This window comes from Petromyzon marinus, chromosome 21 (assembly GCF_048934315.1).
Source record: "Petromyzon marinus isolate PM22_M1 ecotype Great Lakes invasive population chromosome 21, UKy_Petmar_22M1.pri1.0, whole genome shotgun sequence".
In the NCBI taxonomy this organism is placed as follows: domain Eukaryota; kingdom Metazoa; phylum Chordata; class Hyperoartia; order Petromyzontiformes; family Petromyzontidae; genus Petromyzon; species Petromyzon marinus.
The window spans coordinates 2,067,199-2,326,037 of NC_133687.1; the positions used below are offsets into that span (position 1 = coordinate 2,067,199).

Genomic DNA, 258,839 nt, shown 5'->3' on the forward strand with positions numbered 1-258,839 from the left:
CCTCTCCTGGCTCCAATCTTATCTCACCGACAGACAACAGATAATCCACATCAACAACTGCACCTCCTCCACCGCTCCGTTGTCCCAAGGTGTCCCCCAGGGCTCAGTGCTTGGTTCTTTGCTCTTCATACTATACCTGCTTCCCCTTGGCAACGTAATTCGCCACCATGGTCTTAACTTTCACTGCTATGCCGATGATGTCCAGCTCTACATCTCCACCAAATCCATCACCTCCGCCACCCACTCCACTCTCTCTAACTGCCTCGCTGACATTAAATCGTGGATGCACACCAATTTCCATAAAATTAACTGCGACAACCCAGATATGATCACCATCGGTCCCAAATATATCAATAAATCAATTCGCAGTTTCTCTGTCACTGTCGACAACTACTCCCTGTCTCCATCCCTTCAAAGTCGCAACCTTGGAGTCATTTTTGACAATAACCTCTCCTTTGAACACCACATAAAACAAATCACCAGAACTGCCTTTTTTCACCTCAAAAACATCTCCAGACTTCGCTCATCACTGAAGAAACCCTCATCCACGCGCTTCATCACCTCCAGAATCGATTACTGCAACCTATACGGCACCTCAACCAAAACATTAAATAAACTCCAGTACATCCAGAACTCTGCTGCTCGTCTGCTCACTCACACCCGCACCGGTGACCACATTACCCCTGTCCTCCAGAACCTCCATTGGCTCCCGGTCCCACAATGAATTCAATTCAAAATCCTCCTCCTCACACATAAAGCCCTTCATAACCAGGCCCCTTCCTACCTCACTGACCTGCTCCACCGCCTCAAGCCATCTCGTAGCCTTCGCTCATCTTACGCCAACCTCCTAACTCCACCTCTCAGGACCAAGCATCGAACCTGGGGCGACAGAGTCTTCTCTATAGCTGCCCCCTCACTTTGGAACTCTCTCCCAAAACAAATCCGTGACTGCACCGACCTTCCAGCGTTCAAATCATTGACTAAAACTCACCATTTTTAAATTGCTTTTAATGTTTAACTAAGTTTGATGTGTTTTTAGTGTTTTTACCATTTGATGTTGTTTTTGCTGCTTTTATGATTTTATGTAAAGTATCTTTGAGTATTCAGAAAAGCGCTCACAAATAAAATGTATTATTATTAAAAATAAAACATAATAAAATAAAATCCTCACGACGTTTCGGTCACAACACAAGCAGCCGTCCTCAGGTGAAGAAACAGAACTGTCGGAAAGACAGCGCTCCAATGAACACTGCTAAGCTTGGCAGCGGATTTTAAGCCGGGTGGGAGGAGCAGAGCGCCTTGACAAAGGAGTGTACATATCAATGGAAAAATTTAGCATTGAAGTAGCTATGTTAATGTGAGAGATTAGCAGGATGTTAAAGTCAGAAATTAGCATACAACTGGGAGATTAGCATGATGTTAATATGAGGAATTAGCATGTAACTGATCACGGAAGTAGCTATGTTAAAGACAGAGTTCACATATCAACAGAGGCATTTAGTATATTGACGCTAAAGAACTGCAACTACCCAACTATCATACAATCAACCGATGTGAAAGAACTAAATATAAACTACATCAATATAATCAATGTACTCAATATATTATCCACTAAGCTGAGCTACGAACAATACGTCATTATACATTACACTTCTATGTCGCAAAAAAATATTTTAATATGCCTCCAACTAATCATTTTATTATAAACTGCCATAAACAGACCCCAACATTGAATTATACACTGCGTTACTATACACTACCCTATACCTTAGATTAAAATAATATTAGACTTGTAAATAAGCATGTAACTGAGAGATTATCATGATGTTAATGTGAGGAATTAGCATGTAACTGGTCACGGAAGTGGCTATGTAAAAGTCAGAGTTTACATAACAGAGGCAGTGTATAATTCAATGTTGGCGTCTGTCTATGGCAGTTTATAATACGGGTAAAGTCGTGAGATGTAAGAAAAAAGATGAGTTGGAGGCATATTATAGTAATTACTTATTGTTAGTAGCTCAGCTTAGTGGAGAATATATTGAGTACATTGATTACATTGATGTAGTTCATATTTAGTTCTTTCGCATCGGTTTATTATATGATAGTTGGGTAGTTGCAGTTCTTTAGTGTCAATATACTAAATGCCTCTCTTGATATGTAAACTCTGACTTTAACATAGCTACTTCCGTGACCAGTTACATGCTAATTCCTCACATTAACATCCTGCTAAACTCTCACATTAACATACAGTGAGGGAAAAAAGTATTTGATCCCCTGATGATTTTGTACGTTTACCCACTGACAAAGAAATGATCAGACTATAATTTTAATGGTAGGTTTATTTGAACAGTGAGAGACAGAATAACAACAAGAAAATCCAGAAAAACGCATCCCAAAAATGTTATAAATTGATTTGCATTTTAATGAGGGAAATACGTATTTGACCCCCTCTCAATCAGAAAGATTTCTGGCTCCCAGATATATTTTATACAGGTAACGAGCTGAGATTAGGAGCATACTCTTAAAGGGAGTGCTCCTAATCTCAGCTTGTTATCTGTATAAAACACACCTGTCCACAGAAGCAATAAATCAATCAGATTCCAAACTCTCCACCATGGCCAAGACCAAAGAGCTCTCCAAGGATGTCAGGGACAAGATTGTAGACCTACACAAGGCTGGAATGGGCTACACGACCATTCCCAAGCAGCTTGGTGAAAAGGTGACAACAGTTGGTGCGATTATTAGCAAATGAAAGAAACACAAAATAACTGTCAATCTCCCTCGGCCTGGGGCTCCATGCAAGATCTCACCTCGTGGAGTTGCAATGATCATGAGAATGGTGAGGAATCAGCCCAAAACTACACGGGAGGATCTTGTCAATGATTTCAATGCAGCTGGGACCATAGTCACCAAGAAAACAATTGGTAACAAACTAAGCTGTGAATGACTGAAATCCTGCAGCGCCCGCAAGGTCACCCTGCCCAAGAAAGAACATATACATGCCCGTCTGAAGTTTGCCAATGAACATCTGAATGATTCAGAGGACAACTGGGTGAAAGTGTTGTGGTCAGATGAGACCAAAATGGAGCTCTTTGGCATCAACTCAACTCGCCGTGTTTGGAGGAGGAGGAATGCTGCCTATGACCCCAAAAACACCCTCCCCACCGTCAAACATGGAGGTGGAACCATTATGCTTTGGGGGTGTTTTTCTGCTAAGGGGATAGGATAACTTCACCGCATCAAAGGGACGATGGACGGGGCCATGTACCATCAAATATTGGGTGAGAACCTCCTTCCCTCAGCCAGGCCATTGAAAATGGGTCGTGGATGGGTATTCCAGCATGACATTGACCCGAAACACACGGCCAAGTCAACAAAGGAGTGGCTCAAGAAGAAGCACATTAAGGTCCTGGAGTGGCCTAGCCAGTTTCCAGACCTTAATCCCATATAAAATCTGTGGAGGGAGCTGAAGGTTCGAGTTACGAAACGTCAGCCTCGAAACCTTAATGACTTGTAGAAGATCTGCAAAGAGGAGTGGGACAAAATCCCTCCTGAGATGTGTGCAAACCTGGTGACCAACTACAAGAAACGTCTGACCTCTGTGATTGCCAACAAGGGTTTTGCCACCAAGTACTAAGTCATGTTTTGCAGAGGGGTCAAATACTTATTTCCCTCATTAAAATGCAAATCAATTTATAACATTTTTGACATCCGTTTTTCTGGATTTGTTGTTGTTGTTGTTATTCTGTCTCTCACTGTTCAAATAAGCCTACCATTAAAATTATAGACTGATCATTTCTTTGTCAGTGGGCAAACGTACACAATCAGCAGGGGATCACATAATTTTTCCCTCACTGTAGCTACTTCAATGCTAAATTCTTCCGTTGATATGTAAACTCCTTTGTCAAGGCGCTCTGCGACTCCCACCCAGCTTAAAATACGATGCCAAGCTTAGCAGTGTTCATTGGAGCGCTGTTTTTCCGACAGTTCTGTTTCTTCACCTGAGGACGGCTGCTTGTGTTGTGGCCGAAACGTCGTGAGAATTTAATTGAATTGTTTTATTTATTTTATTTTATTATTTCCCTTCCACGTGACTTTACAAAAATAATCAATAAGAAAGAATCCCTGCAGTCACAAAAGCAATGTGGTGCATAATGTACATGTGTAATGCTGTACATGGGCTGCGTGCACTTACCTGCAGTAGCAGACAGGGCCCATCAGGGGCAGTACCATGCACCGGCATGTGGGTCACTCCATTCCCCAGCCCCAAAGCAGGAGCGGGCTGCGGGGTGTTCTGGGATCCCCCGAGACCCCTCCCAATAGGATGGGGCTGCGGGGTGTCCTAGGATCCCCCTAGACCCCCCCCCCCCCCTGGAACTCTCTGGAAGGGAGGCGTGGCCAGGGGCTGACACACCTGGGAAGTGTATAAAAGCCGAACCTCTGGATGGGTCTGGGGCCAGTCCAAGACTGAAGCCAGAAGACTAGCTAGCTTAAAACCCTGGCACCCTTAGCCCCGTTGCCCTTGCAAGGGCCAGGACTCTGTGGGCCAGTGGTGAGACCCTGGTAACCTCCAGCCCGACGTCCTTGTAAGGGCCGGTTCCGAGTGGGCCAGTGGTCGGGACCCATACCTTGGCTGGGTCGGGTCAGTGTAGCCTCCCCTAGGTCCCTCATAGCCGGAGGACTGAGAGCTCGTAGCCCCGTGATAGGGCTCACTAGTGTAGAGACCGTACCTCCCCAAGCAGTAGTCAGAAATGGCTGTTGTCCTGGTGGAAGACTGTGGCTGTGCTGTTAGCGTTATTGAATAAACGCGTTGCCTCTTCGATTCGTCTCCGCTCTCTGTAAAGCCACTGCACATGCATAATGTACGTTGATTACCATACAAATTACCTAACCGGTAATGGACATCCAAGAAGGGCACACAAGTGACGTCATCACATCTACCTCTCTATTTAAGGAACAAAACAGGAGGATTTCGCCACAAATTTGGCTGCCGCCTGATAATGCCGGTTGTATTTACTGGCAAAACATTGTGCGTACATTGTAAATGTTGTGGATTTGCACTCCAACACACCTGTGTGCTGTACTAATGTAATAAACGACTTCCACGACAGGTTGAGACTTGCATCCTTTCTTTATTTAGTGATGACTGCTTGGCTCCGCACTCCCTTAATGGATGGTCACCCTCTCTCTCTCGCCACATGCACGCGCTCACTGCTCCTCCAATCCCGCGTGGCTTCCCTCGCTCTCTCCCTCGCGCACTGCTGGTCGACGGTGCACAGGGAGTGGGGAGAGCTTTGGCCCTCGAGACTGCCACGTGGCCGGTGGCGTGACGAGATGGCGGAGATGCAGTCCGGACTCCAGGCTCCCACACCAACCCCGTGTCCTCCCCTGGCCTCTCCTTATATCCCTCTCGGTAGAGCCAAGCTCCGCCTCTAACCACGCCCCCCTCCAAACCTTCCCGATGGTTCCCGCATATACCCATGAGCCCCGCCCATGAACTTTGGCTCAGATGGAACCGTTAGCCCTGATTGGCTATGACTGATGCAGCAGTGCCTATGCAGCCCTCCGTCGCCTGTCGGTGTGCTCTCTCATTACATGACCCCCCCCCCCTCCCCCAGGATAAAAAAACTAGCCGACCAGGCTAGGAACAAGGTTAACTCAGATAATGGGAGAGCGATACCGCAGAACACGACCGAGAATAAGAACAACAATAACAGAATGCATAAAATTGAATGCAATGAATGCAACACGAAAGAACCAGCGTGGAATAGGAAGGATTAACGAAATCGGCTCGACTTAGAACGGGTCTGTAACGCCGGACCATCCCCAGCATTGACGTGTGGCCTCGCTAGCTCCAACACAGTGAGAGGCAGAAGTGCCGACGGTGCAGCGGCGGATGCAGCCGACGTAGGGCTGATGACTCGAGCGGAGTCATCAGCAGCAGAAGTCCTCAGGGGCCAGTTTGGCTGTGGGTGGCAAAACAGAGTCCTTCGGGGGATCAACCGGCAACTGGGTTAGTGCGTCGGATGCATCAAACCCCGGCAAGCCAATCTTTGGAGATGACGAACCGACGCGCGGAGGAAAGAATGGTTTCAACCGGGACGTGTGGACGAACCAAGGACGGGATCCCGCCCAAATGCGCACACACTGAGGATGCCGAATTTCAACCAACTACACAATCCCTGCCACGGCTTGTGCAATTTGGGAGAGGTGCCCACAGGCACCTGAAGGCAATGAAGCCAGGCTCGATCACCCACAGACCACGGCATTTTGTGGCCAGACCTCCGTGCACAACACTCGTTACAAGCTTGAATTTTGGCCGTGCTAATCCGCGCCGCCTCCCACGCCTCAGCAATGTGGCGTATAGCGTCCCGGATGTGGTTGGGAAGGGTCTGTTTGGGGCCCTTCATGGGCGTCCCCAACTGCGCACTAATGGACGGCACATTCTCCCGTCCATACATGAGCATAAACGGCGAGTATCCGCTGGAAGCGTGTGGGGCCATCCGATAGGCGGAGAGCACGCTGGGAATGTGCAAGTCCCAATCGGCCTGTTTCTCACAGACAGTGTGACAGAGCATGGCGGTCAAGGTACAATTTAGTCGCTCGACCATCCCATCAGTTTGCGGATGGTAAGACGAAGTCCTGATCTTTTTAGTGCCCAACGCGTCACAAACATCACGCAGTAATTTGTACGAGACATTCGGACCTTGATCCGTGAGCAATTGTTCCGGGGCACCTTTGTCCATAACATAACCATTCAAAAACGCCTCGGTGATGGAGAACGCCGATTGATCCAGAAATGGCTATGCCATTGGCCATCGGGAAAAATATTCCACCCCAACCAAAAGGAATTTATTTCCTCGGGGGGTGGGTGGAAATGGGCCCAGGATATTAAGGGCCACAAGCTCGTTAATTCGTGTAACTGAAATAGACCGTAAGGGCGGAATATATTTTTGCCGTGGCGGTTTTCGTCGAGCGCAGTCGGGGCAGCCACAGATAACGTTAGTGATTTTGGCCATCATTCCAGGCCAAAAGTAATCCCTTTGCAGCGTGAGCAAGGTTTTCTGGACGCCCAGGTGCAACAACTTCTCGGCATGCAACACCCGAACCAATTCGTGCCGGAGTGCAACGGGAACCACAACACGCCATCGGCCAACCAAATCCTCCCCACACATCAAAAGGCCGTCCTGCAACTACACTCGTCCTGCGTCGTCCGACACAGAGGAGTCAAGTGAGCGATCAGCAGGATGCCGCAAGGAAAACAAGGAATCATCCAGCAGTTGCTGGTGCACCCATACCGAGCGCGGAAGGTGCAAGACGACGTCAGCTGGCCCTGGACTGGCATGCGCCACGGAATCAGCCACCGAGGGCATGACAGGTCGAGTAGGCGGAGGGACCAGTGTGCATCAATTGGTGCCTGACCAACATGCGCAAGGGGAACCGTGTGACAATCTAGAGAGCGCGTCCGGATTACTGTGCTGAGAGCCCTTATGGTAAATGATGTTGAAGGTCTCAAGCCAGCGAGACAGCTGGCCAGATGGTTGCTCAATTTTCAAAGGAGTATTGGAGAGCTGCATGGTCAATACGCACGACTAATTTCCTGCCATACAGGTAAGGCCGATACTGACGCACAAAGTGGACGGTTGCCAATAGTTCCCTTCTCATCACACAATAGTGGCTCTCAGCCGGCGACAGGACACGGCTGCCATACGCAACAACTTTTTCTACACCATCCTTGGATTGGGACAAAACGGCGCCAATTCCCGTATTGCTGGCATCGGTGTCCAATAAAAACGGCAAGGAAAAATATGGGTAATCGAGCGTCGGTGCAGTCGCCAAGCGATCACGAGGGTCACGGACGCAGCATCTTCCTCGGGTCCCCATTTAAATCTCAGATTTTTAGCAGTGAGTACGTGCAGAGGTTTAGCGATCGTAGCAAAATGTGGAACGAACCGATAGTACGACGTGAACCTGACAAAATTTCGTACATCCCCAGCGCAAGTAGGGGTTGGCCAGTCACGAACACAAGATATCTTGTCCGGGTCCATGGTGATACCGTCTGAGCTCACAATGTGGCCCAAGTAACGCATGAAATGTTGCAATAGATGACATTTTTTTTTGGTTTAAATTTGAGGTTAGCGGAGTGCATCCAGTCAAAAACGGCCCACAACCGTCGAAGGTGTTCCTCGAACGTGCGACTCAACACAATAATATCATCCAAATATATGAGGCACGTGGCCCATTGCAAGCCAGCCAAAACGAGCTCCATCAAGTATTGGAATGTGGCCGGAGCGGAATTTAGTCCCATGGGAAGACAGTTGAATTGAAAACGTCCCTTAGCCGTGCTGAACGCGGATTTCAGCTTCGAAGATTCGTCCAGGGGCAACTGCCAAAACCTGTGCAAGGGTCTAGCGACCATAGCGAAATGTGGCACAAATCTACGGTAGTATGATGCAAATCCAACGAAACTGCGCACATCCCCCAAACTCGCGGGGGTCAGCCAATTACGGACACAGGAAGTTTTTTCAGGGTCCGTGGCAATGCCTTCGGAACTAACAATATGGCCAAGATAACGCACTCAATTCTGCAGAAAGTGACATTTGTTAGCGGAGCACATCCTATCGAAAACGGCGTGCAATCACCGGAGATGTTCGTCGAAAGTATGACTAAAAACAATAACGTCGTCTAAGTAAATGAGATAAGTGTCCCACTGTAAGCCGGTAAGAACGAGCTCCATTAACTAGTAGCCAAAGCCGAATTCATGCCCATCAGAAGGCAATTGAATTGGAAGGGACCTTGAGGCATGCGAAACGCGGTTTTCGGTTTTGACGAGTAGTCCAGGGGTAGCTGCCAAAACCCTGAAGACAGATCGAGAGTGGAAAAATATTGCACGCTGGACAAGGCATCTAAAGAGTCATCCATACGCGGAAGTGGATATGCGTCAGCCACCAAAACTTTATTCAATTTGTGGAAATCAACGCGAAATCGGAGGTCACTGTCCTTCTTGACAAGCACATCAGGCGTGCCCCAAAGGCTATTAGACAGGGAAATAATATCGGTGGCCAGCATGTCGTCGACCGCCCATTGCAAGCGTTCCTTCTCTGAGTTTTGCCGAATAGGGCTGGTATCACCCATATCAATATGGTGGGATAACAGGGTTGTACGACCTACATCGAATTCGTTCTTACTAAATACGTCTGAAAATTCGCATAGAAGGGAAAGCAATCTATTCCCTTGGTCGGAAGACAAGGATGAATTTTCCCCACACAACGCGGCAACCCATCTCTCATTTGTTACATGGCGGGGCTGAGCCGCTCCCACTAATCGCTGTGGCACAACCTCGTCACGGTCCGAAAACGCGTTGGTGGCATGGGCCAACACCGTACCAGCGGGAACTATCACAGCTTCCGGTCCCCCGTTGAGTACCTGCAGGAATGGGGCTTGCTCGGAGCGAATCCAACCCTTTTACGATAGTGTAATGGCACACGCATCTGAGATCCCAGCGGGATCTCCACGTTGATATCAACGAGCGCCTGTACTGCAGCGCTTGGTGCCAAACGCAGCAAAGGGGAAGGCAAAAACCACAATTTGCGACCCGAAGGCATCTCCAAGCAACCCTGATCGACCAGGATCTTAACGGGCATATGTCGAAGAAAATCAGTACCCAATAAGCAGGGCACAACCAACGACCTAGAAATCAAAACTGGTCCCAGTATGGCAACATCACCAATGACAATGAGGGCATCCACCTGGCCAATAATGCCCATGCTACCCCCATTAGCCGCAACTCAAACATCAATGACCGGCCGGATTTGAGCAACAGGAATCGACAGTAATTGAAAAATGACATCTGAAATAATCATAGCAGAAGCCCCTGTTGTCCACCAAGATACGAACGTCTACTCCCTGTATCGAACCAGGCACCGCTGAGGATCCCGCAGCCACTGCGACCATACGACATGCTATTTTTTTTGCATTGTGTGACCGAATTGGGCCAACTCCGTGTAACCGAACTCGAATGGCCAGTGTTAACATCTAATCCAGATGCGAGTAAGCAGGCAGCGTGTCCTGAGATGCATGAGGTTCCAAAATGGGCCTTGTGTCCAATGCGTACCAACTCGCCTGCAGGGTTGGAGGATGAGCCGTCAGAGGGGCAGCAGGAGTTGGAGCAGCAGCCAAAGTTGGAGAACGAGGACGACTCTGGCATTCCCTTGCGAAGTGTCCCAGCCGGCCGCATTGGTAACAGGTCATGACCGGCCTTTGTGCCCCCGGGCTTCATGGTGATGCGGTACTTCGGACCCCCGGTGGCGAGCAGCATCACCCCGTCTTCGATCCCATCAAAAAGCTGCAGCAGCTAGATCAGAAGACCCGTCCCCAGGCGGAATATCGACAACCGCAGCCGATTACCAACCCTTTGGTTCCCCGTCCCGACTAGGGTCACCTGTCCATGCCGCCATTTGAGACCACCGCTGCAGATTCTCGTGTGCATGAAGGCATCTGGCAGCCCATCGGGACGATTGCATCTCGTCGCCGCACGCAGGCTAAACCACTCTCATGTCCCTTGCCAGAGCTAGCATACGGTCCATGACAAGCAAGTCGATGGCCTCTTGTTTCACATCAGGGTAGGCGGCTACAGCCAACGCCATCAGAGCACTATGGTAGGTGAGGGGCGATTCAGAACTACCTCGCCTATGTTGCATAAACTTCCTTCGTGTGTCGGAAGGTGGCTCGTAAACTTCCGCCATCTCGGCATATACACCTTGTAGCATTGTTCTCTTTTCCGTCATCTAACACAGTCGGTAGAGCGACCAGCACCTCTTCCTCGGTCCAGTGGACTGATCGGAATGGCACTTCGAATCTCCAGGTTAAGGCATTCCAGTTGCCGCCAGCGACTATGAATTACTTCACGTGTGGAAATCGTCGGCCACGATTGGTACCGCCCCGTACGACTGCTGCGGCAGCCACCGCACCTTTCTCAGCATGCATCTCGTTGGAAATGGTGGGCTCCGACCACGCATTCGCCGCGCCGTATAAAATGGCGGTGACCTGCCGCGTGGGTGACTCCGCACGCACAATGGTAGACATCCCTTCCACGTGTGTAATGGCGGACGTCTCCACAGCAGGGGAACCTGAAGAGATTGCAGCCTCGAGCCTCTGATCACTTCTTCCTGGGGATGATTCAAGCGGACGCCACACCACCGTGGACATGAGCAAGACCAACTGGAGGAGCACACCCAGTAGCGATTAAAGCTGCACCTCCACCCTTTTCTAGCCTTCGTCAACCCATAAGGGCGGAGATGCTGCGGCCGTGCCAACCACCTCCGGAGCAGCAATTACTACAGCTGGAACCACAGATCCCGGGGTCGGCAGATCCTGGGTCCCCGCCTCATCGTCGTCAGAAAACGCTACAGGTGGGTTCTTCTTCTTGAGGTTTTTAGACATAATTCACCCTTGGTAATTATCTTGTCTTGAAGGGCCACTTCTGACACCACTGTAATAAAGGACTGCCACGACAATACTTGTCAGAGTGCTTCTTTAATTAACAGTAGTACAGCACAGCTCTGCTCTTTCCCTCTCCGGGCAATTTCCCTCTTCACAACGCCCTGGACGAGGCGTCCCCTTCTGAGCACCCACGAGGCTCACTCCACTCTCCCAGCCTCGCAGTTGACTGACAGCTAGCCGGAGAGGGGAGGTGAGCTCCGCTGTAGGCTCCACCACGTAGCCCGTGGCGAGGAGGGAATCAGCAGCAACGAAGTCTGGAACCCAGCTATCCACACCGACCTCGAGTCCTCCCTCATCTCCCCTTATATCCTTCCCGGCGGAGCTAAGCCCCGCCTAGAGCCACGCTCCCTCGTGGAACCATCCCGATGGTTTCCGAACATCTCTCTCCGACTCAGCCCATCCTCTTTGGCCCAGATATTGCCCCCGCCCCCACCCCCTTAAGATGGGATGCCGATTACGTAATGGTGCCTGTACCCGTTACCCTCTGGCACCCCCTGGATTGCGCTCTCTCATTACAGATATTTTGTACCAAATATACATTTATGAATTTTATGTACCATGCCAAAACTGACTCAGATGTTTTGTTTTGTTTTTCAAAACATCTGGCTAGTTTATCAGTTACTCCCGCAATGTACAGTATTTTTATCATTTTAATTACTTGGCCAGTTTCAATGCTCGTGTTATTTTATTTGGTTTTCGCATTCAATGCCCTGTTGATTTGTGCATCATTGTAACCGTCCATTTGCAGTGCTTCTTTAACATGTTTAATTTCACTTCTCAGGCTGTCACCATCTGACACTTTCTTAGCTCGATGAATGAGCATCGTGATAATAGTAGATTTATGTGTGGGGTGATGGTGTGACTCTGTATTCAGATAGGCGTCAGTATCCGTTTTATTTTGGTAAACGCTGTGTGTTATTTTACCATTGTAAAGTAACACACAGCATAAAATAACACAGCGTTTACCGAAATAAAACGCATACTGACGCCTATCTGAATGCAGAGTCACACCAACAAAAGTAAGGAACAGCAATGGACTCTCTTTTATCCCCTGCTGTAGCAAATCTGTTCATGGAAAACTTTGAAGCAAGAGCTCTTTCTTCAAGTACATTTAAACCAAATTTTTGGTTTAGATATGTTGATAACGCTTTGGTTGTCTGACCACATGGTAGATACACTTAATTAATTTCTAAATAATCTCAATACACAAAACCCGGTCATCCAGTTCACCATGGAATGGCGGTGAATCAAGGTCACTTCAACTCACAGTTCTCAATGAATGTGAATGTACATAGCTTTATGTAAATTATCTATAAGAAAATGAATATAATTGAGTGGAGTTCGTGTGAGCTAACAGATCTCTATGAAAGTGAAAGAAGTTATATGTTTTCCAAGCACATGAAAGCGAACGGATTTGCTTTAATGAAATAGATCTCTATGAAAGTGATCGAAAGCAGTTTTAACTGATGTATTCAGAATAGCTCTCCAGTTCTTGAAATTATCTCCTTGAAAGTGATCGGCGGTCGCTTTGAGCTCTAAAAAATCTTTATGAAATTGAATACATGCCACTCTGGGTAACTGATGTCATGGTAATGAACAAAGGTCACTTTGAATAAGAGATCTCTAGAATAATCATAAGTCATGACCCAGCTGACTGTTTTGGATTTTAGTGCCAACCAGCTGCAGCCCATTCCCTACGAAGCGTTTGACTGCCTGGGAGTCTGAAGATTCTGGATTTGTGCTGCAACAAGTTCAGAGCTGCCCAGTAGCACGTTTGACAACGGATCCAGCACTGCCAGCAACAGTCTCTGCTTTATCGCTGGGCACTGGGATAGAGATGACGACTGGCACGAGTAGCGTGCAGGTTATAAATATACCGCGTTGTTGACATCCACAGTCATCGTCACCATCGTCATAGTGTCCTCTTGTGCTGCAAGTTAGTCTGCAGTGTCACTGAGCAGTGAGGTGAGCGTCTGCATTCGTGCAACAGTGAATATTAAATGATCGAATCGTGTGAACAATGAGAGCTGATATTGAGTGGTTATATAAACTCACGCGTGCTGTGCGGGCTAGCGTTCATGCAGCAGCAACAACAAGAAAATAGCAACCACAACCACTACCACTACACAATGCAACACAAGAAAATTACGTAACAAAGCTACACAACAACCACTCCACAGCAGAAGAAGAGTAACCACACGGAAAAACAACTACAGAAACTGCGCCAACAACACAACACTCTCTTCACACAGGAATTAGCCACACATCCCATTGTAGCAGCATCCTCCTGAATACAGTCTCAATGAGGTTCCCATGGGCAGTCGAATTTCCAGATTTCCCTGACAGTCAAACGCTTACTTGGGAATGGCCTGCAGCTCTGTGAGGGAGACACCATATAGCAGATGCGGTGAATATGTGAACGTGTCACGTCAAAACAAGTTCTATCAAATTCTCAACAAGATTCTGATTTAAAGCGTTCGTGACTGCAGGGATTTATATTCTTGGTTCTTTCGGTAAAGTCTTTACCGACAGAACCAAGAATATGAATCTCAACAAGATGTCAAGTCGTGCGGGTTATTAGCGGTGTTCGGCGACAACCTGTATTCCGATAACCGTTTCCAGAATCGATCACCGCTCACAAACCGTCTACAAACGTCATGGCGCCCTCAGTCACCGCATGGTACAATTTGCCCTCGTGACTCAGTTAAGACGGAAAGGTACAGCTCTGCAATGTATTGCATACTCACGACACTGCTGGCAGATGAGCGTTTGGCTTCATGTGGGAAGTAAGCGGATAAATTCACGGAGTTTGCAAGTATCGTTCCATGTAAATGTTCAGGCAGTGTGATATACAGCATAAGGTAACGCAAATAACCAGGCAGTGTATTTGGTCGGGTACTGCAGCAGAATATTCCACAAATACACCGGGGAGTGGACAGGACGCACAGACAAATTACACTCAAGTCACGCAAACCTCTAATTCACATCAACATATGTGAGTGTGCGAGTCAGTAAATCTCACGTAACACGGAGTGCATGACCTTGCACATCAAACCATTACCGAGTCACAACACTTATAACTCCCAAGATTAGCAATGCACCGACAATCAACAGTCACAAACCCACCGTTCAAACAACAATGCGCGTGTGCGTTAGGGGCGCACGTTACCTGACCTGGAGACTGGGACAACAGGTCTACTGGCTGTGACCGCTTGCTATAGGGACACGGATTCACGACAACTGCATAACAATGTTTTTAACACACATTGCAATATAGATGCATTGAGGGATATTTGTCACCATCATCACGCTGCGAGATATTTATTGAGAGATGCGTGAGGCTCCGTGCACTCTCTCAGGTACGGAAAAGAGTACAGATGCTACTCCCTGATCATACAGTACATAATGGACTGCACATATGCTTTGCATTAACGATTGTATTGCGTGTGTCATGAGCGTAACAATTAATTTAACCCATTAATCGATGCATCGGCACACGTCTTGAGTCATTCTATATCCACAAATCTCCGTCTTACTTCATTGTTGTGGGAGCTGGGAGTGTCAGGGATGCTGCTGACTGAGCCTGGATTCAATTCCGCAAGTCCCTCGCAGTGTTCGTGTGGCAAGTTCAGTTGGTCTGGTGAACTTCAAACAACGGACTGTGACGGCAAAGGACTGAGTTCAGTTCCCTCTGGGATCCCCGACAACACCCAGAATCTGGATTTGCGAAAAAATCAGATAGATAGACTACCCGAGGGGGTGTTTAACCCAGTGAGGTCTCATCCCCTCGCTTCATTGAGAACTCGATCCCTGTGTCACATGGTGCGGTTATAGAAATGTAGTGTGTATCTCACGAGACACGCACAGAGTCTGGAGGCACCACGATTTTATTAACAACTTAACAGGCTATGGGTTAACAATACTCGGGGTTACTCTAGATCCATTAAAGGGGTCTCTACAAAAACTGAGCCCCCGACGACCCAGGGTCCAAGCCCATGGAAGCCACCCGCTCGGGAAGCTCTTCCCACCAGACAACCACGATCGCTCCGCCTCCATCCCTCTTATCGACCCGAGCGCGGCCTCGCTCCACCTCTGGCCACACCCCTTTCTCGGTCTCTCGCGACGGAACCTGAGCTAGCGTCACATGTCCTCCGAGCCCCCGCTTCCGGGCCCCCTTTACTCCTCCGTGTAGGCACGTCCTTCCTCTCTCTCTGCGACGGAATCTTGCTCTGTAGGGCCTGCTTCCCCGCCACGTCTTCGTCGGCCCCATCGAGAGGTACGTGCGCCCTCATTCACCAGTTGTGGTTGCAGTCGGCTTATACGCCATATAGATGCTATTTACGTCTCTACAGAAATAATTATTGTTGAACAGGCGAATTGCTTGATGTTACTGATAGCATTGTGATATCGTTTATGAATAACATTTACGTATGTTATACATAGACTGAGATTGCGCAGTAACAATGACGACAATGTAGGAGTTGGTTTAACATAATACATTAATGCTGCAGATAGATTGATTAATGTTAAACGACTGTAGGCGCACTACCTTTTGTTCACGATACACGCATCAACTCACGCGAGGAAAGAATCTGCACTGTCTGCCTGGTGTATACTTTGTGTACTGGCTCATGTGTACTGTTTGTATGAAACCCTTTGTCCTAACCATTGTATTGGTTCTGCATTGTCGTTAATTCGTAAAGCATAGTATTACGCCTGTAGTATTTGTCTTTGCTATTGCAGATTTCTCATTTAACACAATTCACGTTTTCTATTAATGCGCTAATTCAGTGGTTCCTAAGCTGGGTTCGATCGAACCCCAGGGGTTCGTTGAGTCACTCTCCGGGGTTCGGCAGGGGTCAAGACATACACAGTATAGCCCGGTTCACACTAGCAATGTCGGGCCGTTTTTGTCGGCCGTCAAAAAATTGGCAACACACAATTTTTCTTCGCCGTGTTAGATTACAAATATTGGCCATCATTGGCTGCAGCTGATCTCGCCATATATTGGAGATGGGAAATACAAGAACACAACGCTCATAATGTTGCAGTGGTGTGTAAAACTAATTATTACTGGCAAAGACTAATTAGAGAATCCATTGAAATTGAGAGGAACAAGAATAACTTTAATCGCTCTGACAGCTACCGGCTTAGTGCGGCCTGGAAACGTATTATTAAATAATACACATTACATTTTGATTTAAAGAATTACTAATCTACAACTCATTACTAATCATAACCAATGACTGATTACTAATCGATTATATAATTACATTACCCCCCCCTCCGCCTCTAATCACTGCACCTGATGAGTTAAGTGATGACGTCACTCTTCTGCTCTATATAAAACCGGGAGCAAGCGAGGGCTTTACCATTCTGGCGAATTGCCCGATGATGCTGGAAGTATTTACCAGCGAAACGTCGTACTCAAACTGTAAATGTGGATTAACTCTTCAACACACCGGTGGGCTGAAGTAGTGAATTATTTGTCTTTTGTCAACGTGACACTTTTCTTTGCTGATTGGCCGTGTCGGGTGGTGGAGGGTTACGACACATTTATAAATAAACGCGATCTAACCCAAAAACCTTTATTATGAATAATATTGGTCGCGAAAGCCTACGTGTTAAACTAACACAACGCTCGCTGAATTCAAGGTGAAGAGAGCCAGAGTCGATGAAAAGGCTACTCTGCCTGTTCTCGGCTTTGTACCCATCGACAAACCGATCCTCATAGCATCGTACGAATTTGCGTACCTGATCGCAAAGCAGGGCAAACCACACACCATTGGTGAAACACTCGTAAAACCAGCTGCTTTGAAGATGGCGAATATCATGCTGGGAAAAGCTGCTGAAGATAAGTTATCCCAAATTCTTCTTTCAAATAACACTATCAGCAGCAGAATAGATAACATGACCGATGACATCTTGGCTCAAGTAGTTGCATACCTGATTTCAAGCCCAGCAAAAATTCAGCCTCCAACTCGACGAGACCACCGACGTTTCCAATTTAAGCCAGCTGTTGTATTCGTGCGCTATATGAAAGATGACGTGATAAAGGAAGATTGTTTTTTTATTTTATAAGCCTCTTACAACAACAACCAAGGCAGTCGATGTGTAGAAACTCGTGGATGACTTCTTCAGGGACAACGATCTTTCGTGGAATATGGTCTCTGCAGTTTGTTCGGACGGAGCTCCAGCCATGCTGGAACGACACTGGTTTTGGAGCGCTGGTGAAATCCGATGCACCACACATCATTGTTACCCACTGTGTTCTGCACAGACATGCGTTGGCAACAAAAACCTTGCCTCCAAAACTGGCAGAAGTATTAAAAGTTGTAGTTGAATGTGTGAACTACGTGCGAAATAGTGCTATGAAGCACCGCGTCTTCAAAGAGCTGTGCAAGGAAATGGGCTCTGAAATCGAGGTACTTCTGTACCATTCTAACGTTCGGTGGTTATCCCGGGGAAAGGTGCTGATTCGTGTTTTTGCCATGCGTGTGGAATTAGCCCTGTTTTTGCGAGAGTACCAACATTGTCACGCAGATTGCTTCGAAAATTCTGAGTTCATTCTCATTTTGGCGTACATGGCCGATATTTTCGATGCTCTCAATCATCTCAATCGACAGATGCAGGGCGGTGGAGTCAACATCATCGAAGCGGAAGAAAACCTGAAGGCGTTTAAAAAAAAGCTACCTTCATGGAAACGATGAACAGAGAATGATAACTTCGCAAACTTTCCCCTGTTGAACGGCTGTGGAAGTAAGATCGAAGACGTGTCTGGAATTGGAGACATTTCTGTACCTGGGGAGCTGAAGCAAGCAATTGCCATGCACTTAGATGAGCTCGCAAAGTATCTCGACGGATACTTCCCCACCAGAGAGTCATATCCAGCATGGGTGAGACAGCCGTTCACGTTTAATGTTGCGACAGCAGATGTCAACGATGAATACCTCGACGAAATAATTGAACTTCAGCAGAGCCAGCTTCAACAGCAACTCTTCAGAACAACAACGCTCTCAACGTATTGGTGTCACCAAATCGTACCATACCCTCTTATTGCTAAGAAAGTCCTTGAGATACGCACACCATTTGTTACAACGTATCTTTGCGAGTAATTTTTTTCGAGGATGGTAGACATAAAAACTAAGAAAAGGAACAGACTTTGTTGCGAAAATGATATGAGAGTGGCACTTGCCAAGGTGAAGCCACGCATTTCTGAACTTGTATCTGAAAGGCAACAGCAAAAGTCACATTGATTTGCAGTAAATATTAATTGAGTTGTGTTTTTGCGTGAAATTAATGTTTTGCTGGTTTTGTTCTTTGAACACAGTGATTTTGTGTTCAACTAATGCACTCATAAAATATATACCTATGTTTTGAAGAAATTATATTTTATTTTTCCAATTACGAAGGTTTCGGTGCATGCACTGATGAAGCTTGCAGGGTTCAGTACCTCCAATAAGGTTAAGAACCACTGCTCTAATTACTCTCTACTGCTGCTATCATTGTAGCGAAATACATGACGATGACATTAACAAGCATCCCTGAATAATAACACATTGGCAGCAACCAAGCGCACCTGGCCGCGTTCCCACGCCTCGCAGGTTATTGAGGAGGGAGTCTCTCGCCGCCGGCTCCCTGTGAAGCGGCCCTGATGGCTCTGCTCGATCTGGCGGCTCTGCCTGTGCGTGTCTGACGAAGCGAGCCAGCTGACTCACCCGGCTCATGGCTATAATGCCCTGAAAAGCGCTCCCAGGCCCGACTGTGCCACTGGGCTCCCTGTGATTATCGCGCCAAAGCCGAGAACGATCACACGGATCATGACGAATATCAGAGTGAGATTCCACAAGAGCCTTTTGAATGAGACTTACATTCACGTATACAACAACAATAATACATACATTACGATGCTGGTACTACATTTAAGTGAAGAGAGTTGCCACTCGGAATATCCCTCAATATTGACGTGAGCTGTGGTTGGGAATCGAACTCACGTCGGTAAGTGTATCATACACTGTGCTAACCACTGCGCCACTGCTTTCCCTTCATATTCACACGCACAAGCTCGAAATGTTGGCTTGGACAAAAACAACCTCCATCGTGATTTTGTTCCCAGTTTTGTTCTCTCAAAGATGCACGCAGCAACCACTATTCATGGAGGAATTGGCCGAATATCCCAAGCAGGACACTCTTGCGAACTGACTCTTGAGTCTTCTCCCCATGGTATTTGTCGGGACTCACAACAAGCTGTCGGCTGCACGAGCTGGGAAGTTGAGTGGAGCACATAGCTCACACAGACTAAACAATGACAATCCAGCGAACACGGTTACGTACGAATAACCGCCTCACTTAACGCAGCGTTTAACAGGGGTTGTTTCATCGCCTGGTGAATTTGAAGGAGCTGCATTTGTAAAGCAACGAGATGACAGCTCTACCCGCTAGGGTGTTTAACAAACTGACCCAGCTGACTCGTCTGGATCTGGAGAGGAACGAGATGACCACCGTTCCCACGCGTGTTGCTCTCTCTGGGTTCACTGGGACCCACACAGTCACACAGAGAACCCGTGTTCCTTCCAGAACACATGATCAAGGAAAACATTAAAGAGCACTGAGCTAAACATTGCAAAGCTTTCATCATCAGGAATGCGCGTTTACATTTAGAGATTAAGAACCATGGTTGAGCGTCTCAGTATTTGTCTCTGAATAGCTGAACATGATGGCCGGTATATTTGTGTGGGTGATGACGATGATGGTGCTACTGATGATGATGACGACAGAGACATTCCTCCATATAGTCGCGCTCTAGATCAGTGAGAGTGCCGGGGAATCTCTTCCGTGGAGTTTCTGTGAGACCGGACTCCGCAAAGATAGGTATTGACTGCACGGATCATTACTGTCATTAGCATTTGGTGTTTAAGTGTAGTGGAGTAACGCGCGTGGGGTTTGCAAGCGGTGTGCACGCATGTGTGAGTTGCCGACAGTGAAGCCAAGTCAGGGTACGCATGTGCGGAGAGAGACAGCAACCAGAGAAGGTGACCAATTAAGATGCATAACGGCGATTGGCTGGCTGTAAATGCAGACCCGGCGTAGGCATCTCGGAGTCTGGAGATTGAGCCGATAACGGCAGAAGCCACAGGCGTGAGGCGACTGGACGTCACCAGCTTAATTAATGAGGAGTTAATGAGTTAGGGGATATAAGGCTATGTGTGGAGACACGCGGGAGTTAAGTGGGGAGTTGTGAGTTGGGTTGGTTGGAGTGAAGACAAGTCCGGGGCCCCGCTCTCCACACCCCGTCCTCTCCAGCGGGGATGCTTGGTCCCCATCTGGAGGCAAGGGCGAGGATGGAGGAGCGATGGTGGAACAGGCTAGCAGTAGAGAAGCTAGCAGGGCATATAGCGAGAGGCTAGCAGTAGAGAAGCTAGCAGAGTGTATAGCGAGAGGCTAGCAGTGGATAAGCTAGCGGAGTGTATAGCGAGATGCTGGCAGAGTATATAGTGGAAGGTTAGCAGTGTGGTGAAGTTAGCAGAAGATATAGCGAGGCTAGCAGTAGAGGAGCTAGCAGAGTGTACGGTAACATGCTAGCAGCGGAGAGGCTAGCAGAGTGTACGGTTGGAAGCTACCAGAGTGTGTCGCGATAGGCTTGCAGCGGAGAGGCGAGAGAGATTGGAGCGCGCGGAGTGTGGCAGGCAGGCTGGAGAGAGAGAGAAAGCGCGGAGCGAGTGAAGCATGGCAGGTGAGCAGCGCAGGTGGGAGAGTCGACGGAGCTACGTAGTGTTGAACGCGAGGAGTTATGTTGAATAAAAGTGACAGGAGAAAACGAAAGCAGTTGTCCGCGTGAAATATAAACACTACGTAAGTATTATACGATAGTTCTTATATAATTACTATATAATGATTGAGTGTATTATTTTCTGTACATAGTACAGTTATGCATAGATGTCCTTATGAATAGAAAACACTGCTCCTGAGTTATTATGAACATACTAAAATGGTGTTAGTGCATTATTAATATTCTAGCTGTTAAATATAAATCGTATCATTGTTGTAATTGTATATTTCGTATTGGTTATTATAAGTGGGTCGATGGTGGTGGCAGAGTATTGATGATTGAGTACTGGAGGAGGCGAGGTCTGTGCTGGAGTCTCTGGGTCTCGCTCGAAGTTGGGAGCACGCGGAGCCGCGAGTCCCTCAGTGTTCGTGTGGGAAGCAATCGTGGGCTCCAGGACTCCAAGCAACGAACTGTGCTAGCCAAGGGCTGATTTTAGTTCCCACTGGAATCACTGACAACACCCAGGCCTTGAGTGTGGAGAACAATCGCATAGAGAGTCTCCCCGAGGGGGTGTTTGACCCAGTGGGGTCTTAACACCTCGCTTAATTGAAAACTTGATCCTTGTGGCGCAGTTTGCGTTTAAATAAAGGATGCTTTATTACAATGGAAATTGCACCTATGGCGCCCCCCAACAACATAGTATGTGGTTGTATGTGGTTATGCGAGGGCGCCACAGGCGCAGCAGAGAGAGCGCGGCTCTCTCCCAGGCCAGCAGTGGAGAGAGCGCGGCTCTCCCTCATGGGCAGCAGCGGACGGAGCACGGCTCTGCCTCAGGGCAGCAGTGGAGAGAGCGCGGCTCTCCCTCAGGGCAGCAGCGGACCGAGCACGGCTCTGTCCCAGGGCAGCAGTGGAGAGAGCGCGTCTGGCTCCCTCATGGCAGCAGTGCAGACAGCGCGGCTCTCCCTCAAGCCAGCAGTGGAGAGCACGGGGGTCCTCAGGGCAGCAGTGGAAGGAGCACGGCTCTGCCTCACTCTCACTCACCCGTCTCCCTCAGGGCAGCAGCGGACCGAGCACGGCTCTGCCTCAGGGCAGCAGTGGAGAGAGAGCGTCTCTCTCCCTCGGCAGCAGTGGACAGAGCACGGCTCTGCCTCACTCTCACTCACCCATCTCTTGCTCGCGGACACGTGACGCACTTCAACCAATCTGTGCTGCGTTAATCACAGTCACAGAATGACAGAGCTGGGTGTTTATATATACGTATGATTTTATTTGTATCATTATCATCGTAATCAGCCATGGGCTATCCACTGCTGAACTGAGGCTTCCCCACGCCATCACCTTCACTTCTGACCCTGCGTTGCCACAGTCAATCTCGCTCCTGCAAACGAGCTGCTCTATTTGATCCATCTCCGTGGTGCTTCATCTGCTTTGGCTGCAGTCAATAAACCAAGGGTTTTCCCCTTTTATCTGGCAACAAAACTGAAACTTTTTTTACAAGGATTCATGTCTGCCTTTTGGCGCCATCTGGTCGAGCACCAATTGGGTCGAGGCTCAAAAGAAAGCCGTCCCTTGGTGTGGACCAATCAGTTTCAAGGACAATGCATATATTATCATAGTATGTTTTTTGTTTGCATTTTGACTGCAGGTATTGTGGTTAATGCAGACATGAATTCTTGTAAAAAAGGTTTCAGTTTTGTTGCCATAAAAATGGGGAAAACCCCTATTGTTACATTTTGGTACTGGAAAATGAGGCCTAATGATGTTGATGTTCACCCCGAGCCCTCATTACTTTGGTAGTGCATTGTCTTTGAGCTGTACGCCTTTTGGTGTCATCTGGTCGAGCACCAATTGGGTCGAGGCTCAAAAAAAAGCCGTCCCTTGGTGTGGATCAATCAGTTTCAAGGACAATGCATATGTTATAGTATTTGTTTTGTTTGCATTTTGACTGCAGTTATTGTGGTTAATGCAGACATGAATCCTCGTAAAAAAAGGTTTCAGTTTTGTTGCCAGAAAAAAGGGGAAAAACCCTATTATTACATTTTGGTACTGGCAAAGGAGGTCTAATGATGTAGTTTCAATGCTCTTGTTATTTTATTTGGTTTTGGTATTCAATGCCCTGTTGATTTGTGCATCATTGTAACCGTTCATTTGCAGCGCTTCTTTAACATGTTGAATTTCAGTTCTCAGACTGTCACCATCTGAAATTTTCTTAACTCGATGAATGAGCGTCTTGATAAGAGCAGCAGATTTCTGTGCGGGGTGATAGTGCGATAGTGTGACTCTGCATTCAGATAGGCATCAGTATGCGTTTTCTTTCGGTAAATACTTTTTTATTTTACTATTTCTACCCCGTCCGAGCAGAATATCCAAAAATGGTAGAGTTCCGTCAGTTTCCACTTCCATGGTGAACTGGATGGATGGGTTTTGCGAATTGAGACTATTTAGAAATGCGTTCAGTGTATCTTTGCCATGTGGCCAGACCATCTCACTGTCCCCAGGGGATTTGCTCATTAGTTTTGATGTAGTTTCTTTGTTCACCAAGTTCCTGTAGCTGATACCATTGCAATAATTGAAGACTTGGTGCAACAAGGATTGAACTCTCATGTCCCGGACCTGGTGAGACACTGTATCACCAAAACATATTTCACTTGGAATGGTACAATCTACACAAACTGAAGGCACCCCAATGGGTTCTCCCTTATCCCTGGTTGTAGCCAATATTTTCATGGAAAATTTTGAAATGGACGCCATCCAGGCATCCACTCTATGCCCGTCCTTGTGGAAGAGGTACGTGGATGACGTTTGTCATCTGGTCACATGGCCGACCGGCTCTGAACCAATTCCTCAACCACATCAATTCCATACACCCAGCCATCAAATTCACCATGGAGGTAGAAAATGATGGCATGCTACCTTTCTTGGATGTCCTAATAAAAAAAAGACCAGATGGCTCAATGAGCCACTCTGTATATAGGAAAGTAACCCATAATGATGCCTACCTAAAACCTGATTCCCACCACCATCCATCGCAGACGAATTCCCTTATCAAAACGCTACACCATAGAGCTCAATGTATCTAGGACCATGAATGCCTAACCAGTGAACTCAAACACGTACACCAAGCTCTCAAGGCGAATGGATATTCTGACTATTCAATCCGCAAAGCCATCACCCCAACTGTGAGCAAGGAACTATCTGATGATCCAATCAAAACCATCACCTTGCCATACATAGCAGAGGTAACCAAAGATATTTCCAAAATCATGAACAAACACAAGATCCATGTCCGATTTAACATGGTACATAAAATTCGTGATTTGATCCCATCTGTGAATGCCAAGATTCCTGACATGCAATAACCCGGCGTCTACAAACTAAGCGACATGTCTCGGACTGTGTTCGTGAGCATAAGGCAGATTTGAAACACGGTAGGCCCAATACTTCTGCCATGGCTGATCATTATTTTAATGTGGCTGGTTCACACGAAATTGATTTCTCTAATACGATGGTACTTTGCAAGCCTACTGACTATCAACAAAGATTCGTTTGTGAAGCCATCCATATATAGAAACACAATTTCAAACGAGAGGATGGTTATAAACTCAGTAATCATTGGAAAGATGGCATCAACCAATTTGGGTCGTGACTTGATTTATGTTTTCTTGTCAACCTCCACCGTCAACAGTGTGGGTATGTGGAGCGAGGTGCAATGATTGCCTGGCAGCCCATAGATTGGTGTAGACCCACTGCGTTGGCGTTGCTTTTTCCTACATTAACATTAGTTGCCCCGCCCATGCTGTTGATACATTTGGGCTACGCCCATCTCTAAACCTTTATAAACAGTTTCCCTGTAGAGGCTAACCCCTCTTTTTCTGATGACGACCGCTTGTGTTGCGATCGATACATCGTGATTTTTTTGTTATATATGTTTTATTATTATATTAATTTACTGAAAGAACCAAGAGTAAGTCTATAGACTGCCAGTATGCTCACTCAGGTTAAGAACCAGGCTACAGTATACATTATAGTCTGCCATATGCTCACTCAGTTTAATAACTTGCTACAGTCTACATCATAAACTGCCAATACAATCACCAGCTTAAAAAACTGGCTACAGTCCACATTACAGACTGCCAGTAAACTCACCTAGGTTAGGAACCAGACTACAGTCTACATTATAGACTGCCAGTATTCTCACGGCGGTTACTAACCAGGCTACAGTCTACATTATAGACTGCCAGTACACAGACCCAGCTTCATAATCATTGCTACAGTCTACATTATAGACTGCCAGTACACTCACCAAACTTAATAACCAGGCTACAGTAGTATATTATATACTGCCAGTACATTCACTCTGATTAAGAACCAGGCTACAGTCTACATTAGTGTTTTTTATATTTTTTATTAACTTAATTTTTTATTTGTATTTTTCTATCTACATGACTTTACCGAAAGAAGCAAAGAATATGAATTCCTGCAGTCACGAAAGTCAAAATTTGGTCCCATAGATATTACTGCTCAACCTGAGATATCAATCCATAACATAGGTTTTTGGCTTAGATCGCATAAATATAAATGTCGTTAAATCCGCCACCACCCGACACAGCCAATTAGTAAGGTATGTCACGTAAACAGAATATGCCAATTCGTTACTAGTACAGCACACCGGTATGTTGGAGAGCAAACCTACAACATTTACAATCTGAGTATGATGCTTCGCCAGTAATTACAACTAGCATCATCAGCAGACAGCCGAATATGTGGAGAAATATTCTTGTTTCGTTCCTTAAATAGAGAGAGATGATGACGTCACTTGTGAACCCTTCACGTACTAAGGGGGCAGGGGGTGAATGCACGTAAATTACAATGGGTATCCATTACCGGTTGGGTTATTCATATGGTCATCGACGTATATTGTGCGTGCACATTATGCATGCACATTGTTATTGTACATCCTGTCGTTTGTGTCCACGATAATAACAGTGCCTGTTGTCTGATCACAGGTAAACCACATCGACCTGTATGGGCATGCAGTTAATCAGTGTATTACTTGATGATTCGCATCCAAGCAGCACTAAGCCTGTAGCCATGCAAACGTTTAACATTATTTTTATTTTATTTCTCTCTCTACTTAGTCTTGGCCAGTAGTAACTAGTTTTGCACGTAACTTCAACATTATCAACGTTAATTTAGTGCCCTTGTTGGTAGGCGTGTTATGCCACTGCCAATAGTTGTATTTGGGATAATTTAATATTCCTTTAGTGTTTCTTTTTTAGTCACATTCTGATAATTCGTCCTTCCTGAACAACATACCATTTGCCACAAGAGCAATTAATCCGGTACACACCTTCTGTTGATATCTTTGGTAAAACATATGTATTCTTGGTTCTTTCGGTAAAGTCACGTGACTTTACCGAAAGAACCAAAAATATGAATCCCTGTAGTCACGAAAGCTTTAAATCTAAATTTAATACATATGTAGTGGAATAACGCGCGTGGCGGTTTGCAAGTGTGCACGCATGTGCGAGTTACGGACAGTGAGGTAGCATCGGGACGACTAGGTGCGGTGAGAGGGAGCAACGGAAAGGAGACAGCTGATTAAGATGCATAGCAGTGATTGGCTGGCTGCAAATGCAGGCGCGGAACAAGCGCCTGCTTGACGGGAGATTGAGCTGATAACAGCGGAAGCTACGGGCATTAGGCGACGGGAGGTCGCCAGCTTAATTAATGAGGAGTTGAGGAGGGGGATATATACCAGAGCATGAGAGAGAGGGAGTTGAGTTGGTCGGAGTGAGACAAGACGACAGACAAGACGACAGACAAGAGAAGTCCAAGGCCCTGCCCTCCACACCTTGCTCTCTCGAGCAGTGATGGCTAAACCCCTACTGGAGGCAAGGACGAGGTTGGAGAGACGAGGGTAGAACAGGCTAGCAGTAGAGAAGCTAGCGGAATCCTGAGTGAGAAGGCTAGCAGAGAGTATAGCTAGCAGTGGATAAGCTAGCAGAGTATATAGTGGAAGGCTAGCAGTAGAGAAGCTAGCAGAGTATATTGCGGAATGCTTATGGGGGAGGAGCTAGCAGCTAGCAGTAGGATAGCAGTAGAGAAGCTAGCAGAATATTTAGTGAGATGCTAGCAGTGGAGAAGCGATCAGAGTGTATAGTAATAGGCTAGCAGAGCGTATGGTGTAGCGGTAGGCCAGCAGCGGAGAGAGCGAAGCAAGCGGAGCGTGGGAGGCAGGCTAGCAATGGAGAGACTAGGAGAGTGAGAGAACAGGCTAGCAGTGGAGAGGCTGAGAGAGGGGAGCCGAGTGAAGCAGGCGAGCAGCGCAAGTGGGAAAAATCACGACGGAGTTACGGGATGTCGAACGCGAGGAGTTCTATTCAATAAAAAGTGACACAGTATAAAATAAGAAGTTGTCCATGTGAAGTAGAAACAGTACACATCTTTAGTACCAGACATTAGTTTCTGTATTTTATGTACCGTGCTAAATGTTTAGTTTTTTACAAAAATATGGCTAAGTTATCAGTTCTCTCACAATGTATGATTTTAATGCTATTCAGCTACTTTGCAGTGATGCACAATTGCTTTGCACTGCCTTCTGTTAACATTGCAATGCTAGTCACATGTGCACAGCTTCACGTGTGGTGGCATCTGCACTCACTAAGCAGAGCATGAAATAAAACAGGTGAGGAGTGGACACAAAGAACATCAGTGCGGCTTGAGATTGGTGAAATCAGTGATGGTTCATAGAAGTGATGTACACAAGGACTGTCACAGAATCCTTCTCCTCTCACACCGTTTACTCCCTGGTGCTGGTACTTACTCGTCATGCCCGGTACTCACTTAAGGCTGAGTCGACCATGGGTAGGCCACCTCCAAATATTCGAGACGGTCAGGAATCGAACTTCAATACACCAGCTCCCGGCATAGGAATGTGGATTTGCCTTATATATCGTGCAGCCACCAACTGAAAATTGAACATCACTACATGGAGACATTGCAACCCCTGTGCCCTAATTAATTACCTACCTCAAGGTCTTCACTCAGGAACCCGCATCAGCAGTGCAGCACCGAGTGTAGTGAGTGCAAAGGTGCAAGTGGCCATGGCCGTTATCAGACTCCGCACAGAGTCGACAAGAAGCACAGTGGCAGATTCATGCAGAGATCCTGCAGAGACGCGGGGGGCCAGATGTCGGCTCTGCCTGCAGGGGTGTTCGACAGTCTCATGCACCTGACAAGCTCGCATCTGCAATAAAACCAACTGTCGGCTCTACCGGAGGAGGTGTTTTAGAAACTCTCCCATCTCACTGTTCTGAATCTGCGTCACAACCAACTGAAAATCGTGTGAGCGGCTGGTGAGTCTACTGTGTGTCTGTTAAGATAATATACACACCACACCTTGTACAATGCGGCTATTAACAATTAGCGGGTACTGTGCAACATATGAAGATCAGGAAAGAAAGACATGCATATTCAAGGCTTCTGTAATGCATATAATTGATGATAGGTTCAGTAGTATCATTTGAGAGCTCCTGTTTCCTGTCACATGTCTAGTAGTCACTTCAGAGACACTAATACACGTTTATTCTACACTTCCACAGTACAGAGGTTAACTATACACGGGTCAGGACAGCCAGCACACTGCCTGTAGTGGGATGATACACAACAATAACAACAGCAACAACAACTTTCTACCCACCCACGAGAAATCAACAATAATCAACAGGGATAAAAAAACAATCGCAACACATGGCAATAAATCCAGCCCCCAGAATATATATACAACCCCCAACAACCGCCAGCGTGCCACAGCCCACGAGCACAGGAAGGACCCAGTTCAACCGGCAAACACAGCCCGGCTCGCGCCTGTGACTACCCGCCAGACTGCATTGGGATAATTGACAACTGAGGGCGGATCATGTAAAATTAACAGTCTTGGAATGGGTCCTCGTTGCTGGGCTCCCAGGTGGGACAAGAGCGGGTTAACTGGGGACCCCGGGGACGACTTGAAAATGGCTTAACGGCCGTGGCCTCTCCTGGGAAGAAGTTGGGGGGGGGGGGGTGGGAAGAAAAAGAAGCAGATAGCGGTCGTTCTGCTCTCCCCGGTCAGCTTGTTGACAGCGCAATTGGTAGTTCCGCTAGTGTCAAGAGCTGCGGTCCTGTGGGCAGAACAATAGAAATCTGCTGAGGCACAACCTCCACGGTCGTATGCCCGGGCTCATCGGATAAATCGGACACCTTTATGCCTTCGGGTAGTGGTGATGAAACAACCTGGCAAGGCAGGAAATAGGGTTCCAGTTGCGACGGGTGAACGTACCAACGCCTGCGACCAACCCGGATTCGTACGCATTGCAGCCTCCTGACCTCAATCACCTCAACCGGGCCCTACCATGGCTTATACAATTTAGGGAACATACCCTGGGGTACCTGGGGGCAATGCAGCCATGCTTTCTCCCCACGTTTACATGGGTTCCTGGATTCCAATAGCCCCGTTAGCTTTTCATTTGCGGCTTGCCGCTTTGGCGAATTTAATCAGGATGCCTCCCATGCTTCCGTCAATCACTTAAGGGTAAGGTGCATGTGTCCAGGCACAGCGACCCTCATTTTACATGGCGCAACGTTCAGCTGGGCTTCCATGGGGTGGTCACATTCTCTCCCGTACATAAGCTAAAGGGGAGAACCCGGTAGAGGCATGAGGGGCCATTCTATACGCCACAAGAACATCAGGAACGTGTAAATCACAATCGGACTGCGCTTCGTTAACTTGTTGGCACAACATGGACGTAAGAGTCCTGTGCAGGTGCTCTACCATCCCTTCGGTCTGGGGATGGTAGGGCGAAGTCCGGATTTTCTTTGTGCCTAGCAAATTGCACACCTCCTTAATAACTTAGAAGAACAATTTCGACACTGGTCCATAAGGAGACATTCCCCTTTGTCCAGCACATACCCATGAAGGAATGCGTCCGTGAAGGATGCATCCGATTGATCCGGCAGAGGCCATGCCACTTGCCACTGAGACAGGTACTTCACCCCAAGGAGCAAAAATCGATTTCCCCTCGGGGTGGTGGGAAATGGCCTGAGGATGTCGAGGCAACGAGTTCGTTAACATGAGACACCCCAATAAACTGCAATTGTGGTCGGGCCATCCTCAGCTGGGACTTCTGGCGAGCAGATTCAACACACCCCTTAAGCACATTATGGACATCCTCCGACATCCCGGGCCAAAAGAAGTTGCGTTTCAAGGTTGACAATGTCTTCTGCACCCCAAGGTGCATCAACCGCTCATGGACAGCCCGCGTTACTTTACCCCCCAGAGCAGTCGGCACAACGATGCAGTAATGCTGCACCTCGACGTTCCACCTCATAAGCAGCCCATCCCGGAGGACCACGAGGGACATACCTTGTGGTCCCTTCCCACCACCCGTCGTACCGACGTGGCATCACAATATTAGCAGGGACATATCCTCCGCCTGGTTGCGCCTCCACTTCGCATGTGCACTACCAATTGTATTATCACAAGAGAAAGTAACTACGGCTAGCAGAGCGTCTATAAACGCTACGACGGTGCAGGGCCCTCCTGCACCCGCAGGTTTACAAAGGCCGGCACCCCTCAAACACACACATAGGCCCTTTGATGGCAATCGTGACAGAGCATCCGCGTTGCAGTGGCATGTACCCTTCCTGTATGTGACTGTAAACGAGTAGTCTTCAAAATCTCCAACCATCGGGAGAGCTGACCAGATGGTTGATCAACTCACAGTGCATATTGAGGGGCCACATGATCCATGCATACTACAAACTGTCTACCATATAGGTATAGACGGTACTGCTGCACAACATGAACAATAGTCAACAATTCGTGGCACTTCACACAATAGCGCTGCTCTGCGGGGGACAGTACCTGGCTCCCATAAGCAACTACGCTCTTCACCCCATTCACCACTTGTGACAACACAGCGCCGTTGTCGCTGGCGTCCGTGTCCAGCACGAATGGCAAGGAAAAATCGGGGTATCGAAGGGGAGGTGCATTGACAAGGTCGTTGCGTAGTGCAACAAATGTGGCCTCCTCCTCCCCCCACAGAAACCTTTGGCCCTTTGCAGTGAGAACATGGAGCGGTTTCGCGACCGTCGCAAACCCGGGCATGAAGCAGTGGTAATACAAAGCGAACCCAACATAGCTGCGAACTTCACCCACCGATATGGAGGTTGGCCACGTGCGCATGCATGCAGTTTTGTCAGGGTCCGTGAATATCCGAGACTCGCTAATGATGTGACCCAAGTAGCGAACCGACTTTTGCTAGAAATTACATTTCTGCGGCTTAAACTTTAGATTGGCCGCCCGCATTTTGACAAACGCCGATCACAACCTCTGCAAATGTTCCTGGAACGTACATCCAAAGACAATCACATCGTCTAAATAAATAAGGCACGAATGACTTTGGAGGTCTGTCAGCACCAGTTCCATAAGTCGCTGGAACATGGCTGGAGCTGAGTTGAGTCTCATCAGAAGGCAATTAAACTGAAACAATCCTTGGGGTGTTCGAAACGCGGTTTATGATTTGGAACTCTCATCGAACGGCAACTGCCAAAATCCCGAAAACAACTCCAGGGTGGAGAAAAACCTCGTGCCCGACAGGGCATCCTGTTGTATATGTTGGGTATGAAAATTTAATAAAAAAAAATATATAAATGTAATTGAGAAAATGCGTAATTATCCAAAATTATTCTAATGTAATAATTATGTGCATAATTATCCTAATTAGAAAGATAATCGTATTAATTGATGCAAATTATACAAATATGCTAATCTGTACAGTTAAGATAATTAGGCTTAGCTTCGTTGCCCAGGGTCGTACCATCAATCGGGATCATACAATTAATTGTATGAAGTTATACAGGTGTGCTGTAAGTATGCTAGATTAAGCTCGGCTCCGTTGTCTAGGTTCGTATTATCAATCGGTATAATACAATTATTCTCGCTTAGCATTTACTGATTATGTCTTAGTGTTTTCATGTCAGGTCTCCAAATTCAAATCTCACCGCGGGAAACAGTTCTTATAATTAAGATTATTATGCATGAACTTAGGAAGGCACCACGCAGACACTTCTTGTATTAAGCAATTTTAGTTTCTAAACAAAACCTTAACATTTTGATTTAAAGCTTTCGTGACTGCAGGGATTCATATTCTTGATTCTTTCGGTAAAGCCATGAAGAAGGGAAACAATAAAATAATAAAAAAATAAATAAATAAAATTAACACGACGTTTCGACTGCAACACAAGCAATCATCATCAGGTGTGAAAACCACAACAAGAACAGTCAATTAAGACCCGAACATAGATGGACTCGTCCATCTGAATAAACTGTCAAATCACTCTCCGTGGTGCTAACGTTAAAAAAACGCCAATTTTTTCAAATTTTCTTGCTGTGGTTTTCACACCTGATGATGATTGCTTGTGTTGCAGTCGAAACGTCGTGAGAATTTTATTTCATATTTTATTATTTTATTGTTTCCCTTCTACATGACTTTACCAAAAGAACCAAGAATATGAATCCCTGCAGTTACAAAAGCTTTAAATCAAAATTTAACCGCCTCTATGAGGGGGTTTCCACGTAACTTTGAGATCCTTCAACAACTCCGGGATAAGAAGGCTCAGCTGATCGAGTCTCTCACCTTTCTGAAGAAATGCCGTGACTCTGGGGTAATACCGATCGCATTTACACTGACCTCTGCTGCTGTAACTTCTTCTAATGCGAAACGAATTATTTCCAGAACTAGCTTAGCTCTTATCTCAGAAAAAATCAGACTTATACGCGCCGAACTAGATCAGTTAGACAAGACACTCTACAAATCACACTTATCATTGACAACAACAATGTCCACATCGGATTGGGAACATGTAGACAATATGACTGCCTCTTCAGCTGCCACTATGTCGACCAAATGTAAGGACAACCTGATTTCCAAATTTAACCTCCTCTGCAACAAAAGACCGGACCCACACACCAAAAAGCTAGACGTTAACAAAGTCGTAATTAATCGCAGTAACAGTTCTATTTCCGATGGTCTGAAATCCGTTTTAGCTAAAGGGCTGAACTTTGCAGTCACACCTAAACACATACCAGTTAATGATATCATTGCCCAAGTAGACGTGGCTCTCAAGGGCCTAGGTCATATAGCTGCAGACGTAGCAAGATCTGAAATTGCTGCAACCCTAAAAAACGCTAAGATGCCAGCTAGCAACCTCAGCAAAGATGAGCGTTTTGAATTATATAAATTAAAAAAGAGGAATGACATTGTCATCCTCTCAGCCGACAAGGGCAATGCCACTGTCATCATAGATAAGATAGAAGATAACAATAAATTCAAGAATTACTCAACGATGGCAGCTATTCAAAAATAAAAAAAGAAATCCCACCAACAGCCTCGCTATACAAATCAACAAAACAATTTCTGATTCAACCGCATTAATTGATCAAACCAAACAGTTTTCGTTGAAACCTTCTGCTGCCAGGCCACCAAGATTATACGGCTTACCAAAAATACATAAAGTAAATACACCCCTTCGTCCCATCGTCTCTACTATCAACTCCCCCACCTACAAACTGGCTCATTTTCTGTCTGAAATCCTGCGGCCTTTCACTGGAAAAACCACCTCTGTGGTACAAAATTCTACTCACCTGGTATCGACAATCAAGGGTATTTCCCTGTCCCCAGACGACCTGCTTGTCAGTTTTGATGTAGCTTCCTTATTCACCAAAGTTCCTGTACCTGACACCATCGTAATCATTGAAGACTTGATTCATCAAGGACTAAATACTGAGGTACCCCCCGTGGTGAGACACTGCTTAACCAATACATACTTCACTTGGAATGGAACTTTCTACAAACAAACTGAGGGCACCCCAATGGGCTCCCCCTATCTCCGGTTGTAGCCAAGATTTTCATAGAGAAATTTGAGACTGACGCCATCCAGACTGCCACTCTACGCCCAACCTTATGGAAGAGGTACGTGGATGACACTTTTGTCATCTGGCCATATTTCCGGCCTGCTCGAGACCAATTCTTCGACCACATCAATTCCATATACCCAGCCATCAAATTTACCATGGAAGTCGAAAAAGATGGCAAGCTACCTTTTTGGATGTCCTAATAAAGAGACCTGGTGGTTTAATGAGCCACTCTGTCTACAGGAAAGCTACCTAAAACCGGATTCCCACTACCATCCATCACAGAAGAATTCCCTCATCAAGACTTTACACCATAGAGCCCAATGCACCTCCGACCAGGAACACATTGCCAATGAACTCAAGCACGTATGCCAATCTCTCAAGGCTAATGGTTACTCCGACTACACAATCCGCAAGGCCATCACTCTATTGAGGATCCTTTCAAAACCATCACTTTACCCTACATTGCAGGGATCACAAAAAGATCTCCAAAATCTTGAATAAACACAAGATCCAGGTCCGATTCAACACATTACATAAATCTTCTCTGCAGTCACGAAAGCTTTAAATCGAAACATTACAAAAATCCGTGATCTGTTTCTGTCTGTAAAAGATGTGATTCCGGACATACAGTACCCTGGTGTCTACAAACTAAGTTGCCACTGTGGTAGTAGTTACATTGGAGAAATCAAACGGCATCTCAGACCGCATTCATGAACACAAAGCAGACCTTACACACGGTAGGACCAACACCTCGGCCGTGGCAGATCACTGTTATAATTCAGTAGGCTCACATGACATTGACTTCCCCAAGACAGGTTCTTTGCAAGCCATCTGGCTACCATGATAGATTCGTTCATGAGGCTATCCACATATACAAACACAGAGACAATTTCAACCGAGAAGATGGATTCTGGCTTAGCAATCATTGGAAGGATTTGATAAACCATTTCGGGTCTTAATTGATTGTTCACGCTTACGGTGACTTTCAGACCGCATACATTATTTTTGTCTCCCCCCTCCTATTTTCCGAACATAGATGCACTCGTCCATCTGAATAAACTGTCAAATCGCTCTTTGTGGTGCTAATGTTAAAAATAACTGCCACTTTTTTCAAATTTTTTTGCTGTGGTTTTCACACCTGATGATGATTGCTTGTGTTGCAGTCGAAACGTCGTGATAATTTTATTGTTTTTTATTTTTATTATTTAATTGTTTCCCTTCTACGTGACTTTACTGAAAGAACCAATAATATTAAACCTTAACACTCTAATATGTGACGACTTATGCTTGAAATTGTCAACACAGTATTCCTGGAGATGTTCCCCTCATTGAACCACACATTTAACCTTCAATGATCACGTTTGTTAACTGGGTAACAGAACAATCGATTATTCCTCAGCGTACGCAAGCATACACGACGATAAGAACAAAAAAGTCCTTAAATTCATGCAGCTATATTCATACGAAGGCAATAAAGGAACCTGTCCCGAAGGCAAGAGTAGTTATCAATTAAGTCATTGGCAAGATTATGCCATTAACGAAAACGATTGAGTAAAATACTTCTAAACAATCGTATTCATGTAACTTGATGGGCAGCAATGCTTTTCACGATCAGTTGATATTTAACGCACCACCTTGGAATGGCAACCCTTCTTGAAACACAAAGATAGCTTTTTGGAACAATTTTATTTGTCCAGATATGCGTGTTGTGTGTCTTCTTTTCCACTTGTTCAATTATTTTCGTGAAGCAGGTGCCGAGGTTGGGCATCTCTTGTATCAAAAATGTTTGTTCCCTGCGGAGGTGTGAGGGTGTGTGTATCATACGGACAGCTTGGCACTCCTTCTTTCACACGGGCGGCCACAGTTCCGTCCACTGCTGGGTGGAAGAGTCGGCACGACGCTCGCCATCAGTGCGCGATGATCCGTCATCAGATAGCGCCCGCAGCTCATCCGCTGGCTGCAGTTCCTCACTCTTGTCTTGGTTCCCAGCTGGTGCTGGTCGGTGTGCGTGTGGGTCGAACCCACGGCGCGCTCGCTGGCGCTGACACTCTTGCTCACAGGCGGCTGGTCAGGCTCTTTCCCCTGCTGGATGAGCCGAGTCGGCACAACGCTTGTCCGCTGGCAGCTGGCACCCTTGCTTGGTGGCGCTGGTGGCGCTCTCTCTTGCTCCGTCTCTCTCTGGCGGTGCCGATTGCGCGTGCAGCTGGTTTTCTGCAATGCTGGCTTGGTCGATGCTTGGCCCTCTCCGCCCTTTCTCGAGGTTGATTGCTTGACGCTAAGAATAACTTTAAGCGATACTCTGTCAGTCCATGCTGAACTCAGCACAGAGCATCACCTCGTCCCTCTTCTCTGCGATGCACCACACGCATTGTTGATCTCGAGGCCATGCTCTGCAGCTGGCTTGCTGTCCTATTCCGAGCTGCTGTGTGTCTCCTTGTCGAGCTGATCTGTGTGTGTGGTGTCGCTGGTTATATGTGGAATTTCGCCCACCTCGGCTCGCCTTCTCACACAGGACCGGAACTTCCTTTGATCTCGCTGTCAGCCTGTGTTGTGGGGGGGGGGGTTGTACGTGTGTCCGTGTGTGTCATATTTATTGAGGTAATATGATTTTCATCAAGGCATGGTTCCCTGTCGCCTTCCTCAAGCATCCCGCCATCAAAAGGAAACAGATGCTCCAGATTGCCCCCGAGTGCGTCATTCCTTCTCACCCTCTGCACTAATTAATCTGGAGGGGATGCCCCCTGTCCGGTCGAGTCCTCTCCCCCCTGCTCTTCCCTCCCGATGTGACATTCTTTTGTCTTGCACAAGGTGTGTTGAGGCTTTTGAAGTTAAACATTTATTTTACCTCATAGTTTGATACCGTACCACTTGCAGTTATGATTCTGTACGTGACTCAAGGTATGTTGTAGTAGTGTTTCCATCGTGGTGTTTGATTTTTATTTTTAAGAGGAGATGCCCTCTGCCTGCATATGCAAATTCTTATCACGTGCTGCTGGATGACAAAGGCGGCCGGGAGGCTCTCTTTCTCTCTGGGATACATTTATCTTGGTCACGTGATCGACCCACCTCGCCTCATCTCTTCTGGCTGGCCCCCCGATTTAATACTGCATAATTATTATTTGGTTTATGTTTCCCAAGATTTGTGATTTAACATTATCATCACCACGTATTTCTTAAGGTTTATTAATTTTCATTCCACCGCCTGTATCCTGGGTTTGTGCTGTTTGTTCTCGAGTTATTGTTATCTGATATCCCGAGGTTAGAGAATTCGTTTTGGCTTAGGAATAACCCTGACTGCCAGAATTCTTCTTGATGCTTCGGTCAGGTCGTGTAGAAAATTATTAAAAGTGAAAATAACAATAGTATTGAATTCATAAATGAGGAGTAATGATCTACTGATGTAGATTGTAGCCTGGTTTTTAATTGGAGTGAGTGTGGGGATCGATAATGTTAGCTTCATCTTTGGTCGCTAAGTTTTTGAATTTTTACCATTTGTTAGAAGAAGCATGAAAAAGTTCACCAAAACGAAATGCCTGTTTGTTATCCTTCGTTTGGGGCGGGGGGGGCGTGTGTGTGTGGTTTTTTTTATTTGACTTTACGACTGACCCTTTCCGTTGGTGGGAGGGGAGGGTGTCATTATCATTGCGAGAGTGACAAGACAGCTGCTCAAAAAGGGAGGGGGGGGGTTCAGTTTGTTTGTGCTCCCAGCGACCCTGTGCGTGATTTTATATATATAAAAAAAATATTGGCAAAGTCATTATTAATATAAAAATGGAAAAAGGTCTATATATACAACAATCCAATGAATCGTCCATCCGTGGGAGAGGGTATGCATCTCCCACGGAGATTGTATTTCGTTTGCCAAAATCAACGCAAAATCACAAACTCCCATCCTTCTTAACAAGGACAATGGGAGCTCCCCATGTACTGATGGAAGGGGAAATTATATCGGCAGACAATATCTCGTCGACAGCTTGGCGAACATGGTCCCCCCTCACCATCATCTGGGCCCCCACTAATGTGAGACCACGAACCGCTCTGTTCGAAAGGGTTTAAAGAACTCCTCCCGTTGTGACTTCCCGATCGAGCGGCTATCTGCAGCCGCAAGGGCACAAGCAGCTGTGCACCAGGGGAACCGTGACATTTTCTCTTATGAGGGCCTGAACCCGTGGCTTTGACCATACACAACCGAGTTGGGGAAGACAAAAACACCAATCGACGGCTGGATGGCAATTCAACACATCCCTGATCCACTAAAATGTTAAGGGACATCCTCCCTAGGAAATCGGTCCCCAACAAACAGGGCACAGCCAATGACTTTGAAACCAATACCGGACCCATCAGTTCAATATCCCAAATATGTACTGTTCCCGATATTTGGCCCACAATTCCCAAACACCCGCCATTAGAGTGGCTACACACGGCCTTTCCACTGGGCTAAGACAACTCAACTTTGGTGGCAAAGTCCTGAAAATAAATCAGAAATAATGATTCAGATGCTCGCGTATCAATGAGAACCTGCACCTCAACACCCGCCTCCGCCGCTACGATACAATGCGCCAACACTGTCCACTGCCCCGGACGCCGCGGCCAGCTACCACCCGCCAAATTCCGATTTTCATGCACAATGACACGATAAGGAGTGGCGGCATGCGAACTCAACATGGTCTGAGATAAAGGTGCGTAAGACGTGACTGTGTAGGCTGGGTGTGTGATGAATCGCGACTCGCCTTTGGGCCCGGAGGAGCGGTGGTCGGCATGGTGGAAGATGGCGCCAGTGGGAAGAACTGTACCAGTTAGGCTTGGCATCCATTAGAGATGTGGCCCCGCAAACCACACTTAAAACAGGTGACAGGGGCCCTCCACAGTGGAGGGAAGGTTCTGCTGTCCTGTTCCCGCACCCGTCTCCGTCCATGTCGTCTCTCCCATGTGAACTCTCGGCGAGCGAAGCACAAATATGAGCGGGTTCCAGACGCTCCGGTTCTTCCGCTTCCCCCCGAGGGTCCTGTACAAGCGGCCACCCCAGCTCGCCGTCGTAGGTTACAATGGGCCTGGATGCATCGAGCTACGTTAATTGATGACAAGCCGTCCTCCTCTGGCCAGAAAAGCATCCATCTCCTTGGCCAACATCAGCAGTCTCTCCAGCACCGGGGAGTCCAAACCCGCCTGCTCTACCTTCGGATATGCGGCTTGGGCTAGCAACATCAGCTCGCTGCGGATGGCGAGGGGCATCTCGGCTTCCCCCATTCTCCGCATCATAAACTTTTGGCACGCATTAGACGGCGGATCAAAAATTGCCGCCATCTGGGCGACCGCCTATGACAGCATCGCCCTGTTCGCTGGGGGAACAGCATTAAATTCCAGCAAGCGCTTCAGCATCTGTCCATCCGGCCAGCGCACACGGAGCAGCGAAACAGCACTGGAAGGCCCACCAATCACCCCGCGCAGCAGCAAACTCCCGCATGAACGGCAGCCGCTTCTTGAGGGAAGGCATCTTCGGGCGCGAATTGGCTGCAGGTCGAATTTGCCAGAAAAAGATTCCCGCCCAGTCGACAAAATGGCGGCCGCCCATGCAGGCTGGAGCTCCGCTGTTTCCCTATCACCCCCAGACTGATAGGATGGTGAAACGGTTGCACAGAACTCTGACATCGATGTTATGTCAGCAAGTTGGCGGCGGCAGGGCTGTCCACCCGCTGGCGTGTTTTCCTCCAGCTCCTCCACCTCCAGCTGCGAACCAGCACTGCCGCCGTGGACAACAGGTCCGTGAGGCGCGCGTTGCGAACACGCTGTCCTCTTCCGGACGGCGGCAGCATGGAGTCGTCATTTTCCTCCTGCTGCTCCGCTGGGATCACTTCCTCGGAATCATTCTCCGGGGTCCCGGATTCCGGGGCTGTCGGGTGGATCACCTCCCCGCCGTCTTCTTTGTCTGAGGATACCACGGTAAGTGTCTTCCTGCTCGTTAACATTAACATTTCCTTTTGAGATTTAAATAAACATACTTCCTTCCCTATATGTAGTGACATAAATGGAGTAACTATGGTGTTTAGTGCCAGCTACTGTCACAAGAGTGGAACTGCATGTCTTGAGCCTCTCTCTGGCACCAGAGTGGGTATGGCATGCAAGCGGGCCCTAGGGGGCATAGTTCTGGTGACGGTCTGAGAGAGGGCAAGTAAAGACGTGACAGTCTGGGTGAACCCGAGAGGGTACGTTACCGGGACAGGGTAGTGAGGGGGCCCAAAAGGGGGCTCGAGGGACATGTGATGCTTGGTCGAGAACCTTCTGGGTCAGGCAGGACGTTACTGGCCTGACCCAGTTATGCAGTTACCCTGTTGGGGTCTAATTACCAATCATTGTTCGTAATGTGGTTGCCCTGTTAGAATAAACGTGTTGCCTCCAAGTTCAAGTGTGTGTCTCCGTTAAATACACTACATCTGGCATCAGAAGTAAAAATAGTAGCTGGATGATAGCCCTAATGTAGTGTGACGAATGCTCATTCATGCGAATCTCCCTCTCTAATCACTCTCTCCCTAATCTTCCCCATTAACACAACTGACGTGCTTGCGTCCGGGGGTGGAATTCCTTTCCAGCTCAGACCCCGCTTGCTTGACCATCGCCAGATATATAACCTTGTTGTGCCTACTGTTCTGCGGGGCAAGGTTATATCGATTACGCACGAGCGATTGATGCACATGGGCGTCTGGAAGACATTGTTGACTTTGCAACTTAACTTCTTTAGGCCCGGGATGGCAGACGATGTTTATAATCTTTTGAAGGGATGCATTGAATGCGCTCGCTGAAAACTCCCACTGAGGAAGGGCTGTCCACCATTGAAATTGATTACAGTATCCCGTGTAAACAAACTCATCGCGCTCGACGTGCTCGGGTCATTCCCCACCATACCTCGGGGAAATAAATATGTATTGGTGGGGGTGGAATACCTCTTGCGCTGGCTGATGGGTTGGCCAGTGCCAGACCAGTCGGCCGCGACAATTGCGGACGAATTCCTTCACGGCTATGTGTTGGATAGGGGGGGCCCCGGAACGCCTCCTTCCCGACCAAGGCAAAAAAAAAATCTTCTAAACTATTGAAGGAGGTATGTGATCTGTTGGGCACCAAGAAGGTTCGAACTTCGCCCTATCACCCCCAGACTGATGGGATGGTGGAACGGTTGCACAGAACTCTGACATAGATGTTATGTCAGCAAGTCGATGAGGCCCAGTCTGACTGGGACTTGCACTTTCCGGGTGTTCTCACGGCCTATAGATTGGCCCCGCATGCTTCCACTGGGTGCTCTCCATTTTTCCTTATGTATGGTATGGGAGGGAGCAGGATCCACATTGATAATCAGTTGAACCCGGAGCCGAGAAATAAGAAGATGCCAAATCCCATGCGCCTCACCCTGAAATGGTTGTCCGGAGCGCGGGCAGCTTCCCGAGGAAATTCGGCCTTGCGGCAGGCAGCCAATGAACGACTTGTGGGGCTCTGGGAGTCGGTAACTAAATGGATGCTGGGTGATACGGCTTGGATTCACTGTCCCCAAGTCCCTGTGGGTACGTCCCCTAAATTGTATAAACCATGGAGCGGCCTGGTCGAAGTTGTCGAGGTTAACAGCCCACAGTGTTGGTGGATTCAGTCCGGCCGCATGCGCTGGTTTGTTCATGTGTCGCGACTGAAACCGTTTTTTTCGCCGGCCAAAAGCCCTTCATCTCCACTTCCCAAGGGCCGTGTGTCTGGTGGGTCCGACGAGCTGGGGCGTGCATCCACTGAGGTTGTGCCTCAGGGGGGTTATCTTGTTTCACCCACAGGATCCGAGCACCTGACACCCTCGACATCACCCGTTGTGTCGACCCAGGGTGGACTAGGAAGTGGGGAGCGGCCATCGCTCATTCCTTTTCCGCCTGCCGGATCTACTTCTCAGGAGGGGCCGTGCCCATTACACCATCTTCATGTTGTCCCTGGTACCTCCATGGGGTCCACACCCACCCTGCCTGGGGGCCTGGCAAACAAGGACCCGTTCAACGTCCGTCTGCTTCAAATGACCCTCTCCATTGTGTCTACGCGATCTGTTAGTAGTCACACATGCGAGCCGGATGGGTCATTGGCTGACCCTGGCTCTTTATGTGCTTGCGGGTGGTGACTCTCAGACAGGAGGGTATCGTTGTGTTTCTGTCTGGAGGTTGGGTCTACCCTTGTACATTGCTAACATTTTTTTTCTCTCCCATTCTCTGAGATTGTATATATTGGACATAGCGTTTTATTGCTCTTTCGGCGGTTTTTGGTTGTTATTGTTAAATAGAAAAATTTGGGAGGCATTTTTTTGTTGTCATTGCTAGGGGTTGGTGATCAGCCAGGATGGCTGTGTTTTATAAATAAGGGGAGGGGGGGCGGGGGGTGGTGATATAGTGACGTAAATGGAGTCACTCTGGTGTTTAGCGCCAGCTACTGTTACAAGAGTGAAACTGTATGTCTTGAGCCTTTCTCTGGCACCAGAGTGGGTATGGCATGCAAGCGGGCCCTAGGGAGCATAGTTCTGGTGTTGGTCTGAGAGAGGGCATGTAAGGACATTACAGTCTGGGTGAACCCGAGAGGGCACGTGACCCGGACAGGGTAGTGAGGGGGCCCAAAAGGGGGCTCAAGGGACACGTGATGCTTGGTCGAGAACCTTCTTGCAAGAGCCAGAAGGGGGAGTGGCCAAAGGCGGAGCGAAGCCACGCTCAGGAGCATAAAAGGGAAGTCCCGAGAGTGATCGCAGCTGTCTTCTGGAATCAACCCACCAGGCTATGTCTCCTCGATCTTTGGTCTTCTGTTGTCATGTTCGGCAGCGTGGGTCAGGCAGGATGTTACTGGCCTGACCCGGTTATGTAGTTACACTGTTGGGGGTCTAGTTTACTATCGTTGTGCATTATGTAGTTACCCTGTTGGGGTTGTATAATAAACATTCATATTCTTAAAATAAACGTGTTGCCTCTAAGTTCAATTGTGTGTCTCCGTTAAATATACTGCATATACATAAAAAAAATATTATGGTTAAAACTTTCAGCACCAAATGTAGTAGTCTATTCAGGGGCACTAATAGTAGGAGGCACACACGTTTATTCTACACATCCACAGTACAGGGGATAACTATACACAGGTCAGGACAGCCGGCGCACTGCCTAACCCACAATGGCGAGGAGGTGAAGATGGGGACGAAGACTTGCGTAGACAACAGCCCCGACCCAGCATCGGGACCTCCCTTTTATTCTCCCCAGCATGGCCTGGCTCCGCCCTCGACCACGCCCCCTTCTGGAACCTACCAGAAGGTTCTGGGCTTCACCCCACGTGTCCCCTGTCACCTTTACCCTAAATCCCTTACCCCAACCTATCACGTGCCCTGCTGGCAGGCACGTGATAGGCTATTCGCTCTAGTGGCAAATTTCACCTGCCCTGCTAGTAGACCAGGCTACTACAACCACAATCCCGCTCTCTTTGTTTTGGCCATGTTTTTGTTTTGGCCATGTTTTTGTTTATTGTAGTACGGAGTTAGACTGATGGCCTTAATCTTAGTTATCTTGTGGTTATTGTTGTTGTTTGACGTGCATCCCACTGGGAATTTTTGCACACAGCGTTGGTGTACGGTGCTATTTCAGGAATATTTTGATGTTTTTTCCTGGATTTTTTGTTTGCACAGTCACATAGTCACTTTAAGATGTTTTCTTGTTCATGTGTTTGTTTTTGTTTGTTGCGATTGCACCCGATTCAAGAGCCGAATGGCTCACAGGGCTATACCAAATAAATGGAACTGAACTATGAACTACCAGTAACCAGCGCTACACGCCCTAGTGACCCATTATATGTCACTACACATATATAAACACTCATTAATTGGCTGAAAAATCTTAACAAAAATAAAACCGTCCAAAATTTGTTGTCGTTTGTTTGTGATCCACCGTCATTGAGGAGTGCACTTCTGCTACAAGTGTTGAAAATAGCGCGAGCCGACCAAGCCATCTACCTGCACAACAACCCCTGGGACTGCTCCCGTTCATGCCGCCTGAGTCACAGCCGGTGGATCGAGGCGAACTAGGGAAAAGCGCTTAGCGCTGGCGGCTCTCAATGGCCCGGGTCAGTTGTCAATCTCTCCAGCGAGGAGTAACGGAATAAGATGCAGCCATGCATTTTCCTGGCTCACACCACTGATGACGGAAGGGTATGCACTGGATGGAATTCTAGAGAGCTCCTCTGGTGGGTATGTGGCCTTCTACTCGTTCAGAATGAATGCTTGGCAGTGTAGTTGAGCTTTATTCACAAAAGGTACTTCATCAAATAAAGATGAGTATTAGTATATTCTTGGTTCTTTCGGTAAAGTCACGTGACTTTACCGAAAAAAACAAGAATATGAATCCCTGCATCACGAAAGCTTTAAATCAAAGAGTATTAGTATGTTTATATAATCATCTGTAAAAACCAATACATATAGAACCACAATCATCATATTTTAACCAGACAGGAGGCACGTGTTGGACAACTTCTTGTCATGATTAATTCTGTGATGGCGGTGACAGACGGCGAGATGTCCTCACGTAGAGACAGGGTTATTGGTCCCAGAGCATTTGATGTCACCAATATTAAATGTTTTTGCCAGAGTTTTGGTTGAGCCACTGGCTGAGATACAAGATGTCTGAACAAGCGCAGTCCCAGGGGTTACTGTACAGATAAATGGATTCGATTGGGTCCCCCGATTCACAAGATTACTATAGATTTTGCATTAATTATGCATGCTTCATAAACATAGATTTTTAATTGAGATTATGAATACTCATCATCACAGTCTATCGATCATGCTTCAAGTCTTCCCTCGCATATTTACTACAACTGCAACTGCAGCGATTTGGATTGAATAAATAAACTAGGTTACTCTTGCTTCAACTATCTTTGTCACTTAAATATATGCCTAGTGGTCGATTAATTCTGAATATTTTTTTTAGATTTGAAGCAGGCCAATGTTTTGGTTAACACCCCTTATTCAGAGTGGTCAGACAGTTCTACCAACTTGCAGTTGAAGACTGCAGTTTACTGGGCAATCGGAAGGAAGCTGACCGGAACGTTTCAGATCTCACTCGCAGCTGATGATACAGGCGTGACCGGGAATGGAACCAGGGCCTCTAGGTTTACAACATCGTGCGCCAACCACTTCACCACCGCTATGTCCTGTTCACGCTATATTTATATACAATACGTATACAGCTTAAAGTAGCTCTGTGTATAATGATGATTGCTTGTAATACGTGCAGTTTTAATAGGGTTTTCCCCCTTTTTTTGGCAACAAAACTGAAACCTTTTAACAAGGATTCATATCTGCATTAACCACAATACCTGCAGTCAAAATGCAAACAAAAAACATACTATGATAATATATGCATTGTCCTTGAAACTGATTGGTCCACACCAAAGGTTTCAGTTTTGTTGCCAGAAGGGGAAAAACCCTACTATTACATTTTGGTACTGGCAAAGGAGGTCTAATGATGTACGTGCAGTTTTGTTTGTTAAATGCTCTATTCACAAGTGACACGTTTAGTTGATGTTAGCACTGTGACTATTGCTGCTCTAAATCACAGCAAGAACCGCTAGATGCGTGTGTCATTCATTCAATGCAGACAGTTGTGGATAGAGTCTCTATTGCCTCAGTTTGTAGGCAGCATCTGTTGGCTTTACCCGCTGGGATATTTGACAAACTGACCCATATCACTCATGTGGGTCTGCACTCCCACCAGCAGAAAAGCATTCCTCAGAGGGGTTTGCTGAGTGCGTGCGTCTCCTGAGTTGCATCTTTAATGCCCATCGGAAACTATGTTCTCTGGACTGCCGTGACACGCCAATGTGTAGAGGCTGTGTGGTTGGTACCAACCACATTGCATAGACCACGCCACGGGCAGTGCAATTTCCTCACGATGCATCCATCGGTACGGGCCTAGAAGCGTTTTACATCAAAACTAGATTAACATTGCCAATGAGTCAACACAAACCAGTCACAAAGTATAAACGAAACGGCCATTACGAATAAGGCAGACAGTACATGCAAGATAGACGTACATACGATACACACGAGGCCGAGAGTACAAAAAGTACACACGAAACACAGTACAAACAATACATGCAAGACAGACAGTACATTATTTACTCGAGTAATTTAACGAGTGTTTTGTGAATTGACGAATCGATGCACATGTAAACAACTTATTGTCGTGTAATAGCAACCAATCGTTATATTAATTTATTGCATTAAACCAACTAGTCATTGTCACGGCGCAATCTATGTGTGTATATATAACTAAAATTTATGTAAAAGCCATACCATCAATCCCCATTTACAGCAAAGCATCCTTCATTTAACCACACCATGCGAAACAGGGATCGAGTTCTCAATGAAGTGGCTGACACACGTGTACACAGACACACACTGCAGCACGTGCGTGGAATGTGTTTAGCAATCATCAGACACGTGCAGCAGAAAGAAAAAATGTGGTTAAGAGCTCGCTGAGTCAGCACGCTGAACGTCTGACGCTGCCATTCTTTTTATGCCGCTTGTGTAATGGCTGAAATTAGCAATCGCTCGCCCCAGCTTGAAGACGGTCACCGATTGGTGGAAAGATGCCTCCACGGTGATTGGTCGGGAGGCAGAAAGTGATTGAAGGAATAGATTTAAACAAGATTAGGTGGGGACATATAGGATCCGTTAAGAGGGGAAGGACGGATTGGCTAGGAGAAAAAAGAGTGAGTAGATTCCAGAAAGGGGGCTCGAGAGGTATACAAAGGGAGAGCACCAGGGGGAGGGGACGTTCGGGGAGAAGACATGCTGAAGAGAAGATGGAAGCCGTGGGTCCCGTATAAAGTGGCTCTTAATATACATCGTTGTCAGAGTCGTTACACTTGGACAATACAAAGCGTCCGGTTTCTAATTCAGCAGCAAAAAACCCACATGTTGCCTCGATCAGCAGCACTGCCTCCTGCGCGCCCTGCACAGTGGTGGCCGATGTGGTGATGATCGTGTTCACCTTTAGAGAGTTGGGCTCGGAGAGCTGAACAAGCAGCAGCCAAGCTATAGGATTTCCCTTCCACTCGCCCACGTGACACTGATCTAGAGCGCGACTCCACGAAGGAATGCCTCTCATCAGCAGCAGCGTCATCAAAAGAAGCAACATCATGGCATTATGCCACAACATGATCAATTTTGTTATCATCAATCAATAATCCCACCACTCTTCATCCTCATATCCAACGACATCATCGCTGTACGGACTGGGAAGCAGAGTAAAACACCAATCTCGCATGCAGTCTAAACATTGACACAGTCCAGCGAACGTGGTTACATTAAGTGAATTACCGCATCACTTAACGTAGCCTTTAACCAGGGGGTGCTTTATCGCCTAGTGAATCTGAAGGATTTGCGTTTGTACAGCAACCAGCTACTAAGAGTCTACCAGCTGGGTTGTTTGACAGCTTAACCCAGCTGAATCTTTTGGTTCTTGAAAGAAACCAGCTGCAAGCTCTGCCTGAGCGAGTGGTTGACAAACTGACGCAACGGACCAACTGAGACGCAGGCTGTGTGAACGGGCGCAGTCCCAGGGGTTGTTGAACAGATAGATGGCTGGGGTCGGATCGCGCCAATCACAGAGGCCACGCAACAGTGACTGATGATGAACCCTACGCATGCATCAGAAACACATATCACTAAGAGATTATTTTAATATGTTATTCTTGCGTATGAAACGTTCATTAAAAAACAAACCATTCATCACTCACTCATCGTCACGGTACGAGATTGTTATGCTTCGTGACTTCCATCGCGTGTATACAGCAATTACATCAAGTTTTTGTTACGTTGGGGAGATCTATACACGTAATATGTATACAGTGGTTGGTTTAACGTGATGCTTGACAATATGTACGATATGCTAACGTTTCGTGCATTAGCCCTACTTCAGATCAGAGATAGAGCAGACAGTTTGACTGATATATGGTTGAAGCGGGATCTCACAATGAGGTGCCTTGAAACCCGTGGAGAATCTGAAGTTGCCACGTGAAACCAGTCTCCCAGTCGGTAGCAAATGAACTACCCCGATAAGTTAGATATCGATAGAGAAACGTCAAATGTCTGATATGGACTAACTACATTGATAAAAATATCGACTAATACACAACTTAACCTTATGGCGGGTCCCCGGGGTCCCATAAACCCCCGGCTCTCGCATAAACTGCGTTGCGGCGTCATTGTACGTCTGTTAAAGGTGAACAATACGATGCGCTCATTATAGTTAAAAAAAATTGTTTCTTCTGCGCATTCGTCCTCGCTGCGCTTGGACAAGATGACAACAGAATAATCCACGCCAGGTGGGTCGGAGCATTTATGTGCGCAGTGGGACAGAGTCGACAAATAATTTATAATTAATTATTTACGCTTTTTACTTCCGTTTATTCTGGACCCCGGAGTCCTGCCATAAGGTTCAAATATTGGTGTTAAATTAACGTAACATTTTTGCTAATTATAACGGATGCCGAAGCATTCCATCTGTAGTGGGTACAAACTAGAGGGAGACTTCTCTTTAGAGGCAACACGTTTATTTTACAAATAACAATACGGAACACGAAGGGGTACGGCCGCTTCCACGCGCTACACTCGGGAGGCACGTCATACTCACTGGCATGCCCTATACACTCGGGACAAATCTCTATGGAGTCCTCCGCTATCGGGGTTTAGGGAGGCTACACTGACCCAACCCAGCCAAGGTCCTCGGTCCGGCTCCGGCTCCTAGGTCTTCAGGGCAGCTTCTTGATCTTCGAGTGGACGACAACTGCCGGTCCCATTCAGGGGTCCGGCTTGTATACCCAGTTCCTGGCTCACTCCGCCCCTAGCCACTCCTCCCTTCTGGAACCACCTAGAGGGGCTTGGAGTGTGACGTTATCCCCCAGCCCCCCTCTTGGGGGTCTGGGATCTGCACCTCTGGTCACGAGCTACCCTGGGGGTTACCTTGGCCCATCGGCCCGACTCATCTCCTTTAGTTTCATTAATTAGGTATAGCTCTCTCGGGTGCAACCGCAACAAACAAAAACATTAACAAGGAACATCTTCAAGTGACTACGCGCAACAGAAAAATTCAGGAAAAAACAATAAACAAATATTCTGATTATAATTCTGAACACTATATTGAATAAATTTTGAATCATGTACATTGTCGATAATGGAATTATTTTTGTTATTCTCATATTCGGAGTGAGTTGATTAAAATGCCACTTCATGCTCATAATATTTTAACCCACATCTTCAAAGTGTAGTTATAACTGCCCCTGTACTGCTTACGAGGTTAGAATGAATTCCAAACTCATGAGAAATCTGCCCCAGGGCAAATCTCTAGCGCAAGCTCTCCCCACTGGGCTGTTTGACCACCCAGTGAATATGCAGCAGCTGTATCTTGGGGAAGGGGGGGGGAACCAGCTGTTGCCTCTACCCGTAGGGGTGTCTGAACGCCTGTAATAATACAATAAAATCTCAAAACAACGCAAAAGTCACACATTAACAGGAACACAAAATAACAGGTACACAAACATAATCGCACAACCACACAAGAGCAACCACACAACATCAAACACGTAAAACAACATAAACAACCACAACAAACCACGTTAAAACAACTATGCAACTATATAAAACAACTACGCCAACTATTCCTCAAACAGAATTTGGCCAGTATCCTGAAGACTCAGGTTCCAATGGACGAGCGAGTGCGGGAATTAATTCCACCGATCGATATTCAAGAAAGAGTGGAACAATGATGACTTTATCTTCATGTAAACTTGTCCTTGCCTAAACCTGATTCAAACATCGTGCAGCAAGCTCAAGTAGCAATCGTCATCCGGGAAATTGAAAGGCACCCGTGAATACATTACCTGGCAAATTCAAAACTCAAATTCCCAATGAATACCTACATCATCTGAGAACCTCGGTGATCTCTTTGATTTCATCTATGATGGCCTGAAGGATAACTGCTATGATGCTACATGAGTTGTAAACCATGCTATCATTCCTCCTACAAACATTGCGTTTTCTTTGATCAATTCAATGACGAACCGCATAATAAAAGGATCTGTCCTATTAAATTCATCAACTGGCTCAACCCTTCTAGATTTCCACCATACTTGCTCAAACTGAACGTTAGCTCCTGCATTATGCTCCTTTGGAATTTCAACAATGCAATAGAACACGCTATGTCATCTTGATAATGTCCAATCACATCATCGAAGTCATATTTGCAAGTGGACCTCACTACAAGGAGAAGCTCTGTATCCCTGAGATTCCTCTGGCTCCAGCTGAAAACATATTTACATTCTCCAACTTGTCCCGCTTTTGAAGTTACAGCCAACAAGAGCCAAGGACAAACACTGCACTCAAATGTAATCTTCCTCTTTTACTTACAGTCGTTTACATTTGACCAATTGTATATAAGTACCTTAGCCTTCATCGGTTACAGTTGAAGCCCGAAGGCCCCCAAGCACTGTGCAGGGCCTAGGAGACAAGGGCCCAAAGGGCTCAATGAAGTGGCTCATTATGTGGAAATTTATAGCAGCAAAAGTAAGCTAAATAATCTAGACGCATGTTTCTAAATGCGGAGGGGAAAACCGGAGGACCCGGAGAAAAAATCCACGCGACCACGGGGAAAACATGCAAACTCCAAATATACAGCAAGCATCATTATCGGGATCGCACCCATAGCCTCCAGCATACCAGGCAAGGAAGATAACATCATACCATCATGGCGCCACTTAAATAAATAGAAAATAAATGAAGTATATACGTTAAATTTTGATTTAAAGCTTTCGTGACTGCAATGATTCATCTTCTTTGGTTCTTTCGGTAAAGTCACGTAGAATGAGAATAAAATAATACATTTATTATTTCGGTAAAGTCACGTAGAATGAGTAAAGTCACGTAGAATGAGAATAAAATAATACATTTATTATTTTATTCTCATTCTACGTGACTTTACCGAAAGAACCAAAGAAGATATATACGTTAAAATTACAGTCATACATCAATTATATATGCTTGTGTCTGGGGTTCGTCCCTCGAAAATAGCACTCATCCATACTCTTTGGTTTTATTCGGTAAAGTCACGTAGGTAAAAAATAAACAACAAAAATCACGACGTTTCGGCCACAACACAAGTGGCCTTCATCAGGTGAAGGGGACCGTACTGTCACGAGGACAGCATTGGAGTGAAGACAGTCCAGCCCAGGTCGCGTCCTTTTAAGCTGTGTGGGAGGAAACAAAACGCTATGACAAAGGAATTAGCATAAAATGACCGTAAAGCACAAGAGGACCGGCACGGAGGGGGGGAGGGGGTGTGAAGTGGAACGTAGAGGACCGGCACGGGAGGGGGGGGGGGGTTACAAATGTAGGTGTGAAGTGAAATAAGCTTCTATTAAAGTTTGGTATATCACTATTTGGATAAATACCATTGAAAATTAGTTTAATGTTTGGTATGATTTAGAACATCTTTCCAATGGTTGCTTAATTTGAAACCATCTTCTCGGTTGAAATTGTGTCTGTGTTTGTAAATTTGAATTGCCTCGTGGATAAATCTCTGATGAAAACCCGTGGGTTTACAAAGGACCTTGGTATCGGAGAAAACTATATCGTGATCACCAACAGCGTTGTAACAGTGGTCAGCTACGGCAGAAGAATTCGTTCTGCCGTGTTTCAAATCTGATTTGTGCTCGCGAATTGGTCAGAAACATGTCGTTTCGTCTCCCCGATATAGCAATCACCACAAGTGCAGCTCAATTTGTAAACCCCGGGGTACTGTAAGTCAGGAATGACATCCTTTACGGATGGGATCAGATCACGAATTTTGTGGTCAAAGACGTTGTACTGTCCCCTGACGATATCCTTGTCAGCTTCGATGTGGTCTCTCTGTTCACCAAGTTCCCAGTACCTGATACCATTGAAATAATTGAAAATTTGGTACAACATGGACTAGACCCCGATACACTTGCGCTGGTTAGGCACTGCCTCACCAATACCTACTTTACTTGGAATGGCACCTTATTCAAACAAAATGAGGGTACCCCCATGGGTTCTCCCTTGTCACCAGTGATAGCCAATGTTTTCATGGAGAAATTTGAATCAGACGCCATCCAGACTTCCACCCTCAGACCTTCCCTGTGGAAGAGATATGTAGACGACACTTTCGTCATTTGGCCACATGGCCTCCCAGCTTTAAACCTTTTCCTACACCACATCAATTCCAGACATCCCGCCATCAAATTCACCATGGAAGTGGAGAAAGATGGCAAGCTGCCATTCTTGGATGTTTTGTTTGAGAGAAGACCTGATGGCTCATTGGGACATTCTGTCTACAGGAAACCCACCCACACAGATTTCTGCTTGAAACGTGATTCCCACCACCACCCAACTCCAAATAATTCTCTCATCAAAACTTTATACCACAGGGCTCATTACATTTTGGACCAACACCACCTGGCCAGTGAATTAAAACATGTACATCTGGCCCTCAAGAGAAACGGATACTCTGACCGTACCATCCGCCAAGCTGTTTCTCCCTCCATACAGAAACAACCACTTGATACTCCGATCAAAACCATCACACTACCATATATAGCAGGCGTTACTAAAAAGATCTCTAAAATTCTAAACAAACACAAGATCCTGGTCCGGTTCAATACAGTACACAAAATTCGTGATCTGATCCCATCCGTGAAGGATGTCATTCCTGACTTACAGTACCCCGGGGTTTAGAAATTGAGCTGCACTTTTGGTGATTGCTATATCGGGGAGACGAAACGACATGCTTCTGACCGAATTCGCGAGCACAAATCAGATTTGAAACACGGCAGAACGATTTCTTCTGCCGTAGCTGACCACTGTTACAACGCTGTTGGTGATCACGATATAGTTTTCTCCAATACCAAGGTCCCCTTTGTAAACCCACGGGTTTTCATCAGAGATTTATCCACGAGGTAATTCAGATTTACAAACACAGACACAATTTCAACCGAGAAGATGGTTTCAAATTAAGCAACCATTGGAAAGATGTTCTAAATCATACCAAATATTAAACTAATTTTCAATGGTATTTATCCAAATAGTGATATACCAAACTTTAATAGAAGCTTATTTCACTTCACACCTACATGTGTAAACTCCCCCCCCCCCCCCCCCGTGCCGGTCCTCTACGTTCCACTTCACACCCCCTCCCCCCCTCCGTGCCGGTCCTCTTGTGCTTTACGGTCATTTTATGCTAATTCCTTTGTCAAAGCGTTTTGTTTCCTCCCACACAGCTTAAAAGGACGCGACCTGGGCTGGACTGTCTTCATTCCAACGCTGTCCTCGTGACAGTACGGTCCCCTTCACCTGATGAAGGCTACTTGTGTTGTGGCCGAAACGTCGTGATTTTTGTTGTTTTATTTTTTACCTACGTGACTTTACCGAATAGAACCAAGGAGTATGGATGCTTGCAGTCATGAAAGCTTCAAATCTAGAAGCACTCATCCAGTGGGTAGAAATACGTGACTGTGATTTACAGTTCGTGTCAATTACAAACACGTAGAGGGAGACACATAGTTATGGGTCTCTCAGAATGGCAATTGTGGAGTGAGATGATTTTTTCCACTACGTCATTACTGATGGCATCTCGTCTTTCCCCAGGTGTCTTCCCAGTAGAAGATCGTGTGTGTCTTTTCTCTAATTTGTCCCTGCCCCTCCAGTCTTGTCTCTTGCAGGACTGCGATATCATTAAGACGATGAGTTAGTTCATAGGGCAGAAAAGCAAACCTCTCTTTCAGGTCGATTAGAAGCACCCATATCATGCTCTCCCTAAATAGGGCTGCCTGGACGCCCAGACTACTGCTTCAAACTGTTGTCACTCAATCAACAAATCTGCGACCATCATGCCTGTGTGCAGAGCTGTTGTTAACAGGTCCCAGCTCCTCAACTGGTTGTCACCTAGACTCAGGGCAGTCTGGTGCATCATACCATAAATATCACTGTGAACAGCTATGGAAATTCAGCATTCTTATGCCGGAATCCAGTACATTGGATTGCTGACCATGTCTAGCATCAGTCTCGCATATCTAAACAGGAGATGGACATCACCTCTATCGACACAGCCTTAATTGAGTCCTTGGTACGGCGTGTAAGCATCATAACTGGGGAGGAAATAAGCGTACGAGAGGGAATGTATTTTAAAAGAGGATTCTGTGACAGTCCTTGTCTACATCATCACTCCTATGAACCGTCACTGATTTTTCCGATCCCAAGCCGCACAGATGTTCATCATGTCTATTCCTCGCCTGAGCGAAGATGCCATCACAGCTGTACTTAAATCAGCTCACTTGATATCTTCAATTGAGGACATCTCACCATCTCCAGATGATTTGCTTGTCAGTTTCGTTGTAGTCTCTGTGTTCACCAAGGTACCTGTGCCTGACACCATTGCAATCATTGAAGACTTGGTCCAACAGGGACTGAATTGTGATGTGCCAACTTTGGTGAGGCACTGCCTTAACAACACTTACTTCACCTGGAATGGTACATTCTACAAACAAGATGAAGGTACCCCAATGGGTTCTCCCTTATCTCCAGTTGTAGCCAATGTTTTCATGGATAAATTTGAGACAGATGCCATCCAGGCATCCACCCTACGTCCTTCCTTGTGGAAGAGATACATAGATGATACGTTCGTCATCTGGCCACATGGCCTACCAACTCTGGATCAATTCTTCAACCACATCAATTCCATACACCCAGCCATCAAATTCACCAGGGAGGTGGAAAAGGATGGCAAGTTACCATTCTTGGATGTTTTAGTCGAAAAGAGACCAGATGGCTCATTGGGACACTGTCTACAGGACAGCCACCCATATGGATGCCTCCTCAAAACCTGACTCCCACTACCATCCATCCCAGAAGAATTCCCTCATCAAAACTCTATACCATAGAGCTCGTTGTAATTGCGACCATCACCATCTCGCCAGTGAACTGGAGCACGTATACCAAGCCCTCAAGAAGAATAGATATTCAGACTACACAACCCGTAAAAAATCAACCCAACCTTTGGGAAAGAACCATCTGAGGACCAAATCAAACCATCACCTTGCCATACATAGCAGGGGTCACCAAAAATATTTCCAAAATCATGTGCAAACACAAGATCCAAGTACGATTCAACACAATACATAAAATTCGTGATTTGATCCAATCTGTGAAGGATGTGATCCCTGACATGCAATATCCCGGTGTCTTCAAACTAAGCTGTGTCTGCGGCAGCAGTTACATTGGGGAAACTAAGTGACATGTCTCGGACCGGGTTCGTGAACATAAGGCAGATCTAAAACACGGTAGGACCAATACCTCAGCCGTGGCTGATGATTATTTTAACGCTGTGAGCACACGCGAAATATATTTTGCCAAGACGAAGATATTCTACAAACCCACTGGCTATCTGCAAAGATTCGTTCATGAAGCCATCCAGATATATACACAGACACAATTTCCACCGAGAAGATGGGTACAAACTGAGCAATCATTGGAAGGACGTTATTAACCAGTTTAAGTCATAACTGGCTGTGATGTTCCCAGCCTGCCACCCTCCGATGTTAGTTGATGTTAGTTGATATTTTTTTACATTAATAGATTAAATTTCTCACTAACACAGCTACTTCGCACGTCACCCTCGAGACTGCTGCTTCACGATTTGCCATTAACATTCGAATCTCTTACATCAACATAGCCACCTTGGCACGCTAGCCATAGAGATGCTCATCGATCTTCCATTAACATGCTAATATCTCACATTAACATATCCACCTTGGCGCACTCGCCACGTAGAAGTCTCGGCGATCTTGCATTGACATGCTAATTTTTGCATGGCAGCCCTCTGATTGATGGAAAGCCCATCACCGCCGCAGTCGCTGCCCACCACTTGCATTGGCATTGGCTGCAGTTGTCTTTAGAAGCTAACCCCCTTTTCCTGATGACGACCGCTTGTGTTGCGATCGAAACGTCGTGATATTTTTTTCTTTTTCTACGTAGCTTTACCGAAAGACCCAAAGAATATGCCATCACACGTGAAGCTGTGCATGCGTGACTTGCATTGCAGGGTTAACAGAATGTAGTGCAAAGCAGTCATTCGTGCCAAGAAAGCACTGCTGGTCTTTCCAAATATACACTGATGTTTAACGGATGCCTGGCACCCTGGGTGATGCAGGGCTCTGCAACAAATTCGAATTGAACCTTCATATCTTGACCTGACGCTTATGTAACAATCGGAATAAACTGAAGGAAAACACATATATACCAATATTTACATTACAACTTGTGTTAATCATGGAATAACGCCTCAAGTATATAAATAAGAGAACATATGCTGATGGAGACTGACAGTCTGGCTGTAGTGAACTCTAATCCAGGCACATATTGGCGAATTTCTACATCATGTATTTGTCTGGGAATCGGCTGATGGTCTGACCCAAGTGGGTGTTTAACTGCCTGGTGAATCTGCAGAAGCTGTATTTGAATCAAAACCAACTGTTGGCTCTCCCTGCCGGGGTGTTTCACAAACTCACCCAGCTCGTACAACTGAGCCTACGTGACAACCAACTGACATCCATTCACATAGGCGTGTTTGATCATCTGGTGAATTTACAAAAGCTGTGGCTATACAACAACAAACTGCAGGCTCTCCCCGCTGGGGTGTGTGAAAAAACTCACCCAGCTCATGACACTGAGTCTGCGCAAGAACAATTTTAAGAGTGTCCCTTCGGACCTTGACATCGACAGAATAGTGCAGCACTGTGGAAATAAAAAAATGACGAAATCGATACGTTCTAGATTACATGCAATGCGTTTGTGATATCACTAGAATATACTGTAGGTAGCGTAGAGATTATTCCAGGCAGCGTTGAGTTGCTACCCGCGTGAAACGTGGTGGAATTTATCCGCTTCCTTCCCGCGTGAAGCCAAACAGCAGTGGCGTGAGCAAGCTAGGATTTGCAGTGCTGCACTTTTACCTCTTCGCTAAGACACGAGGACAAATTGTACCATGTGGTGACTTGGACCGTCATGCAGTTTGTAGACGGGTTATGACCTGTGACCGATTATGAAAACGGTTACCGGAATACAGGTTGTCGTCTAACACCGCTAATAACTCGTACTGCTTGAAATTTTGTTGAGAATATGAGATAACACATGTTAACGTGAAAAAAATGGATTTCGAACACGTTCATATATTAACTGCACCTACTATTCACTATCTCCCTCACAACCAGGTCCAGGAAATTCCCAAGGGAGCGTTTAACCGCCTCGAGAATTTGGAGATTCTGTTAATGTGCTGCAACAAGCTCACAGAGCTGTCCAGTGGCGCGTTTAACAAACTTACTCGGCTGAAGCGGTTGAGTCTGAACCAGAATCAACTGAAGAGCGTTCCCATGGGCGCGTTTGACAAACGGAGCCAATATCGCCAGGGATGGTCTCTGCTTTGTCGCTGGGCACCGGCATAGAGATGACGCTCAGCGCGAGTAGCGTTCAGTTTGTAAAGCTACCGCGTTATTGACATCCATAATCATTTTCACCATCATCGTGGTCATGGTGTTCTCTTGTTCTACAAGTTAGACTCCAGTGTCACTGAGCAGTGAGGTGAGCGTCTGATTTGTGCACCAGTGAATATTAAATGAGTGAATCGTATGAATATTGCGAGCTGATATTGAGCCTTTACAGAAATTCGCGTGTGCTGATTTAAAACATAACCACGCAACAACGTAAAAACAACCATCCAGCACAACATTAATAACAAGACAAAACAAATATACAGTGCAATAACAGCACAACATTAATGATCACACAACCAAATAACCACAAAATAACGTACTTCAACATATCTAAACAAACAGTAACACAATAACAATACATCAACACAACAACAATTACACAGCAAAGCAACAACACAACAGCATGAACAAAACAACACACAACGAAGCTATAACAACATAACAACGATCACACACCAAAACAATAATACAACTGCAAGACAACTATAAAAAAACAACTAAACAACATCTACAAGACAAGATCAACCACATAAAAAACAATGACGCACCACACAATAACACAACCACACAGACAAAAAAGACCAACAAACACGTAAAACAACTACATAACAAGAGCAGCCACCCAAACCAAAGACAAAACACAATGTAAACAACATAACCACAACACAAACATAGCAACCCCCTATAACAACACCAAGTACACAACAAACACCACTACAACGAAACATCAATCACAACTCAAAAGCGACGACGTGAAATGCAAACCATAGTTCATAAATACTACAATATAAACAACAACAAACTAACAAAGCCATAAAAACACAACATTGACAACAACCACAGCCCTTTAAACTCAACAAGTACAATAACATATTCTTAGCTCTTTTGGTAAAGTCACGTTGAAGCTAAGAATATGAATTACTGCAGTCACGAAAGCTTTAAATCAAAAAGTACAATAACAATGCAGCAATCTCCTCACATAGGAATGGCCACACATATTGTACCACGTAGGCTTTCGCGACCAATATTATTCATAATAAAGGTTTTTGGGTTAGATCGCGTTTATTTATAAATGTGTCATAACCCTCCACCACCCGACACGGCCAATCAGCAAAGAAAAGTGTCACGTTGACAAAAGACAAATAATTCACTACTTCAGCCCACCGGTGTGTTGAAGAGTTAATCCACATTTACAGTTTGAGTACGACGTTTCGCTGGTAAATACTTCCAGCATCATCGGGCAATTCGCCAGAATGGTAAAGCCCTCGCTTGCTCCCGGTTTTATATAGAGCAGAAGAGTGACGTCATCACTTAACTCATCAGGTGCAGTGATTAGAGGCGGAGGGGGGGGTAATGTAATTATATAATCGATTAGTAATCAGTCATTGGTTATGATTAGTAATGAGTTGTAGATTAGTAATTCTTTAAATCAAAATGTAATGTGTATTATTTAATAATACGCTTCCAGGCCGCACTGAGCCGGTAGCTGTCAGAGCGATTAAAGTTATTCTTGTTCCTCTCAATTTCAATGGATTCTCTAATTAGTCTTTGCCAGTAATAATTAGTTTTACACACCACTGCAACATTGTCAAAATCAATTGAGTGTCCTTGTTGACAAGCATGTTCTGCCACTGCCGACAGTTGTGTTTGAGATAATTTAATATTTCTCTGATGTTCTTTTAGTCTTACGCTGATGTTACGTCCCGTCTGCCCAATGTAGCAGCTGCCACATGAACAACTAATCCGATATACACCTTCTGTTGATAGTTTAGGTAATGCGTCTTTAGTGCAAGATACTAGTTTTTGAATTTTGTGTACTGTACCAAATCTTACTGTAATGTTTTGCTTTTGCAAAACGCGGGCTAATTTGTCAGTTACTCCTGAGATATATGGAATTTTTATTGTTTTAACAATCTGGTCGCTTTCAGTAGTATTGCTTTGCGATCGTGATTTGGCATTCAGTGCTCTGTTAATTTGAGCATTATTGTAGCCATTCTGTCGTAGTGCGTCTTTAACGTGTTTAATCTCTCTCACTAGACTCTCACCATCTGACACTGTTTTCGCCCGATGCACGAGCGTCTTGATAAGAGAGGATTTTTGAGCTGGATGATGATGTGATTCTGCATTCAGATAGGCATCAGTGTGCGTTTGCTTTCTGTAAACGCTGTGTGTTATTTTACCGTTTAGGCCATGTCCAAGCAAAATATCTAGGAATGGGAGTGTATTATTCACCTCCATTTCCATGGTGAACTGGATGGCCGGGTTTTGTGCATTGAGATGATTTAGAAAATCATTAAGTGTATCTTTACCATGTGGCCAGACAACCAAAGTGTCATCCACATACCTAAACCAAAAGGATGGTTTTAATGTGCTCGAGGCAAGTGCTCTTATTTCAAAGTTTTCCATGTACAAATTTGCTATAGCAGGGGATAAAGGAGAACCCATTGCTGCTCCTTCCTTTTGTTTAAAGAAATCCCCTCTCCATAAGAAGTAAGTGTTATTTAAGCAATGGCCAGCAAGTTTCGGAATATCTTTTTGTAAACCGGTATTCTTTACTAGTGTATCAAGTAATTTAAGCGATTCGTCCACTGGAACCTTAGTGAATAGAGAAATCACATCAAAGCTTACCAGAATATCATCAGGAGTAAGTTTAATATCTTTAATCACATTCACAAGATGTTCTGAATTTTTTATGAATGAAGATGTCTTACCGATGTAGGGCTGTATTTGTTTGGTTATATATTTTGCTAATTGATATGTGGCAGAGCCAATTGTACTGACTATGGGTCGTAATGGGATGCCGATTTTATGAATCTTTGGTAGCCCATAGAGTCTAGGTGGTTTTGAGGCCCTTGGCTTAATTAGGTATTGCTCATTTTTAGGGATTAATGAATTTGCAATTATTGCAGTGGTCTTACGTTCTAAAGTATTAGTTGGATCTCGTTTAATTTTAATGTAGGTACTTTCCTCTAGTAAATTTCTAATTTTATTATCATAATCGGCTCGTGACATCAGTACAGTAGTGCGGCCTTTATCAGCTGCTAGGATTTGGATATCCTTATTTACACGCAGCTCTCTTAAGGCTTTTGCCTCGTTAGAGCTAATATTTACTTTTGGAACTTTGCTATTCTCAATTATTTTAGCAACCTCATGTCTAGTCATCTCTGCCTCATTATGTGGAAGGAGTCTGACTGCTGATTCTACCTCAGCAATTATCTCATCCACTGGAATTGTGCGTGGGGTAACGGCAAAGTTAAGGCCTTTAGAAAGGATAGAGACCATGTCACCGGTTAATACAGTGTTGGTCAAGTTCAGTACAGTTTTGTTTTTACATTTTTGGTTTTCAGTAGGGATTTGTTTATTATGTAGTCTAGAAAATTTATTAATTTGGTTAGTTTTTGTTAGTTTAAACACATTATCAGCCGATTGTTGTGTTATGTTATCGATTATATTCCAATAATGCATAGATACACTATTGCTTATATCTAAGTGTAACTGCTTTAGCGATTCCGAAATGTAAGATAATTCACTCCTATTGTGCTGTATTCTCTCTATTAATAATAATTCGCTAGCTTTGTGTAGTATTTGGTTAGCTTTAGAAGACTTTATGTGATGTGTTATTTTAACTGCGTTTGGTATTACCTTTGAATCTCTGCACCTTTTGAGGAACGCCAGTGAAGATATCAATTTCATCCGCTTAATGCGAAGCTTCTCCAATTTTCTGGTTTTAAGAAAAGTATCCTCCCCATAGAGGTTAGTCAGTTTAACACGTAGGCTTTCGCGACCAATATTATTCATAATAAAGGTTTTTGGGTTAGATCGCGTTTATTTATAAATGTGTCGTAACCCTCCACCACCCGACACGGCCAATCAGCAAAGAAAAGTGTCACGTTGACAAAAGACAAATAATTCACTACTTTAAGCGGATGAAATTGATATCTTCACTGGCGTTCCTCAAAAGGTGCAGAGATTCAAAGGTAATACCAAACGCAGTTAAAATAACACATCACATAAAGTCTTCTAAAGCTAACCAAATACTACACAAAGCTAGCGAATTATTATTAATAGAGAGAATACAGCACAATAGGAGTGAATTATCTTACATTTCGGAATCGCTAAAGCAGTTACACTTAGATATAAGCAATAGTGTATCTATGCATTATTGGAATATAATCGATAACATAACACAACAATCGGCTGATAATGTGTTTAAACTAACAAAAACTAACCAAATTAATAAATTTTCTAGACTACATAATAAACAAATCCCTACTGAAAACCAAAAATGTAAAAACAAAACTGTACTGAACTTGACCAACACTGTATTAACCGGTGACATGGTCTCTATCCTTTCTAAAGGCCTTAACTTTGCCGTTACCCCACGCACAATTCCAGTGGATGAGATAATTGCTGAGGTAGAATCAGCAGTCAGACTCCTTCCACATAATGAGGCAGAGATGACTAGACATGAGGTTGCTAAAATAATTGAGAATAGCAAAGTTCCAAAAGTAAATATTAGCTCTAACGAGGCAAAAGCCTTAAGAGAGCTGCGTGTAAATAAGGATATCCAAATCCTAGCAGCTGATAAAGGCCGCACTACTGTACTGATGTCACGAGCCGATTATGATAATAAAATTAGAAATTTACTAGAGGAAAGTACCTACATTAAAATTAAACGAGATCCAACTAATACTTTAGAACGTAAGACCACTGCAATAATTGCAAATTCATTAATCCCTAAAAATGAGCAATACCTAATTAAGCCAAGGGCCTCAAAACCACCTAGACTCTATGGGCTACCAAAGATTCATAAAATCGGCATCCCATTACGACCCATAGTCAGTACAATTGGCTCTGCCACATATCAATTAGCAAAATATATAACCAAACAAATACAGCCCTACATCGGTAAGACATCTTCATTCATAAAAAATTCAGAACATCTTGTGAATGTGATTAAAGATATTAAACTTACTCCTGATGATATTCTGGTAAGCTTTGATGTGATTTCTCTATTCACTAAGGTTCCAGTGGACGAATCGCTTAAATTACTTGATACACTAGTAAAGAATACCGGTTTACAAAAAGATATTCCGAAACTTGCTGGCCATTGCTTAAATAACACTTACTTCTTATGGAGAGGGGATTTCTTTAAACAAAAGGAAGGAGCAGCAATGGGTTCTCCTTTATCCCCTGCTATAGCAAATTTGTACATGGAAAACTTTGAAATAAGAGCACTTGCCTCGAGCACATTAAAACCATCCTTTTGGTTTAGGTATGTGGATGACACTTTGGTTGTCTGGCCACATGGTAAAGATACACTTAATGATTTTCTAAATCATCTCAATGCACAAAACCCGGCCATCCAGTTCACCATGGAAATGGAGGTGAATAATACACTCCCATTCCTAGATATTTTGCTTGGACATGGCCTAAACGGTAAAATAACACACAGCGTTTACAGAAAGCAAACGCACACTGATGCCTATCTGAATGCAGAATCACATCATCATCCAGCTCAAAAATCCTCTCTTATCAAGACGCTCGTGCATCGGGCGAAAACAGTGTCAGATGGTGAGAGTCTAGTGAGAGAGATTAAACACGTTAAAGACGCACTACGACAGAATGGCTACAATAATGCTCAAATTAACAGAGCACTGAATGCCAAATCACGATCGCAAAGCAATACTACTGAAAGCGACCAGATTGTTAAAACAATAAAAATTCCATATATCTCAGGAGTAACTGACAAATTAGCCCGCGTTTTGCAAAAGCAAAACATTACAGTAAGATTTGGTACAGTACACAAAATTCAAAAACTAGTATCTTGCACTAAAGACGCATTACCTAAACTATCAACAGAAGGTGTATATCGGATTAGTTGTTCATGTGGCAGCTGCTACATTGGGCAGACGGGACGTAACATCAGCGTAAGACTAAAAGAACATCAGAGAAATATTAAATTATCTCAAACACAACTGTCGGCAGTGGCAGAACATGCTTGTCAACAAGGACACTCAATTGATTTTGACAATGTTGCAGTGGTGTGTAAAACTAATTATTACTGGCAAAGACTAATTAGAGAATCCATTGAAATTGAGAGGAACAAGAATAACTTTAATCGCTCTGACAGCTACCGGCTCAGTGCGGCCTGGAAGCGTATTATTAAATAATACACATTACATTTTGATTTAAAGAATTACTAATCTACAACTCATTACTAATCATAACCAATGACTGATTACTAATCGATTATATAATTACATTACCCCCCCCCCTCCGCCTCTAATCACTGCACCTGATGAGTTAAGTGATGACGTCACTCTTCTGCTCTATATAAAACCGGGAGCAAGCGAGGGCTTTACCATTCTGGCGAATTGCCCGATGATGCTGGAAGTATTTACCAGCGAAACGTCGTACTCAAACTGTAAATGTGGATTAACTCTTCAACACACCGGTGGGCTGAAGTAGTGAATTATTTGTCTTTTGTCAACGTGACACTTTTCTTTGCTGATTGGCCGTGTCGGGTGGTGGAGGGTTACGACACATTTATAAATAAACGCGATCTAACCCAAAAACCTTTATTATGAACATATTGTACCATCATCCATCCTGAAGACAGAGTATCGGGGACTCAATGAAACTCCCATGGGCATGCGAATGCGGTAATTCCACTGAATGAATAAAAATGTCCCAGAGGGAATGCGAGGCGAACTGTGAACACCTTCGGGTCGCTGTCCTGCACCGCACAGACAGTGCGCACGGCATGGAGCGAAGTGCCGAGATGTGAGGTGAACACGACGCCACTTACGCGACCCAGGGACCAGTGTTGAACTCCACTGCCGTGTGAAGAGCGACGCTTTCTTGTAGGGGCTGCTCTACGGAAAGGGGTGGAGGGGGCTCATCCGCGATTCGTGCTCAGTGATGAACTCACAGCCCTCCCCGTTGGGGTGTTTGACAGTCTGACGCCACTGACTTTTCTGAACCTTGGTAACAACCAGCTGACGGCTCTACCCGAGGGGGTGTTTGACCACCTGGTGAATCTGAAGGAGCTGAATTTGAACATCAACCAGCTGAAGAGCGTTCCCAGGACACGTATCACAGACATCTAGCCTCTACTCTCACTCTGAGGCAATTATTGCCGTACTCATCAGTGCTGAAGCACGTGCACTACGCCTAAGAATTTACAATATTGTGACATCTATTGTAATCGCATTGTACATGTACAGCCCTTTCACTATCCACTGCTGCATGAGGACAGCCCCTCGCCATGTGGGTCATACTGGTTAATGGACCACACTTCACCACTCTGTTTAGTAGGGTTTGGTGAAGGCAGAGAGCACAGACACGGGAAGATAGCAGGACAGTACAGCAAATGGCTGTTGCAGAACTGGTCCCTGCTTCCTACAACGTGGCCCCCGCAACAGCCTCTAACAACTTGGCATGCACCGTGGTCACCCATCCAAGCACTATCCAGACTCAAGTTTGCTTAGCTTCTGGGATATTTAATATGGCGCATTATGTATGATTTGGTCATGGGTCTCACTCCAATACAGCTCATCCAGATCCACTAAGCAGTCAAACACCCCAGGGGTGGAGCCGACAGCTGGTTGATGTACAGAAACCCAATCTTCAAATTCGGGTATGACATCATTTGTGCTGCTTGTCCATGACATGGAAGAGCTTTTAAATTTTAGTACGTTTGTGCCTTCCACGTTTAACACCGAAGCAAACCAAATGTTTAAATGTAATCGCTGCTTTAAACAGCAATCTTCACCACCACCACCAATGTCAGCATCCCGATAGTGGCAACGTTAGTAGCAGTTGTATAGTGAGTACCAATCCCTGAATGCCAGTGATCGAGTCTGATTTGAAATTGAACGGCATAAATAACTGTTCATCACATCCTTCACCTCCATGAGTTATGTACCTGATTAAGCGAATGTAGTCCTTGATTCTGATTGGAAACTGCTCTGAATCTCTGGAAATATGTCAACACCGCTCCCTGCGATTTGTACTGTATCGGCACGTCATATGTAATTGTTGTGCAAAGGTTAAAGGTTATACTGTGGTTAACAATGCAATGGTTACATATGGGATTAGCTGTGGAATTGCCAGCTTTACCTGATATTGTTTTATTGTTAATTGTTTAATTGTTACGTTGGCCGTGATAAGGTGTCAGTCACTCCAATAAGCAATCGCACTCAGGGCAATGGTGCTTGACGATGAAGTATCTGCGCCTTGGGTACCCACGTGACTCTTTCAGCTGTGTGATATACCTGAGTATGATGAATGCAATGTGCTGTCATTTGCAATGGAGTAGATCGTGTCCTGTGAGAAAGATAAACAGATTTAAATATGTTGAAGACAAAATAGATCATTGTGGAATGCCAGCGTTAATGGTAAAGGCATCCGATTGGCTGGCATCAACTACCGAATCATAAATCTATGAATCCAATCTCGCTGAGCAGAGTGGAAGCCAAATAATGGTAGCGTGGCAAGTCGTGCGCGATACCAGATGCGATCACACGCTTTAGCAGTGTCACGGGCTATGATCATAGACTGACTTAACAATGTTCAAGGGTTAAGCTTAGAATATGAGTTACTGCAGAAAACAACAGGTAACTACTGATCGCACTTGAAGGATGCCAAGCTAACGATCATTAACAAATCATGAGTCCAAGTGATGTTGGAGCAGGTTGTTAATGAAAGATTCCAATACTTTGAACTGCGATTAAGTCAAATCGATAGGACGATAGGTACACGGTGAATGGCTCGATTCGGGACAAAAAGATTACTTTATAATAACACTTCAAGTATATACATAGGAGACAGTGCGCATTGAATAGGAGACTGCCAGTCAGGCTTTAATGAACATTAATACAGGCACGTGTTGGTGCAATTACACATTTTGCGTTTGAGTGGGAACGGGCCATCCATTTAGTACGTACGCATGGAGGGGGAAGGGAGGGGTTAATCCAAATGCGTACGCTTGCGTATGAGGGGTCAACTGACAATGTACGTACGCATAGAGTTAGATAGTCCGGCGATGGACTCTGTTTATGGTGGTTCTCTGGCGTTGATACGCTGGCCTCTCACTATACAGCAGCCAACGCCACAGCTTGTTGCCCACGAGGTGGCGCTAAGCCCGGACCTTTGATACAGACACGCTATCTTCACTAACAAAGCCACCGCTACCCCTTTTGCCTCAATGTAATGGTAGCTCTCGATGTTCAATATGCTGTATATCTCTCCCATTAATGCAGCTGTTGTATGTGCATGCGGCGACGGCGCTCTTGTGCGACGACGTGGCTCATTTTCCCATTGTGCTCATTTGCATTTAGCATGCCAATCCTCCTTGGACGTGGCTGCTGTGCGTACGAAGAGGGTGCTCGTGTGCGACGACGGGGCTCATTTACTATTATACTCGTTTGCATTAGCATGCCAATCCTTGGAGCATCTGTTGTGCGTGCGCACGGCGACGGGACTCCTTTCCATCTCTGACCTCGCCTACTTACCGTTGGGTGACAGCCACCTCAAACCTATATATAACATCTTGTTGCAATAGCCCTTTCTTGTTCAGCAGTTCTACTGCTCTATCTTTCTACCTGATGACGATTGCTTGTGTTGCAATCGAAACGTCGTGATTTATTATTTATTTTTACTACCTACGTGACTTTACCGAAAGAACCAAAGAGTATATTTGTTCCCCTCTAAGGCAGCGCTATTGATGATTGCGTAGAGACGTTTGTGGATATCCAGTCAGGTTTTATTTATGTCTATATCATTATATTATTCCCTTAGTCTATTCAACTAATTAATCCACTTTTAGCGGTGACAACCAACGTGGTGACATGTGGTCACTTCATCCAGCAGTGGATAAACAAAAGCTTTGAGTGATAAATGTCCTAATGTTTTTGACAACATTCATCTGCTCACAAACGATGTGAGAGTAAAATGTAGCCAGTGCTCCTTGTAGTCGTGCTCACATTAAATCTGCTAGAGTATTTGAAGAACAGCAGAGAACGCGTGTTTGAGGTTTCTTGTGTAGTGAAGAACTCGTGTCTCCCCTGCTGGGGTGTTTGACTGCCTAGTTAATCTGTATGGTCAAAAAAGAAGCCAGATCCACACATTAAAAAGCTAGATGTTAACAAGATTGTTATCAATCAGAGTAACAGCCCATTTTTTTGACAGCCTAAAATCGGTACTTGCTAAAGTGTTGAATTTCGCTTGTCACCCCTAAACACATCCCAGTGGATGATATCATTGTCCAGGTCGACGTAGCTCTCAAAGGTGTGGGACACATCCCGGCTGACGTGGCTAGGTCTGAAATCGCTGCTATCCACAAAAACGCTAAGAAACCCATAGTAACATCAGCAAGGATTAGCGTTTTGAACTCGCTCAATTGAAAAAGGGAGATAACATTGTCAACCGCTCAGCCGACAAGGGCCACTGTCATCATGGATTAAACCACATACAACAACAAAATTCAGGACCATCTTAATGATGGCAGTTATACCAAAATCAGAGATCCTACCAACCGCCTGGCTACAAAAACCAACAACATCATCACTAATTCAACTTCTCTAATCGAACCGACCAAGCAGCTTTCTCTAAAACCTCCGGCTGCTAGACCACCTATATCTTATGGCCTTCCAAAAATCCATAAAGAAAGTACTCCACTCCGTCCTATCTCATTTACCATTAACTAACCCACCTACAAACCGTCCGGATTCTGTCTGAGACCCTGCTCCCATTCACGGGCAAGACCACTTCAGCTGTACTTAACTCAGCTCACCTGGTTTCTCTAATCAAGGACATCTCGCTATTTCCAGATGATTTGCTTGTCAGTTTCGATGTAGTATCTCTTTTCACCAAGGTACCTGTGCCTGACACCATTGCAATAATTGAATACTTGGTTCAACAGCGACTGAATCCTGATGTACCAACTTTGGTGAGGCACTGCCTTACGAACACTTGCTTCACCTGTAATGGTACATTTTACAAACAAAATGAAGGTACCCCTATGGGTTCTCCCTTATCACCAGTGGTAGCGAATGTTTTCATAGAGAAATTTGAGACAGATACCATCCAGACATTTACCGTACGTCCTTCCTTGTGGAAGAAATACGTAGATGACACATTCGTCATCTCGCCACATGGCCAGCCAGCACTGAACCATTTTTTCAACCACTTCAATTCCATGCACCCATCCATCAAATTCACCATGGAAGTGGAAAATGATGGCAAGCTATCATTCCTGGATGTTTTATTCCAGAAGAGACCTGATGGCTCGTTGGGACATTCTGTCTACAGAAAAGCCACCCACACTACCTAAAGCCTGATTACCACAACAATCCAGCCCAGAAGAATTCCCTCATCAAAACACTACATAATAGAGCCCGTTGCATCTCTGACCAGCACCACCTAGCCAGTGAGCTGGAGCACGTACACGAAGCCCTCAAGATGAATGGATATTCAGACCGCACAATCTGCAAAGCTGTATCCCCAACCATGGGGAGGGAACCATCTGAGGACCCAATCAAAACCATCACCTTGCCATACATAGCAGGGGTTACAAAAAAGATTTCCAAAATCTTGAGCAGGCACAAGATCCGGGTTCGGTTCAACACAGTACACAAAATCCGTAATTTGATCCCATCTGTGAAGGATGTGATTCCTGGCATGCAATCACCTGGTGTCAACACGCTAAGTTGTGTCTGCGGCAGCAGTTGCATTGGGAAAATGAAATAACGTCTTGGATCGTGTTTACGAACACAAGGCAAAATTGAAACACAGCAGAACCAATACCACTGCCGTAGCTGATCATTGTTTTAACCCGGTAGGTTCACACGATATTGGTTTTACCGAGACCTAGGTACTCTGCAAACCTTCGGGTTACCATCAAAGATGTGTTCATGAAGCCATCCAGATATATAAACACAGGCACAATTTAAACCGAGAAGACGGTACAGACTGTTATTAACCAGGTGTAGTCTAAACTGGCTGTGATGTTTCCGTTCCTACCTGCGTTGCATTGCCAGGTTCGATGTCTTTGCATTGGCGGGCTGGATGTCTCATTGGGGCTCGTTTCGGCCGCCGCTGCTCTTTACCCTCGATGTGGCGGTGACGCTCGTGTTGTGTTGGACTGTGACTTGCTGTGGTGTTTCTGTGTGTGTCTATCACGATCACTTGTGTTGCCGTCGGTGCACTTCTCTTCTTCCACGCTTTTGTGCGGGTTTCTGGCCCCCACCCTCTTGCCCGGTGCGGCGGCCCTTCCCCCCTCCCACTCCCCCCTCCCGGGTCTGTGCAGAACCTTCTCGGGGCACATCTCCCTCTCCCGCTCGTTCTCTGACCCCGCCCTCTTGCCGATCCGGCGGCCCCCCCTCCTCCCCCCATCCCGGGTCTATATAACGCCGTGTCTCGCAGCCGGCTTTCTCTCTCACCTGAAGACGGTCGCTTGCGTTGCGATCGAAACGTCGTGATCTATTATTTTGTCTACCTACGTGACTTTCACAAAATAATCAAAGAGTATGGATTCCTGCAGTCACGAAAGCTTCACATTAACATTAGCTAAGTAACAACTCATCTGGTATTTTGTAACGATTTGTAAGGTCAGTTATGCATTGACACGGAAAATAATAACCATTGTACATTTTACAGTAATTATTAACTACTGTATAACACTTATACATCAATTGCTAATGGCAATAATGACCTGTGCAGTCATTACGCATCCGTGTGGACCGGAGTCCGTTCTTACAAAAACCCTGAGAGAGTAGAGTTTTCCCACGCTTACGCTGATCTAGAGCACCATTGCCTGGAGGAATATCTCCCGTCATCATCATCCGCACAAATATACCGGCCATCAAGGTTATCTAGTTAGTAAAAAACACTGAGACATTCAACCCTGGCTCATAATCTCTAAATACAAATGCGCATTCCTGCTGATGATAGCTGTGCGATGTTTGGCTAAATGCTATTTAATTATTGATTTAAAGCTTTCGTGACTGCAGTAATTCATATTCTTAGCTCTTTCGGTAAAGTCACGTTGAAAGGAAACAATAAAATAATAAAATATATATAGAACAATAAAAATTATCACGACGTTTCAAGCACGTACACCAAGCTCTTAAGGCAAATGGTTACTCCGACTATACAATCCGCAAAGCTATCACTCAAACCATGAAGAAGGACCCTCTTGAGGAGCCTTTCAAAACCATCACTTTACCCTACATTGCGGGGATCACAAAAAAGATCTCCAAAATCTTCAATAAACACAAGATCCAGGTCCGTTTCAACAAATTACATAAAATCCGTGATCTGGTTCCGTCTGTAAAAGATGTGATTCCGGACATACAGTACCCTGGTGTCTGCAAACTAAGTTGCCTCTGTGGTAGTAGTTACATTGGAGAAACCAAACGCCATGTCTTGGACTGCATTCGTGAACACAAAGCAGACCTTAAACACGGTAGGACCAACACCTCGGCCGTGGCAGATCATTGTTATAATTCAGTAGACTCACATGACATTGACTTTTCCAAGACAGAGGTCCTTTGTAAGCCATCTGGCTACCATGAGAGATTCGTTCATGAGGCTATCCACATATACAAGCACAGAGACAATTTCAACCGAGAAGATGGATTCTGGCTTAGCAATCATTGGAAAGATTTGATAAACCATTTCAGGTCTTAATTGATTGTTCACGCTTACAGTGGCTTTCAGACAGCATACATTAATGTTTCGTCTCCCCCCTCCTCTTTCCAGAACATAGATGGACTAGTCCTTCTAAATAAACTGCCAAATCGCTGCGCGTGGCGCTGACGTTTTTTTTTAATACACCGTTTAAAAATAAATAAATACAAACCGTCACACCTGATGACGACCGTTTGTGTTATGGTCGAAACGTCGTGAGAATTTTTATTGTTTTATATATATTTTATTATTTTATTGTTTCCCTTCAACGTGACTTTACCGAAAGAGCTAAGAATATAGCTATTTAATTAGTTATTTACTCATGTGTTCTAGAAGGAACACAAATTCTGCGTGTGACTGTGAGGGTCCCAGTGAGCCCAGCGAGAGGCTCACGCGTGGGAATGCGCTGTCTCACACTGGCTCAGGCAGGGCCAGCAGCTGGTTTCTCTCAAGAGCCAGAATCGTCAGTTGGGTCAGGCTGTCAAACAGCCCAGCGGGTAGAGCTGTCAGCTGGTTGTTGTACAAACGCAGCTCCTTCAGATTCACCAGGCTGTCACACACCTCCTGGTTAAAGGCTGCGTTAAGTGATGCGGTAATTCACGTAACAATGCCGCGTTGGCTAGACGGTGTCATTGCTTGTGGCGTGTGTGAGTTCTGTGTTCTAGTCTGCTTCCCCGCTCGCGCAGCCAACAGCTGTGACGTGGGTCCCGAGAAAAAGCATGTGGAGATGATTCAAGACTCATTTCAAAAGAGGGTCCTGCACTGGATTGTTTGGACAATTCCGAGACGGATAGGTTTGTGCGATTTGTGTCTATTTTGTCTATTTGTCCTCTCCACTCTGCCACGCATTTGTGAAATTCAGTCCTGGAGTATCCTACCAAATATAATTACACGTCGCGTGACTATTATTGCATGATTTTATAATCACCATCATGAACCATGGGCTATCCACTGTTGAATGGAGGCTTCCCCACGCTATCACCTTCACATCTGGCCCTGCGTTACCACAGTCCGTCTCGCTCCTGCACAAGAGCTGCTCTCTTCGATCCACCTCCGCGGCGCTTCATCTGCTTTGGCAGCAGAGTCAGTGAACCAAGAGCAGAAATTGACAAATGTGGTTAAGAGCTTGCGGAGACATCGCGATGAACGTCTGATGCTGCAATTATATATTTGTGCTGCTTGGAAAAAGACGAGGCGTCCGGTTTATAATTCAGCAGCAAAAACCCCGCACGCTGCCTCGATCAGCAGCACTGCCTCGTGCGCGCCCTGCACACGTTGGCTGATGTGGCGATGACTGTGGTCACTGCGAGAGAGTTTGGGTCAGATAGCTGGACAAGCAGCAGCTACGCTCGCAGATTTGCCTTTCCATTCGCCCACGTGAGGACACTGAGCTAGAGCGCGTTCGAGGCGTCGTGTTCACCTCACATCTCGGCATCTCGCTCCATGACGTGCGCACTGTCTGTGCGGTACAGTACAGCGATCCGCAATGTGTGTTGTATGTTCAGAGTTCTCTTGCATTCTCTCTCGAACATTTTTACTCGTTCAGTGGAATGAATTCCCGCACTCGCCTCCGTATGGGAGCCTCTTTGAGTCCCGAGACTCAGGAGGATGCTGCTACAAGAGAGTTTGGCGAATTCCTGTGTGAGGAGTGTTGCGTTATTGGTGCTGTTTGTGTAGTTGTTTTGTGTGGTTGCTCTTGTTGTGTTGTGCTGTGGTTGTTGTGTAGTCTTGTTTTGTCGCTGCAATTTTTTTGTATTGAACTGATGAGTGGTTGTTTGTGTGTGTTTATTATTGTTGTTGTTGCTGCACTAACACAAACCCACGGATCACGCGTGGGTTTCGGTACACGATCAATATCAGCTCTCATTATTTACACGATTCACTCACTAAATTTTCACGAATGTTCAGTGATACTGCTGACTAACTTGTAGCACAAGAGGACACCATGACCATGATGATGGTTACGATGACTGTGGATGTCAATAACGCGGTAGCTTTATAAACTGAGCTCTACTCGTGCCGAGTGTTATCTCTACCCCAGTGCCCAGCGACAAAGCAGTAGTGCTGGCTCTGTTTGTCAAACGCGACCCTAGGGACGAATCTTCAACTGGTTGTCGTTCAGACCCAACCACTGCAGATTCCCTAGGCGGTCAAATACCCCGGCGGGAACAGTCATCAGCTGCTTCTCGTGCAGGTGCAAATACATCAGCTTCCCCAGTCTGTCAAAGATGCCTGGCGGCAGAGACTTCAGTTGGTTATCTTCCAGTTCAAGTCGCGTGAGTTCAGTCAAACTGTGAAACAGAGCGGGCAGTATCGCCTGCAATTGGTTATGGTCCAGATACAGCTCCTTCAATTTCACCAGACGGTCAAATACCCCGGCGGGCAGAGTTGTTAGCTGATTCTGATACAAAACCAGGATCTGCAGATTCACCAGGCTGTCAAACACCCCGGCGGGGAGAACTGTCAACTGGTTATTGTAAAGATCCAGTCGTGTCAGTTGAGTCAGACGGTCAAACACACCAGCGGGGAGAGACGCGAGTTCCTCACTGCACAGGGACCTCAGACACTCACTGTCCGCTGTTTTTTTAACGACTCTGGCAGAGTGAATGGAAATACAACAAAGAGCACTGGTTACATTTTATTCACCCATCAAGCTTTGAGCGGTTTCATATTATTCAAAACATGAGCAAATTAATCATTCTAAGCCCTTTGAATGTCCATTGCAGGATGGAGTGACCATGTTTCACCACTATGTTTGGGTGTGGGGGGAGAAAGTTGGGCCCCACACGAATATTGAACAACTAAGAGAGCAGCATTGTTTAAGTTTGGTTGAATAAACGAAGGGAATGACGAAATGAAATACACAGAGCTGGGACTGGACTGGACAACCACAAACAACTCTGCACATTATTCAACAGCACTGCCTTAAAGTGATACAAATATGAAGGTGTTCAGGAGCAGACTATCGGCTCATTCGGCTCATTCGTGACGAATATCATTATCTACAATAAGCATTAACACCTACACCCTCATCATTTTCATCATTATCCACAGTCGGGTTAATAAATATCATCTACAATCATGATCACCATAAAGAATTATAACACAATAACCATTAGTGTGTTGTTGACTGCTGATGAGACACGAAATGTCGAAATCGGTTAAAAGTTTTGAATGCAACGAATCAATGCTGCTAGAATTAAGCACTCCCAGAAGACCGCGGGGTCGATGGGTTGTGCAAAAACAACTTTAATTGTTTACGTTGAGTGGAGAGTCAGAAGGATATGCATTATCTGCTCTTCTAGTTTGTTAATTAAACAATATTTGATAACTTTCAGACGATTTATCGACTTCATAAAATAATTGCTCCATCTTTTGTATGTGTGGGTCACGTGCGGCTGTATGGAGCAGCAATGCAGAAAGTGGAGGGCTGGCGTCTCGGCGTCTCTGCGAGGTGAAACGGCAGCACCAGTCCCAGGGGTTACTGTGCAGCCAAATGTATTGCAGCTTCATGAGGCTGTTAAAGGCGCCCTCGGGAACGGTCGTCAGCTGGTGACATTGGTCGGGTGTCTCCTTGGTCATCGATTTACATTATGCACACACAGTGTACATGAATAGCACAGTACAATAAGAACCGCCATTCGCCACTAAGTGGCGGTGACGTCACCACGGCGCTTGTGTCAGGCTATGTCCACGTTAAGGCCACCTGAAGTGTCGAACGCCTGCTGGCAGGAGGTCACGGGTCAGACCCAGATGCCATGGGTAGACTGACTGAGATGACTGGCCGATGCACCACTTGTGCCCCCTACTTTGACAACTTGCTGTGTTTTAGCTGCTGGGCACTCTGCTCGTTGTTGTTAGTACCGCTTCTCTTCCCTCCGTTGTTGCTGGAGAGAAATTGCCTCCAAAATCCCAGTAGGGTCCTTCACGAGCCTCCTCCACAGAGGCCGATCTTGACACCGCTGGTACCTGTCAACGGCATTCCACTCAGCTCCACACCCTCTTGTACCACATTACTCCATATATCCTCTAGCCCGTGCCACGCCTGTTTAGCCCCTTCTAACCGGCCAAACAAAAGCTTTTTAGGCATGCAGTGGCAGGGCATGCGGGCTACATGATCCAGCCAACACAGCCTTGCCTGCCGGAGGAGCTCACTGATGGGACTTTGTCCGGATCTTTCAAGGATGTGTGAGCTCCACACACAATCCAGCCTGTTTAAACCCAGGCTGGATCGTAGGCAGCCCAGCCTAAATATCCCTAACTAATGAAGATGTTCCATTTGGGGGATCCACGTTTCACAAGCGTAGAGAAGGGAGGGCATGACCGTTGCCGAGAAGACCCAAAGGTTTGTGTGGAGCGATATACCAGGTAGCTTCACAACGCCATTATACAGCCAATAAAAAGACAAGTCTGCTCGACTGATTCGGAGTGAGACCTCTGTTGTCAAACCAGAGCAGGCCGTGACTACACTCTACAGCTGTCGAAAACTCTCCGCTCTCTTCACAAATGCCCCATCAACAATTGAGATTTGTGGGGGTAGAGTGTTTGATGTTACAAAATACCCAGGCAGGTGTTTAGTTTTTGTGGGGCTGATGGCAAGTCCTCACCTCTTATTGGCATGCTCCAGGTTCAGCAGCAGCACCTCCAACTCCTCATCTGAGTGAGCAGCAATCACCAGAACATCGGCATGGTTGACCAATAGGGAGTCATCCCTTGACCATGCCCGGGCATCAATCAGCCTCCCACTGTAATTGTACCAGATGGAAATTCATCCAGTACAGCCATCGAGAGCTTCACGAACTACGTGATTGAAATAGATGTTAAATAATTTGGGAGCGAGAGGACATCCCTATCACGCCCCAAGGTGAACAGGGAATGGCTCTGGCTCTTGGCCACATAGTTTTACCTGGGCCTGCTTACCATCATGAAGGTTCTTAATGATTGTGAGCAGAGTCAGGGACTCCGAAAGCATGAAGAACAACAGAGAGCCCAGGCCTACTGATGGCATCATAGGCCTTGATCAGGTCAATAAAGCAGAGATGTAGGTCTTGTTGGAATCCCCTACACCTCTGCTGGAGGAGACGGACAGAAAATATGGCATCTGTGCAGTACTGCCTTTTCCTAAAACCACAATAGGGCTCCCCAAGCCTCTCCTAAAAGTGCCTAGCAAGGTGATGTTAAATAATACTTGCCAGAACCTTTCCTGGCACACTGAGGAGGGAGATGTCCCTGTTGTTGTTACAGGGCATCCTTCCAATCCCGAGGAACCCCATCATTGGTCCAGACTCTTATTATGATGTCATGCAGGGCAGTCTGTGCACAAATGGTACCCTCCCTCAGCATTTTGCTTAGCAGATCATCTCTGTCCAGTGCTTTGCCTGTTCTCAGACTCTCGATCGCCTTCCGTACTTCCTAAACAGATAGCACTTCAGCCAGCCACTCACAGGGGGTGACTACTTCTTCCAATATGTGAGGCACGGCATTCTCAACAGGGTCATCCCCACTTTCCCCCATGATGTTTTCCAGGCTGAGGGATTTTTACTCCCGCAAGACCTCACAGAAATGCTCAGCAAATCTGAAAACCTGTTCCTGGCATCACAGATTGGATCACCTTTCGTTTCCCGAATGATGGTGATCGGTGTGGAGCTGCAAGTTACTTTTTTGATGGAGTTAAATAGTGAGTTGTGATCACGGGTCACTTAAGCAGACTCCATTTTCTCAGCAACCCGTGACCACCACCCATCCTTGCAGCGCCTCATGGCCCTCCGAACCTCCGAGTGAAAGCTGTGATAAGCCTCCTCAGTCTCTCATGTGGGATGCTGTAGACGGTGAGAGTGGGCCTGTGGCTTTTTCTCAGCCAGCCTGAACACCTCCTCTGTCAGCCAGAGTCTCTGGGGAGACTTGGACCGTGTACCCAAAACAGTCATTGCAGCTGAATGAGCCGCAGTCCTAAACTTCACCCATTTCCCTTTGGCATTATGAGGAATGGGTAGCGATGCCAAGCCAAGCTGCAAGCGGTGATGAAATTCTCGCTTGCGACTTTAATCAGGTAGCTGAGACCAGGCCACTTTGGGTTTGAATGGGGTCTTGGGTGTACACTCACCACTGGAGCGGAAGAATGGAAGGCGTATCTTAGAGATGGTATGCTGATGGTTAACAGGCAGATCAGCTTCATGGTAAGTCCTAGTGTCAAGGACATGGGCCGCTGTCCCATCATTATATAGTACAACAGATGTTCTTTCTTGGACCCGGCGTACATCCATGATGTTGTGTGGATGCGCCGATGCCGGAATAGCGTGTTGGTAATTACGAGTCCATAGGCTGCACAAAATTCTAAGTCTCCTACCATTGATATTGGGTTCATCTGGCCCATGCCTTCCAATCACATCAGATCAAGTGCCAGCATCATGACCAACTCGGGCATTAAAGTCACCCAACAGGATTACTCTATCCTGAGGGGCCACTTTAGCTAACACCTGTGACAGGAGGTCATAGAAGACATCTGAATCACCGGTCTTGCCTGCATCCATCCACTGATATTCATCTTCGATGGGGCCATAACTAACCATGACCACAACTCCTCGCCTCTGGTTGATGGGAAGGTGAGCCCAAAGTAGCCTGGGGCTTACAGCTTCCAACACCTCACCGCCATGCTCCCATGCCCCTTCATTCTTCTGTTTGGTAGTCTCCTACCCCGAGTAGAGGACTGTTCACCCCTCATGGTGGCAGGAGCCAGAGCTGGTCCACCAGACCTCATGGATATCGCAGAAATCGAGGCGGTACCGGCTCAACTCCCAACATAGGAGTAGCAGCATCTCCTCCACAGCAAGCATTCGATCATCCACGTGGCCACCTGCAGTGGCTTTTTTCTGTTTCTAGAGGAATCCCTAGGGTCAGGATTAAGACTCCCGGCTCTGCCAAATGGGTTTTATCCATGATACGCCATATACGCCTGTCCCCCCGGGGCCTCCGGCACAAGCTTAGCAGGACATTTTGCTCGTGATTTTGTGATAATTAATTGAAGGTGGAGGGGTTACCAGCCCATTGCACCCCTCCAGAGCCCCCTTTGGCTGCTGTAGTGGCTACAAACGCCATGAGGGGAATGCCAATCGATATTGGCCCTCCCCCCATGGCACTGCTCACTACAGTGTTACTGTCCAGCACCAACGAGGAGGTAGGGTGTTGTTTTGCCAGACATAGCACAGTGCATGCATGCATACACAAACATGCATATAAGATACAAAATACACACTCACGTACGAGTACAACATGACATATAATAAAGAATTAAAGCTTTCGTGATTGCATAAAATTACTCATTGGTTTTTTCGGTAAAGTCACGTATGTAGAAATACAATAAAATTATATTGAAACAAAACAATCACGACGTTTCGATCACAACACAAGCGATCTTCATCAGGTGTCAAGAACAAATCATGGAGGTAAATACAACAAGAAGATGAGAGAATTCAACAAACCTAAGAAACGTTATGTGAAGCACAACCAGTCAGGCCAACAACACAGACACTTCCTGGCGGACCACGAATTTCAGAAGAGTGTTAAATTTCGTGTTTAACCTCTGGATTGCACATACCAGCATAGAATGAAAAAATACGAGGTACACAGTCAAAAGAAATACATATGCAAGCTCACAAGAGGCAAGGAGGGAGGAAAGACGGACAGGGAGGCAAGGAGAGAGAGGGGGGGGCTGGAGGGATGAACAGAAGCCTTAAATAGGAAATAAGGTTGAGGGGAGGGGCCAGAAAGAGCACGGCAGCTGAAACAAGCACATCTTGCACATACACAGAAGCGGGGGGAGGGGTATAAACAGGCTTGAATGAGAGTGCGGCAGCTGAAATAAGCACCAAATTAGCACCACCTACACATCAACAGAAGGGGGAGGGGTGGGAACAGGCTTGGGGTGCACATTTAGGACAGAATTGCAACGGTAACTTCCCCATATAAGTGTGTTAATAAAGAATTAAAGCTTTCGTGATTGCATAAAGTTACTCATTGTTTTTTTCGGTAAAGTCACGTATGTCATCATGGATTAAACCACATACAACAACAAAATTCAGGACCATCTTAATGATGGCAGTTATACCAAAATCAGAGATCCTACCAACCGCCTGGCTACAAAAACCAACAACATCATCACTAATTCAACTTCTCTAATCGAACCGACCAAGCAGCTTTCTCTAAAACCTCCGGCTGCTAGACCACCTATATCTTATGGCCTTCCAAAAATCCATAAAGAAAGTACTCCACTCCGTCCTATCTCATTTACCATTAACTAACCCACCTACAAACCGGCCGGATTCTGTCTGAGACCCTGCTCCCATTCACGGGCAAGACCACTTCAGCTGTACTTAACTCAGCTCGCCTGGTTTCTCTAATCAAGGACATCTCGCTATTTCCAGATGATTTGCTTGTCAGTTTCGATGTAGTATCTCTTTTCACCAAGGTACCTGTGCCTGACACCATTGCAATAATTGAATACTTGGTTCAACAGCGACTGAATCCTGATGTACCAACTTTGGTGAGGCACTGCCTTACGAACACTTGCTTCACCTGTAATGGTACATTTTACAAACAAAATGAAGGTACCCCTATGGGTTCTCCCTTATCACCAGTGGTAGCGAATGTTTTCATAGAGAAATTTGAGACAGATACCATCCAGACATTTACCGTACGTCCTTCCTTGTGGAAGAAATACGTAGATGACACATTCGTCATGTGGCCACATGGCTAGCCAGCACTGAACCATTTTTTCAACCACTTCAATTCCATACACCCATCCATCAAATTCACCATGGAAGTGGAAAATGATGGCAAGCTATCATTCCTGGATGTTTTATTCCAGAAGAGACCTGATGGCTCGTTGGGACATTCTGTCTACAGAAAAGCCACCCACACTACCTAAAGCCTGATTACCACAACAATCCAGCCCAGAAGAATTCCCTCATCAAAACACTACATAATAGAGCCCGTTGCATCTCTGACCAGCACCACCTAGCCAGTGAGCTGGAGCATGTACACGAAGCCCTCAAGATGAATGGATATTCAGACCGCACAATCTGCAAAGCTGTATCCCCAACCATGGGGAGGGAACCATCTGAGGACCCAATCAAAACCATCACCTTGCCATACATAGCAGGGGTTACAAAAAAGATTTCCAAAATCTTGAGCAGGCACAAGATCCGGGTTCGGTTCAACACAGTACACAAAATCCGTAATTTGATCCCATCTGTGAAGGATGTGATTCCTGGCATGCAATCACCTGGTGTCTACACGCTAAGTTGTGTCTGCGGCAGCAGTTGCATTGGGAAAATGAAATGACGTCTAGGATCGTGTTTACGAACACAAGGCAAAATTGAAACACGGCAGAACCAATACCACTGCCGTAGCTGATCACTGTTTTAACCCGGTAGGTTCATACGATATTGGTTTTACCGAGACCTAGGTACTCTGCAAACCTTCGGGTTACCATCAAAGATGTGTTCATGAAGCCATCCAGATATATAAACACAGGCACAATTTAAACCGAGAAGACGGGTACAGACTGCGCAATCATTGAAAGGATGTTATTAACCAGGTGCAGTCTAAACTGGCTGTGATGTTTCCGTTCCTACCTGCGTTGCATTGCCAGGTTCGATGTCTTTGCATTGGCGGGCTGGATGTCTCATTGGGGCTCGTTTCGGCCGCCGCTGCTCTTTACCGTCGATGTGGCGGTGACGCTCGTGTTGTGTTGGACTGTGACTTGCTGTGGTGTTTCTGTGTGTGTCTGTCACGATCACTTGTGTTGCCGTCGGTGCACTTCTCTTCTTCCACGCTTTTGTGCGGGTTTCTGGCCCCCACCCTCTTGCCCGGTGCGGCGGCCCTTCCCCCCTCCCACTCCCCCCTCCCGGGTCTGTGCAGAACCTTCTCGGGGCACATCTCCCGCTCGTTCTCTGACCCCGCCCTCTTGCCGATCCGGCGGCCCCCCCTCCTCCCCCCATCCCGGGTCTATATAACGCCGTGTCTCGCAGCCGGCTTTCTCTCTCACCTGAAGACGGTCGCTTGCGTTGCGATCGAAACGTCGTGATCTATTATTTTGTCTACCTACGTGACTTTCACAAAATAATCAAAGAGTATGGATTCCTGCAGTCACGAAAGTTTCACATTAACATTAGCTAAGTAACAACTCATCTGGTATTTTGTAACGATTTGTAAGGTCAGTTATGCATTGACACGGAAAATAATAACCATTGTACATTTTACAGTAAATATTAACTACTGTATAACACTTATACATCAATTGCTAATGGCAATAATGACCTGTGCAGTCATTACGCATCCGTGTGGACCGGAGTCCGTTCTTACAAAAACCCTGAGAGAGTAGAGTTTTCCCACGCTTACGCTGATCTAGAGCACCATTGCCTGGAGGAATATCTCCCGTCATCATCATCCGCACAAATATACCGGCCATCAAGGTTATCTAGTTAGTAAAAAACACTGAGACATTCAACCCTGGCTCATAATCTCTAAATACAAATGCGCATTCCTGCTGATGATAGCTGTGCGATGTTTGGCTCAATGCTATTTAATTATTGATTTAAAGCTTTCGTGACTGCAGTAATTCATATTCTTAGCTCTTTCGGTAAAGTCACGTTGAAAGGAAACAATAAAATAATAAAATATATATAGAACAATAAAAATTATCACGACGTTTCAAGCACGTACACCAAGCTCTTAAGGCAAATGGTTACTCCGACTATACAATCCGCAAAGCTATCACTCAAACCATGAAGAAGGACCCTCTTGAGGAGCCTTTCAAAACCATCACTTTACCCTACATTGCGGGGATCACAAAAAAGATCTCCAAAATCTTCAATAAACACAAGATCCAGGTCCGTTTCAACAAATTACATAAAATCCGTGATCTGGTTCCGTCTGTAAAAGATGTGATTCCGGACATACAGTACCCTGGTGTCTGCAAACTAAGTTGCCTCTGTGGTAGTAGTTACATTGGAGAAACCAAACGCCATGTCTTGGACTGCATTCGTGAACACAAAGCAGACCTTAAACACGGTAGGACCAACACCTCGGCCGTGGCAGATCATTGTTATAATTCAGTAGACTCACATGACATTGACTTTTCCAAGACAGAGGTCCTTTGTAAGCCATCTGGCTACCATGAGAGATTCGTTCATGAGGCTATCCACATATACAAGCACAGAGACAATTTCAACCGAGAAGATGGATTCTGGCTTAGCAATCATTGGAAAGATTTGATAAACCATTTCAGGTCTTAATTGATTGTTCACGCTTACAGTGGCTTTCAGACAGCATACATTAATGTTTCGTCTCCCCCCTCCTCTTTCCAGAACATAGATGGACTAGTCCTTCTAAATAAACTGCCAAATCGCTGCGCGTGGCGCTGACGTTTTTTTTAATACACCGTTTAAAAATAAATAAATACAAACCGTCACACCTGATGACGACCGTTTGTGTTATGGTCGAAACGTCGTGAGAATTTTTATTGTTTTATATATATTTTATTATTTTATTGTTTCCCTTCAACGTGACTTTACCGAAAGAGCTAAGAATATAGCTATTTAATTAGTTATTTACTCATGTGTTCTAGAAGGAACACAAATTCTGAGTGTGACTGTGAGGGTCCCAGTGAGCCCAGCGAGAGGCTCACGCGTGGGAATGCGCTGTCTCACACTGGCTCAGGCAGGGCCAGCAGCTGGTTTCTCTCAAGAGCCAGAATCGTCAGTTGGGTCAGGCTGTCAAACAGCCCAGCGGGTAGAGCTGTCAGCTGGTTGTTGTACAAACGCAGCTCCTTCAGATTCACCAGGCTGTCACACACCTCCTGGTTAAAGGCTGCGTTAAGTGATGCGGTAATTCACGTAACAATGCCGCGTTGGCTAGACGGTGTCATTGCTTGTGGCGTGTGTGAGTTCTGTGTTCTAGTCTGCTTCCCCGCTCGCGCAGCCAACAGCTGTGACGTGGGTCCCGAGAAAAAGCATGTGGAGATGATTCAAGACTCATTTCAAAAGAGGGTCCTGCACTGGATTGTTTGGACAATTCCGAGACGGATAGGTTTGTGCGATTTGTGTCTATTTTGTCTATTTGTCCTCTCCACTCTGCCACGCATTTGTGAAATTCAGTCCTGGAGTATCCTACCAAATATAATTACACGTCGCGTGACTATTATTGCATGATTTTATAATCACCATCATGAACCATGGGCTATCCACTGTTGAATGGAGGCTTCCCCACGCTATCACCTTCACATCTGGCCCTGCGTTACCACAGTCCGTCTCGCTCCTGCACACGAGCTGCTCTCTTCGATCCACCTCCGCGGCGCTTCATCTGCTTTGGCAGCAGAGTCAGTGAACCAAGAGCAGAAATTGACAAATGTGGTTAAGAGCTTGCGGAGACATCGCGATGAACGTCTGATGCTGCAATTATATATTTGTGCTGCTTGGAAAAAGACGAGGCGTCCGGTTTATAATTCAGCAGCAAAAACCCCGCACGCTGCCTCGATCAGCAGCACTGCCTCGTGCGCGCCCTGCACACGTTGGCTGATGTGGCGATGACTGTGGTCACTGCGAGAGAGTTTGGGTCAGATAGCTGGACAAGCAGCAGCTACGCTCGCAGATTTGCCTTTCCATTCGCCCACGTGAGGACACTGAGCTAGAGCGCGTTCGAGGCGTCGTGTTCACCTCACATCTCGGCATCTCGCTCCATGACGTGCGCACTGTCTGTGCGGTACAGTACAGCGATCCGCAATGTGTGTTGTATGTTCAGAGTTCTCTTGCATTCTCTCTCGAACATTTTTACTCGATCAGTGGAATGAATTCCCGCACTCGCCTCCGTATGGGAGCCTCTTTGAGTCCCGAGACTCAGGAGGATGCTGCTACAAGAGAGTTTGGCGAATTCCTGTGTGAGGAGTGTTGCGTTATTGGTGCTGTTTGTGTAGTTGTTTTGTGTGGTTGCTCTTGTTGTGTTGTGCTGTGGTTGTTGTGTAGTCTTGTTTTGTCGCTGCAATTTTTTTGTATTGAACTGATGAGTGGTTGTTTGTGTGTGTTTATTATTGTTGTTGTTGCTGCACTAACACAAACCCACGGATCACGCGTGGGTTTCGGTACACGATCAATATCAGCTCTCATTATTTACACGATTCACTCACTAAATTTTCACGAATGTTCAGTGATACTGCTGACTAACTTGTAGCACAAGAGGACACCATGACCATGATGATGGTTACGATGACTGTGGATGTCAATAACGCGGTAGCTTTATAAACTGAGCTCTACTCGTGCCGAGTGTTATCTCTACCCCAGTGCCCAGCGACAAAGCAGTAGTGCTGGCTCTGTTTGTCAAACGCGACCCTAGGGACGAATCTTCAACTGGTTGTCGTTCAGACCCAACCACTGCAGATTCCCTAGGCGGTCAAATACCCCGGCGGGAACAGTCATCAGCTGCTTCTCGTGCAGGTGCAAATACATCAGCTTCCCCAGTCTGTCAAAGATGCCTGGCGGCAGAGACTTCAGTTGGTTATCTTCCAGTTCAAGTCGCGTGAGTTCAGTCAAACTGTGAAACAGAGCGGGCAGTATCGCCTGCAATTGGTTATGGTCCAGATACAGCTCCTTCAATTTCACCAGACGGTCAAATACCCCGGCGGGCAGAGTTGTTAGCTGATTCTGATACAAAACCAGGATCTGCAGATTCACCAGGCTGTCAAACACCCCGGCGGGGAGAACTGTCAACTGGTTATTGTAAAGATCCAGTCGTGTCAGTTGAGTCAGACGGTCAAACACACCAGCGGGGAGAGACGCGAGTTCCTCACTGCACAGGGACCTCAGACACTCACTGTCCGCTGTTTTTTTAACGACTCTGGCAGAGTGAATGGAAATACAACAAAGAGCACTGGTTACATTTTATTCACCCATCAAGCTTTGAGCGGTTTCATATTATTCAAAACATGAGCAAATTAATCATTCTAAGCCCTTTGAATGTCCATTGCAGGATGGAGTGACCATGTTTCACCACTATGTTTGGGTGTGGGGGGAGAAAGTTGGGCCCCACACGAATATTGAACAACTAAGAGAGCAGCATTGTTTAAGTTTGGTTGAATAAACGAAGGGAATGACGAAATGAAATACACAGAGCTGGGACTGGACTGGACAACCACAAACAACTCTGCACATTATTCAACAGCACTGCCTTAAAGTGATACAAATATGAAGGTGTTCAGGAGCAGACTATCGGCTCATTCGGCTCATTCGTGACGAATATCATTATCTACAATAAGCATTAACACCTACACCCTCATCATTTTCATCATTATCCACAGTCGGGTTAATAAATATCATCTACAATCATGATCACCATAAAGAATTATAACACAATAACCATTAGTGTGTTGTTGACTGCTGATGAGACACGAAATGTCGAAATCGGTTAAAAGTTTTGAATGCAACGAATCAATGCTGCTAGAATTAAGCACTCCCAGAAGACCGCGGGGTCGATGGGTTGTGCAAAAACAACTTTAATTGTTTACATTGAGTGGAGAGTCAGAAGGATATGCATTATCTGCTCTTCTAGTTTGTTAATTAAACAATATTTGATAATAACTTTCAGACGATTTATCGACTTCATAAAATAATTGCTCCATCTTTTGTATGTGTGGGTCACGTGCGGCTGTATGGAGCAGCAATGCAGAAAGTGGAGGGCTGGCGTCTCGGCGTCTCTGCGAGGTGAAACGGCAGCACCAGTCCCAGGGGTTACTGTGCAGCCAAATGTATTGCAGCTTCATGAGGCTGTTAAAGGCGCCCTCGGGAACGGTCGTCAGCTGGTGACATTGGTCGGGTGTCTCCTTGGTCATCGATTTACATTATGCACACACAGTGTACATGAATAGCACAGTACAATAAGAACCGCCATTCGCCACTAAGTGGCGGTGACGTCACCACGGCGCTTGTGTCAGGCTATGTCCACGTTAAGGCCACCTGAAGTGTCGAACGCCTGCTGGCAGGAGGTCACGGGTCAGACCCAGATGCCATGGGTAGACTGACTGAGATGACTGGCCGATGCACCACTTGTGCCCCCTACTTTGACAACTTGCTGTGTTTTAGCTGCTGGGCACTCTGCTCGTTGTTGTTAGTACCGCTTCTCTTCCCTCCGTTGTTGCTGGAGAGAAATTGCCTCCAAAATCCCAGTAGGGTCCTTCACGAGCCTCCTCCACAGAGGCCGATCTTGACACCGCTGGTACCTGTCAACGGCATTCCACTCAGCTCCACACCCTCTTGTACCACATTACTCTATATATCCTCTAGCCCGTGCCACGCCTGTTTAGCCCCTTCTAACCGGCCAAACAAAAGCTTTTTAGGCATGCAGTGGCAGGGCATGCGGGCTACATGATCCAGCCAACACAGCCTTGCCTGCCGGAGGAGCTCACTGATGGGACTTTGTCCGGATCTTTCAAGGATGTGTGAGCTCCACACACAATCCAGCCTGTTTAAACCCAGGCTGGATCGTAGGCAGCCCAGCCTAAATATCCCTAACTAATGAAGATGTTCCATTTGGGGGATCCACGTTTCACAAGCGTAGAGAAGGGAGGGCATGACCGTTGCCGAGAAGACCCAAAGGTTTGTGTGGAGCGATATACCAGGTAGCTTCACAACGCCATTATACAGCCAATAAAAAGACAAGTCTGCTCGACTGATTCGGAGTGAGACCTCTGTTGTCAAACCAGAGCCGGCCGTGACTACACTCTACAGCTGTCGAAAACTCTCCGCTCTCTTCACAAATGCCCCATCAACAATTGAGATTTGTGGGGGTAGAGTGTTTGATGTTACAAAATACCCAGGCAGGTGTTTAGTTTTTGTGGGGCTGATGGCAAGTCCTCACCTCTTATTGGCATGCTCCAGGTTCAGCAGCAGCACCTCCAACTCCTCATCTGAGTGAGCAGCAATCACCAGAACATCGGCATGGTTGACCAATAGGGAGTCATCCCTTGACCATGCCCGGGCATCAATCAGCCTCCCACTGTAATTGTACCAGATGGAAATTCATCCAGTACAGCCATCGAGAGCTTCACGAACTACGTGATTGAAATAGATGTTAAATAATTTGGGAGCGAGAGGACATCCCTATCACGCCCCAAGGTGAACAGGGAATGGCTCTGGCTCTTGGCCACATAGTTTTACCTGGGCCTGCTTACCATCATGAAGGTTCTTAATGATTGTGAGCAGAGTCAGGGACTCCGAAAGCATGAAGAACAACAGAGAGCCCAGGCCTACTGATGGCATCATAGGCCTTGATCAGGTCAATAAAGCAGAGATGTAGGTCTTGTTGGAATCCCCTACACCTCTGCTGGAGGAGACGGACAGAAAATATGGCATCTGTGCAGTACTGCCTTTTCCTAAAACCACAATAGGGCTCCCCAAGCCTCTCCTAAAAGTGCCTAGCAAGGTGATGTTAAATAATACTTGCCAGAACCTTTCCTGGCACACTGAGGAGGGAGATGTCCCTGTTGTTGTTACAGGGCATCCTTCCAATCCCGAGGAACCCCATCATTGGTCCAGACTCTTATTATGATGTCATGCAGGGCAGTCTGTGCACAAATGGTACCCTCCCTCAGCATTTTGCTTAGCAGATCATCTCTGTCCAGTGCTTTGCCTGTTCTCAGACTCTCGATCGCCTTCCGTACTTCCTAAACAGATAGCACTTCAGCCAGCCACTCACAGGGGGTGACTACTTCTTCCAATATGTGAGGCACGGCATTCTCAACAGGGTCATCCCCACTTTCCCCCATGATGTTTTCCAGGCTGAGGGATTTTTACTCCCGCAAGACCTCACAGAAATGCTCAGCAAATCTGAAAACCTGTTCCTGGCATCACAGATTGGATCACCTTTCGTTTCCCGAATGATGGTGATCGGTGTGGAGCTGCAAGTTACTTTTTTGATGGAGTTAAATAGTGAGTTGTGATCACGGGTCACTTAAGCAGACTCCATTTTCTCAGCAACCCGTGACCACCACCCATCCTTGCAGCGCCTCATGGCCCTCCGAACCTCCGAGTGAAAGCTGTGATAAGCCTCCTCAGTCTCTCATGTGGGATGCTGTAGACGGTGAGAGTGGGCCTGTGGCTTTTTCTCAGCCAGCCTGAACACCTCCTCTGTCAGCCAGAGTCTCTGGGGAGACTTGGACCGTGTACCCAAAACAGTCATTGCAGCTGAATGAGCCGCAGTCCTAAACTTCACCCATTTCCCTTTGGCATTATGAGGAATGGGTAGCGATGCCAAGCCAAGCTGCAAGCGGTGATGAAATTCTCGCTTGCGACTTTAATCAGGTAGCTGAGACCAGGCCACTTTGGGTTTGAATGGGGTCTTGGGTGTACACTCACCACTGGAGCGGAAGAATGGAAGGCGTATCTTAGAGATGGTATGCTGATGGTTAACAGGCAGATCAGCTTCATGGTAAGTCCTAGTGTCAAGGACATGGGCCGCTGTCCCATCATTATATAGTACAACAGATGTTCTTTCTTGGACCCGGCGTACATCCATGATGTTGTGTGGATGCGCCGATGCCGGAATAGCGTGTTGGTAATTACGAGTCCATAGGCTGCACAAAATTCTAAGTCTCCTACCATTGATATTGGGTTCATCTGGCCCATGCCTTCCAATCACATCAGATCAAGTGCCAGCATCATGACCAACTCGGGCATTAAAGTCACCCAACAGGATTACTCTATCCTGAGGGGCCACTTTAGCTAACACCTGTGACAGGAGGTCATAGAAGACATCTGAATCACCGGTCTTGCCTGCATCCATCCACTGATATTCATCTTCGATGGGGCCATAACTAACCATGACCACAACTCCTCGCCTCTGGTTGATGGGAAGGTGAGCCCAAAGTAGCCTGGGGCTTACAGCTTCCAACACCTCACCGCCATGCTCCCATGCCCCTTCATTCTTCTGTTTGGTAGTCTCCTACCCCGAGTAGAGGACTGTTCACCCCTCATGGTGGCAGGAGCCAGAGCTGGTCCACCAGACCTCATGGATATCGCAGAAATCGAGGCGGTACCGGCTCAACTCCCAACATAGGAGTAGCAGCATCTCCTCCGCAGCAAGCATTCGATCATCCACGTGGCCACCTGCAGTGGCTTTTTTCTGTTTCTAGAGGAATCCCTAGGGTCAGGATTAAGACTCCCGGCTCTGCCAAATGGGTTTTATCCATGATACGCCATATACGCCTGTCCCCCCGGGGCCTCCGGCACAAGCTTAGCAGGACATTTTGCTCGTGATTTTGTGATAATTAATTGAAGGTGGAGGGGTTACCAGCCCATTGCACCCCTCCAGAGCCCCCTTTGGCTGCTGTAGTGGCTACAAACGCCATGAGGGGAATGCCAATCGATATTGGCCCTCCCCCCATGGCACTGCTCACTACAGTGTTACTGTCCAGCACCAACGAGGAGGTAGGGTGTTGTTTTGCCAGACATAGCACAGTGCATGCATGCATACACAAACATGCATATAAGATACAAAATACACACTCACGTACGAGTACAACATGACATATAATAAAGAATTAAAGCTTTCGTGATTGCATAAAATTACTCATTGGTTTTTTCGGTAAAGTCACGTATGTAGAAATACAATAAAATTATATTGAAACAAAACAATCACGACGTTTCGATCACAACACAAGCGATCTTCATCAGGTGTCAAGAACAAATCATGGAGGTAAACACAACAAGAAGATGAGAGAATTCAACAAACCTAAGAAACATGTGAAGCACAACCAGTCAGGCCAACAACACAGACACTTCCTGGCGGACCACGAATTTCAGAAGAGTGTTAAATTTCGTGTTTAACCTCTGGATTGCACATACCAGCATAGAATGAAAAAAATACGAGGTACACAGTCAAAAGAAATACATATGCAAGCTCACAAGAGGCAAGGAGGGAGGAAAGACGGACAGGGAGGCAAGGAGAGAGAGGGGGGGGGGCTGGAGGGATGAACAGAAGCCTTAAATAGGAAATAAGGTTGAGGGGAGGGGCCAGAAAGAGCACGGCAGCTGAAACAAGCACATCTTGCACATACACAGAAGCGGGGGGAGGGGTATAAACAGGCTTGAATGAGAGTGCGGCAGCTGAAATAAGCACCAAATTAGCACCACCTACACATCAACAGAAGGGGGAGGGGTGGGAACAGGCTTGGGGTGCACATTTAGGACAGAATTGCAACGGTAACTTCCCCATATAAGTGTGTTAATAAAGAATTAAAGCTTTCGTGATTGCATAAAGTTACTCATTGTTTTTTTCGGTAAAGTCACGTATGTCATCATGGATTAAACCACATACAACAACAAAATTCAGGACCATCTTAATGATGGCAGTTATACCAAAATCAGAGATCCTACCAACCGCCTGGCTACAAAAACCAACAACATCATCACTAATTCAACTTCTCTAATCGAACCGACCAAGCAGCTTTCTCTAAAACCTCCGGCTGCTAGACCACCTATATCTTATGGCCTTCCAAAAATCCATAAAGAAAGTACTCCACTCCGTCCTATCTCATTTACCATTAACTAACCCACCTACAAACCGGCCGGATTCTGTCTGAGACCCTGCTCCCATTCACGGGCAAGACCACTTCAGCTGTACTTAACTCAGCTCGCCTGGTTTCTCTAATCAAGGACATCTCGCTATTTCCAGATGATTTGCTTGTCAGTTTCGATGTAGTATCTCTTTTCACCAAGGTACCTGTGCCTGACACCATTGCAATAATTGAATACTTGGTTCAACAGCGACTGAATCCTGATGTACCAACTTTGGTGAGGCACTGCCTTACGAACACTTGCTTCACCTGTAATGGTACATTTTACAAACAAAATGAAGGTACCCCTATGGGTTCTCCCTTATCACCAGTGGTAGCGAATGTTTTCATAGAGATATTTGAGACAGATACCATCCAGACATTTACCGTACGTCCTTCCTTGTGGAAGAAATACGTAGATGACACATTCGTCATGTGGCCACATGGCTAGCCAGCACTGAACCATTTTTTCAACCACTTCAATTCCATACACCCATCCATCAAATTCACCATGGAAGTGGAAAATGATGGCAAGCTATCATTCCTGGATGTTTTATTCCAGAAGAGACCTGATGGCTCGTTGGGACATTCTGTCTACAGAAAAGCCACCCACACTACCTAAAGCCTGATTACCACAACAATCCAGCCCAGAAGAATTCCCTCATCAAAACACTACATAATAGAGCCCGTTGCATCTCTGACCAGCACCACCTAGCCAGTGAGCTGGAGCATGTACACGAAGCCCTCAAGATGAATGGATATTCAGACCGCACAATCTGCAAAGCTGTATCCCCAACCATGGGGAGGGAACCATCTGAGGACCCAATCAAAACCATCACCTTGCCATACATAGCAGGGGTTACAAAAAAGATTTCCAAAATCTTGAGCAGGCACAAGATCCGGGTTCGGTTCAACACAGTACACAAAATCCGTAATTTGATCCCATCTGTGAAGGATGTGATTCCTGGCATGCAATCACCTGGTGTCTACACGCTAAGTTGTGTCTGCGGCAGCAGTTGCATTGGGAAAATGAAATGACGTCTAGGATCGTGTTTACGAACACAAGGCAAAATTGAAACACGGCAGAACCAATACCACTGCCGTAGCTGATCACTGTTTTAACCCGGTAGGTTCATACGATATTGGTTTTACCGAGACCTAGGTACTCTGCAAACCTTCGGGTTACCATCAAAGATGTGTTCATGAAGCCATCCAGATATATAAACACAGGCACAATTTAAACCGAGAAGACGGGTACAGACTGCGCAATCATTGAAAGGATGTTATTAACCAGGTGCTGTCTAAACTGGCTGTGATGTTTCCGTTCCTACCTGCGTTGCATTGCCAGGTTCGATGTCTTTGCATTGGCGGGCTGGATGTCTCATTGGGGCTCGTTTCGGCCGCCGCTGCTCTTTACCGTCGATGTGGCGGTGACGCTCGTGTTGTGTTGGACTGTGACTTGCTGTGGTGTTTCTGTGTGTGTCTGTCACGATCACTTGTGTTGCCGTCGGTGCACTTCTCTTCTTCCACGCTTTTGTGCGGGTTTCTGGCCCCCACCCTCTTGCCCGGTGCGGCGGCCCTTCCCCCCTCCCACTCCCCCCTCCCGGGTCTGTGCAGAACCTTCTCGGGGCACATCTCCCGCTCGTTCTCTGACCCCGCCCTCTTGCCGATCCGGCGGCCCCCCCTCCTCCCCCCATCCCGGGTCTATATAACGCCGTGTCTCGCAGCCGGCTTTCTCTCTCACCTGAAGACGGTCGCTTGCGTTGCGATCGAAACGTCGTGATCTATTATTTTGTCTACCTACGTGACTTTCACAAAATAATCAAAGAGTATGGATTCCTGCAGTCACGAAAGTTTCACATTAACATTAGCTAAGTAACAACTCATCTGGTATTTTGTAACGATTTGTAAGGTCAGTTATGCATTGACACGGAAAATAATAACCATTGTACATTTTACAGTAAATATTAACTACTGTATAACACTTATACATCAATTGCTAATGGCAATAATGACCTGTGCAGTCATTACGCATCCGTGTGGACCGGAGTCCGTTCTTACAAAAACCCTGAGAGAGTAGAGTTTTCCCACGCTTACGCTGATCTAGAGCACCATTGCCTGGAGGAATATCTCCCGTCATCATCATCCGCACAAATATACCGGCCATCAAGGTTATCTAGTTAGTAAAAAACACTGAGACATTCAACCCTGGCTCATAATCTCTAAATACAAATGCGCATTCCTGCTGATGATAGCTGTGCGATGTTTGGCTCAATGCTATTTAATTATTGATTTAAAGCTTTCGTGACTGCAGTAATTCATATTCTTAGCTCTTTCGGTAAAGTCACGTTGAAAGGAAACAATACAATAATAAAATATATATAGAACAATAAAAATTATCACGACGTTTCAAGCACGTACACCAAGCTCTTAAGGCAAATGGTTACTCCGACTATACAATCCGCAAAGCTATCACTCAAACCATGAAGAAGGACCCTCTTGAGGAGCCTTTCAAAACCATCACTTTACCCTACATTGCGGGGATCACAAAAAAGATCTCCAAAATCTTCAATAAACACAAGATCCAGGTCCGTTTCAACAAATTACATAAAATCCGTGATCTGGTTCCGTCTGTAAAAGATGTGATTCCGGACATACAGTACCCTGGTGTCTGCAAACTAAGTTGCCTCTGTGGTAGTAGTTACATTGGAGAAACCAAACGCCATGTCTTGGACTGCATTCGTGAACACAAAGCAGACCTTAAACACGGTAGGACCAACACCTCGGCCGTGGCAGATCATTGTTATAATTCAGTAGACTCACATGACATTGACTTTTCCAAGACAGAGGTCCTTTGTAAGCCATCTGGCTACCATGAGAGATTCGTTCATGAGGCTATCCACATATACAAGCACAGAGACAATTTCAACCGAGAAGATGGATTCTGGCTTAGCAATCATTGGAAAGATTTGATAAACCATTTCAGGTCTTAATTGATTGTTCACGCTTACAGTGGCTTTCAGACAGCATACATTAATGTTTCGTCTCCCCCCTCCTCTTTCCAGAACATAGATGGACTAGTCCTTCTAAATAAACTGCCAAATCGCTGCGCGTGGCGCTGACGTTTTTTTTAATACACCGTTTAAAAATAAATAAATACAAACCGTCACACCTGATGACGACCGTTTGTGTTATGGTCGAAACGTCGTGAGAATTTTTATTGTTTTATATATATTTTATTATTTTATTGTTTCCCTTCAACGTGACTTTACCGAAAGAGCTAAGAATATAGCTATTTAATTAGTTATTTACTCATGTGTTCTAGAAGGAACACAAATTCTGCGTGTGACTGTGAGGGTCCCAGTGAGCCCAGCGAGAGGCTCACGCGTGGGAATGCGCTGTCTCACACTGGCTCAGGCAGGGCCAGCAGCTGGTTTCTCTCAAGAGCCAGAATCGTCAGTTGGGTCAGGCTGTCAAACAGCCCAGCGGGTAGAGCTGTCAGCTGGTTGTTGTACAAACGCAGCTCCTTCAGATTCACCAGGCTGTCACACACCTCCTGGTTAAAGGCTGCGTTAAGTGATGCGGTAATTCACGTAACAATGCCGCGTTGGCTAGACGGTGTCATTGCTTGTGGCGTGTGTGAGTTCTGTGTTCTAGTCTGCTTCCCCGCTCGCGCAGCCAACAGCTGTGACGTGGGTCCCGAGAAAAAGCATGTGGAGATGATTCAAGACTCATTTCAAAAGAGGGTCCTGCACTGGATTGTTTGGACAATTCCGAGACGGATAGGTTTGTGCGATTTGTGTCTATTTTGTCTATTTGTCCTCTCCACTCTGCCACGCATTTGTGAAATTCAGTCCTGGAGTATCCTACCAAATATAATTACACGTCGCGTGACTATTATTGCATGATTTTATAATCACCATCATGAACCATGGGCTATCCACTGTTGAATGGAGGCTTCCCCACGCTATCACCTTCACATCTGGCCCTGCGTTACCACAGTCCGTCTCGCTCCTGCACACGAGCTGCTCTCTTCGATCCACCTCCGCGGCGCTTCATCTGCTTTGGCAGCAGAGTCAGTGAACCAAGAGCAGAAATTGACAAATGTGGTTAAGAGCTTGCGGAGACATCGCGATGAACGTCTGATGCTGCAATTATATATTTGTGCTGCTTGGAAAAAGACGAGGCGTCCGGTTTATAATTCAGCAGCAAAAACCCCGCACGCTGCCTCGATCAGCAGCACTGCCTCGTGCGCGCCCTGCACACGTTGGCTGATGTGGCGATGACTGTGGTCACTGCGAGAGAGTTTGGGTCAGATAGCTGGACAAGCAGCAGCTACGCTCGCAGATTTGCCTTTCCATTCGCCCACGTGAGGACACTGAGCTAGAGCGCGTTCGAGGCGTCGTGTTCACCTCACATCTCGGCATCTCGCTCCATGACGTGCGCACTGTCTGTGCGGTACAGTACAGCGATCCGCAATGTGTGTTGTATGTTCAGAGTTCTCTTGCATTCTCTCTCGAACATTTTTACTCGATCAGTGGAATGAATTCCCGCACTCGCCTCCGTATGGGAGCCTCTTTGAGTCCCGAGACTCAGGAGGATGCTGCTACAAGAGAGTTTGGCGAATTCCTGTGTGAGGAGTGTTGCGTTATTGGTGCTGTTTGTGTAGTTGTTTTGTGTGGTTGCTCTTGTTGTGTTGTGCTGTGGTTGTTGTGTAGTCTTGTTTTGTCGCTGCAATTTTTTTGTATTGAACTGATGAGTGGTTGTTTGTGTGTGTTTATTATTGTTGTTGTTGCTGCACTAACACAAACCCACGGATCACGCGTGGGTTTCGGTACACGATCAATATCAGCTCTCATTATTTACACGATTCACTCACTAAATTTTCACGAATGTTCAGTGATACTGCTGACTAACTTGTAGCACAAGAGGACACCATGACCATGATGATGGTTACGATGACTGTGGATGTCAATAACGCGGTAGCTTTATAAACTGAGCTCTACTCGTGCCGAGTGTTATCTCTACCCCAGTGCCCAGCGACAAAGCAGTAGTGCTGGCTCTGTTTGTCAAACGCGACCCTAGGGACGAATCTTCAACTGGTTGTCGTTCAGACCCAACCACTGCAGATTCCCTAGGCGGTCAAATACCCCGGCGGGAACAGTCATCAGCTGCTTCTCGTGCAGGTGCAAATACATCAGCTTCCCCAGTCTGTCAAAGATGCCTGGCGGCAGAGACTTCAGTTGGTTATCTTCCAGTTCAAGTCGCGTGAGTTCAGTCAAACTGTGAAACAGAGCGGGCAGTATCGCCTGCAATTGGTTATGGTCCAGATACAGCTCCTTCAATTTCACCAGACGGTCAAATACCCCGGCGGGCAGAGTTGTTAGCTGATTCTGATACAAAACCAGGATCTGCAGATTCACCAGGCTGTCAAACACCCCGGCGGGGAGAACTGTCAACTGGTTATTGTAAAGATCCAGTCGTGTCAGTTGAGTCAGACGGTCAAACACACCAGCGGGGAGAGACGCGAGTTCCTCACTGCACAGGGACCTCAGACACTCACTGTCCGCTGTTTTTTTAACGACTCTGGCAGAGTGAATGGAAATACAACAAAGAGCACTGGTTACATTTTATTCACCCATCAAGCTTTGAGCGGTTTCATATTATTCAAAACATGAGCAAATTAATCATTCTAAGCCCTTTGAATGTCCATTGCAGGATGGAGTGACCATGTTTCACCACTATGTTTGGGTGTGGGGGGAGAAAGTTGGGCCCCACACGAATATTGAACAACTAAGAGAGCAGCATTGTTTAAGTTTGGTTGAATAAACGAAGGGAATGACGAAATGAAATACACAGAGCTGGGACTGGACTGGACAACCACAAACAACTCTGCACATTATTCAACAGCACTGCCTTAAAGTGATACAAATATGAAGGTGTTCAGGAGCAGACTATCGGCTCATTCGGCTCATTCGTGACGAATATCATTATCTACAATAAGCATTAACACCTACACCCTCATCATTTTCATCATTATCCACAGTCGGGTTAATAAATATCATCTACAATCATGATCACCATAAAGAATTATAACACAATAACCATTAGTGTGTTGTTGACTGCTGATGAGACACGAAATGTCGAAATCGGTTAAAAGTTTTGAATGCAACGAATCAATGCTGCTAGAATTAAGCACTCCCAGAAGACCGCGGGGTCGATGGGTTGTGCAAAAACAACTTTAATTGTTTACGTTGAGTGGAGAGTCAGAAGGATATGCATTATCTGCTCTTCTAGTTTGTTAATTAAACAATATTTGATAATAACTTTCAGACGATTTATCGACTTCATAAAATAATTGCTCCATCTTTTGTATGTGTGGGTCACGTGCGGCTGTATGGAGCAGCAATGCAGAAAGTGGAGGGCTGGCGTCTCGGCGTCTCTGCGAGGTGAAACGGCAGCACCAGTCCCAGGGGTTACTGTGCAGCCAAATGTATTGCAGCTTCGTGAGGCTGTTAAAGGCGCCCTCGGGAACGGTCGTCAGCTGGTGACATTGGTCGGGTGTCTCCTTGGTCATCGATTTACATTATGCACACACAGTGTACATGAATAGCACAGTACAATAAGAACCGCCATTCGCCACTAAGTGGCGGTGACGTCACCACGGCGCTTGTGTCCACGTTAAGGCCACCTGAAGTGTCGAACGCCTGCTGGCAGGAGGTCACGGGTCAGACCCAGATGCCATGGGTAGACTGACTGAGATGACTGGCCGATGCACCACTTGTGCCCCCTACTTTGACAACTTGCTGTGTTTTAGCTGCTGGGCACTCTGCTCGTTGTTGTTAGTACCGCTTCTCTTCCCTCCGTTGTTGCTGGAGAGAAATTGCCTCCAAAATCCCAGTAGGGTCCTTCACGAGCCTCCTCCACAGAGGCCGATCTTGACACCGCTGGTACCTGTCAACGGCATTCCACTCAGCTCCACACCCTCTTGTACCACATTACTCTATATATCCTCTAGCCCGTGCCACGCCTGTTTAGCCCCTTCTAACCGGCCAAACAAAAGCTTTTTAGGCATGCAGTGGCAGGGCATGCGGGCTACATGATCCAGCCAACACAGCCTTGCCTGCCGGAGGAGCTCACTGATGGGACTTTGTCCGGATCTTTCAAGGATGTGTGAGCTCCACACACAATCCAGCCTGTTTAAACCCAGGCTGGATCGTAGGCAGCCCAGCCTAAATATCCCTAACTAATGAAGATGTTCCATTTGGGGGATCCACGTTTCACAAGCGTAGAGAAGGGAGGGCATGACCGTTGCCGAGAAGACCCAAAGGTTTGTGTGGAGCGATATACCAGGTAGCTTCACAACGCCATTATACAGCCAATAAAAAGACAAGTCTGCTCGACTGATTCGGAGTGAGACCTCTGTTGTCAAACCAGAGCCGGCCGTGACTACACTCTACAGCTGTCGAAAACTCTCCGCTCTCTTCACAAATGCCCCATCAACAATTGAGATTTGTGGGGGTAGAGTGTTTGATGTTACAAAATACCCAGGCAGGTGTTTAGTTTTTGTGGGGCTGATGGCAAGTCCTCACCTCTTATTGGCATGCTCCAGGTTCAGCAGCAGCACCTCCAACTCCTCATCTGAGTGAGCAGCAATCACCAGAACATCGGCATGGTTGACCAATAGGGAGTCATCCCTTGACCATGCCCGGGCATCAATCAGCCTCCCACTGTAATTGTACCAGATGGAAATTCATCCAGTACAGCCATCGAGAGCTTCACGAACTACGTGATTGAAATAGATGTTAAATAATTTGGGAGCGAGAGGACATCCCTATCACGCCCCAAGGTGAACAGGGAATGGCTCTGGCTCTTGGCTACATAGTTTTACCTGGGCCTGCTTACCATCATGAAGTTTCTTAATGATTGTGAGCAGAGTCAGGGACTCCGAAAGCATGAAGAACAACAGAGAGCCCAGGCCTACTGATGGCATCATAGGCCTTGATCAGGTCAATAAAGCAGAGATGTAGGTCTTGTTGGAATCCCCTACACCTCTGCTGGAGGAGACGGACAGAAAATATGGCATCTGTGCAGTACTGCCTTTTCCTAAAACCACAATAGGGCTCCCCAAGCCTCTCCTAAAAGTGCCTAGCAAGGTGATGTTAAATAATACTTGCCAGAACCTTTCCTGGCACACTGAGGAGGGAGATGTCCCTGTTGTTGTTACAGGGCATCCTTCCAATCCCGAGGAACCCCATCATTGGTCCAGACTCTTATTATGATGTCATGCAGGGCAGTCTGTGCACAAATGGTACCCTCCCTCAGCATTTTGCTTAGCAGATCATCTCTGTCCAGTGCTTTGCCTGTTCTCAGACTCTCGATCGCCTTCCGTACTTCCTAAACAGATAGCACTTCAGCCAGCCACTCACAGGGGGTGACTACTTCTTCCAATATGTGAGGCACGGCATTCTAAACAGGGTCATCCCCACTTTCCCCCATGATGTTTTCCAGGCTGAGGGATTTTTACTCCCGCAAGACCTCACAGAAATGCTCAGCAAATCTGAAAACCTGTTCCTGGCATCACAGATTGGATCACCTTTCGTTTCCCGAATGATGGTGATCGGTGTGGAGCTGCAAGTTACTTTTTTGATGGAGTTAAATAGTGAGTTGTGATCACGGGTCACTTAAGCAGACTCCATTTTCTCAGCAACCCGTGACCACCACCCATCCTTGCAGCGCCTCATGGCCCTCCGAACCTCCGAGTGAAAGCTGTGATAAGCCTCCTCAGTCTCTCATGTGGGATGCTGTAGACGGTGAGAGTGGGCCTGTGGCTTTTTCTCAGCCAGCCTGAACACCTCCTCTGTCAGCCAGAGTCTCTGGGGAGACTTGGACCGTGTACCCAAAACAGTCATTGCAGCTGAATGAGCCGCAGTCCTAAACTTCACCCATTTCCCTTTGGCATTATGAGGAATGGGTAGCGATGCCAAGCCAAGCTGCAAGCGGTGATGAAATTCTCGCTTGCGACTTTAATCAGGTAGCTGAGACCAGGCCACTTTGGGTTTGAATGGGGTCTTGGGTGTACACTCACCACTGGAGCGGAAGAATGGAAGGCGTATCTTAGAGATGGTATGCTGATGGTTAACAGGCAGATCAGCTTCATGGTAAGTCCTAGTGTCAAGGACATGGGCCGCTGTCCCATCATTATATAGTACAACAGATGTTCTTTCTTGGACCCGGCGTACATCCATGATGTTGTGTGGATGCGCCAATGCCGGAATAGCGTGTTGGTAATTACGAGTCCATAGGCTGCACAAAATTCTAAGTCTCCTACCATTGATATTGGGTTCATCTGGCCCATGCCTTCCAATCACATCAGATCAAGTGCCAGCATCATGACCAACTCGGGCATTAAAGTCACCCAACAGGATTACTCTATCCTGAGGGGCCACTTTAGCTAACACCTGTGACAGGAGGTCATAGAAGACATCTGAATCACCGGTCTTGCCTGCATCCATCCACTGATATTCATCTTCGATGGGGCCATAACTAACCATGACCACAACTCCTCGCCTCTGGTTGATGGGAAGGTGAGCCCAAAGTAGCCTGGGGCTTACAGCTTCCAACACCTCACCGCCATGCTCCCATGCCCCTTCATTCTTCTGTTTGGTAGTCTCCTACCCCGAGTAGAGGACTGTTCACCCCTCATGGTGGCAGGAGCCAGAGCTGGTCCACCAGACCTCATGGATATCGCAGAAATCGAGGCGGTACCGGCTCAACTCCCAACATAGGAGTAGCAGCATCTCCTCCGCAGCAAGCATTCGATCATCCACGTGGCCACCTGCAGTGGCTTTTTTCTGTTTCTAGAGGAATCCCTAGGGTCAGGATTAAGACTCCCGGCTCTGCCAAATGGGTTTTATCCATGATACGCCATATACGCCTGTCCCCCCGGGGCCTCCGGCACAAGCTTAGCAGGACATTTTGCTCGTGATTTTGTGATAATTAATTGAAGGTGGAGGGGTTACCAGCCCATTGCACCCCTCCAGAGCCCCCTTTGGCTGCTGTAGTGGCTACAAACGCCATGAGGGGAATGCCAATCGATATTGGCCCTCCCCCCATGGCACTGCTCACTACAGTGTTACTGTCCAGCACCAACGAGGAGGTAGGGTGTTGTTTTGCCAGACATAGCACAGTGCATGCATGCATACACAAACATGCATATAAGATACAAAATACACACTCACGTACGAGTACAACATGACATATAATAAAGAATTAAAGCTTTCGTGATTGCATAAAATTACTCATTGGTTTTTTCGGTAAAGTCACGTATGTAGAAATACAATAAAATTATATTGAAACAAAACAATCACGACGTTTCGATCACAACACAAGCGATCTTCATCAGGTGTCAAGAACAAATCATGGAGGTAAACACAACAAGAAGATGAGAGAATTCAACAAACCTAAGAAACGTTATGTGAAGCACAACCAGTCAGGCCAACAACACAGACACTTCCTGGCGGACCACGAATTTCAGAAGAGTGTTAAATTTCGTGTTTAACCTCTGGATTGCACATACCAGCATAGAATGAAAAAAATACGAGGTACACAGTCAAAAGAAATACATATGCAAGCTCACAAGAGGCAAGGAGGGAGGAAAGACGGACAGGGAGGCAAGGAGAGAGAGGGGGGGGGGCTGGAGGGATGAACAGAAGCCTTAAATAGGAAATAAGGTTGAGGGGAGGGGCCAGAAAGAGCACGGCAGCTGAAACAAGCACATCTTGCACATACACAGAAGCGGGGGGAGGGGTATAAACAGGCTTGAATGAGAGTGCGGCAGCTGAAATAAGCACCAAATTAGCACCACCTACACATCAACAGAAGGGGGAGGGGTGGGAACAGGCTTGGGGTGCACATTTAGGACAGAATTGCAACGGTAACTTCCCCATATAAGTGTGTTAATAAAGAATTAAAGCTTTCGTGATTGCATAAAGTTACTCATTGTTTTTTTCGGTAAAGTCACGTATGTCATCATGGATTAAACCACATACAACAACAAAATTCAGGACCATCTTAATGATGGCAGTTATACCAAAATCAGAGATCCTACCAACCGCCTGGCTACAAAAACCAACAACATCATCACTAATTCAACTTCTCTAATCGAACCGACCAAGCAGCTTTCTCTAAAACCTCCGGCTGCTAGACCACCTATATCTTATGGCCTTCCAAAAATCCATAAAGAAAGTACTCCACTCCGTCCTATCTCATTTACCATTAACTAACCCACCTACAAACCGGCCGGATTCTGTCTGAGACCCTGCTCCCATTCACGGGCAAGACCACTTCAGCTGTACTTAACTCAGCTCGCCTGGTTTCTCTAATCAAGGACATCTCGCTATTTCCAGATGATTTGCTTGTCAGTTTCGATGTAGTATCTCTTTTCACCAAGGTACCTGTGCCTGACACCATTGCAATAATTGAATACTTGGTTCAACAGCGACTGAATCCTGATGTACCAACTTTGGTGAGGCACTGCCTTACGAACACTTGCTTCACCTGTAATGGTACATTTTACAAACAAAATGAAGGTACCCCTATGGGTTCTCCCTTATCACCAGTGGTAGCGAATGTTTTCATAGAGAAATTTGAGACAGATACCATCCAGACATTTACCGTACGTCCTTCCTTGTGGAAGAAATACGTAGATGACACATTCGTCATGTGGCCACATGGCTAGCCAGCACTGAACCATTTTTTCAACCACTTCAATTCCATACACCCATCCATCAAATTCACCATGGAAGTGGAAAATGATGGCAAGCTATCATTCCTGGATGTTTTATTCCAGAAGAGACCTGATGGCTCGTTGGGACATTCTGTCTACAGAAAAGCCACCCACACTACCTAAAGCCTGATTACCACAACAATCCAGCCCAGAAGAATTCCCTCATCAAAACACTACATAATAGAGCCCGTTGCATCTCTGACCAGCACCACCTAGCCAGTGAGCTGGAGCATGTACACGAAGCCCTCAAGATGAATGGATATTCAGACCGCACAATCTGCAAAGCTGTATCCCCAACCATGGGGAGGGAACCATCTGAGGACCCAATCAAAACCATCACCTTGCCATACATAGCAGGGGTTACAAAAAAGATTTCCAAAATCTTGAGCAGGCACAAGATCCGGGTTCGGTTCAACACAGTACACAAAATCCGTAATTTGATCCCATCTGTGAAGGATGTGATTCCTGGCATGCAATCACCTGGTGTCTACACGCTAAGTTGTGTCTGCGGCAGCAGTTGCATTGGGAAAATGAAATGACGTCTAGGATCGTGTTTACGAACACAAGGCAAAATTGAAACACGGCAGAACCAATACCACTGCCGTAGCTGATCACTGTTTTAACCCGGTAGGTTCATACGATATTGGTTTTACCGAGACCTAGGTACTCTGCAAACCTTCGGGTTACCATCAAAGATGTGTTCATGAAGCCATCCAGATATATAAACACAGGCACAATTTAAACCGAGAAGACGGGTACAGACTGCGCAATCATTGAAAGGATGTTATTAACCAGGTGCAGTCTAAACTGGCTGTGATGTTTCCGTTCCTACCTGCGTTGCATTGCCAGGTTCGATGTCTTTGCATTGGCGGGCTGGATGTCTCATTGGGGCTCGTTTCGGCCGCCGCTGCTCTTTACCGTCGATGTGGCGGTGACGCTCGTGTTGTGTTGGACTGTGACTTGCTGTGGTGTTTCTGTGTGTGTCTGTCACGATCACTTGTGTTGCCGTCGGTGCACTTCTCTTCTTCCACGCTTTTGTGCGGGTTTCTGGCCCCCACCCTCTTGCCCGGTGCGGCGGCCCTTCCCCCCTCCCACTCCCCCCTCCCGGGTCTGTGCAGAACCTTCTCGGGGCACATCTCCCGCTCGTTCTCTGACCCCGCCCTCTTGCCGATCCGGCGGCCCCCCCTCCTCCCCCCATCCCGGGTCTATATAACGCCGTGTCTCGCAGCCGGCTTTCTCTCTCACCTGAAGACGGTCGCTTGCGTTGCGATCGAAACGTCGTGATCTATTATTTTGTCTACCTACGTGACTTTCACAAAATAATCAAAGAGTATGGATTCCTGCAGTCACGAAAGTTTCACATTAACATTAGCTAAGTAACAACTCATCTGGTATTTTGTAACGATTTGTAAGGTCAGTTATGCATTGACACGGAAAATAATAACCATTGTACATTTTACAGTAAATATTAACTACTGTATAACACTTATACATCAATTGCTAATGGCAATAATGACCTGTGCAGTCATTACGCATCCGTGTGGACCGGAGTCCGTTCTTACAAAAACCCTGAGAGAGTAGAGTTTTCCCACGCTTACGCTGATCTAGAGCACCATTGCCTGGAGGAATATCTCCCGTCATCATCATCCGCACAAATATACCGGCCATCAAGGTTATCTAGTTAGTAAAAAACACTGAGACATTCAACCCTGGCTCATAATCTCTAAATACAAATGCGCATTCCTGCTGATGATAGCTGTGCGATGTTTGGCTCAATGCTATTTAATTATTGATTTAAAGCTTTCGTGACTGCAGTAATTCATATTCTTAGCTCTTTCGGTAAAGTCACGTTGAAAGGAAACAATACAATAATAAAATATATATAGAACAATAAAAATTATCACGACGTTTCAAGCACGTACACCAAGCTCTTAAGGCAAATGGTTACTCCGACTATACAATCCGCAAAGCTATCACTCAAACCATGAAGAAGGACCCTCTTGAGGAGCCTTTCAAAACCATCACTTTACCCTACATTGCGGGGATCACAAAAAAGATCTCCAAAATCTTCAATAAACACAAGATCCAGGTCCGTTTCAACAAATTACATAAAATCCGTGATCTGGTTCCGTCTGTAAGAGATGTGATTCCGGACATACAGTACCCTGGTGTCTGCAAACTAAGTTGCCTCTGTGGTAGTAGTTACATTGGAGAAACCAAACGCCATGTCTTGGACTGCATTCGTGAACACAAAGCAGACCTTAAACACGGTAGGACCAACACCTCGGCCGTGGCAGATCATTGTTATAATTCAGTAGACTCACATGACATTGACTTTTCCAAGACAGAGGTCCTTTGTAAGCCATCTGGCTACCATGAGAGATTCGTTCATGAGGCTATCCACATATACAAGCACAGAGACAATTTCAACCGAGAAGATGGATTCTGGCTTAGCAATCATTGGAAAGATTTGATAAACCATTTCAGGTCTTAATTGATTGTTCACGCTTACAGTGGCTTTCAGACAGCATACATTAATGTTTCGTCTCCCCCCTCCTCTTTCCAGAACATAGATGGACTAGTCCTTCTAAATAAACTGCCAAATCGCTGCGCGTGGCGCTGACGTTTTTTTTAATACACCGTTTAAAAATAAATAAATACAAACCGTCACACCTGATGACGACCGTTTGTGTTATGGTCGAAACGTCGTGAGAATTTTTATTGTTTTATATATATTTTATTATTTTATTGTTTCCCTTCAACGTGACTTTACCGAAAGAGCTAAGAATATAGCTATTTAATTAGTTATTTACTCATGTGTTCTAGAAGGAACACAAATTCTGCGTGTGACTGTGAGGGTCCCAGTGAGCCCAGCGAGAGGCTCACGCGTGGGAATGCGCTGTCTCACACTGGCTCAGGCAGGGCCAGCAGCTGGTTTCTCTCAAGAGCCAGAATCGTCAGTTGGGTCAGGCTGTCAAACAGCCCAGCGGGTAGAGCTGTCAGCTGGTTGTTGTACAAACGCAGCTCCTTCAGATTCACCAGGCTGTCACACACCTCCTGGTTAAAGGCTGCGTTAAGTGATGCGGTAATTCACGTAACAATGCCGCGTTGGCTAGACGGTGTCATTGCTTGTGGCGTGTGTGAGTTCTGTGTTCTAGTCTGCTTCCCCGCTCGCGCAGCCAACAGCTGTGACGTGGGTCCCGAGAAAAAGCATGTGGAGATGATTCAAGACTCATTTCAAAAGAGGGTCCTGCACTGGATTGTTTGGACAATTCCGAGACGGATAGGTTTGTGCGATTTGTGTCTATTTTGTCTATTTGTCCTCTCCACTCTGCCACGCATTTGTGAAATTCAGTCCTGGAGTATCCTACCAAATATAATTACACGTCGCGTGACTATTATTGCATGATTTTATAATCACCATCATGAACCATGGGCTATCCACTGTTGAATGGAGGCTTCCCCACGCTATCACCTTCACATCTGGCCCTGCGTTACCACAGTCCGTCTCGCTCCTGCACACGAGCTGCTCTCTTCGATCCACCTCCGCGGCGCTTCATCTGCTTTGGCAGCAGAGTCAGTGAACCAAGAGCAGAAATTGACAAATGTGGTTAAGAGCTTGCGGAGACATCGCGATGAACGTCTGATGCTGCAATTATATATTTGTGCTGCTTGGAAAAAGACGAGGCGTCCGGTTTATAATTCAGCAGCAAAAACCCCGCACGCTGCCTCGATCAGCAGCACTGCCTCGTGCGCGCCCTGCACACGTTGGCTGATGTGGCGATGACTGTGGTCACTGCGAGAGAGTTTGGGTCAGATAGCTGGACAAGCAGCAGCTACGCTCGCAGATTTGCCTTTCCATTCGCCCACGTGAGGACACTGAGCTAGAGCGCGTTCGAGGCGTCGTGTTCACCTCACATCTCGGCATCTCGCTCCATGACGTGCGCACTGTCTGTGCGGTACAGTACAGCGATCCGCAATGTGTGTTGTATGTTCAGAGTTCTCTTGCATTCTCTCTCGAACATTTTTACTCGATCAGTGGAATGAATTCCCGCACTCGCCTCCGTATGGGAGCCTCTTTGAGTCCCGAGACTCAGGAGGATGCTGCTACAAGAGAGTTTGGCGAATTCCTGTGTGAGGAGTGTTGCGTTATTGGTGCTGTTTGTGTAGTTGTTTTGTGTGGTTGCTCTTGTTGTGTTGTGCTGTGGTTGTTGTGTAGTCTTGTTTTGTCGCTGCAATTTTTTTGTATTGAACTGATGAGTGGTTGTTTGTGTGTGTTTATTATTGTTGTTGTTGCTGCACTAACACAAACCCACGGATCACGCGTGGGTTTCGGTACACGATCAATATCAGCTCTCATTATTTACACGATTCACTCACTAAATTTTCACGAATGTTCAGTGATACTGCTGACTAACTTGTAGCACAAGAGGACACCATGACCATGATGATGGTTACGATGACTGTGGATGTCAATAACGCGGTAGCTTTATAAACTGAGCTCTACTCGTGCCGAGTGTTATCTCTACCCCAGTGCCCAGCGACAAAGCAGTAGTGCTGGCTCTGTTTGTCAAACGCGACCCTAGGGACGAATCTTCAACTGGTTGTCGTTCAGACCCAACCACTGCAGATTCCCTAGGTGGTCAAATACCCCGGCGGGAACAGTCATCAGCTGCTTCTCGTGCAGGTGCAAATACATCAGCTTCCCCAGTCTGTCAAAGATGCCTGGCGGCAGAGACTTCAGTTGGTTATCTTCCAGTTCAAGTCGCGTGAGTTCAGTCAAACTGTGAAACAGAGCGGGCAGTATCGCCTGCAATTGGTTATGGTCCAGATACAGCTCCTTCAATTTCACCAGACGGTCAAATACCCCGGCGGGCAGAGTTGTTAGCTGATTCTGATACAAAACCAGGATCTGCAGATTCACCAGGCTGTCAAACACCCCGGCGGGGAGAACTGTCAACTGGTTATTGTAAAGATCCAGTCGTGTCAGTTGAGTCAGACGGTCAAACACACCAGCGGGGAGAGACGCGAGTTCCTCACTGCACAGGGACCTCAGACACTCACTGTCCGCTGTTTTTTTAACGACTCTGGCAGAGTGAATGGAAATACAACAAAGAGCACTGGTTACATTTTATTCACCCATCAAGCTTTGAGCGGTTTCATATTATTCAAAACATGAGCAAATTAATCATTCTAAGCCCTTTGAATGTCCATTGCAGGATGGAGTGACCATGTTTCACCACTATGTTTGGGTGTGGGGGGAGAAAGTTGGGCCCCACACGAATATTGAACAACTAAGAGAGCAGCATTGTTTAAGTTTGGTTGAATAAACGAAGGGAATGACGAAATGAAATACACAGAGCTGGGACTGGACTGGACAACCACAAACAACTCTGCACATTATTCAACAGCACTGCCTTAAAGTGATACAAATATGAAGGTGTTCAGGAGCAGACTATCGGCTCATTCGGCTCATTCGTGACGAATATCATTATCTACAATAAGCATTAACACCTACACCCTCATCATTTTCATCATTATCCACAGTCGGGTTAATAAATATCATCTACAATCATGATCACCATAAAGAATTATAACACAATAACCATTAGTGTGTTGTTGACTGCTGATGAGACACGAAATGTCGAAATCGGTTAAAAGTTTTGAATGCAACGAATCAATGCTGCTAGAATTAAGCACTCCCAGAAGACCGCGGGGTCGATGGGTTGTGCAAAAACAACTTTAATTGTTTACGTTGAGTGGAGAGTCAGAAGGATATGCATTATCTGCTCTTCTAGTTTGTTAATTAAACAATATTTGATAATAACTTTCAGACGATTTATCGACTTCATAAAATAATTGCTCCATCTTTTGTATGTGTGGGTCACGTGCGGCTGTATGGAGCAGCAATGCAGAAAGTGGAGGGCTGGCGTCTCGGCGTCTCTGCGAGGTGAAACGGCAGCACCAGTCCCAGGGGTTACTGTGCAGCCAAATGTATTGCAGCTTCATGAGGCTGTTAAAGGCGCCCTCGGGAACGGTCGTCAGCTGGTGACATTGGTCGGGTGTCTCCTTGGTCATCGATTTACATTATGCACACACAGTGTACATGAATAGCACAGTACAATAAGAACCGCCATTCGCCACTAAGTGGCGGTGACGTCACCACGGCGCTTGTGTCAGGCTATGTCCACGTTAAGGCCACCTGAAGTGTCGAACGCCTGCTGGCAGGAGGTCACGGGTCAGACCCAGATGCCATGGGTAGACTGACTGAGATGACTGGCCGATGCACCACTTGTGCCCCCTACTTTGACAACTTGCTGTGTTTTAGCTGCTGGGCACTCTGCTCGTTGTTGTTAGTACCGCTTCTCTTCCCTCCGTTGTTGCTGGAGAGAAATTGCCTCCAAAATCCCAGTAGGGTCCTTCACGAGCCTCCTCCACAGAGGCCGATCTTGACACCGCTGGTACCTGTCAACGGCATTCCACTCAGCTCCACACCCTCTTGTACCACATTACTCCATATATCCTCTAGCCCGTGCCACGCCTGTTTAGCCCCTTCTAACCGGCCAAACAAAAGCTTTTTAGGCATGCAGTGGCAGGGCATGCGGGCTACATGATCCAGCCAACACAGCCTTGCCTGCCGGAGGAGCTCACTGATGGGACTTTGTCCGGATCTTTCAAGGATGTGTGAGCTCCACACACAATCCAGCCTGTTTAAACCCAGGCTGGATCGTAGGCAGCCCAGCCTAAATATCCCTAACTAATGAAGATGTTCCATTTGGGGGATCCACGTTTCACAAGCGTAGAGAAGGGAGGGCATGACCGTTGCCGAGAAGACCCAAAGGTTTGTGTGGAGCGATATACCAGGTAGCTTCACAACGCCATTATACAGCCAATAAAAAGACAAGTCTGCTCGACTGATTCGGAGTGAGACCTCTGTTGTCAAACCAGAGCCGGCCGTGACTACACTCTACAGCTGTCGAAAACTCTCCGCTCTCTTCACAAATGCCCCATCAACAATTGAGATTTGTGGGGGTAGAGTGTTTGATGTTACAAAATACCCAGGCAGGTGTTTAGTTTTTGTGGGGCTGATGGCAAGTCCTCACCTCTTATTGGCATGCTCCAGGTTCAGCAGCAGCACCTCCAACTCCTCATCTGAGTGAGCAGCAATCACCAGAACATCGGCATGGTTGACCAATAGGGAGTCATCCCTTGACCATGCCCGGGCATCAATCAGCCTCCCACTGTAATTGTACCAGATGGAAATTCATCCAGTACAGCCATCGAGAGCTTCACGAACTACGTGATTGAAATAGATGTTAAATAATTTGGGAGCGAGAGGACATCCCTATCACGCCCCAAGGTGAACAGGGAATGGCTCTGGCTCTTGGCCACATAGTTTTACCTGGGCCTGCTTACCATCATGAAGGTTCTTAATGATTGTGAGCAGAGTCAGGGACTCCGAAAGCATGAAGAACAACAGAGAGCCCAGGCCTACTGATGGCATCATAGGCCTTGATCAGGTCAATAAAGCAGAGATGTAGGTCTTGTTGGAATCCCCTACACCTCTGCTGGAGGAGACGGACAGAAAATATGGCATCTGTGCAGTACTGCCTTTTCCTAAAACCACAATAGGGCTCCCCAAGCCTCTCCTAAAAGTGCCTAGCAAGGTGATGTTAAATAATACTTGCCAGAACCTTTCCTGGCACACTGAGGAGGGAGATGTCCCTGTTGTTGTTACAGGGCATCCTTCCAATCCCGAGGAACCCCATCATTGGTCCAGACTCTTATTATGATGTCATGCAGGGCAGTCTGTGCACAAATGGTACCCTCCCTCAGCATTTTGCTTAGCAGATCATCTCTGTCCAGTGCTTTGCCTGTTCTCAGACTCTCGATCGCCTTCCGTACTTCCTAAACAGATAGCACTTCAGCCAGCCACTCACAGGGGGTGACTACTTCTTCCAATATGTGAGGCACGGCATTCTCAACAGGGTCATCCCCACTTTCCCCCATGATGTTTTCCAGGCTGAGGGATTTTTACTCCCGCAAGACCTCACAGAAATGCTCAGCAAATCTGAAAACCTGTTCCTGGCATCACAGATTGGATCACCTTTCGTTTCCCGAATGATGGTGATCGGTGTGGAGCTGCAAGTTACTTTTTTGATGAAGTTAAATAGTGAGTTGTGATCACGGGTCACTTAAGCAGACTCCATTTTCTCAGCAACCCGTGACCACCACCCATCCTTGCAGCGCCTCATGGCCCTCCGAACCTCCGAGTGAAAGCTGTGATAAGCCTCCTCAGTCTCTCATGTGGGATGCTGTAGACGGTGAGAGTGGGCCTGTGGCTTTTTCTCAGCCAGCCTGAACACCTCCTCTGTCAGCCAGAGTCTCTGGGGAGACTTGGACCGTGTACCCAAAACAGTCATTGCAGCTGAATGAGCCGCAGTCCTAAACTTCACCCATTTCCCTTTGGCATTATGAGGAATGGGTAGCGATGCCAAGCCAAGCTGCAAGCGGTGATGAAATTCTCGCTTGCGACTTTAATCAGGTAGCTGAGACCAGGCCACTTTGGGTTTGAATGGGGTCTTGGGTGTACACTCACCACTGGAGTGGAAGAATGGAAGGCGTATCTTAGAGATGGTATGCTGATGGTTAACAGGCAGATCAGCTTCATGGTAAGTCCTAGTGTCAAGGACATGGGCCGCTGTCCCATCATTATATAGTACAACAGATGTTCTTTCTTGGACCCGGCGTACATCCATGATGTTGTGTGGATGCGCCAATGCCGGAATAGCGTGTTGGTAATTACGAGTCCATAGGCTGCACAAAATTCTAAGTCTCCTACCATTGATATTGGGTTCATCTGGCCCATGCCTTCCAATCACATCAGATCAAGTGCCAGCATCATGACCAACTCGGGCATTAAAGTCACCCAACAGGATTACTCTATCCTGAGGGGCCACTTTAGCTAACACCTGTGACAGGAGGTCATAGAAGACATCTGAATCACCGGTCTTGCCTGCATCCATCCACTGATATTCATCTTCGATGGGGCCATAACTAACCATGACCACAACTCCTCGCCTCTGGTTGATGGGAAGGTGAGCCCAAAGTAGCCTGGGGCTTACAGCTTCCAACACCTCACCGCCATGCTCCCATGCCCCTTCATTCTTCTGTTTGGTAGTCTCCTACCCCGAGTAGAGGACTGTTCACCCCTCATGGTGGCAGGAGCCAGAGCTGGTCCACCAGACCTCATGGATATCGCAGAAATCGAGGCGGTACCGGCTCAACTCCCAACATAGGAGTAGCAGCATCTCCTCCACAGCAAGCATTCGATCATCCACGTGGCCACCTGCAGTGGCTTTTTTCTGTTTCTAGAGGAATCCCTAGGGTCAGGATTAAGACTCCCGGCTCTGCCAAATGGGTTTTATCCATGATACGCCATATACGCCTGTCCCCCCGGGGCCTCCGGCACAAGCTTAGCAGGACATTTTGCTCGTGATTTTGTGATAATTAATTGAAGGTGGAGGGGTTACCAGCCCATTGCACCCCTCCAGAGCCCCCTTTGGCTGCTGTAGTGGCTACAAACGCCATGAGGGGAATGCCAATCGATATTTGCCCTCCCCACATGGCACTGCTCACTACAGTGTTACTGTCCAGCACCAACGAGGAGGTAGGGTGTTGTTTTGCCAGACATAGCACAGTGCATGCATGCATACACAAACATGCATATAAGATACAAAATACACACTCACGTACGAGTACAACATGACATATAATAAAGAATTAAAGCTTTCGTGATTGCATAAAATTACTCATTGGTTTTTTCGGTAAAGTCACGTATGTAGAAATACAATAAAATTATATTGAAACAAAACAATCACGACGTTTCGATCACAACACAAGCGATCTTCATCAGGTGTCAAGAACAAATCATGGAGGTAAATACAACAAGAAGATGAGAGAATTCAACAAACCTAAGAAACGTTATGTGAAGCACAACCAGTCAGGCCAACAACACAGACACTTCCTGGCGGACCACGAATTTCAGAAGAGTGTTAAATTTCGTGTTTAACCTCTGGATTGCACATACCAGCATAGAATGAAAAAATACGAGGTACACAGTCAAAAGAAATACATATGCAAGCTCACAAGAGGCAAGGAGGGAGGAAAGACGGACAGGGAGGCAAGGAGAGAGAGGGGGGGGCTGGAGGGATGAACAGAAGCCTTAAATAGGAAATAAGGTTGAGGGGAGGGGCCAGAAAGAGCACGGCAGCTGAAACAAGCACATCTTGCACATACACAGAAGCGGGGGGAGGGGTATAAACAGGCTTGAATGAGAGTGCGGCAGCTGAAATAAGCACCAAATTAGCACCACCTACACATCAACAGAAGGGGGAGGGGTGGGAACAGGCTTGGGGTGCACATTTAGGACAGAATTGCAACGGTAACTTCCCCATATAAGTGTGTTAATAAAGAATTAAAGCTTTCGTGATTGCATAAAGTTACTCATTGTTTTTTTCGGTAAAGTCACGTATGTAGAAATACAATAAAATCATATTGAAACAAAACAATCACGACGTTTCGATCACAACACAAGCGATCTTCATCAGGTGTCAAGAGCAAATCATGGAGGTAAATACAACAAGAAGATGAGAGAATTCAACAAACCTAAGAAACGTTATGTGAAGCACAACCAGTCAGGCCAACAACACAGTTAGACACTTCATGGCGGACCACGAATTTCAGAATAGTGTTAAATGTCGTGTTCAACCTCTGGATTGCACATACCAGCATAGAATGAAAAAATACGAGGTACACAGTCAGTAGAAATACATATACAAGCCAATGAACATCTGACCCCCTAGATTCTATGGTCTTCCCAAGATTCATAAAGAAGGCACCCCACTACGACCCATCGTATCCACGATCAACCCCCCTACCTATAGACTAGCCCGTTTTCTGTCAGATACCTTGCTGCCTTTCACTGGCAAGACCGCCTCAGCAGTACTTAACTCAGCCCAATTGGTCTCTATGGTCAAAGACGTTGTACTGTCCCCTGACGATATCCTTGTCAGCTTCGATGTGGTCTGTTTGTTCACCAAGGTCGCAGTACCTGATACCATTGAAATAATTGAAAATTTGGTCCAACATGGACTAGACCCCGATACACCTGCACTGGTTAGGCATCGCCTCAACAATACCTACTTTACTTGGAATGGTTCCTTCTACAAACAAAATGAGGGTACCCCCATGGGATCCCCCTTGTCACCAGTGATAGCCAATATTTTCATGGAGAAATTTGAATCAGACGCCATCCAGACTTCCACCCTCAGACCTTCCCTGTGGAAGAGATATGTGGATGACACTTTCGTCATTTGACCACATGGCCTCCCAGCTCTGAACCTTTTCCTACACCATATCAATTCCAGACATCCCGCCATCAAATTCACCATGGAAGTGGAGAAAGATGGCAAGCTACCATACTTAGATGTTCTGTTTGAGAGGAGACCTGATGGCTCATTGGGGCATTCTGTCTACAGGAAACCCACCCACACATATTCCTACTTGAAACCTGATTCCCACCACCACCCAGCCCAAAATACTTCTCTCATCAAAACTTTATACCATAGGGCTCATTGCATTTCGGACCAACACCACCTGACCAGTGAATTAAAACATGTACACCTGGCCCTCAAAAGGAATGGATACTCTGACCGTACCATCCGCCAAGCTGTTTCTCCCTCCATACAGAAACAACCATTTGATACTCCGGTTAAAACCATCACACTGCCATATACAGCAGGCGTTACTAAAAAGATTTCCAAAATTCTAAACAAACACAAGATCCAGGTCCGGTTCAATACAGTACACAAAATTCGTGATCTGATCCCATCCGTGAAGGATGTCATTCCTGACTTACAGTACCCCGGGGTTTACAAATTGAGTTGTACCTGCGGTGATTGCTATATCGGGGAGACAAAGCGACATGTCTCTGACCGAATTCGCGAGCACAAATCAGATTTCAAACACGGCAGAACGAATTCTTCTGCCGTAGCTGATCACTGGTACAACGCTGTGGGTGATCACGATATAAATTTCTCCGATACCAAGGTTTTTTGCAAACCCACGAGTTTTCATCAGAGATTTTTTCACGAGGCAATTCAGATCTACAAACACAGACACAATTTCAACCGAGAAGATGGTTTCAAATTAAGCAACCTATGGAAAGATGTTCTAAATCGAACCAAACATTAAACTAATTTTCAATGGTACAGTATATTTTTCAAGTAGTGGTACCCCAAACTTTCGCAGCTCTTAAAAAATTCCCTTTTCACACCACCAATAGGTAAACTCCCCCTCCCCCACGCGGCAAACGGCATGTTCACCCGCATGTACACCACCTCTACACCGTTCATCATGCTAAGTCGGCCAATCAAATGCTAAATTTTATGCTAATTCCTTTGTCAAGGAACCTTGTTTCCTCACACACAGCTTTAAGGTCGCGGTCTGAGCGTGGCTGCGTTTCACTCCAGCGCTGTCCTCGAGACAGCCTGGTCCCTTCACCTGATGAAGGCCGCTTGTGTTGTGGCCGAAAAGTCGTGATTTTTGTTGTTTTATTTTCTACCTACGTGACTTTACCGAATAGAACCAAAGAGTATCAACTCTCCGTGTTTGGAGGAGGAGGAATACTGCCTATGACCCCAACAACACTATCCCCACCGTCAAACATGGAGGTGGAAACATTATGCTTTGGGGGTGTTTTTCTGCTAAGGGGACAGGACAACTTCACCGCATCAAAGGGACGATGGACGGGGCCATGTACCGTCAAATCTTGGGTGAGAACCTCCTTCCCTCAGCCAGGGCATTGAAAATGGGTCGTGGATGGGTATTCCAGCATGACAATGACCCAAAACATACGGCCAAGGTAACAAAGGAGTGGCTCAAGAAGAAGCACATTAAGCTCCTGGAATGGCCTAGCTAGTCTCCACACCTTAAACCCATAGAAAATATGTGGAGGGAGCTGAAGGTTCGATTTGCCAAACGTCAGCCTCGAAAACTTAATGACTTGGAGAAGATCTGCGAAGATCTGCGAAGAGGAGTGGGACAAAATCCCTCCTGAGATGTGTGCAAACCTGGTGGCCAACTACAAGAAACGTCTGACCTCTGTGATTGCCAACAAGGGTTTTGCCACCAAGTACTAAGTCATGTTTTGCAAAGGGGTCAAATACTTATTTCCCTCATTAAAATGGAAATAAATTTATAACATTTTTGACATGCGTTTTTCCGGATTTTGTTGTTGTTATTCTTCTCTCACTGTTCAAATAAACCTACCAATAAAATTATAGACTGATCATTTATTTGTCAGTGGGCAAAAGTACAAAATCAGCAGGGGATCAAATACTTTTTTCCCTCACTGCATATATATACACTAATATACTCAAGGTAGTGTTTTTGACGAAAGTTAGTTGTTTTGTTATTCTAAGTATAAACTCCCTAAAAGTTATTGCTGTAAATAAATTTTCCCAGAAATATAACAAACGTGTATTTTTTATCACATGATTTTATTTGTACCAAGTAGACATTTCCTTGGGAACCAGCGTCGGATCAACCCGCTGGGGTGCTTGAGAATAACCAATTTTCCTTCATATCATGCAGTACCTTCCATTAATATAACAATTGGAATAAACTGCGGGAACATACATATACATGTGTATATATAACCTCTTTACATTACCTATTTTCTTACTTTGGAAATAACGATTCGAATACATTCTCAATATATAAGAACGTGTCCTCGAGTGCTGCAAGTTAGACTGCAGTGTCACTGAGCATTGAGGCGAGCGTCTGCCTTTGTGCATTGGTTAATATTAAATGAGTGAATCGTTAGAATAATCCGAGGCGATATTGAGCGTTTACAGAAATTCAAGTCGGCTGTGTTTCCACACGGATAGCAACAATAACACAGCAACCACACAATCCAACATTAACAAAACAACTAAACAAGAGCGCCATAACAACATTACATTAATAATCACGCAAATCAAACACAAAATCACCCACCTCAACACATAAATAAGCAGTAACACAATAACAATGAAACGTAAACAGATACACATCAAAGCAACAACCAACAACATTAATAAAATAACACAAGAACAAAGCTATAACAATATCACAAATACAAAATAAGGCAACTACATGACAACATACAAAGCTACAATACAACAAGATTATCTTCTTTGGTTCTTTCGGTAAAGTCACGTAGAATGATAATAAAATAATAAATTGATAAAATAAAATAACACAATAATATTCTCACGACGTTTCGGCCGCTTGTGTTGTGGCCGAAACGTCGTGAGAATATTATTGTGTTATTTTATTTTATCAATTTATTATTTTATTCTCATTCTACGTGACTTTACCGAAAGAACCAAAAAAGATTAATCCTTGCAGTCACGAAAGCTTTAAATCGAATAATACAAGATTAACCACGTAAAATAACAATCACACAAAAACAATAACACAACCACACAGAAAAAAACCCCAAGACAACAACTACACAACAAGAGCAGCTGCACAAAACAAAGACATAAGAACGCAAACATCAAAAGAACTCAACAACCACAACACAAACAATACAACCCCTAACACTATAACAACACCAACTACACAACAAACACCACAATAGCGAAACATCAACTACAACTCAAGAAGTACGACATAAAATAACAGCCATCGATTATAACACAGCAATAATGCAACACAAGCAACAACAATAAACCAATAAAAACACATTAACAACCTTCTTTGGTTCTTTCGGTAAAGTCACGTAGAATGAGAATAAAATAATAAATTGATAAAATAAAATAACACAATGATATTCTCACGACGTTTCGGCCACAACACAAGCGGCCTTCATCAGGTGAAGGGACGAGACTGTCTGCTAGGACAGCGCTGGAGGCCGAAACGTCGTGAGAATATTATTGTGTTATTTTATTTTATCAATTTATTATTTTATTCTCATTCTACGTGACTTTACCGAAAGAACCAAAGAAGATGAATCATTGCAGTCACGAAAGCTTTAAATCGAAACATTAACAACCGTTAACAGTCACGGAGCCACTCTGCCAACCCCCTCGCAAACCCCCCACACGAACGCACGCACCCCCCCCCTCTGAACACACACATGCACTTACGTAGGACCTCGTGGGGGGGAGGGGTCACCTGGCCCCTGGGTTTTTACCCGGGAGCCCCCCTCGTGGGGGTGTTCCACGGTTTCTCAGAGCCAGGGAATTGACAGACCCCCCCCCCCACCCCAGGTCGAATGGCACTGCGGCGCCGTGGATTGACTTAAAATTGGATGGCCACGGAGAGTTCACTGAGCAACCACGGTGAGAACACACCCAGCACAGGGGAAGGGGGCCTTGGGAGGAGCAGAGCTCCCAGCGAGCAGCAGGGAGGGCAGCACGAGGAGGAGGGACGCGTAAACAATGGACTAAGGCACAGTGGGGGGTGGGGGGGGCTGAGCCCAGTAGTGGGAGCGGGGCAGCGAGCGGGCTGAAGGTACTTCGGATGATGGGGCACGCAGGGAAGCGTCAGGATTGGCCGAGAGGGCCGCCCGGCTTAGCCAAGAACCTCTTTGATGTGGGGAGGCATAAAAGGGGGGAAGAGGACAACCGGGGGGAGTTCTCCTCAAGTCAGCGAGCGACGCAGCCAGCCTTCCAGCCACTCGAGCGTCCGAGTGACGCTGCCGAGCGCAGCTGGGACACGACTCAGGCAGGGACCTTCTGGACCCTCGTCCTTCCGACTCCCAGCACGTCAGTGAGAAATCGTGCGTAGGTAAGAGGGGTGAGGGATAGTGTGAGGACTCCGCAAGGGCTTAGTTAGAGATAGGTGAGGAGGGCTGGGTACAGCTAGGGAGGATGCTGCTCGCGGGATGGTTTTGGTTCCGGGCCATTTAGAGTTTTCTTGCAGTCGCGCCAATAATAAACTTTAGTTTAGAACAACGACGCCGCGTGTTTCCTGTGGGTGCGGAGAGAGCGTGGACGTGGTGTGGGTGCGTGCATAAGTGTGACGATCGGCGCGCATTCACTGATAAACGATCGCGGACGTTCGCGTGCAGGTGTGAACAGCGGAATTTTCGCGCGAATATGCTCATCAACGCGATCACCTGTACGCACGTGTTTGCGGTCGCCCATGCGCGTTTGCACCGGGGATTAACGCGCGAATATTACCTAGCAATTTGAGCATGGGGGCGAGTGAGGTTGCGCACCTTAGTAAGCCATTACCTAGTAATTTGAGCGTGGGGGCGAGTGAAGCTGCGCCGTAACTCATTACCTGCGCCAGCGCTCGCGCAGCAGCCGCGCTATTTTTAGCGCGTGCACGTGGTGAGCGACGGTAGACTCGCACGGGTACGCACGTGTCTATTCATACGGCTATTTTTAGCGCGTGCACATGGTGGGCAGCAGATACGGTTGTGCAGCCCCCGCAGCGTGAGTGGGGATTTACGTGGCGAGTGTGTGGGATAACGTAAGGCGGTGGAGGACCAGCCACGAGTCCATGCCCCACATAGAGGACGCGGAGGCGGCGAGGCCAATGACCCGATCGGCGACAGCGCGGCGGAAAGAAGGGGAGGAGGAAGGGGGCCAGGAGGAGGGGAGCCTCAGCCTCCACACGTATCCCTTTAACCACAAAAAACTACTCAACTACAATAACAAAAACAATGCAATAGTCTCCTCAAACAGGAATTGGCCACGCATCCTATAATAGCAGCATCCACCTGAAAACAGAGTCTCGGCACTCAGTGAGGCTCCCACGGGAAGGCGAAATCTGGAATAAATTCCACGGAGGTTGCTGATCTGCGATTCGTGCTCAGGAATTAACTCACATCCCTCCCTCCCGAGGTGTTTAACAGTCTGACGCAACTGACTGAACTCCACCTTAGTCACAACCAGCTGACGACTCTTCCTGATGGGGTGTTTGACCGCCTGGTGAATCTGCAGGAACTCCAGCAACTGGTGGTTCTGCCAATGAGAAGATTAGCATGTCAATGTCAGAGAACCGGGTGGGTTTCCACACAACTGTTAGATCTTTTAACAGGCTGCGAGACAAGAAGGCTCACCTGATCGAGTCGCTCACCTTTCTGAAGAGATGCCGCGACACCAAGGTAATACCAATCGCCTTTACACTCATATCTGCTGCTGTCACTTCTCCTAATGCTAAACTGATCTTGTTCAGGGCTAGCCTAGCCCTAATCTCAGAGAGAATAAAACTGCTCCGATTTGAACTTGATAATTTAGACAAGACTCTCTTACAATCTCATTTAGCATTGACAGAAAAAAATGTCACATCTGATTGTGACCACTTAGATAACATGATAGTTTCTTCTGCCGCTTCAATGTCAACCAAATGTAAAGTTAACCTGATTGCTAAATTCAACCTCCTGTCTAAGAAGAAGCCAGATCCACACGTTAAAAAGTGAGATGTTAACAAGATTGTTATCAATCAGAGTAACAGCCCAATTTCCGACAGCCTTAAAACGGTATTAGCTAAAGGATTGAATTTCGCAGTCACCCCTAAACACATCCCAGCGGATAATATAATTGCCCAGGTCTATGTAGCCCTCAGAGGTTTTGGACACATCCCGGCAGACGTAGCAAGATCTGACATTGCTGCTATCCTCAAAAACGCTAAGAAACCCGTTCGCAACATCAGCAAGGGTGAGCGTTTTGAACTCGCTCAATTAAAAAGAGAGATGCCATTGTCATCCTCTCAGCCGAAAAGGGCAATGACACTGTCATTATGAATAAAACCACATACAACAACAAAATGCAGGACCTTCTTAAGGATAGTAGCTATATTAAAGTCAATAGAGATCCTACCAACTGCCTGGTTATGAAAACCAACAATATTATCACTAATTCGATTTCTCTAATCTAACCAACCAAGCTGCTCTCTCTAAAACCTTCTGCTGCTAGACGACCCAGATTTTATGGCCTTCCAAAAATCCATAAAGAAGGTATACCGCTCCGTCCTATCGTCTCCACCATTGACTCACCCACCTACAAACTGGCCCGATTTCTGTCTGAGAACCTGCATCCATTTACTGGCAAGACCACCTCAGCTTTACTTAACTCAGCTCAATTGGTTTCTCTAATCAAAGACATCTCACAGTCTCCAGATGATTTGCTTGTCAGTTTCGTTGTAGTCTCTCTGTTCACCAAGGTACCTGTGCCTGACACCATTGCAATCATTGAAGACTTGGTCCAGCAGGGACTGAATTCTGACGTGCCAACTTTGGTGAGGCACTGCTTTACCAACACTTACTTCACCTGGAATGGTACATTCTACAAATAAGATTAAGGTACCCCAATGGGTTCTCCCTTATGGCTACTGGTAGCGAATGTTTTCATGGAGAAATTTGAGACAGATGCCATCCAGCCATCCACCCTACGTCGTTCCTTGCGGAAGAGATACGTAGATGACACGTTCGTGATCTGGCCACATGGCCAGCCAGCACTAAACCAATTGTTCAACCACATAAATTCCATACACCCAGCCATCACATTCACCATGGAAGTGGAAAAGGATGGCAAGTTACCATTCCTGGATGTTTTGATCCACACGGATGCCTATCTAAAGCCTGACTCCCACCACCATCGAGCCCAGAAGATCTCCCTCATCAACACACTACACCATAGGGCTCATTGCATCTCCGACCAGCAAAACCTAGCCAAGGAGCTGGAGCACATACACCAAGCCCTCAGGATGAATGGATATTCTGACCGCACAATCCGCAAAGCTGTCTCCCCAGCCATGGTGAGACAACCATCTGAGGACCCAATTAAAACCATCACTTTGCCATACATAGCATGGGTTACCAAAATATTGAACAAACACAAGATCCAGGTTCGTTATAACATAGTACACAATATCCGTGATTTGATCCCATCTGTGAAGGATGTGATTCCTGACATGCAATACCCTGGTGTCTACAAACTAACCTGTAGCTGCGGCAACAGTTAAATTGGGGAAACGAAACGACATTTCTCGGACCGTGTTCGTGATCACAAGGCAGATCTGAAACACGGTAGGACCAATACCTCTGTCGTTGGTGATAAAACATTTTACGCTGTGGGCTCACACGAAATAGATTTTTCCAAAACGAAGGTACTCTGCAAATCCACCAGTTATTATCAGAGATTTGGTCATGAAGCCATCCAGATATATACATACAGATACAACTGTAATCGAGAAGCTGGGTACGAACTGAGCTATCATTGGAAGGACGTTATTAACCAGGTAAAGTCTTAACTGACTGTGATGTTTCCATCCTACCTGCCGATGTCAGAAGTTATTTCCGACTCTCTGAGGACATCACCAGGTTATATGTATTTACATTAACGGGCTAAGTGTCTCACTGACACAGCTACAACTGCCCTTTTCCCTCGATGTGGCGGGAGCTCTCGTTTTTTAACAGACTATAACTGGCTGTGATGTTTCTGTGTATGCGTATCTGTATCTGTGTGTGTCTCTCTGTCTCTACGTGTGTGTCTCTCTGTATGTGTCTCTATGTGCGGCTCTCTCTCTTTGTGTCTCTGTATGTCTCTCTCTCTGTGTGTCTATATATATATCTGTGTGTCTCTCTATGTGTAGGGGTTGTCTCCCTGTGTGTGTGTCTCTCTCTTTCTCTGTGTGTCTCTCTGTGTTGTGTCACTGTGTGCGTCTCTGTGTGTGTCTCTCTGTGTTGCTTTGGGTACGCAGTCCAGACCTCCCCAGAGACCCTGGCTGACAGAGGAGGTGTTCAGGATGGCTGAGAAAAAGCGACAGGCCCACTCTAATCGTCTACAGCATCCCACGCCAGTGAATTAGAAGGCTTACCGCAACCTTCACTCGGAGGTTCAGAGAGCCCTGAGGCGCTGCAAGGATGGGTGGTAGTCGCAGGTTGCTCAGGAGATGGAGTCTGCCTCAATGGCCCACGATCACAAATCCCTATTTAACTCCATCAAAAAACTAACCTGCAGCACCACACCTACAGTGAGGAAAAAAGTATATGATCCCTGCTGATTTTGTACGTTTGCCCACTGACAAAGAAATGATCAGTCTATAATTTTAATGGTAGGTTTATTTGAACAGTGAGAGACAGAATAACATCAACAAAAATCCAGAAAAACGCATGTCAAAAATATTACAAATTGATTTGCATTTTAATGAGGGAATTACGGATTTGACCCCCTCTCAATTAGAAAGATTTCTGGCTCCCAGATGTCTTTTATACAGGTAACGAGCTGAGATTAGGAGCACTCCCTTTAAGAGTGTTACCTGTATAAAAGACACCTGTCCACAGAAGCAATCAATCAATCAGATTCCAAACTCTCCACCATGGCCAAGACCAAAGAGCTCTCCAAGGATGTCAGGGACAACATTGTAGACCTACACGAGGCTGGAATGGGCGACAAGACCATTGCCAAGCAGCTTGGTGAGAAGGTGACAACAGTTGGTGCAATTATTCGCAAATGGAAGAAACACAAAGGAACGGCCAATCTCCCTCGGCCTGGGGCTCCATGCAAGATCTCACCTCGTGGAGTTTTAATGATCATGAGAATGGTGAGGAATCAGCCCAGAACTACACGGGAGGATCTTGTCAATGATCTCAAGGCAGCTGGGACCATAGTCACCAAGAAAACAATTGGTAACACACTATGCCGTGAAGGACTGAAATCCTGCAGTGTCCGCAAGGCCCCCCTGCTTAAGAAAGCACATATACATGCCCGTCTGAAGTTTGCCAATGAACATCTGAATGATTCAGAGGACAACTGGGTGAAATTGTTGTGGTCAGATGAGACCAAAATGGAGCTCTTTAGCATCAACTCAACTCGCCGTGTTTGGAGGAAGAGGAATGTTGCCTATGACCCCAAGAACACCATCCCCACCATTATGAGACCTCCTTTGCCAGTAACAAGATATAGTAATAGGTTTTTACCCTTTTAACTGGCACAAAAACTGACACCTTTATTCAAGGAATCATGTTTGCAATAACCACAAAACAAGCAGTCAAAATGCAAACAAAAGAGACAACTCAAAACTGACACCTTTATTCAAGGCATCATAAAATTATCAGAGTTGTCTCTTTTGTTTGCATTTTTACTGCTTGTGTTGTGGTTATTGCAAACATGATGCCTTGAATAAAGGTGTCAGTTTTTGTGCCAGTTAAAAGGGTAAAACCTATTACTACCGTCCCCACCGTCAAACATGGAGGTGGAAACATTATGCTTTGGGGGTGTTTTTCTGCTAAGGGGACAGGACAACTTCACCGCATCAAAGGGACGATGGACGGGGCCATGTACCGTCAAATCTTTGGTGAGAATCTCCTTCCCTCAGACAGGGAATTGAAAATGGGTCGTGGATGGGTATTCCAGCATGACAATGACCCAAAACATACGGCCAAGGTAACAAAGGAGTGGCTCAAGAAGAAGCACATTAAGCTCCTGGAATGGCCTAGCCAGTCTCCAGACCTTAATCCCATAGAAAATCTGTGGAGGGAGCTGAAGGTTCGATTTGCCAAACGTCAGCCTCGAAACCTTAATGACTTGGAGAAGATCTGCAAAGAGGAGTGGGACAAAATCCCTCCTGAGATGTGTGCAAACCTGGTGGCCAACTACAAGAAACGTCTGACCTCTGTGATTGCCAACAAGGGTTTTGCCACCAAAGTACTATGTCTTGTTTTGCAGAGGGGTCAAATACTTATTTCCCTCATTAAAATGCAAATCAATTTATAACATATTCTTAGCTCTTTCGGTAAAGTCACGTTGAAGGGAAACAATACAATAATAAAATATATATAAAACAATAAAAATTCTCACGACGTTTCGACCATAACACAAACGGTCGTCATCAGGTGTGTCGGTTTTATTATTTTATTGTTTCCCTTCAACGTGACTTTACCAAAAGAGCTAAGAATATGAATGACTGCAGTCACGAAAGCTTTCAATTAAAATTTATAACATTTTTGACATGCGTTTTTTCTGTATTTTGTTGTTGTTATTCTGTCTCTCACTGTTCAAATAAACCTACCATTAAAATTATAGACTGATCATTTATTTGTCAGTAGGCAAACGTACAAAATCAGCAGGGATCAAATACTTTTTTCCCTCAGTGTATTACCATAATTACGGGGAAAAACGGTGATCCAATCTCGGACCCGCAGGAACAAATTTGCAGATTTGCTGAGCATTTCTGTGAAATCCTGGGGGAGGGGAAATCCCTTGACATGAAAACATCGTGGGACAAAGTGGGGATGACCCTGCTGAGGCTGCGGTGCCTCAAATATTGAAATAAGAAGTCACCCCCTGTGAGTGGCTGGCTGAGGTGCCATCTGTTGAGGAAGTACTGAAGGCGATCCAGAGTCTGAGACCAGGAAAGGCACCGGGCAGAGATGATCTCCCACGCGAAATGCTGAGAAAGGGTGGCGTTTGTGCACAGAGTTCCCTAAGTGACATCATAACAACAGTCTGGACCACTGGACGGGTTCTGCAGGATTGGAAGGATGACCTTGTGGTCCCCCTCTTTAAGAAGGGGGACCGCACAAAATGTAACAACTACAGGGGCATCTCACTCCTCAAGGATTATTCAACATCGCCTTGCCAGGCACGCTGAGGAGAGGCTTGAGGTGCCTCAATGTGGTTTCAGGAAAGGGCGGTCCTGCACAGATGCCATATTTTCTGTCCGTTTGCTACAGCAGAGGTGTAGGGAATTCCAACAAGACCTACATCTATGCTTTATTGACCTGGTCAAGGCCTATTATACCATCAGTAAGCCTGGGCTCTGTGTTGTTCTTCGTGCTTTCAGAGTCCCTGATCCTCTGCTCACGATCATTAAGGACCTTCATGATGGTGAGCGGGCCCGGGTGGCCTGGAGTCGGAGCCATTCCCTGTTCACTTTGGGGTGCAACAGGGATGTCCTCTGGCTTTCCCATTATTTAACATCTTTTTTGACCACGTAGTTCGTGAAGCCTTTGACTGTGCCAGAAGAATTTCCATCTGGTACAGATGCAATGGGAGGCTGATCGATGCCCACGTGCGGTCAAGGGATGGCTCACTATTGGTCAACCATGTTATGTATGCCGATGATCTGGTAATTTCCGCTCACTCAGAGGAGGAGTTGGAGGCATTGCTGCTGAAACTGGAGCGTGCCGCTAAGAGGTGGGGCTTTACCATCAGCCCCACTAAAACTAAGCACCTGCATGGGTATTTTGTACCATCAGGCACTCCATCCCCACAACTCCCAATCGGTGATGGGGCAGTTGTGGAGAGAGTGGAGAATTTCCCATACCCGGGAAGTGTGTTCATGACCAGCTCTGGTTTGACAGCAGAGGTCTCACTCAGAATCAGTTGAGCAGCATTATCTTTTCATCGCATGTGTAACGTTGTGTGGAAGCTACCTGGTCTGTCGCTCCGCATGAAGCTTCAAGTCTTCTCGGCCAGTCATTCCCTCCCTTCTCTATGCTTGTAAAACGTGGACCCCCTAATGGAGCATATTCGCCGATTGGAAACATTTAGGCTGGCCTGCCTACGATCCATCCTCGGTTCAACCAGGCTGGATTGTGTTAGGAGCTCACAAATCCTTGAAAGATCTGGGCAAAGTCCATCAGTGAGCTCCTCCGGCAGGCAAGGCTGTGTTGGCTGCATCATGTAGCCCACATGCCCAGTCACCGCATGCCTAAACAGCTTTTGTTTGGCCGGGTAGAGGGGGCTAAATGGGCGCGGCACGGGCTAGAGAATATGGAGTAATGTGGTACAGGAGGATGTGGAGCTGGGTGGACTTGCCGATGACTGGTACCAGCGGTGTCAAGATCGGCCTCTGTGGAGGAGGCTCGTGAAAAACGCTGCTGGGCAGTTGGAGGCAGTCGCCCTCCAACAACAACGGAGGGCGGATGAGCGATCCTCACAATAATGAGTGGAGCGCCGGGCGGCTAAAGCACAGCAAGTTGGCACAGTAGGGGGCACAGGTGGTGCATCAGCATCAGCCAGTCATCTCAGTCAGTCGACCCATGGCACCTGGGTCTGCCCCGTGACCTCCTGCCAGCGGAAGTTCGACACTTCACGTGGCCTCAAGGTGCACATAGCCTGGCACAAGCATTGTGGTGATGTCACCGCCACTTAGTGGCGAATAGCGGTTGTTGTTGTTGTTGTTGTTGTCTGTGTGTGTGTCTCTCTCTCTATGCGTGTTTTTCTCTCTGTGTCTCTCTGTGTGTGTCTCTCTCTATGTGCTTTTGTCTCTCTATGTGTGTGTCTCTCTCTGTGGTTGTCTCTGTGTGTGTGTCTTTCTGTTTGTGTGTCTCTGTGTGTCTCTCTCTCTATGTGTCCCTATGTGTGTGTCTCTCTCTTTGTGTTTCTCTGTTTGTGTGTGTCTCTCTCTCTATTTGTCTCTCTGTGTGTCTCTCTCTCTGTGTGGGGGTTATCTCTCTGTTTCTCTCTGGGTGTGTGTCTCTCTCTGTGGTTGTCTCTGTGTGTGTGTCTCTGTATGTGTCTCTCTCTATTTGCATGTCTTTCTCTGTTTGTGGGTTGTCCTTCTGTGTGTGTCTTTCTCTATGTGCATATCTCTCTCTGTTTGTGGGTTGTCCCTCTGTGTGTGTCTCTCTCTCCGTGTTGCTCGCTCTCCATGTGTGTCTCTCTCAATGACATGCTGGTCTCTCCTCGTAGTTGCTCTTGTCGTTTTTTAGTTTTTGCTGCCAGGTTCTCTGACATTTGCATACTAATCTTCTCATTGGCACAGGTCCCGGTTGCTGGAGCCGTCTCACATTGACATGGTAATCTCTTACATTTACATGCAAATTCCATCTCTAGCTCCGCCCACTTTCTCTTAGATTGAGCCCACCTCAAGCCTATATAACTTCTTGTTGCAGCAGCTCTTTCTCCTGCTTCAGCAGTTCGCCTGCTGTGTTTGTCTAACCTGATAACGATTGCGTGTGTTGTGATTGAAAAGTCGTGATCTATTAATTTTCTATCTACGTGACTTTACCGAAAGAACCAAAGAGTATGGATTCCTGCAGTCACGAAAGCTTCAAATCAAGAACTACAACAAGTGTACGTTAAATATGCCACAGTATAAATATTAGTAATGGATTGACTACTAAAAGAGTTAATATAAGTTTAAACAATTTACACCACCTAATAACACCAGTGAAATTATACACGAAAGGATAAGACATTTATTATGTAAAAAGTATGAGGCGATACGTATTTCAGTCACCATCGTTCCAAATTACTAGTGGTAGCTCAAGTGAAGGCCCCCGGCATTCAAAGCACACGGGTCCCAGCAGGGCCACGCAAGGGGAACTCTGCATCCCATGCACGCGCTGCCTGGATCTAGCAGCGTGCAAGCCGGATACGTGATAGCAGGTTCATTCTTGCCAGTCCGACGTTTGGAAGGGTCCACCATGCAGAAGTAGCAGTTTCTTGAGTGGTCAGTGGGTTCCCGCCAAATTCTTGGGATAGCGAACTTCATGGCTCTCTTTTCCCCTCTGTACCATCCTACAAAATAAATTTATTTCACCCATGACTAATGTGATTGAGATTCTCGCAACATTTTTCATATATGATATGTTCTCAATAACATTGAAAATTGTAAAAAAATTAAAATTAAAAACTTTTACAATTATTTTTTTTCCGAATTGTATAACATAAAAGCCCGAGCAACAATTGTCCATCTTACCAGAGTTTTTTTTTGCATTGCTCGCAGGTGAAATGAGGTGCCCAGGGTTTGTCTTGATCCCCGACAGGCATGCCTAAATATGCCTTGTAGGGCTCAAACATCTTTGCAGATGCTTCCACAGAGTACTTTTTTGCTCTTGCTTTGATAAATAGGCCGCAGACATAGCAAAATGCGTCTGCCGGATGCTTGATGCCTCTTGATGCCATCTCAGAAAAATGCAGATATGTATCCACTTAGGCAGCCGAAAGTAAACTGAACTGGTGGGCTTAAGGCCTCTGTATTTATACTACTATTTATATTACTGGAAAGTTCTAGAATGTTCTAAAAGTTACTCCAAGTTTACTCAGCACCAAATCTATCTGGAATGTTCGGGAAAATAGGTACATTTATAAATATCACTGTCCTGGTCACAAAAACAAAGTTTGTGGGGAATAATAGCCATTTTCTGTAGTTTTGAGGCATAAACAATTAGAAAATAACACTTACTACCCATGAACAAAAAAAAATGGTTCCACAGTGTGATCAATGCCATCAAGCAATTTATATTGTATTCAGCGTCCTTAATTTAAACACAAACTGTGACACAAGAATCAAGTTTTCAATGAATTTTGGGGTTGAAACCCCACTGGTCAAATACCCCCTCGGGGAGACTCTTTATGCGATTGTTCTCCACACTCAAGGCCTGGCTTTTGTCAAGGATCCCAGCGAGAACTGAACTCAGCCCTTTACCAAAACTGTCCGTTGCTTGGAGCCTGAAGCTCACGATTGCTCCCCACATGAACGCAGCGAGGGACTCACAGCTCCACATGCTCCCAGCTTCGAGCGAGACCCAGAGACTCCAGTACAGACCTCGCATTTTCCAATACTCAATTATCTATCCTCACACCACCACCAACACCAAGCCACTCATAATAATGCATGCAAAATATGGAATTATAACAATGATACGATATATATAGCACAGTAATAATATGAATAATGCACCAGTCAGGGCGGAGCCAGGCCGCGCTGGTAGCATAAAATGAGTCGAGAGCAGGAGGTCAAGGCTGCGGGTTCTGGGAGTGGACTTGCCTCGTTGTTGCTGTTTCCTCGTCGCCATCGTCGCTGCCGCCTCCACTAGATATTGCGATAGGAAAGATAGTAGTTGGCTATCTCAGTCAGCGCCATCAGTGTTAGACGGCGAGTGTTGTGTACAGGCTAGGCTAAGGTACTGTGGAGATTGTGTGGACGAAACTGTGAAAGTTGTGGTTAATAAAGAAGTTGCCTTCTATAAACTCTGTCTCCGAATCGTTGACACTACCCATGTGTTCAGGAATGTATGATTCATCTGTGGCAAAATAGAATCGGACAAATGGCAATCTGATTCATGACGATCTGATTCTCACTACGTCCACAGCAGTCAGAGCTCTACTTCCTGAGTTTGTCAAAGATCCCAGGAGGCAGCGATGTCAGTTGGTTAGATTCCGTATTGCCGGTTCTATAAATCAGTGAATCAGAGCGGGAGGTATCACCTGTAGTTGGTTATTGTCCAGATACAGCATTTGCAGATTCACAAAGCGGTCAAACACACAAGTGGGTATGTATGGTGAACTTATTTCGCACATTTAGACTTAAAACTTTCGTGACTGCAGGAATTCATAGTCTTGGTTCTTTCGGTAAAGTCACGTAGATAGAAAACAAATCTAAATAAAAAGCAGAAAACCCACGACGTTGCGATCGCAACAAAAGCGGTCTTCTTCAGGTGGAAGGAAAATAAAAAAGGGGATGCCTCCAAATGGAGCTGCTTATAAAGGCTCCAGAGTGAGTGAGCGGGGGGAAGGGGCTGTGCGAGAGGGAAAGGGGGAAAGAGAGGGGTGGGGCAGAGATAGGGGGGGAAGGAGCGATACACAAGCTGCTAGAGGGACAGGGAGAGAGAGAGAGGGGGTGGGGAAGAGATGGGGGGGATTTGAGATACACAAGCTGCTAGAGGGACAGGGGGAGAGAGAGGTGGTGGGGCAGAGATGGGGGGGGATTTGAGTTACACAAGCTGTGAGAAAGGGGGAGAGAGAGGGGGTGGGGCAGATATGGGGGGGGGGGGGGGGGTGGAGGTCCGATTCAACACAGTGCACAAAATTCGTGACCTGATCCCATCTGAGAAGGACAAGATTCCTGACATGCAATATCACGGCGTCTACAAACAAAGTTGTACCTGCGGCAGCAGTTAATTGGAGAAACCAAACGACATGTCTCAGACCGTGTTCGTGAACACAAGACAGATCTGAAACACGGAAGGACCAATGCTTCTGCCGTACCTGATCATTACTTTAATGCGGTTGGCTCACATTAAATAGATTTCTATGTGATAAGACTGTCCTCCTGTGCTGTATTCACTGTATTCTCTCAGTCTGTATCATCTGCCTTCTCTGTATCATTGCGCACTGTGATTCGGATCGTCTGCTTCGAGTATTCTGCCTGTCGGGACTGCGATATAGTGTCACTGTTGCGTCTCTATACACGTTTTAAAATCAGCAGCAGCAATAGCCATAAACAATCCACTGTTAGATGAAGCCCTCTCGAAGGCATTGTGGAGGCGAACACCCCCCTCCTCATCTCCCCCCTCCTTCTCGGCCTCCTCTCGCCGGGCTGCCGCCGATCAGGTGATCGGCCTCCCCGCACCAGCGTCCTCTCTGAGGGACATGGCTGAGTGGCTGGCTCACCACCGCCCGGAGTTATCCCACACACTCCCCACATACACCACCACTAATGCAGAGGTGGCTGCGTGCACACGCGTGCCCGTGCAGGCGCACGTCGACCACCAAGGCTAGCGCTAAAAATAGCAGTATAAATATGCACGTGCCCCTGCACCCTCCTATTGGTCGGCCTTAATCCGCTGTGCAAACACGCACGCGAGCGCAAGCACGCGTAAACAATGAATGGGTTTTAACTCATCCCTCCCTTGCCCTATTAATAGCGCGGCGCACTGCATGGACGCGGGAGCTGTTAACGAATTACTACCCGCGCGCCTCACACACCCACACGCTCGAATTACACACCACGCCGACACTCTCCCCACACCCACAGAAATCGCACTACACCGTTTATTAATGGCGCGTCTATCGCAGCGCCTACCCTATCCCTATTCAATTACTGGGTGTACCCTCACCCTTCTTCTCACCTCGCAGACGCACTTACGGTGTCGCACGTGGTGGGAGTCGGAGGGACGAGGGTACGAGAGGTCTCTGCCTGGGGTCGAGTTGTAGCAGCACTCGCCAGCATCCCTTGGACGCTGCGAGCGGCTGGGAGTTGGACCGGGCAGCTGAACGGCTGGAGGAGAACTACTCAACCTTTTCTCCCTCCCTCCTTTTATGCCCTCGGAATCCAATAATCCAGGGTCAGTGGTGTTATCCTGCATGCCTAATCGGGCGCCTACCTTTAAATTTTAAACCGATGTCCCGCCCCTACCTGGAGAGTTACTTCTCATTACGCTTTGATCCATTGTCTATGCCCCCGTCCTCCCCACCCCAGACTCAACTGGTTTGATCGGGTTGGCCGTCCCGCGGAATACACAGCTGCAGTCGGTCCGGGAATTTCCCTCCCACCTCCTCTTATGCCCCCGAGGCCCTATCTCCCTGTGCTGTGAGTGTCTCATTGCGGTTAGCCCGGTGAGCTTCGTTGCGCCCATACAATTTTAAGTCAATTCACGGGGGCCGCAATGCAATTTGGCCTGGGGGGTCAGCCAATCACCTGGCACTGGGAAACCATGGGACATCCCCACTAGGGGCCCCTCGGGTAAAAAACCCATGGTACCATGTGACCCCCCCACGAGACCCTATGTGAGTGTGTGTGTTTAGTGAAGGTGTGCGTTTGCGTTCGTGTGGAGGTGTGCGAAGGGATGGCAGCGCCGGCAGAGTTGCTCTGTTGCTGTGGCACCACAGATCTGCAGGTAGCGTGTGGTGGGGTAAAGTGTGGCTATGCCCACATCCTACAAGACTGTTGGGCAGTGTGAAAGAGTAGACCACGTTGAGTGTTGATTGTATGTTGATGGTTACTCGGGTGGTCCCGTTTATCCACTTACCCCGACTATTGTACAAGGACGATCAGTGGTTCATGAGTACAGCAGAAATGAAAACCAAAGCCAAAAAAACAAGTACTGCAGAGAACAAGTACACCGTCCTTAAGGAATGTTGCACAAACTAACAAACAAAATATTTAATGATCGTAAATGAAACACGCAACTCGAAAACAGACAGAGCAACCATAACGTGATGGCAAGATGCGCCGGAAAACGTTAGGTACAGGTACAAATACGCTTCAAATGTTGGTGTAAAAGTGGCATAAAGAGGGGGAGAGTGAAGGGAGGGAACCAAGCTGTAGATGAGCAGCAAGGATATCCCAGAAACGTGGAACGACTTACAATTAACAGCTGCGAAACAAAGGCAGGATGTACCATGCGGTGACTTAAGCCGCCAAGCAGTTTGTAGTCGGGTTCGCGTGTGCAAATCAGTGCATGCAAGACAAAAATTGTACTGGAATCGGTTACAGGCTCCTGACATTCTCAAAACCACTAACCGATTGTGAAAACAAGTTGTCGTCTAACAACGCTAATCACTCGTACCGAATAAATTGAGAGTACGAGAGAACACGTTTTATTGTTACTCAATATGTATTTCGAACACGTTCATATATTAACATCTGCTATATAGTATCTCTCACTCACAACAAGGTGCAGGTTACTCCCAAGCGTTTGACCGCCTGGTGAATCTGGAGTTTATTGGTTTGTGCTGCAACAAGCTCACAGAGCTGCCCAGTGGCGTGTTTGACAAACTCACCCAGCTGAAGGAGTTGGGTCTGGACCAGAATCAACTGAAGAGCATTTCCGCTGGGTTGTTTGACCGCCTGGGAAATCTACAGAAGCTGTGGCTGTACAACAGCCAGCTGAAGAGCGTTCCCAGGGGCACGTTTGACAACGGAGCCGGCACTGCAAGCAACGATCTCTGTTTTGTCGCTGGATACCGAGGTAGAGATGACGCTGGGCACGAGTTGAGTTCAGTTTATAAAGTTTCCACGTTATTAACATCCACAGTCATCGTCACCACCATCGTCGTCATGGTGTCCTCTTGTGCTGCAAGTTAGTCTGCAGTGTTACTGCGCAGTGAGATGAGCGTCTGCCTTCGTGCATCAGTGAATATAAAATGAGCGAATCGTGTGAGTCATTATAATTATTATTAGAGCAGATATTGTGCGATTACAGAAACTCACGAGTGCTGTGCAGGCTATCGGTCATTCATCATGAACACCAAAAACACAACGACAACCAATACACAACGCAGCACAAAAAAGTAACAATTACAACACAAAACTATGCAACAATCACACCACAGCACAATAAGTGTAACCACACAGAACAACTACACAAACAGCACTTACAACGCAACACCCTCTGCACAAAGGATTTGGCTACACATCATATTGTAGCAGCATCCTCCTGAAGACAGATACTCGGAACTCGATGAGGCTACCGTGGGCAGGCGAATGCAGGAATAATTTCCACTGATCGAGTTAAAATGTTCCAGAGGGAATGCGAGGCAAGCTCTGAACTCCGTGTGCTTATGTGTGTGTCTCTGTGTTGTCTCTCTCTGCTTATGTGTCTGTCGATGTGTCTGTGCTTTGTTTCTCTCTCAAATTTAGCAATCTTTGGAAGAACGTAATCAACAAGGTAGGGTGTTGACTGTTATGTTAGCCGACTGTGTTGTATTGTATTATATTTCTAAGTTTACTCGGTTTGTTTTCTCATTCATTCGTACCTGATGACGATTGCTTGTCTTGCAATCTAAACGTCGTATTCTATTACTTAATTTATTTTCTTTCGACGTGATTTTACCGAAAGAACCAAAACGTAACTCCTGCAGTCACGAAAGCTCCAAATCAAGGATTAACTCATAGTTTTCCCCGCTTGATTGTTTGACAGTCTGACGCAACTGACTTCTCTGGAACTTGGTGGCAACCAGCTGACGGCTGTAACCGTCGGGGTTTTTGACAAACTGACCAAACTCACTCATCTGGCTCTGCACATCAATCAACTGAAGAGCCTTCCCAGGGGCGCATTTCACAGACTTAAGTTCTGCTGCAGCACCTTTTTGGGATTGGAGCGGCCGTAAGTAGGGTTAGTGGTTGCCAGGATGGAGCAGTGCGTGTTGACACGGTGAAATAAAGGCCACTTTTTAAGTCTGTTGAACGTTTTTCACACCGTACGTAGCCAACCCTACTAATTGGAGGTTATTTTTGCAAAAGGGAATACCTGATGCTACTTATGGCCCTTGCGACATTGTTTGGAAGTTCACGCGACTGATGTTTAATGTAAACATAGATTGTGTCGTCACAATTTATGATGAGGCAGGGCTTTAATATAGTACATTAATATGAAAAGCAGATGAAATTAGATGACCAAATTCGTGAATCGATGAATAAATTCCTTCACTCACGATATACGCTTGGAAATTGCGCGTATATGGAATCGTTATCGGGGTTGATACGAGAACCACTTTGTGGGGAAGTCAACAGTGGTTTTTGGAGAGACAATTGGAGAGACAATTGCACTGCTGTTATTAGGTGGTGTAAATTAGCTAAACATATTTATTATATTCGTAGTCAGTGCATTAGTAATATTATTACTGTGCTATATGAAATGTATGATTGAGTATCGGAGGAGGCGAAGTCTGTGCTGGAGTCTCGCTCAGAGCTGAAGGCACGCAGTGTTCGTGCTTCGTGGGTTCTGGACTCCAAAGAGCAAAGTGCCACAGCAAGGACTGATCTCAGTTCCCTCTGGGATCTCTGACAACATCCAGCACCTGAACTTAGACCACAATCACATGGAGAGACTCCCCATAGAGAGACATGTGGATCCCTATGTCACGTGGTGCGGTTAAATGAAGGATGATTAATGGAAAATGGGAATTACAGTACTTGCTGTTACTGATAGCTTTGTCATATACTTATTCAAATAAACTCTACTAATGATATATACCCAGAGATTGCTCCAAGACATTGACACTAATGCAGATGTTGGTTTATTATAAGATACAAATGTAGAGATTGATTTATATGACACGACTATAGATAAGTACCGATGCATCGATTCGTCGAGAGGATCTTTTTTAACGAATCATGTTTGTCTGTCTCGTGTATACTGTTCGTACTGTCTGTCCGTGTGTACTGTTTGTTCTATGTGTGTCATGTGTGCTGTTTGTCCTGTATGTGTTGTGTGTACTATTTGCACTGGGCCTAGCCTACTGTTTGTACTCTTTTAGGGTTACTGTTCGTGCTGTCTTTCTTGCGTGTGAAGTGTGCACTGTCTCGTGTGAACTGTTTGTTAGAGGCTGACCGAAATTCGGTTTCGGTTTCGGCGCCGAAAGTTGGCAAATGGACACTTTCGGCATACTTTCGGTTTCAGCCAAAAGTTAATTTTTAACTTTCGGTTTACTTTTGGTTTCGGCCGAAAGTCAATTTTTAACTTTCGGTCTGGTTTCGGTTGGCCGAAACTAATATTGACTTTCGGTCGTCAACCGAAGATCTATTTTTCGAATGTAACGCCAGTGCTAAGTCCATCAGGCGGTCAGTCGGCGCTAGGCAATCCTATGCGATAGGCTGCATACACACACACGTCAGCAGCAGCTTGCGAGCGAGGTTACAGCCGCAACCATGGTCTGGGGCCGTCAATAAATGACGTCACGCACCGAGGGGGGCAGCGAATGCGTAGCGATCCGCGCGCTGCGCTACGAACCCAACGGCCCGAGTTCGATTCCCGCTCATGGCCGGTGACGATTATTTGAACCGGTCCTGGGCCTCCCCTAGGTCGACTCAGCCTCAAACGAGTAAGAGGTGTGGTATGTCAACATCGCCACTGGGGAGACGAAGGCGACCCGGCCGTGGTGAATCCAAGTCCTGGGCGAAGCCGGGTAGTAAAGCTAGTATTTCATAAATCTTGTGTTCGGTAACTTCGGTTATATACCTTTCTGTTTCGGTCTCGGTCGAAATTGTAGTTAAACTTTCGGTCTGGTTTCGGCCGAAACCAGAAATTCAGTTTGTACTGCCTGTTTCAGAGAAATGTATCGTCTTCTTTCATCATCATCATAACAATCACTTGCTTTTAACTGCTAATCATTTTTACTTGTAATACGAATCATCGCTATCATTGTCATCAATCGTCGTCAATACAAGCATTTTTATCATCAGAAGCAGCAGGCAGTGTCTGTGTCAAGGACGCTCTTCAGTTGATTCTGGTCTAGAGTCAACAGCTTCAGGTTAGTGAGTTTGTCAATGTCACTGGGCAGCTCTGTGAGTTTGTTGCAGCACAAACCCAGAACCTCTAGATTCCCCAGGCGGTCAAACGTTCCCTCGGCTAGAGCCATCAGCTGGTTTCTGTACAACTGAAGATTCTTCAGATTGGTCAGTTTGTCAAATATCCCATCGGGTACAGCTGTCAATTTGTTGTTGTACACCGCGAACTCCTGCAGATTCACCTGGCGGTCAAACTCCCCATCAGGAAAAAGTTTTCAGCTGGTTGTGATCAAGGTCACGTTCAGTCAGTTGCGGCAAACTGCCAAAGACCCCAGCAGAGAAAGAGGGATGTGAGTTAATCCCTGAGTACGAATCGAAGATCAGCAGCCTCCATGGAATTAATTCCGGCATTCGCCTGCCCGTGGGAGCCTCGTTGAGTCCCGAGTCTCTGTTTTCAGGAGGATGCTGTTACTTGAGAATGTGTGGCAAATTTCTACTCTTTGGTTCTTTCGGTAAAGTCACGTAGGTATAAAATGAAATCAATTTCATCACGACATTTCGATCGCAACACAAGCGACTGTCATCAGATGGAACAGATACAGCAGGAAAACTACTGACATGGGAGAAAGAGCTGCTGCCACAAGAGTTTATATCGGATTTTGGTGGACTCACCCCAAGGGTAAGTGGGCAGAGCTAGAGAAGGAATTTGTACGTAAATGTAAATGTGACAGATTAGCATGTCAATGTGAGAAGGTCCCCAGCCACCGGAGGTGGTGGGAATCCTGTGCCTGGGCTGCCTCACCCAAGGGTAAGTGTGCGGAGCTCGAGAAGAAATTTGTACGTAAATGTGAGAGATTAGCATGTCAATGTGGGGAAGGTCCCCAGCCACCGGAGGTGGAGGGGATACTGTGCCTGGGCTGCCTCACAGATATTTAGCATGGTGATGTACTCGGAGAGTCGGAAATAACAGCTGAAAGAGGCAGGTAGGAGGGAAACATCACAGTCAGTTAAGACTATACTTGGTTAATAACGTCCTTACAATGATTGCTCAGTTTGTATCCATCTTAGCGGGTTGAAGTTATGTCCATGTTTATATATCTGGATGGTTTCATGAACAAACCTTTGATAGTAGCCCGAAGGTTTGCAGACCACCTTGGTCTCGGAAAAAACAATATCATGAGAGCCCACAGCGTTATAGCAATGGTCAGTCACGGCGGAGGTATTAGTTCTGCCGTGTTTCAGATCTACCTTGTGCTCGCGAACACGGTCCGAGACATGTCGTTTCGTTTCCCCAATGTAACAATCACCACAGGTGCAACTTTATTTGTAGACTCCAGGATATTGCATGTCAGGAATGACATCCTTCACAGATGGGATTAGATCACAGATTGTGTGTACTGTACTGAATCGGACCTGAATCTTGTATTTAAGATTTTGGAAATATTTGTGGTAACGCCTGCTATGTATGGTAACGTGATGGTTTTGATCGGCGTCTCATGGTTGGAGCGACAGCTTTGCGGATAATGCAGTCCGAATATCCATTCATCTTTACTTCAAATCTAGATTGGCCATTTTCTGTGTTAAGAAAATGTTGCGTTGTTGCTTTTATTGTAGTTGGATAGTTGCTGTAGTTGTATTATAGTATTGCTGTGTTGTGTCATCAATGGTTGTTATTTTATGCCGTTGCTCTTGAGTTGTGGTTGATGTTTCGCTATTGTGGTGTTTGTTGTGTAATTGGTGTTGTTATCGGGGTTGCTACGCTTGTGTTGTGGTTGTTGAGTTATTTTGGTGTTTGCGTTCTTTTGTCTTTGTTTTGTGTGGCTGGTCTTGTTGTGTAGTCGTTGTCTTGCGCGGCTCTTTTTTCTGTGGTTGTGTTATTGTTTGTTGCATCATTATTGTTGTTTTATGTTGTTGATCTTGTTGTGTTGTAGATGTTTCGTTATGTTGTATGGTTGTCTTGTAGTTGTATTGTATTGTGATTATTTTGGTGTGTGATCGTTGCTATGCTCTTATAGCGTTATTGTTGCTTTTTTAAATGCTGTTGTGTTGTTGCTTTGTTGTGTTTTTGTATTGTTTTATTGTTATCGTGTTACTGTTTATTTAGATATGTTGAGGTACGTTACGTTGGTGTTAGTTTTTTGGGTGTTTCATTATTATTATCTTGTTATTGTGCCATTGCGTGGTTGTTTAGTTGCGTTGTTAATGTCGTGTTGTTGCTTTGATGTGGTTGCTGTCTTGTTGCTGCACTAACACAAACACAGGACACGTGAGTTTTTGTAATCGATCAACATCAGCTCTCAATATTCACACGATTCACTCATTTAATATCCACTGATGCTCACCTCATTGCTAAGTGACACTGCAGACTAACTTGTAGCACAAGACGACACCTTGACGGTGACGATGACTGTGGATGTCAATAACACGGTAGCTTTATAAATTGAACGATACTCGTGCCGAGTGTCATCTCTCTCCCAGTGCCCAATGACAAAGCTGAGACCGTTGCTGGCAGTTCTGGCTCTGTTTTTCAAACGCGCCACCAGGAACGCTCTTCAGCTGGTTGGTGTGCAGACTCAGCTGCTGCAGATTCACCAGGTGGTCAAACACCCCAGCGGGGAGAGACGCGAGTTCCTCACTGATCAGGAACCTCAGACAAAAAAATTACTCACCCATCAAGCTTGTCAGTGGATTAGTATTCTTAAAAAATATATATCAAGATAATATGCAAAGGCCCTTGGGGTGGGGGGTGTAGAAACGGGTGACCCACAGCAATTAAATCAAACAATTCTACTTATTCGTTAATAACACTTCAATTTTCAAGTTGAATTTATTAGGTATAGCCCTGTAAGCCATTCGGCTCTTGAGTCGGGTGCAACCGCAATAAACAAAATATAAACAGAGAACATCTTAAAGCGACAACGCGCAACAGAAACATCCTGGATAAACTAAGCAAATCTTCCTGAAAAAAAACGTATTACAACGCTGTGTGCAAAAATCCCAGTGTGATGCAAGTCAAACAATAACAACCATAAGACAATTTAGATTAAAGTTATCAGGCCAATTCCGCACTTGGCTTAACCAGAGTTGTCTAAATCACCAAAATAAAGCTATAAAAACAATGCAACAACAGTAATCATAGGAACTGTGATTCAACTTAATTAAAGGGAGAAAGTATATGACCGGCAACATTGCAGGCACAAACATTTAGAAGCTATGCAGAAGGGCCATCGCCAAAACGTCACCCATTACATAATTCACGTTATGGCAGTGAGTGTGTTGTGTTGAGTTTGTTATGTTATCTGTTCTTGAGCACGGCTGCCTGACAAGGCAGTATAAAGTTCCACAAGGTGCCATCGAGTCGACTTAGGCTGTGACCTCAAGTTCACAATCAGATGCAATGAATATAGCCACTGACCTGGCCGGTGAGTCTACGGGAGCTTTACCTGGGTGGAACGAATTCACGGAGCAGGGAAGTTGCCGACACTGACTCACTTCGGTGTGCACCCAAACCGGTTAAAGGGCATTGCCGGGAGATGAATGAGCTGTGTCCATTATGTGTCGTATACATGTGTGAGCGTATGCACCTAGCCTGGCACAAGAGCTGCGTCGGTTGTAGGGGTTTGGCGATACTTAATTCTGATGTTCGGGGCCCACCACTCATCGCGTGCTTTGAATTACGTTGAATATGTTCATAATTGAACTACTTTACAGACTACCTTATCCATCATCATCACGAGGCGAGAAGATGGAGAGCTCCACGCAGCTCAGTCCCAGGGGTTGTTGTATAGCCAGATGTGAGTGAGGCTCTTGAGGTTATCAAAGGTGCCCCTGGGAATGCTCTTCAGCTGCCCGGCATTGATGCGCAATTGCATTGCACTGCGTTCTGGTAACATCGAAATGCCAGTTACGCGTGCACAGCTTCACGTGTGATGGAATCTGCACTCACTGAGCAGAGCGTGAAATCAAACAGGTGATGAGTAGACACAACGAACATCGGTGCGGCTTAGCATCGGTCAAATCAATGATCGTTCATAGCAGTGATGATATAGACAATGACTGTCAGAATCCTTCTCTTTTAAACACATTCCCTCTCACGCACACGTTTTCTCCCTAGTGCTGATGCTTACTAACCGTGCCAGGTACTCACTTAAGGCTGGGTCGACCCAGGGAATGTCGATGTTCGGTTTAGATGTATTCGAGACTGATGTTCTGCACAGTCAGGAATTGAATTTATTCATATGGCTCCCGGCATTGGAATGTGGAATTTCCAAATATGTCTTGCGGCCGACCTCCGAAATTAACACTGCTGCGCTCGCTTGAATTTCACTACAAATGCGTGTGGAGGAACTGCGTGCCCGGCTTGAAGACAATGCATCCCCCTTCCCCTAATTCATTACCTGCCTCAAAGTCTTCACACAGAGACCCGCATCAGCAGGCCAGCAGCGAGTGCAGTGAGTGCAGAGGTGCGAGTGGCCGTGGCCGTTATCAGCCTCTCGCACAGAGTCAACAAGAAACGCAGCGATAGATTCACGCAGAAATCTTGCAGAGGGGGACCAGATGCCGGCTTGCCCGCAGGGGTATTTGACAATCTCACGCACCCGGCGAACTCACACTTGCAATGCAACCAGCTGTCGGCTCTGCCTGTTTGATAAACGTACCCAGTTGAGTCTGCGTCAGAACCAACTGAAATCCGTTCTTTCGGGCGAGATTGATTGGCTGGTGAGTCAAGAGGAGCTGTATCGGTACAACAATCACGTGAAAAGCGCCCCTCTGACAGCTCCTAATTGACTCGCTAGGTTGTAGAGGCTCTTCGTGTATCTGCTAGGATAATATACAAACCACACCTCGTACAATGCGGTTTTTACCAAATAGCGGGTGCTGTGCAAAACATCTTAATATCTTAATATAGATTAAGAGGGACGCAGAAGCTTCTGTTTTTACGATCAGCAGCAGCTCTCTCAGATGAATATAGATACGTAAATATAAATGTAGATATGCACATATTGACATGTGTAGTATAGGGATACTGACGGCTTGGGGGACTTCATCTAGCTGTGCATTGATCATGGCTCCTGCTTGTGCGGAGCTAACAGTGGGGGTGGTACTGGTGGCTGGCACTGAGTCAGCATGGTGAGTGGACGGCTGTCGATAGTGGAGTTGTACCGGCGTTGCTACACTCGCGCTGCACTATAAACCTGCAGTAACCAACGTGGTGGAGCATGGTTAAAGCATTTCCAAGACCCGCAAACATATCACTGGTACTGCTTGGTCAGGCGTTTTTCTTGCATCATAGAGCCCAATGCATCTCCGACCAGGAACACATTGCCAGTGAACTCAAGCACGTACACCAAGCTCTCAATGCTAATGGCTACTCCGACTACACAATCCGCAAAGCCATCACTCCAACCATGAAGAAGGACCCTCTTGAGGAGCCATTCAAAACCATCACCTTACCCTACATTGCGAGGGTCACAAAAAAGATCTTGAAAATCTTGAATAAAACAAGATCCAGGTCTGATTCAACACAGTACATAAAATCCGTGATCTGGTCCCGTCTGTAAAAGATGTGGTTCCAGACATACAGTACCCGGGCGTCTACAAACTAAGTTGCCTCTGTGGTAGCAGTTACATTGGAGAAACCAAACGACATGTCTCGGACCGCATCCATGAACATAAAGCAGACCTGAAACACGGTAGGACGAATACCTCAGCCGTGGCAGATCACTGTTATAATTCAGTGGGCTCACATGACATTGATTTCTCCAAGACGGAGGTTCTCTGTAAGCCATCTGGCTACCATGAGAGATGTGTTCATGAGGCTATCCACATATACAAACACAGAGACAATTTCAACAGAGAAGATGGATTCTGGCTTAGTAATCATTGGAAGGACGTGATAAACCATTTTGGTTCTTAATTGATTGTATTTTACGGTGACTTTCAGACCGCAGTCTATTCGCTGGCATTGTCTCTTAGTACCTTTCACGCGACGGTCAATGGTATGGTTTATAACATATTGTATAATAATAAATAGTATAACAGTGTAATGTTTAATATAATTTATAAGGCAATATATAGTATCGTAATTGTATAGCGAATATACAGCAGTGTGCTATACAGTAGGGTTGGTAGAATAATACATAGTGTAATATTACAAGTCTAATATTAGTATAGTCTAAAGTATAGAGTAGTGTATAGTAACGCATTGTATAATTCAATGGTGGGGTTTGTCTATGGCAGTGTATAGTACGGTGTATAGTCGTGTAATGTAGAAAAAAGTTTAGTTGGAGGCATATCAATATAATGCATAATGTTAGAGCTTATATTGGGCTGTGCATACGATATTATACAGTGTAGTTTAGATTGGAAGGTATAATATTGTAATGTATAGTAGTCTAGTTTATAGCATAGTTGTAACGCAGCACAGGACAGAGGAGCGCACCGTGGTTGTTTCTTTCTATCTCCCCCCTCCGCCGTTCCGAGCATAGATGGACTCGTCCGTCTGAACAACGCTCGCCGCTTTCTGTGGTGCTAACGTTGAGGAAAAAGAAACCGCCACTATTTTCGACATAGAAATGTAACATAGTGACTTATTGTTAGTAGCTCAGCTGATTGGAGAGTATATTGAGTTTATTGATAATATTGATGTAGTTTATATTTAGTTTTTTTATCAGTTTACTATGTGGTATTCATTATATAGTGTAGTGTATACCCAGTTACTTTATGTTAATAGCTCAGCTTATTGGAGAGTATATTGAGTACATTGATTATATTTATGTAGTTTATATTTATTTTTTTTCCATCGGTTTATTGTATGGTAATAGGGTATTTGTAGTTATTTAGAAACTCCTTTTTGTTTTCCAAATAATGCACTAGCTTGATACGCGGTGGTTTGGCTGCTGCAGTTCTTTATTATAAAAATTTCCCTCCCTTTATTACTGCTAATCCTACATAATACACTAGCATAATATGACTTTGAGACCCCCCACCGCCTACACATTCCGCAAGGAGTGACTAACCCCATATCTGCATCTGTCATCAATATGCTAAATTCCTCTGTTGATATGTAAACTCCTTTGTCAAGGCTCTCTCCTCCTCCCACCCAGCTTAAAATACGCTGCCAAGCTTAGCAGTTAAGACGCTGTCTTTCCGACAGCTCTATTTCTTCAACTGAGGACGGCTGCTTGCGTTGTGGCCGAAACGTCGTGAGAATTTTATTGTATTATGTTTTAATTTTATTATTTTATTATTTCCCTTCTACGTGACTTTACCGAAAGAACCAAGAAGATGAATCCCTGGAGTCACGAAAGCTTTAAATCGAAATATATAAGTGGATACATTAAATTTTGATTTAAAGCTTTCGTGACTGCAGTAATTCATATTCTTAGTTCTTTCGGTAAAGTCACGTTGAAGGGAAAAAATAAAATAATAAAATAGATATAAAATAATAAAAACTTCTCACGACGTTTCGACCATAACACAAACGGTCGTCATCAGGTGCGTCGGTTTGCATACATTTATTTATTTTTAAACGGTGTTTTTATTTATTTATTTTAAAAATCATTAGCGCCACGCACAGCGATTTGGCAGTTTATTTAGAAGGACGAGTCCATCTATGTCTGAAAAGAGGAGGGGGGAGACGAAAATTTTTAATGTATGCTGTCTGAAAGCCGCTGTAAGCGTGAACAATCAATTAAGACCTGAAATGGTTTATCAAATCTTTCCAATGATTGCTAAGCCAGAATCCATCTTTTCGGTTAAAATTGTCTCTGTGCTTGTATATGTGGATAGCCTCATGAACGAATCTCTCATGGTAGCCAGATGGCTTACAAAGGACATCTGTCTTGGAAAAGTCAATGTCATGTGAGCCTACTGAATTATAACAATGATCTGCCATGGCCGAGGTGTTGGTCCTACCGTGTTTAAGGTCTGCATTGTGTTCACGAATGCGGTCCGAGACATGGCGTTTGGTTTCTCCAATGTAACTACTACCACAGAGGCAACTTAGTTTGTAGACACCAGGGTATTGTATGTCCGGAATCACATCTTTTACAGATGGAACCAGATCACGGATTTTATGTAATGTGTTGAAACGGACCTGGATCTTGTGTTTATGCAAGATTTTGGAGATCTTTTTTGTGATCCCCGCAATGTAGGGTAAAGTGATGGTTTTGAAAGGCTCCTCAAGAGGGTCCTTCTTCATGGTTTGAGTGATAGCTTTGCGGATTGTATAGTCAGAGTAACCATTAGCCTTAAGAGCTTGGTGTACGTGCTTGAGTTCACTGCCTATGTGTTCCTGGTCGGATATGCATTGGGCTCTATGATACAGAGTCTTGATGAGATAATTCTTCTGTGATGGATGGTGGTGGGAATTCGGTTTCAGATAAGCATCCATATGGGTAGCTTTCCTGTAGACAGAGTGGCTCATTGATCCATCAGGTCTCTTTTTAATTAAGACATCCAAAAAAGGTAGCTTGCCATCTTTTTCGACTTCCTTGGTAAATCTGATGGCTGGGTGTATGGAATTGATGTGGTCGAAGAATTGGTCTAGAGCAGGCCGGCCATGTGGCCAAATGACAAAAGTGTCATCCACGTACCTCTTCCATAAGGTTGGGCGCAGAGTGGCAGTCTGGATGGCGTCAGTCTCAAATTTATCCATGAAAATGTTAACTATAACCGGAGATATGGGGGAGCCCATTGGGGTGCCCTCAGTTTGTTTGTAGAAAGTACCATTCCAAGTGAAGTATGTATTGGTTAAACAGTGTCTCACCAGGGGGGGTACCTCAGTGTTTAGTCCTTGATGAACCAAGTCTTCAATGATTGCTATGGTGTCAGGTACAGGAACCTTGGTGAATAAGGAAACTACATCAAAACTGACAAGCAGGTCGTCTGGGGACAGGGAAATACCCTTGATTGTCGATACCAGGTCAGTAGAATTTTGTATCGCAGAGGTGTTTTTTTCCAGTGAAAGGACGCAGGATTTCAGACAAAAAACGAGCCAGTTTGTAGGTGCGGGAGTTGATAGTAGAGACGATGGGACGAAGGGGTGTATCTACTTTATGTATTTTTGGTAAGCCGAATAATCTTGGTGGCCTGGCAGCAGAAGGTTTCAACGAAAACTGTCAAGACCGAATACTCAAATGGGAGAAATACGTAAGCTTTTACAAGCCCTACTGGAGAAGACGGAGAGGAAAACTGCCCTTTTCGGGTTCTCAACGAAAGGTTGAGTGAGGTTTTCAGGAGGGTTAAGAGGCCACAATCACATTCATCCAAACTACACTTGAAAAGTAGAACGACTGAATGAAGACCCATGAAGCCAGGCTGCTGGAGCTTGAAGAGGCGTCCACAAAAAGGGATGCTAAGGGATGGGAATGCCAACTGAAAGTGTACAGCCTCCCGGAAGGTGTAGAGGATAACACTCCCCAGGATTACCTGATGTTACATACGTCTACAACCGCCTGATTTCCGTAGATGCTCGGATTCTCCTGGCATGCTGCCTGTCAAGCCGGAGGAGAAAATACAGGCTTATCGGGTGGAAAAGAGAGGTGGAAGAGATTCAATTGAGACGAATAACACAAGATGCCTTCCTCTGCTGATCCTGTTAGCAACTCCCCAAGGCGCTTTGGATGCTATGAAAGCAGCCAAGGTAGCAAAAGGCAAGGTCACCTTCCCGGAAGGTAATCACGCCTTTATTAACCATTATTACCAGGTAGCCCTGAGACCATTCCGCGTCAGCCGGATGAACCAGCTGGTTGGGATCGACCTGCAGGGACTATTCCCGCGGACCCCGCGGCGCTACCTCATAGCGGCAACCCAGGCGAGGTGCTCCAGTCAACCCGGGATGGGGACTGGCACCTCGGGGGGCTGTGTGGTGCCACCTCGACAGAGTAGCTCCGTCGGGGACCGCGCCCACCGCCGCGACACCACCCCCGGGGGGGTGACAACGCCGACGCGGCGCATTGCGCCGCAACCTCCCCCCACCCCCCCCCCCCCCCCCCCACCGCACGAATGCACACACACCCCACTCAGAGCCGGAAGGGGAGATCACCTGGCCGATAGGATTTTCTCCAAAAGCCCCTAATGGGATTAAGTTTCCTGGTTTCCTACGGCCGGGAACTTGGGCGATCTCCCCCCGTAGCTGACACGAACCGCGGCGCCGTGACCTGATATTATAATCACGTAGTCGCGGCGGAGGCCGTAAAGCCACCACGGACGAAATTACACACACGCCGCATGGGGCGTGTGAACCACGAGATGCCTGTTGTTATAAATGGAATTAGGAACTGAATGCCCCTGATTATAGGTGAGCTCACGGATCAAAATGACAACAGGATAGGAGCGTTCAGGCCTTTGAATGAGCAGGGCGACGTGGGGCGGAAGCATCTGAATGCCTTTTGTGCTAGATAAGGTCACAGGATGGAATGCCTTTGTTAGGATCAGGGATCTAGATAACGAAGGGGTAAGAATATCCAACATCTGAATGGACAGGGCCAGCTGGGGTGTGAGAACCACAGTGCGGCTTTATTATGAATGGGATTAGGGACTCGATGACAATGAGATAAAAATAACTCGGCCTCTGAATGGACAGGGCAAGCACGGGTGCGGGAGCACCGGAATGCCTTTAGAGTGGATAATAGCACAGAGGCTGGGGGTAGCAGGAGGAGTCTTCTTCTTCAAAATTATCGTGGTCCACGGAGCAGCAGGGTCAGCCATTCGAGACGTCCGTGCTACGAGGCCAGCGCAGCTAGACTCAACTCTCTATGGAGATGACTCACAGTATCGCCTTTCTACAGCATTCAGCGCAACAGAGTGGAAGCAATCGTAAGTAGAGGAGAGGTAAGTTTGGGCTATTGAATCGAGGGTAGAAAGCGGAGCTATAGGCAGGATAAGCTGAATCTAGGCACCTCGAGGAATAGGCTAGGAGGGCCTGCTGACTCGCACAGACACTCATAGTTAGCGGGATACTCGCGGGGAATAAAACCGCTAATAGAGGATAAAGCTGTGTCGTGGTCACTGTGAGTGCGAGGAGGGAGACAGAGTGTTTGGTGTTCGCATACCGGTACGAGTGTGTACAGTACTGTTTTGCGCTCGTGCGCATACGCGGCTGTTTGCAGCGGATACGAGAGTAAAGAGTGCTTGGTGGTCGCGCGCACGCACGGTTGTTTACATCGAGGTGGAGCACTTAGCATGCGCGTGCCTGCGCGGCTGTTTACGGGTGTGCTGTTCAGCGTGCGCGTGCCTAAGCAACTGTTTTCGGAGGTGTTTAGCGCTCGTGTGCCTGTGCGACGGTGTTGTGGTCGCGTGCCTGTGTGATTGCTAATCGCGAAGTAGCGAGCTAAAGCGCCGAGCGTGGGCTTATTCGCGCGATTGTTTGAACGGGCTCTTTAACTCAGAGCTGGGCGACCCTCCCCAATCGGCAGAGCGCGCGCGGCAAACGTCCCGCCCGCCTATCCCTCGACCCCAACCCCCTCGCGTGCGATTGGTGTACGGGGCTGGGCAGGGGGTAGAGGCGTGTTTGTTATTACTGGGGCACGTGGAGCAGGGGTGGGAGGGAGACACGCGCCGCGCAATTCTATTCACGGGTGGGAGGGAGTTTTTACGGGCGAACGCGCTCCTCGCGGTACACCGCCTCGCAGCGCACCGCGAGCGTAAAGCGACTCGCCCTACCCATCGGTTAAAACATACAGACGCGGTCAGCAACACAGGAGGGCGGGGTAGTGGAGGTCGCTAGCCCGAACCCCACAGAGCAGCCTGGGGGTAGTGGGATAAATGTGGCGGGGGAGTCGGGAGCCAACGGCCCCGACAATTCGGTGATGGCGGGGGACATTCGCCCCCACACAATAAGTGGCTCCGACACGATAAGTAACTTCAAGGTATTATTCATTAAATCTTCGGTACAGCCACCCTCTCTCAACACGGATGTCAACCCACTCTCGTGGCTGCGCTGCCCCATGCCACGTGGCGCTCACCCCACTCGCTAACGCACCGCCTGGCTGGCGGCACGCTATGGAGCAGCTGGTGGTCGAGCCGCCACATGGCGGGTGGAGATGGCGGGGCAGCAGCAACGGGGAGCTCCTCCTCGATCTTCAAACATCGACCCTTAACATTCCTGTACCCCCTGCTTATATTCGCACTCTGAAGGCTAAACCCCGCCTCTGGCTACGCCCCTCCTGGAACCTTCGAGAACGTTCCATCTACTTCTCTGCTGGATCTGCCCCTTCACCTCTCCCCCAGATAGAATCCCAACAATCGATAATACGTGGACTGTATGATATGTAACAGTAACCCCCACAATAATGCAGGAGATGTCGCTCTCTTATTACAAATGTAACGGCGTTCACCGTTTTTTGTCATTAGGGTGTGTGTTAGTTACGCGCTCAACTATGCTTCCCAGCTCGAGCAGCAATGATGATAGATATGAGGATGATCAAAAGTAGTGTAATGATGATGATTAACAACTGCTATGATGCTGTACCTATTGACGATGATGATGCTGCTGCTGATGGTGATGAGAGACATTACTTTGTGAAGTCGCACTCTCGCTCAGTGTCCTCACGTGGGCGAATGGAAGAGGAAATTCACGAGCGTGGCTGCTGCTTCTCCATCCCTGTGAGCCAAACTCTCTCATGGTGACCACAGTCATCGCCAAATCAGCCACCGCTGTTCAGGGCACACACGAGGCAGTGCTGCTGATCGAGGAAGCATTCGAGGTTTTGCTGGTGAATTAGAAACCGAATGCCTTGTGTTTGTCCAAGCGGTACAAAGATAATTGTAGCATCAGACGTTCAGTGCGCTGACTCCACAAGCTCTTAACCACATTTGCTTTTTCTGCTGCAAGTCTCTTATGATTGTTAAACGCGTTACACTTAGGTGCTGCAGAGGCGATTAAAATTAAGATTGACAGCTCAGTATGTATTCTTAGCTCTTTCAGTAAAGTCACGTTGAAGGGAAACAATAAAATAATAAAATATATAAAACAATAAAATACAATAAAAATTCTCACGACGTTTCGACCATAACACAAACGGTCGTCATCAGGTGTGTCGGTTTGCATTAATTAATTTATTTTTAAACGGTGTATTTATTTATAAAAAACGTCAGCGCCACGCGCAGCGATTTGGCAGTTTATTTAGAAGGACTAGTACATCTATGTTCTGAAAAGAGGAGGGGGGAGACGAAAAATTAATGTATGCTGTCTGAAAGCCACTGTAAGCGTCAACAATCAATTAAGACCTGAAATGGTTAATCAAATCTTTCCAATGATTGCTAAGCCAGAATCCATCTTCTCGGTTGAAATTGTCTCTGTGCTGGTATATGTGAATAGCCTCATGAACGAATCTCTCATGGTAGCCAGATGGCTTACAAAGAACCTGTCTTGGAAAAGTCAATGTCATGTGAGCCTACTGAATTATAACAATGATCTGCCACGGCTGAGGTGTTGGTCCTACCGTATTTAAGGTCTGCTTTGTGTTCACGAATGCGGTCCGAGACATGGCGTTTGGTTTCTCCAATGTAACTACTACCACAGAGGCAACTTAGTTTGTAGAAACCCCAGGGTACTGTATGTCCCGAATCACATCTTTTACAGACGGAACCAGATCACGGATTTTATGTAATGTGTTGAAACGGACCTGGATCTTGTGTTTATTCAAGATTTTGGAGATCTATTTTGTGATCCCCGCAATGTAGGGTAAAGTGATGGTTTTGAAAGGCTCCTCAAGAGAGTCCTTCTTCATGGTTTGAGTGATAGCTTTGCAGATTGTATAGTCGGAGTTACCTTTAGCCTTAAGAGCTTGGTGTACGTGCTTGAGTTCACTGCCTATGTGTTCCTGGTCGGATATGCATTGGTCTCTATGGTACAGAGTCTTGATGAGAGAATTCTTCTGTGATGGATGGTGGTGGGAATCCGGTTTCAGATAAGCATCCGTATGGGTAGCTTTCTGGTAGACAGAGTGGCTCATTGAACCATCAGTTCTCTTTTTATTAGGACATCCAAAAAAGGTAGCTTGCCATCTTTTTCGACTTCCATGGTAAATCTGATGGCTGGGTGTATGGAATTGATGTGATCGAAGAATTGGTCTAGAGCAGGCCGGCCATGTGGCCAGATGACAAAAGTGTCATCCACGTACCTCTTCCATAAGGTTGGGCGCAGAGTGGCAGTCTGGATGGCGTCAGTCTCAAATTTCTCCATGAAAATGTTAGCTATAACCGGAGATAGAGGGGAGCCCATTGGGGTGCCCTCAGTTTGTTTGTAGAAAGTTCCATTCCAAGTGAAGTATGCATTGGTTAAACAGTGTCTCACCAGGGGGGGTACCTCAGTGTTTAGTCCTTGATGAACCAAGTCTTCAATGATTGCGATTGTGTCAGGTACAGGAACCTTGGTGAATAAGGAAACTACATCAAAACTGACAAGCAGGTCGTCTGGGGACAGGGAAATACCCTTTATTGTCGATACCAGGTGAGTAGAATTTTGTACCGCAAAGGTGGTTTTTCCAGTGAAAGGACGCAGGATTACAGACAAAAAACGAGCCAGTTTGTAAGTGGGGGAGTTGATAGAGACGATGGGACGAAGGGGTGTATCTACTTTATGTATTTTTGGTAAGCCGTATAATCTTGGTGGCCTGGCAGCAGAAGGTTTCAACGAAAACTGTTTAGATTGATCAATTAATGCGGTTGAATCAGAAATAATTGTTGGTTTGTGTGACGAGGCTCTTGGTGGGATCTCTTTTTATTTTTGTATAACTACCATCGTCGAGTAATTCTTTAATTTTGTTGTTGTATTCTATTTTATCCATGATGACAATAACTAGTATATGTTTGTGTACACGTGTTCCACGTGTGTGAGTGTACACAAGTTCCACGCATATGTGTTACATGAATTACCACATCACGTAAGGCAGCTTTTAAGCAGGGGGTGTTTGACCGTCTGGTGAATCTGAAGGATCTGCGTTTGTACAGAAACCATCTGACAGCTCTATCTGGTGGGCTGTTTGACAGCCTGACCCAGCTGACTCGTCTAGAGGTGCAGACGAACCAGCTGAAGCGCATTCACACGCGTGAGCCTCTCTCTGCGTTCACTGGGACCCGCACAGTCACACAGAGAACTCGTATTCCTTCTAGAAAATAAGAGCAAGTAACTCATTAAAAAGACAAGCAGCGCAAGCTCTCATCAGCAAAAAATGCGCATTTGCATTTCGAGATTACGATCCAGGGCTGAATGCCTCAGAGTCTTTTCTCTACATATATGACAATGATGGCCAATATATTTGCGTGGATGAGGATAATGCTGCTGATGGTGATGAAAGAGACATGCCTCAATGTAGTTGTGCTCTAGATCAGCGTGATTGCAGGACAACTCTTTATTTGATCATGGATTCTGGTCCGCACAGATGGGGAATGGCTACACGGGTCAATACTGTCATTAGCAATTGGTGTATTTTGTGTACTGTGATTTGATCCCTTCTTGTAAAGGATGTGATTCCTGATATGCAATACCCGGGTGTCTACAAACTGAGATGTGGCTGCGGCAGCAGTTACATTGGGGAAACAAAACATGTCTTGGATTACGTTTGCAAACACAAGGTAGATCTGAAACACGGTAGGACTAATACCTCTGCCGTTGCTGATCATTGTTTCAACGCTGTGGGCTCACACGAAATTGACTTTTCCAAGACGAAGGTACTCTGCAAACCCACTGGCTATTATCACAGATTTGTTCATGAAGCCATCCAGATATATAAACACAAACAACTTCAACCGAGTTTATTGGTACAAACTGAGCAATTATTGGAAGGAGGTTATTAAGCAGGTAAAGTCTTAACTGACTATGATGTTTCCATCCTACCTGCCTATGTTAGCTGTTATTTCCGTCTCTCTGTCTTTCTTTCTCTGCATCTCTCTCCAATCTCTACTCCAGTGACCCGGATGCTGTCGCGGGGTCCACTTTGTGCCCCGCCTCGTCCCCCCCCCCCTTTTCTCTCCCCCCCTGCAGCCAATCTCTCAAGTGCTGCCGCGAGGTCCACTTTACTCCAGTGACTCGGGTGCTGCCACGGGGTCCACTTTATGCCCCTTCTCCTCCCCCCTTCTATCTCCCCCCGTGCAGCCGATCTCTCAGATCTCTCCAAGTGCTGCCGTGCGGTCCACGTTCTGCCCTGCCCCCTCTCTCCCCCACCTCTTCTCTCCCCCCCCCCTACTGCCGAGGCCTATATAATCTCGTGCCACGGTAGATCTCTCACCTACTTCAGCAGTTTTTTTCTTGCTGTGGTTGTCCCACCTGATGACGATTGCTTGTGTTGCGATCAAAACGTCGTTATCTATTATTTTTCTACCTACGTCACTTTACCGAAATAACCAAAGAGTACATACTATAGTATTTGCTCATTGTATGATACACAAGAGACTGACAGTTTCAGTTGAAATATTATATCGTTTTCTTGTAATAATCATTATCACAACCATCACTTGGCAATAACTAGTAATAATACATCATAACCATCGTAATTTTGAGATGTGAGAGGAATGATTAAACATCAACGCTCTCCGTCCTATCATTGCCACCATTGACTCACCCACCTACAAACTGGCCCGATTTCTGTCTGAGACCTTGCTGCCATTCACTGGCAAGACCACCTCAGCTGTACTTAATTCAGCTTATTTTGGTATCTCTAATTAAAGACATCTCACTATTTCAATTTAAAGCTTTCGTGACTGCAATGATTCATCTTCTTTGGTTCTTTCGGTAAAGTCACGTAGAATGATAATAAAATAATAAATTGATAAAATAAAATAACACAATAATATTCTCACGACGTTTCGGCCACAACACAAGCGGCCTTCATCAGGTGAAGGGGGGCGAGACTGTCTGGTAGGACAGCGCTGGAGTGAAAGAGCCACGTTCAGATACGGCCTTTAAGCTGTGTGAGAGGAACAAAGCGCCTTGACAAAGGAATTAGCATATAATTTAGCATTGAAATGGCTGAATGATTAGCTTGTGACTGGTCACAGAAATAGCTATGTTAAAAGTTAAAGCATACACACCCGCAGAGGCACCCATTGTTAAAGGGATTAGCATAGAATTTAGCATTGAAATAGCTAAGTTAAGGCATACACATCTTGACAATGGAATTAGCATAGAATTTAGCATTGAGAAAGCTGAGTGATTAGCTTGTACCTGCTGCAGAAATAGAGCTTGTACCTGCTGCAGAAATAGCTACGTTAAAGTCAGAGCATACACATTCACCGAGGCCCTTAGTACAAATCAAACAGGAGAATTTAGCATTGAACTAACTAGGCGAATCCAGCATTGAAACAACTGAGTGATTAGCTAGTGACTGGTCACAGAAATGACTACACATCTGAGCTATTCACAGTACTATATAGTGAACCAATAAAAACTAAAATATAAATTACCTTCATGTTATCAATAAACTCTATATTCTCCAATCAGCTAAGCTACCAACAATAAGTCGTTATATATCACAATGCTATATGGCGAAAAAATGGGTGGATTCTTACCCTCAAATTTCAGCACCACGGATAGCTACGGGCCCCGTTCAGACGGACGAGTTCGTCCATGGTCGGAACAGAGGAGGGGGAGAGAGACAGCTGCGAGGCCCTAGTATGCTCCATATTGTAAAACTATACCATTAACCGTGGTGTGAGAGGTATTAAGAGGCAATGCTGGCGAAAGAGCTGCGGTCTGAAGGTCATCGTAAAAATACAATTAATTAAGAACAGAAATGATTTAAAACATCTTTCCAGTGGTTACTAAGCCTGAATCCATCTTCTCGGTTGAAATTGTCTCTGTGCTTGTATATGTGAATGGCCTCATGAACGAATCTCTCATGGTAGCCGGTTGGTTTGCAAAGAACCTCCGTCTTGGAGAAGTCAATGTCATGTGAGCCCACTGAATTATAACAGTGATCTGCCACGGCAGAGGAGTTCGTCCTACCGTGTTTCAAGTCTGCTTTGTGTTCGCGGATGCGGTCCGAGATATGTCTTTTGGTTTCTCCAATGTAGCTACTACCACAGAGGCACTTTAGTTTGTAAACGCCCGGGTACTGTATGTCTGGAACAGCATCTTTTACAGATGGAACTAAATCACGGATTTTATGTACTGTGTTGAATCGGACCTGGATCTTGTGTTTGTTCAGGATTTTGGAGATCTTTTTAGTGACCCCTGCAATGTAGGGTAAGGTGATGGTTTTGAGTGGCTCCACAAGAAAATCCTTCTTCATGACTGGAGTGATGGCTTTGCGGATTGTGTAGTCGGAGTAGCCATTAGCCCTGAGAGCCTGGTGTACGTGCTTGAGTTCACTGGTAATGTGTTCCTGGTCGGAAATGCATTGGGCTCTATGGTATAGAGTCTTGATGAGGGAGTTCTTCTGGGATGGATGGTGGTGGGAATCCGGTTTCAAGTAAGCATCTGTATGGGTAGCTTTCCTGTAGACAGAGTGGCTCATTGAACCATCATGTCTTCTTTTAATTAAGACATCCAAAAAGGGTAGTTTGCCATCTTTTTCGACCTCCATGGTAAATCTGATGGCTGGGTGTATGGAATTGATGTGGTCGCGGAATTGGTCTAGAGCAGGCTGGCCATGTGGCCAGATGACAAAGGTGTCATCAACGTACCTCTTCCATAAGGTCGGGCGTAGAGTGGCAGTCTGGATGGTGTCAGTTTCAAATTTTTCCATGAATACGTTGGCTACAACCGGAGATAGGGGGGAGCCCATTGGGGTGCCCTCAGTGTGTTTGTAGAAAGTTCCATTCCAGGTGAAGTAAGTGTTGGTTAAGCAATGTCTCACCAGGGGGGGTACATCAGTATGCAGTCCTTGATGAACCAGGTCTTCAATGATAGCGATGGTGTCAGGTACCGGGACTTTGGTGAACAAGGACACCACATCAAAACTGACAAGCAGGTCGTTTGGGGATAGGGAAATGCCTTTGATTGTCGATACCAGGTGAGTAGAATTTAGTACCGCAGAGGTGGTTTTTCCAGTGAAAGGTCGCAGTAAGAAAACGTGCCAGTTTGTAGGTGGGGGAGCTGATAGTAGAGACGATGGGACGAAGGGGTGTATCTTCTTTGTGTATCTTTGGAAAGCCATATAATCTTGGTGGTCTGGCAGCAGAGGGCTTCAACGAGAACTGTTTGATCTCATCAATTAATGCTGTTGAATCAGAGATTATTTTGTTCGTTTTGGTGACCAGGCTGTTGGTGGGATCTCTTTTTATTTTTGTGTAGCTGCCATCGTTGAGTAGTTCTTGAATTTTGTTGTTATATTCTGTTTTGTCCATGATGACAGTGGCATTGCCTTTGTCGGCTGAGAGGACGACAATATCATCCCTATTTTTAATTGAGATAATTCAAAACGTTCGTCTTTGCTGATGTTGATGGGTGGCAACTTAGCGTTTTTGAGGGTTGCAGCGATTTCAGATCTTGCTACGTCTGCAGAGATGTGACTCAAGCCCTTGAGTGCAACGTCGACATGGGCAATGATATCATTAACCGGTAAGTGTCTCGGTGTGACAGCAAAGTTTAGACCTTTAGCTAAAACGGATTTCAGACCATCAGAAATGGAACTGTTACTGCGATTAATTACGACTTTGTTGACGTCTATCTTTTCGGTGTGTGGATCCGATTTTTTGCTGGAGAGGTGATTGAATTTGGAAATCAAATTGTCCCTACATTTGTTCGACATAGTGGCAGCCGAAGAGGTAGTCATATTGTCTACATGTTTCCAATCCGATGTAGACATTGTTGCTGTCAATTTTAAGTGTGATTTGTAGAGTGTCTTGTCTAACTGATCGAGTTCGGTGCGTGTAAGTCTGATTTTTTCCCGAGATAAGAGCGAAGCTAGTTCTAGCTAGAATTCGTTTTGCATTGAGAGAAGTTGCAACAGCAGAGGTTAGTGTAAATGCGGTTGGTATTACCTTAGAGTCGTGGCATCTCTTCAGAAAGGTGAGAGACTCGATTAGTTGAGCCTTCTTATCCCGAAGTCTGTTGAATGATCTTAAGGATGTGTGGAATCCCTCCCCGTAGAGGCGGTTAAATTTCAATTTAAAGCTTTCGTGACTGCAATGATTCATCTTCTTTGGTTCTTTCGGTAAAGTCACGTAGAATGATAATAAAATAATAAATTGATAAAATAAAATAACACAATAATATTCTCACGACGTTTCGTCCACAACACAAGCGGCCTTCATCAGGTGAAGGGGGGCGAGACTGTCTGGTAGGACAGCGCTGGAGTGAAAGAGCCACGTTCAGATACGGCCTTTAAGCTGTGGGCACCCCAATGGGCTCCCCCCTATCTCCGGTTGTAGCCAACGTATCCATGGAAAAATTTGAAACTGACGCCATCCAGACTGCCACTCTACGCCCGACCTTATGGAAGAGGTACGTTGATGACACCTTTGTCATCTGGCCACATGGCCAGCCTGCTCTAGACCAATTCCGCGACCACATCAATTCCATACACCCAGCCATCAGATTTACCATGGAGGTCGAAAAAGATGGCAAACTACCCTTTTTGGATGTCTTAATTAAAAGAAGACATGATGGTTCAATGAGCCACTCTGTCTACAGGAAAGCTACCCATACAGATGCTTACTTGAAACCGGATTCCCACCACCATCCATCCCAGAAGAACTCCCTCATCAAGACTCTATACCATAGAGCCCAATGCATTTCCGACCAGGAGCACATTACCAGTGAACTCAAGCACGTACACCAGGCTCTCAGGGCTAATGGCTACTCCGACTACACAATCCGCAAAGCCATCACTCCAGTCATGAAGAAGGATCCTCTTGTGGAGCCACTCAAAACCATCACCTTACCCTACATTGCAGGGGTCACTAAAAAGATCTCCAAAATCCTGAACAAACACAAGATCCAGGTCCGATTCAACACAGTACATAAAATCCGTGATTTAGTTCCATCTGTAAAAGATGCTGTTCCAGACATACAGTACCCGGGCGTTTACAAACTAAAGTGCCTCTGTGGTAGTAGCTACATTGGAGAAACCAAAAGACATATCTCGGACCGCATCCGCGAACACAAAGCAGACTTGAAACACGGTAGGACGAACTCCTCTGCCGTGGCAGATCACTGTTATAATTCAGTGGGCTCACATGACATTGACTTCTCCAAGACGGAGGTTCTTTGCAAACCAACCGGCTACCATGAGAGATTCGTTCATGAGGCCATTCACATATACAAGCACAGAGACAATTTCAACCGAGAAGATGGATTCAGGCTTAGTAACCACTGGAAAGATGTTTTAAATCATTTCTGTTCTTAATTAATTGTATTTTTACGATGACCTTCAGACCGCAGCTCTTTCGCCAGCATTGCCTCTTAATACCTCTCACACCACGGTTAATGGTATAGTTTTGCAATATGGAGCATACTAGGGCCTCGCAGCTGTCTCTCTCCCCCTCCTCTGTTCCGACCATGGACGAACTCGTCCGTCTGAACGGGGCCCGTAGCTATCCGTGGTGCTGAAATTTGAGGGTAAGAATCCACCCATTTTTTCGCCATATAGCATTGTGATATATAACGACTTATTGTTGGTAGCTTAGCTGATTGGAGAATATAGAGTTTATTGATAACATGAAGGTAATTTATATTTTAGTTTTTATTGGTTCACTATATAGTACTGTGAATAGCTCAGATGTGTAGTCATTTCTGTGACCAGTCACTAGCTAATCACTCAGTTGTTTCAATGCTGGATTCGCCTAGTTATTTCAATGCTAAATTCTCCTGTTTGATTTGTACTAAGGGCCTCGGTGAATGTGTATGCTCTGACTTTAACGTAGCTATTTCTGCAGCAGGTACAAGCTCTATTTCTGCAGCAGGTACAAGCTAATCACTCAGCTTTCTCAATGCTAAATTCTATGCTAATTCCATTGTCAAGATGTGTATGCCTTAACTTAGCTATTTCAATGCTAAATTCTATGCTAATCCCTTTAACAATGGGTGCCTCTGCGGGTGTGTATGCTTTAACTTTTAACATAGCTATTTCTGTGACCAGTCACAAGCTAATTATTCAGCCATTTCAATGCTAAATTATATGCTAATTCCTTTGTCAAGGCGCTTTGTTCCTCTCACACAGCTTAAAGGCCGTATCTGAACGTGGCTCTTTCACTCCAGCGCTGTCCTACCAGACAGTCTCGCCCCCCTTCACCTGATGAAGGCCGCTTGTGTTGTGGCCGAATCGTCGTGAGAATATTATTGTGTTATTTTATTTTATCAATTTATTATTTTATTATCATTCTACGTGACTTTACCGAAAGAACCAAAGAAGACATCTCACTATCTTCAGGTGATTTGCTTGTCAGGTTCGATGTAGTTTCTTTGTTTACCAAATTTCCTGTGCCTGACACCATTGCAATCATTGAAGATTTAGTCCAAAAAGGACTGAATGCTGATGTATTGGCCCTGGCGAGACACTGCCTCACCAACACTTACTTCACCTATAATGGTACATTCTACAAACAAATTGAAGGTATCCCAATGGGGTTCTCCCTTATCTCCAGTGGTAACCAATGTTTTGATGGGAAATGTTAAGACAGATGCCATCCAGACATCCATCCTACATCCTTCCTTGTGGAAGAGATACGTACAGTGAGGGAAAAAAGGATTTGATCCCCTGCTGATTTTGTACGTTTGCCCACTGACAAAGAAATGATCAGTCTAAAATTTTAATGGTAGGTTTATTTGAACAGTGAGAGACAGAATAACAACAAGAAAATCCGTAAAAACGCATGTCAAAAATGTTATAAATTGATTTGTATTTTAATGAGGGAAATAAGTATTTGACCCCCTCTCAATCAGAAAGATTTCTCGCTCCCAGGTGTCTTTTATACAGGTAACGAGCTGAGATCAGGAGCACACTCTTAAAGGGAGTGCTCCTAATTTCAGCTTGTTACCTGTATAAAAGACACCTGTCCACAGAAGAAATCAATCAATCAGATTCCAAACTCTCCACCATGAACAAGACCAAAAGCTCTCCAAGGATGTCAGGGACAAGATTGTAGACATACATAAGGCTGGAATGGGCTACAAGACCATTGGCAAGCAGCTTGGTGAGAAGGTGACAACAGTTGGTGCGATTATTCGCAAATGGAAGAAACACAAAAGAACTGTCAATCTCCCTCGGCCTGGGGCTGCAAGGATGGGTGGTAGTCGCAGGTTGCTCAGGAGATGGAGTCTGCCTCAATGGCCCACGATGACAAATCCCTATTTAACTCCATCAAAAAAGTAACCTGCAGCGCCACACCTACAGTGAGGAAAAAAGTATATGATCCCTGCTGATTTTGTACGTTTGCCCACTGACAAAGAAACGATTAGTCTATAATTTTAATGGTAGGTTTATTTGAACAGTGAGAGACAGAATAACAACAACAAAAATCCAGAAAAACGCATGTCAAAAATATTATAAATTGATTTGCATTTTAATGAGGGAAATAGGTATTTGACCCCCTCTCAATTAGAAAGATTTCTGGCTCCCAGATGTCTTTTATACAGGTAACCAGCTGAGATTAGGAGCACTCCCTTTAAGAGTGTTACCTGTATAAAAGACACCTGTCCACAGAAGCAATCAATCAGATTCCAAACTCTCCACCATGGCCAAGACCAAAGAGCTCTCCAAGGATGTCAGGGACAACATTGTAGACCTACACGAGGCTGGAATGGGCGACAAGACCATTGCCAAGCAGCTTGGTGAGAAGGTGACAACAGTTGGTGCGATTATTCGCAAATGTAAGAAACACAAAAGAACTGTCAATCTCCCTCGGCCTGGGGCTCCATGCAAGATCTCACCTCGTGGAGTTGCAATGATCATGAGAACGGTGAGGAATCAGCCCAGAACTACACGGGAGGATCTTGTCAATGATCTCAAGGCGGCTGGGACCATAATCACCAAGAAAACATTTGGTAACACACTATGCCGTGAAGGACTGAAATCCTGCAGTGCCTGCAAGGTCCCCCTGCTCAAGAAAGCACATATACATGCCCGTCTGAAGTTTGACAATGAACATCTGAATGATTCAGAGGACAACTGGGTGAAAGTGTTGTGGTCAGATGAGACCAAAAATGGAGCTCTTTGGCATCAACTCAACTCGCAGTGTTTGGAGGAGGAGGAATGCTGCCTATGACCCCAAGAACACCATCCCCACTGTCAAACATGGAGGTGGAACATTATACTTTGGGGGTGTTTTTCTGCTAAGGGGACAGGACAACTTCACCGCATCAGAGGGACGATGGACGGGGCCATGTACCGTCAAATCTTGAGAACCTCCTTCCCTCAGCCAGGGCATTGAAAATGGGTCATGGATGGGTATTCCAGCATGACAATGACCCAAAACACACGGCCAATGCAACAAAGGAGTGGCACAAGAAGAAGAACATTAAGGTCCTGGAGTGGCCTAGCCAGTCTCCAGACCTTAATCCCATAGAAAATCTGTGGAGGGAGCTGAAGGCTGGAGTTGCCAAACGTCAGCCTGGAAACCTTAATGACTTGGAGAAGATCTCCAAGTCTCATTAACACAGCCACTGCTACGGGAACCATCTCACATTGACATGCTAATCTCTCATCAGCACCGTAACCGTGGGGTTACATTAACCGATTGACATGATAATCTCTAGCAAGAGAATGGCCTATGTATACCTAGCTCTGAGATCTTAATCTCTAGCAATACAATGGGCGAGGTATACTTAGCTCTGCGATCTTACATTTACTTGCAAATTCCATCTCTAGCCCCGCCCACTTACCCTTGGGTTGTAGCCATCTCAAACATTTATAACCTATTATAACCTATGAAGGCAATTTCTCGTGTTGCGATCGAAACGTCGTGATTTTTTATTATTTCATTTGTTTTCTATATACGTGACTTTACCGAAAGACCCAAAGAGTATAAACGCTATCCAATTAATCATCAGTGTCATCAATTGTCATCACTACAGTCATCTGCAGCAGCTGCTTCTGTGTTCAACAGTCAGGCTCGGTGGTAGGGATACTCTTCAACTGGTTTTTGTGCAGAATCAACAGCTTCAGCTTTGTGAGTTTGTCAATGTCACTTGGCAGTTCTGTGAACTTGTTGCAGCACAAATCCAGAACCTCCAGATTCCAGAGGTGGGAAAATGCTCCCTCGGGTAGAGCTGTCAGCTGGTTGTTGTTCAAATGCAGCTCCTTCACATTCAACAGGGGGGCCAAACACCCTTTCGGGGTGGGCTGTGAGTTCATAGCTGAGCACGAATCATAGATCAGCAGCCTTCTCATCTTGCTGTAGAGCAGCTTCTCCAAGAGAGCGTCGCTCTTCATAAGGCAGTGGAGTTCAAACACAGGTCCCTAGGTCGCGTTCGTGTTCAGAGTCACGGGGAGGAAGTAGGTGAGGGCAAGCAGAGTAGGGAGTGGGTGAGGGGCTGAGGACAGACGAAGGGGGGTGGAGGACGGGGAAACTGGGAAAGAGGAACAAATAGCATTCGTTTTAGAAGCGAAGAAGAGGGCAAAGTCAGTAGCGCAGAGGCCAGAGAAAAGGGCTGGGAAAGGTTGGGGGGATGGAGAAGATTCTAGATTTAAAGCTTTCGTGACTGCAAGGGTCCATACTCTTTGGTTATATTCGGTAAAGTCACGTAGGTAAAAAAATTAAACGACAAAAATCACGACGTTTCGGCCACAACACAAGCGGCCTTCAGCAGGTGAAGGGACCAGGCTGTCTCGAGGACAGCGCTGGAGTGAAACACAGCCATGCTCAGACCGCGACCTTTAAGCTGTGTGCGAGGAAACAAGGTGCCTTGACAAAGGAATTAGCATAAAAATTCGCATTTGATTGGCCGACTTAGCATGATGAACGATGTAGAGGTGGTGTACATGCGGGTGAACATGCCGGTTGGCGCGGGGGGAGGGGGAGTTTACCTATTGATGGTGTGAAAAGGGAATTTTTAAGAGCTGCGAAAGTTTGGGGTACCACTACTTGAAAAATATACTGTACCATTGAAAATTAGTTTAATGTTTGGTTCGATTTAGAACATCTTTCCAATGGTTGCTTAATTTGAAACCATCTTCTCGGTTGAAATTGTTTCTGTGTTTGTAGATCTGAATTGCCTCGTGAACAAATCTCTGATAAAAACCTGTGGGTTTGCAAAGAACCTTGGTATCGGAGAAAACAATATCATGATAACCCACAGCGTTGTAACAGTGATCAGCCACGGCAGATGAATTCGTTCTGCCGTGTTTCAAATCTGATTTGTGCTCGCGAATTCGGTCAGAGACATGTCGCTTCGTCTCCCCGACATAGCAAGCACCGCAGGTACAACTTAATTTGTAAACCCCGGGGTACTGTAAGTCAGAAATGACATCCTTCACGGATGGGATCAGATCACGAATTTTGTGTACTGTATTGAACCGGACCTGGATCTTGTGTTTGTTTAGAATTTTGGAATTTTTTTTAGTAACGCCTGCTATATATGGTAGTGTGATGGTTTTGACCGGAGTATCAAGTGGTTGTTTCTGTATGGAGGGAGAAACAGCTTGGCGGATGGTACGGTCAGAGTATCCATTCCTTTTGAGGGCCAGGTGTACATGTTTTAATTCACTGGTCAGGTGGTGTTGGTCCGAAATGCAATGAGTCCTATGGTATAAAGTTTTGATGAGAGAATTATTTTGGGCTGGGTGGTGGTGGGAATCAGGTTTCAAGTAGGAATCTGTGTGGGTGGGTTTCCTGTAGACAGAATGCCCCAATGAGCCATCAGGTCTCCTCTTAAACAGAACATCTAAGAATGGTAGCTTGCCATCTTTCTCCACTTCCATGGTGAATTTGATGGCGGGATGTCTGGAATTGATGTGGTGTAGGAAAAGGTTCAGAGCTGGGAGGCCATGTGGCCAAAGGACGAAAGTGTCATCCACATATCTCTTCCACAGGGAAGGTCTGAGGGTGGAAGTCTGGATGGCGTCTGATTCAAATTTCTCCACCTACGTGACTTTACCGAATAGAACCAAAGAGTATGGATACTTGCAGTCAGGAAAGCTTTAAATCTAGAATTGATAACCTCTACGGGGAGGGCTTTCACCTATCTGTTACAGCTTTTAACAGACAACAGGACAAGAAGTCACAGCTCATCGAGACGCTGACCTTCCTCAACAGATGCCGCGATCACAAGGTAATACCCATCGCTTTCACACTCACTTCTGCTGCTGTATCTTCTCCGAGTTCTAAACAGATTCTGTTTAAGGCCCGCCTATCTTTAATCTCAGAGAGGATAAGGCTACTCCGATTTGAACTTGATACTTTAGACAGGACTCTCCTACAAGCTCATTTAATGTTAACACAAAAAATGTCACCTTCTGATTGGAATCACATAGACAACATGACTGCTTCTTCTGCTGATTCACTGTCAGTCAAATGTTAAGCTAACCTGATTTCTAAATTCAACCACCTATCAAAGAAGAACCCAGTTCCACGTATAACAAAACTAGACGTCAACAAAATCGTCATTAATCAGAGTAGCACCCCAATTTCGGACAATCTGAAAACAGTACTGGCTAGGGGACTGAATTTTGCTGTCACCCCAAAACACATACCAGTAGATGACATCATCTCTCAGGTCGATGTAGCCCTCAAAGGCGTAGGACACATCCAAGCAGATGTTGCGAGAGCTGAAATAGCCACTATTCTTAAGAATGCTAAGAAACCCATTAGTAACATCAGCAAAAATGAACGCTCTGAACTCGCGAATTTAAAAAAAACAGAAGTGATATAGTCATCCTCTCAGCCGATAAAGGCAACGCTACTGTAATTATGGATAAAGATTCATACAACAACAAAATCCAGAATCTGCTCAACGATGGAAGTTACTCAAAAATAAAAAAAAATGACCCTACCAATAGCCTAGCGATAAAAACCAACAAGATCATCACAAGTTCGACCTCCCTAATCGACCCAACTAAACGTCCCTCCCTAAAACCTTCTGCTGCAAGACCCCCTAGATTCTATGGTCTTCCCAAGATTCATAAAGAAAGCACCCCACTACGACCCATCGTATACACGATCAACTCCCCTAGCTATAGACTAGCCCGTTTTCAATCAGATACCTTGCTGCCTTTCACTGGCAAGACCGCCTCAGCAGTACTTAACTCAGCCCAATTGGTGTCTATGGTCAAAGACGTTGTACTGTCCCTGGACGATATCCTTGTCAGCTTCGATGTGGTCTCTTTGTTCACCAAGGTCCTAGTACCTGATACCATTGAAATAATTGAAAATTTGGTCCAACATGGACTAGACCCCGATACACCTGCACTGGTTAGGCACTGCCTCAACAATACCTACTTTACTGGGAATGGCTCTTTCTACAAACAAAATGAGGGTACCCCCATGGGATCCCCCTTGTCACCAGTGATAGCCAATATTTTCATGGAGAAATTTGAATCAGACGCCATCCAGACTTCCACCCTCAGACCTTCCCTGTGGAACAGATATGTGGATGACACTTGCGTCATTTGGCCACATGGCCTCCCAGCTCTGAACCTTTTCCTACACCACATCAATTCCAGACATCCCGCCATCAAATTCACCATGGAAGTGGAGAAAGATGGCAAGCTACCATTCTCAGATGTTCTGTTTGAGAGGAGACCTGATGGCTCATTTGGGCATTCTGTCTACAGGAAACCCACCCACACAGATTCCTACTTGAAACCTGATTCCCACCACCACCCAGCCCAAAATAATGATCTCATCAAAACTTTATACCATAGGGCTCATTGCATTTCGGACCAACACCACCTGACCAGTGAATTAGAACATGTACACCTGGCCCTCAAAAGGAATGGATGCTCTGACCGTACCATCCGCCAAGCTGTTTCTCCCTCCATACAGAAACAACCACTTGATACTCCGGTCAAAACCATCACACTACCATATATAGCAGGCGTTACTAAAAATATTTCCAAAATTCTAAACAAACACAAGATCCAGGTCCGGTTCAATACAGTACACAAAATTCGTGATCTGATCCCATCCGTGAAGGATGTCATTCCTGACTTACAGTACCCCGCCATTTACAAATTGAGTTGTACCTGCGGTGATTGCTATATCGGGGAGACAAATCGACATGTCTCTGACCAAATTCGCGAGCACAAATCAGATTTGAAACACGGCAGAACGAATTCTTCTGCCGTAGCTGATCACTGTTACAACGCTGTGGGTGATCACGATATATTTTTCTCCGATACAAAGGTTCTTTGCAAACCCACGGGTTTTTATCAGAGATTTGTTCACGAGGCAATTCAGATCTACAAACACAGACACAATTTCAACCGAGAAGATGGTTTCAAATTCAGCAACCATTGGAAAGATGTTCTAAATCGAACCAAACATTAAACTAATTTTCAATGGCACAGTATATTTTTCAAGTAGTGGTACCCCAAACTTTCGCAGCTCTTAAAAATTCCGTTTTCACACCATCAATAGGTAAACTCCCCCTCCCCCCCGCGCCAACCAGCATGTTCACCCGCATGTACACCACCTCTACACCGTTCATCATGCTAAGTCGGCCAATCAAATGCTAATTTTTATGCTAATTCCTTTGTCAAGGCAATTTGTTTCCTCACACACAGCTTAAAGGTCGCGGTCTGAGCATGGCTGTGTTTCACTCCAACGCTGTCCTCGAGACAGCCTGGTCCCTTCACCTGATGAAGGCCGCTTGTGTTGTGGCCGAAACGTCGTGATTTTTGTAGTTTTATTTTTTTCCTACGTGACTTTACCGAATAGAACCAAAGAGTAGGGATGGAGAAGGTTTTAAGGGTATAGAAGAGTAGGCGGGGGTGAGAGGAAAGGGACGAGATGAGTGTGTGGAAGTAATTCCGTTTAGCCACTACCAAAGAAGATGCGAATGGCCGGAAAGAGCGACAGCAGGATTGGAAGGAAGGGGTTAGCCAGGGTTAGGGGGGGACTTCAGAGGGTGGGTGCGGGGGCTGAGGGGAACAAGCAGGTTAAGTGATGCATTAATGGTGGAGTGTATGATGGCAGAGGCAGGGTCCGGGAGGAGGGAGGAAAAAGAGGGCGAGGAAGGGCATCTCGGCATCTTGCTGTCGTGTGCTTGTCGCTGTGTTGTGTGTGCTTTGTTGTGCTCTCGGCGTAGTCATTGCTCCAGTCTATGGTGGTAGTTATATTATCGTTGTTGCTGTACTCACGCGAGCGTGTACATCAAAATGTGAGATCTGTAAACGCTCATAATCAGCTCTAACTTTTCACACGATTCACTAATTTCATATTCACTAATGTTCAGTGACACTGCAGGTTAATCTGTAGCACAAGAGGGTACCATGACCACGATGATGGTGACGACTGTGGACTTCAATAACGCGGTAGCTCTATAAACTGAATAGTACTCATGCCGAGCACCATCTCTATCCTGGTGCCCAGCGAAGGAGCAGAGACCGTTCCTGGCAGTGCTGGCTCCGTTTGTCAAACGCGCCCCCGGGAAACCTCTTCAGCGGGTTGTTGTACAAACCCAGCACTTGTAATTTCACCAAGCGTTCAAACACTCCAGCAGGGAGAGCCGTCAGCTGGTTGTTTGAGAGATACAGAGTAGTCAGTTGCGTCAGACTGTCAAACACTCCGGCGGGTAGAGCCAGCAGCTAGTTTTCTGAGAGGGAATACAGGGATTTCACACTTTTTAAAATAAATTTTACACCATCATCTGTCATGATCATGGATGAATGCGTACCAAAGCCCCCGGCACCAATCTTAACCCTATGATATAATCAACTTAGCACCTGCAAACGACCCCAGTTGACTGCTCATTCCCCAGGTTGAACGGCCTGTCTGACGTCTTACAGTGCCTGGCTGGCAGTCTCTCCATTGATAATACATATTTGTGTCAATAATTATCATAATTTACTTATGTGAGGAATGCTTGCAATGGGCGACACCAGCATAAAACAGGTTTTATAGGCGTCTATGAAACTGCGTTGTGGGTAGCAGCCAGCAGTGCAGCAACAATTATTGTTGTACTGTACTATTTTCGCACGTATATGCAACTAGCTTCACCAATGCACAATCACCAGCATGATGAAGTATGGTCTAACGTAGTAGGTCAAATGAGCCCTATGAACCGCACGGCGTATTGCGGTCCTGATAAATCAGTGGATAGTAAAATGGCTATACGTGTACATGTACAAAGCGATTACAATAATTTGCCAGAGCGCGGTAAATTCTTAGGCGCAATGCACGTGCTTCAGCATAAATGAGTACGGCCATGATTGCTTAGAGTTCGGATGCGAATAGAGGTCAGTTGTCTCTGTGAAATGCACCCCTGGGAACACTCTTCATCTGGTTGGTGTTTAAAGACAGCTCCTTCAGCTTCACCAGGCGATCAAACACCCCCTCCGGTAGAGCCGTTAGCTGGTTGGTATTGAGGTTCAAATAAGTAAGCTCTGTCAGTTTGTCAAACACCCCAGCGGGTATAGCTGTTAGCTTGTTGCTGTTCAAATGCAGATGCTGCAGATTCACCAGGAGGTCAAACACCCCAGCGGGTATAGACGACAGCTAGTTGTCACTAAGACTCGGATAAGTGAGCTGTGACAGTTTGTGAAATGCTCCTGGGTCAAAAGCTTTTAGATTATATTAATGAAGTTTCAGTTCAGTCAGTGGCGTCAGACTGTCAAACACCTCAGCGGGGAAGGCTGTGAGTTCATCACTGAACACGAATCGCAGATCAGCTCCCTCCGCCTCTTGCTGTAGAGCAGCCTCAACAAGAGAGCGTCGCTCTTTACACGGCAGTGTCGTTCAACACGGGTCCCTGGGTCGCGTAATTGGCGTCGTGTTCACCTCACATCTCAGCACATCGCTCCATGCAGTGTGCACTGTCCGTTTGGTGCAGGACAGCGATACGCACGGTGTTCAGAGCTCGCCTCGCATTCCCTCTCAAACATTTTTACTCGATCAATGGAATTAATTCCCACACTCGCATACCTTTAGGAGCACCATTGACTCCCAAGACTCTATCTTCAGGAGGATTCTGCTACAATAGGATGTGCGGCGAATTCCTGTGTGAGGAGAGTGTTGCCTTGTTGATTCTGTTGGTGTAGTTGTTCTTTTATATGGTTGCTCTTGTAGTGCCGTGGTGTGGTTGTCGTGTAGCTTTGTTTTAGAATTGTTTTTGTATTGTGTTGATGAGTGGTTTTTGTTGTTGTGTGATTGTTGTTATTGCTGCCTAATACAAACCTATTCAGTACGCGTAGGTTTCTAGAAAACAATCAATATCAGCTCTCATTATTGAAATGATTCACTCATCTAATATTCACTAATGTTCAGTGACACTGCAGATTAACTTGTAGCACAAGGGGGCACCATGACCACGGTTATGGTGATGATGAATGTGGACGTCAATAACGCGGTAGCTTAATAAACTGAATGCTACTTGTGCCAAGCGTCATCTCTACACCAGTGCCCAGCAACAAAGCTGAGACCGTTTCTGGCAGTGCTGGCTCTGTTTGTAAAACGCGCCAATGGGAACGCTGTTCAACTGGTTAGTGTTCAGATTCATCCCGCTGCCTTGTGGGTAAGTCTGGGATTAAAGCAACGTGCTGGTGGGGCACGAAAGGCAGTCCTCTAATGGACTGGTGCGCCTGTAGTCTCCTGCAACTGTGAAAGAGTGCCCGTCTTCCTGGGTTCTCCCTTTGCCACTGGATTCCACCCTCTCGCAGTGAAGAAGTACTGTTGGGCCATGGGCACTCCCAACAGCACTCTAAATATGCTATTTGTGCAGGTATCCACGTCTGCCTCCGTGAATCCAGCATCCGGAATTAATTGACAACAGTTTGGCGGCGTTGGGTGGTGTGGCGACGGGAGCAGGTACGAACATATCAGGAGCTCCTAGTCAGACCCCTGCATGCCAGCCGCACAGGGTAATTGGTCGCTAACAACTGGGACTGAGTGGCAGCTTCTCTCGGCAGACCCCCAATGTGACTGAGCAGTCCTATTTAGAATCCGCACTGCTCACTCCGAATGGAGAGGGGCCTAGAAATGGTGGCCTAAACATTGCCAACTCAAATTTAGCTGGATTGGTAACCGCACCTATCGGGTTGTTCCAGTCTGCGGTCAAAGAAACCATAAAATAATATCCCTCAACTGGCAATATGGAATTCAAAACCCTATTGGAAGAACTGCCCTAGTTGCAGCGGATCTTAACTATACAACATTGACATTGCTGCACTTATTTAAACCAGACTCCTGGATGAAGGCGTCCTGAAGGAGGAAGGCCAGAGTTATACCTTCTTCTGGAAGGGATACCCTCAAGGAGGACAACATCTACATGGTGTGGGATTTGAAATAAAAAACAGCCTCCTACCCAATCTCACAGAGACACCGATTGGCATAAGTGAGAGCCGCATTATGATACGCATCTCGCTGGCAAATAATTGCTATGCCACACTTTTCAGTGCTTATGCACTGACTTTACCATCAGAGAGCAATGTTAAGGATCGCTTCTACTAAACACCAGATGAGGCCCTCTGTCACATCCCCAGCAATGATAAGATCTCTTGCTGGGTGACTTCATTGCTAGAGTGTGAAAGGACAACCAGGTGTGGAGTGGAGTTATTGGTAGACATGGCGTTGGGCAAGCTAACACAGATGGCATGAGGCTATTGACGCTTTGCGCTGAACATGACTTGACCATCACGAATATCCTTTTTTTAACTAAAATACAAATATAGGACATCTTGGATGCACCCATGTTCTAAACATTGCCACTTAATAGATTACATCATTGTGAGACGTTCCGATATAAAAGACGTCTTACTCACCCGTGCAATGAGAGCTGCTGAGTGCTGGACAGATCACTGACTTATCACGACCAAATTCAGGTGAGAGTACGCCCTCTTATCAGTCTCCATAAGTCAGGAGTTATGCGACTAGACTGTGCCTGGCTCGAAAATGCTGTGGTCCGGAATGACCTTCGACGCTCTCTAGCTGAGAAACTGGAAGGCGTTGAGCCTGTCCTAAGCGCACAGGATTTGACACTAACACTCTACCTTATAATTAAATAAATAAATGTAATAAATAATAGGCCCCAAGGGCAACCTTCCAACCAGCACGGGCCGTTAAAAAAAAAACACACAGCTGAGAGCAAGCGGTGCCTAGGGTCGCGGAGAGTTCACGTTAGCCTAGATATAGATGAGTAAAAAAAACTCAACCATTTATTCTGCATCTTCTAGCGTTAAAGTCCGAAATTCGACAACAGGAGTAGGCTAAACTATCGATCCTCGTGCTCGCTCCAATTGGAGACAAGGCTACGAGCTACAGCAATGAATTGTTGCCCATTTGCTAATCCAATACTGAATGTTAATTCATCTTTAATAAGTTCCTGTACAACCTGACCGAAGCGTATGACAAACACAGAATTTTTACTAAAGTCAAAACAAATTCCCTAACCTTAGCATAGGTGAATAAAAGCACAGTGTTGACCCAAGGGCAATGGAAGAGGAGCAGAGGCGCCTTTGTCTAGATCAGTGGTTCTTAACCTGGGTTCGATCGAACCCCAGGGGTTCGGTGAGTCGATCTCAGGGGTTCGGCAGAGCCCCCGCCACGGAGGTCCGGACACACTTGAATTATTGTGTAAATTTGTGATGACACACACGGCCCGCTTGGCCATCACTGGCTGCAGATGATCATGCTACACTGCTTGGCCAATCAGCGCTGCGGGGAATTTAGTGCGTACTCAGTAGTCAACGTGTGACTGTTGTTGTCGTACGTCGTGTGATTTCTTTAATATTTTATCCATACTAACTATGTCGGGCAAAAGAAGAAAGTGGTCGAACGAATATGTACAACATGGATTCTCATGTATCACGGAACGTGATGGGAGTGAGCGTCCTATCTGCATGATTTGCAACGCCAAGTTGAGCAACTCTAGTCTTGCACCGGCAAAACTAAAGGAACACTTCTTGAAGCTGCATGGAGACGGGGAATACAAGAACACAACACTTGCTGAATTCAGGGTGAAGAGAGCCAGATTCGATGAAAGGGCCACTCTGCCTGCTCTTGGATTTGTACCTGTTAACAAACCGATCCTGACAGCATCGTACGAAGTTGCTTACCTGATCGCAAAGCAGGGCAAGCCACACACCATTGGTGAAACACTTGTGAAACCAGCTGCATTAAAGATGGCGAATCTGATACTCGGAACAGCGGCCGAAGGTAAATTATCCCAAATTCCCCTTTCAAATGACACCGTCAGTGACAGAATAGAAGACATGAGTAAAGACATCTTGGCTCAAGTAGTCGCGGATCTGATTTCAAGCCCGGCAAAATTCAGCCTTCAACTCGACGAAACCACAGACGTTTCTGATCTAAGCCAGCTTGCTGTTTTTGTACGCTATGTGAAAGACGACATGATAAAAGAAGAGTGTTTATTTTGTAAGCCTCTTACAACAACAACGAAGGCAGCCGATGTGAAGAAGCTTGTGGATGACTTCTTCAGAGACAACAATCTTTCATGGGATATGGTTTCTGCAGTTTGTACGGACGGAGCTCCAGTCATGCTGGGAAGAAAGTCTGGTTTTGGTGCGCTAGTAAAGGCCGATGCACCACACATCATTGTGACGCATTGTATTCTGCACAGGCATGCGTTGGCAACAAAAACCTTACCTCCAAAAATGGCAGAAGTATTAAAAACTGTGGTGGAATGTGTGAACTATGTGCGAAAAAGTGCTCTGAGGCACCGCATCTTCAGTGAGCTGTGTAAAGAAATGGGCTCTGAATTTGAGGTACTTCTGCTCCATTCTAATATTCGGTGGTTATCCCGGGGACAGGTGCTGAATCGTGTTTTTGCCATGCGTGTGGAATTAGCCCTGTTTTTGCAAGAGCACCAACACTGCCATGCAGATTGCTTCAAAAATCCTGAGTTCATTCTCATTTTAGCGTACATGGCTGATATATTCGCAGCTCTCAATCATCTCAATCAGCAGATGCAGGGTGGTGGAGTCAATATCATGGAAGCGGAAGAACACCTGAAGGCTTTTCAAAAAAAGCTACCGTTATGGAAACGACGAACAGAGAACAATAACTTCGCAAACTTCCCGCTTCTGGACGACTGTGCAAGTAAGATCGAAGATGTGTCTGGAATCGGAGATATTTCTGTATCCACGGAACTGAAGCAAACAATTGCCACGCACTTAGATGAGCTTGCAAAGTCTCTCGACGGATATTTCCCTACAAGAGAGTCATATCCAGCATGGGTGAGACAGCCGTTCACGTTTGCTGTTGAAACAGCAGATGTCAATGATGAATTTCTCGACGAAATCATTGAAATTCAGCAGAGCCAGGTTCAACAGCAACTCTTCAGAACAACAACGCTCTCAACGTTTTGGTGTCGACAAATGAACAAGTATCCAGTTATTGCTAAGAAAGCCCTGGATTTTTTTATACCATTTGTTACAACATATCTTTGTGAGCAATCCTTTTCGAGGATGCTGGACATAAAAACGAAGAAAAGGAACAGACTTTGCTGTGAAAATGACATGAGAGTGGCACTTGCCAAGGTGAAGCCACGCATATCTGAACTGATCTCTCAAAGGCAACAGCAGAAGTCACATTGATTTCCAGGTATGTAATTTGTTGTGAGTTTATGCATTGTGTTGGTTTTATTCTTTGAACAAGGTAATGTTCATGCACGGCTCATTTTGTGTACCAGTAAAAAACATATCTACGTCTTGAATTTGAAAAAAATCACATTTTATTTTTCACTAAAGAGGGGTTCGGTGAATGCGCATATGAAACTGGTGGGGTTCGGTACCTCCAACAAGGTTAAGAACCACTGGTCTAGATCGTAGCGTGAGAGAGAGGACAGAGAGGACAGAGCCGACTCATTATTGCTGCCACCTGTACTCACAAGGCTGAGAACCGATAGATAACACTCCTCCACCGCAGCCAGACGAAATGACGAAATTAATGAGGAGCCTTGAGACGCATGACGGTGTAGTCCGGATAAAGGCGCAGCCCTGAAGCGAGGGCGGGAGAGACCCCATCGGGTGTCTGTGCTAAAGCTAGCAGTTGCACGATAATGGGGCAGAGACTGAGACAGACAGCGAGAGAGTGGGGCAGGGAGTTTCAGTTAAAGGAACCATGTAATTTCATTCAGCGTTAATGTTAACGCTATTCGCCATGAGCTATGTCCAGCTGGCATGACCTTGCAGATACTTGAGCGATGTTAAACCGGGGGCCAGGGAAAAACAGTGTCTCCCAGCCGCCTTTGTCTCCCTGCGGTACATGATGAGAGTATACATATGATTAAGAGAGCACTTTCCCTGGAGCTATAGTCAAGCGCCGCAATGGAAGACTGACACAGCAAAAACAGCAGATCTCGAGTCACGTGTAGAATCATAACTGTAAGTCTGTGATGGAAATGTTAACTTAAGAAAAACGTAATTATTTCTCCGTGCGTCGGTAAAGGTCGTATGAGGGAAGGTCGCCCCTCCCTCCAGGTTGTGCAACACAGACAAAGACTCCTGTGAGATGATTTGAAACGCCTGTTGTTTTGATGGTATGAAAAGAGGGGGCCTGGGTCTGGGAAGCGGTGAGAGTCGGTCACACAGGGGAGAATCCCGCCTCCCTCAAGGTGTGCCACACAGACAAAGATGCCTTGAGACGATTTGTAACACCTGCTGTTTTTGACGGTCTATGGAAAGAGGAATCAATAGAACAAGGCTGTAAATGACGCACACACGGATACACATACACAGACAGACACACGCTCCAGACCACGAGACACCGATCAATCCAAAAGAAGCCCCAACTTGTGGGGAGGAGTCGAGAGAAAAGATTTTGGCATGAAAGAGGACGCTGCCGCATTGAAAGTTCAGTTCGGCCGGCTCATCGGAGTCCGGTTCGGCTCAGCTGAGCCCATCAGCTGAGCTTGCCATCTCATCAGCAAGAGTTCGACCTGCGGGTCGGCTCAGGAGCGAGCTGCGACCACTGGTCGGCTCGACTCATCATCATCGGGGCTCAACTCCCCGGAGCGGCTCCCCATCCCATCTGCAGGCGGGCAAGACCCACTTGACAGCTCAACTCGCCCCTGCGTGGGTCGGGCCTCTGCCGACGCTGAGGTCTCTGGCGCCCGCCGGGGTGGCGAGGGTCACTGTTTAGCGACAAGACTACGAACGTGCATCGCCAGCGCCGATTGCGCAACCGTGCCAAGCCGACATCACCTCCTGCGCACACTACGAGCGTGCTGTGTACGCCATCAACTACAACAACGTGGGCCAGCTGCCAAGCCGACATCACCTCCCGCGCACGCTATGAGCGTGCTGTGTGCGCCATCAACTACAACAACGTGGGCCAGCTGCCAAGCCGACGTCACCTCCCGCGCACGCTACGAGCGTGCTGTGTACGCCATCGCAACTACAATGACATGTCAGCTGGTCAGCCTACGTCAACCAGTGTGGGCCGAGCCTAATCAACTGATACATATGACGCACACTGCTCCACTACACGACAAATCAGGCGTTCGCTTGACCTAAAGACTCAACTCCAAACACTGACTATTAAAAACAATTCATATCACTCAAACATACACGGGTTCTTAACCAGAAGCCAATCCTCAAGTTCATAGGCCATAGTGGCTGTGAAGGCATCGCGGCAGATAGAGTGAACACTCCGTCGTTTATAAGTATATTCGTAATATTTCCTCCTTAATATTTTGTTTTGGGCTATACTTCTAATCGCATAAATTACCAACCGATCCATCAATACGAATTAATCCTTGACCCCTTCGCCACGGAGCTATGCTCACGTGGGGGAATAGCATATCCAACCGACTTCCTTATCAGGCGATCTGGTCCACAATTAATTAAACGTTAGTCCAAGATAAGGATATCAGGGGAGAGAGCACACCCCACTGCACCCCTCACCCTAAGCCATTGCGGTAATCATATAATCTACCCGATGGATCTGTTGAGATATTTGTGCCTTTGGGAATAACAACTGTTTTTGATCGCCTTTTTCGTATTAATATCGTCATATAATCTTTCATAATAGAGTGACTTCCCGTATAATCTCTGATAATAGAGTGAATTCCAATATAATCTTTCATAATAGAGTATCAAGTTTTGTTGTGTTTAGATGTTTTAACGACTCTCTCTCTCACCAACGGCTCACGTCACGCGGCGGAGTTAACCACAGGTGCTGTGGTCAAAGTGAAACAACCCAGTCATTGATGAGACTGTGTTGATACTGTGTTGTAATTCCAAGGCGAGAGTTGTATCTTTTAAAGTTAAGGTTTAATTAGAAATAAATTGATTAATGCAGAAGTGGTCGTGTGATTCTTTCCTGAAATCTATGCATAAGATCTGGTTCTGCGATGAGATATGAACTTGGTGACCTTACACAAATACTAACTGAGATATGAACTCGGGGACCGTACATTAAAATACTCTAATTGAGATATGAACTTGGGGACCTAACATAAAATCGAATCCATACTCGGTAAATGCTAAAGCGAGAATCATTGTATTATCCTTATCGATAATACGAAGTTAAACCACGAAGCCGAGTTGACTCTTGACACTAGCATAACTGCATACGATTAATTGCATTGTCCCGATTGATAACAGACCCTTGTCAAGGAACCGGGGCCTGATTATCAAAGGCTGTTATTGACATAACCACACCCACTCATATGATTAATACGATTATCTCTCGAATTAGCATAATTTACACACATAATTACACCAATTAACATAATTTCGGATATATTATGCAATTTTCAAATTACATTTAATTTTCATTATTTTGCATCAATTTTCATAACACCCAAATATACAACATAACTACAATGACAATAGTTTAACGCGATTTGAAGCATGTTTTTTTTTGGGGGGGGGGTGAGGCTGAGCTTTGTGACGTCAGATATTCTTTGTGACACAGATATTCTTCTGTGACTTCCACCTGAAGACGGAAGCTTGTGTTGCCTCCGAAACGTCGTGATTCAATTGTTTTCTCTTATTTGTTTTCTTTTATTTTATTTTACCTACGTGACTTTACCGAATAAAACCAATGAGTATGAATCTTTGCAGTCACGAAAGCTTCAAATCTAGAATTGACATCTCTGTAGCAGCACAGCGTTTGTCTTTGTTGAGGGATTTTGGGACGGGACAGCGAGAACAGTTTCAGGCTTTTGAAAGGGCAGCCTTAAATCTGACAGGTGTCTCTCAGTCATATAAGCACGATCTTCAGCGATAGAGGAAAGGCAAACCATTTGCAGATGAGAACTCAGAGCCAGGTGTAACACTTAAGGGGAGGGAGAAGATAAAAAAATAAAAACATTTTACGTGGTCATTGATGAGCTAGTGGTATGCATTGAACATCGCTTGGACACTTACAAGCGTTTGACCAGTCTCTTTGGGGTTCTGTTTGTGTCAGATCAGTTGTCTAGCAGTGATATAATAGTGGAAAAGGTAAATGCACTCTCCGCTCCATATCCATCAGACATGGACATTAACTTTGCCAAAGAACTCATCCTATTCAAGTTTTTCGTGGCACTTCGGATTTTTCCAACTTTACCAGTGACAAACTGACAGGGTGAGTGGACATTTTCCTTTTTCAGCAGAATAAAAAAATGAGCTGTGGAGTAGCATATGCAAAAACACATCTCAGCTCATTGTCACTTATGTCAATAGAGTCAGACCTTGTCAGACAGCTAGATTTTGACGATCTAGTGGATGATTTTGCGAGGAGGAAGTAAATATAGACACCAATATAGGAAAGCAGGGGAGGGCCTCCAAAAGACATGTGCCCAGGGGCCTCACGGGACCATGATCTGGGACTTTATAGCATACAGTATATGCCTTTTCATTTGGTGATTATTCGAATATGTATGTACAGTATATACGAACTTAAATGCTGGTGGAACACAAGACTAGCAGTCTGCCTGAAGTGAACGCTAATCTAGACACATGTTGGCGAATTTTTCCTTCATGTGAATCGGCTGATGGTCATTCCTGAGAGGGTGTGTGACAGCTTGGTGAATCTACAGCTTCTCTATTTGCGTGAAAACAAACTGACAGCCTTACCCCCTGGGGTGTTTGACCAACTGACCCAGCTCACTCGTCTGAGTCTGCACACCAATCAGCTGACGAACGTTCCAGGGGTGCGTTTAACAACGGAGCCAGCACAGCCGGCAACGGTCTCTGCTTTGTCGCTGAGCACCGTGATAGGGATGACTCGATGAAGAGCGAACCAATCTCCCGGCAATGCTCTTCAAATTCTTTTCAACTGCTTTAGGTCCAGAAAGTAGTCAGTGTCGGCAACTTCCCTGCTCTTCCGGTAAGCTCCATTAATTTGTTACCACCCAGGTAAAGCTTCCGTAGACTCACTAGCCACTTTGCAGATTACTTGTTGATACTGCACTGACAGGCAGTGGTGCATAAGCACAGATAACAAAACAAACTCAAAACAACACACACACCGCCATAATGGGAAAATATAATGGATGACATTTCAGGCGATGGCCCTTCTGCATAGCACGTAAATGTACATTCCCACGTCACCTTCATATTTGTATCACTTTAAGGTAGTGCTGTTGAACAATGTGCAGAGTTAAATTTTGATTTAAAGCTTTCGTGACTGCAGTAATTCATATTCTTAGTTTTTTCGGTAAAATCACGTTGAAGGGAAACAACAAAATAATAATATATATAAAAAATATAAATATATATAAAACTAAGAAAAATGTGCAGAGTTGTTTGTGGTTGTCCAGTCCAGCCCCAGCTCTGTGTATTTCATTTCGTCATTCCCTTCGTTTATTCAACCAAACTTAAACAATGCTGCTCTCTTAGTTGTTTAATATTCGTGTGGGGCCCAACTTTCTCCCCCCACACCCAACCATAGTGGTGAAACATGGTCACTCCATCCTGCAATGGACATTCAAAGGGCTTAGAATGATTAATTTGCTCATATTGAATAATATGAAACCGCTCAAAGCTTGATGGGTGAATAAAATCTAACCAGTGCTCTTTGTTGTTGTATTTCCATTCACTCTGCCAGATTCCTAAAAAAAAGCGGACAGTGAGTGAGGTCCCTGTGCAGTGAGGAACTCGCGTCTCTCCCCGCTGGTGTGTTTGACCGTCTGACTCAACTGACACGACTGGATCTTGACAATAACCAGTTGACAGTTCTCCCCGCCGGGGTGTTTGACAGCCTGGTGAAACTGAAGGAGCTGTATCTGGACCATAACCAACTGCAGGCGATACCGCCCGCTCTGTTTTACAGTTTGACTGAACTCACGCGACTGGAACTGGAAGATAACCAACTGAAGTCTCTGCCGCCAGGCATCTTTGACAGACTGGGGAAGCTGATGTATTTGCACCTGCACGAGAACCAGTTGACGACTGTTCCCGCCGGGTTATTTGACCGCCTGGGGAATCTGCAGCAGTTGGGTCTGAATGACAACCAGTTGAAGAACGTCCCTAGGGTCGCGTTTGACAAACAGAGCTAGCACTACGGTTTTGTCGCTGGGCACTGGGGTAGAGATAACACTCGGCATAAGTAGCGTTCCGTTTATAAAGCTACCGCGTTATTGACATCCACATTCATCGTCACCATCATTGCTGTCATGGTGTCGTTTTGTGCTACAAGTTATTCTGCAGTGTCACTGAGCAGTGAGGTGAGCTGCTGCCTTCGTGCATCGGTGATTACGAAATCACTAAATTGTTGGAATAATCTGAAGCGATATTGAGCGATTACAGAAACTCACGTAGGCTGTGATTGCACTAGTACAGCAACAACAACCACACAACCCAACACTATCAAAGCAGTTAAATTTCGATTTAAAGCTTTCGTGACTGCAGGGATTCATATTCTTGTTTTTTTCGGTAAAGTCATGTAGAAGGGAAATAATAAAATAATAAAAGCAAAACAATACAATTTCCACGAATTTTCGATTGCAACACAAGCAATCATCATCAGGTGTGAAAACCACAGCAAGAACATTTTTAAAAAGTGGCGTTTTTTTCTTAACGTTAGCATCACGTACACCAACTGGCGGTTGTTCAGACGGACCAATCCATCTATGCTCGGGATGGATGAGGGGGGAGAGAAAGATAATGGAATGCGGTCTGAAAGTCACCGTAAGTGTGAACACAATCAATTAAAACCCGAAATGGTTTATCAAATCCTTCCATTGATTGCTAAGCCAGAATCCATCTTCTCGGTTGAAATTGTATGTGTTTATATATATGGATAGCCTCATGAACGAATCTCTCATGGTAGCCAAATGGCTTGCAGAGAACCTCTGTCTTGGAGAAGTCAATGTCATGTGAGCCCACTGATTTATAACAGTAGTCTGCCACGGCTGAAGTGTTGGTCCTAACGTGTTTTAGGTCTGCTTTGTGTTTACGGATGCGGTCCGAGACATGTCGACTGGTTTCTCCAATGTAACTGCTACCACAGAGGCAACTTAGTTTGTAGACGTCACGGTACTGTATGTCTGGAATCACATCTTTTACAGACGGGACCAGATCACTGATTTTATGACTGTGTTGAATCGGACCTGGATCTTGTGTTTATTCAAGATTTTGAAGATCTTTTTTGTGACCCTCGCAATGTAGGGTAAGGTGATGGTTTTGAATGGCTCCTCAAGAGGGTCCTTCTTCATGGTTGGAGTGATGGCTTTGCAGATTGTGTAGTCGGAGTAACCATTAGCCTTGAGAGCTTGATGTACATGCTTGAGTTCACTGGCAATGTGTTCCTGGTCGGAGAGGCATTGGGCTCTATGGTGTAGAGTCTTGATGAGCGAATTCTTCTGGGATGGATAGTGGTGGCAATCCGGTTTAAGGTAAACATCCGTATGCTTACCTATTAGGACTTCCAAAAAGGTATGACTTCCATGGTAAATCTGATGGCTGGATGTATGGAATTGATGTGGTCGAGGAATTGGTCTAGAGCTGGCCGGCCATGTGGCCAGATGACAAAAGTGTCATCCACGTACCTCTTCCATAAGGTTGTGCATACAGTGGCAGTTTGGATGGCGTCAGTCTCAAATTTATCCATGAAAATGTTGGCTACATCCTACCTGCCTATGTCAGCTGTTTTCTCTGACTCTCGGTGCCTCTCTCTCTATGCCTCTCTCTTAGATCTCTCGCATGTCCTTTGGATTGAACTCTCATGCTCACATGCCCTTTGGATTGCACTCTCATGCTCACATATCCTTTGGATTGCACTCTCACCCTCACATGTCCTTTGGATTGCACTCTCATGCTCACATGTCCTTTGGATTACACTCTCATGCTCACATGTCCTTTGGATTGCACCTCTCAGGCTCACATTCCCTTTGGATTGCACTCTCATGCTCACATGTCCTTTGGATTGCACTCTCAGGGTGCTAATCTCTCATTAACACTGCTGTTGTGCGCATATGCGGGCATTGTACTCTTATGCGGTGACGGAAGCTCATTCATGCTAATCTCCCTCCATAATCCTTCTCTCCATAATCTCCCTAATGAATGGAATTCCTTTCCAGCTCAGACCGCGCTTGCTTGCCCATTGCCACATATATAACCTTGTTGTAACTGCTCTCTCGCTGATTCAGCAGTTCCACTGCTGGATTGTATTTTTTCCACCTGAAGACAACCGCTTGTGTTGCAATCGAAACGTGGTGCTTTATTTTATAGAACCAAAGAGTATGGATTCCTGCAGTCACAAAAGCTTCAAATCAAGATTTATCTAATATATTCCACTATTTTTATTAATTTCCATAATGAAACCAAGTCTTCATTATCATAATAATTCACACATCACTATCTATATGTGTATATATACACATATATCACGAGTAGGTGTGTGTATATCTAAACTATAGCACGAGCTTATCAATATAATCATATTGTTTCCATTGTAATAAAGCATCCTTTATTTAAACGCAAACTTCGACACAAGGATCGAGTTTTCAATGAAGCGAGGGGATTAGACCCCACTAGGTCAAACACCCCCTCGGGGAGACTCTCTATGCGATTGCTCTCCACACTCAAGGCCTGGGTGTTGTCAGGGATCCCAGCGGGAACTGAACTCAGTCCTTTGCGGTAACAGTTCGTTGTTTGGAGTTCTGGAGCCCACGATTCCTTCCCACACGAACACTCGAGGGACTGGCGTTCTCCGCATACTCCTAGCTTCGAGCGAGACCAAAAGACTCCAGCACAGACCTCGCCTTCTCTAGTACTCAATTATCGATACTCTGCCCCCACCACCACCAGCTAACTCATAATAACGCACATATAAAATTACAACAATGATACGCTATATACATATATAGCACAGTTACAATATGAATAATGCACTACTAACACAATTAAAGAATAGTTACATAATAACTCACCTGCAATGTTTACGATTAGTAAGGACACCTATGCATTAACTATACTGTGTACAGAAAATAATACCCTTGAACATTATACAGTAATTATATAATAACTATTGTATAATACTTAAACACCAATTGCTAATGATCCGTGCAGTCATTACCCATCTGTGAGGAGTCCGATCTCACAGAAACCTGACGGGAGGGATTCCCCGCACTCTCACTTACCTAGAGCGTGACTACATAGAGGAATGTCTCCGTCATCATAATCAGTATCATCATTATCATCGTGAAATATACCGGCCATTATGTTCAGCTATTCAGTGACAAACAGTGAGACGTTCAGCCCTGGTTCCTAATCTCTAAATGCAAAAGCGCATTCCTGCTGATGACAGCTTTGCGATGTTTGGCTCAGTGCTCTTTAATGAGTCCCTTGCGCCTGTGTTCTTGAAGGAACACAAGTTCTCTTTGTGACTGTGTGGGTCCTAGTGAACCCAGAGAGAGAGAGAGCAGTACGCGTGGGAATGGTCGTCAACTGGTTCCTCTCTAGATTCAGATGAGTCAGCGGGGTCAGTTTGTCAAACACCCCAGCGGGTAGAGCTTTCATCTGGTTCCTGTACAAATGCAGCTCCTTCAGATTCACCAGGCGTTCAAACACCCCCTGGTTAAAGGCATTGTTAAGTGAGGAGGTCATTCGCTTAACGTACCCGCGTTTGCTGGACTGGGCCATTGTTTAGGCTGTGTGGGAGTTCTGTACTCTACTCCACGTCCCAGCGCGTGCAGCTGTGATATGAGTCCCGACAAATACCATAGGGAGAAGACTCAAGACTCACTTTACAGGAGGGTCCTGCTTGGGATGTTCGGCCAATTCCTTTGTGAGTAGTTGTTGCTGTGTGCGAGGATGAACGGAAGGCCCAGAGAACACCACTTGCAGCTCTGGGAGAACAAACTGAGAACAAAATCACAATGGACATTGTTGTTTTTGTCTAAGCCAACACTTCTAGTTAGTGCGTGTGCAGTTGAAGGGGAAGCAGTGGCGCAGTGAATAGCACAGTGCATGATACACCTAACTATGTGAGTTTGATTCCCAACCACAGCTAACATCAGTGGTGAGTGATATATCGAGTGGTCATGAACAACTCTCTTCACCAAGCTGTAGTGCCAGCATACTAATGTACGGTTAAATCACTTCTGTGATTGATATGTCGTGGGGAAATCTTCATCCTGCAGTGGGTTGACAAACGGCCATTGATCATTATTGGTGTTGTTGTTGTCTAAGTTAATTTACGTCTCAGGCGACAGGCCCTTGTGGAATCTCACTTCGATATTCGTCATCATCCGTGTCGTCGTTCTCGGTGTTGGCGCGCGGATCACGGGGAGCCCAGTGGCAGAGTCGGGCCTGGGAGCGCTCCTCAGTGCATTATAGCCAAGAGCCGGATGAGTCAGCTGGCTCACATCGTCAGACACGCACAGGCAGAGCTGCCAGATCGAGCTGAGCCATCAGAGCCGCTTCAGTGAGCCGGCGGGGAGAGGCTCCCTCCTCAAGGACCTGCGAGTCGTGGCAACGCGGCCAGGTTCGCTGTGTTGCTGCCTATACGTTATTACTCAGGGATGCTTGTTAATGTCATCGTCATGTGTTTCATTCCAACAACGATAGCAGCAGTAAAGAGTTATTACAGCATTAATAGCAAAAGTTAATTGTATTCAATGTGAAAGCTGAAATAACAGCGACAAATAATACAGGTGTAATTATATGATTAATAAACAAACGACAGTGCAGAACCAACGCAATGGTTAGTACAGATGAAGAGTTTTATACAAGCAGAATACACACGAGGCAGTAGACAAATTATACACAAGGAAGGACGTAGGGTGGATGTCTGGATGGCATCTGTCTCATGGAGAAATTTGAGACAGATGCCATCCAGACATCCACCCTACGTCTTTCCTTGTGGAAGTGATACGTAGATGACACGTTCGTCATCTGGCCACATGGCCTGCCAGCACTGAACCAATTTCTCAACCACATCAATTCCATATAACCGTCCATCAAATTCACCATAGAAGTGGAAAAGGATGGCAAGCGACCATTCCTGGATGTTTTGACCGAGAAGAGACCTGATGGCTCGTTGGGACATTCGGTCTACAGGAAAGCCACCCACACGGTTGCCTATCTAAAGCCTGACTCCTACCACCACCCAGCTCAGAAGAATTCTCTCATCAAAACTTTATACCATAGGGCTCATTGCATTTCGGACCAACACCACCTGACCAGTGACTTAAAACATGTACACCTGGCCCTCAAAAGGAATGGATACTCTGACCGTACCATCCGAAAAGCTGTTTCTCCCTCCATACAGAAACAACCACTTGATACTCCGGTCAAAACCATCATACTACCATATATAGTAGGCGTTACTAAAAAGATTTCCAAAATTCTACAGTACCCCGGGGTTTACACATTGAGTTGTACCTGGGGTGATTGCTATATCGGGGAGACGAAGCGACATGTCTCTGACCAAATTCGCAAGCACAAATCAGATTTGAAACACGGCAGAACGAATTCTTCCGCCGTAGCTGATCACTGTTACAACGCTATGGGTGATCACGATATAATTTTCTCCGATACAAAGGTTCTTTGCAAACCCACGGGTTTTTATCAGAGATTTGTTCACGAGGCAATTCAGATCTACAAACACAGACACAATTTCAACTGAGAAGATGGTTTAAAATTAAGCAACCATTGGAAAGATGTTCTAAATCGAACCAAACATTAAACTAATTTTCAATGGTACAGTATATTTTTCAAGTAGTGGTACCCCAAACTTTCGCAGCTTCTTAAAAAATCCCTTTTCACACCACCAGCATGTGGACTCTACCTTGCCCTTTCGCCAGCCTGCACATGTTCACCCCCTCCCCACCTTTCATCATGCTAAGTCCGCCTATTAAATGCCAATTTTTATGCTAATTCCTTTGTCAAGGCACTTTAATTACTCTCACACAGCTTAAAGGTCGTGGTCTGAGCTTGGCTGTGTTTCACTCCAGCGCTGTCCTCGAGACAGTATGGTCCCTTCACCTGATGAAGGCCGCTTGTGTTGTGGCCGAAACGTCGTGATTTTTTTTACCTACGTGACTTTACCGAATAGAACCAAAGAGTATGGATCCTTGCAGTCACGAAAGCTTCAAATCTAGAATAGCAGAGGTTACCAAAAATATTTCCAAAATCTTAATCAAACACAGGATCCAGGTTCATTTTAACACAGTACACAAAATTCGTGATTTAATCCCATCTGTAAAGGATGTGATTCCTGACATGCAATACCCTGGTGTCTACAAACTGAGTTGTGGTTGTGGCCGCAGTTACATTGGGAAACGAAACGACATGTATCGAACCGCGTTCGTGAATACAAGGTGGATCTGAAACACGGTAGGACCAATATCTCTGCCGTTGTTGATCATTTTTTAACGCTATGGGCTCACACAAAATTTATTTTTCCAAGACGGAGGTACTCTGCAAACTACCTTCAGAGATTTGTTTATGAAGCCATCCAGATATATAAACAAAGACACAACTTCAACCGAGTAGATGGGTACAAACTGAGCAATAATTGGAAGGACGTTATTAACCAGGTAAAGTCTTAACTGACTATGATGTTTCCATTCTATGTCAGCTATTATTTCCGACTCTCTGTGTGTGTCTCTCTCTCTCTATGCCTCTTTCTTAGATCTCTCATGCCCACATGTCCTTTGCATTGCACTCTCATGCCTTTGGATTGCACTCTTAAGAAACCAATCGATAGCCTTGTCCCTAATCGATCTCGGAAACTCAGCGGGGTTGACCCTGGAGAGCGCCTGGTGTGGGCGATCACGACGCACAACCCACGGTGGAGACTGCAGCGCGGCCACGCGGTTCGCAGCAGAGCGCAGTGCAACAGAACCACCCCCAGCCCTGTGTTGCACTTCTCTGCTGCCATGTAGATGCACTCCCCACTCGCATTCAGAAACACGCAGTGCCACAGCGGATGAAGTTTGATCATAAATCGCCTGTGACGACGCGGCTTAGGGAGGCCTTCATCCAGCAGTTGAGTAAGAATGGCTGGTGTTTTATACTGCACACACCTGAAGACTTTGTCGTGCCAATGTCAAAACAGGTGAGATGCAAATATGGCAGTGTCGACAGTACGCATCACCACTATTGTTCAAGGGAAATGAATTGTCTCAATTCAAATGAGCATTGAGGCGTTTGTGCTTATGTGTATAGCCCTGTGTACAGCCCTGAGAGAGTTGTGGAAAGTTACACATTCCTATAGCAGGGGCGCGTTATCTCCAAAGAACGTCTGTGGGGGGTGACGCCCACCTCCCCGCTCCCCATGAGCGGGCGGGGCGCGACGTCCACCCCCTGCACTCCCCCCTCCTCCTCGAAGGCCACCTCTCGCTGGGCCCCCGCCGATCAAACGATCGGCCCCCCCGCACCAGCACCCTCTCTGAGGGACATATATACATGGCTGGCTCACCACCGCTGGTGTTATCCCGCACGCGCCGAGTGCTAAACAAAGAAAACGGCTGCTGTATCAATAATAACCACCTCCTGGGATTAAGCCCCAATCCGCTTGCATCCCACGACTAATGTTAAAACAAACGGCGAAATTACGCGCGCGCCTCGCCGCTAATGCTATTGCGCTCGTGCGTAAACCACACTGCGTAAACACGCACGTGAGCGTTAGCGAGCGGGTTTACTGCACCATGCCCCCCCCCCCCCCCCTAATTACTCACGCAGCAACCGCCGTAAATGCTAGTGTTTTCATGCGTAAACACGCGAGTAACGCCGGCGAATGGGTTTTGACTCACCCTCCCTTCGCCCTATTAATCGCGCAACTGCGTGGACATGGGAGCAGTTTATGAGTTACTACACGCGCACCTCACACACACACGCTCGAATTACACACCACGCTACACTGATATTCTGAAACTCTGTGTGGCCCAAGTAAATATTATACGAGCAGCGCCTAGCCTATCCCTATTCAATCCCTGGGTGTACCCCCACTCTACTTGTCACCTCGCAGACGCACTCACGGTGTCGCATGGACGCTGTGGGAGTCGGAGGGACGATGATCCAGGAGGTCTCTGCCTGGGGTCGAGTCGTAGCGGCACTCGCTAGCGTCCCTGGATGCTGTGAGTGGCTGGGAGTTGGACTGGGCGGCTGAACGGCTGGAGAACCCCCTAACGTGTTTCCCCTCCCTCCTTTTCTGCTCTGTGAATCCGAAGATCCAGGGTCACGTGGTGTGGTCCTGCGCGACCAATCGAGCGCCTACCTTTCGATTTTAAACCGATGCCCCGCCCTTACCTGGAGCATTACTTTCTGTTGCGCCTTGACCCATTGTCTATGCACCTGTCCTCCCCACCCCAGACTCAACCGGTTAGGTCGGGGTGGCCGTCCCGTGGAATACACATCCGCGGCGTGTCTAGGAACGTCCCTCCCACCTCCTCGTCTGCGTTGCCCGCGTAATATTTCCTCCCTCTGGCCCCTCCCCTGTGCTGTGAGTGTCTCAATGCGGTTAGCCCGGTGAGCTTCTGCGCGCCCATACAAGGTTTAGCCAATTTAAGGGGGGGGGTGCAAAGTAATTTGGTCTAGCGGGGGGTTGGCCAATCTCCTGGCACCGGGAAACCGTGGGACATCCCTACTAGGGGCCCTTCGGATGAAAACCTATGGTGCCAGGCAACCCCCCCCCCCCACCGGGGCCCTACGTGTGTGGCATGTGTGCGTGCGGCGGGTGTGTTCAGGGCGTGGTTGCAGCGTTCGTGGAGTTGCTCCGCGGTCGTGGCACCACACATCCACTGTTAACTTCCCCACAAAGTTTATCGTTATATCAACCACGTTGACGGATTCCTTACACACGCAATTTCCAAGCGCATATTGTGAGTGAAGCAATTGATTTAGTCATTTAATTTGTGAATTTAGTCATTTAATTTAATTCATGATTCATATTAATTTACCACATTAAAGCCCTGCCTAATCATCAATTGTGAAGTCACAATCTATGTTTATATACAACATCAGTGGCTTTTAACTAGCAATCGATAACACCAGGCTATCAGTAGCATCAAGTATACCCTTTTACAAAAAGCACCTCCGATTATTATGATTGACTAAGTATGGTGCGAAAAACGTTCAACAGACATACATAGAAAGTGCCCTTTATTAACCGCATTATGCAACACAGGCATCAAGTTCGCAATGAAGCGAGGGGATGAGACCCAATTGGGTCAAACGCCCCCTCGGGGAGACTCTGTATGCGATTTTCTTGCAAATACAGGACCTGGGTGTTATCAGGGCTCCCAGCGGGAACTGAACTCAGTCCTTTGCGATAACAGTCTGAATAACGGAGTCCATTTCCAGAACTCACGTAGCACGAACACTGCGATGGACTCGCGGCTAAGCGTGCTCCCTGCTTTGCGGGAGACCAAGAGACTCCAGCACAGACCTCGCCTCCTCTAATCCTCAACCATTTGGGAAATGTGATGATTTTGATGATGCAGTTATTTTAATGGGAATTGTGAGTATTGGTTATTACGTTAAAACTTGCATTGTTAATAGTTCTACATATTGGTAACCTTCGAACAAAGTGGTCACTTCATCGCACGCTTTCAGATGCACTTCTGCGCCATCTGGATCGCTCTTCTGATACCAGGAAGCCACTGGAGCCATGGAAACGTCAATATAACTTGAAAACGAATATCTTTAAAACTGATGTTTTGTGTTTAGTTTGTTGCACAGCAGGACAACCCTTCGTGTTACAGAATGGTGCATGCAAGCGAATATCACAGAGCTACCTCTGAGATCCGTTTAAGTGACCTCTGTTCCGCAAAGTGGGCAGCACTTCCCCACTGCTAATGAGAGTAATATCCATCGCATCAATATTTAGTTCTCAAGGGCTGGGATTTCGCCAAATTAAATCTGGCTAAAGCACACAACTACCTGTCACCCCCTCTGTGCCAACTTGCTGCATTTTAAGCGCATCTTGCAGATAACAGCCCGATAGTTGATAGATCAGCTCCACGGTAGGTCCTGGTGTAAAGGACATGGGCTCGCATTCGCTGTGCCGTCACTATGTGGTCGAGCAGATGGTCTTGAATGGGCCGGCTTGCACTCATGATGCTGTGTGATGCGCCTACACTCAGCAATCGCCTCTACGAGGCCGGTTTGGACGATTCCTTTAGAACTGCTTTTTGTGCTTAATTTGTTGTCCCTCTCCTCCCGTGATCATAACAAGGGGACAGGTCGGCTAAATAGACAACAACAATAGAGTGCGTAGACGATGAGCAGATACTCTGCGTTGTGTTCTGTCCTCCTGAGAAGTGGGCGACTCAACAACAGATGAGCACCAGAGGTTTGTGAAACGGCAACGCGTTATTTCAAATGGTTCTTCGGAGGAGTATTTGTGTACCTGCAATCATAACCAGACACACTCTTATCACCCTTTACGTCACGCAAGACCTCAGCTCAATCCCCCTATTGATGGGATTGAGTCCAGAAAGCGTAAATTAGAGGAGTGCAGAGTGAGCCCAGTTGACAAATGAGAGCACAGTGATGAGTACCGCGGGTGATGATAATGACGAGTGTGTAGCTGTTTATGCTTAATTGCATACGATGGTTATTTGGATGATGACGATGAGAAGTCCATAGCATATGTTGCTGTGGTGTCATGGTTAACGCACTGGGCTGGCTCGATCTTCTGGCACGGCAGGCAAAACAATCGGCTGGTTTCTTAAATCATCTCGTCTCTGTCCACAGGCATTATCAATAGTATGGCACAGTCAGGTGATCGGCAGGTTGCATTAGGTGGTGTAAATCCTGAGTGTTTCCACCACTTCCAAAACGCCTCGTCAGGATGGAGCAGTCGGCCACATAGCCGCGAGAGGAGCTCTCTAGAGCTCTCTAGAGCTTCCATTGGAGAGCCTTCCATCATCAGTGACGTGAGCCAGACCCATTACAGGGCTGCACCTTAATCTGTTACTCCTCACTGAACGCCGTCAGCGCTGGGCGCGTTTCCCAGTTCGGCTCGAGCCACCGGCGTCGCGCACAAATCGACGATTACGTTTGGCTGGCATCGCTGTGATCGAATGTCGATGTTGATGTCAGCTTAGACCAGGATTCTTCAAGAACAAAGCATATTTACAGACATCGAAGACAAACGCATGTTGGAAAGTGTAACAATCCACGCGTATCCACCGTTTTCCATAACTCTTATCTCACTCCACCGTACCTCCGATCCCCAGGCTGGCATCATGATGAGTGTCAACAAGCGAAGCTCCATCCTGGCAACCGCTAACCCTGCTTACGACCGCTCCAACCCAAGGAAGATGGTGGAGCAGAACTTGCTTAGAGTGCGGATGCGAGTAGAGGAAGATGCGTCTGTGAAACGCGCCCCTGGGCACGCTCTTCAGTTGATTGATGTGCAGAGCCAGATGAGTGAGTTTGGTCAGTTTGTCAAACACCCCAACGGGAAGAGCCGTCAGCTGGTTAACAGCAAGGTTCAGATAAGTCAGTTGCGTCAGGCTGTCAAACACCCCTGCAGGGAGGGCTGTGAGTTCATCACTGAATCGCAGATCGGCAGCCTCCGCCTCTTGCTGTAATGCAGCCTCTATTAGAGTCGCTCTTCACACAGCAGTGGAGTTCAACATGAGTTCCTAGGTCGCGTTACCGGCGTCATGTTCACCTCACATCTTGGCACCTCGCTCCATGCCGCGCAGTCTGTGTGGTGCAGTACCGCGACCCGGAGGTGTTCAGAGTTCGCCTCGCATTCCCTCTGGGACATGTTCACTCGATGAATGTAATTAATTCCGGCATTCGCCTGCCCACGGTAGCCTCGCTGAGTTCCGAGTATCTGTCGTCAGGAGGATGCTGCTACAATATGATGTGTGGCCAATTCATGTGTGCGGAGAGTGTTGCGCTGTTAGTGATGTTTGTGTAGTTGTTCTGCGTGGCTACTCCTGTTGTTCTGTGGTGTGGTTGTTGCGTAGTTTTGTGTTGTCATTGTTATTTTTTGTGTTGCGTTGTGTATTGGTTGTCGTTGTTGTGTTCTTGTTGTTGATGCTGAACGAATCCAAGCCCGCACAGCAAGCGTGAGTTACTGTAACCGATCATAACCTGCTCTAATTATTCACACGATTCGCTCACTGCTCTGTAACACCGCAGACTAACTTGGAGCATAAGAGGATACTATGACGACGATGATGGTGACGAAGACTGTGGATGTCAATAACACGATAGCTTTATAAACTGAACGATACTCGTGCCGAGCGTCATCTATATTTCGGTGCCGAACGACAAAGCAGAGACCGTTGCTTGCAGTGCAGGCACCGTTTGTGAAATGCTCCCCTGGGAACGCTCTTCAGTTGATTCTGCAGCAGACTCAACTGCTTTAGCTGGGTTAGTTTGTCAAACACGCCACTGGGCAACTCTGTGAGCTTGTTGCAGCACATGTACAGAATCTCCAGATTCCCCAGGCGGTCAAACGCTTCCTTGGGAATGGCCTGCAGCTGGTTGTTAGTGAGATACTGTGTAGCAGATGCATTTGTTTTATGAACGTTTTCGTAATACATATTGAGTAACAATGAAACGTGTTCTTACATCCTCTCAACAAGAATTAATTATGTACGAGTCATTAGCGTTGATAGACGATACCTTTTTTCACAATAGGTTACCGGTTTGGAAAATGTTAGGAGCAGGTTACCAGTTCCAATACAATTTTAGTCTTGCGTGCGCTGATTGGCACACGCGAACTCGACTACAAACTGCATGGCGGCATAAGTCGCCACATGGTACACACTGCCCTGTTTCACAGCTGTAGAGGGGAAGTCGTTCCACGTTGCTGCTCCACGTGTATGGGATATCCTTGCCGCTCATCGACAGCTTGGTTCCCTCCCTTCACTCTCCCCCTCTTTATGCCACTTTTAATCCAACACGTGAAACTTATTTGTACCAGTACATAACGTTTTACGGCGCATCTTGCTGACACGTTACGGTTGCAATGTCTGTTTTCGAGTTGCACGTTTCATTTACGATCGTTAAATATCTTGTTTGTTAGTTTGTGCAATATTACTTAATTACTCTGTACTTGTTCTCTACAGTATTTCTGTTTTCGGCTTTGTTTTTTTTAATTTCTGCTGTCCTCATGCACCACTGATCGTCCTTGTAACATAGTCTGGCAATTGGATAAACGGGACGACCCGTGTAGCCAACAACATACACTCAACACTCAATTTGGCCTACTCTTTCACACTGCCCAATAGTATTGTAGGATGTGGGCATCCCCACACTTTACCCCACCACACGCCACCTGCCGATCTGTCAACTGCGGTGAATCCATTCCTACTGCTGGGTGGACAGAGGCGGTGGCAGAGTCACCGTTACTTAAGAGAGGTCTAAATCATAATGTGTCTATATTAGTTGGTTTAACTCGGTGCTATGTAATCGATATAATATGCAAATGTTTCGTGCAACGGCTCTGCCTGAAATCAAAGAGAGAGAGAGAGAGGACAGTTTGAGTGATGTATGGTTGAAGCCCGCGTCCCATAATGAGGCTCCTTGAAATCACTGGAGAATCTGAAGATGCTGCATGGACCCATTATCGCATTGGGCAGCAAACAAACTCCCCGAGCAGTGAGATATCGATAGAGAAAAATGTCTGAAAGGGACGCGGCAGCTTCTGTTTGCGATCAGAAGCAGTCCTCTCAAATTCATATAGACAAGTAAATATAAATGTAGACTTGCATATAGACATGTGTAGTCTATGGAAACTGACGGCTTGGGGAGGGCTTAATCTAGCAGTGGATTCATCATTGCTATTGCTACTGCTGATGATGTTTTTAAAAGTGTTCAGAGATGTAATAGTGACCCTACACTGTGTCCCCGACAGACAGAACACTCGAGGTAGCCGATGCGACTCACAGACAGGGCAGACGTTACAGACTGAGCATACAAGGCGTACATCATAGACTGGACAGTCTTATCACACGAGACAGACGGTATACACAGCACGGAAAAAACATGCACGACAGACGCGACTAATGGGAACAGGCAGTACACATGAGACAGACAGTACAAATTTGACAGGCAGCATGGACGAGACACGCGGTACAACACGATACGACCTGAGCAATCAACACAGTACAGGCAGAGTATTCAAACTTGAGACATACACCACAGAGGGAGGAGTGCAAAGGACGTACAGAAGAGATGACGCGATGCACAGACGGTTTACACATAACACAGATGAAAACGAGACGTACCTCTTTAAGCGGTGTGGGTTCTCGCGTGGGGCGAGAAGGGGACAGAATCAACTGAAGAGCATCCCTGACGGCGCGTTCGCTCGTCTCCCGAGCCTCACCCACGTGTGGCTCCACACCAACCCCTGGGACTGACCAAGCACGGACATTCGCCTCCCAGCAGCGCGACCGAGCGCCTCCCGCACGCACAGAGAGCGCGAGCTGCGCGCTGCCTCGGCTGCAGCTGGGAGGCGCGGCGACTCGGAGACGAACTGCGGCGGTAGCAGTGGAGGTGGCACGTGTGGCTGGCACTGAGTGGAGAGTGGGGTTGTACCGGCGTTGTTATGCTCGAATACAGATATCCTGCTTTGTAACTGCTGCACTGAACGTTCCAATTAAACTATTTTTTATAAATGTTTTTTTACCAGATTAGGTTTACTGAGCTATATAGTTTTTTTTCAGAAGCGACCTGGCGACAACTGATAGCGCATCGAAGTGGCTCATTATGTGGAAATGTATAGCAGCCAAATGCTCTAAGCGTATGTTATACATTTGGGGGGGGGGAAGCTGGAGGACCAGGAGAGTGGGGATAGAAACCCGCGACCTCCTGTATACCATGCGAGTTGGCTGACATCTTGCCGCAATGGCGCCCCATGGCAGGCGGCTCAGAGTGAACCACATGGCACGGTGATTATATCGCAACATATAGGACAGCAATTGACAAAGGGCACACAGAAACACTGCGTATCCCATGCTTAGTATTGCATTGAGCTTTTTTGTTCATGTCCTGTTAATGACCGTTGAATATAAATCGGAGCTATTGTACTGAACATTGCAACACATTGTGCCAGAGAATGGCAGCAGCGATTCCCGCGGTGGAGACCATGAGGTTGCCGGGCGCAATTATTGCCGCGGAGGGAATGGCGTGGTCAGCGGGTGCCATTTTGGGTGGGCCGTGAGGGGCATCGGAGCTGCCGCCTGCTGCGGCGATTCCCGCGGCGGAGACCACGAGGTTGCCGGGCGCCATTTTGTCCGTGGAGGGCATAGCGTGGCCGTAGGCACAAATTGGAATGAGACGTGGGACGACATAATGGCGGCAATGCAAGGAGCCGTGTGCCGACCACGACGGCTGCTTCCCGTTCAGAAGTGGCGGCGGGAGGCGATTGGACGGCGTTCCATCTTCACTTGAAAGCAGCTTGACTGTCTGGTTAATGGACAGAACAGGAAGCCCTGCGAACCCTAGCGATGGCCCTCGATGACGATGCGTTGGCGGCATTCTGGACCATCCCGGAGGGTGATCGATCAATTCTCTGGTGGGCATTTGCCCAAATGGCGGCAATTTTCGATCCGTCGCATAACGCCTGCAGGAGATTTTTGCAGCGGAAGCGGGGCGAGGCTCAGACGCCACTCGCTTTTCATAGCGCTCTGCTGGTGTTGGGGTAAGAGGCAGGAGTTGGGGGTCGTCTTGATGATCACGGAGGATGATTATTGACGTCCTTGAGGGTGGCCCGGTGGAAACAGGCTTATGAGAACATGCAGCAATGGCCCAAGGTGGCGGCTTGGACAGGAGATACTGAAGCGCAGGGGCCTACGTGCCGGGAAGTGGAGATGGTGGCTGCGGTGTAAGGCTATGGGCCGCGTGGAAAGGGTCACCACAGAAGGCCAATGGGTAAGAGTTGGCAAGAAGGGCAGCGCTTTCTGCCCTGGAGTCCCTCGGCCACCTGCTTTAAGTGTGGTCGGCCAGGCCACATCGCAAGAGAATGTCGGGATGTTAACCCGACATCGATAGTGCCAGTGACGGCCTCTGTTCTGCCTGCCTCTACTCCTCAAGCTCCACAGGATCCGACTCTCTGATGCCAAAATATATTCCAAGTTTGCCATGTGTGAGGGATCAGAGGCTGGAGCCCGGGTCAAGTGCTGCTATTTGAATCCAAGGAGGGGCCGCACCTTTTAGGCCGTTTTTTTGTGTTCCTTGGAGCCCTAGAAGTACAAGATCCTGCCCAAGGCGGGGGACTGGCGACATGGACTTGGTTCACGTGAGCAATTCCCGGTGAAGCGGACTCTCCCTTGTACTGATGAAATTGAGTAATAATGGCGTGTAAGGGGTAAATGGGTGTTTAGAGGAAGTTGTGAGGTGCCGTGTAACTGAGTTGGTGGGGGTGGTTGTTGTTGTTGTTGATGGGTTTTTTTTTGCCTGCGCTGCACGCCGAGTGTCACGGCGGTTGTGTTGTTGGTTCGTCGGAAGGGCATCGCGGATGTGCTGTGTGGATGCGCGCGCCAAAGTGCTCAGATGTAGCAGGTGTTGGGTTATGGATACGTGGGGTGTATCGTGGCTATGCTTTTGGATAATTGTTCTTTTTTGTGTTGTGGTTTAAGGGTTTTCATGTTCCTCAGTTGTGGTAGTTGCTCTGCCTGTCCACCCAGTTAAATTGCTGTGTATCAGCCGGGACAGCTGTTTTTTTTATCAAGGGGTGGGGTGATGTAGTGTAATAGCGCCGGCTGGCGGACAGCAGCGGCAACTGTGGTGGACAGATAGTACACACGCCAGTGAGGGCGTGTACCGTGTGTGGGAGACCCCATCTGGAGGCCCCTGGAACCAGCTAGCATGTTCGAGAAGGGAGGCGTGGTCAGAGTGGAGCCAGGCCGCGCTGTTTCTGAGAATTGACTCGTCTCGCCGTTGCTGTCGTCTCATCGCCGGCGTCGCTGCCATCTCCACTAGATATTGCGCTGCTAGATAGTAGTTGGCTATCTCAGTCAGCACGGTCACTGTTAGATGGCTAGTGTTGTGTACAGGCTCGGCTAAGCTACTGTGGAGAGTGTGTGAACGAGACCGTGGAAGTCGTGGTTAATAAAGAAGTTGCCTCCTGCAAATCTTGCCTCCATCTCACTGACACTACACAAGTAAAAATGCTTTGAACATTCTGGGTCTCATCAGCAGACTCAACAACACACTAATGATTATCGTGTTATAATTCGAGGTGTTGTTCATTATAGTAAATGATTACATTCATGAATCCTGCTGTAGATGATGATGATGACGACGAGGGTGTAGTTGTTTATGCTTATTGTAGATAATGATATTCGTGATCATTGAGTCTATAGTCTGCTCCTGCAGAGTAAATGTTTGCACATTGGATTTTTAATAAAGTGGTCGCAAGGTCTGATCTCCTGTCGCGGCAATTAAAACAATGGTGAAGTGTATTATTATTCATCCCCCTACCTTTGCCCACCCTGAAATACAAATGGGTTCATCACAGTCTATCAGTGCTACGCATATATTGGAGCAAAGTGTGGGTACTCCCACCTCGTTCAAGACGTCCAGCCAGCGTGCAAGGATCGGCTAAATACTCTCCAGAGGGGCTCTCTAGTACTCCCTCCAGTGAAAGCCCTTTAGACATCAGTGGCGTGAGCCAGGCAATTGCAGGACTGCGCCTTAACCTGTTACTTCTCGCTGGAGAGATTGAAAACGGACCCAGGGAATTGTGCGCCGCCAGCGCTGTATGCGTTCCCGAGTTCGGCTACAGCCACCGGCTAAGACACAGGCCGCGTGAACGGGTGCAGTCCCAGGGGTTGTTGTGCAGGTAGATGGCTGGGGTGGGCTTGCGCCATTTTCACTGCTTTTGGCAGAGGTGATGTACTGCTCACTTACAATGGATCACAAATAAGCAACAACAGATGTAAGAATCTCATATAGACACTTTGCACGGTTTTCTATTTATTACGATTTTTCAGCCAATTAATGAGTATTCATACATGTGTAGTGTTGTAAATATGGACGAATACACTTTTTATGAGGCACACTATTTTATTGTCTTTCTTCCGACACAGTCCCTAACACACATAAGGGGTATGATGGTCCCCTTACGCGATACCTAGGGAGGTATGGCCTCCGGACTCGGCGGGACCTACTCACTGGTGACCTGCTAGCCTAACGTCCTCCGGCTGGGACCTAGGGGAGGCTGACTGACCCGACCATTCGGCCTGTGGGTCTAGACCACTGGTATACACTGAGCCCCAGCCCTTAGAAGGGCTGTACGGCTTGGATCTAGGGTCCTGTCTATCCAGGACCTGTTCTCCCCTGACCACTGGCCTCACTGAGCTCCAGCCCTTAGAAGGACTGCAGAGCTTGGGTCCAGGGTCCTATCTATCTTCAGCCCAGGCTTCAGTCTTCGTGTGGAGAGAACTGAGCCAGAGCTCTCAGCACTCTGGCTTTTATACAGATTCGTGGTTGGCTCCGTCCAAGCCACGCCCTTTCTTGGAACCTTCTGATTGGCCCTCACTAACCGTCGTTTCGATCCACTCTCACCTCTGTTTGACCCCGGGAATTCCCCTAGCAGGAATTGCCGTTTGCATCTGCTCTCACCTCTGTTTGACACCCAGTGGTACTGCAGGTTACTGAATGGTGAGTGGCGATCACCTCTAGACATGGAACAGGAAAACGGAACTCTCGAATTACAATAATCAATAGTAAGCGTTACAGCAGCCTAGCATATGCATGTTTTTTAATTGTTATTTATATATTGCACAGTACATGCTAATTGGTAATAGCCGCATTATGCAAGGCGTGGTGTGTATATTATCGTAGCAGACGCACAGAGAGCCTCTACAACTTAGCGAGTCAATCAGGAGCTGTGAGAGGAGCTCTGTCCACGTGGTTGTTGTACCGATACAGCTCCTGTAGTCTCACCAGCCGCTAAAACGCGCCCGCAGGAACGGATTTCAGTTGGTTGTGACGCAAACTCAGAACAGTGAGGTGGGTGAGTTTATCGACACCACTTCAGGGAAAGCCGACAGCTGGTTGTATTGCAGGTGTGAGTTCGCCAGGTGCTTGAGACTGTAAAACACCCCTGCGGGCAGAGCCGATATCTGCTTACCCGCGCCTCTGCAAGACATCTGAGTGATTTTGCCGCAACGCTTCTAGTTAAGATTATGCGAGTCTGATAAAAGCCACTCGCACCTCTGCGCTCACTGCACTCGCTGTGGCACTGCTGATGCGGGTCTCTGTGTGAAGACTTGGCGGCAAGTATTGGATTAGGGCACTGAGGATGCATTGTCTTCACGAGGGGCACGCAGTGTCTGCACGTTCAAGTGAGCGCAGAGGAGTGTTCATTTCAGTTGACGGCCGCAAGGCAGATATGATTATGAATATCTGAACCCGGTATGGGCCTCCCCTCGGCCGACTCAGCCTTAAGTGAGTACCTGGCACGGTGACTAAGCATCAGCATTGGGGAGACAACGCATGTGTGAGAGGGAGTGTGTTTTAAACGAGGATTCCGTGACACTCCTTGTCTACATCATCACTGCTATGAATGATCAATTTCAAGTCGCCCCGATGTTGGTCGTGTCTATTCATTTGTTGATTTCACGCTCTGCTAAGTAAGCACAGATGCCATCACACGTGAAGCTGTGCACGCGTGACTTGCATTGCGATGTAAACAGAACGTAGTGCATTCCCAGGGGCGCCTTTGACAACCTCAAGAGCCTCACTCACATCTGGCTGTTCGACAACCCCTGGGGCTGTGAGCTGCGTGGGGCTTTCACCCTTCTCGCCTCTCTTGCCTCCTCGTGATGATGAAAGATAAAGTAGCCTTCACAGTATTTGGCTACGTACGGTGCGACATAAGGTCAACATACATACAGTATATGCAATTATGAACATATGTAGAACTTTTTCTTTTGTATTGCTTACGTGAGAGAGAACGCGAGGAGTCTTCTTTGGTTCTTTCGGTAAAGTCACGTAGAATGAGAATAAAATAATAAAATAAAACAATACAATTCTCACGACGTTTCGGCCACAACACAAGTGGCCTTCTTCAGGTGAAAGGGACAGACCTGTTGGGACGACAGACCTTCAATAAACGCTGTTAAGATTCCTAGCGCCCTTTTAAGCTGGTTGAGCGAAAGTCAGGCACCCAAGCAGTAGAATTTAGCATTGAAAAAAGTTGAGGGATTAGCTTGTGACTGGTCACAGAAATGGCTATATAAATTCAAAGCCTACACATCCACAGAGGCACCCAGCACAAATCAAACAATATAATTTAGCCATGAAATAGCTAAGGGGATTAGCTTGTGACTGGTCACAGAAATAGCTATGTTAAAGTTGAAGCCTACACGTCCACAGAGGAACCTTGTACTGGTCACAGAAGTAGCTTTGTTAAAGTCAAGGCTTGCACATCCACAGAGGTACCTCGTACATGGACGCCAATGGGTGCTGCAACAAATCAACTACCATACAGTAAACTGATGTGAAAAAACTAAGTCTAACTTACATCAATATAATAAATGTGCTCAATATATTCTTCAATAAGCTGAGCTATTAGCTTATTGAAGCAGCTCTTTCGCTGGCACTGACTCTTAATACCTCTCACACGACGGTCAATGGTATGGTGTATAACATGGAGTATAACAGCGCCTCGCAGCCATCTCCCTCCTCCCCCCTTTGTTCCGACCATGGATGGATTCGTCCGTCTGAACGGAGCACGTACCTTCCGTGGTGCTGAAGTTGAGGGTAAGAATCCACCCATTTTTCGCCATACAGCATTGTGATATATTACGACTTATTGTTGGTAGCTCAGCTGTTTGGAGAATATATAGAGTTTATTGATAACATTGAGGTAGTTTATATTTCAGTTTTCATTGGTTTACCATATGGTATTCATTATATAGTGTAGTGTATACCCAGTTGCTGTTAATACCTCAGCTTATTGAAGAATATATTGAGCACATTTATTATATTGATGTAAGTTAGACTTAGGTTTTTTCACATCAGTTTACTGTATGATAGTTGATTTGTTGCAGCACCCATTGGCGTCCATGTACGAGGTAATCTGTGGATGTGCAAGCCTTGACTTTAACAAAGCTACTTCTGTGACCAGTACTAGGTTCCTCTGTGGATGTGTAGGCTTCAACTTTAACATAGCTATTTCTGTGACCAGTCACAAGCTAATCCCCTTAGCTATTTCATGGCTAAATTGTATTGTTTGATTTGTGCTGGGTGCCTCTGTGGATGTGTAGGCTTTGAATTTACATAGCCATTTCTGTGACCAGTCACAAGCTAATCCCTCAACATTTTCAATGCTAAATTCTACTGCTTGTGTGCCTGACTTTCTCTCAACCAGCTTAAAAGGGCGCTATGAATCTTAACAGCGTTTATTGAAGCTCTGTCGTCCCAACAGGTCTGTCCCTTTCACCTGAAGAAGGCCACTTGTGTTGTGGCCGAAACGTCGTGAGAATTTTATTGTTTTATTTTACTATTTTATTCTCATTCTATGTGACTTTACCGAAATAACCAAAGAAGATTCATCCTTGCAGTCACGAAAGTTTTAAATCGAAAAGCGAGGAGTGGTGGGCCCAGTGATTAGCGCACTGCGCTATGAATACGGTCACATGGATTTGTTTTTCAGCCACGGCGAACATCAGTAGCGAGTGATAATCACCGCCACTTCAGCAGAGTGAAGTTTTGTCAAACGCAATGCTTGTGCCAGGCTAGGTGCACACACCTCTATGTATATAATACAAAATGGGAAGAGCGAACTCATCCCTGCAATACTCACAAATACAACTGTCGGCAGTGGCAGAACGCGCGTGCCAACAAGGACACCCAATCGATTTTGATGTGGAAGTTCTGTGAAAAAGGAATAGTGCTTGGTCACGGCAGGGCTTACGGCATGGTACCTGGCTATTTTTATTTTACGTAAACCCCACCGTTGGAGGGCCAAATCCTTTGCAAGTGCGCGAACACACACAAACCCACACACAAACCCACACACAAACAATTACTCAAACTCACAGACAGATTTTGACTTATATATATAAGATAGGCTTACTGGTATAGACGAGAAAGCTATAGGTTTATGAACTGAATGCTATTATAACGAGTATCATCTCTATTCTGGTGCCCAGCGACAAAGCAGAGACCGTTGCTGGGAGTACTGGCTCGGTTTCTCAACCGCACCCCTGTGAACGCTCTTCAGCTGGTTGATGTTCAGAACCAATGACTGCAGATTCACCAGCCGGTCAAACACACCAGCGGGGAGAGACGGGAGTTCCTCACTTCGTAGGAACTTTAGACGCTTGCTATCTGTTTACAGAATACTCTAGCAGAGTGAATAGAAATACGAAAAAAGAGCATTGGTTACATTTTACTAACCCAACAAGATTGCAACGGGTTGAGTATTTTTCAAAACATTATACAATTAATTATTAAAGGCCCTTTGCCTATCCACTGCTAGATGAAGTGGCCATATTTCACCACGTTGGTTGGAGGTGGTCTGTAGACAAAGGGGGGCCCTAAACCAATTTTGAACACTAAGAGTGGACTAATTGTTTACTTTAGTTAAATAGATGAAGGGAACGACGAAATGAAGTACACAGAAGGCAATGGCAAACCACTTCTGTTATCGTTTCAAAAAAACATTTATCGACCAGAAATGTTAGGAAGCTACTTTGGTGCTGGACAGTGGGCCCTCCAGGCAAGAAAGCATTCACATAACTACTGGGGATGAAGGAAGACCTCTGATAGGTAGAGCTACCTGTAATGACGCGACCACAGGAAAGCCGAAAGGAATTGCGGGTGATGAAGTTTTAAGCAGAAAAAGTCGACCTCTTCATTATCGTAACACACACAAAATCGGTACGTGGAATGTCATAAGTACGAACACTGGCAAGTTGGAGATTGTTAAGATGGAAATGAAAGGACTGGCATGGATATCTTAGGAGTTAGCGAACTCAGATGGGCATGAATGGGCACTTTAATTCGGAGGACTGTAATATTCAATACTCATGCCATAAATCGCACAAGAAGGATAGAGTAGCCATTATTTGTGGCAGCAAAATGGATAACTATGTAGCAGGTTACATCCCAGTTAATGATCGCATTATCTAAGTACGTGTCCGATTCCAACAAGTTAACATCACCATTGTGCAGGTCGACGCACCCGCCGCAACGTCTGAGGCAGGTGACATTGATTATTTTTTATGGGAAACTTCAAGAAACAATTGACTTCACGTCAAAAGGCGACATCTTAGTTGTCACGAAATAATGTAAAAGTAGGTGACATACGGAGAACTTGGATAACTGAACAGCATGGCCTTGGAGAAATGAATGATTTTGAGGAGCATTTGATATATTAATGTACTGCCAATGACCTGGTCATTACAAATACTCTTTTTAAGCAACCCAAAATAAGACTGTACACTAGGACATCACTGGACGGCCAATGGAGAAACCAGATCAACTACATCTTAATCAAGAAGTGATGGTGGAGTGCATATCAGCAGTCACTGCTCCCGGACGAGATTATGGTTCAGATTATGAACTTCTTTCTTCCAAAGTCTCCGAGATCCCAGCAAAAGATGTTCTGCATTGAACCTGATGGGCTGCCACCCGGATGAAATCTGGCAAGATATAAAGACCATGGTAAGCGCAACAGCTCTGCAACACATACTAAAAACCAAGAGAAAGGCATAATGTCTGTCTCAAGACACAATAGAGAATGCAAATAGAAGAAGAAAGATGAAAGCTTTCGTCGCAGAGGCTCAACCAATGAAGAAATTAAATGCAGAATTACAGCGACAAGTACGGAAAGATAAAGAACAATACTTTAGAGAAGCCTGTACTAAAGTTTAAAACGACAATAGAGCAGGAAGAACGAGACATCTATTTAAAAAAAATCAGAGAGATTACTGGCAGATTTATCCCAAGAGTAAGTGGCCTTAAGAACGTCATTGCAAATCATATTCTGGAAGATAAAGTAAAGAGCAGGTGGAGAGAATCCAACGAGACACTGCATAAGCTCGATGAAAGCATTAACAAAAATGTTTACAGTGAGGGAAAAAGTATTTGATCCCCTGCTGATTTTGTACGTTTGCCCACTGACGAAGAAATGATCAGTCTATAATTTTAATGATAGGTTTATTTGAACAGTGAGAGACAGAATAACAACAACAAAAATCCAGAAAAACGCATGTCAAAAATGTTGTAAACTGATTTGTATTTTTATGAGGGAAATAAGTATTTGGCCCCTCTGCAAAACATGACTTAGTACTTGGTGGCAAAACCCTTGTTGGCAATCACAGAGGTCAGACGTTTCTTGTAGTTGGCCACCAGGTTTGCACACATCTCAGGAGGGATTTTGTTCCACTCCTCTTTGCAGATGTTCTCCAAGTCATTAAGGTCTCGAGGCGGACGTTTGGAAACTCGAACCTTCAGCTCCCTCCACAGATTTTCTATGGGATTAAGGTCTGGAGACTGGCTAGGCCACTCCAGGACCTTAATGTGCTTCTTCTTGTGCCACTCCTTTGTTGCCTTGGCCGTGTGTTTTGGGTCATTGTCATGCTGGAATACCCATCCACGACCCATTTTCAATGCCTTGGCTGAGGTAAGGAGGTTCTCACCCAAGATTTGACGGTACATGGCCCCGTCCATCGTCCCTTGATGCGGTGAAGTTGTCCTGTCCCCTTAGCAGAAAAACACCCCCAAAGCAAAATGTTTCTACCTCCATGTTTGACGGTGGGGATGGTGTTCTTGGGGTCATAGGCAGCATTCCTCCTCCTCCAAACACGGCGAGTTGAGTTGATGCCAAAGAGCTCCATTTTGGTCTCATCTGACCACAACACTTTCACCCAGTTGTCCTCTGAATCATTCAGATGTTCATTGGCAAACTTCAGACGGGCATGTATATCTGCTTTCTTGAGCACGGGGATCTTGCGGGCGTTGCAGGATTTCAGTCCTTCACGGCGTAGTGTGTTACCAATTGTTTTCTTGGTGACTATGGTCCCAGCTGCCTTGAGATCATTGACAAGATCCTCCCGTGAAGTTCTGGGCTGATTCCTCACTGTTCTCATGATCATTGCAACTCCACGAGGTGAGATCTTGCATGGAGCCCCAGGCCGAGGGAGATTGACAGTTATTTTGTGTTTCTTCCATTTGCGAATAATCGCACCAACTGTTGTCACCTTCTCACCAATCTGCTTGGCAATGGTCTTGTAGCCCATTCCAGCCTTGTGTAGGTCTACAATCTTGTCCTTGACATCCTTAGAGAGGTCTTTGGTCTTGGGAATGGTAGAGAGTTTGAAATCTGATTGATTGATTGCTTCTGTGGAGAGGTGTCTTTTATACAGGTAACAAGTTGAGATTAGGAGCACTCCCTTTAAGAGTGTGCTCCTAATCTCAGCTCGTTACCTGTATGAAAGACACCTGGGAGCCAGAAATCTTTCTGATTGAGAGGGGGTCAAATACTTATTTCCCTCATTAAAATGCAAATCAATTTATAAAATTTTTGACATGCGTTTTTTCTGGATTTTTGTTGTTATTCTGTCTCTCACTGCTCAAATAAACTTACCATTAAAATTATAGACTGATCATTTCTTTGTCAGTGGGCAAACGTACAAAATCAGCAGGGGTTCAAATACTTTTTCCCACACTGTATGCAGGAAAGTATGAAGAATAACCTGCTGTGATTGAGTGTGCAGTACGCAAAGCCCTGAAGGAGCTTAAAGACAACAAAGCCCCAGGAGGAGATGGTATACCCATTAAGCTCATCAAGGGAGGAGATGACGAAGCTATTAAGATTCTAACAGTTTTGTGCCAATAGATTTGGTCTAGTTGGAAGAAAAGCGACCCCAGAGAATGCTCATACCAGCAAGGATTTGCTGAAGATTATTCAACATATAATTGAGAGCTATATAGAAAGAGAACTACCGGATGTTCAAGTAGTTTTCATGAAAAGAAAAAGGGACCAACTTACAAATATCAGAGGAATAACGGAGAGATCAAACGAATACCGGTAACAGCTCTGCTTCATTGACTACAGTAAAGCTTTTTACGTGGACCAAGAACTGATGTGGATTATAATGAAGGAAATGAGAATCCCAACTCACATTGTATGCCTGTTATGTAATCTATATGCCAACCAAAAAACAATGGCTAGAACAGAGGGAGACACGAAAATGTGATATTGGGAAAGGAGTAAGACAAGGCTGTATACTATCTCCTTACCTATTCAATGTATACAGTGAGAATATCATGCGAGAGACAGGCTTGGATTACATCTGAGCAGGCATGAAGATTGGAGGCAGAAGAATAAACAACTTAAGATATCCATAATAGATGTTTTTGGATTAGATCGTGTAAACATATAAATGTGTCGTTAAAACCCGGCACCCACCACCACCCGACACAGCCAACTAGCTGTCAGGTGGTGGCGGGTTTTAACGACACATTCATATATTTACGCGATCTAGCCCAAAAACCTCTATTATGCATGATATTGGTCGTGAAAGCCTATGCGTTAAACTTAAGATATGCTGATGATACCACCCTACTAGCAAATATCAAAGCTGAAAATGATGACCCTGTTGGTAAATTTTAAAGAAGCCGGTGAGAAGGCTGGACTCTGCCTAAATTTCCAAAAGACGGTGGTGATGGTGACATATATAGCCTGGAACACGAAGCAATCGAAGTTGTGAAGAACGTTTTATATCTGATCTCCTTGATTGCTGAAGACGGAGCGATCAGAAGGTGGCTATATTTCGGTAGAACGCCATGTCACAGCTCATTAAGATATGGAGAGACAACACCATTACCATAAACACCAAGAATATAGGCTTATCAAAGCTCTGGTATTCCGTGTTGCCCTATATGGATATGTGTCGTGGACGCCGAGATTGAGTGAACGAAAAAGGATCAGCGCATTTGAGATTTGGTGCTGGAGATGAATGCTAAGTATACCATGGACAGCCAAAATGTCAAACATGTCAGTCCTGAGAGAGATCGGTCCACTCTTCCACTTGAGGCCTTATTCGTGAAGCAAAAAAATACATACTTTGGACATGCTATGAGGTCCTCTGGACTAGAGGAATCGGTCTTTCTTGGGAATGGATAAGGTAGCAGGGGCAGAGGACGACCTCGGAGGAGGTGGATGCACGACATCAAGAACACCACTGGCCTTAACACTTACCTAGCTACCGGAGGCAGCGAGAGACAGGTGTGGATGGCAGTCTAGTCGTGGATGTCACCAGAAGTCGAACTTGACCTGACGGCACAAGGTGAAGGTGACAAAGTCAGCTGTGACTGGACTAAACTTTAACAAATAACTCTTCACATTCGTCCATAGCACTGCCTTAAAAGGAAATATATGATAGGCAACATTTCGTGCCATGCAGAAGGGCCATCGCCAGAAACGTGACCCATTATATATTTCCCATTATGGCAGTGTGTGTGATGTGTTAAATTAATTTCGTTGTTTGTGCTTGTGCACCACTGGCTGCCAGGGCATTCTCAACACAAGGTGTCATCGACGCGACTTAGGATGTGACATCAGGAACACATTCAGACGGAATTAATACAGCCCCTGACCTGGCTGGTGACTCTACGGGAGCTTTACCTGGGTGGGAACGAATTACCGGATCTGCCCGCAGGCGCCGAGAAGTTGCCTACATCAACTCACTTAGATCTGGCGGGGGGTGGGTTAGCTCTTTCCATCGTGTGCTGTATACATGTCTGCGTGTGTGTGCACCTAGCCTAGGACACGCACTGCGACGTTTGTGGGTGTTTGGCAAAACTTTACTCCGCTTGTGATGTTCGCCATTACTGAGGATCAAAGCCAGGTCGCATGTTCATATCCCAGTGTTTCAACCACTGGGTCCACAACTGCTTGCGTACTTTCTCACATTAACCATAGGCCTCTTTAAGAATTTTTTCAGTAAAAAAAGATATACAGGATACGTGTGTTTGAAATATGAACATATTTTATCGTCAACGAATTGTGAATTCTCCATGCCACTGCATACACCATACTTAAAATAAACGTATATTTTCTACTCCTGAAAATCATGCGCGTGCTCATTATGTTAAACGTTTGAGGATTTTATACACACCCGGCGTTAATATGGTCTCGAGTTTTTCAGTATACGCGTTTAGAAACCACAGACTGCTTTGATAACGATCTGCCACCACTTTTTGGACGATAATCACTCATTAGTTCCGTGTTTTGCGTTAAATATAAGCGATGACACCCGCAGTCAGCGTTTAAACACGACGCGCTATTTTTGAAGAGAGCTGTCTGTGTCCATGCAGTGCATAACAACACGAAGAATAGGGATCTGCTGTTCTCGCTATAGTAACGGTGGTTGCAGGAGCCGTAGGAGTGTTTAAACACATTGATAATGATGGCGATATATGATTATTACCAGAGTAGTGTGTGATGCGTTAGATTTCTATATTAGTGCAGTGGATTCAACTGAGTTGCAGACGTACTTCATGGAGGCAACACATGTATTAACACCAACACATTAAGACAAAGGGGTTACTGCCCCTTTACCAGATAAGCTATGGTGGTGGACCACCAGGCTAACTACGCTAGTTACTGGGAGTAGCTACAACGGACAGGACCCTAGCTTGGGTCCTCGTCCACGTGTTGGTAACTTCTTCTTGGAAGTAGAACGTAGATCGTATATCTTCAGATGACAGCAACGCTGAACCCCGGTCCCTGTGGCGACCCAGTATATATGCCCCCGGGTCGTGGCTGGGCCCGCCTTTGACCACGACCACCTTCGAGAAACCTCTTGTTGTTTCTCGACCCTTCCCGTAGGATCTCACCCTGACACGTGACCACTCCCTAGCCCCCACCTGGGGCCCCTGTGTAGATCTTACTTGTCACGTGCCTTCCAGGGTCAACCAGAGTGCCATGGCTTAGGGTAACCTCATTCCATGGCTGACACTCTCACACTCCCTCATGTACATAGGAGTCAGCAGTGCACGCGATGTGTGGTGCCACTGCGCTATCCCAGCGCTCACCGAGCCCCCTCTTGGGCTGGTACTCGATACACCTACGGGGTGTCCGCGATGACAATGCATCGCACGCCGTGCTTCGCTAGAGCCGGCATTACACAGTGACATTCACGATGTCGCTACATACGTGATGTCTTGGGCCGGCACCACACAGTAACATCCGCAATGTCACTAAATTAGTTATAGTTCAACAGTCTTATTAGTGGTGATGGTGGTGGTGTTGACGTATAGTGCAGGACGCGGTTCTGCGTACTCCCAGTTCTGAGCTAGACCCATAGACTCCAGGACAGACCTCGCCTCATCCCAGTACTCCATCATCGCTACTCTGCCACTACCAGTGTCAGTGCGACGTGTGGTCTGGAATCCAAATCACTGTCGGAACAAAGCACTGAGCTCAGTTCCCGCTGGCATCCATGACAACAGCCAGGCCCTGGAATTGGGAAACAATGGCATAGAGAGATATCCCGAGGGGGGTTTTGACCCAGTGTAATTGCTCATCCCCTCGCTTCCTGCATCGCTTGGTGTGGTTAAAGGAAGTTTATATATCACTCTATTGTTGATATATATACACAGAGAGATTGCGACGTGAGAACCAAAGAGTACTTCCTGCAGTCACGAAAGCTTCGAATCTAGTTTGAACCACCTCTACAGGGAGGGTTTACTCACAACTCACATTTTACTTATAATTTAGCAATCTTTGGGAGAACGTTAATCAACTAGGCTATGCGTTAACTGTGTGTTATCCGACTTTCTGTGTTGCATTACATTACATTCCCTAATTTTACAAAATTTGTTGTCAAACTTCCTATTTCTCTCTCTAAGTTTCTCCTTGCTTGTCTGTTCCACACTTAACTTCTAATTTAGCATTTTTTGAAGAACGTTAATCAACCAGGCTATGCGTTAACTGTGTTTTAACCGACCCTCTGTGTTGCGTTGCATTACACTTCTTAATTTTACTAAATTTGCTTTCTCAAACGTTAGATTTTCTTGCTCTAAACCATTGTCTCTCATTCGGCCACCGTGGTCCGGAATTCGACACTGCTCCCTCCTTGTCGCTTCGTTTGTCTGCTGGTCCCCTCGTTTGTCCGCCTCCCCAGTCCTCTCTCTGCCCCGGCCCCTCCCCTCTCTCTCTATTTAAGGCCTCGGCACAGATTCGTTGTCCTTCTGTTTGTCTTGCTGTGTGTCTCACTCGGTGTGTCTCTGAATGTGAGTCTGCCTATGTTTTTTTCCGTGTCTGTGCTATATCATTAATTCTTACTTGATGATGCCTGATTGTGTTGCAACCGAAACGTCGTATTCTATTATTATTTGATTTTATTTTCTATGTGACTTTACCGAAAGAACCAAAGAGTAATTCTTGCAGTCACGAAAGCTTCTAATCTATACAATGTTAATTAGATCATTACTAATGACTGTACAATGTATATGATGTTCTATAAAAATACATAGCTGTCCTTACGAACAGTCGCAACATAGCTGCTGAGTTAGTATTTATCTAAACATTATTGGTGGTGAAATATGGTTAGACAATGTTGTCTGGAGGGCTTCATTTAGCAGCTAATCAGCAAAGGGCTCTTATTCATAATAATCGCATTCTCTTGTAACTACTAATTAAACATGGAGGCCACAAACATATATCTCTCAAATGCAAAAGCTCTTCCATCTTCCGGACAAGTAGCACAAATTATGTAATATCCGTATTTGAAGAAAGGGTTTCTGTACAGCAACCAGCTGTCGGCTCCACCTCGGGTTTTTGACTCCCTGATGGATATGGAGGAGTTGTGTTGAAGTGAGACCCGTAACCAAATCATACATAATGCTCCAGATTAAACATCCCAGAAGCAAAGCAGCATTGAGTCTCGATAGAGCTTGGATGGGTGACCACGGTGCATGGCAGGTTGCTAGAGGCTGCTGCAGGGCCACGTGTTGGGAAACAGGGGTCCGTTCTGCAGCATCCATTTGCTATACTTTACTGCTATCGTCCCGTGTCTATGCTCTCCGCCTTCACCAAGCCACACTAAACAGAGTGTTGAAGTATTGTCCAATAATCAGCATGACGCACATGGCGAGGGGCTGTCCTCATCCAGCAGTGGATAGAGCAAGGTCTGTACGTGTGCATGTGCAATGCGATTACAATAGTTGTCAGTATGGTAAATTGTTAGGCGTAGACGTGCTTCAGTACTGATGAGAACGACCATGATCGGCTTAGAGTGTGGATGCGAGTAGAGGTCAGCTGCGTCTGTGAGACGCGCCCCTGGGAACGCTCTACAGCTGGTTGGTGTGCAAATACAGCTCCTTCAGATTCACCAGGTTATCAAACACCCCCTCGGGTAGAGCCATTAGCTGGTTGATATTGAGGCTCAGATAAGTGAGCTGTGTCAGTTTGTCAAACACCCCAGCGGGTATAGCTGTTAGCTTGTTGCTGTTAAAATAGAGCTGCTGCAGATTCACTAGGTGGTCAAAGACCCCAGCAGGTATAGACGATAGCTGGTTGTCACTCAGACTCAGATAAGTGAGTTGTGTCAGTTTGTGAAACGCTCCTGAGGGAATATCTTTTAGCTTATTCGAATGGAGTTTCAGTTCAGTCAGTGGCGTCAGACTGTCAAACACCCCAGCGGAGAGGGCTGTCAGTTCATCACTGAGCACGAATCGCAGATCAGCTCCCTCCGCCTCTTTCTGTAGAGCAGCCTCTACAAGATAGCGTTGCTCTTCACACGGCAGGAGAGTTCAACACGGGTCCCTAGGTCGCGTTAGTGGCGTCGTGTTCACCTCACATCTCGGCACCTCGCTTCATGCCGTGCAGTGCGCACTGTGTGTGCGGTGCAGTACAGCTGTTGCATTGTTAGTATTGTAATTGGGTGGTTGTTAATGTGTTTTTTATTGCTTTATTGTGTTGTTGATTGTGTTGTAGTGTTGCTCTATTGTGATCGATGGTTGTTATTTAATGTTGTTGCTTTTGAATTGTGATTGATGTTTCATTATTTTGGTGTTTGTTGTGTGGTTGTTGTTGACATAGGCGTTTGCTCTTTTTGTCCTGTGGTTGTTGTGTTTTTGTTGTTGTTTTGCATTGTTTTGTGTGGTTAATGTGTTTCTGTGTGGTTGTGATATTGTTTGTTGTGCCAGTGGTGTTGCTTAATGTCGTTGATCTTGTTATATTTCAGAAGTTTTGTTGCTTTGTGTAGTTGTCTTGTTATTTTGGTGTTATTTTGTTATATCTGTGTTTTGTTGTCTTATTAATGCTGTTGGATGTTGCTTTTGTGACCCGCGCCCCCTGTGCCTCGGTTTTTCCTGGCCGTGATCATCCTCTTGGGCACCGAGGGGGTGGTCAAAAATAACTACCAAAATATAAATTGATCATTTTCCGGCGTGATCTTCTTGCTGTTCAGGCTTGGACACAAGGAATCCAGGAGGAGACTCCGTTCACACACGGTGGGTTTATTGAACAAGCCTCTCCAGCACACGAGTATGTCGGACCATCTGAAACGACCAAATGTGCTGTCAACTTCACGCCCCACGCCTCACTGATCAAATCCCTGAGGCACGCCGAGCTGATTTTCAAATAGGTGACGTAACATGCCGACTCGATCACGTGCATTTATGTGCATAAATAACCTTTTGTTGTAACAGCTCTCTCGCTGGTTCAGCAGTTCCACTGCTGGATTATTTTTTCCACCTGAGGACGACAGCTTGTGTGCGATCGAAACGTCGTGATATATATTTTTTGTATTTCTTTTATTTTTCTACCTACGTGACTTTACCGAAAGAACCAAAGAGTATGGATTACTGCAGCCACGAAAGCTTCAAATCAAGATTATCGGGGCATGTTTGTTACCATGTCTTGCCACAAGTATGAGTGGTTAATACAGATCTTATTCCTTGCAAAATGTTTCTGTTTGATGTTTGAATATCTTAACACACGTTTTATTAATAGAAAGGGTAAAACTTAATTTTTCAACTGAATGTTAATTGTGCAATGTTATTGACGGACTGTGTGTTATCTTGGTGTGGTCTCGGACTATTGTATTGTTTTTTCTACCTTGGTCAAGCTTAATATATCGCATATAAATAATTTATATTTGGATTATTTTAGTGATTTGCTTACCTCTTTCTCTATTTTGCACTCCTATCGTTTTTTACGTTTTTGTTGTTGTAACTTGCTGACCCGCCCATATTGGACATCTGTGAAAAAACCTTCATAGCTGATCGGATTCCTCAAGTCAAAATAGAGATTCTGATTCTGAAAGCGGTAGCTTCATAAACAGAAGGCTCCTTGTGCCGAGCGTCATCTCTATCCCGGTGCCCAGCGATAAAGCAGAGACCGTTGCTGGTAGTGCTGGCTCCGTTTGTCAAACGCGCCCCTGGGAACGCTCTTCAGCTGGTTGGTGTGCATATTCAGTATGCTAAGCTGGGTCAGGTTGTCAAACACCCCGGTGGGTAGAGCTGATAGTTGGTTTTGATACAAATGCAGCTGCTGCAGATTCACCAGGGAGTCAAACACCTCCTCGGCAACGACCATCATCCGATTCCCAGACAAAAACAAGATGCGGAAATTCGCCAACATGTGCCTGGGGTAGAGCTATAGCGTGACTGCCAGTCTCATATTCGATAAGGATTTGCTTTCTTGTTTATGTATTCGAATCGGTAGTACAATATTAAAAAACGGCGAAATATGAAGATGTTTATATATTGGTGTTTTCCTCCAGTTTATTCCAATTATTAAAGTAATGCCATGCCATGATATGAAGGATAAATTGGTCATTCTCAAGCACCTTGACAGGTAGAGCCGACGATGGTTCCCAAGCAAATGTTAACTTGGTACAAATGGAATCATGTGAAAAAAACACGTTCGTTACATTTCACGTAAATTGCTTTACAGCAATTTTTTTTAGTGAGTTTATACTCCACATTACACATACAGTGTACATAGATAGCATACTTACACGCATACATTAACATGCAAACAAAGTACTTAATACAAACTCACATACGAGTACAACAATGCATGTGTACATGCACAAACGTACATGTGTACATATGCACAAACACGCAATACTTACATATATACTCATATGCTCTGGGTAACGCTTTTTACGAAAGTGAGTTGTTTTGCGGAATTGAGTATACATTCACTAAAAGTCATTGATGTAAAGTAATTCTGCACGACATATAACAGACGTGTATTATTCATTGTTTTATTCCATTTGTACCAACTTGATATTTGCGTGGGATGCAGCGTTGGCTCTACCCGCCAGGGTGTTTCAGAATTCCTCATTGATCCTTCATAGCATGACCTGGCATTGATATACCAATTGAAATAAACTGGAGGAAAACACAAATATATATATATCCAAACATCATTATATTCCACAATTTCTTAATTTAGTTTAACACCTCGAATATATATAAGAAAATTCTAGTGGGATATGAGATGTGCAGTCTGGCTGCAGTGAACTTTAATCTAGAGACTTGCTGGCAAATTTCCACATCTTGTATTTGTCTGGGAATCGACTGATGGTCGTTCCTGTGGGGGTGTTTGACCGTCTGGTGAATCTGCAGCAGCTGTATATCAGTTGGAACCAGCTACAGGCTCTACCCACAGGGGTGTTTAATAAACTAACCCAGCTCACTCATCTGAGTCTGTACAATAACCAGCTGAAGAGCATTCCCATGGGCGCGTTTAACAACCGGTGCCAGCACTGTCAGCAACGGTCTCTGCTTCGTCGCTGCGTACCGGGGTAGAGATGACGCTCGGCACGAGTAGCGTTTAGTTTATAAAGCTACCGCATTATTTACATCCACAGTCATCATCAGCATCATCGTCATCATGGTGTCCTCTTGTGCTACAGGTGAGTCTGCAGTGGCAATGCGCAGTGAGGTAAGCGTCTTGCCTTTGTGCATTCGTGAATATTAAATCATTGAATCGTGGGAATAATAAGAGCTAATATTGAACGTTTATTGTCACTCAAGGAGGCTGTGTATGCGCTAGTACAGTAACAATAACACAACAACATCAAAGCAACAATACAGCATTAATAACGCAACGAAACAACCACACAGCGGCACAATAACAAGACAATAATAATCGAAACAGCAAAGCAGCTAAACAACAAACTCAACATTGCGTACCTCAACACATCTAAATGAACAGTAGCACAACAATAAAATACTGCAAAAAACACAAGAAAGCAACAACACAACATAATTAACAAAACAACCACAACAAAACTATAACAACAATGACACACCAAAATAATTACAATACAATCCAAAAAAACCTCTATTCGTAACAATACAACTACAAGACAACCGTGAAAAAACCACTAAACATCATCTACAACACAACAAATCAACAACATAAAACAACAATAATGACACAACAAACAATAACACAACCACAGAAAAAAGAGCCACGCAAGACAACGACTACACAACAAGAGCAGCCACACAAAACAAAGACAAAAGAACGCAAACACCAAAAGAACTCAACAACCACAACACAACCGCAGCAACCCCCTATAACAACAGCAACTACACAACAAACACCACAATAGCGAAACATCAACCACAACTCAAGAGCAACGACATAAAATCGATCAACTACCCGACTACAATAACAACAAAAAAGCAACATTCATCTCACAAAGAGTTAGGCTACACATCCTATTGCAGCGGCATCCTCCTGAAGACAGTCTCGGGACTTAATGAGGCTCTCATGGGCAGGCGAGTGCGGGAATTATTTCAACTGATCGAGTAAAAATGTCCCAGAGGGAATGCGAGGCGAGCTCTGAACACCATGCGATTCGCTGTCCTGTGTTGTATATATAGGCCTTTTTCCAAAAATGTATATTACGAATAATTCTGCCAATTTTTTAAAAATAATAATAATCGATAAAAAAACACCCTCAAACCCGCTACCTCCCACAAGCACCAAGCATCTGGAGGTCGTAAAAGGTCATTAAATAATAAACTGCGGGGCAAAGGGAGGTTAACGACGATCTGCAAAATCTCCAGATTGTCAAAGGACAACATGCCATGACGTTTTGGATTGTTCACAAACAAATATCCAGAATCACTGGGACAGAGACAAAACATAGGGCAAACAGACATTATAACTGATATATATTTTTTCTTATACGGGAAAAGTTTGAAGCTTGGCTATAAGAATAAGTCGACATTATAGATTGCAGTGTTCCTTATTTTATTTCTTCTTGTATCTTTCTATCTACGTGACTTTACCAAGAGAATCAACGTACATGAGTTCCTGTAATCACGAAAGCTTAAGTCCAAACTAAGCTATATCTCTGACCTCGAAAATAAAGAGCACGGATCCCTGGATACAGACAGGTAGCAAAAGTTAATAAAACCCTTGAAATACCGGTGGTAACCAAATAATAACCACGAGATATTTGACCGGGAGTAACTCATAAGAGATACAATAAAATATGTCAAACACACAAGACCAGATAATAGGTATTCCATGAAATCAGAGCCTCCCCAGCCGCCTTTGTCTTCCAACAATTTGACACAAACACATGGTAGCCATAAATACGTATGAAGGATGCGTCCCCTCCCTTTTAGCAGACACCACGAAGAGATGGGTTGGGAATGCAAACAAAGCATAAACTTGACGGAAGACAGCCCGTCCGGGGTCAACAAGGGAAGAGGGGGGGGGCAATCAGGCGTGGCCGCGGGGGGAGAGCATGACGCAGTAAGTGTCTGTCTTTTTTTTCTCGCAAGAGACGCGCAGAGGGGAGAAATTTCAGATATAAACAGCAACACGACCAACACAGTTCAGCTCGGCAAGGGACAGCTCAGCAAGGGACAGTTCGGTGAGCGACAGAAGAGGGCGGCGAGCGGCAAGCTCCGGGGTGGGACTCTGCAATCAACCAGGGATGGGGAGACTTGCCGATGTGTCACCGAACACGAGTTCAGCGCTGACAGAAGAAGTATCGCTCAAAGTCATTCTACCCTGAGTGCCAGCTCCCACAAGCAGCTAAAAGCCGAGCAATAGAATAACGAGCAACGACGAGCAAGCATCCGGGAGAAAGGGTGGAAAGCCCAAGCATCGACCAAGCCAGCATCACAGAGAACCAGCTCCACCGAGCAAGAGTGTCTGCCACTAGCGAACGAACTGCGAGTGCATCGTTCATCGCCAGAAGCACGGGGCAGGAGAGAGCGCGTGCAACGCAGCTCCTCCAGCAGTGGAAGGAGCCTGCTGCTGCCAGCGGACCAGCGGCGAGCGCGATCGAGCATCTTCAAGGACAAGCAACGTGCTGACGCAGCTCCTCCAGCAGTGGAAAGCGCCTGCAGCTGCCAGCGGCAGCTGAGCCGACGCCCCGAGCAAGAGAGAGAGAAACGAAGCCCTCACACCCTCACCGCTCCGCAGGGAACAAATTTTGATACAAGGGATGCCCAACCTCGGCGTCTGCTTAACGCAAAGAACTGATCAAGAAGACACACCACACCTAAATATTAACACATACCCGGACTAATGATAAGAAGACTAATGATAAGTGCGTCAACTATTAGCTGATTACGAAGAACATTGCGGCCCATTGAGTTACGTGGATACGGCCATTTGGAAGTATTTTAGTTGTTATTTTTTTCTTTTTAATTGCATAACTATTACCAATGAATTCATTGATGAAACTAAACGTTAGAAACCTACGTTACGAATCTACACACTCATAGGGAGAATATTGTGTTAAATATTTACGTGGATTCACAGAATCTTGCCCGCAAATTAATTGAAGCCTCAGCCAATTGATAAGCATTTGCTGAAGCAGGCACACTGCCGCACACCATTGTTCCAAGACATTTCGTTCATTACATAACCTTGCCAATGAATTCATTACCTTTACCTTCGGGACATGTTTCTTTATTGTCTTCGTATGAATATCGTTGCATGAATTTTAAGGAATTTTTTCCTATCGCCGTATATGCTCGCGTTACTCTGAGGAATTAATCAATTGTTCTGTTACCCAGTTTAACAACGTGATTATTGAGGCTTAAATGTATGGATCAATGAGGAGAACATCTCCAGGAGTAATATGTTGACAATTCCAAGCATAAGAGTTTGCATATTAGAGTGTTATGTTTTTGTTTAGAAATTAAAATTGCTTAACGCAGAAGTGTCTGAGTGGTGCCTTCCTAAGTTCATGCATAATAATCTTAGTTATTAGAGCTGTATCCAGCGGTGAGATTTGAATTGGAGACCTGACATAAACACAGTAATACATAATCAGTAAATGTTAAAGCGAGAACAATTGTATCATCCCGATCGATAATACGACCCTAGACAACGAAGCCGAGCTTAATCTAGCATACTTACATCACACTGGCATAACTTTATACAATTCATCGTCTTATACCGATTGATAATACGACCCTAGACAACGAGGTTGAGCCGAATTATCATAACGGCGTGGATTAAAATAATCACATGCAATTCCATAACGTAACACGAGGACACCTCCCTAATTAGCATAACTTACGCGCATATTTGCATCAACTAACACAATTTCGGATATTTACGCATTTTTATGAATTTCATTTTATTTTATTATTTTTATTAAAATTTTCATACCCGGAATATACAACACCTGCACCGCACAGACAGTGGGCACGGCATGGAGCGAGGTGCCGAGATGTGAGGTGAACACGACGCCACTAACGCGACCCAGGGACCCGTGTTGAACACCACTGCCGTGTGAAGAGCGACGCTGTCTTATACCGGCTGCTCTACAGCAAGAGGCGGAGGAAGCTGATCTTCGATTCGTGCTCAGTGATGAACTGACAGCCCTCTCCGCTGGGGTGTTTGACAGTCTGACGCAACTTACTGAACTCTACCTTCACTACAACCAGCTGACGACTCTTCCCTACGGGGTGTTTGACCGCCAGGTGCATTTGCAGGAGCTCGGGCTGTACAACAACAAATTGACAGCTCTACCTGATGGGGTCTTTCACAAACTGCCGAATCTTCGGTTGTACGGACACCAGCTGACGGCTCTATGTGAGGGAGCGTTTGACCGCCTGAGGAATCTGGAGGTTCTCGGTTTGTGCTGCAACAATCTCACAGAGCTACGCAGTGGAATTTACAAACTCACTAAGCTGAACCTGTTGGCTCTAGACCAGAATCAACTTAAGAGCGCCCCTGACACAGACACTGCCTGCTGCTGATGATTATAGTATAGCAATACTTGCAGTGACAATTGATGGCAATGATGATTAGTCTTACAAGTTAAAATGATTAGCAGTTAATATCAAGGGATGGTTATGATAATGGTTACAAAAGAAGACGATTCATTTCTCTGAAACAGGCAGTACAAACAGGACGCACGAGACAGTGCACACGTCACACACAAGACAGCACGTGCAATAACCCTGAAATTGTACAAACCATACAAGAGGCACATTACAAATAATACACACGACAGACAAAAAAACAGTTACACACCAGACAAATTTTACAAACAGTACACACGGACAGACAGTACGAAAAGTATACACGAGACAGACAGTACAGAATATTTACAGGCATGATTATATGCAGGTGTAGTGGCATGGTTGGACATGATCGCCACTACTCATAGCCAGCAGTACTAGCTTGTGTTAATAGGGGGCGGAAGAGTGACTGAGCCCATTGTCCAAGGACTATGGCCTAAGGGACCAACGGTAACCCAATGGGATAGCGGATCCAGGGGCCCAGACCCCAGGAGGGGGCTGGGGGAAGACGTCACCCTCCCAGGATCTGGTGGAAGGTTCTGGAAGGAAGGTGTGGCTCGAGCGGAGCGAGCCACGGACCTATATAAAAGCCGGACCTCTGAACGGTCCCGGCAGTCATCGTCTGGCTGAAGATTGAAGAGCATCCTGGAGCCCTGAAGAGAAGAGCCCAATGGGCTGAGCCGAACCCCTGGCTAGGGTCGGCTCGAGCTTGTACCAGTGAAAGCTCCAGCTTATAACCAGTGAAGATTCAAGGGAAGACTCAAGCCCCAGCAGTGTAGGGGTAGTAATCGCTCGTGAGAGGCGAGCTAGCCCGGAAGGACTACCTCCAGAGAGTATTGGGTGGAAGGGGCCGTTACCCCTTTTGTGTTGCAGCCTGTTGATGTTATAATAAACGTGTTGCCTCAGAGCAAGCTTCCTCCAGTTTATTACCCACGACACGTGTATAGTTAAAAACAAGATCCAATCGTTTAATCGATACATCGGTACCCATATTTTGCCGTGTAATATAAACGCAGCTTTACATTTATATCTTATAATAAACCAACGCCTACATCAGTATAAATGTCTGGGAGCAATCTCTGGGTATATACCATCATTAGAGTTTATTTTTTAAAGTATATCACAAAGCTATCAGTAGCAACAAGTAATTCCCATTTTCTTGGTTCTTTCGGTAAAGTCACGTAGAAGGGAAACAATAAAATAATAAAAATATAAAACAATAAAATTCTCACGACGTTTCGACTGCAACACAAGCAATCATCATCAGGTGTGAAAACCACAGCAAGAAATTTTGAAAAAAGTCGCGGTTTTGTTTAACGTTAGCACCACGGAGAACGATTTGGCAGTTATTCAGATTGACGAGTCCATCTATGTTCGGAAAAGTGGAGGGGTGAGACGAAAATAATGGATGCGGTCTGAAAGCCACCGTAAGCGTGAACAATCAATTAAGACCCGAAATGGTTGATCAAATCCTTCCAATGATTGCTAAGCCAGAATCCATCTTCTCGGTTGAAATTGTCTGTGTTTGTATATGTGGATAGCCTCATGAATGAATCTCTCATGGTAGCCAGATGGCTTGCAAAGAACCTCTGTCTTGGAGAAGCCAATGTCATGTGAGCCTACTGAATTATAACAGTGATCTGCCACGGCCGAGGTGTTGGTCCTACCATGTTTTAGGTCTGCTTTGTGTTTACGAATGCGGTCCGAGACATGTCGTTTGGTTTCTCCAATGTAACTACTACCACAGAGGCAACTTAGTTTGTAGACGCCAGGGTACTGTAGGTCCGGAATCACATCTTTTACAGACGGAACCAGATCATGGATTTTATGTAATGTGTCGAATCGGACCTGGATCTTGTGTTTATTCAAGATTTTGTAGACCTTTTTTGTGATCCCCGCAATGTAGGGTAAAGTGATGGTTTTGAAAGGCGCCTCAAGAGGGTCCTTCTTCATGGTTGTAGTGATAGCTTTGCAGATTGTGTAGTCGGAGTAACCATTAGCCTTAAGAGCTTGGTGTACGTGCATGAGTCCATTATTTTCGTCTCCCCCTCCTCTTTTCCGAACATAGATGGACTCGTCCATCTGAATAACTGCCAAATCGCTCTCCATGGTGCTAAAGTAAAAAAACGCTACTTTTTCAAATTTTCTTGCTATGGATTTCACACCTGATAATGATTGCTTGTGTTGCAGTCGAAACGTCGTGATAATTTTATTGTTTTATATTTTTATTATTTTATTTTTTACCTTCTACGTGACTTTACCGAAAGAACCAAGAATATGAATCCCTGCAGTCACGAAAGCTTTAAATCAAAATTTTATTCCCATTTGTCATTAATCGTGCCTTATTTAACTGCACCACGTGACACAGGGATCGAGATATCAATGAAGCGAGGGGATGGGTTTCTCTATGGGGAGTCTCTCGATGTGATTGTGGTCTAAGTTCAGGTGCTGGGTATTGTCAGGGATCCCAGAGGGAACTGAGCTCAGTCCTTGCTGTGACAGTGTGCGCTTTGGAATCCAGAACCCACGAAATACGGACAATGCGTGCCTCCAGCTCTGAGCGAGACTCCAGCAGAGACCTCGCCTCCACCGATACTCAATCATAAATTACATGTAGCACAGTAGTAATATTACTAATGCATTGACTACTAACACAATTCATGTTTAACTCATTTACACCACCTAATAACAGCAGTGCAATTTTACATGATGGTAAAATATTGATTACGTAAGAAGCATGAGGTGATGCATATTTGAGTCACGATCGTTCCACATTCCGAGTGGTAGCGCGAATGATGATTCCCAGCAGTCAACGCACACGGGACCCAGCAGGGCCACACAGGGGCAGCTCCATGTCTCAGTACAAAAGCAGTCGACCTCTTCCCATGCAGGCGCTGCCTGGATCTCGCAGCGCCTACGCCGCTCGTGCACAGAGTGTAGAGACGTGGATGGCTCGAGACACGTTGTCATTTCAAAGGTCATTGTAATTGTTGCGTGCATCGCAATAAAAGTGTTCATGGCATTGATACATATGCATGGCAATGATTTTTATGATAATCATGACCATGGGTGTTAATCCATGTTACCTCACGACTGATCGCAGTCATTTTGCTCGGTTAAGAAACCAATCGACAGCTTTGTGCCTAATCGCCCAGGAACGCGTCCTAACTCTGAAGCTAAGCAGGTTTGAGCCTGGAGAGCGCCTGGTGGCGGCGGCCACGAAATGTATTGCATTGCGAGTCACAGTGATCTTCTGCACCTATGAGCAGTGAGGCGTTTGCTGCTTATGTGTACACAGCCCTGTGTACAGCCCTGAGTGAGTGGTGTAAATTCCACATTCTTATACCGGGAGTCAGTCTCTCCCCACAAAGTGGTTCTCGTTGTATCAACCCCTATAACGATTCCTTACACGCGCAATTTCCAAGCGTATATCATGAGCAAATGAATTGATTAATCAGTTCACTAATTTGGAAATCTATTTTTATCCGACATTCATATTAATTTACTACATTAAAGCCCTTCCTCATCATAAATTGTGACGGCACAATCTATGTTTGTATAAAACATCAGTCGCGTTAACTTCCAAACGATATCGCAAGACCATCAGTCGCATCAGGTATTCCCTTTTGTACGTACGGCGCGAAAAACGTTCAACAAACATAAAAAGCGTTTTTTTTATTTCACCGTGTCAACACGCACTGTTCCATCCTGGCAACCGCTAACCCTGCTTACGGTCGCTCCAACCCCAGGGAGGTGGTGGAGCAAAACTTGCTTAGAGTGCGGATGCGAGTAGAGGAAGATGCGTCTGTGAAACGCGCCCCAGGGCACGCTCTTCAGTTGATTGATGTGCAGATCCAGATGAGTGAGTTTGGTCAGTTTGTCAAACACCCCAACGGGAAGAGCCGTCAGCTGGTTAGGAGCCAGGTCCAGATAAGTCAGTTGCGTCAGGCTGTCAAACACTCCGGCAGGGATAACTGTGAGTTCATCACTGAGCACAAATCGCAGATCAGCAGCCTCCGTCTCTTGGTGTAGAGGAGCCTCACACGAGGGTGTCGATTTTCACGCGCCAAAGGTGTTCAACACGGGTCCCTAGGTCGCGTTAGTGGCGTCGTGTTCAACTCACAACTCGGCACCTCGCTCCGTGCCGTGCGCACTGCCTGTGTGCTGCAGGACAGTGACCCACACGGTGTTCAGAGCTGCCATCGCGTTCCCTCTGGAACATTTTAACTCGATCAGTGGAATTAATTCCGGCATTCGCCTGCCCACGGCAGCCTCACTGAGTCCCGAGTGGCGTGTGTAGCAGCATGTGAGTTGTTCTGCGTGAGTGTAAACTGTGCGTGAGAATGTGTGAGAATAAGAGTGAGAATGAGCTGTGTGAACTGCGTGTGTGTGCGAGTGAGCCGTGTGTGTGAGTGAGCCATGTGAGAGAGAGGTGATTATAATACTTGTGTGTTGTAAGGGCCATTGTTAGTGGGTGGTATTTTTGTGGTTGCGGCCAAGTCATTATCCAGTAGTGATTTGCTACTGTGGTGTAACGGTGCCGCTTATTTTGTGTTTTGGTGGTTGTGAACATTTTCCCGGCGGGCATAACTAGGTAAGGCCGTAGGCTTTCAGTTACCGTAACGGCTTCGTGCTTTACCGGGTAAGATGAGCTTTCCCCGGCAGGAAAAACTAGGTAAGACCGTAGGCTTCCAGTTACCGTAGCGGCCTAGTGCGTGCTCCGTCCACTGCTGCCCTGAGGGAGAGCCGTGCTCCGTCCACTGCTGCCCTGAGAGAGAGTTGCGCTCTCTCAACTGCTGCCCTGAGAGAGAGTTGTGCTCTCTCCACTGCTGCTGCCCCGAGATGTTGCGGGCGCTGCCCCAGAGCAAAGAGGGGCTGCTGTAGTCGTTTAATAAGCGGCTCAAGGACGACGTGTGCTCCATCCTGGAAAACTTCACGGAGATCAAGGCGGCCAAGGGTCGTGAATGAAGAGTCCCCTGTGTGGGCTTCAGTGGGGCCGTCTGGTCGGGCAGCAGAGACACGAGAGAGGCCAAGAAACGACATTCCAGTCGTGGGCTGCGCTCAAGGAGGGCTAGCTCGAGCACCATCCTGCGGTGGGGAAAGGAGGCGGTGCAAGCGGTTCAGCCGAGCACACAACAGCCAAGAATCTGCTGTCCCTGTTTGGTGGTGGGGGGGGGTGACTGTTCAACCCTAGCACTTGGGCGAGAAGCCATGCATGTGTGAAGAGTGCGGCAATACGTTTTCTTGCGCTCGGCCTACAAGTATATATATTTTTTCTTTTCCACTTGTATGTTAATCTGTGTGTACCCCTGATATTTGAAAGATGGCAATTATCCTGCTGTGTATCCTACTGCTGTCCCTCGCGGCTATATCTAGTGCCACACTCACCTCTACAAACGTCTACCCTCGTTACTTTGCGTCCATACTTGTTGCTCGATTTGCCACTACGCCTGCAAATGAAACAGCTTATAGACACGTCTACACTACATCATTGTATCCTTTTAAACCCTATCTTTGTCCCATTACTTCACCAGCACTCCTTACAAACTTAATTCTGCTCTAAAAATAACACCATCTGCGAGCTGCTGCTATTCGTCCAAGGTTAGCCTCTCTTCATCCTTTCACAGAAAATACTTCTGCAAACTATTAATTCTACTTTTCTTATTTCTGGGTGGTTTTGAGCTTCATCCTGGCCCAAATGTAAATAACTCGTATAATTCTGTATATTTTTCTGGCAGAAAAGGTGTTGGTGTTCTACATGTAAACATCAGAGGGCTTGTGATTAAATTAAGTCAACTAAAACTAGAAGTGGAAAATCTTGACCCGGACATTTCTTGCCTAACATAAACATTTCTCACTCCCACCGTCAATGACTTGCAGATTACGATTGACAACTACAAACTTTTTCGGCTTGACCGAGGATCTAAAGGAGGCAGAATTGCCATCTATGTTCGTAATACTATGGCATGTTCACTAGCTCACTCCTTGTTTAAAAAATGTAGCTTTGAAGGTCTGGCTCTCAGAATAACTCTCCCAAATAATCAAAAGATGTTGGAAATGTGCTGCTATAGACCGCCTTGTGAGAAGGATGTTGAAGCTGCATCTGCACTGAGAGAGCTTTTTGGGGGCCTCCCTAAAGGTGAAATAGTTTTAGTGGGTGATCTAAATTGTAATTGGCTAAACCCGCCGGCCGTGGCCACAAATTTCACTGATGAATTTAACCTGTTTCAATTAATAAATGTCCCCACAAGACCCAACCTAAAAAATCCGGGACAGTCAACTCTGCTTGACGTCCTATTGACAAATGCCCCTCACAATTTTGCACTGACTGGTGTTCTGGTTAATAACCTTCGTGATCACTCCTTCATTTTTGGGGTGAGATCATCAGCCAGACCCAAAGCCCCCCCTAAAATTCTTGAGAAGCACTCTTTGAGGCACTTCAGCACTCAGGCATTTACTAATGATGTGCTTCACTCCGATATTGACAAAGTCTGTGATATCCCCAACCTGACTATGGGTTGGGAGATTTTCAGGTACACGTTTCTCCAAATTCTTAACAAACATGCTCCGTTGGTTAGATTTAAAACTAAAGGCAACCACCCACCATGGTATGATCCTTTGATTACAAAGCTCATGAAAACTAGGGAAAAAATACGGCATGCAAAAAATGCCTACTTTTCCTCCACTCTCCTGGAATCACATGGAAATGCCAGGATTTTTTGGAAAACAATCAAATGTATCGAAAAGGCATCCAAAACAGACAATCTGCCCGTTGAGCTTAACTGAAATGGGGAATATTTTTCAGATCCCAAAAAAATAGTTGACAATTTTAACCTTCATTTTTCTGAAGCTGGTAATCTTTTTGATAATGTATTGGGAGTCACCCCTGCTCATGCAAATTCCTACACCCCTGTCCAAACATTAAACGAATTTAGTTTCCAGCCAATCCACGAAAGAAATGTTCTAAAACAACTGTCCTACCTCAAAGGGTCAACCTCTACCGGAGCAGATAGTTTTCCCGTCTTTGCTCTACTAACTGTTGGTCACAAGCCCTCTGATGTTGACATGTAGAACACCAACACATTTTTTGCCGGAAAAATATACAGAATTATACGAGTTCTTTATATTTGGGCCAGGATGAAGCTCAATACCACCCAGAAATAAGAAAAGTAGAATTAATAGTTTGCACAAGTATTTTCTGTGAAAGGATGAAGAGAGTCGAACCTTGGACGAATAGCAGTAGCTTGCAGATGGTGTTATTTTTAAGAGCAGAATGAAGTTTGTAAGGAGTGCTGGTGAAGTAATGGGACAAACATAGGGTTTAAAATGATACAATGACGGAGTGTAGAAGTGTCTATGAGCTATTTCATTAGCAGGTGGAGTGGCAAATCGAGCAACAAGTATGGACGCAAAGTAACGAGGGTAGCTGTTTGTAGAGTTGAGTGTGTCACTAGATATGGCGGAGAGGGACAGCAGTAGGATACACAGCACCAGACAGGGACAGCAGATTTTTGGCTGTTGTGGGCTCGGCTGAACCGCTTGCACCACCTCCTTTCCCCGCCGCAGGATGGTGCTCGAGCTAGCCCTCCTTGAGCTCAGCCCACGACTGGAATGTCGTTTCTTGGCCTCTCGTGATCTGCTGCCCGACTAGACGGCCCCACTGAAGCCCGCACAGGAGACTCTTCATTCACGACCCTTGGCCGTCTTGATGATCTCCATATTTTCAACCTGTCCATTAAAGAAGCATCAGTTCCTCTAGAATGGAAACATTCCTATGTCCATCCACTTCGCAAAGGGGGCCCTAAAGATGATCCAAATAACTACCGACTTATCTCAATTTTGTCACTGTTGATGAAAATTTTTGAAAAATTATTAAACTACCAAATTAGCAGTTTCCTGTCCACCAACAATCTACTACATCTAAAATAATCTGGGTTCTGAAAAAAATACAGCACCACATCTGCTACATTGGACTCTCTGAATCACATTTACAGTAGCCTTGATAATAAGCAGTACGGTGCCTGTCTTTGCTGTTTAAAGCTTTTGATACAGCAGACCACAACATCCTGCTTAGTAAACTAAGTTGCCTCGGTTTTTCCAAAAACACAGTAAAATTGTTAAAAATTACCTCTTTTCTCGCACTCAAACTGTATTCACAGATGGTTGGAGGTCAAACAGGGTTAAGATAACAAAAGGGGTTCCACAGGGTTCCATCCTCGGCCCCCTTTTGTTCTCTCTATATGTCAATGACTTGGGCACTGACCTGGATCATTCCAGGGTAAATCCTTTTGCAGAAGACACGATACTGATTACTGCTGGCCGCTCTCCGGATGACGTGATTGCTAAGCTACAGGGTGATTTCAACAAACTACAACATCAGCTAGTTGCTCTTAAACTAGTCCTGAATACGTCCAAAACCAAGGTGCTATGCTTATCACCAGGACTAAAGCAGGAAGTTATTTTTCCCCAATTACATTCCTTAAATAATTATCAAATAGAGCAATTCAAGATCTATAAGTATCTTGGGGTCATCCTGAATTCAAGACTGATTTTTGAAGGTCACATTGATGATATTGGTAAAAAGACAAAAACAAAAATTTGGTTTTCTGTATCGACACAAGCACTGCTTCCCCCCTATGTTCCGTTTGGAATTGATAAAGGCTACCATACTGCCTCTACTTGACTACTGTGATATTGTGTATAAATCAGCCCCAAGTACTGTACTGAAGTAGCTTGATTCCATCTATCACTCGGCCTTAAGATTTACATTGAACTGCCCATATAGGACTCACCACTGTGATCTCTACATTGGGTCAAACTTAACATCTCTTAATGTTCGACGGCTTGTGCACCAGATCTTATTTATTCACGATGTACTTAAAAAAATAATCCACAGACTACATGCTGGATCTCCTCTCTGTTTCAAAGAACAAATTTGACCTCAGGTCTTTGCTCATTTACCAGCTTAACATTCCCTATTGCCGTACAAAAACTGTAGGAAGGGCCTTTGATATTGATGCCCCCAGGGTCTCTAATGCTATTGCCAATAAACTGCAACTTGAATCACTACCTATGAGATCTTCACTCAAAACTGCTCTAGAGGAGTTGTACACCCCTAGCTGCCACTGCTATTCAGTGGCCTAAAATAAAAGAAAATGTTTCGCTCCAGATGACCGCTACAAAGTATTATCTGTATTTTGATTTAGTGTGCTGATCTTAAAGGTGCATTGAAAAATGTGATACTCCGACTGATGCTCCTGTTGTTGTGGAGTGACTCATGCAGCCAGCTATGGCTCTAGGGTTTGGTGTTACATGTTATTTATGTAGTTTATTGTTAAAAAAAAATCGGTCACGGTGTTACATTGCGTTTATGGCTTTATTTTAGTGACTTCAAAAAGTTTTTTAGTTTCGCCATGTGTGTTGTAGTACGGAGTTAGAATGATGGCCTTAATTTAAGTTGTCTTGTTTTTGTTGTAGCTGTTTGACTTGCATCCCACTGGGATTTTTGCACACAGCGTTGGGGTACGGTGCTTTTTCAGGAATATTTTGCTGTTTTTTCCTGGATTTTGTTTGCACAGTCACAGTCACTTTAAGATGTTTTCTTGTTCATGTTTTTTGTTTGTTGCAGTTGCACCCGATTCAAGAGCCGAATGGCTCACAGGGCTATACCAAATAAATGAAAAAAAAGAAAAAAACTGATCTGTCTTCAGAAGGATGCTGCTACAATATGGATGTGTGGCCAATTCCAGTGGCGGAGAGTATTGCGTTGTTTGTGCTGTAGTTATTGTGTGGTTACTCTTGTGCTGTGGTGTGGTTGTATAATTTTGCGTTGTCATTGTAATTTTTTTGTGTTGCGTTGTATATTGGTTGTCGTTGTTTTTGTTGTTGATGCTGAACGACCGACAGCCCGCACAGCACGCGTGAGTTTCTGTAACCGCTGAATATCTGCTCTAATAATAATGATAATTATTCACACGATTAGCTAATTTTATATTCACTGATGCACGAAGGTAGACGCTCACCTCACTGCTCAGTAACACCACAGACTAACTTGTAGCACAAGAGGACACCATGACGACGATGGTGGTGACTATGACTGTGGATATTAATAACGTGGTAACTTCATAAACTGAATGCAACTCGTGCAGAGCGTCATCTCTACCTCTGTACCCAGCGACAAAGCAGAGACAGTTTCTTGCAGTGCTGGCTCCATTGTCAAACGCGTCCCTGGGAACGCTCTTCAGTTGATTCTGGTCCAGACCCAACCACTTCAGCCGGGTAAGTTTGTCAAACACGCCACTGGGCAGCTCTGTGAGCTTGTTGCAGCACAAACCCAGAACCTCCAGATTCACCAGGCGGTCAAACGCTTGTTGTGAGTGAGATACTGTATAGCAGATGCAGTTAATATTTGAACGTGTTCGAAATAATTGAGTAACAATAAAACGTGTCTCTCATACTCTCAAATAATTCGGTACGAGTGATTAGAGTTGTTAGGACGGCAACTTGTTTTCACAATCGGCTAGTGGTTTCGAAATGTCAGAAGCCGGTAACCGATTCCAATACAATTTTAGTCTTGCATGTGCTGATTGGCACACGTGAACCCGACTTCAAATTTTCTTGCTATGGTTTTCACACCTGATAATGATTGCTTGTGTTGCAGTCAAAACGTCGTGAGAATTTTATTGTTTTATAATTTTATTATTTTATTGTTTCCCTTCTACGTGACTATACCGAAAGAACCAAGAATATGAATCCCTGCAGTCACGAAAGCTTTAAATCAAAATTTTATTCCCATTTGTCATTAATCGTCCCTTATTTAACTGCACCACGTGACACAGGGATCGAGATATCAATGAAGCGAGGGGATGGGTTTCTCTATGGGGAGTCTCTCGATGTGATTGTGGTCTAAGTTCAGGTGCTGGGTATTGTCAGGGATCCCAGAGGGAACTGAGCTCAGTCCTTGCTGTGACAGTGTGCGCTTTGGAATCCAGAACCCACGAAATACGGACAATGCGTGCCTCCAGCTCTGAGCGAGACTCCAGCAGAGACCTCGCCTCCACCGATACTCAATCATAAATTACATGTAGCACAGTAGTAATATTACTAATGAATTGACTACTAACACAATTCATGTTTAACTCATTTACACCACCTAATAACAGCAGTGCAATTTTACATGATGGTAAAATATTGATTACGTAAGAAGCATGAGGTGATGCATATTTGAGTCACGATCGTTCCACATTCCGAGTGGTAGCGCGAATGATGATTCCCAGCAGTCAACGCACACGGGACCCAGCAGGGCCACACAGGGGCAGCTCCATGTCTCAGTACAAAAGCAGTCGACCTCTTCCCATGCAGGCGCTGCCTGGATCTCGCAGCGCCTACGCCGCTCGTGCACAGAGTGTAGAGATGTGGATGGCTCGAGACACGTTGTCATTTCAAAGGTCATTGTAATTGTTGCGTGCATCGCAATAAAACTGGTCATGGCATTGATACATATGCATGGCAATGATTTTTATGATAATCATGACCATGGGTGTTAATCCATGTTACCTCACGACTGATCGCAGTCATTTTGCTCGGTTAAGAAACCAATCGACAGCTTTGTGCCTAATCGCCCAGGAACGCGTCCTAACTCTGAAGCTAAGCAGGTTTGAGCCTGGAGAGCGCCTGGTGGCGGCGGCCACGAAATGTATTGCATTGCGAGTCACAGTGATCTTCTGCACCTATGAGCAGTGAGGCGTTTGCTGCTTATGTGTACACAGCCCTGTGTACAGCCCTGAGTGAGTGGTGTAAATTCCACATTCTTATACCGGGGGTCAGTCTCTCCCCACAAAGTGGTTCTCGTTGTATCAACCCCTATAACGATTCCTTACACGCGCAATTTCCAAGCGTATATCATGAGCAAAGGAATTGATTAATCAGTTCACTAATTTGGAAATCTATTTTTATCCGACATTCATATTAATTTACTACATTAAAGCACCTTCCTCATCATAAATTGTGACGGCACAATCTATGTTTGTATAAAACATCAGTTGCGTTAACTTCCAAACGATATCGCAAGGCCATCAGTCGCATCAGGTATTCCCTTTTGTACGTACGGCGCGAAAAACGTTCAACAAACATAAAAAGCGTATTTTTATATTTCACCGTGTCAACACGCACTGTTCCATCCTGGCAACCGCTAACCCAGCTTACGGTCGCTCCAACCCCAGGGAGGTGGTGGAGCAAAACTTGCTTAGAGTGCGGATGCGAGTAGAGGAAGATGCGTCTATGAAACGCGCCCCTGGGCACGCTCTTCAGTTGATTGATGTGCAGAGCCAGATGAGTGAGTTTGGTCAGTTTGTCAAACACCCCAACGGGAAGAGCCGTCAGCTGGTTGCCGCCAAGGTTCAGATAAGTCAGTTGCGTCAGGCTGTCAAACACTCCGGCAGGGATAACTGTGAGTTCATCACTGAGCACAAATCGCAGATCAGCAGCCTCCGCCTCTTGGTGTAGAGGAGCCTCACACGACGGTGTCGATTTTCAGGCGCCAAAGGTGTTCAACACGGGTCCCTAGGTCGCGTTAGTGGCGTCGTGTTCAACTCACAACTCGGCACCTCGCTCCGTGCCGTGCGCACTGCCTGTGTGCTGCAGGACAGTGACCCACACGGTGTTCAGAGCTGCCATCGCGTTCCCTCTGGAACATTTTAACTCGATCAGTGGAATTAATTCCGGCATTCGCCTGCCCACGGTAGCCTCACTGAGTCCCGAGTGGCGTGTGTAGCAGCATGTGAGTTGTTCTGCGTGAGTGTAAACTGTGCGTGAGAATGTGAGAATAAGAGTGAGAATGAGCTGTGTGAACTGCGTGTGAGTGTGTCGTGTGTGTGAGTGAGCCGTGTGAGAGAGAGGTGATTATAATACTTGCGTGTTGTAAGGGCCATTGTTAGTGGGTGGTATTTTTGTGGTTGCGGCCAAGTCATTATCTAGTAGTGATTTGCTACTGTGGTGTAACGGTGCCGCTTATTTTGTGTTTTGGTGGTTGTGAGCATTTTCCCGGCGGGCATAACTAGATAAGGCTGTAGGCTTTCAGTTACCGTAACGGCTTCGTGCTTTACCGGGTAAGATGAGCTTTCCCCGGCGGGAAAAACTAGGTAAGACCGTAGGCTTCCAGTTACCGTAGCGGCCTAGTGCGTGCTCCGTCCACTGCTGCCCTGAGGGAGAGCCGTGCTCCGTCCACTGCTGCCCTGAGAGAGAGTTGCGCTCTCTCAACTGCTGCCCTGAGAGAGAGTTGTGCTCTCTCCACTGCTGCTGCCCCGAGATGTTGCGGGCGCTGCCCCAGAGCAAAGAGGGGCTGCTGTAGTCGTTTAACAAGCGGCTCAAGGACGACCTGTGCTCCATCCTGAAAAACTTCACGGAGATCAAGACGGCCAAGGGTCGTGAATGAAGAGTCCCCTGTGTGGGCTTCAGTGGGGCCGTCTGGTCGGGCAGCAGAGACACGAGAGGCCAAGAAACGACATTCCAGTCGTGGGCTGCGCTCAAGGAGGGCTAGCTCGAGCACCATCCTGCGGCGAGGAAAGGAGGCGGTGCAAGCGGTTCAGCCGAGCACACAACAGCCAAGAATCTGTCCCTGTCTTGGGGGGGGGTGGGGGGTGACTACTCAATCCTAGCACATGGGCGAGAAGCCGTGCATGTGTGAAGAGTGCGGCAATACGTTTTCTCGCGCTCGGCCTACAAGTATATATATTTTTTCTTTTCCACTTGTGTGTTAATCTGTGTACCCCTGATATTTGAAAGATGGAAATTATCCTGCTGTGTATCCTACTGCTGTCCCTCCCGGCTATATCTAGTGCCACACTCACCTCTACAAACGGCTACCCTCGTTACTTTGCGTCCATACTTGTTGCTCGATTTGCCACTACGCCTGCAAATGAAACAGCTTATAGATACTTCTACACTACATCATCGTATCCTTTTAAACCCTATCTTTGTCCCATTACTTCACCAGCACTCCTTACAAACTTAATTCTGCTCTTAAAAATAACACCATCTGCGAGCTGCTGTTATTCGTCCAAGGTTAGCCTCTTCATCATTTCACAGAAAATACTTCTGCAAACTATTAATTCTACTTTTCTTATTTCTGGGTGGTTTTGAGCTTCATCCTGGCCCAAATGTAAATAACTCGTATAATTCTGTATATTTTCTGGCAGAAAAGGTGTTGGTGTTCTACATGTCAACATCAGAGGGCTTGTGATTAAATTAAGTCAACTAAAACTAGAAGTGGCAAATCTTGACCTGGACATTTCTTGCCTAACATAAACATTTCTCACTCCCACCGTCATTGACTTGCAGATTACGATTGACAACTACAACCTTTTTCGGCTTGACCGAGGATCTAAAGGAGGCGGAATTGCCATCTATGTTCGGAATACTATGGCATGTTCACCAGCTCACTCTTTGTTTAAAAAATGTAGCGTCGAAGGTCTGGCTCTCAGAATAACTCTCCCAAATAATCAACAGATATTGGAAGTGTGCTGCTATAGACCGACCTTGTGAGAAGGATGTTGAAGCTGCACCTTCACTGAGAGAGCTTTTTGGAGGCCTCCCTAAATGTGAAATAGTTTTAGTGGGTCATATAAATTGGAATTGGCTAAATCCGCCGGCCGTGGCCACAAATTTTGCAGATGAATTTAACCTGTTTCAATTAATAAATGTCGCCAAAAGACCCAACCTAACGAATCCGGGACAGTCATCTCTGCTTGACGTCCTATTGACAAATGCCCCTCACAATTTCGCACTGATTGGTGTTCTGGGTAATAACCTTAGTGATCACTCCTTCATTTTTGGGGTGAGATCATCAGCCAGACCCAAAGCCCCCCTAAATTGGTTGAGAAGCACTCTATGAGACACTGCAGCACTCAGGCATTTACTAATGATGTGCTTCACTCGGATATTGACAAGGTCTGTGATATCCCCAACCTGACTACGGCTTGGGAGACCTTCAGGTACACGTTTCTCCAAATTATTAACAAACATGCTCCGTTGGTTAGATTTAAAACTAAAGGCAACCGCCCACTATGGTTTGATTCTTTGATTACAAAGCTCATAAAAACTAGGGACGAGGCTTGGGCATGTGCTCAGAAAAGTAATTTGGTCAATGACTGCCTAGAATTCAGGATTTTAAGGAATAGATGTGTCAAAAAAATACGGCATGCAAAAAATGCCTACTTTTCCTCCACTGTCCTGGAATCACATGGACATGCCAGGATTTTCTGGAAAACAATCAAATGTATTAAAAAGGCACCGAAAACAGATCATCTGCCCGTGGAGCTTAACCGAAATGTGGAATATTTTTTAGATCCCAGAAAAATAGTTGACAATTTTAACCTTCATTTTCCGAAGCTGGTAATCTTTTTGATAATGTATTGGGAGGCACCCCTGCTCATGCAAATTCCTACACCCCTGTCCAAACATTAAACGAATTTAGTTTCCAGCCAATCCACGAAAGTAATGTTCTGAAACAACTGTCCTACCTCAAAGGGTCCTCCTCTACTGGAGCAGATAGTATCCGCGTATTTGCTCTACTAACTGTTGGTCACCTAATATAGATAGTTCATAGTTCCATTTATTTGCATAGCCCTGTGAGCCATTCTGCTCTTGAATCGGGTGCAACCGCAACAAACAAGAAACAAAAACATGAACAAGAAAACATCTTAAAGTGACTATGTGACTGTGCAAACAGAAAATACAGGAAAAACATCAACATATTCCTGAAATAGCACCGTACACCAACACTGTGTGCAAAATCCGAGTGGGATGCAAGTCAAACAACAACAATAACCACAAGACAACTAAGATTAAGGCCATCAGTCTAACTCCATACTACAATAAACAAAAACATGGCCAAACTAAAAAACTTTTTCGAAATCACCAAAATAAAGCCATAAATGCAATGTAACAGTGATCATAGGGACTGTGACTGAATTTTTAACAATAAACTACATAAATAACATGTAACACCAAACCCTAGAGCCATAGCTGGCTGCATGAGTCACTCCACAACAACAGGAGCATAAGTCGGAGTATCACATTTTTCAATGCACCTTTAAGATCAGCACACTAAATCAAAGTACAGTTAATACTTTGCAGCAGTCATCCGGGGCAAAACATTTTCTTTCATTTTAGGCCACTGAATAGCAGTGGCAGCTAGGGGTGTACAACTCCTCTAGAGCAGTTTTGAGTGAAGATCTCATAGGTAGTGATTCAAGTTGCAGTTTATTGGCAATAGCATTCCAGACCCTGGGGGCATCAATATCATAGGCCCTTCATCCGGTTTTTGTACGGCAATAGGGAATGTGAAGCTGGTAAATGAGCGAAGACCTGAGGTCAAATTTGTTCTTTGAAACAGAGAGGAGATCCAGCAGGTAGTCTGCGGATTTTTTTGTAAGTACATCGTGAATAAATAAGATCTGGTGCACAAGCCGTCGAACATTAAAATATGTTAAGTTTGACCCAATGTAGAGATCACAGTGGTGAGGCCTATATAGGCAGTTCAATGCAAATCTTAAGGCCGAGTGATAGATGGCATCAAGCATCTTCAGTACATTACTTGGGGCTGATGTATACACGATATCACAGTAATCAAGTAGAGGCAGTATGGTAGCTTTTATCAATTTCAAACGGAACATAGGGGGGAAGCAGTGCTTGTGTCGATACAGAAAGCCAATTTTTTTGTCTTTTTACCAATATAATCAATGTGATCTTCAAAATTCAGTTTTGATTCCAGGATGACCCCAACATACTTATAGATCTTGACTTGCTCTATTTGATAATAATTTAAGGAATGTAATTGGGGAAAAATAACTTCCTGCTTTAGTCCCAGTGAGAAGCATAGCACCTTGGTTTTGGAGGTATTCAGGACTATTTTAAGGGCAACTAGCTGATGTTGTAGTTTGTTGAAATCACCCTGGAGCTTAGCAATCACGTCATCTGGAGAGCGGCCAGCAGTAATCAGTATCGTGTCATCTACAAAAAGATTTACCCTGAAATGATCGAGGTCAGTGCCCAAGTCATTGACATAGAGAACAAGAGGGGGCCGAGGATGGAACCCTGTGGAACCCCTTTTGTTATCTTAACCCTGTTTGACCTCCAGCCATCAGTGAATACAGTTTGAGTGCGAGAAAAGAGGTAATTTTGCAACCATTATACTGTGTTTTCGGAAAAACCGAGGCAACTTAGTTTACTAAGCAGGGTGTTGTGTTCTACTGTATCAAAAGCTTTGGACAGGTCAAGAATAAGACAGGCACAGTACTGATTATTATAAAAGCTACTGTAAACTTGATTCAGAGAGTCTAATGCAGCAGATGTGGTGCTGTATTTTTTTCGGAACCCAGATTGTTGTAGATGTAGTAGATTGTTAGTGGAGAGGAAACTGCTAATTTGGTAGTTTTTCAAAAATTTTCATCAATGGGGACAAAATTTAAATAGGTCGGTAGTTATTGGGATCATCTTTAGGGCCCCCTTGTGAAGTGGATGGACATAGCATTGTTTCCATTCTAGAGGAACTGATGCTTCTTTGATGGATAGGTTGAAAATATGGGCTCTAGGTTTGTATATTAGGTGACCAACAGTTAGTAGAGCAAAGACGGGAAAACTATCTGCTCCAGTAGAGGTTGACCCTTTGAGGTAGAACAGTTGTTTCAGAACATTTATTTCGTGCATTGGCTGGAAACTAAATTCGTTTAATGTTTGGACAGGGGTGTAGGAATTTGCACGAGCAGGGGTGACTCCCAATACATTATCAAAAAGATTACCAGCTTCAGAAAAATGAAGGTTAAAATTGTCAACTACTTTTTTGGATTCTGAAAAATATTCCCCATTTCAGTTAAGCTCAACGGGCAGATTGTTTGTTTTGGATGCCTTTTCGATACGTTTGATTGTTTTCCAAAAAATCCTGGCATTTCCATGTGATTCCAGGAGAGTGGAGGAAAAGTAGGCATTTTTTGCATGCCGTATTTTTTTAGGCATCCATTCCTTAAAATCCTGTATTCTAGCCAGTCATTTACCAAATTACTTTTCTGAGCACATTCTCAAGCCTTGTCCCTTGTTTTCATGAGCTTTGTAATCAAAGGATCATACCATGGTGGGCGGTTGCCTTTAGTTTTAAATCTAACCAACGGAGCATGTTTGTTAAGAATTTGGAGAAACGTGTACCTGAGAGTCTCCCAAACCGTAGTCAGGTTGGTGATATCACTGACTTTGTCAATATCGGAGTGAAGCACATCATTAGTAAATGCCTGAGTGCTGAAGTGTCTCAAAGAGTGCTCAACAATTTTAGGGGGGCTTTGGGTCTGGCTGATGATCTCACCCCAAAAATGAAGGAGTGATCACTAAGGTTATTACCCAGAACACCAGTCAGTGCGAAATTGTGAGGGGCATTTGTCAATAGGACGTTAAGCAGAGTTGACTGTCCCGGATTTTTTAGGTTGGGTCTTGTGGGGACATTTATTAATTGAAACAGGTTAAATTCATCAGTAAAATTTGTGGCCACGGCCGGCGGGTTTAGCCAATTCCAATTTAGATCACCCATTAAAACTATTTCACCTTTAGGGAGGCCCCCAAAAAGCTCTCTCAGTGCAGATGCAGCTTCGACATCCTTCCCACTAGACGGTCTATAGCAGCACACTACCAATATCTGTTGATTATTTGGGAGAGTTAGTCTGAGAGCCAAACCTTCAAAGCAACATGTTTTAAACAAGGCGTGAGCTGGTGAACATGCAATAGTATTACGAACATAGATGGCAATTCCACCTCCTTTAGATCCTCGGTCAAGCCGAAAAAGGTTGTAGTTGTCAATCGTAATCTGCAAGTCATTGACGGTGGGAGTGAGAAATGTTTCTGTTAGGCAAAAAATGTCTGGGTCAAGATTTGCCACTTCTAGTTTTTGTTGATTTAATTTAATCACAAGCCCTCTGATGTTGACATGTAGAACACCAACACATTTTTTGCCAGAAAAATATAAGGAATTATACGAGTTCTTTATATTTGGGCCAGGATGAAGCTCAATACCACCCAGAAATAAGAAAAGTAGAATTAATAGTTTGCACAAGTATTTTCTGTGAAAGGATGAAGAGTGTCGAACCTTGGACGAATAGCAGTAGCTCGCAGATGGTGTTATTTTTAAAAGCAGAATTAAGTTTGTAAGGAGTGCTGGTGAAGAAATGGGACAAAGATAGGGTTTAAAATGATGCAATGATGGAGCTACTGTCTATGAGCTGTTTCATTAGCAGGTGTATTGGCAAATCGAGCAACAAGTACGGACGTAAAGTAACGAGGGTAGCTGTTTGTAGAGTTGAGTGTGTCACTAGATATGGCGGAGAGGGACAGCAGTAGGATACACAGAACCAGACAGGGACAGCAGATTCTTCGCTGTTGTGGGCTCGGCTGAACCGCTTGCACCACCTCCTTTCCCCGCCGCAGGATGGTGCTCGAGCTAGCCCTCCTTGAACTCAGCCCACGACTGGAATGTGGTTTCTTGGCCTCTCATGATCTGCTGCCCGACTAGACGGCCCCACTGAAGCCCGCACAGGGGACTCTTCATTCACGACCCTTGGCTGTTTTGACGATCTCCATAATTTCAACCTGTCCATTAAAGAAGCATCAGTTCCTCTAGAATGGAAACATTCCTATGTCCATCCACTTCACAAAGGGGGCCCTAAAGATGATCCAAATAACTACCGACCTATCTCAATTTTGTCCCCGTTGATGAAAATTTTTGAAAAATTATTGAACTTCCAAATTAGCAGTTTCCTGTCCACCAACAATCTACTACATATACAACAATCTGGTTTCCGAAAAAAATACAGCACCACATCTGCTACATTAGACTCTCTGAATCACATTTACAGTAGCCTTGATAATAAGCAGTACTGTGCCTGTATTTGCTGTTTAAAGCTTTTGATACAGCAGACCACAACACCCTGCTTAGTAAACTAAGTTTCCTCGGTTTTTCCGAAAAAACAGTAAAATTGTAAAAAAATACCTCTTTTCTCGCACTCAAACTGTATTCACTGATGGTTGTAGGTCAAACAGGGTTAAGATAACAAAAGGGGTTCCACAGGGTTCCATCCTCGGCCCCCTTTTGTTCTCTCTATATGTCAATGACTTGGGCACTGACCTGGATCATTCCAGGGTAAATCTTTTTACAGATGACACGATACTGATTACTGCTGGCCGCTCTCCAGATGATGTGATTGCTAAGCTACAGGGTGATTTAAACAAACTACAACATCAGCTAGTTGCTCTTAAACTAGTCCTGAATACCTCCAAAACCAAGGTGCTATGTTTATCACTAGGACTAAAGCAGGAAGTTATTTTTCCCCAATAACATTCATTAAATAATTATCAAATAGAGCAAGTCAGGATCTATAAGTATCTTGGGGTCATCCTGAATTCAAGACTGAATTTTGAAGGTCACATTGATTATATTGGTAAAAAGACAAAAAAAATTGGTTTTCTATATCGACACAAGCACTGCTTCCCCCCTATGTTCTGTTTGGAATTGATAAAGGCTACCATACTGCCTATACTTGACTACTGAGACATCGTGTATAAATCAGCCCCAAGTACTGTACTGAAGTAGCTTGATTGTATCTATCACTCGGCCTTAAGATTTACATTGAACTGCCCATATAGGACTCACCACTGTGATCTCTACATTGGGTCAAACTTAACATCTCTTAATGTTCAACGGCTTGTTCACCAGATCTTATTTATTCACGATGTACTTACAAAAAAATCCGCAGACTACCTGCTGGATCTCCTCTCTGTTTCAAAGAACAAATTTGACCTTAGGTTATTGCTCATTTTTCAGCTTCACATTCCCTATTGCCGTACAAAAACTGGAGGAAGGGCCTTTGCTATTGATGCCCCCAGGGTCTGGAATGCTATTGCCAATAAACTGCAACTTGAATCACTACCTATGAGATCTTCACTCAAAACTGCTCTAGAGGAGTTGTACACCCCTAGCTGCCACTGCTATTCAGTGGCCTAAAATAAAATAAAATGTTTTGCTCCGGATGACCGCTACAAAGTATTATCTGTATTTTGATTTAGTGTGCTGATCTTAAAGGTGCATTGAAAAATGTGATACTCCGACTGATGCTCCTGTTGTTGTGGAGTGACTCATGCAGCCAGCTATGGCTCTAGGGTTTGGTGTTACATGTTATTTATGTAGTTTATTGTTAAAAAAAATCGGTCACGGTGTTACATTGCGTTTATGGCTTTATTTTGGTGACTTCGAAAAGTTTTTTAGTTTCGCCATGTTTGTTGTAGTACGGAGTTAGAATGATGGCCTTAATTTAAGTTGTCTTGTTTTTGTTGTAGCTGTTTGACTTGCATCCCACTGTGATTTTTGCACACAGCGTTGGGGTACGGTGCTTTTTCAGGAATATTTTGCTGTTTTTTCCTGGATTTTGTTTGCACAGTCACAGTCACTTTAAGATGTTTTCTTGTTAATGTTTTTGTTTTTTGTTTGTTGCAGTTGCACCCGATTCAAGAGCCGAATGGCTCACAGGGCTATACCAAATAAATGAAAAAAAAGAAAAAAACTGATCTGTCTTCAGAAGGATGCTGCTACAATATGGATGTGTGGCCAATTCCAGTGGCGGAGAGTATTGCGTTGTTTGTGCTGTAGTTATTGTGTGGTTACTCTTGTTGTGATGTGGTGTGGTTGTATAATTTTGCGTTGTCATTGTCATTTTTTTGTGTTGCGTTGTATATTGGTTGTCGTTGTTGTTTTTGTTGTTGATGCTGAACGACCGATAGCCCGCACAGCACGCGTGAGTTTCTGTAACCGCTCAATATCTGCTCTAATAATAATGATAATTATTCACACGATTAGCTAATTTTATATTCACTCATGCACGAAGGTAGACGCTCACCTCACTGCTCAGTAACACCGCAGACTAACTTGTAGCACAAGAGCACACCATGACGACGATGGTGGTGACTATGACTGTGGATATTAATAACGTGGTAACTTCATAAACTGAATGCAACTCGTGCAGAGCGTCATCTCTACCTCTGTACCAAGCGACAAAGCAGAGACAGTTTCTTGCAATGCTGGCTCCATTGTCAAACGCGTCCCTGAGAACGCTCTTCAGTTGATTCTGGTCCAGACCCAACCACTTCAGCCGGGTAAGTTTGTCAAACACGCCACTGGGCAGCTCTGTGAGCTTGTTGCAGCACAAACCCAGAACCTCCAGATTCACCAGGCGGTCAAACGCTTGTTGTGAGTGAGATACTGTATAGCAGATGCAGTTAATATTTGAACGTGTTCGAAATAATTGAGTAACAATAAAACGTGTCTCTCATACTCTCAAATAATTCGGTACGAGTGATTAGAGTTGTTAGACGGCAACTTGTTTTCGCAATCGGCTAGTGGTTTCGAAATGTCAGAAGCCGGTAACCGATTCCAATAGAATTTTAGTCTTGCATTTGCTGATTGGCATACGTGAACCCGACTACAAACTGGATGGCGGCCTAAGTCACCGCATGGTACATCCTGCCTTTGTTTCTCAGCTGTAGATTGCAAGTCATTTCGTGTTGCTGCTCCACGTTTTTGGGATATCCTTGCCGCTCATCTACAGCTTGGTTCCCTCCCCTCACTCTCCCCATCTTTATGCCACTTTTACACCAACATTTGAAGCTTATTTGTACCTGCGCCTAACATTATCTCGCGCATCTTGCTGTCACGTTATGGTTGCACTGTGTTCTGACTCACGGCAGGCATGGGGGTGTGCGTACACTGGAATTTCCTGATATGGTGTTGAGTTTGGTCACGTGACCAGGAAGTGACGATTTAAGATCCCTTAGCCATGAGTCAGGGTATCAGCCATTACACAGAGTACAAAATGGAGGCACAAATTGCGTCTCAGTGAAGACAGGTATATCTGTTCAATGTGGGACTTTAAGAAGCATTGTCCGTAAGTTCGTTTATATTCTTAGAATACTGGGAATGCTGTTGTAATGTTAGGATTGCCGTTATAATGCTGTAAATCCCTTTATAATGCCGTTAAATTGTTATGATAAATATGAGGCCTAGTTAACAATGAAACCTGCCACTTGCATTATTGTGAACTAGCCTTTTGCCCATCATAGGACGGAAGCTGTAATATTTCCGAAAAAAATTAGCAGAGTATCATTGTATATTGTGTAAATTTAATGGCAGTGAATCTTGCACAAAATGATGTCATAAAACACCTCACTTCATGTCACTGTAGCACTGTATTTTAACTCACCTTCAATTAGCCTTTTGCCCGTCCGAGGACGGAAGCTGTAATATTAAAGATGTACATTTAGGTTTTCTTGTGTGATTGTACATTTTTTTAGGAATTGTTGCACTTAAATAAAATTTTCGTAACCTAAAAAAATTTAACCTCGTATACGATATATTGTGTGAATCTCTTGTACTGTATTAATGGCAGTGATTCTTGCACGAAAGTACATCATAAAACACCTCACTTCACGTCACTGTCGCACTGCATTTAACTTACCTTCAATGAGTTTCAAATCACTGCTCTGATACTTCTGCTTTCGCTCGCTGGGGTTATAATCAATTTGAATTAGAAACAATGTCTCGAAAATCAAGTAGAAATGTAAAAATGTTAGAAGCAAAAATTTGACTTACCTTTTGTGCTGAAGAAATAAATAAAGACACCAAATACACTGTTGCTGAGTAGAATTATTATTTGATTAACTTTAAATAAAGAAAAGTAAAATTTAAATCTAATGTGCGTAAAAAAAATATTTCTTATGGTCATGACGGTGGGGGGCCCTCTTTTGCAGTGACGGCACGTACGGATGTAGCACTGCGCTGCGTATATTTATTTTTGACCGTCACTTTCTGTAAAGAAACATCTGCATAGGGTTATTTATTTGATTTACTTTCAATAAAGAAACGTCCAATTTAAAACGTGTTTGCGTAAAAAATGTTCTTGCTTATGAAGAAATGACGGGGGCTCTTTTGCAGTGACGTCACTACATCCGCAGTGTGCTGCGTAGATTTATTTTTGACCGTCACTTTCTGTAAAGAAACGTCATATTTGAAGCGACTTTGCGAAAAAAAATCTTTGCACTCGACCTTCCGCGTGAGTGTAAAAATCCAATCGCTCATGATTATTAATGGCGGGGGTGCGGCATGTGGAGTGACGTCACACGCGTTACACACATTTCTGGGCTATTATAGTAGTAATGATACTTGTAATTGAATAAATCGAGTCAGACTTGTACCCATGTAACTGTAATGCGATCTTGAGAGCAAGGATGAATAAGTATCTCATCCAGAGTTCAGTGTTATGTGCAGTGCTTTACATTTAGGCTGCAGTATGGTGATTACACGATGTGACCTTATTCAACACAGTAGCTTATTCCCTTGTGTAGCTATTCAGTGCTAATGTCGGTGCCGGATCCATCCCGGACCTCTTCTTGAGTTTCATTTCATCTAAGACAATGTTGTGATGCTGCAGTGTTCATTCATTGTATTGATATTCCAAGTATTAACAGATGCTGTATTTTGTGCTGTTTTTCCATCAGGTTAACCTCGTTCAATTCATTAAATACGTCGGAGTCGGATGTTCACCCTGGTTCTGAAAGTTTATTGAATGCGAGGTTAACTACTCGGACAGTGGTGCAATGCAGCGCACAGCGAGGCCGAGACACACTTGTCTGTTTTCGAGTAGCGTGTTTTATTTACGATCGTTAAATATCTTGCTAGTTTCCTTAAGGACGGTGTACTCGTTCTCTGCAGTATTTATTTTTTTGGCTTTGGCTTTCATTTCTGCTGTTCTCATGTACCACTGATCGTCCTTGTACAATAGTCGCGCAAGTGGATAAACGGGACCACCCGTGTAACCAACAATATACACTCAACACTCAATTTGGTCTACTCTATCACACTGCCCAACAGTCTTGTAGGATGTGGGCATATCCACACTTTACCCCACCATATGCCACCTGACGATCTATCAACTGCGGTGAGCCCATTTCTACCGGGGGATAGACTGAGGGGGTGGGGTTGGTGGGCGGGGCCACTTGCACCACTCACCGAAACAGTCCGAGTTTGTGATGCTTGAGGTCTTCTATCGCGTGTCTACAGTAAATATACATTAAGTCACCATTACTTCAGAGGTCTTACGCATAATGTGTATACATTGGTTGGTTTACCTCGATGCTATATACAGTAGATGATCGATTATCCGGGTGCAGATTATCTGCACACCTGAGATTTTGACGTAAATTAATCACTCATGGATGTTCCCTTAAACTGAAATTAATAATCTAAAAAGTTATATATTGTTATTCTCGGAATTGTTTAGAACAAGCCACGTGCTTAAACCGATCAAATATGTGGTCTGGTTAATCTGAAATCCACGTGATTGCTACTACAGTAGTTGCATATATTTACAACAGTGGGCAGAGTTTGATTGATTTTGATTGGCTTGGATCTGCTGTCAACTTGGTGAGCGGAGTCCTCTGCACGGGAACAGGAAATTGTTTTTTCTTACCGAATACATTATTTATACCGATGTAGTGACATTAATCGAGTCACTAGGGCGTTCAGTGCCAGCTACTGTCACATGAGTGGAACTGTGTCTTGAGCCTTTCTCTGGCACCGGAGTAGGTATGGCATGGGAGCGGGCCCGAGGGGGCATAGTTCTGGTGACGGTCAGAGGGAGGGCAAGTGAGGATGTTACAGTCTGGGTGAACCCGAGAGGGCACGTGACCAGGACAGGGTAGTGAGGGGGCCTAAAAGGGGGCTTGAGGGACACGTGATGAGTGGCCGAGAACCTTCTGGTGAGATCCAGAAGGGGGCATAGCCGAGGGCAGAGCGAGGTCATGCTCGGTGGCATAAAGCAGAGGTCCTGAGAGCAATCGCGGCTGTCTGCTGGAATGGAACCCTCAGTGCTACGTCTCTTCGGTCTTCGGTCGTTACGGTCGGCATCGTGGATCAGGCAGTGTCTTCGGTCGTTACGGTCGGCATCGTGGATCAGGCAGTGTGTCGCTGACCTGACCCGTTTATGTAGTTACCCTGTTGGGGTGTTAGAATAAACGTGTTGCCTCCAAAGTCAAGTCTGTGCCTCCGTGGAACCCACTACACCTATAGTGGTTTTTAGCAGAGACCTGCGGAAAATGTATATTCTTTGATTATCCGCGATTTCGAATAATACGCAGCCATCCTCCTCATCATAAGCGTGGATAATCGAGAGTCTACTGGAATAGATATGCTCACGTTTCGTGCAACATCCCTTCTTTAGAGCGGAGAGAAATAGGGCAGTTTGACTGAAGCCCACGTCCCACGTTGAAAGGCCATGAAACCCCCGGAGAATCTGAAGTTGTTTCATGAACCCAGTTTCCCATTGGTTAGCAAACAAACTACCCAAGCACTGAGATATGGATAGAGAAACATCTGATGTCTGAGAGGGACGCAGCAGCTTCTGTTTGCGATCAGAAGCTGCTCTCTCAGATAAATATAGACACATAAATATAAATGTAGACATGCACATATAGACATGTGTAGTAAACGGATACTGATGGCTTGAAGAGGGCTTCATCTAGTAGTGGATTGTTTATGGATATTGCTGCTGCTGATGATTTTAAAACGTGCATAAAGACGTAACAGTGGCACTGTACCGCGTTCCCGACAGGCAGAACACTCGAAGCAGACGATCTGAATCACAATGCGCAATGACACACAGAAGGCAAAAGATACAGACTGAGCATATGAAGAATACAGTACAACAGGGCAGTCTTATCACATGAGACAGACGGTACACACAGCATGGAACAAACATACGATATAGACACGACTAATGAGAGAACAGGCAGTACACATGAGACAGACAGTAGAAATGAGGCAAGCAACATGGACGAGACATACGGTACACCATGATACGGACAGTACACACAAGGCTGAACAATCACAGTAGAGACAGAGTATTCAGACTTGACACAGACATCACAGAGGCATGAGTGCAAATAAAGTACAGAACAGGTGACATGATACAAAGATGGTTTACATTGGACAATCGCGTAACACAGATGGTACGAATGAGACGGTGTAAAAGCAAAAAGACATTAACAAATTAGTATATACGAATGAGGCAGACGCTATAAACGAGACAGTAACAATGAAAACAAGACGTCTCTCTTTAAGCGATGGGGCGAGAAGGGACAACTTAGCTGGACGAAATCAACTGAAGAGCGTCCCTGACGGCGTGTTCCCTCATCTGTTGAGCTTCACCCACGTGTGGCTCAACACCAACTCCTGGGACTGATCCAGCATGGACATTCGCCTCCCAGCAGTGTGGCCGAGCACCTACCGCGCGCACAGAGAGCGAGTCGCGCGCTGCCTTGGCTGCAGCTGCGGGCGCAGCGCGGCGACTTGGAGACTAACTGCGGCAATAGCGATGGATGTAGCACGGGTGGCTGTCACTGAGTCATCGTGGTGAGTGGACGGATGTCGAGAGTGGAGTTGTACCGGCGTTGTTACACTTGCGTAACGTACAGACACCCACAGGATTTTGGTGTTTTCACGGCATTGATAGAGCGGTTGTGAATCTGTGTGTGAATAAACCCGCAGGTGCGAGACCACGTGTGCGCCCTGGATCTCTGCCCATTCGAATAGAGGAACATCAAGGACATCAGAGAAGCTGGTACCACAGGGACACAGTCTGCTGTGGTTTAAAGTTGGGTCCTTCCAATAAATATGTAACAAGTCAACTGCTTACACTTTATTCACCTATTCTTGCACCAGTTGTAAGCACACCTATAATGGTCACATATACTCAACCTCTCCCCGCTCCTATCTATTCTGCACCTCACTTATCCTGCACTCAGCAGCCCTGCTCTCAGCGACTCCACACACATCAGCTTCGCACTCAGCGACTCCGCACACAGCGTCTTAGCACTCAGCGACTCCGCACACAGTGTCTTCGCACTCAGCGACTCTGCACACAGTGTCTTCGCACTCAGCGACTCCGCACACAGCGTCTTAGCACTCAGCGACTCCGCACACAGTGTCTTCGCACTCAGCGACTCCGCACACAGTGTCTTCACACTCAGCGACTCTGCACACAGCAAGTTTGCATCTCCACCGCTGCCCTCACCTACGCTCCCTCAGACCCACTCACCTGTCTGTCCCGGGCATGGGGATCAGCCAACACCCGCCCGGCGACGGCGTTAGGGTTGAGGTCCCATTGACGGCTCGAGTGACAGTGGCGAGGTATCTTCACTCTTCGTCCCCGGCAACAACTCCTGACTCTCACACGCACTCCCTCTTATATCACCGGGCTTAACCCGAGCCCTCACGTGCTTTAACTTAAGCTGCCGGCAGGCCGGTGCCAGTTGCCCCATTAATCTCTTATCATCACCCGTCATCTCCCGTCTCCTAGGCGTCAACCTCCAGCCACAGCGTAGCACCTGTTCGACCTCGGTTGCACCCACTTAACTGTATGCACCGCGCATTTCTCCCCTCTACACTTGTACATGAGTTTGGTGGTTTTTATCTCCTGTATGTGTGCGCAATTTAAAATATTGCTGGATTATGAATCATTTCATTACCTACAATGTTGCTATTGTAGTCCTGAAACTATTAATTGTATCACTTGATTCATAATAAGTGATTTGCTTGACAATCAGCGTAGGTTCTAACCGACAGTCGGACTCAACTGACTCTTGAGTCTGGACACCAACCAGCTGACGGCTCTACCCGCACTCATTACACACAAAGTGATTGCCACAAATGAACCACAATACCTTGCTGATCTCATCAAGGAAAATAAACCATCACCTGAACTCCCGTCATCCTCGCAACAACAACAGCATTTGGCTAGTCGTCGAACAAAGACGGTAACTGCATCACGTGCTTTCAGATGCACTTCTGCGGCCGTCTATAACGCTCTTCCTTCTGAAATTAGGAAGCCACTTGAGCTATGCACTTTTAAATCTAGGTTGAAAATTCATGTGTTTAATTTTGTCCTTCCCCCGCACCTCTGATTAGCATGGTTGGCTACGTACTGTGCGAAATAATTTCAACACCCACTTGGGTGTTTGACCGCCTGGTGAATCTGCAGACGCTGTATCTGGACAATAACCCGCTCTATTTGACACATTTATTGAACTGACGATACGGAATATAGAATCCAATCAACTGAGGTTCCTGCCTCCTGTGATCTTTGACAAACTCGGGAAGTAAAGCTCAGACTGCTCTCGACTTAGTGAGATGGAAACCCGTCGTGAATGACCATTGCCGAGCATCAAATCCAGTCATTTGTCCAACCCTATTTTGCCATAGATGAAATAATACTTTCTTGAACACATGCAAAAAACCCAATTTTTCACAAAAAAGGAAATATGGGATTTAGTTAAATATATGAAGTATTAACCGTTCTTAATGCTATAACATGCTTTACATTAGAAACATCACTTCAAATATTTTTTGTCATGTTGGAAGATGGGTCGTAAATTCAGTTTCTGTGTTGTAAATCGATCAATGGTGGTGGCCTAATATTGTTAGACATTGTAAATGTGTATCATTACATCCGGTAATGTTTTGTAAACCGGATGTAATGTTTCACAAATGTTAAATCAACATTTTTACTGACATTTAAAAGTATATAAAATCAATCAAGTTTACTATGTTTGTTTTCTCATTCATTTGTACCTGATGATGGTTGCTTGTGTAGCAATCGAAACGTATTCTATTATAATTTAATTTATTTTACGTGACTTTACCGAAAGAACCAATGCATAATTCCTGCAGTCACGAAAGCTTCTAATCTAGTTTGAACCACCTCTACGGGGAGGGTTTGCTTGCTTGCTTGTTTGTTCCACACTTAACTTCTAATTTATCAATCTTTGGAAGAACGTAATCAATCAGGCTATACGTTAACTGTGTGCTAACTGACTCTCTGTGTTCCATTGAATAGTGCTGCGTCTGAAATAAAGGTTCTGAGTAGAGCAAGAACGACTTTCAGCATCACGACATATGGTTAAAGCCTGCATCCCAAAAGGAGGGGCCTTGAAACCCCTGGAGAATCTGAAGTTACCACATGAACCCGGTTTCCCATTGGGTAGCAAAGCAAACTCCCCCGAGCAGTGAGATATCGATAGAGAAACATCTAATGTCTGACAGACTAACTTGCAGGCTGACTGTCTCATAGACTGACTCACAGGCTGTCTCACATGTGGCACATTAGGAATGGGCCACTCTTTTAATTATTTTCTCGTGCAGCAATGGAGTAAAGTGTGGTTTTGTGACGGTCCGTATGTGCTGTGCAGTGCGTCAATGCACGTGTGTACACCAGCAGGCTATATTGAGTCGGGCCTGTAGGTGGCTGGCAGGGTTATTGAGTAACCTGAGCTGTACACCAGTCACGTGGTTAATGGCGACTCGGTTGATAATTGCTGCGTGTAACACACATGCTGTTGCATTTTTCAGGTGTAATGTAGTGAAATACGCTGTGCACACAGTTGACCAAGGGCAACTGAGGGCAAGCGGGTGCGCGTGTGCAACATGGGGTTGCACGAACAAACAGCCACCTAATTAAGGGGCTGAGTAGGTGAAAACTGGGTCTACCGGTTGTGCACGCTGAAACCGGAGGTGTTGCCAGGGAGACGGAAGATAAGGGTTGATTAATGGGCTGACAGGCACCAGCCTGGCTAGCCTTAAAGAGACACATTAGAGCTCTCAGATCATTGGCCATAGGATATAAGGACGTGTGTGAACGGAGCAGAATGTGTTTATTATCAGAGTTGTCTCTTTTGTTTGCATTTTGACTGCTTGTTGTGGTTATTGCAAACATGATGCCTTGAATAAAGGTGTCAGTTTTTGTGCCAGTTAAAAGGGTAAAACCTATTACTATATCTTGTTACTGGCAAAGGAGGTCTCATAATGTAAATGCTCACCCCGAGCCCTCAATACTCTGATAGTGCGCTGTTTTTTGAGTTGTACACCTTTTAGCGTCTTCTGGTCCAACACCAGTGGAGACTAGGCTCTAAGAAAAGCTGTCTCGGGTGTGGACCAATCAAATTCAAGGACAGTGCATATTATTATCAGAGTTGCCTCATTTGTTTGAATTTTGACTGCTTGTGTTGTGGTTATTGCAAACATGATGCCTTGAATAAAGGTGTCAGTTTTTTGTGCCAGTTACAAGGGTAAAACCTATTACTATGAGTGATTCTAGATTTGAAGTTTTCGTGACTGCAATGATCCATACTCTCTGGTTCTTTCGGTAAAGTCACGTAGGTAAAAATATTTACACCTGATGAGGGAAGCTTGTGTTGCCTCCGAAACGTCGTGATTTGATTAACTTTATTTTTTTTACCTATCTGACTTTACCGAAAGAACCAAAGAGTATTAAATGAGTGAATCGTGTGAATAATGATAGGTGATATTGATTGGTTACAGAAACTTACGTGTGCTGTTCGGTCTAGCGCTAGTGCAACAACAACAACACAACAACCACCACAACGCAATACAATAAAATACCGTGCCTTGCTTATTACAGAACAATTCAGACCTTATTGGTCACCCAGTGCCATTATAAATCTCAACGTTCATCCTACAAAGTCCCATCACAAGAGAGAAACACAAATATATTTGTGCCCGTATTGAAATGGCTGTACGCTGTATGGACCTGAAAAAGCGAATTTCCCTGTAATAGAATACGGGTAAACCGTATAGGTTGACAGGTATTTCTGTTAATGTGTAGATGACTACTAATCGTCATAATCGAATCGCGGGGGGGTAGGGTCTGATTGGCTCAGAGCATACCTAGCTCTCATTGGCTGAGCGAATGATGGGGGCGAGTACGTTTGCTCGATCACCGCCGCTGCACGTTCTCACTCGTAAGCGCTGTTAAGATATTTTGATTCAATTGTGTTAAGTATAAATGTCTCCAGGACAAATAGCGTAAATAGCGCTATATGGGGTCGCGCTCAGCAAGGTCTGCCTACATTATTATTTTTGTATGTTTTGTTGTTGTACCATTCTTTTACGTGCCCCGAATGGATATCTGTGAAAAAATTGCATCATAGCTCATCGGATACCTCCAGTATAAATAAATATTGAGATTCTGTCATAATACAGGTTTTTTTGGGTTAGATCACGTAAATATATAAATGTGTCGTTAAACCCGCAACCACCCTCCTACACAGCCAATTAGTAAGGTTTGTCACGTAAACATAACATGCCAATTCGTTACCAGTACAGCACACCGATGTGTTGGAGAGCAAAGCCACAACATTTACAATCTGAGTATGATGTTTCGCCAGTAATTACAACTAGCTTCATCAGGCGACAACCTGATATGTAGAGAAATCCTCCTGTTTCGTTCCGTAAAAAGAGGGGTATTGTGATGGCAACACTTGTGAACAACTTTTTGCGCAAAGTAGGGGGTGGGATTAATGGATGCATATAAATGACTATGGGTATCCATTTCCGGTTGTGTTGTTTGTATGGTGATCAACGTACATTATGCAGGCACTTTATGCAAGCGTATTGTTCTTGTACCTCCTGTCGATTGTGTGCACTAAAATAGCCGTACCTGTGATTGTTCAACGGTAAACCCTATTGAAGTATGGTGACCTGTATAGGCATGCATTTAAACCAGGGGTCGGGAACCTATGGCTCGCGAGCCAGATGTGGCTCTTTTGATGATTGCATATGGCTCGCAGATAAAACAAAATATTCTCACTTGTTTTAATCCATCCATCGATTTTTCACTGCGCATGTCCTGTTCAGGGCTGCAGGAGCAATTGTCCATTATTTTAATTGGATGATACTGGCCTACGTTTGCCGTTGCTGGGTAAAACAGGTAAACGCCCCCTTTTGAATCAGTCTGAGACTGCGTCTGCTCGGTCATTAGCTCAAAGCTAACCCTTCGACGAAGAAGATGGCGAAAAGAAAAAAAGACGACGAGTATCGTACATTTCAGGACGAATGGACCGAAGAATTCGCCTTTGTGGAGAGAGCGGGTTCTGCGGTGTGTCTAATTTGCAATGACAAAATTAGATCGTTGAAACGGTCGAATGTAAAGCGGCACTTCGACACGCGCCACGCTACCTTTGCATCAAAATACCCTGCGGGAGACAGCAGAAAGAAAGCGTGCCAAGAGCTTCTGAGCAGGGTGCAAGCTAGCCAGCAGCAACTCCGCGTATGGACCCGGCAAGGTGACTATAATTCGGCTAGCTTTGCTGGTTCTTTAGCAATAGTGAGGAACGGAAAACCATTCACAGATGGCGAGTATGCTAAAACGTTCATGCTGGATGTAGCCAATGAACTTTTTGATGATCTTCCGAACAAAGACAAGATAATCAAACGGATACAAGACATGCCTCTGTCGGCAAGAACTGTTCATGATCGTACCATCGTGATGGCAAACAAAGTGGAGGAAACGCAAGTGAAGGACATAAATGCAGCGCCGTTCTTTTCTCTGGCTTTGGATGAGTCAACAGACGTGAGCCATTTGTCGCAGTTCAGCGTGATTGCAAGATATGCTGTTGGTGACACACTGCGCGAAGAAAGTCTTGCTGTTCTGCCATTAAAAGGGTCCACAAGAGGTGAGGATTTATTCAAGTCTTTCATGGAGTTTGCTCAAGAAAAAAGTCTACCTATGGATAAACTTCTCTCAGTGTGTACTGATGGTGCTCCGTGTATGGTGGGGAAAAACAAAGGATTTGTGGCGCTTCTCCGTGAACATGAAAATAGACCCATCCTAAGTTTCCATTGCATTATACACCAGGAGGCACTTTGTGCTCAGATGTGTGACAGGCAGTTTGGCGAAGTGATGTCGCTGGTCATTCGTGTGATCAACTTTATTGTTGCCCGAGCCTTAAATGATCGCCAGTTTAAAACACTGCTGGATGAAGTTGTAAATAACTATCCTGGTCTGCTTTTGCACAGCAATGTGCGTTGGTTGTCAAGAGGGAAGGTGCTTAGCCGTTTTGCGGCTTGCCTGAACGAAATCCGGACTTTCCTTGAAATGAAAGGCGTCGGGCATCCTGAGCTAGCCGACACCGAGTGGCTCCTCAAGTTTTACTATCTCGTAGATCTGACTGAACATCTGAACCAGCTCAACGTGAAAATGCAAGGCATTGGAAATACAGTGTTATCCCTTCAACAAGCTGTATTTGCTTTTGAAAACAAGCTGGAGCTTTTCATCACGGATCTTGAAACAGGTCGTTTACTACATTTTGAAAAACTGAGCCAATTTAAAGATGCATGCACAGCAAGTGAGCCCATTCAAAACCTTGATCTCCACCAGCTAGCTGGCTGCACATCCAGTCTCCTACAGTCCTTCAAAGCACGCTTTGGAGAATTTCGTGAGCACACTCGTCTTTTTAAGTTCATCACCCATCCAAACGAGTGTTCACTGAACACAGCCGACCTGAATTACATCCCTGGTGTCTCCGTCAGAGATTTTGAAGCAGAAGTGGCTGACCTGAAGGCCTCAGACATGTGGGTGAATAAGTTCAAGTCACTGAATGAAGATTTGGAAAGAATCACACGACAGAAAGCGGAGTTGGCGAGCAAGCACATGTGGACAGAAATGAAAAAACTCCAACCCGAAGACCAGCTGATTCTCAAAACTTGGAACGCGCTTCCTGTCACATACCACACACTGCAGCGTGTGAGTATTGCTGTATTGACCATGTTTGGATCTACGTATGCATGTGAGCAGTCATTCTCACATCTTAAAAACATCAAGTCCAACCTACGATCACGTTTAACGGATGAAAGCCTCAACGCTTGCATGAAGCTTAACCTCACCAAGTACCAACCCGACTACAAAGACATCAGCAAATCCATGCAGCACCAGAAGTCGCATTAATGGTGAGTGTTATAACAACATTATTTAAAAGAATAAATTCAGAGGCTTATTATACTGACATTTAGTTGAATTCACTTTTAAAATATATTATATGGCTCTCACTGAAATAAATTTCCAAATTTTTTGCTTTCATGGCTCTCTTAGTCAAAAAGGTTCCCGACCCCTGATTTAAACAATGCATTACCTGATGATTCGCTTCCAATCAGCACAAAGTCTGTAGCTATCTGGACGGTTACATTTTTTTATTTCTCTAATTAGTCTTGGCCAGTAGTAACTAGTTTTGCACAGAACTTACCAATATTAATTGAGTGTCTTTGTAGGCGCGCATGTGCTGCCACTGCCGACAGTTGTATTTGGGGGTATTTAATATTTATTTGGTCTTTTATTCTCGTGCTGATCATTTGCCACACGTGCAATTAATCCGGGACACACCTGTTGATGGCTTCGGTATTGACTTCTGTATTTTATGTACCGTGTCAAATCTGACACCGATTATTTGTTTTTCCGAACATATGGATAGTTAACAGTTATTTTATTTGGTTTTGGCATTCAATGCTCTGTTGATTTGTGCAACATTGTAACCGTTCAATTGCAACACTTCTTTTACTTAGTTTTTTTCATAGTTTCATTTATTTGGTATAGCCCTGTGAGCCATTCGGCTCTTGAATCGGGTGCAACCGCAACAAACAAAAAAACAAAAACATGAACAAGAAAACATCTTAAAGTGACTTTGTGCATGTGCAAACAGAAAATCCAGGAAAAAAACATCAAAATATTCCTGAATTAGCACCGTACACCAACGCTGTGTGCAAAAATCCCAGTGGGATGCAAGTCAATCAACAACAACAACAAGAAAACTTAGATTAAGGCCATCAGTCTAACTCCGTACTACAATAAACAAAAACATGGCCAAACCAAAAAACTTTTAGAAATTACCAAAATAAAGCCATAAATGCAATGTAACAGTGATCATAGGAACTGTGACCGAATTTTTAACAATAAATTACATAAATAACATGAAACACCAAAACCTAGAGCCACAGCTGGCTGCATGAGTCACTCCACAAACAACAGGAGGAGCATCAGTCGGGGTATCACATTTTTCAATGCACCTTTAAGATCAGCACACTAAATCAAAATACAGATAATACTTTGCAGCGGTCATCCGGAGCGAAACATTTTATTTTATTTTAGGCCACTGAATAGCAGTGGCAGCTAGGGGTGTACAACTCCTCTGTGAAGATCTCATAGGTAGTGATTCAAGTTCCAGTTTATTGGCAATAGCATTCCAGACCCTGGGGGCATCAATAGCAAAGGCCCTTCCTACGGTTTTTGTACGGCAATAGGGAATGTGAAGCTGGTAGATGAGCGAAGATCTGAGGTCAAATTTGTTCTTTGAAACAGAGAGGAGATCCAGCAGGTAGTCTGCGGATTTGTTTGTAAGTACATCGTGAATAAATACGATCTGGTGTACAAGCCGTCGAACATTTAGAGATGTTAAGTTTGACCCAATGTAGAGATCACAGTGGTGAGTCCTATATGGGCAGTTCAATGCAAATCTTAAGGCCCAGTGATAGATGGAATCAAGCTTCTTCAGTACAGTACTTGGGGCTGATTTATACACGATATCACAGTAATCAAGCAGAGGCAGTATGGTAGCTTTTATCAATTCCAAACGGAACATAGGGGGGAAGCAGTGCTTGTGTCGATACAGAAAAGCAATTTTTATTTTTGTCTTTTTACCAATATAATCAATGGGATCTTCAAAATTCAGTTTTGAATCCAGAATGACCCCAAGATACTTATAGAACTTGACTTCCTCTATTTGATCATTATTTAAGGAATGTAATTTGGGAAAAATAACTTCCTGCTTTAGTCCCGGTGAGAAGCATAGCACCTTGGTTTTGGAGGTATTTAGGACTAGTTTAAGAGCAACTAGCTGATGTTGTAGTTTGTTGAAATCACCCTGGAGCTTAGCAATCACGTCATCCGGAGAGCGGCCAGCAGTAATTAGTATCGTGTCATCTGCAAAAAGATTTACCCTGGAATGATCCAGGTCAGTGCCCAAGTCATTGACATAAAGAGATAACAAGAGGGGGCCAAGGATTGAACCCTGTGGAACCCCTTTTGTCATCTTAACACTGTTTGACCTCCAACCATCTGTGAATACAGTTTGGGTGCGAGAAAAGAGGTAATTTTTAAACTATTTTACTGTGGTTTTGGAAAAACCGAGGCAACTTAGTTTATCAAGCAGGATGTTGTGGTCTACTGTATCAAAAGCTTTGGACAGGTCATGAAAAAGACAGGCACAGTACTGCTTATTATCAAGGCTACTGTAAATTTGATTCAGAGTGTCTAATGCAGCAGATGTGGTGCTGTATTTTTTTCGGAACCGAGATTGTTTTAGATGTAGTAGATTGTTGGTGGACAGGAAACTGCTAATTTGGTAGTTCAATAATTTTTCGAAAATTTTCATCAATGGGGACAAAATTGAGATAGGTCAGTAGTTATTGGGATCATCTTTAGGGCCCCCTTTGTGAAGTGGACGGACATAGGAATGTTTCCATTCTAGAGGAACTGATGCTTCTTTGATGGACAGGTTGAAAATATGGGCTATAGGTTTGTATATTAGGTGACCAACAATTAGTACAGCAAAGATGGGAAAACTATCTGCTCCGGTAGAGGAGGACCCTGTGAGGTAGGACAGTTGTTTCAGAACATTACTTTTGTGGATTGGCTGGAAACTAAATTCGTTTAATGTTTGGACAGGGGTGTAGGAATTTGCATGAGCAGGGGTGACTCCCAATACATTATCAAAAAGATTACCGGCTTCAGAAAAATGAAAGTTAAAATTGTCAACTATATTTTTGGGATCTGAAAAATATTCCCCATTTCGGTTTAGCTCAACGGGCAGATTGTCTGTTTTGGATGCCTTTTCGATACATTTGATTGTTTTCCAAAAAACCCTGGCATTTCCATGTGATTCCAGGAGAGTGGAGGAAAAGTAGGCATTTTTTGCATGCCGTATTTTTTTTACTCTAGCCAGTCATTTACCAAATTACTTTTCTGAGCACATGCCCAAGCCTTGTCCCTAGTTTTCATGAGCTTTGTAATCAAAGGATCATACCATGGTGGGTGGTTGCCTTTAGTTTTAAATCTAACCAACGGAGCATGTTTGTTAAGAATTTGGAGAAACGTGTACCTGAAAGTCTCCCAAGCCGTAGTCAGGTTGGAGATATCACAGACCTTGTCAATATCCGAGTGAAGCACATAATTAGTAAATGCCTGAGTACTGAAGTGCCTCAAAGAGTGCTTCTCAACAATGTTAGGGGGGCTTTGTGTCTGGCTGATGATCTCACCCCAAACATGAAGGCGTGATCACTAAGGTTATTTCCCAGAACACCAGTCAGTGCGAAATTGTGAGGGGCATTTGTCAATTGGATGTTAAGCAGAGTTGACTGTCCCGGATTTTTAAGGTTGGGTCTTGTGGGGACATTTATTAATTGAAACAGCACGATAAAATTCTCACGACGTTTCGGCCACAACGCAAGCGGCCGTCTTCAGGTGAAAGGTACAGAACTGTTGGGACGACAGAGCTTCAATGAACGATGTTAAGATTCGTAACGACTTTTTAGCTTGTTGGGAGAAGTGAGGCACCTTGACAAAGGGGTTTACATATCAATAGTTGAGGGATTAGCTTGTGACTGGTCACGGAAATGGCTATGTTAAAGTCAAAACCTACACATCCACAGAGGCAACTAGTAATTTAGCATTGAAATAGCTAAGGGATTAGCTTGTGCAAATAGCTGAGGGATTAGCTTGTGACTGGTCACGGAAATGGCTATGTTAAAGTCAAAACCTACACATCCACAGAGGCAACTAGTAATTTAGCATTGAAATAGCTAAGCGATTAGCTTGTGACTGGTCACAGAAATAGATGTTAAACTAAAGGTCTACACATCCACAGAGCTTCAATGAACGCTGTTAATATTCGTAGCGACTTTTAAGCTGGTTGGGAGAAGTGAGGCACCTTGACAAAGGGGTTTACATATCAAATAGCTGAGGGATTAGCTTGAGACTGGTCATGGGAATGGCTATGTTAAAGTCAAAACCTACACATCCACAGAGGCAACTAGTAATTTAGCATTGAAATAGCTAAGGGATTAGCTTGTGACTGGTCACAGAAATAGATGTTAAACTAAAGGCCTACACATCCACAGAGCTTCAATGAACGCTGTTAATATTCGTAGCGACTTTTAAGCTGGTTGGGAGAAGTGAGGCACCTTGACAAAGGGGTTTACATATCAAATAGCTGAGGGATTAGCTTGAGACTGGTCACGGGAATGGCTATGTTAAAGTCAAAACCTACACATCCACAGAGGCAACTAGTAATTTAGCATTGAAATAGCTAAGGGATTAGCTTGTGCAAATAGCTGAGGGATTAGCTTGTGACTGGTCACGGAAATGTCTATGTTAAAGTCAAAACCTACACATCCACAGAGGCAACTAGTAATTTAGCCTTGAAATAGCTAAGGGATTAGCTTGTGACTGGTCACAGAAATAGATGTTAAAGTAAAGGCCTACACATCCAAAGAGCTTCAATGAACGCTGTTAAGATTCGTAGCGACTTTTAAGCTGGTTGGGAGAAGTGAGGCACCTTGACAAAAGGGTTTACATATCAAATAGCTGAGGGATTAGCTTGTGACTGGTCACGGGAATGGCTATCTTAAAGTCAAAACCTACACATCCACAGAGGCAACTAGTAATTTAGCATTGAAATAGCTAAGGGATTAGCTTGTGACTGGTCACAGGAATGGCTATGTTAAAGTCAAAACCTACACATACACAGAGGCAACTAGTAATTTAGCATTGAAATAGCTAAGGGATTAGCTTGTGCAAATAGCTAAGGGATTAGCTTGTGACTGGTCACAGGAATGGCTATGTTAAAGTCAAAACCTACACATCCACAGAGGCAACTAGTAATTTAGCATTGAAATAGCTAAGGGATTAGCTTGTGCAAATTGCTGAGGGATTAGCTTGTGACTGGTTATGGAAATGGCTATGTTAAAGTCAAAACCTACACATCCACAGAGGTAACTAGTAATTTAGCATTGAAATAGCTAAGGGATTAGCTTGTGACTGGTCACAGAAATAGATGTTAAAGTCAAAGCCTACACATCCACTGAGGCACCTCGTACATGGACGCCAAAGGGGGCTGCAACAACTCAACTATCATACAGTAAAGCGATGTGAAAAACCTAATTCTAAATTACATCAATATAAAAAATGTACTCAATATATTCTTCAATAAGCTGAGCTATTAACATTAACTGGGTATACACTACACTATATAATGAATATCATATAGTAAACCAATAAAAACTAAAATATAAACTACCTCAATGTTATATCACAATGTTATATGGTAAAAAAAACGGGTGGATTCTTACCTTC

General features: G+C 45.6%; 2 protein-coding genes and 1 long non-coding RNA gene across 3 annotated transcripts; all 3 read right to left on the bottom strand.

Annotated features, from left to right (window-relative positions):
* Positions 1-73,198: 73,198 nt before the first annotated feature.
* LOC142925588 (uncharacterized) lies at positions 73,199-85,453 on the bottom strand (the record flags this gene model as incomplete). Its single annotated transcript, XM_076068633.1, has 3 exons — positions 73,199-74,160; positions 83,236-83,393; positions 84,916-85,453. Coding segments are annotated over 3 exons (1,242 nt in total), but the record flags the coding sequence as incomplete, so codon positions are not given.
* An 8,131-nt stretch (positions 85,454-93,584) lies between these two features.
* LOC142925589 (uncharacterized) lies at positions 93,585-96,749 on the bottom strand (the record flags this gene model as incomplete). Its single annotated transcript, XM_076068634.1, has 2 exons — positions 93,585-94,689; positions 96,212-96,749. Coding segments are annotated over 2 exons (702 nt in total), but the record flags the coding sequence as incomplete, so codon positions are not given.
* Positions 96,750-118,208: 21,459 nt separating this feature from the next.
* Positions 118,209-193,963, bottom strand: LOC142925531 (uncharacterized). Its single transcript, XR_012942487.1, has 3 exons — positions 193,518-193,963; positions 183,059-183,174; positions 118,209-119,934 (listed from the first exon to the last, which is right to left on the bottom strand). It is a non-coding gene; the product is annotated as an uncharacterized LOC142925531 (long non-coding RNA).
* Between the last annotated feature and the right edge of the window lie 64,876 nt (positions 193,964-258,839).